At 45.0% G+C, this 250,445-nt stretch overlaps 6 protein-coding genes, 1 long non-coding RNA gene and 3 other non-coding genes across 22 annotated transcripts; 4 read left to right on the plus strand and 6 right to left on the minus strand.

Annotated features, from left to right (window-relative positions):
- Positions 1–49,941: 49,941 nt before the first annotated feature.
- SOD2 (superoxide dismutase 2) lies at positions 49,942–64,521 on the minus strand. 2 transcript variants are annotated; one of them, XM_006263596.4, is made up of 5 exons: positions 64,415–64,521; positions 61,885–62,087; positions 57,589–57,705; positions 52,938–53,117; positions 49,942–51,065 (listed from the first exon to the last, which is right to left on the minus strand). In XM_006263596.4, the coding sequence occupies exons 1-5, from the start codon at positions 64,441–64,443 to the stop codon at positions 50,920–50,922; spliced, it is 675 nt and encodes a 224-aa protein (XP_006263658.2). In that variant the 5' UTR covers positions 64,444–64,521; the 3' UTR covers positions 49,942–50,919. The 2 variants fall into 2 exon arrangements, with proteins under 2 accessions (XP_006263658.2, XP_019335422.1); XM_019479877.2 differs by lacking the exon at positions 64,415–64,521 and adding an exon at positions 62,206–62,291.
- Positions 64,522–79,274: 14,753 nt separating this feature from the next.
- On the minus strand, positions 79,275–121,974 carry WTAP (WT1 associated protein). 3 transcript variants are annotated; one of them, XM_059714573.1, is made up of 8 exons: positions 121,920–121,968; positions 113,347–113,384; positions 113,200–113,255; positions 102,508–102,566; positions 98,999–99,126; positions 87,694–87,872; positions 82,668–82,822; positions 79,275–80,524 (listed from the first exon to the last, which is right to left on the minus strand). In XM_059714573.1, exons 1-8 carry the CDS (start codon positions 121,927–121,929, stop codon positions 79,941–79,943), a joined length of 1,209 nt encoding a protein of 402 aa, XP_059570556.1. In that variant the 5' UTR covers positions 121,930–121,968; the 3' UTR covers positions 79,275–79,940. The 3 variants fall into 3 exon arrangements, with proteins under 3 accessions (XP_059570556.1, XP_014452269.1, XP_059570557.1); XM_014596783.3 differs by lacking the exon at positions 121,920–121,968 and adding an exon at positions 115,367–115,615; XM_059714574.1 differs by lacking the exons at positions 79,275–80,524; positions 82,668–82,822 and adding an exon at positions 83,625–87,481 and having other exon boundaries at positions 121,920–121,974.
- Positions 121,975–137,735: 15,761 nt separating this feature from the next.
- Positions 137,736–158,376, plus strand: ACAT2 (acetyl-CoA acetyltransferase 2). The gene is made up of 9 exons (XM_006263594.4): positions 137,736–137,922; positions 145,292–145,426; positions 149,009–149,190; positions 150,031–150,148; positions 151,748–151,891; positions 153,038–153,160; positions 153,962–154,116; positions 157,415–157,525; positions 158,141–158,376. The coding sequence occupies exons 1-9, from the start codon at positions 137,853–137,855 to the stop codon at positions 158,306–158,308; spliced, it is 1,206 nt and encodes a 401-aa protein (XP_006263656.4). The 5' UTR covers positions 137,736–137,852; the 3' UTR covers positions 158,309–158,376.
- A 6-nt stretch (positions 158,377–158,382) lies between these two features.
- On the minus strand, positions 158,383–174,054 carry TCP1 (t-complex 1). The gene is made up of 12 exons (XM_006263593.4): positions 173,917–174,054; positions 170,873–170,958; positions 168,637–168,765; positions 167,561–167,658; positions 167,097–167,207; positions 165,580–165,761; positions 163,300–163,426; positions 162,402–162,577; positions 161,583–161,706; positions 159,669–159,861; positions 159,107–159,270; positions 158,383–158,844 (listed from the first exon to the last, which is right to left on the minus strand). Exons 1-12 carry the CDS (start codon positions 173,987–173,989, stop codon positions 158,628–158,630), a joined length of 1,680 nt encoding a protein of 559 aa, XP_006263655.1. The 5' UTR covers positions 173,990–174,054; the 3' UTR covers positions 158,383–158,627.
- Positions 161,376–161,511, minus strand: LOC132248048 (small nucleolar RNA SNORA20). The gene has a single exon (XR_009459403.1). It is a non-coding gene; the product is annotated as a small nucleolar RNA SNORA20 (small nucleolar RNA).
- On the minus strand, positions 169,929–170,063 carry LOC132248053 (small nucleolar RNA SNORA29). The gene has a single exon (XR_009459408.1). It is a non-coding gene; the product is annotated as a small nucleolar RNA SNORA29 (small nucleolar RNA).
- LOC132248054 (small nucleolar RNA SNORA29) lies at positions 171,308–171,442 on the minus strand. The gene has a single exon (XR_009459409.1). It is a non-coding gene; the product is annotated as a small nucleolar RNA SNORA29 (small nucleolar RNA).
- A 29-nt stretch (positions 174,055–174,083) lies between the features above and the next one.
- Positions 174,084–189,457, plus strand: MRPL18 (mitochondrial ribosomal protein L18). Of its 2 annotated transcripts, none has more exons than XM_019479815.2 (4): positions 174,084–174,404; positions 174,742–174,925; positions 187,168–187,402; positions 189,252–189,457. In XM_019479815.2, the coding sequence occupies exons 1-4, from the start codon at positions 174,179–174,181 to the stop codon at positions 189,321–189,323; spliced, it is 717 nt and encodes a 238-aa protein (XP_019335360.2). In that variant the 5' UTR covers positions 174,084–174,178; the 3' UTR covers positions 189,324–189,457. The 2 variants fall into 2 exon arrangements, with proteins under 2 accessions (XP_019335360.2, XP_006263654.1); XM_006263592.4 differs by lacking the exon at positions 174,084–174,404 and adding an exon at positions 174,411–174,548.
- LOC132243977 (uncharacterized) lies at positions 174,942–181,016 on the plus strand. The gene is made up of 2 exons (XR_009455556.1): positions 174,942–176,017; positions 176,121–181,016. It is a non-coding gene; the product is annotated as an uncharacterized LOC132243977 (long non-coding RNA).
- Positions 189,458–193,134: 3,677 nt separating the features above from the next.
- Positions 193,135–226,947, plus strand: PNLDC1 (PARN like ribonuclease domain containing exonuclease 1). 9 transcript variants are annotated; one of them, XM_006263591.4, is made up of 19 exons: positions 193,135–193,246; positions 195,581–195,638; positions 195,783–195,856; positions 199,362–199,395; positions 199,530–199,653; positions 200,776–200,864; positions 201,121–201,221; positions 201,959–202,038; positions 205,529–205,666; positions 206,721–206,790; positions 207,142–207,227; positions 208,189–208,244; positions 221,438–221,502; positions 221,902–221,955; positions 222,577–222,619; positions 223,964–224,063; positions 224,642–224,817; positions 224,983–225,081; positions 226,759–226,947. In XM_006263591.4, exons 1-19 carry the CDS (start codon positions 193,171–193,173, stop codon positions 226,829–226,831), a joined length of 1,596 nt encoding a protein of 531 aa, XP_006263653.1. In that variant the 5' UTR covers positions 193,135–193,170; the 3' UTR covers positions 226,832–226,947. The 9 variants fall into 9 exon arrangements, with proteins under 9 accessions (XP_006263653.1, XP_059570592.1, XP_059570607.1 ...); XM_059714609.1 differs by having other exon boundaries at positions 226,228–226,841; XM_059714597.1 differs by lacking the exon at positions 193,135–193,246 and adding an exon at positions 193,778–194,067 and having other exon boundaries at positions 226,228–226,841.
- Positions 226,948–250,445: the final 23,498 nt, after the last annotated feature.

The raw sequence follows: 250,445 nt of genomic DNA on the forward strand, positions 1-250,445 counted from the left end.
TATTAAAGGTCTCGTGGCCTGATCCCAACGAATACAACTATGCCAACCCATATCATTAAGGCAAAGAAAAAGTGGACTCACAGGACATAGGCTTTGTTGATGCTCCTTTGAGACAACATGCAATGCTCACTCCTCAATACTTGCCACTCTGAGGTAATACTGCAACCGTCTCAAACACCTTTAGACCAGTGGGGAGGCAACCCATAGCATGCATGCTACAAGTGGCATGGGCAGCTGCTGTGTTTGGCAAACAGCAGACTGGGGAGGGCACAGGGATCAGAGCAGCAGTCAAGGATGGGGCAGGAATCAGATAGCAGTTGGTGAGGGTGTGGGAGTTGGGAGTCAGTACTGGCTCAAGGGTTTCGAACCTCGAGAGCTGCAGGGGCAGATGCTGCTGAATTCACTGTTGCCATGTCCCAATGGCAACAGGTTTTAGTGGCACCAGGCAACAGCAGTGTGGCACTATCTCATACTGTGGACTTACTTATTGCACACTTGCCAAAGAAGGTTGGCCACCACTGCTTTAGACCATCCCTTAAAAAAAATATTGAAGAAAGCTCTTTTGCCACAATATAGTGTATATCTAGTGTATATCTTCATAGGTGGCCCTTACTGTGGCAATCTATGACTAGACTCTACTACATTAGCAAGCCATATATATCTTCCAGAAACATGTGGGTGGTGCTAGGACTCTGATTTGTGCTGACTGCTTTTTCATTCCCTGTTGGAATGTAAAGGATTGGTTCTCACCTATAGAGGCTTAAAAAGCCTGGGATGTGCTGTCTCCACCCAAGATGGTCTCCACCCAAACAACTCCCTCTCTGTGCTTCCTCACAGCTTGTGAGACAAAGCAAAATATAGAGGACCATCTCCTCACCTGGCAAGAATCAATGAAGTTCCACTGAAGCCAAGAGAGAGAGCGCAATTTGCACCAGCTGAGGATGTGACCCACAATTTCTAGTCCTTGAATTTTTTAAACCTCATTTTGTAGTTTGTCTCATTCCTACCCCCTTTCTTCTGGCTCTTATCTATGCCAATAACTACCCTTACAGCTTGTGACTGCTTCCATAAGTTATCTGGCATTGAGAGTATTTCAAATTCCAGAGTCATAGAATAGAGAAACACCTTGATGATACCAATAGCTGAACCAGTAGACCAAGTGGAGCATCCTAACTATACAAACAGTAGCGTGATGAAACAAGCTGCAATGGAAAACTGTGGGATCTCCAGGAGAGGCTGGATAGTTGACTGCGTGGGACAGTTTATGAATAGTCTGTCCTGCATCCATGCAAGAGGTTGAACTAGATGACACTCAAGGCCTTTCCAATCTTAGGATTCTTTGATGTTTTAGAGATACCTAGAGATTCCCAGTGGCAGGTAATGAGGAGCTGCTCATTGCACCTGGCTCCTGTGGGCATAGCAGAAGCACACTGACGAGTAGGCCCTTCCTTCCTGCTGGTCCAGGAAATGGTCTGGGCAAATTGTTCCACAGGAGACCACTTGATGGCTCAATGCACAGCAGGGTCACAGCGGCTAAGCAAATGGCAGACTTTTTCTAAAGTTGGGACTGTTCCTCTGTCTGAAAAGGCCATCAGGGATCAGAGTTAAAAACAATGGAATGAAAAGACCTCAGGGAGGCACATCTGGACTATGTCAGGAGTCCTGTTGTTCCTCACCTCCTGACCCAGTAGTGCTATTCATGATCACAATACTACATGGTCCCTGTGGTCTAATGACATTGGCATCATGACTAGGATGGCCACATTACATGAAAGCTAGATCCAATCAAAAATACCTCTGGTTTGTGCACTTCATAAAAATCACACTTACTCACAGAGAAAGCCATCTGTCGTGAACCACAGGGTTGTCAGGCCTAGTGAGTAGAATCAAGGGGTGGACCAGGGGTTGTAGGGGTGAGCTGTGGATAGGAACTACAGAGGGCAGACCCGAGTTACAAGCCAGGCAATCAGAAGCCAGAAGTCAAAAGTAAAAGGCCAAGCCAGGGCACTAACCAGGATCAGGACTGAGGAAGCAAGCCAAGGTCAAACAGAAGTTCAAATAGCAGGCCAGAGGGTTTACCAGAATAAGAGGTCAAGAAGCAAGCTGAGGTCCAACAAGAGTCCAGAGTCCAAATGACTGGGTACATGGTCGGAGGTACTAGGACAAGAACCAAGGAAGCCACAGAGGCAGGAGCTACTCAGTGATTGAAGCTAGTATGTTCAGTCTCGCAACTGGGCTTATTTAATCTGGAGAAGAAAAGACTGAGGTGGGATTTGATAGCAGCCTTTAACTACCTGAAGGTTGGTTCAAAAGAGGATGGAGCTAGACTGTTTTCAGTAGTGGCAGATGACAGAACAAGGAGCAACAATCTCAAGTTGTAGCAAGGGAGATTTAGGTTGGATACTAGGAAAAACTCTCTCACTAGGAGGGTGGTGAAGCACTAGAACTGGTTATCTAAAAAAGTGGTGGAATCACCATCCTTGGAGGTTTTTAAGGCCTGGCTTGACAAAGTCCTAGCTGGAATGATATAGTTGGGGATGGTCCTGCTTTGGGCAGGGGACTGGACTAGATGGTCTCCTGAGGTTCCTTCCAACTCTCATTTTCTGTGATTCTATGTTACACAGCAGGGCCCAAGTGCTGTAGGAGTCCCTTAAAAGCAGCTCCAGAACTAATCAGGGGGAGGGGCTGGGGCTCAGCTGGCCCTGCTGAGTGAGTTGTGTGAGGCTGACCTAGCTGCAAAGGTTGCAGCACAGAAGCCTTACACCATCAGAGCCAGAGAGAAGACTCCGGGAAAGCCACAAGACCCATTTTACACAGCTGTTGCCTCATGTTTGTGCATGGAATGGAGCAGAGGAGCTTGAAGCCTTACTGAACAGAAAGGAATTTCCATGGGGAGGGTCTGCCGCATCACATGACTCTCCCAAGGGCACTGTCCTGGCTTTCCTCTGGCATTGTGCACCCCCTGCTCTCCAAAGAAGAGAACTTTGGTGGCAGAGTTAAATTAATAAAAAGAATATATAATTGAACACTGCATGTTGAAGAGGCCATGTGTGGCTTGCAGATAAATATACTGTAAAATGGTTTACTGCAGTTCCCTGAATAAATGACCTGACCGCTGAAAGTGAAAAAATGCTGGCAAGACCCTCACCGTATTGACTTAATAAAGCTTAACATTAACTAACACTAAAAATGGTTTAGTTAAAAAAAAGGGGAAACTTTACAACCTCAGTTATGTGAAAAATATTGATATAGCCCATCTCTTAAGCTTGAAGAAACTGTTAGGGTAGTTTACATAATTAGTTTCACCATTATTAAATGTGATGCCATAAATCCTCTGAGCTAGATTTTTAAAAATCTATTATTTGCCTGCCTATTGCCACTTAGCAAAATGAAGAGCATAACAGGCCATAGTAAAACCATAAATGAGTTACCAGATTAATTTAGAGATGTTTTCAGATGGCTCAGTCAAGGTTTCTAAGATGAAGAGTTGCAGCACGATCCACTGTAGAATCAAATAGTTGCTTGCCAAACAGAATATATGGACTAAATCACCCTGTCCATCAGCTGGAAGTTATCTTTGAGTTTGGCCTTGTGTTTACAGTATTGTTCATTTTGTCTATATTGAACACTTGGGCCACACACTAACTCCTGAAGATACCCAATTACTTCTACCCCTTTCAGAATTCCTTAGCACTAATAACAGGGTGTGCAGTCTGACTTCAACAGTTTGTTACAGATGCATTCTAGGGCTCTCAGGAACCAAACACCAAAACCTCAGTAATTATGCTTATGTGTAAAATAGTTTCCAAAATATATAGGCACTTGGTTACTAGCTTGGCAGTGCTAGTCTCAAACCCAGTCTTATAAATTATGACTATGATGGGCGATCACTTGCGAAGAAGTAAAATTGTCTTCCAAGGATCTTAATAGCAAGTCCGCAGGTGGCTCCATAGTCCAATTCTAGATCTGCATATCTTGTCACAGTGAGGACAGGTGTTTCCAGGAGGGATGGGCACTTTGTTACTGCTTTGGATTTTCTGATATTCTTTTTGTCTGTTCCTCTTCTCCTTTTCTGCCTGTCAACGAGCTATTTCAAAGTATTGAGGTCCATCCCAAAGAGCCTTCCTCCATTTTGGTCGGTCCTGAGCAAGGGTCTTCCAAGTGTTGATGTCGATGTTACACCTCTTCATGTTTGCCTTCATGGTGTCTTTGAAGTGCTTTATTTGCCCTCCACTACTTGGCTGACCTTCTTTCAGCTGTGAGAAAAAAATTCCCTTTGCAAGGCGGGAGTCAGGCATGCAAACAACATGACCTGTCCAGCGAAATTGGTTTTGGATGATCATGGCCTCAGTGCTGGTAGAATTTGCTTTGGCCAAGACACTGATTTTTGTGCATCTATCCTCCCAGCTAATCCAAAGGATCTTGCGAAGGCACTGTTGGTGGTACTTTTCCAAGCTCTTGAAATGTCTTCTGTATGTGGTCCAAGTTTTTGAGCCATTCAGCAGAGCTGAAATGACAATGGCTCGATAAACCAAGAGCTTCATTTAAGCAAGGATGTCATGATTTAAGACGGGGTGGGCAAAATACGGCCTGCAACAGCAGAGCCCACCCGGCCCCGGCCCCCCAAGCTGGAAGCCTCAGCCAGGGCCTCTGGCCTGAGACTGCATGGCTGCCCTGGTGTGGGGAAGGAAAAGCGGCCCCTCCTGCAACCCGTGGCCAACACCCCACGCTGCAGCTGGTCACAGCCCACCTGGGGCTGCCTGTGCCTACTCCGGACAGCCCCACGCAGGCTGTGAGCAGCTGCAGCACAGGGCGTCGGGCACGGGGCAAGTGAGGGGCTGCTTTTCCCCCCCGCACTCAGCACCACTTTGTAACCTGGCCCCACTGCCAGCCAGGGCCACGTCCTGGCTCTGGCCTCACCTGTTGGGGCTGCGCGTGGCAACAGCAGCTGCGGCCACACTGCTTGCCGCACTGGGCAGTGTTTGCCACCACTACCTCTGGGCTGGGTGGCAGCAGCCAACACTGCCTGGTGTGGCAAACGGGGGGACTACAGCCGCTGCCACCACATGCAGCCCCAAAGGGCGAGCCCAGAGCCAGCAGGGCCCAGGCTGGCAGCAGGGAGAGGTTACAAGCTGGTGCTGAGCGCAGAGAAAAGTGGCCCCTCGCTTGGCCCATGCTGTAGCTGCTTGCAGTCCATGTGGGGCTGGCTGTGCCTGCTCCAGACAGCCCTACATGGGCTGCAAGCACTTGCAGCAGGGAGTCCTGGCCACAGGGTGGGCAAGGGGCCATTTTTCCCCATGCTCAGCACCAGCTTCTTCCCTGCTGATGAGCAGGGGGTCAGGGCTGTGCGCTGCCCCCCACCTGTACTGCGGGGCCGGAGGCACTGGGTGTGAGTGGGCGGGGAGCCAGTGGGAGCATGGGGCCCACATCCGTGTCCCGGGGCCAGTGCCGACAGGGCCCAGAGCAGGGTGGCAGAAGTGCAGGGTCCCAGCCAGCAGGGGCTCTATGGAGCTGGGCCAGCTCCCCACTCTCTCTGCTGGTGCAGCCCAGCCCAGCTCCACAGACCCCTGCCAGCTTGTGCCCCACCACTGCTAGCCCTGGGTCATTGGTCCCAAGACATTGGGGCATTGGTCCCAAGATGGTGACCAGGGGGCAGGGCACCTATCAACGGGCGGGGCTACCCATGCGGCCCTCGACAGCCTGCCAAAACTGGGTAAGCAGCCCTCTGCCCAAAATAATTGTCCGCCCCTGATTTAAGAAGACTCTCTTACTTCATAGACATTAGGGCTGGAAGGGACCTCAGAAGATCATCGAGTCTAGCCCCCTGCCCAAAGGGCAGGAAGTCAGCTGGGATCATAGGATCCCAGCAAGATAAGCATCCAGTTTGCTCTTGAAGGTGTTCAATGTAGGCGCTTGAACCACCTCCGGTGGCAGGCTGTTCCAGACCTTGGGGGCTCAGACAGTAAAGAAATTCTTCCTTATGTCCAGCCTGAAACGGTTTTGTAGTAGTTTATGACCATTTGACCTAGTTGTCATTCCTTGGGGCGCTCTGGTGAACAAACATTCCCCCAGATACTGGAGGTCACCCCTGATAAACTTATAGGTGGCCATCAGATCACCCCTGAGCCTGCGCTTTTCCAGGCTAAAGAGCCCCAGGGCTCTCAGCCTGTCATCGTAGGGTCTGCTTCCCTGACCTCTGATCATGCGCGTGGCTCTTCTCTGGACTCTCTCAAGCTTCTCCACATCCTTTTTGAATTGTGGAGCCCAAAACTGGACGCAGTACTCCAGCTGCGGCCTCACTAAAGCCGAGTACAAGGGGAGAATGACGTCCCGGGATTTGCTTGAGAAGCATCTATGGATGCAAGCCAGCGTTTTGGTCACTTTTCTAGCCGCAGCATCGCACTGCAGGCTCATATTCATCTTGTGGTCAATGATGACCCCCAAGTCTCTTTCTTCCTTAGTGCTAGCCAACATAGCACTGCTGAGCCTATAAGGATGCTGCGGGTTTTTCTTCCCAAGGTGAAGAACCTTGCATTTATCAGCGTTGAACACCATCAGATTCTCATCCGCCCACTTGCTGAGCCTGTCCAGGTCAGCCTGGATCACCCGCCTGTCTTCTGGTGTGGATGCTTTGCCCCAAAGTTTGGTGTCATCGGTGAACTTGGCCAGTCTGCTTCTGACTCCAGTGTCCACATCATTAATGAAGATGTTGAACAGTATGGGTCCAAGGAAAGAGCCTTGGGGGACCCCACTGGTCACAGGACACCATGATGAGTGACTTCCATCAATTACTGCCCTCTGGGTCCAACCACGGAGCCAATTTTCCAGCCAGTGGATCATGGAGGACCCAAGGCGACAATTGGCCAGTTTCTCCAAGAGGTGATCATGGGAAACCAAATCGAAGGCTTTTTTGAAGTCAAGATATATGACATCAATCGCTTCTCCCTTGTCCAGGTGATAGGTCACCTGGTCGTAGAAGGAAATGAAATTGGTCAAGCAAGACCTAGCCGCAACAAACCCGTGCTGGCTATCCCTTAAGATGTTGGCGTCGGCCAGTCCATTAAGGATGGCCTCTTTAATAAACTTTTCTAAGATCTTCCCCGGGATAGAAGTCAGGCTGATGGGCCTATAGTTAGCTGGATCCACTTTCCTCCCTTTCTTGAAGATAGGCACCACGTTGGCCTTCTTCCAGTCTTCGGACACTACACCACAGCACCAAGAGTTTTCAAAGATCCGCGCTAGAGGCTGGGCTATGATGCTCGCCAGCTCCTTGAGTACCCTGGGGTGAAGATTGTCAGGGCCGGCTGACTTGAAGGTATCCAGCTTCTCAAGATGTTCCTTCACAAAGTCAGCATTAATGGAGGGCAGGGGATCACCCTCACCCGGACTTCCCTGTCCCGTAGCGGGCATGGGCATCCCATGGGACTGATTCATAGATTCATAGATGTTAGGATCGGAAGGGACCTCAATAGATCATCGAGTCCAACCCCCTGCATAAGCAGGAAAGAGTGCTGGGTCTAGATGACCCCAGCTAGATACTCATCTAACCTCCTCTTGAAGACCCCCAGGGTAGGGGAGAGCACCACCTCCCTTGGGAGCCCGTTCCAGACCTTGGCCACTCGAACTGTGAAGAAGTTCTTCCTAATGTCCAATCTAAATCTGCTCTCTGCTAGCTTGTGGCCATTATTTCTTGTAACCCCCGGGGGCGCCTTGGTGAATAAACACTCCCCAATTCCCTTCTATGCCCCCGTGATGAACTTATAGGCAGCCACAAGGTTGCCTCTCAACCTTCTCTTGCAGAGGCTGAAAAGGTCCAGTTTCTCTAGTCTCTCCTCGTAGGGCTTGGTCTGCAGGCCCTTAACCATATGAGTGGCCCTTCTCTGGACCCTCTCCAGGTTATCCGCATCCTTCTTGAAGTGTGGCGCCCAGAATTGCATGCAGTACTCCAACTGCGGTCTGACCAGCGCCCGATAGAGTGGGAATATCACCTCCTTGGACCTATTTGTCATGCATCTGCTGATGCACGATAAAGTGCCATTGGCTTTTTTGATGGCTTCGTCACACTGTCGACTCATGTTCATCTTGGAGCCCACTAGGACTCCAAGATCCCTTTCCGCTTCCGTGCCACCCAGCAGGTCATTCCCTAGGCTGTAGGTGTGCTGGACATTTTTCCTCCCTAGGTGCAGCACTTTGCATTTCTCCTTGTTGAACTGCATTCTGTTGTTTTCTGCCCACTTGTCCAACCTGTCCAGGTCTGCTTGCAGCTGTTCCCTGCCCTCCGGTGTGTCCACATCTCCCCATAGCTTTGTGCCATCTGCAAACTTGGACAGAGTACATTTCACTCCCTCGTCCAAGTCACTGATGAAGACATTAAAGAGTATTGGTCCAAGGACCGAGCCCTGCGGGACCCCACTGCCCACACCCTTCCAGGTCGAAACCGACCCATCCACCACGACTCTCTGGGTGCGACCCTCCAGCCAATTCGCCACCCACCGGACTGTGTAGTCATCCAAGTCACAGCCTCTTAACTTGTTCACCAGTGTGGGGTGGGATACCGTATCGAAGGCCTTCCTGAAGTCTAAGTATACGACATCCACCTCTCCTCCTGTGTCCAGGCGTTTCGTAACCTGGTTATAAAAAGAGACTAGATTGGTCAGGCACGATCTGCCTGCCACAAACCCGTGCTGGTTTCCCTTCAACATAATTTGTCCTGCCGGGCTCTCACAAATGTGAGCCTTGATAATTTTTTCAAAGACTTCGCCAAGGATGGAGGTGAGACTGGCCTATAGTTGCCCGGTTCCTCCTTCCTCCCCTTTTTGAAAATGGGGACCACATTGGCCCTTTTCCAGTCCTCCGGGACTTGGCCCGTGCACCACGAGCTTTCAAATATTCCCGCCAGTGGCTCTGCAATGACTTCGGCCAGTGCCTTCAGCACCCTCGGATGGAGCTCATCCGGGCCTGCCGACTTAAAGGCATCCAGTTCTTCCAAGTGACTCTGCACCATCTCAGGGTCTACGCATGGAAGTCTGGCGCCTTGCTGCTGCCTCTCTACAACCCGACGCAATGATGAAAGACCGACACAAAGTAACTATTTAATAGGTTGGCTTTTTCCTGGGCGTCAGTTGTCAGTTGCCCCATCTGGTTCAGCAGGGGTCCAACGTTGCCCTGCTTTTCCTCCGGCTCCCCACATATCTGAAAAAGGACTTTTTATTGTCCTTGATGCTCAAAGCTAGTTGGAGTTCAGTTGCAGCCTTAGCTTTCCTGGTATGCTCCTTACAGGACCGAACCAGTGCAGAATAATCCTCCTTGGAAGTGACTCCCATCCTCCATCCTTTGTAGGCCTTTCTTTTTAGCCTCAGGAGGTCTGCTAGGTCCCTGCAGAGCCAGGGGGGCTGCTGTGCCCTCTTGCTGCCTTTCCTCCGAGATGGAATAGATTTAGTTTGTGCATTGAGGATCGCTCCCTTGAGGAGCAACCACTCTTCTTGAACTCTCCTCTCCCTGTGGTCATGGTCCCTTAGGGCCTCACTGACAAGCCTCCTGAGCTTGTCAAAGTCGGCTTTCCTGAAGTCAAGGACTTGCGTGTTGCTGACTGACTTGCCAGCTTTTCAGCGGATGGTGAAGGTGATCAGCTTGTGGTCGCTGTCACCCAGCTTCCCATCGATCACTAGGTTGCCGACTAGGTCATCCCCAGTAGCCAGTACCAGGTCGAGCAGTGTTTTGCCTCTCGTTGGCCCATAGACTTCTTGAGTCAGGTAGAGGTCTTCCACGCACGAGAGGAAGCTTTGCGACCGCTCAGATTTTGCTGAGCGATCCTCCCACGAGATGTCCGGGTAATTGAAGTCACCCATGACAACCATGGTCTTGGAGCATGCTGCCTCAGCCAGTTCCCGGGCAAACTCCTGGTCAAGCTCAGGACTTTGGGTGGGAGCTCTGTAGTAGACTCCCACCATTGTGTCCCCTGTGTCATGTTCCCCACAGATTTTAACCCAGAGGGTCTCCAGTCGTCCACCCTGGTCGCCAATATCGGCTTGCAGGGACGCGTAGCTTTCCTTAACATAGAGAGCTACACCCCCGCCCCTTTTATCTACACAATCCCTCCTGTACAGGGTATAGCCATCTATAGCCGTGGTCCAGTCATGGGTGGAGTCCCACCAGGTCTCCGTTATCCCTATGACATCATAATTATTTGCATTGAGCAGGAGGATGAGCTCTTCCTGCTTATTCCCCAAGCTCCTGGCATTTGTGTACAGGCAGGCAAGTGCCCCCTGGGGGGCTCCTTCCTTGCCCACAGATTTTACCAGGGCTGGGGCAGAGGTGGGCTCCCTTAAGTGCCTTGAACTGTTGGCTTTGCAAGGATTGCTCAGCGGGCCAGCAGTGGCGGTAGTCCCCCCATCCCCCAGCGGGCTTAGTTTAAAGCCCAGTGGAGCAGGTCAGCCAGTCTGGCTGAGAAGAGCCTCCTCCCTAGGGGAGAGAGGTGGAGGCCATCTCTTCCCAGCAGCTCGCTGCCTCTCTCGCCAAAGAGCGGGCTGTGGTCATGAAAGCCAAAGCCTTCCCGACGACACCAGCGCTGCAGTCTTTGGTTGACCACGTGGATCCTCCTCTCCCTCCTCAGCCCATAGCCTGAGACTGGGAGGATCGATGAAAACACCACCTGTGCCCCCAGACCCTTTAGCCCCGCTCCCAAATCCCTGTAGCGCCTCATGACCCGGCTGGGAGTGCTCCAAGCCATGTCATTGGTGCCCACATGAATAAGGAGCATGGGATAGTGGTCTGTGGGTTGGAGGAGCTTTGGGATCCTCTCCGCAATGTCCCTAAGATCCTCTCCGCAATGTTACTAAGATGTCCAAAGGCTATACTTGCACATTTCAAGTGGTATTGTATTTCCACATCAATGTCTGCCTTTGATGAAAGATGGCTTCCACAATAGGCAAAGTAATCCACGTTTGCCAGCAATTCTCCATTGATTTGAAAGGCGGGGGGGTGTTTCTGCATTTGGAGTAGGTTGGTAAAGTACTTGCATTTTCCTGATGTTTAGAGTTAGGCCAACACTCTTGTAGACTTCTAAGAATACATTAAGAATGGTTTGGAGGTCCATTTCAGATTGAGCAATGACAGCATTGTCATCCATATACTAGAGCTCCATAATGGATGTTGTTGTAGTCTTTGTTTTAGACTTGAGTCTGTTGAGGTTGAAGTTTTCCATGCATCCTATACACAATTTCAATTCCAGGTGGGAGTTTTCTGTCAATGAGGTACATTATAGTGGAGATGAAGATGGAAAACAAAGGTGGAGAAATGACACAACCTTGCTTCGCTCCAGTTTTCACCTCAAATGGTGCTGTTTGATTCATAGATTCTAGGGTCAGAAGGGACCTCAGTGGGCCATCTAGTCTGACCCCCCTGCCCCTGGCAGGCAAGAAAAGTGTCACAAAACCTGAGATCACATGATCCCAGCCAGGTGCTTGTCCAGTCTCCTCTTGAAGACCCCCACAGATGGGGCAAGCACCACCTCCCTTGGAAGCCCATTCCAGATCCTGGCAACCCTGACTGTGAAGAACTTTTTTCTAATGTCCAGTCTCAACCTTCTCTACAGTAGCTTATGGCCATTGTTCCTTGTTGTTCCAGGAGGTGCCCTGGTAAACAGATCATTGCCTGCTTCATGTTGCTCTCCCCTTATGAATTTGGACACCGCCACAAGGTCCCCTCTCAGCCTTCTCTTTGAGAGGCTGAAGAGGTTAAGGTCCCTTAGCCTTTCCTTGTAGGGCCTTCCCTGCAGGCCTCCAATCAGACAAGTGGCTCTTCTTTGGACCCTCTCCAGGTTGTCCGTATCCTGCTTGAACTGTGGCATCCAGAACTGGACACAGTACTCTAGCTGCAGCCTAACCAGTGCTGCATAGAGACAGAGAATCACCTCCCTGGACCTGTTTGTGAAGCACCTATGGATGCACGACAAGGTGTGATTGGCTCTGCCAACTATTTCATCACATTGATGACTCATGTTCATCCTGGAGTCAACAGTGAGTCCAAGATCTCTTTCTGCCTCAGTGGTGCTGAGAAGGTCGCCCCCCAGCCTATAGGCAGAGTTGATGTCATTCTGCCAGGCACAGAAAACTTTCCATTCCCTGTTGATGAGACCTTGAATTTCAGTGTCATTTCTGTCAAACCAGTCTTGATGTTTCCTGGTCTTGTATCCTATGGTATTTTCACAAGATGAAGTTACTGACTTGGCAGTGCTAGTCTCAAACCCAGTCTTATAAATTATGACTATACCATGTCCCTGGCATATCCTAGAAGAGGCACCACAACCACATCCCCATTGGAGACCGAGGTCTCAAGGGCAGCCAAGGAGGGATGTCCCCAGAGCAGCTTCACTAGTGCATTTCTGAGTTTAGCACATGCAAGCCAGAATGTGTGTGCACACATGTGTGATTAGGAGCGTCCTTCCTAGGACATGTCAGGGACACTATAGACACACCTGATAGACACAGGTCTGAGTCACTGTATTTTGTGTCACCAGCCTATGTGCTGTTATAGCAATTATTTGTTTGTTTGTATGACAATAATGTGTAGGATGCTTAGTCGTGGACCGAGACCCCGTTATGCTATGCACTGTACAAACATTAAACAAAGACATGGTCCCTGAACCAAAAAGCCTACCTATGATCATGAAAGACAAAACAAATAGATACAGATAGCCAGGGCAGTACAATGAAAGAACACCGGTCAACATGGTAGATAGTGGTACCAATTCAAGATTATTTGAGATTATTCTGAGTGTCAACACACTACTAGCATTACTCCACTCATCAGATGGAGCCTAGCCTGTTCATCTCACTAGTGTACTTCTCCTCACTTCCAGAAGTGCCTGAGGCTCATATGTGAAATAATAATAACTCTGATAATAATTCATTCCAATGTAGGTGTACCAGTACTATGACCAGCTCAAGGACTTCTCCATGACTTTCCACAGGCATGCACAATGCCTAGCATTTTTAGGACTCAGCAGCTTTCATGTCCATTTGCAGAACAGACATGAGACTTTCAAAGATGCTAAAATAAACATCATCATTGTAACAGTAAGTGACGATGCTATAAAGCTCTTCCTTCTACAATCCTGAACAAGCATAGTTCTGTTCTGTATTTCTACAGCACCAAGCTCAATAGAAATTTAGCCCATGTCTAGACTCCTAGGGTGCTTCTACATGTGCATTAATGCACTTTAGTTAATGTGCATTAAATCTAGTACCTCCAGGCACTTTTACATGTGCTCCAGGGGTGGGGGCAGTGGGGACAGCATCTTAATTAGAGAGGCTCCAAGAGCCATTCTAATTAAAGTGCCACCACATCTCCTGTATCAGCATCCCCATACTTAAAAATGGTTGTGGGAGCACTTGAATTAAAGTTTGTTCAACAAGCTTTAGTTGAAGGGCCCCAGTGCCATTTTTAAGCATAGGGATGCTGATACATGAGATGTAGGAGGCTGCTGGAGCACAACAATTCCCTCACTCCAGCAAACACAATTAATCAAAACATTGGTATGGTTTACATTGTAGGTACAGAATAAATTATTTGTTAAGGAAAAATGACACTGGATAGTCTTCATTAGACATTTTTCCCTGCTATCCACAATCTCTCTAGACAATTTAGATGAAGATATTCCCCTCAGGATGCTCTGTCTGTGACAGCACAGTCTGCTGGGCACATTCCAGATTTCTGAAGTGTTCTTATACATGATCCCGAATCCCTCAATCTTGTTCTGTGGCACCATGACACTTCTTTTGGCTTTGCATAATGTTTGAAATACCCAGTGAAAAGTCAGTTCAACTGATCTGTACCCTGAGGACACTAAATCCACATGGAACTCTAGCTAAGTGCCATCACAACTGAATCCGTCCGTTGTCAAACGTTGGCCAAAATAACAAAAATATGCAGTACTAGGAGTCTTACATGATGCTCACAGGACTCAGGAGGTCAAATGTCCCCCTCATAGAGGCTAGGTCCAGATTAGCCCTGCAGCACATGTTTAACTTTAAGCACAGAAAGGGTGCCTATGTTAGCGTAAGCATATGCTGAAGTGCTCAGCTGGGCTATAATGCTGGTCTCTCTTATAACCAATCTGTTAAATACATATTTATCTTTAAGCACATGTTTAATCACATCCCTATTCAGAAAAGCACTTAACCTACGCTTGTGTTTGGTAGAATCTGACCCTCATGCTCACTGAGTCTGTCAAAATATACAGGGCCACGTAGAAGCAAATGAAGCTAGAATTTCACCCATTACACCTGCTTAGTGGAACAGAAAGACATTGCCATTCCCAAATGTGCCTGTAGGACAGAAGAGATGTAAGGGCACTATTCAGGAAAGTGCCCCTATTTTGGAAGAGTGCTTCCACGTGTAGTCAAGACACGTGGGACTGAAGTATGTGCCAAAATGCTTTCCTGATTTGGGGCCTGGAGGCAGTAACAATAGCATAGGATAAAAGAGTTCTTAAACTAATGAGGATGTGAATCACCAGTATTTGAATATAAACATGTGGGACTAAGAATACCAAGGAGCCATTTACCAGTGAGAAGTTAATGGGCAGAAGTTTTGAGGATAACAGCAGTCTGGGAATCTGCAAAAAAAGTTGTTGAGGACAATGTCTGGCCCCATTTAACAAAGCAAAACGAGTTTTGAGAACAAATGGGAAAAAGCCACCTGTTACTCATAAAATTCTCATCAGCTCTGTGGAAAAATATGCTCAGGACAGATCCCTAACTCTTTAATAGCCAGGCACATTTCCCATAGATGGATTCCTACACAATAATCAGTTGAAACAGTAGCATCTACAACTTGCCAAAGGGCATTAGAAAAAGGCCAAGTTTGAAATGTATATAACACATCTTCGGAGTTCTAGCCAAACTGCTTTTTGTACAACAGGTTGATCTATGTAAATATAATGATTTCAATACTCTGTGGTGGAAGACTGACAGTTTTTTGGTCTGATACATTTTGCTTTCAAGGTTCCAAAGGGAAATGTCACTGAAAGCAGTCAGTTTGGTATAAGATTAGTTAATAAGTCACTGGACTCTCTAATAACACTGACTTTGCTTGTTTATAAGCAAAATGAAAGGTTTCTAAAAATGTAAAAAAAAAAAAGTTTAAAATTTTAAATCAGTCGCTGAACATACTTAACAGAAATATTACAGATAAAAAACCAATACTTCACTTCCTGCATCCCTCTAGTGATGTAGGCTCTTCCCTTAAAGAACAGCCTAAAGTGAAGTCTACTCTGAAAGACTCCACTAATGAGGCTGCATGACTTCTCTTTCTGAGGCTATTCTATGATCATAGCTTTAGGATTTGGGTTTTGTTTTTGATCCATAGTTTAAACTTTCCTCTGTTCAACTTTGTCTCATTACTTCCATAAATACCGCTTTGAACTACTCAACAGAGAAAATAATGAGCCCTTGGTATATAAATGGGAGTGGGGGGAAAGGCAAGGGGACAGGAGGTATCAAGTAGGAGTTGGGAAGATATATGACCCCTGTATATGGCACCAGTGAGACAGGATTTGTGCCCAACTCTGGTGTCCACACTTATAAAAGTATGATGAAAAACTAGAAAAGTTTCAGAGACAAGCTACAAGAGATATCAGTTATTTGTTGCTTTTCATATTAGCATAATAAAAGATAGAATCACAGAAGATGTCCATTAAGTAGAGAAGCAAAGTAGAAGAACACAAGACAGCTTGTGAACATCTTTCGATCAATTTTTATTCTACAGAAAATCAATATCATGCAAATAAACAGTGAATCTTGTTCAAGGGCCCTTTTTTAGTGACTTGAGTCTCCTTCTTATCATAACACTATATAATATACATTCCTTAATTTTTCTATGAGAATGTTAAGGAAACATGCAAAATTCCTTCCTAAAATTCAAGGTAGATTAACATTCATTACATTTGCTTTACCTCCTCAGTTTGCCCTCACATGGAAGAAGAAATTACATTATTTTGGTATGATTTGTTTTGGAGATTAGATTAATTGCCTTGAGTTATTACTGAACCCGCTTTATGAAAATGCCTTATCCAAACACAGGATGGATTGCATTTAGAAAGTCTTTTTACTTAATTCATAGACTTTATTCTCGAGGACAAAACCAAACAAGTTCATTTGGTTAATCCCAACTGAAGTCAAAAGTCTGATGGGACTGTGGAAAGGAGAAAACTTGCCCCAGACTCTGAAATTCTGGGATGAAGGAAGGAGGAAGATAAGTGGGGAAGTGAGGAAGAAAGAAGGTATACGAATTATTGATTTTAAGACCAGAAGAGAGCACTGCATTCATCCATCTAGTCTGAGTGCCTGTGTAACACAAGCCATGGAATTTCACACATATGCATACGTGAATAGTCTATTTACAGGTAGAAATAAAGTTATTTTAGGAGAAAGGTATTTGTATTCAAGCTTACACCACAACATTCTGCCAACTCTGTCCAACAGAAAATTGTCATTTGACAATATAATTGTCTAAGTTTTTCTGCACTCTAGATGTGAATAATGGTTCTGCATGTGGTACTGAAAAAAAGGTTAAAGATCCATAAGCGATGAGAGGACATTTGGACTAACATGGGGAACTGTAGGAAAAGGCACACAAGTGAGCAATGTGGTCACCATCACATGCGATTGTCTTTTCCTCCCCAACCCAAATGACCAGGCACCTGTTTAGAGCTGGGGTAAACTGGGGTTGGCCTTCAACCCAGATCCAGAGTGAAGTTTTGATTCTAGAGCAATAATGAGACCCTCTTCACCTCTCTGCCACCAGTTTCCTTTGTACATGCAATTTTACAATGTAATTATATCAACCTACTAATTAAAAAGCCTTTTAAAACATGAGATTATACAAGTCTCATCAATAAAAAAATACATCCTGCTGCTCAGACTGTTTCTAAATGGAACAGTAACCAGCCTTCAGAGAAAAAGCTATGCTTCATCTATGAAGTTTCTACTGCTGGGATATTTATGGCCGGGGCCTGTGAAAGCAGGCAGACAGAACGATTAATCTGCTCTCAGTGATGCCAAACCACCTGGTGGCCCTGGTTACAGGGAATGTTCTTCCAAAATGAAAATAAACTTGTATTTTCAGTGCAGTTGAAAGGTTCAGGTTGTGTTGCCTTGGATGTTACCTCTGCCTCGGCAACAATTGCTTCAGCAGAAGTTCCACAATGAGACAAATACCTCATTCTTTAAAACTAATGGGAGAAGATCAGAGCACACAATATATGCATTCATCTAGGGCTTAGCCCAAAGCCTGCTTCAGTCAACAAAAAGACTCTCATTGACCTCATTGGTTGTGGCTCTGATCCATCAGGTTCACTCCAACTCCAATGGAAGTCAAGGAAAAACTTCCATTGACTTTAGTGGGAGTTGGATCAAGTCACAGTAGACTTCCTGCCTGTCATTGCACACACAGAACTCCTGAATGCATAGCCAGACTTCTTTATATAAAGCTTCCTGGGTCATTCACAAGCTTTGATTGTTGTGAAGGAATAACAGCATCGATCTTTCAGCCATCACAGGATGTTACATACCTAGAGGTTTTCAAATAAAGTCTATTTACTCTTCATTCCTTATGCTGTTTTTGGTTTATGAGAGCATTTGATCTCTAGAGGAAATTCTGTTACTACATTTGCAGAAGTATTTGCTGAGAAGGTCAGGTCAAACCTTCTCTATTTTATTCTAGGGTCTTTTACCATTGCCCTTGCTCTCTGACTCAAAGCTATCCCCAACAGTTAGGATGTGTGCAGTGTTCTTCTCATTATACTCAAGCACTGAATCACTAATAATGCCAACTGCTTTATTTCTCTGTGATATTTTTTCCTCATTTTGTTCAATGCCGCTGTCCCAGATGTTGACACAAGCCTATGTTCCTAGGGAAAAGCACATGCCCAAGTTTCAATGCCTGAACATAAAAATAAAATATGGTGTTTTTTTCCTCTGCACCTAAAGCATGATCCAAATGAGAATCCTTATATTGTCTCCAAGAGGCTTTGGATCAAGTTTCTAATCTATTCTCAGTCATACTAGTCTCCAGTTCCTTCACTGTCTTTCCTCTTTCTTCCTAGATTTGCAATCTTTAGAGTGCCTCTGTTTCCACAATTCCTGTCTGTAGTTATCTATATCCCTCTCCCTCTCTATCAGCTGCCCCAAACCCACACAAGAGTTACTTTGTTTGTCTGCAAAGAGCTTAGGCAGGGATGTTCCAGGCTTGAACCAGAGGTTATGTCAGATGATGTCCTGAAGTCCATTCCTGCCCTACTTGTTTATGATTCTATGCTGGCACTATATTTGTCCCAAGACTTTGCTTTCATCTTTGTTCACGTTCATGTTCTACTTTGGGAGTGGCCAACCTGTGGCATGAATGCTACAAGAGGCACAGGCAGTTGCTGTATGTGGCATACAGCAGATCAGGAAGGGAGCACAGTATCAGATAAGGCAAGAAGCAGAAGGCAGAGTACAAGATCACGCAGACAGTTCAGGACAGGAAGCAGAAAGCAGAGCAGGAGATCAGGCAGGGAGCACAAGGCAGGAAGCAGAAAGCAGAGCAGTAGAGTAGACAGAGGAAGGGGATAGAAGTGGCACTTGGGAAGGATCCAGGACTTCTTTGTAACGTGTCAAAGAATTTGGCATCCACTCAATCCAGCAAAGTAGAAACAGAGTGAATCACTCACTCTAGAATGGGGTGTAAGTTGTAGCCTTGTTGGTCTAAGGACATAGGCAGACAAGGTTCTTTGGGTGAATCTGATATCTTTTATTAGACCAACTAAATAGTTGGGAAAAAAAATTCGAGTCACTCTAAAATGACTTACATAGAACGTGCTTTCTTTCACAATAACAGCTGTGTGAGCTATTGACTTTAGGGAACTGAACATGAGTCTAGCAGTCAGGGGGCATGTCTAAACGAGATGCTTACTGCGCATTAGCCTAGTAACTCTGCGCAGTAGCGTTGTGGTTAAAAACTGTGATAATAACCTGCTTTGCAGTGTTATTAGCCTAATGCACAGTAAGTGTCACAAAAAAACCATGCACCTGCATTAAGCAAGTACTAAACTAAATGTGCAGTAACTAAAGCACATTAATGAACATATAGACGCGCCCAGGAACTTTCATGTTCTCATTCCACAAACTTACTTCTGTAGCTTTGGACAAGAGATAAACTTACCTGAACCCAAAAGTCACGAAGATGTAGCTACCCTATTCCTAATGACACAAGTAAAAATTTCTTGTGAACAACATAATCATTTCAGAATGAATATATTCATTCAGAATGTAAATATGTACATAGATGTTCATACTGTCAACCTGGATTTACCTCGTTTCTCAACTCAGGTTTTAATGAAAAGATTCACTAGGGTTCATGAAATTTTCACCTGAACCTGGAGCAATTCAAGATTCACATTTCAATTGTGCAAAACTGTCAATACTTGGCATGGATTTGATCTAAACCCAGAGAAAAGCCAGTCTCCCTTTGTATTTTTGCATCCATTCAAACCCAGAAACTCAAAATAAGACTCAAGAAATACATATCTGGTAAAACTAATTGGAAGAAAAGAGTTATCTGGAGCCAAGTGAAACACTGAGTTTTGTACAGCTGGAGCCAAAAAGAGTAGTGTTTGGGGCAATTCGGTTCAGTATACTAATAGAGCAGTTTTCTTAAATTAAATTTGGCTTTCTTAAAGCTAATAGTTACTACAGAAATGACCACATATTTCCAGCTTGAAGGAATGACAAAAAGCAATGTATTTGTACTCAGTGGGTGCATCTATGCATGCATTTGCTGCAGTTTACTCAAGTCATTGTCGCAGCCTGTGTGCTGCATAACATCTGTGAGGCCTGAGGTGAGCTCTTCCACAAGGCCTGGGCAGAGGAGGCACAGAGTGTGGAGGATGCCTGGGTAGTAGAAGCACTACCTGCAGCAGTAATTCCCACCCCCAGCAATGACCGAGGGCCCAGGAGAGCCACACACCCACCACCAGGGGCCAGGGCACTAGGTGCAGGAGGCACTGGCCAACCACCTCCTCCATCACTCCCATAGGCAACACATAGGGGGTGCATGTGCCTCCCCTGAGAACACTGGTGTCCTCCCTGAATTTGGCGGCTACAACCCCTGCCACCTGCAGGTAGTCACTCGCTGCCCCCCTGCTGACGTCCCCACTGTGCCACTCCAGCTCTGCACCTATATGGAGCCAAGGCGAGCTGTGGGGCTGGGCCCAAGTGGTGGGGGGGCTGGTTAGTGCCAGACCACCAGGCCGGTGGCCAGGCTAGGGGCTCCTGGTTGCTGGAGGTGGCACAAGACCTCTTCCCAAGCCCAAGCAGGGGCCTGTTGCTGGGCAGTGGGTGGCAGCCGGGGGCAGGAAGGGCTAGGGTTGGGGCTGGGCAGCAGGTGGCACAAAGGTGACCACCAGGGCAAGAACAGTGTCCAGCACCCAGTGTTATCATCCGTGGCCTGCACTGCCCAGGCCAGGATGACGTTCTGCTCCTGCAGGGCCTCCGCTCACTCACACTCCAGGGCCAGGAGCTGAGCCCAAGCCTCGTTATCCACCCAGTCCTGTGACTTCTTATACCAGTCCTGCACTTCCTCGCACTGATCCTGTGCATCCTTGCAGGTGATAACTTCCACTCACCACCTGTCCTGGTGACCCATGTCCTCCACCCATCAGGCCTGAGAGTCTACCAACCGGTCCTCCAATGCCATGATCAAGAGATCCAGGAGGAGGGTCCTGTCTAGGGTCTTCCTCTGGCAGAGCCAGCACATCTGCGGGGCCCTGGCTGTAGGTGGCAGCAACCCTGAAGCCACAGCCCAGCTATCACCTGCAGCCTCTCTCCTGCATGCAACTGCAGGCCCTGTAGAGCCATGAGAAAGAAGCAGTGTGTGTGAGTTTGCAACATTACAGAGATAAGATGCTCTGTACCAGTGGCTGTGCACTACCCAGCCTCAGATTGGGGGTCGGGCATGCACAGGTTCCCAAGGACCACGGCAAGTTGGGTGAGCAGGCCCAGGTGGCTGTCATCAAAGCCCCTCTCCCCCCCGCAACCATCTCTGCTGGCTCTCCTGTGGCTGGTAGGCCAGTGAGTGCTGGCCACAGGCAGCCTGCCTCCCCTACATTATTCACAGAGCAAGACAGGCCAGGCTTCTGGCAGCACCTGCTGTTGTGGCTCCAGACCCCATTCCCCTGCTAGGCCAACTGCTCTGTTGCGCTGCTGCCCAGCCCACAGCATCCAGGCTTGGGAGGCATGTGGTTCCCAGGTGAGTGGGACAAGGAGCTGCTGACACCCTAGCTCTCTCTAGGCCCTGGCTCTGTCTCAACCCAGCTCTGGGCACTGAGCCCTCTGGCCCCAAGTTCTGCCCTGCTCTGGGGGCTGAGCCCTCTGGCCCCTGTCTGCTCCTTGAGCCTGACCCCTGGCAGGGCTCAAGGTGGTCACGTGTCCCTTAGGCACTAATGGGACCGCCAAACCACACTTCAGTCCCTTCCAAAAAACACCAGTCTAAAGTGTAACCAAACATATATGCCTTTCTGGCTATAACACCAACTAACCCACTCTGGGTCTAAACATAAGCAGTGTCTACCTTCTGTACAACCAGGCTTCCTCTTATCCTGAGTCACATTCCTTTGTAAGGCAGCAGAAATCTGTTTGCCTTCCACAAGGTAGCACCAGTGCTAGCTAAGAGCTCTCCTAGTTCCTCCTGCTCTGGAGCTCCTTCTACTGCAGCCACCAGGGCCAGACTACCTACCCTGGCTCTGGCCCTGGCTTATATTTCTCCCAGTCCCTGCCTCTTTCCAGTCAGATGACTCTGTAGGGTTGGCCACATGTGCCCTCTAATTGAGTTCACTAAGTGGTCTCCCTGGCAGCCTACCTGTAGCAGTGCCTTGTCTCCCCAGCAGGGCTCCAGCTCACAGCCTTACTGCAGAGCAACTAGTACTGGAATAGGCTTCCTACTGCTCACACAGGCATTGTCCTATTGTGCTACTGCAGAGCAACTAGCTCTGCAGTAAGCATTCATAGTCCCTGCTTCCCTAGGCCAGCTCTCCTGCAACTTCTCCCTCACAGTCTTCCCTCACTTAGGGCTCTCTGGGCTCTTCCTGTCTTTCCTCCTGCCAGGCTCTCTGTTGCAGGGTTCAAGTCCCCTCCGGCAGACGAGAGATGGGATTTGCATCTCCCATATCTGTGGTGAGTGCCATAACCACTTGGCTACAAGGTAAAAGAGATGTGGTGACTCCTTTCTGGTTTTGTAAACAGTGTCTAAGCCTAGCTCTTCATTTGTATCCCTTTGCTTTTATTAAAAATGCTTGAAAGAAACAAAGTATTGCATTTTGGAACAAAATAAACACTTCACTCATCCAGAAATGAGGGGGTTTTCAGTGTTTTTGTCTCCGTGAGAAAACCCAAACAATTTTCATTTTGGTTTGATCCAACCTCAATTATTTTTCAGTTCTTTCAGCTCAGTGTCCAAACCAAAAAAAGACAGCTCTAACTAGAAAGCATCTACACTTGGGCACATAACTCAGATCCATCTATTCCCACTCTGGCTTTGAAGCATATAATTATGTGGTCATTGTTTAATTAAGTTCACTGTGGGGAAAAGATACATTTTTTCCTTGTTCTGTGACAGACAGAGAATGCTATTTCCAGCAAAAGCATGCCAGTTTGAAAAGCTGGGGACCTGTCAGTTACAGGATTGGTGAAATGTGCAAATGAAATGCCATTTTCTTTGTTTTCAATGGCATTTAAGGGCAAGCTGAGAAACTTCTGCTCATGTCAGGCACTCTGCTTTAAATGATGTACCACAAGGGTGGCTAAGCTGTGTACCCACCTGCCACAAGTGATACAAGCAGCCTCTGTGTGTGACACAGGACAGATCAGGGAAGGAGCAGGGAACAAAGCAGCAGATAGGACAGAAAGCAGAGCAACAGATTGGGCAGGGAGCACAGGGCAGGGAGAAGAAAGCAGAACAGCAGACTGGCCAAGGGAAGGGGATCAGCGGCACTCAGAAAGGTTGCAGGGCTCAGCCTGCCAGAAAGGTTAGTCCACAACTGATCTAGGAGACTATCAGTAATGTACACTACCATAATTAAATTGACTCTGCAGTCAAAGTCAAAGTGTGGAAACCATATGAGATGTGATTACCTAGGGAATCTGGCATCCATATGTTCAACAGCAGCTTCAAGAGTAGCAGGCTGATTTCTCTGCAGATCTCCTCCAAAGACCTAGGACAAGTTACCCCCCTGCCCCCACCCCCACCCCACACACAGAGACACATGTGCGCTGTCTCTCCTCCCCCTCACCCTCCTTCCTTCTTCTTGGAGAAGAATACAGTTTTGGACATAAGGGGCAGAATCTTCCTCCTTTGTCATGAGACCCAGCATAGCATATTCTAGCTTCTACAGAGCCCTGAATAATAGGCCTTCTCATTAAAAAGTAAATCCATTAAAAAGTACAAAAAACCCACAAAACATAATCCCCAGTCCCAATGGCAATTAAGTCCATTGAAAAATATAACACACTCACAAATTCACTTTTAATCAGAAAAGCCAAGAAAACTCTTAATTGCCCCCACTGTGCTTTCTGGATTATTGTCTTCAAATGCCTGGGCCTACCTAGGGACCCAAAACACATGACAAATCCTTTTTAATTGATTCTGCTAGTGAAGGATCCTCTTCAGAGTTGCAGCATATTACACCACCTTCTTCCCTGAATGTGGGAGTTTTGCTCTGTTCCATGAGTACCAAGGGGACTTCAACCTGATGGAACTTTCTCCAAGGGATCTCAGGGAATAAGATCACTGGGCTGAAATGGCTTCCTCCATATGATGCTGTGGAAGCATTGCCAAAGGGAAGGGGCTTGACCAAGGTATTTCTACACACCAGAAATGTCCAAGTAATAGAATGTCCCACTGAGGCAAGGCTAACACAAGCCAAACTTAGAGGAGTTTTTAGGCTGCTCTTATTTTCACTGGTCAGCCCAGGATCAGAGGGTGCAAAGATCACTTGAACAAATGCACTCCCCAGCCATAGCTCAGGATGCAGCCTCCTGGCTGCCTCACAAACATCCACGCTTTGGATTAGTGAGAATATTTTGTTCAGCTGCATATCCTGTGTTGCCTCCTTCCCCACACAAGGCTTTCTCTGTCACGTGCAACATGCACTCATACAGTCTTACAACAGCTGGAGAGAATGTAATTAAAACTCCAGTGTATAGAGACAGAAAGACAATAGCAACCACTTGTGTTAATTCAAATTGCAGCATCAGAGGTAGAATGAAGTGCAGGCCCAACTTGAATTCCCAATAAGACAATAAGGAAAAGAAGCTGTTCATGGAGTGCCTGGTCCAACTCACACTGATGGGAAAGATTTCCACTCATTTCAGTAGGCTTTCAACCCAGAGACAGGATATCCTTGCTTTATCGTACTTGTTTTATTTCCATTTTGCAAATGGACTGTGTTCTGTAACAAAGGCTGCAAAGTACTATGATTGTGCTTTAAAAGAAAAAAAATGTTTATAAATGCTTATTCTCTGATATACAGCAGCTTTACTTTGTCTATTGGAATTGACTCAAGGGTGTTTGGAAATCCCTCAGACCTGGCACCACAAAGCAAAAGGACATCGTTCTCACATTCCTAAACAAGTCCTGGTAACCAGAGCCCAATTATCCTCAACCAAATTGGCCTGGTGTGAAGCTTTTATGGGAGGGATAAATTGGAGATATCATAAAAACCCTGTTTTAGAAAGTTTTAATTCCCCAAGTTTCCTCCCGGGGCCCAGGAGGAGATATTACCACACTTTACTAAACATATTGCCACAAGGTAAGAAAGGGTGGAGATTTGCAAAGCATCAGCTTCTCCTCAGTAGCTGTCTGTGTGCGTGAAGTAGTTTACCCCAAGGGTTGACTTTTATCCAACACAGTGATGCTCAACCTTTTTCTCTGGTGTGCTGGATGGGTACTGCTTAGTCCATCCATGGGCCAGATCCGGTCAGCGGCCCTGATCTGGCACCAGGGGCAGGCACAGCAAGGCCCCATCCAGTACGCAGAAGGGGGCATCCTGCATCCACCCACACCCCACACACAAATCTGGAGGGGCACATGCCCTCCCCAGAGGGTGTGCACAGTGGTGGGGAGCTGCCTCCCCATGCATCCTCTGAATGAGCCACTCATAGATCTGTCCCACTCTACGACCCAGACCCAGGCCCCATGCACTGCCCTGGTTGGGCAACACCCCAGGCCCCTGCCCCACTCCCTCCCTCACTGTGGGGGCCTTGATCTACCCCCTCTCCCCCATGGCCCCTCCACCCCATAAACTTACCTGCAGGGAGCTGCTCTCCACACTGTCTGACTATATTCTCAGCCACTTGCATGTGTGTGGGTGTACACATTCATGTGCTGCCCCCTGCCTCCCACTCTCAGCAGCCCCAAGAAGCCTCTTGCAGGCTGGAACAATGTCAGCCTGCAAGAGGAAACATGCCATTTCCCAATCCTTCCATGACACTGCAAATCCAGGTTAAAGGCTTTCCCAAAGTCATGCAGTCTGGGACTGGAACTTGAGGTTCCTATTCTGGGACTGTCCTGTCTAATTAGGGACAGGTGGTCACCCAAAGTGTGGGGAGCCAAGAGGGGGTGGTGCCAGAACCCTGAGACCCAAACTGGCATGCAGAGGTTGGGGGAAGGTGGTGCCAGGCCCCGCAAGACCAAATCCTGGCACACAGGGAGTAGGAGGGGGCAATGCAGGGCCCAAGACCCATTTCTGCCTGCGGACTGGCCCTGTGCCACTCATTTGGTCCATGGAGCCAAAAGGTTGAGCCAAGTGGTGCTCAACTTCTGGCCTTTGGACCAAATCCAGCCACAGGAGCTCGGGGCTCCCCATAGGTCTGGAAATTTGATGCTGGGGGAGTGGTGGTAGCATTAATTGGCACTGCCCTACTGCCAAATTTCCAGTCACATGAGAAACCTCACAGGGTGGATAATATGTCCCTGTGTGCTAGATTGGGATGGCACACAGATGGATCCAGTGCATGGAACTGGGCTGGTATAGGCTTGGGGCTGGGGCTGGGGCTGGGCTGGGTTGTAGGATCAGGCTATCACACAGGTAGATCAGGTGCACAGATTCAAGCCAACATGCAAGGTCACACCCACAGACCGACCACATGCACTGACTGTACATGGGATCCAGCATGCCGACTGGCCACCTGAGCCATTCATTTAGCCTGTGGGGGCCAAAAGATTAAGCACCACTGCCCTATATTGATAGATTGGGCTATGCAGAACTATAGCAATGGGGCGCAACACATTCATTTTTCTAAGATATTTTCACCTTCCTATTAAGTGGAATTTCCAGGTGTTGCTGAAAAGCAGCAAAGGGACAAAGTAAATGGAGATTCTTTCTTTTCTGACATCCAACTGTTTGTGCCTGCATTTTGCACTTGCAAGAACAAGCTGCAGGTATACCTTGGCTAGGGACAGACATTACACATAAACCGGTTTAAGTGATCAGAAACTGGTTTAAACCTGTAACAGAACAGATGTTCAGGGCACATAAAACAGTTTGAAAATGGCTGAGACTGGTTTGAGATAAACCTGGTTGAATGTAGTATCAAACTTAACTGATTTGGGTCAAACTGGTTTATGCAATGTCTGTCCAAGACCCCTTGCTAGTTTCAGATAAACCAGACTTGCCCAGCATCTTGGCATGCTCTCTGGGCTGGGCTGGGCTGGGCGGGGCTCTCTGCTCTGCAGCAGAGCTCCTCCTGCCCCAGCTCTCTGGGTGCAGCTCTGTCAGAGACTGCAATTACAGCAGGGTCTGCCTGGCTTCCTCCCTACCCCACCTCACTGCCCCACTGCCCTACCCCACCTCACTGCCCGCTGCTCAAGCAAAAACACCCCCCTTCTTCCCTCCCATCTCCCACAGCACGGACCCCAGCCTCACAGACCTTAGGCATGTGATATGCTAGCTATTGCTGAGAGGTGTCTGTGTGTATGTCTCTCCAATTTTACTGGGACAGACAGACACAACAGTGTCTGCTTAGGGCTTTTTGGAGCTAATCAATAGGTCAGATGGTAAGCTGTTTAAGAAGAGTTTGAACCAATGGTGAGAGGCTATTGTTTTGCTTATGAGGTGATAAACACTGTTATCACCCTGCTAGCTTGCTCGCCTGTCAGTTTGGTGCCAACAGTATAAAGAAGCAGGGAGGGAGATTGAAAAGTTCTGTATCATCAACAGATGCATGCACTGCACACACCCCTCCCCCCTTGCCTCAGAGTGCTAGCAGGGGGCTTCGGTCTGGCAACACTCCCGCCCCTTGAGCAGCTAGCAGGAAAAAGCCTGTGATGATTCAGGCAGACCCCCCTAAACAGAGGTCCTGCTGGGGCCTGGCCATGCCCCACTCAGCTCAGCTCAGCACTGTATAAGGGAAGGGAGGACTGCTATAGCACCCCCCAACTTCTAACCTGAACCACTGCAGACATGTGCCTGAATTTCCTCGGTCCAGAGAGAATGTCTGTCCAATTACAAACTGGTTCAACCTAGTCAAGTTAGACTAACCTGCAAGGATTGAATCAATCCAGGCTCAGGCTTTTTGAATGTCTGTTTAGCCCTTCAGAGATATCTCTAGTAACTTATCTGAAGGCTCAGCTGAATTGCAATCACAAACAGGGAGCTTGGTCCTTGTGGAAAACCTGTCTAAAGTGATTTCACTGAAAGGTACAAGGCATTCCACTTGTACACGAGTTCTAAGAAGCCACATACTTTATTTCATATTGCAATCCAAGCCACTAACAATGATACTTCAAGACACATGAGTAGGAGCAGCGTAACTAGGGAAGGATGACTGGGGCATCAACACTGAGTGTCAATTTTGAGGGATGCAACAATGGCAGTTGCTGCCAATGCTGGTCCAGGCACTGCCACTGGCCCAGCCACCAGCTGCTGTCACTGCCCAGAGATTGCTTGCTACATTGTTGTATGGTACTGAATAAAGAGCCTTTTGTAGAATCCCCCAAATTGATGCCTTGGCATTAGGTTTAGAAAAAGCTGCAGTTTCTCCTGAAAATTAAGTCGCTATCACACAGGATCATCATGTTTCCTTCAAGACAAGATTTTCATGAGGCAGAGCAGGGTGGAGGGTTGAGCACTGGGCTAGGGAGTCTTGCCTACTGGTGCTTAGAGAGGACCAAAAATGTTCAGCAAGAACAGCTTCCCATCAGAGAACACAGATTTAACAGAATCTAAAGCACGTGCAGGAGGTCATCAATGCAGTCAATGTTTCTGAGGCCTTCTCTACAGGTTATATCTAATGCACAATTAACTGTGCAACAAATTTAGACTGGCTACATGTGCAAGATAACTATCATGCCATGAAAAGGTCCAACCAGCTTTAAAGTAATTGCTCAAAAATGTGCACTCTCAGCTGCTGGGGAGCACATTACACCCCCTGTGGCTGAGAGATTGCAACCAATGCAGTCTTCTAGCCACAGGGGTGCAGGGGCCCAGGCAACGGCTAGAAGACTGTAACTGCTACAGTCTCCCAGCCATTGCGATCTCCAAGCCATGGGGCACTCCATGCACACCTGCATCTGGTAGACCACAGCAATGCCCCACAGTTGCAGGGTCTGACAGTCCCACAGCTGATGGGGCTCTCAGTCCTGGCTGCATGGGGTCCCTGTGGCTGGGAGCTCAGTCAGCAAAGGGAGATCCCCAGCCCTGGTAGCCTGCTTCTTTCCAATGCAGGAGGAACCCAGGACTGGGCTTCCCTTACACCCACAATAAGGTGTGATGGGATCTAATGCACAATCCCACAATCACGCCTCTTGTCATCCATGTATGGCATGGCAGGAGGTGCGATTGTATGGTCACACATTAGATCCAATCATGCCTTTACCTGCACATGTAGAGGTGGTCTGATAGAAACTGGGTTGGCAGGCTGATGGTCTTCCTGCCAGCTTAGTCACATGCCTCCCCAACTCTTCAGGGAACCAGAACCTCTGTTTCCATAACCTGCCAGCCACCTGAGGTTCCCCAGCTGCCAGCTCTCCAAGAAGTCTCAGCAGTTCTATTGAAAGTACAACTGTACATGCAACCTCTGTGGTCCAGCAGTTATCTGAAGATGACTGATCTTTCTTGGAACACAGCTAGCTTTCTTACTAGTCCTGTTACCTTTATAAACAAGGGCAGTAATGTAAATGAAACAGTGTCCTTGCATTTGAAGTCCCAGCCTCTTATACTGCAACAGTATTCAGAACTCCATTCCAAGCATATGCAGCAGTAGGGTGGAAGTATTGTAGCAATGATGATCCAGCAAAGAGGCAGGTACAGTCAGTTGGAGACTTAGAAAGGAGCTGTAGCAACTCTCAGAACTTCTTCCCCTTTTAATTCTAAGTACCCCTTATTGGATTGTTTATCCAGGTTTCTTTATTGTAGGGCTAAACTCTGTGTTGATTAATCTGAGATCCCCTTTCTAAAATGTTGTCATCTCAAATTCCCCATACAAAGCAAAAGTTAGTGACAGTTGGCTTCATTGACCATAAGAGCTTTGCAGTGCTGTTGTAGGATCTATGATCCAGGGAATATACAAAAAGCAGAACTGACTTGGGAATATCTTTTATTAGATCAGCTTTCCAATTAGTAGAGATGTGAGAGAAGCTTTTGGAAACAAAATGCCTTTTCTCAGGTACTGGGAGAGGCATTTTGTGACTCAAAAACTTGTCTTGTCTCTCTCCCAATTGTATAGTTAGTCAAATAAAAGATATTCCCAAATAAATCCTGCTTCTCACAGCAATTATCCAGATCATTTGTGGAATGGGAGTCAGAGTTTAATACCATCTCCAAATACAACAAGCTACTTTTGTGTAGTGAAAAATACATATTGAAAAAAAATCTCAAAATTCCTGCAATTGCAGCTACCCACAACCAGTGCTTCAATTTTCTATTATGAATAAAACCTTTAAAAAGACACAGGCTTTTGACCCCTCCAAGTATCTAATTACTCTGACAATTCAGAAGCAAATCTGTTAAAGTCACGCTTAAACCTATGGATAACTAACGTACATGAGCGGAGGTGCAGGTCCACAGTTTATAAGGGGCATTTATTCTTTATCTTGATTCATTTCCATTAGCAGGCAACCTTTGCCAACATACCAGCTTTCAGGCCAAAAGTTATTTTTATTACACAAAGCCACTGGCTTGGAGAGAACATTTGCAGACAGAGACCTACAAAACTGAATCAAACAGTATGAAATCCCAAGCTTGGTGAGTTCCTGATTTTTACAGATCTGGCTAGATAAAAGTTAAGTGGAAAAATACCTCCACCTACTGGTGACACCCCCAAATTCTAGAACCACTAAAAAAAAAAAGGCCCACCACATTTATGGACCACATAAATCCCTGAAAGAAGCATTTTCTTTGCTCTTTGAATCAAAATTATAACTCTGACACTCAAGATATAGTGAGTGGAATGTTTTTTGGGTGTGTACAGAAGTTGCTTTTTAGCCATTTAAAGTGCTTTATTGCTGTGACTTAACAGAAGTGCACAGCTTTAGAGCACTCTAAAATGGGTACCGTGCTTTAAATTAACCCTTGTTAAATGAGGTATTACATTTGAAATGCTATATTTTATAGCACTTTAGCAACCTACAGCACTTTAAATAACTTCTTGATGCTGGGGTTTGCCCAGAGCCATTTCTCTGCTGAGCACCCCCTGCCTCCTAGCCTCAAAAGTGCAAGGAGGCTCAGAGCCTCCCCCGCAAATACTGCACTTCTGTCATGTTTAAGAGTATTGTAACTTCATAGTGCTATAAAAAGTGCTCTAAATTACAGCACTACAAAACATGCACAGAGCATTTCTGTGCACACTTTGCAGTTCTTAACCTGAAGCCTGTCTAAAAGAAACCAAAAGAAAGGAAATAAACTTCTGATAAGTCATGTTAATTGTTACTAAAATCAGCCAATGATTTTACTGAGTTTATTATGGATATTGCTTCAGTGCCTTACACCTGTGTAATTGCTTACATCTGTGTTAAGTGACTGCACTGCACATGTAAAACATTTCCAAAGCAGAATAGCAACATCTGTCTTCTTGTTTCACTGGATAAGAATTTCTGAATAAAAACAAAAAGTCACCCTTGGCTATAATTAGTTCTTCTGTGAAGAGAGAGAGCTTTTTATGCATAGATTTACTTGCTCACATTCCCATTTGGAAGAAATATATTATCCTAATGAGAAAACATTCATTCAGATGAAATCTGAGCAAAGTGGCCAGTCATAATTCCCCTAAAAGTCCAAAATGACTGACAAGAAAACCCACAAAACTGCAAGTTCCACAAGCATATTTATAAAGACTCAAACTTCTTGTCTGCTTTTTTTCTTGCTGTGACAGCCATTATTTACAGCTGCTGGTATTTAAGAACCCACTATCTTCTCCAACAAAAAGTATATATATAAGCTTGGGACGGTGATGGTGGAAAGCAAGAGACAGTGAAAAGTAGTTTTCAGCTATTGAAACGCTTGATTCTTCAGTGAACAGATTGAAGGGTTTCTCATGTAAGCCAGAATTTTATCAGCAGTATAAAAGCTCCACCTGCTGGACATTCAGTGCCTGAATAGTTTTTAATTACGGAAATTCACGCGTTCCATCAAATCAAGTAGGGTGGAAATGTACCTTAAAGACTAAGTAATTGAGATGCATAAGCTTTCCATGAACTACAGTTCAATTCAGAGGCTGTGAAAGGACGTGCACAGGAGTGGGCTATCAAACAGAGTGATCTGAATACAAAAGAAAGGGAAGGGAGGGAGGGAGGTGGGAGAAAGAGGGGAGAAGGCAGTGCTGAGAGAGCCAAACAAGTGGTAAACCCATAGGGACAAAGGGACCCCAAAAATTAATCTACAGTCCCTGTTTACACCATCTGTAAACAATCCAGTCTGTATATAAGTTCTTGTTCTGCAATTTCACATTTAAGTTGACTTGCAAAGATTTGCTGTAAGAACAGCTGCTCTCAGGTCAGCAATGGAGCATCCAAGAAGGTTAAAGTGTTCTGCCACCAGCTTCTGTAGACTGGGCACTGGCAAGCACCATAAGCACCCTACTTCACAACCTATGGGATGCATATCTTGATGATCCAGAACAGGGATTCCTGCACTTACAACACAATCCCAAAACTGTAGCTATTCAAAGCTGCAAAACCAGGCTCAGACTCCACTCTGACCTGCTACAAATACCAACCCCAAGACAAAGACAACAGAGACCCTCCAGTGATTACTTACAGCCCCCAGCTGGAACACATCATTGATGACCTCCAACCCCCTCCTGGAAAACAACAGCCATCTAAAGTAGCAGCAGTGGGGAACAAGAGTCTCTCAAGAAACAAGCTACCTAATGCCTATTCTCACCAAGGCACCAGGCCTTGCAATGGATCCAGATGCCAGCTGTGCCCACTCATTGGTACAGACGAGATCATCATTCACCTGCACATCTACCAATGTCATATACACCATCGCCTGCTTACAGTGCCCCTCTGTGGTCTAGATTGGACAGACAGGGTAATCCCCACTATCACAGAGCCACAGGCTGAGCCACTCGAGAGGACTGTCTGGCTCCTGTAAAGGTGGGTAGGGAATGCTCAAGAACAGTGACAGTGAGGAGAGGGCTCCCGCTGTGGTGAGGTGGACAGGAGGTGGGAGCTAGCTGTGCCTTGGGGAAGCTGACCCCAGGGGATTTTCATAGAAATCTTATGAGGGCTAGGCGGTAGTCTGAACATAGGCTGAGGATTTAATCAGTTTTGTTTTGCCATATTCTTCTGTCAAAGCATTTGATCCCTTTTTCTTTCCATGGAATAAAACATTTTGTTTTTCCTGTTTATTTGATGGAAGCACCTGTGGTAAATTGTGATTTCTAGGCAAATCAATAGCCTGGGCATACCCATTCAGCAGAGTGTGGGGTCCAGTAAGCTTATACAAACCAGGGTGCATCTCTAGGAACATCCTGACACCCCAGGATTTTGTCACACCTTTGGGAAAGAATGAGGGGACACAGATCTGCATCAAGTCCAGAAATAAACAGGAGCCTTTCTCAGCACTGTCCCCCTCCCACCTCCCTCCCTTTCCTGTCTTTTGTATTCAAATCACTTTCCATCTGCTAGCCTTCTCCCTGCATGACCTTTCACAGCATCTGATGAAGTGAGATCTTGCTCACTAAACTTATGCATCACTATTCAGTTAGTCTATAAGGTGCATCTCTACCCTGCCTTTTCTGTCTGACTTCAGATTAACATGGCTAACTACCTCTCTCTGGTCACACAAAGGGCTCTTCTACATATGCGTGGCAGGAGGCCTTATTATTGGTGCAGGAGGACACTGAGCCCAGGATTGGGCTCCCCCTGCACAGGCAAAAAGCAAGCTCTCACAGCTGGGAGTCCCCTCAGCTGACAGGGCTCCCAGCTCCAGGGGTGCCCCATGCACCCCCACAGCTGCAATTTCCCAGCTGCAGGTACCCCACCCGCCCCCACCACTTGGGCTCCCAGCCACAGGGATATGTGGAGCCCCCATCAGCTGGGAGCTCCCAGCCTCAGGGGTATATGTGCCCCCCTCCGGCTGAGCAATCTGATCAGGTGATGGGGATCCCAGTGACAGGGGCCCCTGGCCACATGTTCAATTAATGGTGTGATAGGAAGCAGCTACACAGTTATTACACATATTTTGTGGAATAACTTTCTGGCTTATTCCTCTTTTTTTATTAAACATGTGACCAGGCATTGGTGACGTGTACCCCCTGAGATCAGCCGTGCACCTCCTGGAAGCTCCAGCTGCAAAACCAGAAGCGCACTTCTGGTTTTGCTGCTGGTTCGGCAATTGGCGGCTGGGGGACCCCCTGCCCCCTCAGCAATCTGGTGCCCACCCAGACTCAGCAGGCACCAGTCGCCCATATGGCCAGGTGACCACTTAAGAAGCAGAATGGGGGGCAAGAGGCTGCTATAGGTCTATCTCTGACCCTGACTGGACTCAGGGCCACAGTCAAAGCTGCAGCAGTTGCTTGCTCCCCCATTTGCTTCCTATGTGAATAAAAGATAAGGGACCTTTTCCCTCATGCTGATTGGGAAGGGGAAAACCAGATCTCAAGAGGTTCCTTCCAGCCCCTAACATCTATGAATCTATTAATCTTATATTGGAGTTAATATGGTAATATAATAATATTACCATATTAACTCCAATATAAGATTAATAGATTCATAGATGCATTTGCCAGCATCTTTCATTCTAAATGAGAGGAAGTTAAAATTGTTATCATAATTAAAGAACGATCCATTCAAGCTGTCACACTCTTTTTATTTGTTAAAATCTTTGGCACCATCTACATGTTACACTTACGGACTGATTAACCAGTACCTGAAAAATTATAAAAAATTTGTAAATTTGCCATATGTAAAATCTAATTTTCAGGGGAGGGTCATCTTATATTTAGGGGCATCTTATATTTGAGTAAATATTCTAGTTAACAGTATTTGCTACAGGTCAAATAAATTGCAAGACTCTTGTTCTATTTAGAGACAGCATGTTGGGGTTCAATATCAGCCCATATGAATATAGCAGATGTTGAGTTGGTGGAAGGAAGAAAAGAGGGAATTTTTGGGGCTGCAAACGAAAGGTTTGACTGAGCGCAGTAGTTTTTCTGCCTGTAAATATTGTAGTTTGGTCACGTATTACCAGTTGGCCTTATCTGCACATGTATCCTATGCTACTTTACAGATGTGCTTGTTATTATGCTCTTCCAAAGGCTACACTCAAGCATATGAGTTGGAGCCACGTACTACAGTTTCCTTCTCCTTTAAAAATTATGGTCATCCAGTGATAAAACTTAAATTTTAATACATCATGACACTTCACAACTGGACACCAAGCCCCTTTTAAAACATTTTTTGGCCACAAATAGGTTTACATATATTATGCACTACCTGCACAATTAGGCCAAGGCTTACCCATGCATAGCTAACTTGTCTGCTTTCACAGGCTGCTGTCTGATCACATTTTGATCCAGTTACCACTGAAGTCCAAATCCCACTGACCAAGACTCCCACTGACTTCAGTGATACAAGCCACCACTACTTCAAACACCCACAATGGACAAGCCAAACAGCACTTGACCATTTGCAATCTTTGTAGATTTCAGTGATAAAGGCATCACTAAGCCATGTTATTTTGTGCAAACTGAAAAGAGTTCAGCAGTTTAGATGCTAACACCGCCAGTTGTTTTACAGGCCACTTCAGCTAGTGTGCATACAGCTGTCAGTCCAATAGGGTATCTCCACTATAATCAGTGGAGACTGTAATTGGATGAGACCCATAAAGCACTTCATTTGCAGCCCGGAGGCCAAGCCCTGGGCCTATTTTATTCATACTGTCAACCTGCGGGTTGTACAGTACATCACGCCTGTCAAGGCTAATATTGCAGAAAATTTTCCATTCTAATTTCATTTTCATGCTCATCCTGCTTTGTCTTTGAGCTGAACCACTCCATGCCACATGACCTGTACGGCTCTTTATTTACATAGGAGCAACATAGTTTAACCCTGCCTAATCAGACATTTCAGAGATCTACAAAGAGTAAAACCATTCCAACTGTCTTCCCATCAGGGAGGAACATCACACCACGAGACTCAACCCCAAATCCTGTTTTGCAATGTAAAACTGAAGTTAGTTCTATCTCCTACCTATTTTCCCCCCAGGGAAACATACCAGGTTTTGGGTTCACCTGTTTTTTGAAACCTGCATCTGTCTCTACTTGCCCAGCTCTCAGTAGTAATTCCTCATCATCCCTTCCCCACCTCCAAGGGAAGGGAGAATATATAGCTACATAACTACAATAAGGAAAGCTTTCATAAAAAAAAAAAATCTTATGTGCCATTTTTAATTTGCTTATACAGCTGCCAAACTAAAACCACAGGCAGGTCTTCTAATTCTCCTCCCAGAGCAAGCTGTTTAGGACATTATGGAGTAGAATACAGAACGTTATTTATGGATTGCAGTACTTGCAGAGGGGGTGAAGAGAGGGGACACCCGAGTCGCACAGAATTCTTCAGTCCTTTAAAATGGATGCTGTGAAACGTCTTCTGCCTTGTTTCAGTGTTCTTGAGACTCATTTAATCAGTTGCTGGGTGTTAGTCTTCTTATGCCCCTGAATTAGTGTTAGTACCTTGATATGTGGAGTATCCACATTCAGCTGAGCAGGAAGAACTGCCATACCAGCTCCAGCAAGCAATCTAGTTGTCAATGCTGACCACCACTAGATACTCCAGGGGAAAGGGAACAGAAGCCTCATAATGGATAGCTAGAGGATGGCCTGTGAAAGAAATGTCTTCTAACCCATATGTTACAGCTTTGATGAAGCCTCATCTGCCAGACACCCACCAGCACCTGTGATTGGGTCCCACGTACTGGACCCATACACTTTAAACTTTCCAAGCTGAAGAATGCAGTTAAAAGCCCTGGCTTCTTTTAATGCTCAGGGTACACTCTCTCCCTAACACCACTTGCTACAGGCCAGGAACTCATAGTCCAACTACCTGGACACTGAAACTAGAGCCGGCTCCCCAGGTGTTAAAGTACACCCACTCCCAAGCCTTCAGCTGACATGCACTCAGGTGTACAGTCCAGGTTCTCAGGGCTGGTAGCTGTGGTGAAGAGACTGTGAACATTACACCAGATCAAGATTCATACACAAATCTGGAAACACCTGAACACACATCGCTGCCTTGGCTCCCTTACCACAGTTGAGCATTCTTCAGTATTTGTAAGATTGGCACCCCAGGGGAGTCCCAGGCCTGCCTCTCTTGGGCCACAGGTCTCCAGTTTTTAGTCTCCTCTGAATCAGTGTGAGCTCTGCAACTTCCTTCAGCTCCAGAGAAGATTCTGCAGTCTACACATTCCCACTCCCTCAAGCTTCCTACCTCCTCCAAATCCCCATTTTTGCAGCTACACTAAAGTGTAGGTATACCTGTTCCTCTTCTAGGAAAATTCTACTGCCCCTTTCTCCTTGAAGAGAAAGTGGCAGGAGCCAGACCTTTTCAGATTCAGCCATCCATTTTTTTTCAGATGCTTTCTGCTGAATAAGTGCTATTGAGATTAAAAAGTGACCAGAGCTTCTGGTCTAGAGGGAGGCATGACATTATCCCCCAACAGCAAATGGTAACAATTTCATAAAATCAAACAAGATTCATAAATTGACTATTTGGGGTAATCTGTCTGTATGGTTGTTTATGTCCATGTATAAACACATAGGAGATTCATATTTTTTAAGGAACTGTAGAAATATATTATGAATAATGCCCACACTTACATGGGTACCTAATCCTATCAAGTCCTACTGAGATTTTTAGCTTCTTGCAACAGAACTCACAGGTTAGTTACATAGCCTGCAAATGTATTTCTCCTCTTAAGGTGTAAATGATTTAGTGTTTAATTGCTATTGTGAATCCCTCTGAAGTCTATTATCTCATGGAGTAATCATGCTACAAGATGATTAGCTATAAACACATTCCAATCCAAGGGAAATTGTAGTAATCTAATCAGAACCCAATACAATAGACTCAACTACATAACAGCTCAGAGTGCTTAAGGATGTCCCATTATAAGTTGGACAAGTAGTAAAGATTTCAGCGATACAAAGCAGTCTAGTTAAATAAGTAAAATCAGTCTTAAAAACCTGCTCTGCTAGAGCATTGCTAACTACTAATTTTTCTGCACTCGTTTGCTTTTTCTTGGAGATATTATACTACCTATTGAAAGCTTCACTATTGACTTAACTGGTAGAAAAATTGCTCTATAGGTAATTAATACTGTTTTATGCAATTAAAAACTAAGGAAGTTCTGTGCAATATTAGCTTTAAGAGAAAATTGGGGAGGGAGGGGATAGGAAGAAAAAAGCCACAAAAAACCAGAAAACATTTGAGCTACTACTTAAAATGAAATGTAGCGGTCATGTGACCAGAGAACACTTGATCTGTGGAGCAAATACTTCAGTCACAGTGTTGTGCCCCAGCTCAAGTCTGGGATTGTGCCCGGTATGCAAAGGCCAATAAAGATACCAGGGGTGAAAGTACAAAGAAGGTTTATTGCTAGCAATAACAGGTGCAAGTGGAATAATTCACGTAACAAGCACACCAGATCACTATTTCTAAGCATCTTTTATACAGGAGTTTTCAAGCTTTCGCAAGCATGCTTGTTTGATGATTGGTTATAAGTGAGCGACGCAAGAAGTTCTTTACTGAGCATGTCTCTATACCTGTGTTTTAGCCATGTATCTCATTTACATACATGTGTGTTTCATTAGCATACTTTTTCCCCACCTAGGGGTGTGATTTTTAGTATTTTAATGAGCCCTTTAACCCAGTCCTCTGTTTCTTCTTTTGTTTTCAAGCCCCCTTTATCTGAGACTGTCTCCTCCTTATCATTGCAGATGGGCATTTTTCACATAGCATTCTCTTCTTCTTATCATCTCCGAGTAGAGGTTTCTAGGTCCCTCCTTACATTTCCCCCCTTTGGAGCATTTTTAATTATTATTATAATTGCTCCATTCAATTTGGTTTAACACAAATCTAGTATCATCAGCTTTCTTTGTTTGTAAAATCATTTGATTTACCTTAGGCCTGAAGATAGATATAAAAACAGGTAAGCATTGGATATTTGACTGGTCTCATTACAGAGGACATTTTTACCTTGGTTCAATTTAAGGCAATTACCAGTACAATTAACCATTAGGAAACATTCGGAAGCATTAGCTGTTGCCTGAACCCGTAAGGAAAACATGTTTCTGCTTTTATCTTTTACAATAGTCCCCCAATTATATATATTCTGATATGTACTTTCCTTATCTATATCTTTCAGCATAGTATAATTTTGTAAAATTTTCAAAGGGGTTGGTACTGCGATTAAGCATGAGGTAAAAACCAGGTGAGCATTGATCCCTCCCGCTAAGCAGAAGTCTGTTCTATTTAAAATTTCCTGGGCCAGATAAATCCAGACATTTTCCTGAGGGTCAAATTTTTGTTGTAAAAGGTTTTCCCCTCTTATGAGAAGGAGTGGACAGATCAGGACGCCCCACAATAAAACCTTGACCAATTTCATGATAAGGGCTGTAAAACTTGATCAAAAATTGACAAATTATTTAAAGTTCCTTTCTTCTGAATAGGAATTTTAAGTCTCTTATTGGCTCCACCTTCCACTGTTCTCTGCCTCCAGTCTCAGAGTCTGCAGGGGTTCCTTCTTGTTCTGGTCCAGCCACCGGCTTTAGGCGACTGGAATGTATCCAAGTCTTGATTCCCTCGAGCTTTGCTGCCGTCGGGGTCGTCAAGAGTACCCTATATGGGCCCTTCCATCTGGCTCGAAGTGGTTCCTCATTCCAGTCTTTCACAAGGGCGTAACTCCCAGGTAATAGTCGGTTTTCCGGGGCAGGAGATTAATCCTGTGACTGCAGCACGTCCCGTACCTGCTGATGGATGGAAGACAAAACAGAAACCAAGGACCATACATATTCTCTAATCATTCCCTCTCCTAAAACATGTAACTGTTGTTCAGTACCCATGGACAGACTCAGAGGGTAAGGCTTACCATACATTATCTCAAACGGGCTTAATCCCAATTTAGAATGTGGTGCGACCCTTACTCGTAACAGGGCCAAGGGTAGGGCCTCTGGCCATTTGAGTCAAGCTTCTTGGCAAATCTTTGCAAGGTGTCTTTTTAAGGTCTGATTCATATGTTCCACCTTTCCACTGGACTGGGGTTGCCAAGGGGTGTGTAAATGTCAGCTGATTCCCAGGAACTCAGAAACCTTCTGAGTAATTTGTGCAATGAAATGTGGGCCATTGTCTGACCCTATTCCTTTTGGAAGTCCGAAGCGAGGTATGATTTCTCGTAGGAGCGCCTTAACCACCTCTCGGGCTTGGGCAGTCCGACCTGGGAAGCACTCAACCCAATTAGAGAAAGTGTCCACAAAGACAAGGAGATATCTCATCCCTTGTTGCCGGGGCAACTCGGTAAAATCCACCTGCCATTCTTCTCCTGGCCCACTGCCTATTCTCTGATGTCCTGGAGTTTCTTTTTTCCCTCCTTTTGGGTTATTTCTCTGGCAGACCTCACATGTCTCTGATACCTTCTTGGCAGCCTCTTTTAATCCCACTCCAGTTACATAGTGACTGATCCATCTTACCAGGGCCCTGGGTCCGTAGTGGGTGCCATGATGAGCGCTCTTTACTACCGCATGAACCCAGGCAGCTGGGATGATAATGCGGCCATCCTTTGCTACTAGCCACCCATGCTCCCCCTTCTTTGCTTGAAACTCTTTTATTAATTGTTTGTCTTTTTCCCCATACTGTGGTGTCACAAGCTGGTATAGGTCTGGGAGGAGAGGTAACAGATTACTTACTTTGGACAGCAAGTCTGTCTGAGGTCTTTTAGCTGCTCTCTTTGCCATAGCGTCAGCAAATCAATTACCTTTTGTGGAGGGGTTGTTCCCTTTCTGATGTGCCTTACAATGCATTACCATTACCTCCTTCGGTTCCCAGACTGCCTTGAGGAGAGCTTTTATTTGCTTGCTATGCTTAATGCTTGCTCCTTTAGCATCAAGTAGACCCCACTCTTTCCACAGCGCTCCGTGAGCATGTAAAACAAGGAAAACATATTTAGAATCAGTATAAATATTGACAGTATTGTTGGCCGCCAATTGCAAAGCCCGAGTCATAGCAATGAGTTCAGCCTTTTGAGCTGAAACAGATGGGTTTAAAGGTCCTGCTTCTATCACATTCTGTGTAGTCATGATAGCGTATCCGGATTTTCGAATTCCATTCTCCATACTCGAGCTGCCATCCGTGTAGAATTCCAGTTCAGCATTGTCAAGGGGTCGGTCTCTCAGGTTTGGTCTTGAGGAGTAAACAGCTTCCAATGTTTGCAGGCAATCATGTACAAGATCTGGTGTGTCAGCCATAGGTGGCAACAGTGTTGCTGGATTTACAGTGCGAGAAATGGCCAATTTTATTTCAGGTTTATCGAGGAGGATGGCTTGATATCGAGCCATTCGTCCCGGAGTTAACCAGTTCCCTCCTTTCTGCTCCAGGACTGTAAGCACTGCGTGAGGCACATATACAGTCATTTCATGGCCTAGGGTTAACTTTTCAGCTTCTTGTATTAGCAGACAGGTGGCAACAACGGCCCGGAGACAAGCAGGCCATCCGGATGACACAAGGTCTAATTGCTTAGAAAAATATGCCACCGGTCGCTGCCAGCTACCTAATTTTTGTGTTAATACTCCAACGGCCACCCCCCTTTGGTCATGCACAAAAAGGGAAAAAGGCTTACTCATGTCCAGTAGTCCTAAGGCGGGTGCCTCATGTCACAACCCAAAGTTGTGGTTTTTGTTTGTGTGTGTGCTTTGGCACTGCTAAATTATTTTCCCGCCGATTGTAGCTTTCTTTGCACGGTAGAGTTCTCTGCTGCGAAAGAGAACTCTGGTGCAACAGGGGATTTCCCGGCAAATTACAGCTTCTTTGCAGGGTGCATTTCTTTTGCATACTAGTGATACACGCTGCAAAGGAGTTCCTGCCATTTGTATTCGGATTTGTGCCACATTATTGGCCAATTCCAAATGTAGGCACACGTGGCGGCTAGCTATTGGCTTGCTAGCCATACAAAAGGCTTGAGTAGCTTCCGCCCAAGTCGGAGGAGGAGGGAGGAAGAGAGAGACTCTGTGTGAAGATCTCCAAGCGCTGCGGACCCTTGCGGACCCAACGCGCTTCCTCTAAGCAGGCAATAGAGACTTAAGAACTGAACCTACGGAGCTTTTGCTTCTAGCCTCTCTCTGTCGCTGATCGCAATCCCAGACGTATCCCTTTCCTGTAACTTCGAACCCGCAGAGTCTCAACTCCGGGGAGCTTTTCGAGCCCAACCGAACTGGACCCGTGGAGTCTCAACAACTCCGTGGGAGCAATCGAATTTGTCGTGGTCCTCTAGCGAGGATCTAAGCGGGAGCTGTGCCTGGAAACCTGTCCAGCCTACACCAATACCATCTTTGGGTGTAAATAAACAATCTTTTCAATCAACCACTACGCGTTTGTGACTAACTCTAGCTCGCCACCGGCTATCTCCAACCCCACATGCCCGGGCTGCCAGCCACAGCCCGTATGCGCAGAAGACGGGCCGCGGAGTGCCCCTCCCGACCCGCGCGCTGCAGCGGGAGCGGGGCCCGGCCCACACAATTCAATAAGAGCCTGCTTTAACTGGCAGAATGCTTGCTCACACTCTTCAGTCCATTCGAGCACCTTTTCATCACCTTGTGTAGCTCCATACAGAGGTTTTGCAATAACCCCGAAATTTGGAATCCAAATCCTGCAAAAACCTACTGTACCTAAGAAGCCCCATAGTTGCTTCTTTATTTTTGGGGTTGCTAGCCGGCATATTGCTTCTTTTCTTTCAGGCAACAGGGCTCTCTGACCAGGCTGTAGTTCAAATCCCAAATATGTTACCTTCTGGGACATTGGTTGCATCTTACTTTTGGACACCCGGTATCCTTCTTGTCCCAGAAAATTAAGGAGGCAAATTGTTCCCTCCAGGCAGCTTGCTTCAGTGGTGGCTGTTAAAAGCAAGTCATCCACATATTGCAGAAGGGCACAGGACAGTGGCAGTTTTAGCCTACGTAAATCCTTGCTTAACGCAGTGACGAATAGGGTTGGGCTGTTTTTAAATCCTTGGGGTAAGACAGTCTAGCAAAACTGAGTCTTAATGCTAGTATCTGGGTCTTCCCATTCAAATGCAAATATTTCCTGAGATTGCCTCTCTACCGGTATACAGAAGAAAGCATCTTTTAAATCAATAACCGTGAACCAGTTATGAGCTGGGTTCAAGGCAGACAGCAGGGTGTATGGGTTGGGGACAACCGGGTGTATACTCACGACCACTTTATTTACAGCTCTCAGGTCTTGAACAAAACGATATTCGTCACTCTTAGGCTTCTTCACGGGCAAGATGGGTGTGTTAAAAGCTGATGTGCATTCACGGAGAAGGCCATACTCCAGGAACCGTTCAACTAATGGCTTCAGTCCTTTCCTGGCTTCCATCCGCATTGGATATTGTTTCACACATGGAAGCTGGTCCCCTGGCAAAAGTTGATCTTTACAGGGTCAGCATTTTTAGCCTTCCCGGGTAGGTGACCTGCACATACCCATGGAACAACAGCATCGAGCAGGGGTTGAGGAATATCCGGTGTACTTTCCTCTCGGAGAAGGCCAAGAAGGCAAGCCTGCAAATGCCACCCCTTTTCAGGAGGCACCGTTAGGAATATTTGCCCATCCTGAAATGACAACGTAGCTTGCAGTTTACAGAGGACGTCTCTCCCTAAAAGGGGAATGGGGCAGTCTGGCATATACAAGAATTGATGGGTGACTTTGGCCCTCCCAAGATTACAGGCCATTGGCTGTAGGAAGGGCCGTGTTACTGCCTTCCCTGTGACCCCTACCACCGGCACAGTCTTTTTACTTAAAGGTTTCAGTTTTTGAGTTAAGACGGAATGAGTAGCACCTGTATCGACGAGAAATTCTACCAATTCATCTCTGTCCCCTAGTTGCATTTTAACCAGAGGCTCGTCAGGGGACACCGGGATCTGGATTATCTTTCCCTCCCGGGCCTCCGGTCTCCTTCAATCTGAATCCCCTCCAAAAGCAAACAGTCCACTGCTCTCCTCTCTTTTCTTTTCACCTTCACCTACTTTCCGATTGAGGCATTCCCGCTTCCAGTGTCCCTTTTGTTTGCAATAGGCACACTGATCTTTCTCTAATGGACCCCGCCTCTGAAGCTGTCTCCGGGATCCCTCATTTCTGGGTTTTCCCGTGATTGCAGCCGCCACTAGGGCTGCCTGCATTTTCATCTTTCTCTCCTCTTTCTTGTCCTGTTTTTTTTCCTGAACACTTTCTCGGTTAGTAAATACTTTGTAAGCAATGTCTACTAGTTGGGAAATAGGCATACCTGCTGCTCCATCTGTCTTCTGCAATTTCTTCCTAATGTCCGGTGCACTCTGACCTATGAAGATCATATTTACCATGCAAGCGTTTGATGCATCCTCTGGGTCCTCGCGGGTGTATTGTCTGAAAGTAGTGTAGATTCTTTCCAAGAAGGCACTCGGGGTCTCATTCGTCTCCTGTCGAACCTCATACACCTTACTGAGATTCTGAGGTTTTTTCACAGCACCTCTCAATCCTCGGAGGATATATTCTCGATAGGCGTGGATGGAGGTCATATCTTGGTCTGGGTTCCAATCTGGCTCCTGGGTGGGGACATGATTGTCCTTATTTCCATGTAGGCGCCCTGCGGTAATTTCCTTTTCCACGTACTCATGGGCTTTGTTTACTACCATCCTCCTTTCCTCTGGTGTCAACAGGACATCTAAAAGAGACTAAACATCTGCCCAAGTTGGGTTATGGGTTTTGAAAATCGTTTCAAACAGGTTTCGTACCTTTTCAGGATCCTCTCTCAAGCTGGGATATAGAGTTATACAAATCTGAGGTGGTGAAAGGAACGTGCACAAAGGTTTGACGGTAGGTTGGCTCACCATCATCTTCGAGTGGCCCGGGTACCACTTGTTCTCTTAGGGGAAATACCCCATTTCCCTTCCCAAGGCCAGGATCAGATTCCCTGTGATGTTTTCCCTTAACCCCGGAGTCTGCTCCTAACTGTACTCTCCACCCACCTCCCGGGGGTATATCAGGAGAAGTCGGAGATTCTGGAGATTGCCAAGGACCTGACGGCCATGGTCGGTGCTATTCCAGATCCCTGGGTCGGGGAGTGTTCTCAACCTCCGCCTCGGGGGGGGGGGGGGGGGGAAGGAGGAGGAAGAGCAGATGCCAACGAGGAATCAGATGAATGACGAGGAGGAGGGGGAAGAGGAGGAGAATAAGGTGGAGGTGGCAAAGGGAGTGGAACCTCCGGCTCCGGACATTCCAGGACAGGATTTTCAGTTGGTCGAGCCACTGCCACCTTACAGATCCCAACCCCCTCCCCCAATCCACATTTATCCACAACCTTTCTATCCCTACAGAGAGACATAAACGCTTGCACATACATCAATTCGTCCCATTTACCATTCTGCCGGCAGAACAAAATCAATTGTAAGATGGTATTATAATTAACACTTCCCTCCAGAGGCCAATGTTCTTGATCATCTAGCTTATAGTGTGGCCACGCAGTTTCACAGAAGAATTTAGCTTTCTTCTTAGTCATAGGATCCCCAACGAACTCTGCCCAATGTCCCAATACACAAGAGAGGGGGGTACATTCCCTAACCTTACTGCTAATGGTACCCAGCTCAGGGCTGCCTTCCCAGTTCTGACCGTCCGACTTACCTGGGATCCAGGGACCTGTTCTTAGTCCTCGTCCTCACAGGGGAAAAATCACTGATCTTGGACTCGGGCCAGACAGAATACTCACAGAGATAATCCCAGGTAGGCGTACTGACGGCAGGCCTTATGCCCTTTCTACCCTCTCACCCAAGTGCCTGTTACTGGTACTTTCACTCTATGGCGTTGCACCATTAGGCTACTGCCGCCTCAGCGATCCAGCTCCCCCTGAAGCAAAAGTCTTACCAGGAAAAGAGATCCCAGGGCGCGCCTGACATTCGTTCCAGAGGAGCGGTCGTCTGGTCGTCAGTTAGTCCGGGCAAAGCCTTATCTAAGGCAGTCCCATCTGGGTCGCCAAAAACTGTTGTGCCCCAGCTCAAGTCTGGGATCGTGCCCGGTATGCAAAGGCCAATAAAGATACCAGGGGTGAAAGTACAAAGAAGGTTTATTGCTAGCAATAAAAGGTGCAAGCGGAATAATTCACGTAACAAGCACACCAGATCACTATTTCTAAGCATCTTTTATACAGGAGTTTTCAAGCGTTTGCAAGCATGCTTGTTTGATGATTGGTTATAAGTGAGTGACGCAAGAAGTTCTTTACTGAGCATGTCTCTATACCTGTGTTTTAGCCATGTATCTCACTTACATGCATGTGTGTTTCATTAGCATACTTTTTCCCCACCTAGGGGTGTGATTTTTAGTATTTTAATGAGCCCTTTAACCCAGTCCTCTGTTTCTTCTTTTGTTTTCAAGCCCCCTTTATCCGAGACTGTCTCCTCCTTATCATTGCAGATAGGCATTTTTCACATAGCATTCTCTTCTTCTTATCGTCTCCGAGTAGAGGTTTCTAGGTCCCGCCTTACAACAAGATTCCAGCTGTTTTACTAGCCTGGCCTAGAACACTGCTTAAAATATAAAATGTAGATCATCCTCCCCCCCCTCCCTTATTATTGACAAGACTTATGCCTGGGCTTGTAACTGCTTTTTCCCCCCTAAGCTTTTATGGAATACTTCAAATACACAAGTAACTCTAGTACGGTTATATGTGTGTCAACAAAGTGCTCATTAAGAAAGTGATCTGGATTTAACAATATTTAAGCTGCTGAAGCAAGTACAAGCCCAAGGACTGCACAGTTGTGTTTGTAAAACACCTTTTAGAGTGGATTACTTATCTCCAGACTAGATACCACCACAAAGTCAAAACCCACAAGGCTGCTTTCTCTGCTGCTAGGGTAAAAGCTGGTTGGACAATCCAAAGCAAATGTGGTTGGGTTTTTTTCCAGTTGAACTTTTCCTAAGCTTGCAGTGTACCCACTCCCAGAATAATCACATAAAATCCTCAAGTGTTGTATGAGGAACAATGCATTCTGTTCCCAGTACTATATTCTTTTGCTAAGTTATTGTAACTTACTATCAGAATTGTGACCTACAAGAGTCTTGAAAGAAATGTAGTGGTATGAGCAAGTGACTGCACCATCAAACCCTTGCTATACTTAAGATATATCAATGATATCTTCATCATTTGGACTGAAAACCTGCAATCTCTGACTGAGTTCCATCAGAAATTCAACAATCATCACCCCTGCATCAGACTCTCTCTCGAATACTCCAGCACCAATATCTTTTTAGACACAATGATCAGTATCCAGAATGGTAAAATACAAACCATGTTATACAAGAAACCCACAGAACAACATACATATCTGCACAGAACCAGCAATCACCCTAAACACACCAAGAAAGCTGTAATATACAGCCAAGCCCTCCAATACCACTGAATTTGCACTGAAGAGAACACCCGGGATTGCCACCTCACAAATCTCAAAAAGGCTTTCACTCAGCAAGGACACTTCTCCAGAGAGATAGATCGCATGTTTAAAAGAGCCACTGGGATACCATGTGAAGAATTGCTGCAGTTCAGAAGGAAAGCCCCCACGAATTGCACACCACTGGTTATGACATATCATCCCTCCCTCGAAACTATACAAAAAATCCTCAAACAATTGCAACCCATACTAGAAGGAGACCTAATTGTTAAAGAGATCTTCCCAGAACCACCCATCCTAGCCTTCAAACACGCACCAAACCTCACTAACCTCATCAACAGAAGCAAAATTCCTACAGCCCAAAACACTGAATGGATCCAGACCATGCCATAACAAAAAATGCAAAACTTGCCAACATATCTCCACCAACCCCACAATTACTACACACCGCAGCAGAACCATGAGCATTCCTGGATCTTACACCTGCACCTCCAGAAATGTTATACATCTCATCCAATGTACCAAATGCCCTGATGGAAAATTCATAGGAAAGACCAAACAACCGTGCACCAGAATGAATGCACACCAGACATCTATCAGAGACAAGAATACCCAAATACGAGTGGGGGTGCATTTCTCACAAGAAAACTACTCTTTCTCCAATCTCTCAGTTCTATTTCTCAAAGGGAACTTACAAAACGCTTTTCACAAACAAGGCTATGAACTTCACTTCATCAACCTCCTGGATACAAAAACTCATGGACTAAATATAGACATTGGATTTATGACACATTATAACCTGCCTGACATCTGACTCCCCAGGGACCACTCCTCTATTTACCTGCTACATTCATCCCCCTCCCCTCCCCCAGCCGGTCGCTCACCCATTGACTCAATTTATATCTTCACTGACTGCCTGTCTTGCATGCATACCAGGCTCTGGCTACTTTACTATTCATTCCAGCCAGGAAGAGCACACACAGACTGCAGATGCTTCCTCAGTCTGACGAAGGATTTTTCATAATTTCATAGTAGGTAGGGTTGGAAGGGACCTGAGCAGATCATCAAGTCCAACCCTCTGCCATGGCAGGAAAGAGTACTGGGGTCAAACAACCACAGCAAGGTATTCATCTAGCCTCCTCTTAAAGACCTCCAGGGTAGGAGCCAGCACCACTTCTCTTGGAAGTTGGTTCCAGATCCTAGCCGCCCTGACAGTGAAGTAGCGCCTCCTAATATCTAGCCTGAATCTACCCTCTGCCAGCTTGTGACCATTATTTCTTGTCACTCCTGGTAGTACTTGGGGGAAACAGGGACTCCCCCAATGCCTGCTGGTCCCCCCTGACCTGTTTGTAAACGGCCACTAGATCCCCCCTCAGCCTTCTCTTGTGGAGGCTGAACAGGTTCAGGTCCCTCAGCCTCTCCTCGTAGGGCCTGCCCTGCTGACCCCTGATCATGCGGGTGGCCCTCCTCTGGACCCTCTCCATGCTGTCCACACCCCTCCTGAAGTGTGGCGCCCAGAACTGGACGCAGTGCTGCAACTGCAGCCTGACCAGTGTCACATAGAGGGGGAGGATCAAAACCTGAAAGCTTTTAAACCTGAAAGCTTGCTAAGAAAAAATGTTCCAACTATTTAGTTGGTCTATTAAAATATACCAGATTTACCCAAATAACCTTGCCTGCCTATGTCCTTATACCAACATGGCTACAACCTACACTCATGCGCAAGGGATGTATTTATTAAGTAGTAAAAGTACGAGTCACTTGAATTCAGGTTAATTTGGCCTTTGGAAAGAAAAATGTACAGGAATTTTACTGAGAGTGATGTCTTATGTTATCTGCTCTCTTAGTCAACTTCACCTCAGGATAATTTTTTGCAGTGCAAACTTGTTTCCCTCCTCTCCAGCTAATGACCTACTGCTGTAATAGCACCTACTGTAAGTAGCTAACTTGAGAGCTTATTGGGTCCCCACTCCTTACTAAAGAGCAATACCTGGTAGTGGTACTATTGGTTAAGTTACTCTGCAATAACGCGTTTCATGTCTGTACTGCTCAAAACTGGAGCCTGGCCTGGGCCAGAGCCATTCTCCGGCTGCCCGCCAGGCTCCATGTGCCCAGATTGCCGCCGCTGGAGCCCTGGGAGGCCCACAGGACCCTAGATAAAGCTGCTGGGGCCAGCTCAGGTGCTAGCCCCAGCCTCCCCTGGGGCAACTTGTCATGCACCAGACAGCATGTGCAGGTACATTCCCCAGGGACAACTAGAAGGGCCACAAATACATGCCACTGCTAGTTGTCCCCAGGAAATGCACATTCCTGCTCATGGGGACACCTAGATAGCAGAAGCCAAACACACAATTGATATAAGACAGAAAATGGGCTAACTGGTTTTAAAGTGTTTAAGCATATACCTAGGACAGGAGTCAGCAACCTTTAAGCAGTGGCAGACTGAACGGACAAGAGTTTAGTGTAGGACAGGCCACCGCCACATTCTATGGATTCACCTACTGCCAAGTACCACTAGCCTGCTCCTGACCCTATCACCACCAATCCACTTTCCCCACTGCTGAACTGCCGCTACCATCTGAGCTCTGCAGGCTGGTTGCAATCCCTTTACAGGCCATAAGTTGCTGACTCCCCTGACCTGGGATAACGGCGTTCCCTTGACCATGCATCCTTGGAAAACGACAGAAATTTGTGATGCCTGTTGGACTGTGAGCTGCTTAGCAGACCCTTTGTTCTGCAGTAGGAGGGAATAAATAGCTAGATCAATGATAGCCAATATGCACACTACTGCTTCAAGTTTTATTTATAGCAACGTGAAGTACATGTTTCTTCTCAAATAATGAAGTGAAACACGAAGGCAAAATTATTTCCGCAAGCATCAGAAAACACGCAACCAAACTGTAATCAGTGTCATATTTCCTAATGAAAGAACAGCAGTAGGAAAATACTTCTCTCCCCTAACAGGTAAGAACAAACATGTGACTACATTTGAGCCTGGACGGCATAAAGAACTCGGTCATCATAAGTTAATCAAAGATTCCATTGCTACTCATTTTGTGCAATAAGTTTCTTTAATGTTTGCTACTGTTGCTTACTAAAGCAAAAAAAAAAAAAAGTTGCTGGCACTGCAGTTCAAGCTTTCAACTGTTCCAAGAGTTATTCTTCCCTTTGGAAGTCACTAACTGCTCTCGATACATTTCTAAATTATATTTTCCTAAATAGTTTTGCAGGTCCTGTGTTGATGGCTGCTGGCCTGAGTTATTATCAAGTGGAAAGACCTGATAATTTCTGTAAGTACTGAAAATGACTAGGAAGAGACTAATCTTTTTACACAAGTGCTATTGTTGAGTGCCTAAAAGCCAATAGTAGGTATGTAACACTTTTATGGTGTTTGTTGACAACTATTCCTCACACTGCCACTGTGAAGTAAATAAAGTAGGTGACATTTACACTATAGACGGAAAAACTAAGCTAGACAGCTTCAAATGTTTATTTCCTATCACTAAATAAGGGACATTTCAGCAGAACCATGTAGTTTTAAAGAATTCTATTCATTCTGTTACACAAGGGTTTAGATTTATTATTAAGTACCTCTCACAGAACTAAATGAGCAGACATTTGGGTTGAGTGCAAGTACTTTCATTAGATGCATTGAAGTATTTTCTGCAGTGGAGCAATTCATTAGAAAGCCAGTAGACACATTATTACAAAAATGATTTCAGAATAGAACTGGTGCTGTAAAGAGTCTGTGAAGAACTCTGCTTTACTTTCTGCAGGCTGCATATCTCGAAGACACATTCTCCCAGTTGATCACATTCCAGATGGCTTTTAGATAGTCAGGCCGAACATTTTTATACTGCAGATAGTAGGCGTGTTCCCACACATCAATTCCTAACAGAGGAACCAAACCTAAAAGAAGAGAAAATGTGTTTTGGATAAACAACACACATTAAGACTCCAAAGCAAGGCTCTAAAATGCACTAAAACTCCAAAGTAAGGCTCTAAAATGTTTCCAGTTTCACTAAAGCTCCATATTTCAAAGCCTCATCCAAGGGCCATGGTGAACTCTCCAAGACACAGGTGCATATTGCTACATTTTACATAGTTGCTTCCTATACAACTGGAACTGAAGTGGCAAATTTTGAAACACACAGCTATGCATACCCACAGCCCTAAGGGCAGGACTGAGGCCTTAAAAAAAAAAAAAAAAAGATATGGTTCTGAACAGGATTAAAACCTTTCCTGAAAAGCCATCTTAAGAAACACTTGTAGTGCAGAACGTATTAGTAATGCATCATTAATACTTCCAGAAAGAGTTCTAACTGTGGATCAGATCTCAAGTAAATCATTTTGTTTCCTTGCTTTAATGAGATTAAGAACTGAAAAAAGTTCAACAAAACAATACCTAATTGGGAATTTCTAGAAAGGAGACTATTCACTGAAGCAAAGAATTACAGTCTGGGCTAGCTAAAAGTAGCGTTTGCAGATGTTAATCCAGAAATTTATCTGCTGTGCAAACACTACATGACTGATGTCAATCTTACTCCCTCCAGAGCCAGAGAGAAAGTTGCAAAGGGTCCTTTTTTAAGCTTGGAATATAAAAAGGTCAAAAGAAGCCATACAAATGACAGTGTCTAATAAGATGCAGCTTTTTTTTCAACACTATGAAGTCTGCCTTAACTGCTATTCTCACAGCACCTTAAAATGAAACCTATTTTCATGACAACTGGTCAGAAAGCTTTTAAAAAGGGTTCATAACTAGTCTTTTGCTAAGGACTGTCATAGCATATACCTCTTTATTATTAGAAATTCAAAAGGACAGTATTCTCTTTCCAAGTTTGAAAGAGTTAAGTTGCTTCAGATATTAACACATCCCCATCCGCATTCAAGTTTAGTTGCAGTAAACTCTCCAAGTGCTTCTTCCTGGCTCACTATAGAGCCTACACAGAGAAAGGGGAAACAAAATTCACAGGAGGAGGTGCCAAAAAGTATAAATTAAAAGTAGAACGTCAGCTCTTCCTGCTGTATCAGGTGTCCCTCACCTACTGCTTATAAAAGGAAGTTCAGAAGTAAAATTTAAGCCAATGCCCCTGTAAAATAACTCTGTCCTCAGCAAATTTTGTGAATGTGACCCCCCGAAACCGCGATCTTCTGTACGAGCTGAAAGAGAGGGTCTTTGTAAAGCTGAAGATTTATTTTCCATCCACTTCTAAAAGAACAAGGATCTTGCTGCTTCCCTTGCCCATCTAAACTCAGGTTTAGAATCCCACTGTTAATGAGAGAGATTTATGCTGTTCTTTGCATGTGCTGTGATAAAAAGAAAAAACAAACAAACACACTTCTTACTTTTAATGAAGATTATATGTAGGCCAGGTGCTATACTTCTGACTGGCAGGTCTCCCCATGGGTCCAGAAATTTGGCAGTGGATGAGCAGTGGCACTGCTCTCCTGCTGCCAAAGCTCATGGGAAGCCCTGAGCCCAGCATGCTGGATCTCACACCCGATCCCAGCACACAGGGCCAAAGCGGCCCAATCCCAGCATAAAAGGGGTGAGAGGGGCCAACCACCCCACCTCGAACTCCCAGGACCCAATCTCAGTGTGCAGTGGGCAAGGCCAGAGCCTAGTCCAGCCCACAAACAAGCCCCACATGACCAAAAGGTTGAGCGCTACTAAGTAGATAGTAAATAGGGTCGAAACTAAAGAGGGGAAAAAAAAGCTTGGTTTCAAGGCTTCTCTGCAGCTACAACAGTTTGAAATAAATCAGAGATTAAAACCCTGACCTGTTGTTCCTTGTAGAGGATCCTGATTTGCACAGGCAGAAATTTGCAGGCGTCCTTGTTCCTTGTTGAAGCCGAGCCATCCCCACCCTGAGCCTTGAACACCGACTGATACTGCTGTGAGCTTCTCCTTGAAGCTTGCAAAGGAACCAAAGTCCCGCTTGATGGCTTCCAACAATTCGCCTTAAAGGAAAAACAAGTGCTTTATGGTACTTTTCCAGGTAGCTTTATTTTTAAAATGTGAGAAAAGCTTGGAAAGAATCAGAAACAATTAGCTCCCTACCCCCCACACAGTCAGCACTAACAGAAGAAAATAATTTTGTGCATAGGTCATTTATACCGATACTGCTGTTTCAAAAAGCAAGAAGAGAAAGATTGTAAAAGTGAAGGAAGCAGAGACACAGCTATGCAGTATTTCAAATGCTGAAGGGTTTGCATTTGCCTGAAAGTTGGACTGCCCCTTGGCCTGGTACCTAGAGACAGGCCTTTTTGGAGAAGTGCTAGAAAGTATGCAAGAAAAGCTGTCAAGTCAACTAAGCTTCCTTTTTTTTTTTTTTTTTTAAAGCAGCAGTGAAGTACAGCCAGAATATGCTCCAATAAGCATGTGCAACTATTTGTTTGTGACAGAACAACTGGACAAGGGTGCTTGCCAGGCTCAGCAGGGTATAGATAACCCTATTTTGAAGCATGTCAGCTTTACAACAGTCCGCTTGTACAACAGTATCCCCTGTCCCTAACGAAAAACACCTTACCTAATATATCCTGGAACTGCACTAGCCATTGTCATGGCTGCATCACACTATGGGGTCACAATCATCCCACAATCAACCAGTACACCTAAATCCATCTCCTTCTCCACTGCCTCTAACTGATGAGAACCAGTTTATAGCAAAAGATCTTATTATTAATCCATACCTACATGATTTCTCACTTTGCTCTATAACAGAGATTCTCAAACTTTCTTATTGGATAACCCCTTCCTGATTTACCAGCTGCCCACATACCCCTACCAGCATACATTTTATATTTTAGCTCCTCAAATGTCATTAGTATTATAATGACAATTAAATCCGCCATTACACAATTTCTCCCACATACCCCCAGAGGTACACGTACCAGTTTGGGAACCCCTGCTCTATAAAATGTCATCCAATTTATATTACTCCAGTCCAACAGGTCATCCAAATTCTTCCTCTGCTCTGAACTGCTCCCCTTCTGCATTGGCAATATCTCCCACGTTAGCATCACCCCAAATTTTATCAGTACACAACTAATTCTTGTACCAACATGCCTAATGAAAATATTACACAGGGCTGGTCCCAAGACCCCTCGCCCGTCTCCCCCCGCCCCAAAGGAGTACACATCTCCCTCCTGATAATTCCTTTTTCATATAACCAGTCCCTTATTCACCTTCCTGTGAAGTAATGTATCAGGTAAGGTTTTGGATAAGATTGAGGACAAACAAATGGGTCTGTAGTTGGCCAGATGTTTTCCCTTCTCTGTACAGGATACATTTTTTATGCTCCAGCTCTAAAATACCACCCCTGAATTCATAGATTTGTTAAAAATCCTCTCTATGTGCTAGGTCTTCTAGTATTCTGGGATGGAGACTGTCTATCCTTGCCATTCATTCTGATTTTGTCACAATAAGAAGCCAAAGTTTTGCTTCCACCTCAGATGTGCTTCTTTTTAGGTATCCTACCATTCCATTAGGTACATATCATCATCCTTAATGAAAACAGGCAAAGTATTTGTTTACAATTTAAGCCATACCTTAATTGTCCTTAACCTCCACCTCATGCTCAGCATATTAGCCCCACTTTTCTCCTTGTTCTCTATTTATTTACGGCTGAAGAATGTTTTGCTGCATTCAATTTTCAGTGCAAATTCAAGTTACACAATGCTTTTAGCCAATGTCACTTCATTTCTGCATTTTCTAACCTACAACTTCTCCATTCCTTCTATTTTTTCTGCTTACACTTAACATCCTGTTTATGATTGTTCATTGAGCAACTCCGTAGTTCTTCCCTGACATTTTTTTCCTCGTACCTGGGATTTACATTTTTGTCTTATAGTGATCCTAGAACACCACATTCAATGCCTTGAGCTCCTCAGTCCAGTTCCTAACTAGTTGCCTTAGTTTGCCCCTCTGAAATTCAAAACCTTCTAGTAGGGATTCTCAACTGGGGAGACGCAGCACTCCGGGGTGTCTTGACATCCTTTCAAGAGTGCTATTCAATGCTAGTACTGTTAGGTGAGCAGACATGATTCACAAGATAAACCCACAGATTTCAAAGAGAAACCCAAATTCTTATAAACATTCTGACTTGGTGTGGTCTCTCCAAAAGAATATATCTTATTTTTCCACAGTCAAAAAATTTACAGAAAACCTAAGTGCCAGCATTTTCTGAAGGATGCCTCAAGTCTAACAAGGGAAGCCTCCAGTCAAAAAGGGTTGCAAACCACTGCCTTACAGACTTTTGTCTATCTTTTTTTAAAAGATTAGCTGCAATCAGTTCAACGACCACTCAGCCCAAGATCATTTTTAAGACCAGCTCTTCTATATGATATTCATTGCTTACTGAAACAAATAGTCTAAAATGGCATCTTCTGTTGCTGATTCAGCAAATATTTGACAGAGAAATTGCCTACTATCCTGTTCAAGAATATCAAGGTCCTACCATTATTACATGCATTTTCTCTCTGATCCAGTATCTCTGGCAAAGTTTACAATAATCACACAATTTCCATTACTGCTTATTTTATGTTATTTTTATGAACTTATAGAAAGGTTAAATCTGAGCCTGGGGACCTACAGCAAACCCCCACAACTATAGCTATGGGGCCTTTTTTACCATCTCTTCCGGATGGAGTTCCACCCACATTCCCATCTGTATTATTCAATTGTATGACCACTGACAGGGAAGGGCAGATTAAATCTGTTTCTCAAAACTCAGTAGCAGTATCCTACAAAAAGCCTCAATTTTCTAATTTTGTAGTTTGAAAATAGAGGAAGTCTAACCTACAGATGCATCTACACCAACTTTCAAAGCATCTCAACACCTGCAGAGCAACAACAAAAAATCTTTAGCAGTTCCAAATCTTTCTGGAAACTTGGATTAGCAGTGAAATAACAGTGACATTAAGATCATTAAACTTGAGAATTGTCAGAGATGAAAGCTAGTCACACCTCTGAGCTGCACCCTCAGACTGACTCCAGATCTTATTCAGTGTGCACTTTACAATTTCTTTCATAACCATGAGGGTTAGAGACTTGAAAGTGTCATGACCCAAAGGTCTGATTTTGTGTGTGCTTCGGCACTCGAATTATCCCCGTGGGTTTACAGCTTCATTGCACGGAGGAGTTCTGCTGCACAGAGAACCTGCGTGCAAAGGAGAGTGTTCCCGCCACTTTGCAGCTGTCTTTGCAGGGTGCATTTTCTTTGCAACACAGAAATGCACAGTGCAAAGGAGTTCCCGCTCTTCGCATGCAAATTCGTGCCCCAAAATTGGCTAGTGCTAAATTATTCCCACGTGGCGGCTAGCGATTGGCCTGCTAGCCGTATAAGAGGCTTGAGCAGTTTCTGCCCAAGCCGAAGAGGACTCCACATCCATCTCGTGGGGACTCTGGGTGTGCGCGGCAGGGTAATAGAAACCCTGTGTGTTACTCAGAGGAGTTTGGCGGCCTGATCCACCGCCCACCTCTTCCCGTCTTCGAGCGGTAACTTTCTATAAGACGTATCGACGAGTTTTCTATTCTGATGCGCGCTTGTGTCCTGGACATCCGGAGTTCTGTCTGCGTGGGGCCTAGCAAACTCCACGTGATTGTTTGTGTTTTGTCTGCGTGGAGCCTAGCAAACTCCACGTGATTGTTCGTGTTTTCTTTTGTAACCACAACTCAAGCAAGTCTCCAGCCTGCACCGCGACCATCTCGGTGTAAGTAAACAATCTTAAAATCAACCATTAAGTCTCTGTGCCTAATTCTAGCTCGGCGCCCGCCCTCTCCGACCCGGCCTGCCCGGGCTGCCGGCCACAGCCCGCGTGCAGAGCGACGAAAGGGCCCGGGTTCCTGCCCGGCCTACACAGAAAGGTTATGTTCTGGCAGCCACCAACAAAAGTAGTAAGTGGCCTATTACATGGCCCATTTCAGCCTCAATTGTTCATTCTGCAGTTGACTGTACCTTTCTTCAGGGATTGCTATGTACCAAACACTAATATACATCTCAGAGATCTCTTACACAAGTAGTTTCAGGTAAATCATTTATTTCTACATGAACCAACCAACATAGCAGCTTTTGCCACTGTAAAAATTCAAATTTATACAATCAAATACTTACACATGTAATCAATTTTAAAGAAAAAAAACCCACTAGTCATATGCTCCAAGTCTCCACTTTCTAGAGTACTTGCAAAAATGTGCATCTGTTTACATAATAAGTAGTATTAAGCTCTCAAATCAGGAGCAAGGTCCCATTAAGTTAGGTGGCGAAGAAACGTAGAAGACCATATGCCTATTCTGAAGGATCTTAATATTCCTTTCCCTTTAAGGTGAACAAAAACTAAGAGTAAGAGATATCTTTGCAGGCCAGTTCACTGCAATTCTATTTGTTAATACCAATATTCTATCAATAAGCCATCAAATGTTCATACTAACCTTGAGGCTCTCCTCCCCCACTGGGAGAAAGATTTGTCCAGAAGATGGTGTGATTGATATGACCCCCACCATTGAACCTTAGCGCAGGCTGAAGAGATACTTGAGTTGTAACATCACCTGAAGGCACAAAAAAGCAAATAAAATCAAATGGAATAAAGTGTTGCCACAGGAATCATTAAACTGGATCTCATCTTGCATTAAGGGTGCTTATCTACAGGTTAGTGCCAGAACAAGTTATTATAATTTGCTAATTTGTGATATTCATGTTCATCAGCCACTATCACACACACTGCACATCATAAAACTGTCTCAGCATAGATCCCACATCATAACACATTATACCTCAATGCTGGCAACACTTTGCAACTGTCAACTCTTCCTTATAATGAAAACCTAAGTTAATGTGCAAGGTGTACTACTGTTTGGCAGGATAAGTAGAAGAAATTAAAATACCTTAAACACACAAAGAGCACGTAACTCGCAACAATGTTTGAGGATTACCACTTATGAGCATCAAATACTAGTATCACCACAGCGCGGTCATAAGTGGCTCTCTCCTGTCAGCTGTAAAAATATTCAACACTAAGTTCACAACACTACAAAGTTAATGTTCATTGGGAAAAGAAAACACTGTGCTTCAGTGTCTTCCATTCTTGAACAAACGTTACATGAGTTATAATTAAACTAGTTGATAGGAGTACAACGTAACACAGACCAAGAGAAACACTGCTTTAACAACATTACCTGCAGAAACAGTTTCATTCTAGTTCAGACTCAACTGGGTCTAGAGAGTTTATTTCTTTAAGCTACATGATAACTTAGACTCAGCTCCTTCCTAAATACGTTTTTAAAACTGAACTCTTATGGAGGGTCAAAACTTATGCTATCAGAGGTATTGATTTTATGGGTACCCTAAATCAGCACAGGCAAACCTTTACTAACACTGTTGTCTGTTAAAACTTCAGTAGCAGAATATTTAAAGTTTACAGAACATCACCTACATAGACTAAGTCTCCAACTCCCAGCAAAGCCACCAGAAGCTGCTTATATATCTATCTAAAGCCAGTATTTGGTCTGTACTGTTAAGATAGAACAGGGCCAACTTTAAATGCTGCAGATAGCAGCCACCAGCAGTTACAACTCTCCTGCATGTGTTTAATCAGTAACCATTAGTAACAACAGTAGCATACCTGGGGGTTTTTTGTATTTTGCTTTCCCTTCCTTAATCCTGCTGCTTTAATTCTCATCTGTAATGCACTTTTCCTGGAAGAGCTACTGAATGGAAAAAGCACTGCTCAGGCCTGACAGGAGAAACTCATTCCATACCCACCCCCTTTTAGGTTTTTTTTTAAAGAAAACTTCAAGTGTCATTCCTACTCTTAAGTTGTTAAATCAGAATATAGTCAAATATCTGAAGATTACTGGCCCATGGCCAACAGTTCTGAGCAAGGAACACACTGTGGGAAGCATCTCATTTTGTTCTCCTGTCAATCTTGATTTTAACTTTAATTTCCTATTAAAAGTCCTAACCTACTGGCATTCAAACTGTCAAATAACACTGTGCATTATATAGGGATGTGTTAACTTCTATTACTATAGCAGGTTAATCTGTAGAGTGAAAGCATCTTAAATTATGCCAAAATTCTTCAAATAGAAAAAGAAACTCATCAGTCAAAAGGCAAATCAACTTCTGGTTTTCATCTTGCTGAAGATAAATTTCATTCATTTTTAGCAGTCTAGTTAACTGAGATTTAGAACACAAACTATATTTCTAATGTTTTAGTGTACTCATATAACTAATAATGGTATTAGCACTTCATCTTGCTGCTACAAACTCTGTGGAATTCAAAAATCAAGTAAGAATAAAAACAATTGCAAAAAGTTGTTCTAGCTGTAAAAACAACTTTTCATCAGAAAATCTCAAGGCAATTTCTCAATGACAATCTGTAGCACAACTCAGAATAAGATCCTGCTGTCCTGACTGACAGTCACATGCATTAGCTTCAAGGTCATCCCATTGCCCTTAAGGGAAGCTAGGAAGCCAAACTTACACACTCATTCCTGGAGCTTCCTTTTTACTACAAAGTATGTTTTTTTCCAGAAAGACTACAGCTATCAATCCAGAAATACTAGCTAGTTAAACAGCTAACTTCCTGATGTAAATGTGAAATTGCCTCAGTCATTTAAAAATTCTTGTTATACCAGTTTCCTACTAGTCCCAGGTAGATGTGGGGTAAATGCATTAAATCAATTATGTTTACTTTGAATTTACATACTATAAAAGAGCAGAACTCATCCATTTAACACCATATAACCAAATAGCAATACTGGAACCAACCATAAAAGCAATCCCTTGAAACACTATACCAAGCTAACCGGGGAAAAAATTATAATTAACAATAGCAACTGTCCTTTAAGCACCGTACACTCCTTTGGCAAGGATCTTCACATGCATCTTCCATAGTCTCACAGTTGTTAGGGTCAGAAGGGACCTAATTAGATCATCAAGTCTGACCCCCTGCCCTGGGCAGGAATAAATACTGGGCTCATATGACCCCAGCTAGGTAATTGTCAAGCCTCCTCTTAAAGAACCCTGAGGTAGGAGCCAGCACTTCACTTGGAAATTGGTTCCAGATCCTAACCACCCTGACTGTGAAGTAGTGCCTTCTAATGTCCAGCCTGAACCTACTCTGAGTCAACTTACGGCCGTTATTCCTTGTTACTCTAGGAGATGCTCAGGGGAACAGGGTCTCTTCCATTCCTTGCTGGTCCCCCCCTGGTAAGTTTATAAACAGCCACCAGGTCCCCTCTCAGCCTTCTCTTGAGAAGGCTAAACAGGTTCAGGTCCCATAGCCTCTCCTCATAGGGTCTGCCCTGCTGCCCTAGGATCATGCGGGTGGCCCTCCTCTGGACCCTCTCGATGCTGGCCACATCCCTCCTGAAATGCAGCACCCAGAACTGGACACGGTACTCCAACTGTGGCCTGACCAGTGTCGCATAGAGGGGGAAGATCACCTCCTTGGCCCTGCTCATGATGCATCTGTGGATGCATGACAAGGTGCGGTTAGCCTTACTGACTGCGTCCTCATATTGGCGGCCCAGGTTCATTTTGGAACCGATAATGACTTCAAGATCTCTTTCTGCCACTGTGCTCTCAAGAAGGGAGTTCCCCAGCCTGTAGGTATGCTGCTGGTTCTTACTGCCCAAGTGCAGTACCCTGCACTTGTCAGTATTGAATCCCATTCCTATTCACATTCGCCCACCCCTGTAACCTGTCCAGGTCCAGCTGTATCCTGTCCTTCCCTTCTAGCGTGCCCACCTCACCTCAAATCTTGGTGTTATCAGCGAATTTGAACAGGGTGCTTTTCACCCCCTCATTCAAATCACTAATAAAGAAATTGAACAGTGTGGGCCCAAGAACCGAGCCTTAGGGGACTCCACTGCCCACATCCCTCCAGGTCGAATATGACCCGTCTACCACCACCCTCTGGGTGTGGCCCCTCAGCCAATTTGCGATCCATCTAACTGTGAAGGTATCAATGCCTCAGTCGCCTAGCTTTTTAATGAGAATGGGGTGGGAGACAGTGTCAAAGGCCTTGCTGAAGTCCAGAAAGACTACATCCACCGCGACACCTGTATCCAAGGATTTTGTGACCTGGTCGTAGAAGGTGATCAGGTTGGTCTGACAGGACTTGCCCCTAATGAACCCATGCTGGTTGCCTTTGAGCATCATCCCCCCTGCTGGTCCTTCACAGATGTGCTCCTGGACAATCTTCTCAAAGAGCTTCCCCAGGATCGAAGTAAAACTAACAGACCTATAGTTGCCTGAGTCCTCCCTTTTTTGAAAATGAGGACCACATTGGCCTTCTTCCGGTCTTCTGGCACCTGGCCAGAGTACCACGAGTGCTCGTAAAGCCATGCCAGGGGGCCCGCAATGACCTCTGCCAATTCCCTCAGCACTCTGGGGTGGAAAGTGTCTGGACCTGTTGATCTGAACATGTCCAGCCCCTCCAGAAGTTCCTTAACTCGATCCCCCTTGACCCTAGGCCTGGCAGAGTCTCTGCTGAGTCTGTCCTGAATCCCGGTGGGAGAGATGTCCCTGGCCCCTGCACAAAAAAATGGAGGCAAAGAATTTGTTAAAAAGGTCTGCCTTTTCCTCTGGTGCAACCCCAGATTGCCAAGCATATGCTGCAGGGGCCCCACGTTACCCAGTGCCTTCTTCCCCATGTATTTTGGTGAAACGTCTGCCTGTAACATGAGCAGCTTCCTTTGTTTGTTAGTTGTGACTGCACACACCTTTCACCAGTGCCTCTTTGTATTTCTCCTCTGCAACATTCAAATTATTCACATAGGTAGCATGATGTTTGCTGTGGTGCAGCTGCATGATTTCTGCACTAATATGGGGTACCAGGGCACCATAGTCATAAGGTAAGTCTGGAAGACTGTGCTTTTGCCTGGAGGCCAAGCATGCCAACGGCACGATGAACTTTGTGCTGCTCCTGAAAAAGATAAAGATAAAAAGAAAAGAAATACAGGAAATATCATCTGGTTAATTAAATATATATACATATACTGAATAAAATACTTTGCAAATGTTCTCATATGCCATTTACTCACACTGAGCTGTCTTATTCGAGATGTAGCCTTGTTAATTTGGCTCATACTGAGGCAAACTGCAAGTAAGATCCATGCTTGCAAAAAAACTGTGCACCAAAACATGAAGACACACAGGTCACATGAAGGACACAGGGACATACAGCATAAGGAGCTAAATCTTTCAATAAAAATAAATAAAAACAAACTATTTGCTTATTTTATAATTTATATTAGTTTCACTTCAGCAGGAACACATGTGCTTAAGTATTTTTAAGCCTGATAATTTAAAGGTAAGCTAATATCTAGTGGCATTGAGAAATGAGTCTAGACACACTTCACAACATAAGACAAAAGTGGAACCCACTATTCAACTTGCTAATCTACCATATATTTGACTACAGAAGCAAATAGATAGGTTAAAAAAAACAAACAGGCTCTACATCTTGATGTCAGAAAGTATAGGAATAAAATAAAAATTGCCAAAATTCAAGAGTTTAAGCCACACAGAGAGAAGCAGAAAAGGAAGTGAAACAGCTATATAGTGAGCGAGCAGGGAGCTGTAGAACATGAAAGCAAGTCAGGATTGCTAAAGGGGGAAAAAAATTGAGAAAAGTTGCCACATCTGATGCAAAATTCATTTTCATCATAAACTCGGGTTGGAGGACCAGATGATCTCAATCTCAGAACACTGAAGGAGCTGTCACATGAAGTAACGTATCCATTAACAAAGATTTTTTTAAATTAATCTACTTAATTAGAGATAATGCCATAATACTGGGGAACAGGCAATGCAACACCTGCATTTAAGAAAAGGAAAAGGGATCCCGGCACTACAGGTCTGTTAGTCTTGACTGAAACAGCATGCAAGGTTTGAAAACAGATTCTGAAGGACACAGAAATTTAAGACCTGAAGGTAAAAAAAAACAAACCTAAACCCCACCCCCCAAAAACAAACAGAATGCAATGCGAGTTAACCAAAACTAGATGGCACAAGTTACCCAATATCTTTCGCTGATAAGAGAAAGCAGCTTTTTCAGACAGGAGAAATGTGGGCACTAACACAGCTTTCAACACCATACCAAATAGGAAAGCAGCTAAACGAGAGAGTAGTACAGTAAAATCCCTGTTATTTGGGATTTTACTAACTAGCATACTGTATTAACAGGAGTTTCCAGTGGGGAGGCGGGGGGAAAGCTCGCACGTGGTGGCCACTGCTGCCACCCACTACCCTGCACTGCCACAGCAGCTGCTCCCCACTCTGCCCCTGCTCTGCGTGATCTGAAAAGCCCTGTTGGGTTTTCAGATAACCAAAATTTTTACATAACTGGCAATCCCCTCACCCCAGGGGATGCCAGATAACAGCAATTTTACTGTAGTAGTTCAGGAGTGGATGATGAGGAGAAAAACAATGAGCTGTGCTAAAAAAGAAAGGGAAAAAGTGGCTTCTGCAAGTCCCTTAGGGACAAGTCCTGGAATGCATTCACTTGATGTTTTCATCACGCCGTGGTTAAGGTTACCCTGCCAGGCCCCAGAGGCCTGTGAGACCAGAAGGATTTGCCTTACGGACTCTGCACAAGGAACATGTTCAGCCCCAACTCCCTGCCGGCGTGCAGAGGCACAGCAAAGAGCTGAGGTGCCCGGTATCGAAGAGCAGGGAGTCAGAAGGACTCTAAAACTGAAGGGCCCCCAGTGCAAGGTCATGCCCTTACAGACTATACAGCCAATTCATCCTGGAGGCTCACCTTCAGACAACCGCAGGAGACAGATGATCATAAAGAAACAGGGCTGGAAGGGCCCTCCAGAGGTCATGCAGTCGGCTGGGTCACCCTCATCCAAACCACCCCACTGCAAACCACAATCTAACCCCAGCGTTTCTCAACCTGTGGCCTGCGACCCGGCAGACTAGATGAAAGGGTTGCGAACAAGCTGGGAAAACGGATCCACAAACTTGAAGGCGTGGGCCACCTTGGGGCCTTTCCCTTGCCACCTAGCAGAGCTGCAGCTTGCGAGGGGCTGCTTGGGACCCCACCCAATGCAGGGGGGGGAGTCGGGAAATGGGGTTGCAAATGGGTCCTGGCACGAAAGAGGGTGGGAGCCACGGCTCTGCGCTACCCTCAGCCCTGCCACAGGGCTGGGAGAGGCGGGGCACCGCGCACATGCCACTGTGCACCTCGGGAACCGCGCACAAGGAGCCAGCACAGGGGGCAGAAAGGGGCCGGCGGGCGCTCACCTGCCCGACGTAGCCAGGCGACACAGCATCGCGGCGGGACGCGGCTCCGCCGCAGCCAGGCCCGGACACACTGCGGCTGCGCGGGGCGGGGCGGGGCGGGCCTGAGGGCGGGCACGGGAGTGGCCCCGGGTGATCCCGCGCGGGAGGCGGGCAGGTGTCCGCGCGCGGCATGAGCCCGGAGGCTCCGCAGGGGCCCTGGCACGGGTGCGGGTGCTGTGGAGCCGCCCAGAGCCCAGGCCCCGCGAATAAGACCAGGCCCCACTCCTGGCCCCTGCGGTCAGGCAGGCCTGGCCATTCCTGGGCTTAGTTTCTCCCGTCTTGAGGTCAGCGGGATGTTGCGCCTGGCAACATAGCACCGCTGTGGCTGCCCTGCCGCGTGCAGGCTAAGGAGTGTGGCCTCCAAGCCTAGCACCGCTACAGGCCGTTCAGGGCATGGGGCAGGCCCAGCGTGTCCTCGCACGCGACGGCCGGGGGTGGGAGAGATGTACTCTGTGGCTCACGAGCGTGGCTTGGACAAGGGCTTTTGTACTGGATTGCAAATTGCAACATAGGTAATCAGAGAGCCTGATGCCGGAGCTGCCATCTCCTACTTCAGGAGTCGCAGAGGGCTTTTCGTGAAGTCTCAGCTTCTGGACTGGGATGATAACGCAACATGTCAGCTTTCGTGTCAAACGGAATGTTTTAGCTTTTCTGGTTACAGAGGAAGACTGAAAAACACAAGCTGCTCCAGTACCAGCGGGCAAATAAAAAGAAACCTACAAGGATTTATTTTTATTATTTATTCACAACTTCTAATTCAATCATTTGGGGGACAGGGGTGGATGTATGGTTTTCAGCCCCCAGTACAGGCTGGGGGCTGACTGGCTGGGGAGCAGCTCTGCAGAAAAGGACTTGGGGGTTACAGTGGACAGTAAGCTGAATATGAGCCAGCAGTGTGCCCTTGATGCCAAGGTCAACAGCAAACTGGGTTGCGTTGGTAGGTGTGTTGCCAGTAGGTCGAGGGAAGTGATTATTCCCCTCTATTCAGCACTGGTGAGACCACATCTGGAGTACTGTGTTTGGTTTTGGGCCCCCCTACAGAAAGGATGTGGACAAATTGGGGCGAGTCCAGCCAGGGGCAACAAAATGGCTTGGGGGCTGGGGAATATGACTTCTGAGGAGAGGCTGGGCTTATTTAGTCTAGAGAAGAGAAGGCTGAGAGGAAATTTAACAGCAGCCTTCAACTACCTGAAGGGGGTTCGAAAGAGGATGGAGACTGTTCTCAGTGGTGGCAGGTGGCAGAACAAGGAGCAACCGTCTCAAGTTGCAGCAAGGGAGGTTTAGGAAGAAGAGGTTTAGGTTTAGGTCAGTTATTAGGAAGAACTTTCTCACTAGAAGGGTGGTAAAACACTGCAACAGGTTATCCAGAGGGGTGGTGCAGTCTCCATCCTTGGAGGTTTTTAAGACCCAGCTAGACAAAGCCTTGGCTGAGATGATCTAGTTAGGGATGGTCCTGTTCTGAGCAGAGGATTGGAGTAGATGACTTCCTGAGGTCCCTTCCAACCCTAACTTTCTGTGATTCAGTGATTTTGTTCTGGTTTTTTTTAATGTTTCAGGTTGGCCATACTGATCGCAGGGAGACAATTTTCAGTAAAAACACTTGAATGTGATAATGTAATGTGTGTAACAACAGGTGGAATCAGGGAGCAGTCTGCAGAGCTGTGATGTCTGTTCCTTTGGACTGCAGCTCCCAGAAACCCTTAGGGCTGGGGGCAAGGGAAAAAGAGGAAGAGGAAGCTTGAGGCTGGAGTAAAGGGAAGAGGGACCTAGACAACCTTGCACAGGGGGATGTAGAGTAGGAGCTCTCACTAGCTTGGTCAGCCAGGACTTCGAACTGAAGGAGCTGGACTCAGACTTGTGGGCTGCTGTTTGAGCACTCTAGGGACTAAAGGTGTGGTGGAGAAATTAAGGTGCTGAGTGTATGTTACCCCGGTGTTGATGGTTCTTTACCTTTTACCTGTTCCCTCCCTTTAGCCTGTTGGCTTGTGACCCTAACCCTTATGTTTCTCTTTATAAAGGTGGGAACTCCCCCCTTGCTTCTTGTGCCAGTTTTTGGGGCTGTAGGTTTGGCATAGTTTCTACTTTCTATACCCCTGCTGGCCTGATACTTAATGGCCTTAGATTTTATTTTCAGCTTTCAGCAGTCTTGTATCTCAACACTTCTTTCTTTTCTCATGCACACAATGTGCATTATTGCTAGCTGTGACCAGTGTGCAGAGACGTAGTTATTCAGGTTAGTCTGTCTCAGACCAGTCCTGGAGTTTGTTATTCCAAAATAGCTTTTTAAGAATGGAATAATCATTCCTGAATGACTTATTTCAGAATATCAATGTTCTTCTTATTTATATCCTATCTCCTTCTAAAGTCCTTAGGCTCCCAACTTCTAATGAACTGCACAGGCCTACTTCCATCCAGTGCTTAGTGAAGACAATGGGCTGTCATTTTGTATGAGCAGGCACTGGATATGTGTTGATTCAGTGCATTGACTGGAATATAAATTAGTGGTTCTTACATGATTATTTGGGCACTTAAGGTCTGATGGCTGCAGTGTCCAACCCTATACAATCTGGTTTAAGAGGCTAATACAAGTAAATGAATGCAAGAGGAAATTACATTTATTAATCCTAGTCATAAATATCTAGTTGAATACATATTGCAGTCATATACACATATTTGAATATGTGAATGATAAAAAAGATAATAGATTTCATAGATTTCATAGACATTAGGGCTGGAAGGGACCTCGGAAGATCATAGAGTCCAGCCCCCCGCCCAAAGGGCAGGACGTCAGCTGGGGTCATAGGATCCCAGCAAGATAAGCATCCAGTTTGCTCTTGAAGGTGTTCAATGAAGGCGCTTGAACAACCTCCGGTGGCAGGCTGTTCCAGACCTCGGGGGCTCAGACAGTAAAGAAATTCTTCCTTATGTCCAGCCTGAAACGATCTTGTAGTAGTTTGTGACCATTCGTCCTCGTCATCCCTTGGGGCGCTCTGGTGAACAAACGTTCCCCTAGATACTGGTGGTCACCCCTGATAAACTTGTAGGTGGCCATCAGATCACCCCTGAGCCTGCGCTTTTCCAGGCTAAAGAGCCCCAGGGCTCTCAGCCTGTCATCGTAGGGTCTGCTTCCCTGACCTCTGATCATGCGCGTGGCTCTTCTCTGGACTCTCTCAAGCTTCTCCACATCCTTTTTGAATTGTGGAGCCCAAAACTGGACACAGTACTCCAGCTGCGGCCTCACTAAGGCCGAGTACAAGGGGAGAATGGCATCCCGGGATTTGCTTGAGAAGCATCTATGGATGCAAGCCAGCATTTTGGTCGCTTTACTAGCCGCAGCATCGCATTGCAGGCTCATGTTCATCTTGTGGTCAATGATGACCCCCAAGTCTCTTTCTTCCATAGTGCTAACCAACATAGCACTGCCGAGCCTATAAGGATGCTGCGGGTTTTTTTTCCCAAGGTGGAGAACCTTGCATTTATCGGCGTTGAACACCATCAGATACTCATCCGCCCACTTGCTGAGCCTGTCCAGGTCAGCCTGGATCATCCGCCTGTCTTCTGGTGTGGATGCTTTGCCCCAAAGTTTGGTGTCATCTGCGAACTTGGCCAGTCCGCTTCTGACTCCAGTGTCCACATCATTAATGAAGATGTTGAACAGTATGGGTCCAAGGACAGAGCCCTGGGGGACCCCACTGGTCACAGGACACCACGATGAGTGACTCCCATCAATTACTACCCTCTGGGTCTGACCCCGGAGCCAATTTTCCAGCCAGTGGATCGTGGGGGACCCAAGGCGACAATTGGCCAGTTTCTCCAAGAGACGATCATGGGACACCAGATCAAAGGCTTTTTTGAAGTCAAGATATATGACATCAATCTCATCTCCCTTGTCCAGGTGATAGGTCACCTGGTCGTAGAAGGAAATAAGATTGGTCAAGCAAGACCTACCCGGAACAAACCCATGCTGGCTATCCCTTAAGATGTTGGCGTTGGCCAGTCCATTAAGGATGGCCTCCTTAATAAACTTTTCTAAGATCTTCCCCGGGATAGAAGTCAGGCTGATGGGCCTATAGTTAGCCGGATCCACTTTCCTCCCTTTCTTGAAGATAGGCACCACGTTGGCCTTCTTCCAGTCTTCGGGCACTACACCACAGCGCCAAGAGTTTTCAAAGATCCGCGCTAGAGGCTGGGCTATGATGCTTGCCAGCTCCTTGAGTACCCTGGGGTGAAGATTGTCAGGGCCGGCTGACTTGAAGGTATCCAGCTTCTCAAGATGTTCCTTCACAAAGTCAGCATTAATGGAGGGCAGGGGATCACCCTCACCCGGACTTCCCGGCCCTGTAGCGGGCACGGGCGTCCCATGGGGCTGATGAAAGACCGACGCAAAGTACCTATTTAATAGGTTGGCTTTTTCCTGGGCGTCAGTTGTCAGTTGCCCCTTCTGGTTCAGCAGGGGTCCAACATTGCCCCTGCTTTTCCTCCGGCTCCCCACATATCTGAAAAAGGACTTTTTATTGTCCTTGATACTCAAAGCTAGCTGGAGTTCAGTTCCAGCCTTGGCTTTCCTGGTCTGCTCCCTACAGGACCGGACCAGTGCAGAATAATCCTCCTTGGAGGTGACTCCCATCCTCCATCCTTTGTAGGCCTTTCTTTTTAGCCTCAGGAGGTCTGCTAGGTCCCTGGAGAGCCAGGGGGGCTGCTGTGCCCTCTTGCTGCCTTTCCTCCGAGATGGAATAGACTTAGTTTGTGCATTGAGGATCGCTCCCTTGAGGAGCAACCACTCTTCTTGAACTCCCCTCTCCCTGTGGTCACAGTCCCTTAGGGCCTCACTGACAAGCCTCCTGAGCTTGTCAAAGTCGGCTTTCCTGAAGTCAAGGACTTGCGTGTTGCTGACTGACTTGCCAGCTTTTCGGCGGATGGTGAAGGTGATCAGCTCGTGGTCGCTGTCACCCAGCTTCCCATCGATCACTAGGTCGCCGACTAGGTCCTCCCCAGTAGCCAGCACCAGGTCGAGCAGCGCTTTGCCTCTCGTTGGCCCATAGACTTCTTGAGTCAGGTAGAAGTAATATAATTAAATCTTTTCTTTAAAAGAAATCATTTGAAATATTTACTTTAAAAATGTTTTAATAAGATTCTAGTTCACTCGAGCTTTAGCCAATCTCTAGGTAGTAATCATATTGGCTGTACTGTAATTTTGTTACTGTTATAACTTTGTCTACCCAACACGAGTCAGCGACTGGCCAATTTTGCTGGGAGATTGCAGGGCCAGCTGCCATTTTTGCAGGCTGATTGCGGTGAGCCCTCCATGCCTCTAATTCAAGGGTGGGCAATTATTTCAGGCACAGGGCTGCTTACTGAGTTTTGGCAAGCCATCAAGGGCTGCATGATAGGTTGGAACCACGGAGTAGAAACCAAGAGAGAAATGACTACACAGCTGATGTGGAACAAGAATGTCTGAGGTGCAGAAACAATTTCTACCCTGTTACCCAAAATATAAGAATACCTAAACACACTTTCCTTGTAGTTTTGCAAATGGCCAAAGGTATTCAAAACTGTGCATAATTGTAGAAGAAACTAAAAAAGATGTGAGAGAGCTATAGCCTCTGCCACTTAATTGGGTATGAATGGCAATGGCAAGAGGAGAGCATTAATCTTATCATGAGCAAATTGCACCTAATTCTGATGGTCACCAAAAGGGTGTGTTTTATACTTTGATAACATTATGCCAATCAAGTATTTTAGTGTATTTTTTAAAATTAGCAATGCTGTACAGATACAAACTATGGAGCATGTAAGGTCCTGTTTTGACGGGCAAAAATACATGTTTTTCTCTTTTAACTCAGTTGAGTTTGCTTAATGTGACTTGAAAAACCTATCAGGGTACAGGCTGAGACTGTTAGTTGGCAGTTTTATAGCCAACTTCAGATGTTAGCCAGTGTTTTGATGAGATTTGTAAATAATATTAAGCTAACAGAGTTCAGCTAACACAGTTGAAAACCCACATCCTTTTTGTCTATTAAAACAAGACCAGGAAGGTTAGATTTAAGTAATGGATATAAAAACCAGCAGCTAAAATATTTCTCTGTCATATCACGCTGACCTACCTGATCTTGTTTAACCATACAATCTGAGCCAGGTTGGGCCTGCTTACTATTTAGATAGAAGACTATTAAATGGGAGTCAGTTCTATGCTCTTCTTTCAGCACCAGATGGAGCTCTTTTCCAAGCATTTTTACCATTGGTTGATTCAGTTATCCAGTTATGCTTCAACAGCGTATGTGCAACAGAAATCAAAAGCAAAGGAGAAAGAAAGAATTAAGAAATCTTTGATTTGATCCTCTGTCTTGAGTCACACATTCAGGTCAGAGTTAAATCCTGAAACTTCCACTTGTCTAACATTGCTAAGCTCTAGCCTTTCTTCTCAGTTATGCTAAAATTTCCCTTGGATGCTGACAAATGCAAGAGTCTCCATTTTGATCTTGACTACTACAATCTTGTTCAGGTTCTTTCTCTTCCAAATTCTGTTGCAAAGGCCATTCCATGACTCATCACTCTGAACTGATTTTCTCTTTTCTTTGTACCCCTCCACTTGTTGCCTTTCCTCTACCACATCAAGACATACTGCTTGCATGGGCAGATCTAGGATTTTGAAAAGGGGAGTACAGATGGTGTGGTGCATCATCACATATAACACAACACAGATTTTTGTCTAGTTAAAAAGAAACTAGAAGCTTCACTAATAAGTGAGGGCCTAGACCTATATTATTTCATTTAAGATTGAAACAAGAAATGTTATTGGAATGTGTATTCATTTGCTATATCATATATATGTAACAACAAACTAGGCAAAAATAATCCAAAATTGTTGTTACATTAGTCCTAGAGTCAGTATAGAAATGTATGCCTCTCTTTCAGATTCATAAAACAAAATCAAGCCTTCTTGAGCATCTGGACAGTGCTTCCAAAGCTTCATTGAAAGTGATGTTCATACCTGAGCAAATGTTTCCACACCTAAGTTAATGTTTTTAGCTTGAGTTAAAAAACAGTTTGCAGGGCTGTAAAATGGGAGCTACATTACTAGAAGCAGTTAACAGATAGCAGCCTTGCAGAAATAAGGATAGCTGCAACAGTGGAACCATTAAAGACTATTTAATAGGAAACTGGGTTGAACTTCTTAACACCTGTGGAATTATGAGTTTAGAAAAGTAAATTATTATGAGCCATTAAGTGATTCCCTCACTGCTGCCTAAATAGAAATGCCACTGCTAGGCAGTTGGCTTTTACCTTTAGCTAAAGCAGGAATCAAGGAGGGGGGGAGGGGGGCAAGTTAAGCCCCCTGGATCCACCCATGACTGCTTGTCTTCTATTTTAATACTCTTTCCTGTCTGTTCCAGACCTATCACTCTGATGGGGTATTGTAACGTTGCTTCTTCACCTTCATTTTGCAAATACTGCCATGCCAATCTTGCCTGATCACCCTGCTACTCCTTATGAGTGGGAGGATTTCCCAGGGAATATCCACGTTGCCACATCACTTGCTTTCTTTCAAATCCCTCCCTAAAATGCTTGTGAACCCAGCATTCATTCCTGCCTGTGGCAGGGAGTCAGGCCAGATGATCTGCTCAGGTCCCTCCTGACCCTAGCTACTATGAAACTATGAAAACTTCCTTCTTCAGTGATGCCTACAAACAACTCAAGCATAGTTAGACAAGTGACTTGCTGTGATCATTGTCATTAACACCAATCAGCAGGGATCCTTGTTTTCTCTGATAAAAAAATAGCCCAAATTTTCAGCTTAAGAAAGGTAACCCAAAATCCACATTTTTCCATGATCAAAATGAAACACCACTAATTCATTTTGATCACAGAAAAATGTGGATCTTGGGGTTACCCTTTTTAATCCAAAAATTGGGGATGTTTTTTAATCAGAGAAAACCAGGATACCTGCTGATCAGTGACACAACCATTTCTTTATGCCTGGAGTGTCAAAATCATCCGGCCTTGCAGGCCAGAGTGGGCCACACTGGATCCAGGGTGACATGGCATGCAGCGCACACCCCATGCCAGCCTCCTATGCCATGCCTGCCACCAGCCCAGCCTTGCATGCCGTGTGCAATATGGCCCAGCTCTGGAGCTTGCACTGCATGCAGTACATAAACTGGACCTGGTGTCTTGGACACAACACAAAGGGTCTGGGTGTGGGCTGGATATGCAGCACCCATGCAATCTGGCCTTGTGGTGGTCTGGATTGGGCCCAGGCCATCCATGGGAGTCAAAGTCAGTGCACAGGACTGGTCTGGTGGGGTGCCAGACAGAGTGCGTGCCTAATGCTGGCCCCCTCTGCTACATGCAGCACCTGTGGCAATGACTCCAGCCCCTATGCCATACTGACTCCACACCCTTTACCCCTTCTAGCCAGGGCAACACCTACACATGTACTGCTACGCAAGAAAAAACTCTACAGCAGGGTAGTTCAGTACTTGAATTTTATAAGACTGCCTTGCTGCAGAGTTTATTAGTTTCATGCATCCTAAAAGGCGTGCATGTGTAGATGCTGTGATGTTTACTGCACAGTTAATTAGTCAACTGTGTAGTAAACATCCTGTGTAGATGCACCCATTTTCATTGATATACCAAACGCTCACTTTTCTTTCCTACAGCTAAGAGACTATTTTAGTGTGCAGTTTTCCTCTGCTGTTTGCCCCTAATTGAAGCCAAGTTCCTTTGCACATCAATTTCTTCCACAATGCTTTCTATCAATAGACAACAATAAGCAAGAAAGAATAGGAGTTTTATCACCCTTCAGGTGCTGCAACTTTGATTAGGCAAGATGCCTTAGTGTTTTTCTTTCTGTGGCTCTAGTAATCCCATCTGTACCTAGCTCTTGAAAATCTATGATATTTTGCTATTCTGTTCACTAAAGCCCTAATTCAGACTCTTGAATTTTTGAGTGTCATGATGCCTGAGTGGTAGGAGTTTAGGAGCTGGCTTAGATGACCTCTTGAAGTTTCTTCAAGCCCTATTTTTTCTATGATTCTAGGATGCTAGTACAAATTAAGTAGTCACCTTAGACCAGGATCCAAAAAAGACTTAGTATGAAGTGAGATTCAAGTGCAAATGTGGCACTTAGAGTCAAACTTGTGATTCCAAGCTGAGTTTAGGTGCCACATTTCCAAAGGGCTCAGCTCTCACAGAAAAATAAAAATTGAGGCTGACATGGAAGGCAAAGTAGAGTGTTACCCAAAAGAACTAATAGCAGACCAAAAGAAACCTCATAAAGTTCAATAAGGACAAGCACAAAATCCAGCAATTAGGACAGAACAATCCCAGGCACCAGTAAAGGCTGGGGACTGACTGGCTGGGCAGCAGCTCTGCAGAAAAGGACCTGGAAGTTACAGTGGACAATAAGCTGAATACGAGCCAAGTGGGCCCGTGTTGTGAAGAAGGCTAATGGGATACTGGGTTTCATTAGCAGGAGTGTTGCCAGCAGATCGAGGGAAATGATTATTCCCTTCTATTCAGTACTGGTGAGGTCACATCTGGAGTGATGTGTCCAGTTTTGGCCTCCCACTACAGAAAAGATGTTGGAGACAGTCCAGCAGAGGATAATGAAAATGGTTACGGGATGGGGGGCATAACTCAAGAGGAGAGGCTGAGGGAACTGGGCTTTAGTCTAGAGAAGACTGAGGGGATTTAATAACAGCCTTCAACTACCTGAAGTATGGTTACAAAGAGGATGGAGTTAAACTGTTCTCAGTGGTGGCAGATGACAGAACAAGCAGCAATGGTGTCAAGTTACTGGAAGGAAAGTGTAGGTTAGATATTAGGAAAAACTCTCTTATGAGGGTAACGATAATGAAGCACTGGGACAGGCTACCAATTGAGGCTGTGGACTCTCTATCCTTAGAAGTTTTTAAGACCCATGTAGACAAAGCCTTGGCTGGGATGATATATAGGGGATGGCCCTGCTTTGAGCTGGTGATTGGACTAGAGCAGTGGTTCTTAACATGCAGAATGTTACCAATAGCACGAGTTTTGCTTGTCCGCAGCTTGAGGTACAGTTCCCCCCAAACCCCTGCACCTATCTCCTTGAAACTTGGCAGGCTTTGTGGCCTCAGCAAGAGCTACCATCCCTGCAGTTTTCACTCTACTGTGGCTTCACACACACACACACAACATGAGTTTTGCTTTTAGGACTTTGAGGTGCAGTTTCCCAGAAACCCCTGCATCCATCAAAGTTATAGATATTTCATTGGTTCCCCATTATACTCTATGTCCAAATCTCCGAATCAGCTCTGAATCTTCCAAAGCGATTCGGCTGAACCAAATTGGAAAAATGATTTGATCTCCAAATCGAATCTGGCATCCAGATCAGCCAAATCTGAATCGATTAGTTCCCTACTTGCACAGGCCTAATTCCTTATGATGATGTGGATGGAATAAAACAGTCCCAGTCTGTAACAAAGGTTGATATGAGGTTCCATCTGTTAGAATTAAAGATTTTAAAGTCAAGAAAAAACTCAGTAACCTTCATCCAAGAGTCTTTGAAGAAACTAGTTTTCTGAACATAGCTGCTCAACAGCTCTTGGAAAACTAGATGAATTTAAAACATCTGAAGAACTGCTAGCAATTCCACAGGGCATTTAAAAGGCCATATAGGATAATCTGCTAGTTAAGACGTTAGCCCCATCACAAATCAAGTAAAGTGAGGGACCAGTTAATTTGAAGACTGAAACAGCAGATTTTGGAGACTAAAAAAAGCTATTTCATGTCAGTATATATAGTTTCGTGGAAGACAGTTCTTGTGAAACAAACATTTTTTTTCCTTGTTAAACAAAATTATAAGGCTACTTGTTCAAGGCAACTGTGTTGATACAGCATTCTTTGCTTTGGAAACAAACAAAAAAAAAATCATCGACTCTAATACCATATGAGATTTCGATTAAAAGCCGTATCAAATAGAATTAATTGGTATATACTATATTGCTTAAAGGCTGGCTCAGACAGATCTCAAAATGTAAAAATTAACTGTGAGACATCAACAAGGCCATTGACAGGAAAGTTCCCCAGGGATCAGTTGTTGCCAATTGCAAGATGTCTGTGAACAAAGAATGTAGGTTGAATGTCCAGGATGGGGGAAGAGTGGGGGCAGTGTTGTTAAGCAGTGACTTCAACATTTGAAGTCATTGTCAAACACACACACACACACACACACACACACACACACACACACACACACACAAAACCTTTGGACGTATAAAAAGAGGAGTGTCAAGTAGATGCAAAAAAGTAACCTTGTTCGGTATGAAGTACTGAAAAAACCACAACCACAAAGCATTCTGCTGTTCATACATTAAGGAGAATGCAGAAACTCTGGAGAGAGTTCAAAGGAGGACTATGGAAATGTTCCAGGGCCTGAAACATGTTTTATAAAGGTGAGAGACTTAAGCTCAGCTTCTTCAGAGCTCACTGAAAAGGTTAAACAATAACATGATCTTTATTAATAGATCTTTTCTCTACTTGTAAGTATATAACAACAGAGTTTAAAAACTGGCTGATAAGGGACTGTCATGATCTAGTGGGTGAAATTAAAGTTAAGACAAATTTAGCCTTTAAACAGATGTAGTTTCTTAGCAAGCAGGGCTACTTTGGAATATTGGAATACTTTGCTAAGGGACATGGCATATTCACCATAACTTAAGTCTTTAAAATGGGTGTCACCACTTAGTCTTTAAAGTGAGTGTAGGGAGCTTTCTAAAAGCTTTTTCTCATCCATCTTCTGGGATTTTTTTTTTTTTTTTTTTTTAAACACACCACCTGTGCAATTTTATTACCACCTGTCAAAATGGCAACTATGGTTCCATCTGCTCTTATGAATCTGTCGATCTGCTTCATACATGATCAGATACTGTAAATTATAGTACATTTAAAGGTTTTCTATTTGGAAAGCAAGCCAGACATCCTTGTCTTTTTAGTTGAAAGGCAAACTGCAAAAAAGGAAAGGGGAGGGGGGAATGGGATAGAGGGAAAGGAATTAATTTATACATTCCCTCCTCAAAGTTTATGTTCATCTCTTACATCAAGGACTCCATGTTTCTTTGATTAGGGAACATGCCTTACCAACTTTATAGACTCAAGGTACCATTACCATTATTTGGTCAGATCTAATGCAAAACAAGAGCTTCAAGCAGTAATTTTTTTCATCCAGTCTTTAAGAGCTTGTTGTTGAATTGGATCACGGTGTTTCCAGACTGGCAACTTTTATTCAATTCATGACCCCACTCTCACTCCAGCCCCCGTTTCCATTTACTATAAGCTAGCCCCTTTAGAAAGACATTTACTGTTGATTTTGCTGTTCTTCGTTACAACCCGTCCATGCTTTCTTGGACATAGTGATGAGAGTAGCCACAGGGGGGCAGTTGCAACCCAGTAATTCAGGAGGAACAGGAAGGATTGTACTCTGGCTGGCAAGTCCCTTACAGTCAGTGAGGTAACGAAACACGTGGAGCGCTAACTGGACACTGGCCCTCTCTTTTTAAAAAAGAACTGGCTTCTGCTAGGAAGTTTGCATGAAGCACACAAAGAGACTGAACAGCAAAGCAACATGTATGGAACAATTTACAATTGTCCATAGTTTGGCTATATAGGGCGATAAGAAAAAGGACTAATTTATCCATCAGTTAAAAGAGCATGTACCATACATTTAGGTTATAGGGGCTTCATCTCAAGCAGCGTTCAGCAATCCAAGGAAGCAGAAAAAAGAACAAACACTCCTTTCACTATGCAGGATGAAACCTAGACTGCTATGAGCTCAGTGGAAGTTTCATCACTGACTTCACTGAGGATAAAATTTCCCTTGAATATTAGAAAAGCAATGATTATGCAGTATTTGCATTTAAAAAGGAACACACTAAACCTCAGTGATCAACAAAATGTGATTTTTACACAAACACACACACACACACACACCATTGCCACTTTGTATTACAATGAATTAAATGAGTTATGACTTTGTGTGCACGCAAGCATATTGTAACTTTGTATTAAAATGAATTAAATTAGGAGTTATACCAGTTGATACATCCATAAATACTTAGAAGCTGGTAAAAATGTGCAGAAATCTAGAGCCCGTTTCACATTTCTGCATTTAGTGTTATTTATGTTGTGATTCATCAAATGTTTTGCAGAAGAAGTTGCAGTAAATGAAACTATTACTTCATGCTTTTGTCTCATTAACCGATATGTTTTGCAAGGCTATTTTAGTTGCTTCTAATTACTAACTGACTTTTTCCATTTCATCTGCTTGAACACAAGCATATGCAGGAGGTGGAGGAAGATGGAAAGAGGGAAATGTTTCTTTTTACATTGATACTAGTATAAGTTAACTGCTCAAGTAACTTGTAAAAATTATTTAATACTATTTAATCAAGCTTAATTTAGGAACCTCTTAAAAAGACTAGTCTCTGAATGTTTTCAAACTACTATTCTATCAGTTTTAAAAATGAATGTTTAAACAATATATAAATCAAGAAAATGTCATATTAATCTTTTAAGATTTAAAATGCAAACATACTAACATTTTTAACTGCCATTTAAATTTGAGCAAAACCATCTTTTAAGTCAAGATCTGACTATAAAAGGGGCAGTCAATTTAAAAATTGCTTCTTTGAAAATTATTTTTAAATCTACTGAACAGAAGTGTACTCTGATGAAAGAAAACTTTTTTCATCTTACTTTGTACACTATGTACCCGCCCCCCAGTAGTTTCTCTAGTATATGCTTATTTTACAGCAACAAGGGAAGAAGTGGATTAAAAAACACACAAAATTCAAGAGTTCACTGCATGTATAGTTTACCCAACTACTTTTGCCCTTACTTAAAATTTACTGTACTTCAAATTAACATTTAACAGCAATCCAAAAAATGAATTACTTTTCCCTAATAGCAGTGTTCAATAGTTATTTCCAGTCCCTATCTCTTGGGTGTTGTTTTATAGATGATTATTGTAGCACACAATGACGCACATTATTATAGTACCAAACATTTTTATAAACTAGTTTAAGATGATTTGTTGAAGGTATATTAAAAAAAAAAAGTTGCTTTCCAGATAGCAACTATGTGGCAAAAATGTTTTGGTTCCCCCAACTCTAACCCCTAAATTAGAAGTTTTCTTCCCTAACGACAAATCTGAAGCACAGTACTTCTATATCATCTTTATCTAGTGTAAATGTACTTCAAGGCAATCGTTACTGTCTCATTTTCATACTATCATTAAAAATGATAAAGTGGACAGAGCACGTCATTAGAAATTAAAGTGCTAGAGAACTTGATTGTTACTAATCAATAAAAAAGTGCAACTGAAAATATACCTGTCCATATAAAATTATTTTAAAAAAAGAAATCAGTCTACCTTTAACTTGTAGGCAAAAGCAGCGTAACTGATCAAGTCAAAGAGGCTGTGGATTACTTGCTTCTTTATGTTTTGTAAGTTTAATATTGTGTATTTGCACACAGACCATTTATAGCTTTGTAATAGTCTGGTTCATGTATATCAACTTTTTATCCACAATCATAGAATTTTCCCCACTTGCTTATATAAAAAAAAGGCAGCAGCAACCTGTAAGATAAGCCCAGGGAGGCTAACCTGAAATTAAACTACAAGCACTTACAAATTAATACAAAATAGCACATAAAAACCTTTACTCCTTGGTATGACTTGTACTACTCTGTTGGCAGTAGAGGAAAACCAAACAGAAAAATTGAGTAAAAATTCACAGCATACTAGTAGGTCTTATGAAACTAATGGAGGCAAGTAAAGAAGTTAGGTTATTAAAAGTTTTATTTAGGTTTGGTCAGTACAGGTAAGATAATATTGGAGTCACAGAGCAATATGCATAAACAGGATACAACAGTTTTTTTTTTTAAAAAACTGAGTAACTATGCACACAAACTTCTTAAACATTCGGTCACCTAAGGAGAAAATGCACAAATGCATGGTGGAAAAAACTGTAATTAACACTGAAACTACTACAGGACTCCTTCAATAAGTCCGTCTTTTAGTGATAAAACTACTGTACTGGGCAAACTTGGCAGTCATAAACTCACAGCTATTATGAAAAATTTTGAATGTGGTGTAAATAAGTATAACAGTATGAGTTAGAATGCCCTTACACAGCACAGGTTCTAGATATACACAGATTTGTACAGACATCATTTATGTTATACTTTGCGGAAATAATTTCCATTTTCAACTTCACATTAACTCATATAAAAATAACTTGAGCCTACACAAACGTCCTTTTAGCAACATTCAACGTAATTAACTGTTAAAATTTCCAAAGTGGCGGCAGAGGTATTGAAGCAAAAAGAAACCCACAAAAAGGCAAAACTGTGACAAGTATGCACTAATTTAAATGGTTTCTGGACAGTATCCTCTCCCAAATCAAGTGACACTGTATAAAAAAAATGTTGCGGGGGGAAAAAAATGTTACAAAACTGAGCCCTGCACATTTACACTGGAGTCCAAACCATTCTGAACATGACGAGAACCCACAGTTCTATTACCTTTCATGCTCACTGTTTTTTCCTCTTGAGGATCATGATTGGAGTCTGTGTCATTTGAGTGGTGAGTGAGAGAGTTTTCACTGCCAGTGGGAGAGTCTACACTTTCATACCCCGTACTGAGTTGGTTTATGTAGCTACCACCTCCTCTGCCAGTTCTATCTTCAGAGTGGTTGGACAGCTTATTACCATTCCCTGGAGAAGCTGGGAAGTCTTCTTCTGTGCCACTACCCTCCCTATAAAATCCAGGCCCAGACGTCCTCTGATGGGAGGAGCTGCCATTGCTTGGTCCGTTAGCCAGACGACTGCAGTCTTTACCCACAGCCTCTCCCTGGTCTGTAGGTTCAGATGATGGAGTCCTGCTGGAACCTGGGGCTGAGGCCTGGGACTGCTGCTGCTGGTACTGAGCCAACTGCTGGCGAGTCTCCTTCAGCTGCTGCTGGAGAATTAGAATGGTGCTCTGCATACCCTCTACCTCCTCATCAAGCTGGATGATGAAGTCATTCAATTCTATATAGAAAAAAAACACATTTGTAGCACACACTTTATAGCTCATATCTTGAACCTCACAGATAAAACACAAAACTATCATCTACTTTGAGTTACGATTACTAAACATTCACGGGCTGACCATGCCACAAGGCCTATGTTTTCAGCTGTCACATCCCCATGTTGACACACTTTTAGGAGATCTCTAGGAGGAAAGTCTGAACTGCCATCAACATACTCTTTACACTGCTGTAAAGCAGGTGTATGAAAGAATTCATTTCTTAGACAAAAGGAAGGCTGCAGATCTGTTAAGAAAGCCTTATTTAAAAATAAGAGTAAATGTATCTGGAAGAGAAATTAGTTTCCAAGTACAATCGTTTAGCAGTTATAGCAAAAATTTAAAATAAAAACAGTACACGTTTATGCAATATAAAAAGGCACGTGATGTTCAAAATTAATTACTTTAATGCCAGATGTCTTGATTATTTTTCTCTAAGATATGCAAGAGAAAGTAATTTAAGGTTGGCATATTAGATAATCTTGACAGAATAGTTAACCTAAGTTTACAGCATTTTCACTAACAGTAATGTATAAAGAGAAAACTGATTTCCTCAGTCCGCACTGAGGCTACTATGTTGGCAAATGGGGAGAAAATTACTTGTAAACTAGGCAAAAAAAACCCTCATCTGGCATCAATACAAGGAACAGAACACAATGCAGTTTTCTGTCACTTTACAGATTAAAGCTTCTGTATTGGTTTTAAAAGTTGGAGTTTTTTAATTCTGAAAAAAATATTCTAAAATGACAACGCAGATCATGTGCAGCTACAGAAAAGAAAATCAAGAGAGAAAATGATCAACTATGCAGAGAATCAAACTAGAAGCTACTAAGGTCTCAGGACTTTCATAACCTTGCTAAGAACATTTAGTTCACTATGGAAAATGCGTTCTGAGCATTAACAATTATTTCCAAGTCATTCTGAAGCTCAAAGCTCCATACTATGTTCAAGCATAGAGATCAGCAGATGTAATTCTTAAAAAAGGAAATTTGCCTGCCGTGTCTTAATTAGCATTTGATAAATTTAGATGAAGTAAATGAAGGAATTTAAACACGGCTTTTTTTTAGGAAATAAAAAAGGTAGTCCTTTCCAGTAACACTGAAAATTAATGCCAGAAGTTGCAAAAATATTATCCCCTAGTACGCTGGCTTAGAGTAGTTGGGGAAGTTACTTCAAAAGAAATTCAAATTTTAGCAGCTGGGACCAGGAAGGAAAAAAAACAGGGAACTGCTGTTCTAGATGCCATGTACCACTCAATAAACTTACTTTTTTGTACATAACAATCCTACATAGAACAAGATTAAAAAAAAAACCCTGCATCTCCAAAAACCACAAAAGGTTTTAATTCAATAAAATCTGTATAGTTCTGTCAGGACTTCACCTACTAAACCTGGACAATTGGGTTTCAGCTACGGTGTCAAAGTTTAAATCCTTTTTTTTTTTTTTTTTTTTTTTTAAAGGAAGTATGCATCCTATGAAAGCCTCTTATAACATCACTATCAGGTAAGGGAATTTTGTAACGCACTGAACTGGGAATTGTAAGTCTGGGATTCTTTTACTTTCCTTTTAACCACAGAATAAACTAATCAGTTTACAAATAGCTTCAGTTGCAGATTCTCTGCAGGGAAGTGTTTTATTTTAAAAGTAACAGCCTATTTTTCAGTGAAATCCTGACAGCAAGCACAACTTTCCTGATGATTTCTACTGATTTTGTTTGTTTTAGTAATCTTGAAGCGAATCAAATTTGACCTCAACACATCCCACGAACTTAAATTCAATTTGAACAGTTTTAGGCCTAATTCAACAGCAGTATTTGCAGCCTCAACAAAGAATACCATATAATAGCTCCTCACCCTCCAAGGGAAACTATGTTTCAATCTTAGTGCCCACTTTCACAAAGTTACAACTCTCTCCTTGGCAGTCAGTCTTAATATTCTTTGGAGTTTTTTTTTATTTTTTGTTTTTATATATATAGCTTAATTCTGCAAAGAAAAATAGTCTCATACTCAATAAAATGGAATGATTCACAATAGCCATATGACCAGCAGAATAAATGAAGCCAGTGCAGATGCAAGGCAGTTTCCATTTTCTTAAAAAATCCCTTACCATCCTGACTGCTTTTAAGTTCCTCACTATATTTCTTCTGTAAAGCCAACTCTGCCTCAAGCTGTGCAATGCGTCCTTGTGACAGCTGCCTTCCAAGCTCTTGATTCTCCTGGATAAGCATTCGACACTTCGCCATTAACTTTTTGCCTGTTTGGCTGCAAAGGAAAGAGCCATCTATCACAAAATGAAGACAAACCTTCTATAATTTTCCTCAAATTACAATTATAAAAAGGATAGGAGATGTGACTTCTGCATGTCACAAAGGAACATTACGCTTTAAGGTAATTGTCATAGCAGAAAGTCTCCCTATAGTTACCACATGCTGTTCCACTGTCTGTTGATCTTCTGTCGCTGTTCCGTAAGAGTGCAAGGCAAATTTGATTACTGTGAACACAAATGGCCAGTGTTCCTTTTTTTGTTACTTATAGCCAGACTACCAACAGGGTCACAGAATGTATGAGACTATTCTTGAAAAAAATCAAGTATCTGATTAAAGATCTACCTGGTTATCTAACAGTTTGAGTACTGCATAAAAATATACTGATTAAGTTACAAACATTAAAGATATTCCCTTACTTTAGATATTCCACAAGTCATTCAAGTTTTTTTTAGGATCAGAGCTATAATTAATACTGGATTTCATTCTTCTGAATATTGTTTAGGTTCTATTATTTTAAATATGTAAAGTGAAAAATAGAAATCTCTTAGTTCATTTATCTGCACTGGGAACAAGTTTGTCTATTTCCATAAATGATACAATCATCTTCCCATTTATATGTCTTTCACAGTGAAAGAGGGAAAACAAAAGGAAATGTATTTGAAGAATATATAAAATGGCAGGACAAGAGTGACTTTTTAGGACTGACCAGGTTTCTAGTCAACAGTGGCCTTCAGCATCTAATAATCAAGATAGCGAATGAGATCAATGCTTCATACAAAAAAAAACAGACAATATGCTCTTTCTGTCAAATCAGGAACACCTGCACATCTTTAATCTTCATGTTAAGAATGGCAGTGTAAATAAAGCATTATAGGAACCAGTATGCAAATTAATATATAGGCAATAAAAGTTGATTTTATTACAAAATAAAATTTGATAGCTAAAGCCCTTAACACACTTGTGATCTGCCAAAGCTAGAGCAGCAAATCACAAATATTTTGCCTTTGAGGTTCAGCAATACAGTGAAGCTGACCTCTTTTTTCCTCCCCCTCTCCCACCACAGGAAGTGAAAGCCCTGGAAAAAACAGACTTAAACAGATTTATTGCAAATTCAACTACAGGACTTGTATTAGCTGACAAGCCCAAGGAGGTCAGCTTGGAGCTGTATAAAGTAACAAGGACAGAATGAAATTTTGAAGATTAAAAGGTAAAGCAAGTTTCACTAGTATGCTTCACAGCCACAGTTCTTTCCTGCAACAGTGGTGCCCAACCAAGTCAATCTCAAATAAGCACCTTGCAATGAATTAAGGTTTCAGCACTCAAGCCTTCAACACTTTAAATTTTTAAAAGCTCTGCCCATTTTAAAAGTCTTCAAACTGACTCTCCATCTTTCAGATGGGCTGCTCCAGAAGATATCTGGCTGTGTAAAGTAGTCCTGGAAGCCTGCAACTCTGCTAAGTGCAGCCACCTGTTCTTTTTCTTGATGTGAAGTCCAATGTCAGGTCCTTGATGCTTAAAATTGTGCTGACCTAGTACAATCCAATCCAAATAACAGTTTAAGATAAGTTCCTCTGTGTAAACCAGGACCTCTTTGGAGTTAACCAATGACAGGTGTTAGAAAAAGTTTTAGGCAGACATGAAATGATTTAGCCTCTTGCAAGTTCCTGTTACTGATATGTTTTTATTCTGTATTCATAACCACTTTGGATTAGAGTTCATAATTTTTCTTAACACAGCCATTCCCAACTGTATTAATGCATACCATCATTAACCTCAACTTTAACCACTTCAAATGCCTGTTAAATTTCTTTATTATATTTACTCCATTTATTACCTGTATAGGAATTTGCACAGTTACCTATAATGCAGTTTATTTTTCCCCCTCTAATTTTTTCAGATGTTTTGCATTTCTTAATGTGACCAAGTACCCTCACATTGCATGTTAAATTATATCATAAGAAGTCAATACATGCAGGGATATCAAAATAAGCAAATATTGAAATAATTCCTGTCATAGAACTAGATTTTTCAATTGTATGTTTAAAACAACCTGAATACATCATTACAAAGCCTGTAAAAATGTAATCCGTTAGACTTGGAAAAGACATATTTATAGTAGCGAGCTTTCTGTAAGTGAAGTTTCTGCTGATGGTCTTTTTTTTTTTTTTTTTTTTTAAATGCTTACTTCGTGCATCAAAAATCTCAATAGTGATTAAAAGGCTTAGTGAAGCCATTGCTTTGATTATATCCACCTTGCTCCTCTCCCTTTAAACATCACACAAACATACAAATCTATAGTAGTGAAATCCTACAAGACTCATTGAGTTTGGGCTTCCAAGGGATTTGAAACAGACATGTTGTAAGGACATTTAAGAATTTTGGAAGAGCCCATGCTCCCATTCAAACACCAGGTCAGGTGCTATGAAAAGAGGCATTAGGTTACAAGGAAAAGAGCCATAAGGGGAAAAGTGTGGGTGGGATAAATAAAAAGTCCAACAATCCCTTTACAGCTTGAGAAATTTGGCTCTCTCTTTACTGTTGAGAAGAAAGTTATGAGCCCAATTATAAATATTTAAAATAGAATTAATAATTCCTTGCATGCCATTAATAATACAGTTACCCATGATTACACTCAAGCTAATTTTGTATTGGGAAAATAATTTATATTGGGAAATGTTGTGGATATTTAAATATTAGCAAAACTACTTTCTTTGATGCTTCTGTTTGAAAGGAAGGCAAAGTAGTAATAAATCTGTCAGTTTAGTGTCACACCTGAGTCAAATCCCAAAGACATCTGTTTAGCAACTTCTACCAAAACATATCACCACATTTAGGAACTCCAAATAAACCAAACAATCTGCACAGGATGCCAGATGAATCCACCATTGCTACCTTTTTGACAGCATATTAAAGTAAATTTATGTGCGCATATATATATATATATATATATATATATATATATATATATATATATATTTTTTTTTTTTTTTTTTTTTTTTTTACACAAATGGCTTGTAACACATTAACACAATTTACTTATGCAAGTCTTACCTCTATTTGATGCTATACTGTTAAAACATTAAATACTGCCATAACAAAAAAAATGTAATATATGTATAAAATTAAAGAGATGAACCTCTGGCAAATATTTATTTTTTCCTGTGGTAAATCCACTGCTTAAGTAAAAAGCCTACACACAAGCACACTACTCTATCTTCTGCATTAATTACCTAAAGCACACTCAATGGTTCAACATACTGAAGGGAGCTGAAGAATGAATGTTTAATTAAACTGAATTAACCTTGATAAAATTGCATTTCAAATGATGAAACAAATTGTTTCCCTATTGTATAAGGCATCGCTTTTAGTACAAGTTGGACCTGCTGTCATTTGTAAAATCTGACAACATTTAACTTTCCAGTGTTCAGTGGAGTCATGAAATAAATGCCCAATTGATTTGGTCATTGAAACCTCAATATTCTAGGTGGAAATCAAGTCTAAAAATATACAATGACTATACCAGTCCATATAATTTCATAATTCTCCCCCATAATTACACACCTTGAACATGCATTCTGGGCTGTCCCATATTACTGGGCTGGCAAATAACTTGGGATACCGTACCAAGAGGCATCAAGAGAGTAGCAAAGCTCTTCAACTGATTCCACCCACAGGAGGATGCATGCATTTAAATATGTTTCTTTTCAGAGAGGAAGGCAACTCAGTTCTCTCCCATTCTAATTCATCCCACAGTTTCACAGTACCATAGTTTGACCATTAGTGTTCCTTGAACTATATTTTACAACTATTTTAAGGCACATTTATATAGAAAGTGTAATACAACCCCCACTCCCAAAAAAACCCCAACCCATGTATACAAAAAGAAAAATATCCCACCAACACTGAAGAAGACAGTTACCATTGTGAGTGCCTTGTATACTGAGCATTTGAGACCATTCTTAGGAGAACAAAAATTTTCATTTCTGCATGGAACCATGCAGTGAAATACTCCTCACAACTAGTTTCCTTATACATTCTAGTTGTGATCAAATATATATTTATTGCTTCAAACAATTTAAAACCTGCAATGGATACGACCTACATTTTTGTACAGTCCTAATTTTTAGAAGTCCACAGTGTTACCAATCATCCAAAGAACAATTCATTATTTAAAATCATGTTGGCTTAGGCTCAGTTAAGCGCTACAGAGCCCAAGTGTTAAACAATCAAATACGTACACTACCACTGATGTCATGCAATACCACTCTCTCATGGCTATTCAAAGCTGGTTAGCAAACTCTTATGCAAAATTCACCTCATTGAGTTTTGACCCAGCAGTTCAGTGAACAAGCAGGAAGTCCAGTCTTATTGGCAAAACTGATTTAGTGTCTCTAAGTCACTAGGCTCAAGGTTAAGAGCGAAGCATATTCCACTTCTACATTTTACAGGAATTTAACATGTTCAATTCATTATTTATAATCTCTAGGTTCTCTCTCCACACTGTCTGTAGACACAGTATGCCACAGACTTTAGACTTCTGTTTCTCCCTCTATTTTCTTCAATTAGAACCATTTTGCAAGTGTCTACATGGTCTAGAAAGATATTTGTTTCAGAGTTGGCCACTTCTTCAGAATAGTCCGACGCCATCAGGCCTCTGAAGCAAAGGGGAGAAAAAAGCTGAAACACAAGGTTCATCTGGTAAGTTTTACATTAAGCATTACAAGCTGGACAGTATAAGAATGTGGCTTTTTGGCTCAAAACGTCTGAGTCTTGGTGTGGAAACGAGTACTTGGCTGTCCCACCATAGCATTCTCGCAGTGGGACTGTCAGGGAAGTCTTGACTGGGGAGTATTTGTTTTTGTTTACCTATCAGGCGTAAATTTCCAGGCACTCAGTTCATTTTGGGCTTGTTCCAGTTTGTCTTTAGTCTGTTCCAGTTCACCTTTCATTTTTAGGAAAAATAAGTTAATGGCTGGGTCCACCATTGTTGATCTCAGTTGGGCAACGCTAGGCTGCTGGACTTGCTTGAGGTACTGAATCTGATTCTGCATAAAACAAGAGAAAAAGTGTTATTCAAGTATCAGTACAGTACACAAAGTTCTACAGTGATTCCAGTATGGGCAGTGTTAATCACATCTCTCCTACCAAGGATGTGGCTAGAAACTTGTTTTCCTTCAGTATTTTCCCAGCACTGAATTCAGATAGCAGGAAAATGAACCCAAAGAAAAGAAGTGATTGTTTACTTTCAAGATTAAGATTTTCTAAATCTAACTCCCCATAGCACCTCAAGTTTGCAGAGGACAAATTTAGGCTACTGCTTTTCCATTCTTTTCAAAGGAGGCCTACAGATAACAGAATTTGACTAGTTTCTATAACTAATAAAGGCCAAATCAGAGTGAAAACAGAAACACTGACATAAACAGTGTTTTTACTGCCAAAATGACTCTCTGAAACGCTTGTGTTGAAGATTGCTGACAGGCATCTGTAATGCTAATAGGCACTATCTGTAATATTCCATCCAGGCTTGACTTCAGGAAGTGTTTCAGGAAAAAAAAAAATGTTTATATGAATTTAAAGCAGATTTTGTGTTGCAGTATTCACAACTAAAGCTGCCTATTTGTAACAATCAATGGAACTAGAGCAGGGGTAGGCAACCCCCAGCACAGGTGCTAGAACATGTCACGCAGACATTTTTCTTGGTATGCACACCTCAGAGGCAGACAGGGTGGAAGGGGCAGAGACTGTGCTGCTACAAGGGTCATGCACCTCACAACTGCTCCGCTATCCGCCTCCAATACACCAACATCTTACAAGTTGAGGTTGCATGCGTTTTGAGCACTCTGCCCAAAAATATTGCTGACCCCTGCACCAAGGGAATAATAGTAAAATTTACCTGTTTGCCTTTGACATGTCTGCCACTATTTGACACAAATGTTTAATCAATTTTTTCAACTTTGTCTTAATATATAAGAAGGACCACCAAACAAATAGCATTTAAAATTCCAAATCCAACTCATTGCATTATATTACAGATACAACTGTTTATTAGTTCGTTACAAAAACAGGAGGTACTAGATTAGACAGGAACTCCACACTTCAGAGAGAGAAGTGTAATTTTTAGCCATTACAGTCATTTAACACAAACCCTGCGGAAAGATGCAAGGATCAGCTACTATATACCTCCATGGTTTTTCACTAACATCCAAAAGGTGCTATACATATAGCAGACTCAACTAGCAAAACTGAGGAGCAAGATTCATGCAAGTGAAAAAAAAACAAACCAAAAACATTTATATTTTACTTTGTGCATTTGACAGTGCTGCATGTTGCAGGCAGCTTGATCATTACCCTGCATCTTGTTTAGGCCAGTCTTTCACTCAACTAAAAAGGGAGGGGGGGGGACAAGCAACTCTAACAGGGGAAGCAACGAGAGGAAACTTAAACGTTTTGTACTTGAAAATACTTAAACTCTTAGAGATTGACTAAATTTTAAAATCTGATGATCTTAAAATGGTACCATTTCTCTTGGGCTTCAACTGAAATAACAAATTTTCTTTAATTGCTCATCAGGCATGTACAAGTTACATTTTTTGCACAATGAAGCTCCCCAAAAGTGCTCTACAATTGTAACATTACAAATGTCCACAGCAACAGAACACTTCTAAAATGGTCAATCACACAAAAACTTAACCCTTATCTGATGAGCTATCAGATGAAAGCGCTCTAGGGCAAAGCACCGTAGCAAACTTGTGTACAGGTTCACAGCTAGCATTACTTTTGGGAAAATTCTGCCCTCATCCCATGATCAGGCAGGCAGAGCTGGTCTCTTCTACCTGTCTCAGCACTGGGCTGAGTGAACCCTGCCCTCGGGCAGTGAGTGACAGCCTTTCATCCCAGTCCCTCCGCCTCCCTCTAGCCAGCTAAGAGCCACAGCCTGGCCTGGGGGAGGTAAAGAAGGATGGTGTCTCTCTCAGCAGTATTCCCCAGATCTCCTTCCCTTCACCAGGGAGCTCTCAGCCAGCGAGAGGGAGGAGGTAGGGTTGGGATGAGAGGCTGTGGGGGTGTGCGCAGTGCCAACAATGGCCCCAGGCTTGGCTGGGCAATTATTTAGGTAAGCTGACAAGGGCCATGCACAAAATCTTTCAGAAGATATCATTCTAACAAATTACAGATTAAAAAGCAAATTGTATACTAAAAAAAAAAAAAAAAAAAAAAAATCAGACATCTACTTCAACATTTGATTTAAAAAATATATTTTTTGTCCTGATTTATGGTTTTCTTAGTAGTGTATACTGGTGATTGCATAATAGCTCAAAATAAAGACTTACTCTTGTATATTATGTCCGTGGAGGGGAGGTGGGGGGTATTCACATATGTGGGGGGGTAGGGGGTTCCCACGTGCTAGGTCCAAGGAGCCAGTTGGGGTGGGGAGGAGGAGAAGAGAGACAGGCGCTTGCGGGAGAGCTTGCCCAGGCAATACGTTCTGCCGCACCCAAGCTGCGGCTGCCCACAGCGCTCCACGTGAGAGCAAGCCCTGCCCACTCCTGCCCAGGGCAGCCTGTGCCTTGCTCCAACCTCATATCCACAGACAGAACTTCCCCAGCCAGCACATACAGCTTCCCAGTGGCTGACTAGGTACTACTTGGCTCCTCCCACCTCCAGCAGCTCCTCCTCCTCCTGCACCCCTGCTGCTTCCACCGACTCAATCACCTGCAGGTGGCTGCTCATCATGCTATGCAGGCAGAAGGCAGCCAGGAGCTAGCCCCATGCACTGGGGCAGGAGGGGCATTTATACACATGCAAGCACTGCAGCACCAAGCACTTTTTAAAGCGCCCGGCGCTGCAGCACATGCACTTGTATAAAACAGCAAAATGCACATCAGTCCTGAGAAATGGCAGCAGCGCACTTCTGAAGCAACACAAAGGTGTTTTAATTCAAAAGCACACTGCCACCATTTTCTGTGCGCTGCTGCTCATTTCACCATTTATACAAACATATGCCATGCAGTGCCAGGCACATTAGTTCACATGCTCCGCAGACTCAATTAAATTGAATATGCTCTGATGTGCTGGACTTCCAGTGAAGCAGACAAAGGTAGGTGTATAAAATGCCAAAGCTGCCCAGCTCCAGCTTCTACCTGTCACCTCCACTTCCCCACACTATCTGCTGCCCAGAGTGACACAGCAGAGCAGGAAAAGCTGAGCAATACCTAAGGCAGCTGCTGCAGCAACAGCAGGCAGCCACACCAGGAAGCTGTGTATGCTGGCTGGGGCCAGTGTGATGCCGTCAGCAGGTACAGGATGTGTGCAGGCAGGGCAGCCATAGACTGGACACAATCAAGTGGCAGGCTGGATCCAGCCTAAGAGCTGTATTTTGCCCACCCCTGGGCTAGCCCCTTTAGTTGCTCACAGCAGTCTCCAGAACCAGCAGAGCACGCCAAGTGGCATGCAGCCAGAGATGTAGGTTTTCTGGAAAATTTGGAATTTGAAAATTTTCCAATGCCCTAAATAGAGCGTGATCTGATTTAGCATGTTTATTTGATTTATATTTGGAAAACAAAACTAAAAAAGTACTCCCATGTTAATTTTATGTCCCAATAGCCACAAGTATTTGAACTGAAATATATGATTAGGAAAAATATTAAATATAGGACACTTAATGTGGTTTAAATGTTATATTCAAACAAATTCAAAGCTTTACATGAAAAGAAATTATTTTTATTGGAATACTTGTAAAAATATAAAGACAATACACAATAGGATGCACTTCCCTTACATTGTTTAAAATTTGACAAAAACCACGAAGGCACTGAAAACTGTTGGCACACTAACTTGAACACATCCAAAGAACTGTACATGATATGCTGTGGTTGTCCATTCATCTACTTCAATAGAGCTTAACTCTCTTCCACAGGTGATAGCAGCACCTCCAGTTTCACTGTCACTATCTGTAGAATCACTTGCACTACTTGTTAGTGGCATTTCAGAATCAGATTGAGGCAAATCTGATTCAGAACTACTTTAACCACATTCTCTTTCGTCAGAGGATGGGCAAGGGCAACTTATCACACTGCATCTTCTTCGCTAATTGTGCTTCTGAGTCTCCAGAAGCAAGAGATTTTGAGAAATAGAAACAAGCTTAGCAGTGCGTTCATTTGTTAGCCTATTCCTCTTTTTCGTCTGGATTGAGCTGAAAGCCTTCCAGTTCCATTTACAAGAAGCTGCTGTTGGTGGAATGCTTAGGATTCTTAGAGCAATCCTGGACAAGTCGGGTGTTACAGTATCCTTTCCACCATATGAATGGAGACATTCTCTCCTGGCTGCCAAGTTTGCCTAATATTGTATCGGCATCCATTTATTGTTATTAAAGAATTTTATGGAACAATGAATTTTTAGAAATGGAAAATTTTCCATGGAAAAATAAAGCACTGGAAAATTTTCTGCCCCATGTCTTTGCATGCAGCAGCACCCCCTGCCTCCTAGTCAGGGCAGGGAGGCTCCAAGGGCCCCCCCCCTTAACTCCCCACCATATGCTAAACAGTCATTATGTTCTAGCCCACTGTAACTTTTAGCACTTTATGTAAAATTTAAGTTACAATGCAATCACAAGAGCCTTCCTGCACTTCTCTACACGGATACAGGTAGTCTTTCAACTAATTTCACATGGGCAGCAAAATTTACCACAAAGATGGTTTGTTTGTTTTTTCCTTCAAACGAAGTTTGGCACTTAAAATGAGAAGATCACAACACCCCCTTCCCTCCAAAAAAACAACCACCCCACAATACACATTAACAGAGCATAATGATTGAAAAGCCAAGCAGCTAAGAGTTAGGAAATCCTAAAAGTAAGGTTGCCTTTATAAACTTAAAGTAACTCCATAGTAAACATGCACTGAGAAGCTTTAATTTTCATCTATGAGATCCTTGACTCATCCAAGGCACAGTGGTACTCGGGTAATAAGAAACTATTCAGTATTTTATCTTGAATCGTTCTGCAGACAGCCCCAGGACTCATTTGCCACACACTTCCTTTAAAATAGCATCTCTCAACCCATGAGTCGGAAGAACATATGAAAGTATTGTGAACAAACGTTAAAAATGTATTCTTTTAAAAAAGAAAAACATGAGAACTTGTGGCTTTTCCCTTGCAGGCTGGCAGAGTTCCAGCCTGCACTGGGGCTGCTTGCCCCCCCCCCCCCCCCCCCCCCCCCCCCCCCCCCCCCCACTGAAGGGCTGGGGGCAGTGGTTCAGGAGTGAAGGGCACTAGGTTGGGAGTGGCCACTGATATTTACAAATGGGTCCTGGTATAAAAAAAGGTTGAAAACCACTGCTTTAAAACAAGAATTCTTAGTTTCCTGCCAGAGCTCTGAACAACTGATTTTATAAATTTTAATAGTCATTTATAATTTCAAGAAAAATTAGTTCACGTATGACATCACACTAAAATCCAGAAGGATTATTTGTTATTAGCAGCGCTAAGTCCTTCAGATCCATCTCTTAACATTTCTATTGCTTGAGCTGATAGAGAAGCCAAAACAGTCAAGTTGGCTGTCATCCTCAACTTGGGTCAACACTAGAAGAAAAAAAAGAATCAGACACCCACTTTGCCAGTGAGTTTCACAAATTTTGTGACAGAACAGGAAAAATTAGACTGCAATCTGTTTCCCATTCCAAGTGTAGGAAGGACAGTGTTCCAATTGACAATTTTACCCATTCTCCTCCCTCTCACAGGCAACTTTCTTCCGCCAATTTCCTTCAAATATATCTTTCCCCAGGTCCATATTCTTCTCCACACCTGGATCTTTGCCCCAGTCACATACTGTTCATCTATTCAGTCTCAGCCATTGCCATTCAGGTTTCTCATCCTAATCTCCTCCTCCAGACTGTCCCCCCAACTCCCTGTTCCAGGACTCTCCTGACTTGTTCATCCTTTTTCCTGGCTCTTTTTTGCCTAACCAATCTAAGTCCTCCCACTTATCTCCTGTCTCGATCTACTTTCTAGTTTGTTTTTTATTTGAATCTAGAATGTAAAGCTTCATCATCCATGCTCCATGGACCCAGAAATAGAAGAGAACAAATCAGATACATTTTTTATTTTCTGTTTTCAGTTCCAGTGCCAGAACCCAGATGTGTCATTGCAGCTACAGAGAAATTCCTGGTCAATACCAGGTTGGAGAATGTTTAACAGCTTAACAACAGTGAACAACAGCTCAAGCTGTTACGCAAATCTGAGCATGTGCTATTTCTGAAGGCTTATAACTTGGTTAAGAGTTGGGTGAATTTTCACAAGAAAGGTAAAAGGCATGCCCTGATAAAAGGGTTGTCTCTGGTAATTTTCAAGTTCCCAATCCAAAACCCAGGAGATTGCAGCATTTTGAAGAAGAGGCTATCAAAAATTAACACAAACAAAAACCATTTCTAAGCCACTCAACTTTCTTTGAAATGGATTGACTCTTTTTGACTGAAAATTTCCAGCAAATTCAGCTAAGTAGACTCTACACCAAAAGTTTCAGACAAAGGATTAAAAATTGGCAAAAAAACTGGATTACAGACTTATTTCAACAGAACCAGGCTGAAACGCATTAAAAGGGGCAGTGAAATTAAGTTTACATAGCTACACTCTGAGCTGCAACTACTGAGCAATTACAAAGCACTTAAGTTTCAAGGACAGTAAGTCAGGCATCTTTCGTGAGCAGTTTTATCAAAACACAGAAGTATCATGGAAAATACAAATGAAACAATAACACCTATCACATACCACATGACTTAGGGCAATATTAACAATTGCCATACAATTAAGTGAAATAGGCTATTAATATACTGAAGAATACAGATCGGTTTTCTATTATTTATACAGGATGTTACAAAATATTTACCTTAGCGTGCACATACCTGTGACATTTTAATATTCAATCGTGATGAATAAATACTATTGAACCATAAATCTACCAAATATAATAAAGATTAGGAATGTCAAACTCACATGGCTTGGCAGAGCAAATGAGTAACGCAGGGCCAGTCCATGGGCTGGATCCAGAACATAGTTTTGAGCTGGCCCACAGGGATGGAAATTTGGCAACAGTGTTCGTCATCATGGCTCCTGGAGTCCAGATAGCCACCATTCCTCCTATCACCAAGTCTCCAGCCCCATGAGCAGCCCCACACAGAGGATAATATAAAACTGCACTTTAGATAGTGCCTACTGGGCTCCTGATATGGCTGGAAATTTGGCAGCTAAATGATAAACAGACACATCAACTGCCACAGCTTCCAGAGTCCTGGTAGCCCCCAATTCTCCTGTTACCATATTTCCACCTACATGGGCCAGGTGCCCCTGGTGTATACCAATTATTAAAATGATACTAGTAAAATAATTAATTATAGATTTAAGCAGAAATTGGTATTTTCTGAGTCTAGATGATATAAAGGAGTGATAAATCTAGTTGAAGTCATCTGAGAGGGTGTTGTACCATCTAAAGTTGTACCAAACATAGTACATTGACCATACAGCCTGATTTCTATAAAATACAAACGTAAGAGCTGTTATTTTGGGGGCTGCTTCCCCCTAATCAAAGTGACACAATTAACAAATTTGTAACTGCATGCAACAGTTGAAACTTCTTGTTCAGTTACAGCACTGAATATACAACTCATTTTAATTTTGTTTTGCTACTCTATCCATATTGCTTTTAATGTACTTACAGAAATACTTCCCTTCCAGTGCTACAAAACAGTCATCTCCCTCCTACATTTGAAGACTAGCAAACTTTTTGAAACAATGTATTACAAACTGAAATGAACAAAGCATCTGAAATAAAGGGGAAAAACCATCTTTCTTCATTGCTGTGCTTCTACTAAATAGTATATTTGATAGAGGAAAAAGTAGTATCCCCACCTACAATCAACTACTTGTTATGAAATTTAGGAAATATTGCTATGATGTCCCAAACATCTCAAAATTTTAAGGAGCAAATCAAGCCACATTTTTTGCATTTTTCTCTGTACGAAAAAGTTAAAAAAAACACGCCAAAAAACCAACAGCAGCACCTGTAAAAGGAATCTATGTAACACAGTAAGATGTATGGTATTTATCACAGCTACAAACACAGGTACTAACAATGGAATTCCAACTGATCAAATTCTATGCAATGCCCACAATTTATTACCTTGCATATACAGTTCCTGTCTTGCCAGGTGAACAGTATGCCACATATACTCACCTGAAGAATTCAAAAATTAAACCGAATTATAAATTGACTGGTCAGAGAACTAGCTTAGTCTGAGATGTTTTTCAAACAAACACTCCTCTAAGGCTTTCATAAATACTTCTCTGAACTGAAAATTTCTTATAAGAATAATTAACAATGTTTGTTATTTTTTATAATCTAGTGATATTATTCATTTAGCAACCGAAGCATGAAAGAAAGAAGGTGAGCAAGGACATGCTTAAAAGTTCAATATGGGTGAAGGAATCCCATATTTGTCCAAGACATCTTGAAGTCCACCATTTGAAAAATGTTTGAAAATTCCTGAACAGCATAGAATAATCCTGTTTTTACTGCTTTTCCTGACCAGCGAACTTAGCAGCAGAATTTTCACACTCTGTTAGACAAATATTATGGTACAGGTAAGGTTGTAATACAAAGAACTGCAAGACTAAAGAATTTTGTGAAAAAAGAATAAGCGAGATCTTTGCAAACATTTCTCTCGCATTTTAGCCAGAGAAATAATTAAAACTGACAAGACCATAATTTGTTTCTAACTCCTGACCCCACTGGGGTCAGGGTATCAGAGAAAGGAGGGGGACAGAAGAATGAAGAAGCAAGGAAATAAATAAATAAATGGATAGGGAGTATGATGGTGGCTACAAAGATAGTCTGTGGAAAGAGGTAAGGCTTTTGTTTCTCATGAAAGCAGACCCTATGAGGGGATAAACTGTTGAACTCCTAGGTCAATAACATCTTTCTACAGCTTTCATGAAGTGCTGGGTGAAGAAAAACAGCTGACTGGATAAGAAAGGTCAATACAAATACAGAATGAGTATAAAAAGGGAAAATAGATCCAAGACAATGTAAGAAAGAAAGTGCTCTCAAAAGACCAAATTAAAAATGAGAAAAAGGAAAGAAACATAGACAAACAAAGGAAGGAATAAGGTAGAAGTAGAAAAGAAGTAGAGATGCGTTGATAAAAGATTTTCTTGGCTGATAGAGGATTATTTAACCAGCCATATTGGCCAATACTGATCCGATGACTGATTTACAGGAAGGAAGCCAGGCAAGGTGGAGAGCAGCACCCTGCAGGTATGTCTGTGGAGGAGAAGGGGCATGGGGGAGAGAACGGGTGTAGGGAAGGCAGATCAAGGCCCCCACAGTGAGGAAGGGAGGGAGGGAGGGAGGGAGGCAGGTGGCACTGCACGGCCAGAGAGGTGAATGGGACCCAGGGCTGAAACAGGGAACAGAATGAAGCTATGGGCAGCTCGTCCAGAAGATCGGCGTCCTGGCACTTAAAAAATGGTGGCAGGGGCATCTGAACTAAATCTTGCCAAATGAGCTTTAGTTCAAGCACCCTTGCCACTACTTTAAAGTGCCGGGACACTTAACTGGAGTGAAGCCAAGCAGGACAAGGGTAGATGCAGGCTGCCCAATGTGGGCTCAGGGCTCTCTGCCCCGCTGCCTTTGCCCCAGAGGCTCTGTATCAGCTGTTCATCCCCTGCCCAACTAGCAGCAGGAGGCACAACTTGCTGCCCCACTGCTTCCAGGCAGACAAGGGACACATGGCCAACACAGATCCCCTGGGGCAAAGGCAGCAAAGTGGAGAGCCCCAAGCCCACCCACATCCACCCTGCACATAAATCTCGGGGAGATGGGGAGGAACATGCCCTCCCCACATGCCTCCCCCAGGGGGAGGATGCAGCAGCGGGGAGCTACCCCCCACCCCCAAGCCCCTGGACGAGCCTCTCGCAGCTCCATCCTGCTCCCTGCCCCTGGTCCTATTCACCACCCTGGCTGGGCAGCACCCCCAGACCCTACTGCACTCCCTCCCTCACTGTGGGGGCCTCTATCTGCCCTCCCCCATGCCCCTTCCCTTCCACAGACTTACCTGCAGGGCGCTGCTCTCTACACTGCCCAGCTGCATCCCTGGCCATATGCATGTGTGCATCTGTGCAAAGGCATGCAATGTCCAGGGCTCCCGGCCAGATGGTGTATTATATTTAATCAGTGACGTTATCAGCTACCCCAGCCAAAAAAAGCCAACAGCCGATAATGTTAATTTTTCTTTTACTGGTACCAATCTAATATGGCACTGATATAATCAGTGCACGTCTAGAAAAAGATGCATTTAATACCGAGGAACTTTGAGAAAGACAGAAAACCTGACTTCCAAATGTTGCAGGAAAACTCAAATAACTTGCATGAAAGCTATAAAATTTCTATCCATTTGAACAAGTGGAAAGAATTATAAAAACCTAGCAAATTAACTCCGAACACAGAGATTCACCTAAAAGTTCTGGCAATAGGGTATTTTACGCCTAATGCTCCAGGAATCAGTTTGCTCTCATATCCAGAACTGATAGTAAAGTTCACTGCACCTAAAACATAAATTTGTCCAAAAAGTAATCACTTGATAAACTATATATGAAAATGAAAGACCCTCAAGCAACAAGTCAGCTAATAAATTTGTCAGGAGAAGAACACCTTCATTAAATTAATGAAATAATTTAATGCGTCTAAGCCAGTGGTTTTCTACTCCTTCGACTCAAGACACTTCTTGGAAAATGCCAGCTCTTAAAAGTTTTTATTTTTAATAACTGAACAATTCTTCTCTTGCAAAGAAACCTCAGAAAGGCCATAAAAAGCCAGAATGTTTTCAGTACAGACCCCCAACTGAAATCTCTGCATTCATCTTTTAGATCATGTGTGGTGTTCACATGCCTAACAGTGCTAATACTGAACAGCACCCTTAAAAGGATTTTATGGCATCCCAGGGTGCTGCAGCACCATAGTTAAGAACCATTGGTCCAAGTTAAAATATACTCTTCCAATATTGTTAAAATTACATTCTTTAGATCGCGTTTTTCGTGTGAACCGTAACTGCATGCAACACGCCTTTGGCTGAGCATATATGTACCTGGAACATTTTGAAAAAAGTATATCACCTTTAAAATACTTACAGTACACTCTTGCATTTCCTGTTCTTTAGTTGCCAGCCTCATCACCAGAATATTTTCCCTTCGGGCTGATTCTTGCTGTTGCTGTTTCAACTTCTCTTCAGACTCTCTCAATCCAGTCACATCGTTAGCTAATGTGAGTGTTAAAAGAAAGTAAGCCAAGATTTGTAGTTCCCTTTCAAAAGCACTTTCAAAACAGCAAGGGTTTTACAAAGCATCGACTGCCTACCTTACCTACTTCAAAACCGAGGAAAAAAAAAAAAAAAAGAGGAAACATTTAAGGTCACAGCATCAGGATCTTTTTGATATTAGAGCCACTATAGCAAGTTTTAAATATGTGTCATCAGTTCCCCAGGTAAGATCATTTCAGCTAAACTTTTGTTGAAATGTTGAGCACTCATTATCTACAGTCTCATCTGTTAAAGCATCATTGTAAACAAACTATTTTTCTTCTCCATAATTCATATGCTGCCAATAGCACGGATGTTAATATAGTATGACCGGGGGGGAAATTGGCAACTGAGGAATAAGCATTAGTACTATTCAATTTCTAAACAGCACTGCTGTAGACAGTACTCAAACTGGAGCATCAAAACACCATGGCCATAACCCAAGACATAAGGCAACTTGAGAAATGGGAGTTCAACTGCATTTAGAAGCTTCATTCCAATGTACAGGCCCACAATACCTTAGACCATGTAGACAAAACGAGGGGCATGTGTGCACTACACTTTAAAGTGGGTTAAATGTTTTTCCAATGCTTCAATGGTATTGGTGTTTGCATGTGTTGGGAGGCATATTGCACAGTAATTCCAGCTGCCAAAGCAAACTCCTTGGCGTTTTAGTTTGATGCACCCCTAGCCGCGGAGCAAAGCGCTGGGCTCCGTGCAGCCAGGGGCTCTGCAGGAAGCTTGTGCAGGCAGCCTGGCAGCAGCCTAGGAAGGCAGGCTTCGCCCAAGAAAAATGGCAAGCCTGATCTTTTTTTCCCCCCCCACCCCTCTGGAACCAGCCTGCTTGCCTGAGCTGCACAGGGGCCCAATGCTTCACTCCACAGCTACAGTGCCCCATGGGACCATCTGAGCTGGGTGCCTATAGGTAAGTGCTGCCACTGCTGGAGGGAAGCACCAGCCCCCTGCCTGCAGCCCAGGGACTGCTCCGCCTGCTGGCAGCTCGCCCTCCCCTCCCTGCTGCCAGAGAGGCAGGTAAGTTCAGGTGTGTGCACAACACATGGGTTTAAAAGGCCCTAAATTGAAGCGGTGTTTTTAAAAACCAACCACTTCAATTTAGAGCCCCCATTTCATCTATACACGCCCTTATGCAATTGCTCTGATGTGTCAGATATGCATCTTGCTTCTAGGGAGCAATAACGGAACTTTTGCAAATGATTTCACTAACAACAGATACAGACATCAGATAGAGCAAATAGAGGAGCATATATTTTTAGTATTTATCCTCTAAAATGGGCAGGAATTGAAACTTAGTTAAATACGGTTATTATAACTATGTGAATATTGGTTTCTGTTAATACAAATTAAAGAAAAACTTAAAAAACAACCTGTTCTGGGACAAGGATTTCTAAAAAAAATAGTGCACTGTATATGCATTATCTGCAGCAGTTTTCGTTACTGATCACTAGTGCGCATGTGAAATGACAGAAGCATTTTACAGTGAAAATTTCTGTGGGGTTAGGATGGTCTTATTTACAAAGCAAAACTGGAGTGAGTGAACTGTTTTACCTTTGGTCAAAACACCAATAAGCATCAAGTCATTCAGATTTTTTGTTTTTTAAAGGAGAAAAGGCCATTCTGAAGAGTCAATGACAGCAGCAAAAACATTTGAGATTACTAAGTGGAGAGGAGCAGTAAAACACAGCTTCCCAAATTAAGGAGTCGTGGCAAACTCAGTTACTACAGATGGTATCTAACTGCAAAGGGGGGGTGCAAACCAACCAAAAATTGGGTTGCAACACAACAGAAACTAAGAACTACTGGACACAAAGAAGAGGCTCTTCTTCTACCTGTGAAGCCAATTAATGAAACAACCATATCTGGTAGCTCAGCACTTTCTAAAATGTGTTCAACTTTCCCCATTAAGAGTAGCGCTGAAGTTTCCTCTCAACTTCTCTTTAAAAAAAGGATAAATGAAGCTACGAATAGATACACATTTGAAGCTCTTTAGTGCTATACAGCAGATAGGAAGATTCTTTGCATGCCTTTCAAGCTCCAGTGACTGTAGAGGATGGCCAAGTGAACAGCAGAGAGTGATCAGCACGTGTGACCCTGCTCTACACCCTTGCTGAGGGGCACAGCATGTGGGAAGGTAGGGGGAAGAGAGCACTGTGGGATACCAGAGAACCAAGCAACCCCTTCCTCCATCACATTTTATAGAGGATATAGATGTTTTAGGAAGCCTTTCAAAAGAAAACGCTCCAAAGATGTTCCTTATTTATTGAGAATCATTTTTTAAATGCTTCTTTGGCTATGAACGTTATGCTTACTGTGTGGAATGCTTCAAATGTAACATCTGTCCAGATTAGAGAACTCTAACTACAGGCCTCCATAGCTGAATAAATTAATAGAGTATGTTTAAATTAAATACACAATTAGAATAAAATTATTTAGTAATATATTTTGAACTTCTTGGCTGCGTCCAGGTGAGCGCGGATGTGCAGTATATAGTAGAGGTGCACCAATACATCGGTCTGTATCATAATTAGCACCAATAAAAGGAAAACGGACATTATCAGCAATTGGCTTTTTTTGGCTGACATGGCCAATAACGTCACTGATGAATGCTGCACGCATATGCGCAGCTGCAACATGCACGCTGCCAGCGTGGCAGCTTGAAGAACAGCATCCAGCTAGTAAGTCTGTTGGGGGGGGGGGGGAGGAAAGGAAGGTGCAGAGATCAAGGCCCCCATGGTGAGGGAGGGAGTGGGGCCAAGGCAGGCACTGCCCAGCTGAGGTGAGCTGTGGGACAGCTGCAGCTCCGGGGGGTGGGGAGCATCTCCGCAGAGAGGGGGCGGTTCCCGGCACTACGCACACCCCCAGGGGAGGCATGGGTGCATGTGCCCCCCAGATCTGTGCATGGGGCAAGGGTGGGCTGCTGCTGCAGGCTGAAGCCAGGGACAGTGCTATGCTCTTCCTGGCAGGGGGTTTGGGCTGGGGCTGCCCAAGTCTGGGTTCCTTTTAAGATTCTGGAAGTTTGGACAAGTTATTAATTTTCAACCTGCCAAGACAAACAAAAATAAAAACTAATGGAATATCTTCAGTATGAAGAAGGGTAGCTGAAGGTACTTGGAAGAGCTAAGATCTACATTAAGGAGGATGCAGATTTTCCATGTTTTATACTTCACAAATATTGTGACCAGTGACCAGCCAGACAACCTATGTTGACTGATTATCCCCCACTACTACTGTTTTTACAAGGCACAGAAGTTACTTGAGGCTCTGTATTTAAGTTAACATTTATGTAGCATTTTATCACTTAAAAATGAAACAGGACTAACTTACAGTTAAGATCCGTATACTTGCTCTCCAGAGCTTGTACGTATGCTTCATATTGCTTCCACCTATTATAGGAGAGGAAAAGAAAAGACAAAAAATTTCTGAAACAGTTTGCTAAATCAAAAGTGGGTAAGTACACTCAGACTACACATGTGTACCATAACTAAAAAAAGAAGTCAGGAGGAAAATATGCAACTACACCTTGTTTATAGGTTAAAAATAAGGAAGTTACTTTTAGCCAGAAAAAAGGTTTAAAATTCTCAGCTCAAAAGAAAAACTTTCAGCTTTTAGAAAGACACTAAACAAAAATTACAAAGAATCCAAGAGGAACTGTTTGTGTTACTATGGACAAGTGCACAAACCCTTCATCATTTAATTATAAATGCAGGGAATATTTGATTTAAATATACGGTCCTTCAAAACAATCAAAACATTAAGTTCAGTAACACTAAGAGGATATGAAAAGTACAAAGACAAACAGCAGATGGTATGTCAAGATATTATTAATTACAAAGGAATTAGCATGCAATGAGGTTAAGAAACCACCAAGCTATTGAAACAGCTCAAAATTAATAATGTCTAAAGTTAATGAGCCAAATTTGACTAGTTTAGGCCAAAATAGTCATTGTGACTATTAATGTTAGCCATCTTTACCATAGCCAGGGACAACCCATGCAAATAATCCATGAATTCAGGGAGACTCATCAGAAGTCTAATCTAGTGTGCAAGCCACCAACCGAACACCAAAGTTTACAATAATAAAACTCTGGTCAGGTCAGAATCTTGGCCAAATTCTTAAGATGGGTGCCAGAAACTAGACTTCTGGATCCATAAAGGCACTCTGCTGCCAACTGAGATCCTGCCCTATGAAGAACTATTAAAATCTTGTCTTATTTAGCTTGGCAAAACAAGCGTTGAGAGAGAATGATCCCGCTATAAAAAGCTCAAAGGAGTAAACACCAGGGATAGAAAGAACTATTTAAATTGACATTGTTATAAGAACAAAAGAGTATAAAAGCTGGCCACTAATAAGTTTAGGCAGGAAATTGGAAGCTTTTAACTTTTAGAGGAACAAGGTTCTGGAATAACCTTCCAGGAATACTGGAAATAAACAACTTCATTATAAAATCTGATAAATTTATGAAAGTTTTTATATCAGGGATAGGCAACCGCTGGCATGGGTGCCAGAGTGTGGAACCCAAAGACATTTTGCTTGGCACACATGCCTTTGGCAGGGAAGGGGCTGGGGCTACATGGTCACAACAAGGATTAGGCCCTTCGTGGCTCCCTCACCATCTGCCCCAGGCATGCCAACATGTTACAAGTTGAAGTTACAGATGTTTTTGGCACTCTACCCAAAAATGTTGCAGACCCCTGTATTATAGGATGCTACTGCCTGCAACAGCATGGAACTAGACACAATAAACAAGGAGCCCACTGTCAAACCTATGTAATTAACTGAATGGGTGCCTTAAAGAGGTCTTATACAAAATAGCAAAGTCCAACATAAGAGAGTAGTTGACAATTATGAAAATCAGCAGTTTCAAACTTCTTCACACAAATCAACAAAATCTTTGCAGCTTCTCCTTGCTTATAAATATGCAAAGTGCTTTCCCTTTTGCCATGAAGTCTGAAAAAATAATGCACTCTGAGGTAAAATTATAAAAATTCAGTTGAAAGAGAGGGAGTGATCCGTCTCCAAATAAAAATTTTAGTACGTCTGAGATCACTTCACTTATCTCCTACAAAAAGCCCCCAAGAAACCTAGGTATTGGTAAGCCATGCTCTTACACTGAAAGAGTTCTTTGTTGAAGACCTGCTTCAATAGAAATCCCAAGTTTGACTCAAGCCAGGTAGGTATCAGTTAAGATTTGAATTACTTTATATACCAATTCTATGAAAACAACACATCATATCCATTCTTGATCTTGTCTTCTACATCTAAATCAGGAAGTTTTCTTTAGGTCTCAAATCCAATGCCTGCCCCTCCCCCCAAATCTTAAACATGCACAGTTAAAGGACTGTGAATACTGAACATACCCTAAACCTCAGGTATTAAAAAAGGCTCCAAAATATTTCAGCCAGTTCCTTGCAAGAGATTACCTTAAAGTCTAAATTTACATATAAACAGTTTTCATTTCATCCCTTTATTTAAACACTGTTCCATTGCACTATACACACCTTCAGACAAAAAACAAGATAGATAAGAGAGTATCTACAGAATAGACAAATCACCTTAATATTCAAGTTTTATGGCACACAAGGAAGCACCTTTATCTACTATTCAGAACTGTAGGGACTTTATATCAGCTCCATTCGAGATTCAGGAGATCTGAGCACAGGATGCTTACTGAAATTGACACTGAATGCTATTTAAAACAAAAACTTATCGTTCCCCAAATTTGCATTACGTAAACACAAAACTAGACCACAGTGGTTCTCTCAATCCCAAATTAAGTTCAATGAATTCTAGAAAAAACTCTCCAGTAGACATGTCGTCCTGGCCAAGACTATCAATTTTTCCTATCGTCTTGGAAATAATCTACCAGAACGTCTTGAAGTTTGGAAAACAAACCACCAGATTGTGACTGCAAAGAGAAAAAAACCCTTATACGCACACAGATGACAAAACCACCTTCACGTGTTACTGGGCAAGCTGGATAAGGGAGCATTTTTACTGAGGAGAGAAAGAAACTAGTCAGAGTGTTCTAGAGCCTTTGGGATGCCTGGAGTTAAAACATTCCTAAATCAGGAAGAACCCTACTATACAGCCAATCTTCAGTACCTCTGAAGGTTGAAACTCAAAAGCTAAGGAACACAATATCCAAGAATAAAAACCCTTCACTGAGAACATGTCATTTTTCAACTTTTGCATGGAAACAATAATCCTTCCCTGCAACAGCCTCTATTCTCTTCTCCAGGTAGAACCTGTCTGCAGCAGAAGCTGCAGTAAGATGTTATTTTCCCCCAAGACAAAAGTCATTGAGACAGAACAGCACCATTACAAGGTGACAAAAGCCCTTCCAAGAAAATTCCCCACTATAAAGTCTAGGATGGCGACCACATGCAGCCTGCCATGATAATCTAGGAGGCATGTCACAACTCATTATTCAAGTAATTCATTAAAATGAGAAAGGACTCGAAAAGCAAAGCGAGTCCTGTGCCCTTACTCTACAGTACCTGGCTAACCTGCACAAGCACCTGCGTGTGCTATCCATTTCCCACTTCCAAACAAAGAAAGCTTACATCTCATCAGAGCAGATCCCATGAGGGGCAACTCTCCATTGAAAGTGTTCCCTAAAGGTGACCTTCAACAAAGTTCGAGTTGTGCACTGCTAGGCTACCGAGATTAGCACCCACAAGAAAAACAGCTTGAAGTGCAGATTTACTCAAAATGTTATAAATGTAAAGAGCCAGATTTCCTAATTTACTCAGATGTATCTGCTTGTTTTGTGCAACATAAATGCTACTTTTTTACCACTATGAATACAGCAAAAAGCTAGGAAAAAAAGGAGATTCGTTTAATTTCTTGTTCTGCATAAAGTGCTGTATTTAACTTGAATATAAGATGACCTGGTATAGAAGACAACTGCCCAGTAATTAAGATTCTATATATGGAAAATTTATAAGTTTGTTATAATTCTCCAGGTATAGAATCTAATTGGAGGTTTGCCTTGATTTGCCACATCCCCCTGTCCCTCTCAGCAGGGAAAATACATCTGGGAGTCAGATAACACTTTACCCTTTGCTGCCTCCTGCAATCCCTGCCCCGCCTATCATCCCTCTTGATGTCTGCCAGACATTCAAGGCAGGTGAAGAAACAGGAATCATTGGAAATGGGGAAGTAAGGCCCAGCTCAGCTATGGGAGTGAAGAAGTAAAAATGTATTCAAAGTAGTAGCTAACCATGACTTGAAAGAGTTAGTACTGAGAGGGATTGCATACAACAGGCACTACCAATTCAGATGAACTGCACTAACCTATCCTTGTGGTAGGTTCTATGCTTATCACCACGTGGGTCTTGTGTTTTGTAGTCATGCTCAGTGTTGGCTGTATGTAATCAATGTCATAGCTGGCTTCTATTTCTGAGCACATGCTGCTTTTGGAAACAGTTTAATAATAGATAATGTATTTAATGATGTTTCCTTGTATGCAAACAAGACAAGACAAGGGGCTCCCCTCCATGCTGATTGGGAGAAAAATCTCATTTTATAGTCTAGTAGTGTCTATTAGGAGGCTTGCATAGTATTCCTTATTTGATCTGGCTTTTCTTATGCTTTTTTTATTTAAAACTGAAGTGCCTTCTAGTATCAGTATCTTCCTCTCTGCATAGAAACAGTCTTTAAATCAAGACTGGATAGCTTTTTAGAGGTTTACTCATACAAATTAGGATAAATTATAGTTGTAACCGAGTGAAATTCTATGGTTGTGCTGTACAGGAGAAAAGACTAGATAATCTAATGATTTCTAAACTTAAAATGATTAATCCATAATTAGATATTTCTTAGACTAATGCCATTCTTGTAATTCTTTGAATCCTTTCCCCATTTTTCAATATCCTAAAATAATCTGTACATTTGACTTTTCCTCTGGCTTGCCCCAGTCAAAAAGTATCTTATTTAATTCTACACCCTTACTTGTCCATATATACATTAAGGAGTGAAAAGCCAAAGAAACACAAGCATTAACAAAATAATCCTCTGAGAAGATGGGCACTGTTCCAAAACTGTTTTACTTACAAAAAAGAATTCACATCTACAAGTACGAAGAAGTGCATATTTGCTAGTAGAGCCTAATACTATAATTGACATTTTTAAAAGTATAGATCAGCATGGACATCTATCTTTATCCACTACTAGGAGACGGACCTTCAGAGTTAAGTGCTCTCAGGCCAGAGCAACAAGATGACTGGAGTCAAGGAAATCCAGTTGCTTTTGCTTCTGCCAAAGCAGTTTCATCATAACTCTCTAAGCAACCTTCCCCAAAAGATGATTTGGGACAGTGTAATTATTGAGCATGTCAAGACAGCATCCTGAGCAACCATTTCCTAACCATTTTTAGAAAGCCGACATCTTGGCCTTTTCAAGAGAAATGAGTTAACAGTCAACTCCAACGAGTATTCCTAGCTATGTCCCCCAGCCAAGTGATAGGCTTACCCTGCAAATTGCATCCTGACTATCCTCCAAAAATCTCAGCAAACAAGATCAGTCAAAGTCTGCAAGACTGTGCTTATTATGCTTATGTTTGTTAACACAGACATAAGCAGCCTGATCAAAATCAAGGCAGATTTTTCTGCAGAGATTTCCTTAAACAGTAATCTCTGGCTAAGAGTATAACCTTATGGAAGCAAGCAGGAGGAGATAATTAACAGATGAGTTCTCTCCCAAGTTGACTACCAGACAAGATGCCAAGAGCAATGAAGCAAAAAACTAAAAATATATTTATAAAAATGACTCTCATACATCTACAAAGCAAATGAACAAAAATGCAAACAGAAAATCAAAAGGGCAAACACATGTTAAACTATAATAATACAGTAACTGCAACTAGATTAACAAAGCACCGAAACCACTGGTGAAAGCGTAGCAGCAGCTTTAATAGTAACTATGAATACAAGGGTACTATTCAAGAAAGGCATGAATTTTAACACAGCATCCCTCCACCTGTTAAACTGTAACAGCAACAGCTCTAAATTAGTTATGAATACAGGAGCAATAATCAAAACATACACCAAAAACGCGTTTTAAGCATAGTTTCTGCTCCTTCAAACACAGCTCTCATAAAAAGGAAGATAACCGACCATGGTAAAATGGTATTTCCCTGAAACCAAAAATGCCATTTTAGGAGTGTTCCTACATGCACAGGCTACTGTAATAAACCTCTGATTGTTCCTGGATGAAAAAAGATTTAGTTAACCAGATTGTTCATCTCAGAACTTTGAAGATATTATGGGAAAGAAAGTTTTAATCTCTTGCACAGCCAGAATTTTAAAATTTATGCTTCAGCTACTCAGATTTAGAAACAGACTTCCACTGTTACAAATCTACCTGGCTTCCCTCTCACTGCAGAAGTTACAAGTGATTAGCATACCATATAAGCAGCATAAAGCCAAAGGAAAGAAAGTTTTGGACATTCATCAATAATCGAGTAGAAGAACAAAAACAGGTATTTCAATATAGTGCAATCACATACACCTTAAACATGAAGAATGAGAATACTGTGTGAAGATATAAAAGGGAATGTAGACAACTGCACTGCATGGCCCGCCTGACTAGACATTAATTACTAGGTGATTATGTTTGGGTTTGTAAACTTTCACCTCACTGCCCAAAACAAATATGGAAACTTTGATAATCCTAACAGCTTTTCAAAATAAAAATTACTAGTCCACAAAATTTGCTCCAGACATATTACCATAGCAGGTGCACACAAACTTTATTCACCAATAAAAATCTACTTAGCCCAGGCTAGTGAAAGAGCAGATATAGCTGGGGGTGGGTTTGCTATTAATCACTTCAAAAGTGGATAAAAACATTTTAATTGAATATATTAGAACAAATTGTTCTTGAGCAATTTGTTTAAGTTTAGATGCTTTGCCCAGCATTTCTTCCAACATCATTCCTTCTCTCCTTCGGTCATGGCTTTCCCCATATCTGTATCAATAAAGGGACAGCAGCAAAGGGAAATGTAATAGAACACCAACCTTTAAAAAGCTGAAGCCTGCAATTTGAAGCTTCTAACACTACATTAGGAGCAAGGAGGGAGAGAGAGAGAGCGAGCGAGAGAGAGGGGAAAAAGAAAGAGTACCTGCAGTGCCACTTCCTAAAATCAGAACCTATTGCAAAACCATAAGATCTTACTGAGATGCCCATATGCCTTTATAGTTTTGTCTTCTCTGCTGATAGCTTCCCTCCCTGTTTTTATTTTTCTCCAATACATTTGTAGGGTCAAAAGGAGCGACAGTGATTAAGATGAACTGGGTATGCAACTGCTAGTACATCTGCAGTCTCATGCAGGATGCAAATGCTTATCAGGCTTATGCTACAAAACCTGTAAAGAGGAGACGAGCAAAGCCAACGTGAAGATGCGATTTCCACAGTAAGTGCTAGAACCTTCAACTGGTATTAGACACTCTGCATAGCAACAGAATAGACCTGTGTCTATAAAAACTAATGGATGGAGCACAGAATTAACCTAAGTCTAAACAGCACCAGACAACACCATTTTAACAAGGCACATCTGTTAGAAGTGCACCTGCATTAACAAAGCCCTATGCACACACCCAGTAAGCTCCAAATCAAAAAAAAAAAAAACAGGCTGTGTGGAACTTCTGGTAAATGATTTAGCTTTCAAAGATGTCACTAGATTTTAGTGTGTGAAGTCTATCTAGTTAATGGACATATTTATTTTATTCTCCATTAGAAATAAAAATATTATCCATAAACCATCTGAGATGCTCTGCATACATACAAAAAATGAACATTCTCAAAAGGCACCAGAGAGGAATTAAGACATATTATAAGTATTCTAAGAAAAGTAACTTCAGGTAAATCACTGGCATTCCTAAATATTAAATATTAAACTTGAATATTACCATTTAGTAAATATCCTGATACCCGAGGAAAAGAAGAAGCAGACAAACAATCAAAGGAAGAAACCCCGCAAAAGATGAGAAGAGACCTATGCCAAAAGTGGAAGATAATATTCTTTTCCCAGCCACTACATGAGGGCATTTTAAAATTGTTTCAAAACTATTAGCCAGAATCTAAGGTTTTTTAAACAGAAGTTGCACTATATTTTATTATTGTTAATTCAGTTAAATCAGCGCAAACTTGTGTGGACAGTGAAATTAATTCACAACAAAATGTTCCCACTGATCAAGAAGTGGTTAATTTTATGAAAAAATTATAAAAACATGAAATGTAAAGAATTTGATTTCTTTTAAAAGCAGTTGCCTCAACCAAATCATAATGCAGCAGTAAAACTGAAATATACACTCCATTAATAATCTTATATTCCAGATAGACAACCTGACCTTAAAACCAAACTTTATCTGGTGTTTACACATCTATATTGATAGCCAGTTAGAAATACAGAAAGACATTTCTGATCTACGTACACATAACTTTGATGAAGGTCTGGTAAGAATCTACTTCTTAAGATTGTATGTATAATCTATTCTCATTTTCTGACCTACCATGCTATAAATCAAACAGCCTATTTATTACCAAGCAGTATAGCAATGATAGGGATTTTATTAAATCTTAAATTAACAGCCAAATATAGAATTTACTGTGGACCCAATAAACACACATGTGAAAAGGAAGCATTGGCAATGCTACTAAACCCAATGTCATCTAGGCCTGGCTAAAATAGTTTGAGGGGCAAGGATTTGTTGACAGACATAAATGAGTTCATACCCATCAAAAGCTTTACATGCGTGTGTAAAAGTAGAAGGCTATTTTGCTAAATTAATCATAATTGGCTTTTTATAGCATAAATAAATTAGGTACTGACTTGTCTATACTAGGAAATGAATGATCCATTAGCTGACAGTGGTTGTCAGGAAAAATTTTAATACTATCTTCCCACATTTAAGTGGTTTAATGGCTAGCATATATGCTATAAAATGTTCATCTACAAAGCCAAAAGGAGCCTTACATGCCAGGACTGCGCCTGGCACTGCCCCCTCCCTGCCCCACAACAGCAGGATTGGACCCCAAGTCCTGATACTCCACCTGCATACTAGGACTGGGCTCTCGGGTCCAGCACCACCCCTGTATGACCCTGTACACTGAGATTTGGCATCCAGCATGCAGGGCTTCCAGCTCCCCACAGGCCTAAAACTTTGGCAGCAGGGAGTACGGCCACTGCTCCCCTGCCACAACATTCTAGACCTGTGGGGAGCCCCATAGGCCAGATCTGGCCTCTAGGCCAGGAGTTGAGCACCCCTTATCTATACCCTTACAGAAAGAGATGCATTTAATCAGATTCTATCACTTATGACATTGGCTTTAATCTTGTGTATTCTAACAGCTAAACAATACAATTTAAAAGGAGCATCAACTGCTGCTCACAATGACCACCAAGAATATTTTTCTAAGTGCACACCAAAAGGAAAAAAAAAAAAAAATTATTCAGGCATAGACCAGACAGCCTCAAATGTGTATGTAATTTGTTGTATCAGTTGAATTTACAGACCCTTGCAACCTGCCACTTTATCACAATACAGGAAATGTTACAGCTAAATTCAGTTTTCTAAGTTTCTAACCATTTTCCTTACTAAAGCAATATTTGAAAAAGCAAACCAATCAGGATGGATATTCGAGCACTGATCCCACCCCCAACCCAGATGACAGTAATCCATAGGACTCGGGAAACAAACTACTGATTTTCCCCCTGACATCCAGGTGATGTTAGAACCAATTTCTGTCTTTGGGATTAAGCACTGCCAGACCACTGAAAGATCCCTCCTAAATAGCCGCCCACAGCAAAGCCAGCAACATCACCTCCCTATGAGGATCTGCAGATGACCCAATGCACTGAAATACAGTACTTCTGTATTTTAATCCTGTCTTTCATATTCTAATCCTCCTATGCACTTATTATTTTGGCCTTAGTTTACACATTTAAATCAAATATATTTACCCAACTCATAGAAATACGGTGATCATGCTAAAACAATTACCATGTACAATATACTAAAAGCCAACCACTACTTCATCTATTCAGCATCTCAGTGCTATCCTGTTCCACTATGCTCGAACCCCTGAAAAACCATTTATAAATTCCTTGGAGTTTCAGATCAGCAGACTTCCTATGCCTGAAGAAGAGAGACTATGCCCAAAAGCTTGCTTAGAACTTGTGTCCAACTACTCAGTTGGTCTAATAAAAGATATCACATCTACTCAAAGAACCTTTTCTGCCATTTATAAGAGACTCCTCCCCACTGATTTTTGTGATTCTGTCTTAAAGCTAAGGCTGACACCACATTGCGAACAGTAGATATGTTAATGTGCTTTTTTCAAAAACTCATGCAGGGTGGAATAAGATCGCAATCAGATGTCTATCAAGTGGAATAGGAGTTGGTCCTAAGCATCAGAAGTTACCAATGTGCCCCATGAGGACTTTAGTTTAGAACTACTCACATACAGCAGTAAATAATAAAAATATTAACTCTACGTACAATTAGTATTACCAAATATTGTACGTGACCAGTGTATGGAAATGTTGAAAAACAGAGCCATCAAACCTAATCTCTACAATAAACCATAGCTACAGAGAGTCAACATTACACTTGTTATCACCAACCTCTCCTAACAAGAGATACAATAATCTATTCTTTGGAACAATTCATTTTGGAAACAAATAATTCCTCTTTAAATTTCCAGCGAATTCATCTAGGGTGTCATTTTTCTCAGTAAACTCTTTGATGATATTTCTCTTGTAATTAAAAAAAAAAAAGAAAGAAAAAGAGGCAAGCTACCAGTTTCTTAACTTAAATGATTATTTCAAAACCTACAACAGAAGTGTTCTGTATGGCACAGAGCTATAATGAAGGTCAGGGAGGTTTTCAAGACAAGGACATCACAAATGACAGAAAAGCAAGAGATTCTATGTTTCCTTTGAGAATTTGGGGTTAAATTTTGACTTAGAAAAAGTTACTGCTTTTACAGCATAAGACTGTTTAATACTTTACCTTAGGATCAGTTCATCTCTAGGCAAAACCTTAAAATCTGCTTCACTAAGGCGAACCTATAGAACAAAAACAGAAATCACAATTTAACTACTTTCCCCTGCTGCCAAAATAAAAGAAAGATCAAAGTAAATACTGTGTCAAACTTACTTTCTTTGGGAGTGGTTCTTCATTAGTCATTGTGAACTCTGAGAAAGGGGGGAAAAAAAAGTTACTTATTTTGATTTGGTTCAGTTACTGTTTAAGGACTGTTCTGTCACCTATAGCCTGACATTGCATTATGTTCCTGTCAGTGAGGACAGATGACTGAAATACACAGACATACACGCGACTGAAGTACATACACGCGTGCACACACGACTAAAGTACGTACACACACACTTATCTACACTGCAGCATTGACATTCCACCACACCCAACCTGCAGACACACCTGAAACCCAAAGGCTTGCCATAAAGCCACTCTGGGCTCACCCCCAGCAACTGCTCTTAAGTGTGTGCTTCAGAGGAGCCTCATCAGCAAGCTCCTGGATTTAGAGAGGTGCCTGCAGGAGTGAGCAGGCCTGTTTTGAGCAAAGGATTGAACTAAACGACCTCCTGACCGCAGAACTCTTAAGAAAGGGAAGTATTTCCCCCCCATGGTTCCATTTGTGGACAAAAACCATGACCTGAAATTTTGTTTCAATCTGTGAAAGCTTTGAAAGAATTAGAGCCACATAGTCCTGACTTTACCAGCTGCTGGTAAACCTCTACCTGCTGTCAGCCAAAAGAATCTCAAATTAATCCACATTACAGGAGGGAACAAAGTGACCCCTATATTTTGGTGGCCTACTAGTCTCCACCATAAAACTTGTTGCAGGTACGTTTTAGTAACGTGTCCAATATTCAGATCTGACCTTAGAAATCGAGCAGGGAAGTAGCCCCAGGGTTAGAGAAAGGTCTCTTGTTTTTTTTTTTTCCATCGGTTAAGATATAAACTATTAAACCTTTCCCATCAGCTAACTTTGTTCAAGAAAATACTGGCAACATACCCAAGTAAAACCAAATACGGACATCCTAAAGAGCAATGAAAATATTGCTGCAGTGGCACACTGGGAATACTGGGTGCTAGTGCATTAGGAAAGAGCCAATGCAAAAAGAAAGAGATTCTCCAGCTTGTAGACCCAGCACATCACATGACAGCTGAGAAAACTGCCTACTGACATCCTGTAGCTCAAGTGGCAGAAGCCTGCTGCAGCACTGAAGCTTTAGAATGGAAACCCAGGTGATGATCCTCCATGAATAAAACCCTTTATTTTTTAAGACTAGACATTTCCCCTCAAAATATTAGATGTTCAGGCTGCAAAGCCAAACATTCTGATTTAAGAGGTGACAAGTATACCTGACCTAGGCAACCATAATAGTGTGCCCCTGGGGCACGTGCTTTACAATACGCTACTAAAACATGTCATTTTTTCCTATAGGTACAAGGTCACAGTGCACAGGATGAAACATAGGGGGCAGAATTCAAGTTGCATGAAAAACTATAAAACTTGACATTCCTTCACTTCCTGTTGCTTGGTTTTGAAACCCAAGATGTACTTAACACAGCCTGTAGGGTGGTGTTTTGGTTGTGGTTTTTTTTTTGTGGGGGGGGGGAGAAGCGCTGTTTGGGGGGGTTTTGAGCATTAAATGTTTATAAATGTCACTCCTGCACCAACCCTGTACCACAGGCAGCAGCACTGGCCCCATCTGGAGAAGCATTAACAAGTTCCTCAAATCTGGCAGGGCTGAGAGAGCTGCTTCGAGTTAAAACGCCAACCCTGGATGTTTTGCGCGTGCTCTTTTGGCAGTATATGGCTGCATTCAGCAAGCTGACTGAGAACCCGGCTGGAGTGGACACCGTCGGGGTCTTCCTCTCCCCTGGGAGCGAAGAGTCGGCAGGGGCAAAACCCCGCTGCCACAACAGTCTCTCCGGAGACCAGACTCGGTGCTTCCTTGAAGGGAGAGGGCGAAAGGCCCAACGCATCAGCTCGTCCTCCTTCCCTTTTGCTCCCCGCCACCCCACCCCCTGCTCCTGGCGGGGCTCTCCCCCTCCCGCCAACCGCCCCCGCACGTGGGGGGAGGAGGGGCTGCAGGCCGCGCACAAAATGGCTGTGGAGGCCTCGGCTCAGCCCAGGCAGGTCACTCACCTCCCCCCGCGGCGCGGAGGCCCGGCGCTCCCCGCGCACCGCCTGCCCGGGCCCGGCCCGTCACATCGAGGGCGGAGCGCCCCCCGCGCCCGCGCTGTCCGCCTGGACGGGCGCCCGCCGCTGCCCCTGCTCTTTCTCTTGCCCCCAACGCCGCCGCTGCCGCCGCCGCCGCCACCGCTCCGAGCCGAGCCAGGCCAAGCCGGGCCGCCCGCACCGCCCGCTCTTTATTTGCGGATTCTCTGCGCTACAAAATGGCGCCCAAGGAGGAAATGAGCGCCCGGCCGCCCCGCCCCACCCCGCCCCTCCCCACAGCGCCGGGACTACTTCCCTCCCGCCGCCGCTCTGGGCGCTGCCCCGCTTGTGGGGCCGCGCCCAGCATGCTGGGGCGGCGCGGAGGGATACGGGCGACGGCGCGAACCACCTGCCGGAGTGAGGACGCTAGTGGAAGGGCACAGGGATGGGACTGAGCACTCTACTCGCCCGCGCTAGGGCTGGAGCTAGGGCGCCCCGCAGGAGAGGGGCACGGGAGTAGGGGTAGGGGTGGTGGTACCTTCCTTAGCCCGATAAAGGGTATTCGTACCCAAAAGCTTGCAAAGAAGAGTTTTTTCCAACTATTTGAGTTAGTCTAATAAAAGACATCAGATTTATGCAAAGAACCTCATCTGCCATGGGCAAGGCAATGGCTCCAGTGTCTAGCTCAGCGCGAGCTTGGACCTGGCCTTTCCCCTGGGTGCCACCATCCATCTCAATGTTTTGGCCCTACAAGCTATTTGAGTGGTGTGGAGCCAACCCCCCCACCGCTGGGCAACTCTAACCTGCTGGGGTTCCCACAGAATGGGAAATTTGGCAGTCAGCTGCCAGGGCCCCCTACTGCCAGTTTTTCAGTAAGGGGGAGGGGAAAGAGCACTGCAGGCTGGGGGACGTGGCTGTGGAGGCTGGATCTGGACCCCAAACCACAGGTTGAGTGCTCTTTCTGTATGCCAGTGGGTCCCAATCTGTGCTACATGTACTACCAGTGGCATGTAGACAACCTGTCAGTGGTAGAGATTTGTTATAATTATATGACAAAACTTTGCAGGTGGTACTTAAGGTCTTTTCCAGCCCCTTACAAGGTTGAACTGAAAAATTTGCTGGTAGTACTTTAGGTTGTATCATTTTAAATTGGTGATGCATAATCTGTCAACATTTAGGAACTGCTGCTATGTGCATTTTTCTCCAGGGTGGGTATGCAACAGTCACTCTGGCCTACCCCTGTGCAATATGCCAGGAAGCAAGTTGTGCAAGGAGATACTGCAATCCCAAATTGGAAGGTACTGAAACATTTCTGTGGGGTCCAAGTGTTGGAAAGCCATTTAAGTGAAGCCTACATCAGTCTGTAAAGGCAGTTTCCTCTGCACAGCTGCTTTATCAGACAGATGTTGTGTGGTTCTGTGTTTCTTACCCATGTCCTGCACACCCCTGGCCCATTTTTGCTGTGCTGGGTGTGTCACTACCTTCTTCCTCCCAGCTACTTTGATCTGAGGAGCAGTTCAGTCTGAATCACAGTGATTAAACACATGAGAGCAGTGAGTTGCGTGGGACAGCGTCAAGGGAGTTGAGTGCACAGACCAGGGAATCGCACCCAATGCTAATAAGGCAATTCTCGGAAAGAGCCAGTCACCAGCCATGACTGAGTTTCCCTGCTCCCTACTGACTCAGCCAAGAGATCCTCATGTCAGAGAAGTGGGCAGGAATACAGAAAATCTGAAAGTGAACAGTATAACTGTATCTGCAATCTTCTTCCCCACCCCTCCCACATGTGCATGCACACAGGTGTGGGAGTCTGGAACTTGCCTTAAAACAATAAGAACAGATCCTAAGGGCCCCAAGACCTCACCACCAGGTAGAGCAAAGAAATCACAAAACATGCTTGCCATGTAGCTACTCTTATTAATATTGCCTGATAGCCAAATCCCCATTAACTGGTGTACAATTTGAAGGAACTTGTTTTGGCTTCCCTTGTACTTATTCAAGCAAAATAAACACCCAGGCTGACTCTGGGAGCTAACCCCCCCCCCCGTAGTTGCTTAATCAGAGCTGCCTAGTTGACAAGTAAGTGTGTCCCTCCCGATACAAGGGACAAGAGGTTCTGCTGGCCTAAATGCATCTGCTGCTTGTGCAGCTAGGTTGCATGACTGAGGACTCTCCAGTAGTGATGCAGAAAGAACTTACCCGCTTTCTGTTGTTAACTCTGTGGTATTTCACTCCTAGTAATACCACAAAGCTAAAGCAGCATAAACATTTGTCGCTAGAGGGCATATGACATATAGGAGATGGTTCTGCTAGTAAGAAGTGGTTATTTCCTTATTCAGTTTTCAGAGCATTACTCCTCTTTAAATTACTTGACAGTGTCACACTAAAGTATTTCAGGGAAATGCAGGACCCATCTTCAAAAATATTTAAATCAAAGTGTTTTGTCACAAATTTAAAGTCACACTTCATTCTCTAGGACTTCAGAAACTGAAGAGATGCTACATTTCGCTTGTTCTCCTTTTCCCTCCCCCCCCCCGACCATTCCACCACACTTGCCTTGCAATGTTCTTTAAAGATGTCCAATTCTGTATTCATTAGTAATATGCGAGGGGTATAATATAGTCTGAAGGCTGCCAAATTGTAGGCACAGCCCTTGATAGGAACACCAAGGTAGTAAATAGAATACTTCTGGATTTGTTCATGCAACAGTGAGATGGACAGAGGATAATTCTACAAGTGCAAAAAGAAAAGATTTGCCAGCTTGTTTATTTAACCCTACAGAATAAGTTCAAGTGAGCTAATTAGTTGGGCAGAATGAGAGTGAACCAGGTAAATACAAGAGTGTAGTATTAATTCAGCAAAGCTCTTAATATTCCTCCTGCCTTCATATTTTCTGTCCCTTCAAATTACAGGAGATTTAAAAAAAAATAAATAAATAAAATTTTAAAAAAAAGTGTAAAAAAGCATCAAGGTCTATCATTTATTCTAGTGTTTCTTTCAAAAATGACAAAATCTTCAAGGTCTAGACTATTAGTAACAGGTACATTGTTCTGCTGAGTAAGGCCCAATTTCAGTTACAGCTTCTTGGTCCTATGTTAGTACAAATAAAATGCAATGCAACATTCATTCTACATTTTTTTTTTTTTTTTTAAAGTTTGCTGTTGCCCCCTCCTCCCCCCACTCATGTGCAAACAAAAGTATGCAATGGAGAATAGGTATAGATTTCTCTCACCACCTGTATGAATATTCTGTGCCACATTTGCATAACAGCTGACATGCAAGGATGGAAAAAAAAAAAAAAAAAAAAAAAAAAGTATTCAGAGTGAAAGAGGAACACCAGTAAAATAGTCCCACAAGTTAAATGCAAAAAGATACTTAAATATTTTAAGATGCCATTAAACATTTTACTTCCAGGAAGCACAATAGTGTTGCAACATTAGTAGTTTTATACTTCTACAGTATAGTGTTTCCTCCCCCCCACAGTTGTTCAAGATGTATTAGTGAGATCAGATGATCTATTTAAAAACAAAAACCCAACAAAACTCTCTCTGTGCACCTGCTTTTCATGGCAAAGTTGGGAAATGTACTGAATAAATCACATTGTGGCCCTAAAGAATCAGGAAGTATGCAGCACCCACTATTCCAAGGTGGGTCCCAGAAAATTACTAGCCAAACACAAACTTACTTAGCTTCCAAGGTCAGTCCAGTTCTGTGGACTATGGTTATTGACAGTCTGAGTACTGCTTTTAATCTCCTCAGCCTGTTATAGGTTCTATGAATGCTGGACCTGCACATTAATCCAATTATCCTACTGCTAAGGAGCTTGAGCATGAACACTTCTTTCTTGCTTAGCTTTGTTTTGCTTTTAATGTTTCAACATGGAGATCAATTATAAAAACAAAACATGTTAAAATACTTTCTAGGCATAAAAATCATTCTTTTATTGACATTTTAAAATGCATCTTAAAGGTTCTGTTACTATTATTCTCCTGTTCTCACCTAATCTCCTCTTCTTTCTGGTTCCTCAGTTCAGCTGGTACTACCCCTTTTTTGTGCCTGGTGTTCAGTTTCATACAGCACCTACTGGCTGCCAGATCTGACAAAGCTAGAAATGTCATTATAAATAAAAGTACTTGAAGGGGATGGTTGGATTCACTGAGCAGCCAAGAGGGGAGCTATTGGGCTCTGAGCACACCTTTGCTACGGTTGAATCATATGGCTGGAAACTAGTGTTTTAGGAAGTGTGGCTATGTACCTTGGACGAATTTACAAATAAGAATAGCTGGGCCCAGTTAAGATTGATATGGCGCCATCAACCATCATGAATTTTGACCACACGAGTCTGGCCCACAACAACAGGTTTTGTTTTAGAATCAAGAAATTAAGTACAAGTTTTAAATTCTATTTTGGATCCTGAATTTGGGGTCCTTGAATTGTATGTTGTTCATGTGTCTAGGCTCTCTCCACTACAGCAGTAGTAAATGGACTAGTTTTAATGCAGTAACATGACCCCAGAGAGTAGGATTTTAAGAAATGAGACTCAGGAAGACACTGCAAGACAGGAAGGTAATTGTCTTAGCTTAAGTAGACCATGAACAGCTGAGAAAGCAAGAAGGGAAAAAAAAAAAAAAAAAAGCAGCCCATCAGCCGGGGAAGCTTCCAACAGAAAGGGGTGTAGGGATAAGCCTAGAATGCCTACCTGGAGCCTTCAGACAATGAAGCTGTGGAAGAAAACAGGAGGAGACAGGCTAGAGGGTTTATTTTTTTGTTTTACTTTTTTTGTTTAAAAAAAAAAAAAAAAAAAACCATCACTAAAAGAGGGGGGAGTTTGACAGTCTCCCATAGGGGAGGTGGAGACACAATACCCTTGTCATTACAATTACTGGCCAGCAAGGAATTACACAGCGAAAGCTATCACAAAGAGAACACAGAATTAATAAGAGCCCAGATTCGAGTTCACTATTTTAAGGCTCTCTCATGCCAAAGAGAAGTTGGCTGAAGGAATATCTTAGGCTAGGTACAAACATTAAGTTTATCACAGGTTACACATGCAGGAAGTGCTCTACAGCTGTAGCCAAACAGATGGCCACAGCACAGAGTGCCCAGTTGTGTCCCCCCCACCCCCAGCACAGCTGCCACATGACCTGCATGGGCCATGTCAGCACGCCCCCCCCCCCCCCCCCCGATGACTTGGGCCTCAAGGGAGGCAGCCCAGGACAGTATGGTTTGATTACAGCCATGATGGGAACCAATGCCCTGGGGGAAACTGGGGAGCCCCTGGGAGAAAGAAGGGCAGGGGGAATTGCAGCCTATAAGCCATTACTGTGGTCATAGCCCCCTTTCATGGAGGTTTTGGCCAAGGCCAGAAAGGGGCTGGGGTGGGAGGGAGGAGTCATCCCACCCTGACTGTTCACAGTGCAGGGCACCAGGCCTCTAAGTGCTCAAAAGGCTTCTATCCTTCAGCACTCAGAGCAGTAACTCCCACCCCACCATCCTGAAAGGCAGTTGAGGCACCTAGTTCCCTTGGCCACTTATCAGCCCACGTCCCATTGTAGTGAGACACAGCAGGATCTCTGGTGGCCCAGGCATGAATGACTGGTGCCTCCTGAGACCAGGGGGAGGGTACCATAGAGGCAAGAGGGGACCACCTGCAGTCAGTCAGTGGCAGCTAGCAAGGACTGCCCACAACTACCACTGGCCACATCAGCAGCAAGTGGGGGACAGGTGTGGATGGTAACCACCCACAGAAGCCAGCAGCAGCCACAAATCAGGGGGGGGGGGAAAAACATGTGCACCCCTACATGTTGCCTATAGGCCTAGGTGAATGCCCAGGCTCTGGTAATCTCTCAGTTTTCACCTCCGGGTTTAGAGTCTCTCCCTTTTCCTCACCTGCCATTTTTTTGGTACAACTTTTCCCCCCCCCCCTCAAAGAGTTGGGAGGCTGCCTCAAATCCCAAGGAATCACTGGTCTGGCTCTTTGTTCTCATAACAGCTTTGTAAGTTAGCACCTTAGGGCTCTGACTACACTCTAGCTAGGCCCATACCTTGCGCATGTTAACAGTTCATCATCCTGGGAGAAGATCCCTCAACCCCAGGCCAGTATCTCATCTAGTTTCTGGTCTCACCTCCTAGGATTTGGGTCTGCCCCTTCCCAGGTCCAGCTTCCTTTCTAAAGGGTGTAGCACTCACCCCTCAAGGCTCTTCTCTCATCCTTCCTGGGCTCCCTCTTCAAGGGTTCTAGCTTTGCCCTTAGGGCCCTGATAATGCCCCTTTAGGGCCCCAGCTATGTTCTTCAGGGCCTTGGTCTGTGCCCTCATCTTTAGACTGCAGCCTTCCTCACCCATGTTCTGAGCCCAGCCCTCAAGAGGGCTTGTAAATTTCATATACCCCTTTGGCACCTCCACCCCTCCTGCCAGTCCCAATCCCAGTCCTTGGATTATAACAATAGGAAAAAGTCAGGCCTCAGGCCATAAATCAAATCAAGCTCTCTAGCTACATAAGAAAATCCCCCCCCTCTCATAGTCAACTCTCAGTTCCTTACCAGCATGCATGCTACTACAGTGCCTTAGCCATTGTAATACAGATCTCCTTCCCTGGTTGTCTGCAAGATAACCCCCTAGGTCCAAACCCTGAGTTTATATGTAGTTGAGGCTCTGCTCTCCTGGTCTTGTGACCACCCAGCCACCACAGGTGCTTCTCTTTAGGCTAACTGGCTGGTCTTCAGAGGTGCTTTCAGCTGTTGGGATAGAAGCTAATGCTCTACTCTCTGGCGTTACTGTGCTGCAGCTAGTTTTGCACTGGGCAGACCACTGTACTAAGCAGTCTCTGCCCAATTGAACTATTTCAATGCCACTACCTCCACAGTAGGCACTGTCTCAGCCTAAGGTGCTCAGGTAGCTTGTTCTGCTACTCTTAGCAAGAAGCCTGGTCCCCCTGGGGTTCTTTTCACTGCTAGCTCCTTCTCAGTAATAACAGGGAGTCCCTGGCATTCAATGAGAACATAAATCTGCCTTATTGACATCCCCCTCTCCCCCCTATCTTTTAAGGCCAAGCTGATCTCCTGGAAGAAGTGAGTCTCATTGCAGCTATCCAGAGCAGTTGTGTGGAACCACCTCTCTCTCCTCCCAAGCACGGAAGGGAAGGCACTGAAAGCGTTTATTGAGCTCCCAAGGCAAAGTGTAAAAAACAGTTACAACTGCAGGTATATGCTGCCCTGCTCCAGTTGCCATTGCCACAGGCTGAGTTGGCAGAGAGCACCCCAAGGTCAGGGTGCAGTTGTGGTACAGCAGGAATGAAAACAGTTCACCCTAGCAAAAAAAGCTCCTAGTCTTTCCTAACTCCCTCTCTCTCTCCTTCCAGCTGCCTCCTGGAATATTCTCAGTAGAGGAGCAGCGTTGTAAAGCCAGGGGCAGCCCATGGCAGGGCTCTTCTTATGCAGCTGGGGTCTGGGGAAATTCTCTCTGGGTCAGGTCACAGGCTGAGCAGTAAGTCAATAGCAGCAGCAATAGCAAAGTCTTCCAGAGGGGGTGTCAGCTCTATCCAATGTTGAATGGCAACCCAGAGTTCCCCAGTGTGCCATCACAGCAGATGACCCCTCTCCAGCTGTTGAGATACTCCCAGGGGACCATGTTGCAGGAGCACAGTGTATTGCCTGGAGTTCCCCCAGGAGAACCAGAAAAGCTAATCCCTCAGGGCCTGGCTGACTCTCACCAGGGGAATATTGGGAGTGTAGACCCAGTTCATCAGGGATGCGGGGCTGAAATGTCTCCCCAGATAGGGAAGCATGGCAGTGACGTACCGATACGGGGGGGAGGGTCCCCAGGTGCAGGGCTGTGGGGGGTGCCGACAGGCCACGAAACTGGAAGGGGTGGCAGTGGCGCAGGAAGCACTTCCAGTTTCTGATTTCACACCCCTGCCTCCGATTGGCCGCTGTAGGGGGTGCCTCCCCTGAGATTGGCCACCACCGCTGCTGCTCCCCTGCCGCAGGCATGGCCTTAGGTTCCTACAGTGGTGGGCACGCTGAGCTACCGTGCACACTCGCCGCCAGGATCACAGCTGGCCCAACACAGGCATTGGGCTTGGAGGAGGGCAGATTGAGACCCCCAAAGTGCAGGAGAGAGTCACGTAGGGGAAGGGCGAATCATTCACCACTACCCCTGGCCTGCTCCCTCCTTACTGTGGGGATTGTTCCACGACCCAGCCCAGCCCCCATTCACTGTGACTGGGGCCCCGGCCTAGCCCATTCGTGGTTCAATCAGAGCCCAGAGGCTCCTCCAGAGGTGCGGCACTGGGCAGCCAAGGGGTGGGGGAGGGCACATGGCCCCCTGATCTTTGCATGGGTGAGGGTAGGCCACAGCTGCGAGCTGGGCTCAGCCTCTGCTCCATGTCTCCGTGCCTTGCTGCCACCGCTTCAAATGTGGTGGGTGCCGCTCCATCCCCTCCAGCCCGGCAGGCAGCTGAGGCTGGCCCTGCTTCGGGACCTGGCTCTGGGCACCCCCCGCAGCCAGTGCGCAGCCAGGGCTGGTGCATCCGGGTCAGGTGCCGGGGTTGGGAGACAGCCGAAGCTAGCACGGCTAGTGCTGGTGCAATGGCCTGGGCCAGTGTGGTCAGGATGCTGCCAGGGCTGGGGCCGGTGCGGCCAGTGCCAGGAGGCAGCCATGGTTAGTGTGGCATCTGGGGCTGGCGTGGCCAGGGCTGGGAGGAAGCTGGGACCAGGGCTGGGGCTGGGAGCTGGCCGGGGCGGTGCAGTGCTGGGCAATGCTGCTTCCCTTCTTGGCCCTTTCCCCTCCCCCTTCAGACTTTTCCATGGGGGGGCGTGTGCGCGCGCATGCACTTGTGCAGACTCACCCCCTTCAAATTTTGTTTTCTTCCTCTGCCTATGCCCCTGCATCTGGCTGCTTGCTGCCACTGCCTTCACATCTGGCTGTACGCCACTCCCGCCTGCCGCTGCCACTACCACCACTGCTGGCTTCTTCGGGGCAGGGGGCCCCAAGACTATTTCTTGCAGGGGGCCCCAAAAATGGTGGGCTGGTCCTGATGCCAGCCATGGAGTCTGGGGGGAACTCTTCTGTTGTCCGTGGCTCCACTCTTGGCCTAAGTCCTGTTGTAGGGGATCAGTGCAGCGTTGGTGGAGATAGGCAGTCCCAGGGGTCAGGTCGGCTGCAATACAGGAGCCTCAAGTGTACTCAGGGGCCATCTGGACTCCTCAAAGGGAGAGACTGGGTCCTGGGGCCAGGGAGCCCATGTTGAAGAGCTAAAAGTCCACTGTGGTGAAGCCACCCATCACAAAGCCCCCACCCCCCAAGCAACAGCTGCTTCCTGACTTGCAACTCTCTCAGACAGACAGTGGGTCTGGGATCACACACCTGTCCAGCTGCAACATTGGAAAAGTCCTTGGTCTTCACTTCTGAACCTTGAAAGCAGGATGCTAGGTCAAAAGCCACCATACCCCATGCTTCCACTCCAAGGTTTTGTGTTTGAGTTCAGCCCCTGTGGTATTCCCCCTGACATCTCCCGCCCACCCCGTCCTAACTGCCCCTTCCAGCCAGGTTCTCCTGCCCACTGCCCCCTCCGAAGGTTTGCTGGTTTGTATGAATTGGGAAAAGGGAATGAGTTCTGCCATGGGCAACATTCAGCAGGTTTTCTTTATTAAACACATGAAAAATTTGGTGGCAAGTTTCTTCCTGGTGCCACATTCCCCCGTACCCTGGTGTGTGCCTAATGTGGGGAGGGAAAATTGGGGAGGAGGAGGGGAAATGAAACAGTGTCCAGGTACCATTGTGGCCAACACTGCCCAGGATGCAGGGCTGAGGAGCCTAGGGCAAGAGACCCATGCCATGGTGCCAGGGCACAGGCACTGGCCCTACTTATGTGGGAAGGGCTCCTGGTCCACAAGGGTGAGGAAGTAGTCAGCCAAAGCTTTGCAGATCTGGACAGCCTGCTACTGTGCAGAGCCGGGGCCCACAACATCAGCAGGGGGCTTGCCATCTCCTCCATCCCTGTGCTGCGTGTACCTACACTGCCAGATCCACTCCACACGCTGTGCCTCCTCAGCTCAGGCCTCACAGAAAACCTCCCCCTGGTCTTGCAGATGTTGTGAAGGACACTAGTGGCAATGATGAGTTGCATCAGGTTTCCCTAGTCCACCTCAAGGCACATGCTGAAAGTCCACTGGCATACCTTGAGGTGGCTGAAGGTGCTCTCCATCATCATGCAGCACCTGCTCAGGCAATAGTTGAAGCGCTTCTTCCAGCAGTCCAGTTGCCCCCCATAGAGCTTTGTCAGTCAGGGCTGGAGGGGGTAGGCAGGGTCCCTGATGAGAAGCAGTGGGACAATTATGTTAACGATGATGAGTCCAGGGGCCCCAGGAGTGTAGTGCCTGCTTTGTATCAGTCCAAGGTGCGGGGAGTGGCAAAGGACCTGGAAATTGTGGGTGCTGCCTGCCCAGCTGGTGAAGATGTGAGTGAAATGGCCTCAGTGGTCAATGACACCTTGCCGGACAATGGAGAAGTAGCCCTTGTGGTTGGTGAACGTCTGGGTGGCCTGACCCAAGCACAAGATGGAGATGTGGTTGCTGCCCATGGTCTCCAAGCAGTTGGGAAAGCCCATGCAGTGGAAGCCAGTGACCACCTCTAGTGGAATGATGAGGCAGATGAAACAGTTGGCCAAGTTGTCCTGGATGACCTGGCACACCTCCCAGATGTCCTCTCCAGCTGTGGTCCTGACCATACTGAACTGGCTGACAGGAAGCAGTAACTGATGGGGGTAGCCAGCTTCATGAAGGCAATGGCCACCAGCTTCTCGAAAGTGAGGGGTGGCTGCATACCAATGTCCTAGCGCGTGATGTGTGGGGACCAGCTGGGCGATGACATTCATGAAAGTAGGCCAGTGCATGAGGAAGGTCTGGAGCCACTGTTCCTTGCCTTAGGCAGGGCTGTCCCTGGGGGGTGGCAAATCAGGGCAACCGCCCCAGGCCCCACGCTTTGGGGGGCCCTGTTGAGCCAGGCGGAGCAGTGCGGCGACTCCGCTCTGCCTCCGGCTTCATGTCTGGCCACTCAGCACCCCCCCAGTCCTTCTCCCCACGGTTGAATCTGCCACCGGCTTCCTCATGTCTGGGTGCAGGGCCCCGCACAGGCTGATTTGCTCCGGGCCCTGCACCCTGCTTGGATCGTCTCTGGCCCTAGGTGCCCAGAATGATCCACTCCCACCAGTCACTGCTGGTGGCGCAGGCCCAGAACCAGTGCTCGATTGTCTGGAGGTGGTGCCAGAGCACCCCAGCATCTATGGCATTCTGGAGTGCCTCATCTTCATTGGTTGCATGAAAGTCAGTGGCCCTGGCCACGATGCTTGTGGTGCAGGGTGCGGTGGGTGAGCATGAGCGGCATGGCCAACTGGTGGCTGGTGAGTATGAGGGCATGTGCCATGACAAGCTGCTGCAACATCAGGTTGAGGTGGGTGTGCATGATGTCTTGCAGCCTCATAGAATCATAGAATCATACAAGTAGGGTCGGAAGGGACCTTGTAGATCTTCAAGTCCAACCCCCTGCCTGGGAAGGAGAGAAACTGGGCTCAAGTGACCCCAGCCATGTAGGCATCAAGCCGCTTCTTAAAGACCCCCAGAGTAGGAGCCAGCACCACTTCCCTTGGAAGTTGGTTCCAGATCCTAGCCGCCCTAACTGTGAAGTAGTTCTTACGGATGTCTAATCTGAACCTACTTTCCAACAACTTGTGGCCGTTATTTCTTGTTATCCCGGGGGGAGCTGGGGGAAACAAGGTCTCCCCCAAACGCTTCTGGTCCCCCCTAGTGAGTTTATAGATGGTCACAAGGTCCCCCCTCAGCCTTCTCTGGTGAAGGCTGAACAGGTTCTGGTCCCGTAGCCTCTCAGTGTAGGGTCTGTCCTGCTGTCCCCGGATCATGCAGGTGGCCCTCCTCTGGACCCTCTCAATGTTGTCCACATCCCTCTTGAAGTGGGGCACCCAGAACTGGACACAGTATTCCAGCTGTGGCCTGACCAGTGCCACGTAGAGGGGGAGGATCACCTCCTTGGCCCTACTTGAGATGCACCTGTGGATGCATGATAGGGTCCGGTTAGCCCTGCCGACCGTGACCTCGCATTGTTGGCCCACGTTCATCTTGGAGTCAATGATGACTCCAAGATCCCTTTCTGCCTCCGTGCTCTCAAGAAGGGAGTTTCCCATCTTATAAGCGTGTTGCCAGTTACTACTGCCCAAGTGCGGCACCCTGCACTTGTCCGTATTGAAACGCATCCTGTTTTTGTCAGCCCACCCTTGCAACCTATTCAGGTCTTTCTGCAGTCTTTCCCTCCCTACTAGCGTGCCCACCTCACCCCAGATTTTGGTATCATCAGCGCATTTGAACAGGTTGCTTTTCACCCCATCGTCCAAATCACTGATAAAGAAATTGAACAGCGCGGGCCCAAGGACCGAGCCCTGGGGGACTCCACTGCCCACTTCCCCCCAGGTCGAATATGACCCGTCCACCACCACCCTCTGAGTACGACCCTTCAGCCAATTAGCAATCCATCTGACCGTGTAGGCATCGATGCCACAGTCACCTAGTTTTTTAACAAGGATGGGGTGAGAGACAGTGTCAAAGGCCTTGTTGAAGTCCAGAAAGACTACATCCATGGCGACACCTGCATCCACTGCTTTTGTGACCTGATCGTAAAAGGCAATCAGGTTGGTCTGACATGACCTGCCCCTAATAAAACCGTGCTGGTTGCCCCTCAGCATCACCCCTGATGCCGGCCCATCACAGATGTGCTCCTTGATGATCTTCTCAAAGAGTTTCCCCAGGATTGAGGTAAGACTGAGAGTTGAGGTAAGACTCCCATGAGAGTTGAATAGATCAACCAGTACAACCCACCCTAACTCCTGGGTTTCCCTGCTTGGGTGCAGGTGGCAGGATACCATGGCAAGTTGCAGGCAGGTTGGGATACAGAGACATATGCAAGTCACAATGGTGGGGTGGGGAGGGGGGCATGGGAGAGGGTCCACAGTAATGTGGCAGGAGTTTGGGTCATGGTGGCCCATGACCAGCAGCCAATCAGGGTGGCTGGCCCATTTGGCTCTGCTCAGGAGTCTTCGGCAGCCCAGGGAATCCACAGGGCATGCTGGGAGGAATGTGAGAGTGCCCTCTACCTGCTGGTCTGGGACAGTGCAGGCAGGCTCTGAGGCTCCCCACTATCAAATACTGAATATCAGTTTGAGCACTTCAAGTAAAGTGTGATAGAGCACTTCTGCCTTCAGGCTTTTGGAAACTCTGTACTTAGCCTTACAAAGCTATCTTAGCTTTGAAATGCCAGAAAATAGTGATTTTGTGGAAAACCCCAAGTATTCACATTTTAAATGAGAAAATTTAACTTGTGCAAACTGAATTTTGAATTTATATTTTGTTCACAAAATTGCAAAACCTGGAAAGTGGTCCAGTTTTTAAGTCTAATCCTAGTTCAAATTAACAGTTTTTTCTCTGAAATTTGACCATTCTTGAAAAAGTAATAATTGAAATCTTCACACTTTGAAGGTTTTGCTTAACATTTACATCAGTTTTAATATGTTGTTAGGGATTCAATAAATAACCTTCGTGCCTCAGCGAAAATGTATTTATCTTGCAATTTTTACTGGTAGCAACTGGGCTCACCATTCTAAATTTACATCCTCATCATTACCAACTGGGTTTTTAAAGTCTGAGACTGCCAAGTAATGGGAAAATGTACCAGCTTTGGACAATGTTTTCTTTTCATTTTATTATTCATTAACTATGTTGAAAACCAATGCACTGCTTCCGAGTATGTTTTTTTTATGCTACACCCTTACTGTTTAATTTCATTCTGACCTGTAACCTACCTGTTTCATAATTGTTTGTCTTATGCAACTGTTATCTAGTACATTCCTATAAATGTTCTTTTTGTGTTTTTGGAGGCTGCATCCTCGACATTCTCTGATCAGAATGTATAAAAGTTGGGTAGGAAAACAGCTGTACCATTCACCCGTTTTTCTCTTATTTCAGTCCCATCACTACTGTTGCCTACATCTATCAGAGCTGAACTTACTTATCTCTCTCTTTCAAATTCTAAATTGTCAAATAATTCTTCTGCTTCAGGTACAGAAAAATGCTGAAGCTCACTTCAGCTAGCAGTCGGGAGAGTGAAATATTTGTTTTAATTAGTGTTAGGATGACATTGTAGCTATGATCATCTACAAAAAACACGAGAAGCAAGGACTTTGTGGGTGATCTCTTTTATTGAACCAACTATATAGATGGTAGGGATATAGATGCACCTTTGCACTAATCCTCTGAGGATGTACTTGGTACCCAAACTTTTCTCTATCTTTCTCTCCCAAATATATAGCTGGTCCAAATAAAGAAATCATCCACAAAAATCCATGCCTGCTTTAACCTCTTTATATGAGTTGCCAATAGACTACTTTAGTGATGGGGAGAAATCCTACTGTACTTAGCTTGGGTTTCCTGTTTATTTCAATAGCTTTACTGATATTTAGAACTTGAAATAGAAAAGGACCCTCCTGGTCAACAGTCTGTTGATTTACTGCCCTTTCTGGACTTTGCACTTCCCCCTTTGCACTTAACATTGAATGGTATGATAAGTTCATCGTAGATGGTTGAGTGTGCATTTGCAGTGAAGGTCTCAAATATTAATAACCAATAAATAATTACATTAATAATAATACATCAGTGATGAGTTATGTGAATATGATATGTGTTATCTTTGAATATCCATATTCCCTCTTGAACTTAAAAATACTGAAGACTACTTGGTGAAGACTACTTGGTGCTGTAGGCATAGAAGTCCTTGGGAATTGCATAGTATTTTATTAAGGTTATTCATCCTATACTGGGCACATTTACACAAGACATTTACTGTGGAGTTGCCTAATTAGCTCCACAGTAAAATCTCAGCATCTATATGCACAGCCCTATTAGGCCGCAGTAAACTAGTAAATGCCACTGTAGGTTAGCATTTGTTAACACAAGTGCTGTCCTACAGTGGGGTTACTTAGTGCACTGCAATGCATGTGTAGACACTGACAGGGCTGGCTGAAGGGGTGGCTGAAGCACAAAGGTGCTTCAGTGCAGGGGCTAGCCCCATACTGGAGCACTCTTGTGCTCCAGCCAGCCCCTCTGTAGCATATTGATTCAGGTTAGAGCGGCCCCAGTCTGGCAGGCTGACCCCTGGACCTCCTGCCAGCCGGGGCTGCTCTGCCTTGGCTCAATGTGCTTCAGTCCTGGGCATACATGTAAATGTGGTGCCCTGGAGCAATGAATTCTGGTGCAAACTTTGCTGGAATTCATTACATTTCACCAGCCCCAAGGGATGGCCCTGCTCAGTACGGTACAGGACAGCCTGGGGGAAGGAGAACTGTTACCCTACATCAATGTAGACCATGTGAAGGAACACCTTGAGAGGCTGGACACCTTCAAGTCAGCTGGCCCTGTCAGGTTACACCCCAGGGTACTTTAGGAGCTGGTAGGCATTGTAGCTCAGCCACTGGCACGGATCTTTGAGAACTCATGGCTCTCAGGTGAAGTGCCCATAGATTGGAAGAAGGCCAATGTGGTGCCTATCTTCAAGAAAGGGAGGAAAGTAGATTCAGGGAACTACAGGCCTATCAGTCTGACCTCTATCTGAGGGAAGATCTTGGAAAAAATTATCAAAGAGACCATTCTTGACAAGCTGGCTGATGGCAACATCCTAAGGAATAGCCAGCATGGGTTTGTTGCGGGTAGGTCTTGCTTGACCAATCTCATCTCTTTCCATGACCAGATGACATATCACCTGGACAAGGGAGAAGAGATTGATGTCATATATCTTGATTTTAAACACACCTTTGATCTAGTTCCTCATGGAAAAATTGGCCAACTGTGGCCTCACAATGGACAGCCTGAAGGTTGGGGAATTGACTCTGAGGTCAGACCCAGAGAGTGGTAGTTGACAGATGTCAATCATCGTGGTGAGCCTTGACCAGCAGGGTCCCCCAAGGTTCCATCCTCGGCCTATACTCTTTAACATGTTTATTAATGATGTAGACATTGGTGTCAGAAGCAGACTAGCCAAGTTCGCCAATGACACCAAACTTTGGGGTAGAGTGTCCACACCTGAGGATAGGATGGTGATCCAGGCTGACCTAGACAGGCTCAGAAGATTGGCGGACGAGAACCTGATGGCATTCAACACTGAAAAATGCAAGGTTCTCCACCTTGGGGAAAAAAAACCCCACAGCACGCTTATAGGCTTGACAATGCTATGCTTGCTAGCACCACAGCCGAAAGGGACTTGGGGGTCATGATTGACCACGAGATGAATATGAGCCACCAATGTAATGTCACAGCTGGTAAAGCAAGCAAAACTCTGGTTTGCATCCATAGATGCTTCTCAAGCAAATCCCAGGATGTCATCTTCCCGCTGTACTCGGCCTTGGTGAGGCCACAGCTGGAGTTCTGCATGTAATTCTGGGCTCCACAATTCAGAAAGGATGTGGAGAAACTTGAGAGAGTCCAGAGGAGAGCCACACACATGATCAGCGGGCAGCAGAACAGGTCTTATGATGAGAGGCTGAGAGCCATGGGACTCTTCAGCCTGGAAAAGCGCAGGCTTAGGGGGGACCTGGTGGCTGCCTATAAGTATATAAGGGGTGTACATCAGGACCTGGGACAATGCCTGTTCACCAGAACTCCCCAAGGGATGACAAGCTCCAATGGACACAAACTCCTCCAAGACCGTTTCAGGCTGGACATAAGGAAAAACTTCTTTACTGTCCGAACCCCAAAGATCTGGAACAGAGTGCCTCCAGAGGTGGTGCAAGCACCTACTCTGGACTCCTTTAAGAGCCATTTGGACATTGATCTTGCTGGGATCCTTTGACCCCAGCTGACTTCCTGCACCTGGGGCAGGGGGCTGGACTTCCATGATCTTCTGAAGTCCCTTCCAGCCCTAATGTCTATGAAATCTATGAAATGGCATTAATATTCAATTGCATAATCCCACTTTTGCATAAAATCATATAATCCTAATTTTTGATTGTCTGACGGTAAATATAGTAATTGCTTATTTATTAGGTATTTAAAGGGTCTACATTTTCTTCCAAATTTAAAATGAGATGAGTATTTAAGTACCAACAGCACTGGCAGAGATTGTCTGAAGGTGCCATTGCAAAGGAAACAAATAAAAAAAGAACCATGGACCTTGCTTGCTCCCTAATTTCTGCATCATTAGAAGGGTGCTGTTACACCCTCATCTCTGTGTGAGTGCATATGCAAATGATGCAAATGCAAATGATTCTATTGCTCAAGGGATTTTCTAGTGCTTTACCTGGCTTCCTCACTGATATGCTGCACTGAAAGAGACTGAAAACAATTCTTCCCCTTTCAAGCTTTCTTATAATGAGCAGTTTCTTGAGTTTTATATGACTGAAGGAACACTATAAGTGGCTGAAAAGCAAACCTTGTTTTGAGTGTCATAGTTCTACTGACTCATCCCGTCTCCTGATCACAGATGAAATCTGACTCCTTGGGAATCCATACTAATCATCTTTCATGTAGCATGAGTGTTTTATTTTCGACACTAGCTCCCTGGTCTATTTTGTCTTATTAATTAGGTTGGTGATTGTTAGTTTAATGGTGCATGGCTGTATTGCAGCTATAGCCGAGTGCTTCTGTACAAAGAATCCAAACACTGTACAGGCTAGAGATGCAGATTAAACAATACTGATCTTTAGCAAAGGACAAAAGATTTATATGATCTGAAGAGAAACCAGAATACTGTGCAAGTCACACAATGGACAGTATATGACCCCAAGTACTCTTTTGTTCCATACACACTCTTACATCATATCTGCTTGTTAACATGCCAGAGTGAGCCTTCACCTGTCCTTTTGGCTTAGTCAGACTTTTCTGCTCTTGTATTTGCACCAAAAACACAGTACCTCAATACATAGATGAAAATATAATCTACCGTTTTCTGGGTTGATTAAATTAAAATTGAATCTCACAGTTTTCTATCTCCCTGGTCTTGAGCTGGCAAATTTCACTTATCATGAAGGCTGACACCAGCTTGAGCCAGCATGCTAATGGTCCTGAGCACCACCTATCCAAGCCCTTCAGCTGCAGTTCTCAAGTTCACTGGTTGTCTCTAGTCTAGCACAGCAAGAGTAAACTACATGTGGTGGTTTTCAGTCTGTCCATCTATCTTTCTTTGCCTGGCCCTGATGGTTTCTTTCTTTGTGCCATTGCCACTTCTCCTTTCTCAGATCTCCTCCTCTTCTTTCAATTTTGAACATTCAATGTCATTCCAAACTGCTACAAGGCTTCCCACTTCCATCACTCTCTCTATTCTCCTCCTTCAGAGGCATCCAAAGGATAGATTCATTTTGCTGCCTGTTTGTCTAGGATGAGAAAGAAATCTATTCCCACATTAAGCATAATATTTTTCCATACATGGGCAACTGGTGCCTCCTGATACTGGGGGGACACCAGCGGCCAATCGCCGAAGGCGGGGGGGGGGGGGAGGTCCCCCAGTGGCCAATTGCTGGCACTTCTGTCAGTGGTAAACCCAGAACTCCATCACATGGGGGAAGAGGAGCTGCTGGAGGCTGGGAAAGCTGAGCAGGTCCCCTAGTGAGTGCAGCAATGGAACCAGTGGCCCTGCCTGAAAGTTGTGCATGCTGGCCAGGACTGGAGCCCTCCTGCGCATGATGGTGGGAGGAAGCAATTAGGCTGGGCAGGGTACAATTAATTGGCGGGTGCCCATGGGCTGGATGAAATTGCCTGGTGGGCTGAATCTGGCCTGTAGGCTGTATTTTGCCCACCTCTGCTGTAGACTGTCAGTCCATAGCCTTGAACACAGGGGCACAGTCTAGTTAGCATGGCTGCTCTTCCTAGCCTGCCACCTTATGACAGGTTACCCAGACTGATCCAGGATGTCTTGAAGCCTCCATCAGGGCCTAATCCTCCACTTAGGGTCTACTCCTATCACCAGAATGGCTGGCCAGGTTGAGATGGCCCTCCATTTCCCCAATATAAACTCTTGCACAGAAACAGGAAGTGTCTGGGCAACAAGACTTAATCTGATCCCTGACTGCTTTGTTGTCCTCTTTAGCTTGCATGTTGACTCTGGTCTCTGCTTAATCTCCTGGCTTCTTGACATAACTTGGTCTCTGTCTCCAGTCTCTATTTAATTTCCTGGCTTCTGGACCCAACTTTCTCTCCAACTTTGTTATCAACTTGATCTCCTGGCTTCTCAAAGAATCATAGAAACTTAGGGTTGGAAGGGACCTCAGGAGGTCATCAAGTGCAACCTCCTGCTTAAAGCAGGACCATCCCCAACTAAATCATCCTAGCCAGGGCTTTGCTGAGCTGGGCCTTAAAAGCCTCCAAGGATGGAAATTCTACCACCTCTCTAGGCAACCCATTCTAGTGCGTCATCATTCTCGTAGTGAGAAAGTTTTTCCAAATATGCAACTTAAACCTCTCTTGCTTCAACTTGAGACCATTGCTCCTTGTTCTGTCATCTGCCACCACTAAGAACAGTCTAGCTCCATCCTCTTTGGAACCACTCTTCAGATAGTTAAAGACTGTTATCAAATCTCTCTTCAGTCTTCTTTTCTGAAGACTAAATAAGCTTAGTTCCCACAGGCTCTCCTCAAAAGTCATGTCCCCCAGCCCCCTAACAATTTTCGTTGCTCTCTGCTAGACTTTCTCCAACTTGTCCACATCCTTTCTATAGTGCAGGGCCCCAAATTGGACACAGTACTCCAGATTTGGCCTCACGAGAGCCAAGTAGAGGGGAATAATTACTTCCCTTGATCTGCTGGCAATGCTCCTACTAATGTAGTCCAGTATGCTCTTAGCCTTCTTGGCAACAAGGGCACACTGTTGACTCATATCCATCTTATTGTCCACTGTAACCCCCAGGTCCTTTTCTGAAGAGCTGCTGCTTAGCTAGTTGATCCCAAACCTGTAGTGGTGCATGTGATTCTTCCATCCTAATTGCAGGACTGCACTTGTCCTTGTTGAACCTCATGAGGTTTCTTTTGGCCCAATCCTCCAATTTGTGTAGGCCACTCTGAATCCTAGCCCTACCCTCCAGCATATCTACTACACCTCACAGCTTGGTGTCATCTGCAAACTTGCTTAGGGTGTAAACCAGGGGTGGCCAGCTTGCAGCTCTGGAGCCACACGTGGCTTTTCAGAAGTTAATATGTGTCTCCTTGAATCTTTGCACAAGCACATGGTGACCAGCTTCCATTTACTGTGTGCTTGTGCAAAGATTCAAGGAGACGCGTGTTAACTTCTGAAGAGCTGTGTGTGGCTCGAGAGCTGCAAGTTGGCCACCCCTGAACCATCCCATCTTCCAGACTGTTAATGAAGATATTGAACAAAACCAGCCCTAGGACCAACCTCAGCCTGCTTTCTAACCCTGCTCTCTTTCTGATCTCCCAGTTTCTTGACTTTGCTTGTTCATGGCCCTGCACTAGTATTGACTTCCTGGCTTTCTGACTCAATTTATCTTAAATCTTAAAGCAGTGATTTTCAACTGGGGCCTTGCAACACCCTGGTGTGTTATGAGCTTCTGTCAAGGGTGCCATGGGAGGTGGGGGGTTGCATGCCATATTAGCAGTGGGAGGTGTGCCAATGTGATTCAGAGGATCAACCCAGATTATAGAAAATGAGGGTTGGAAGGGACCTCAGGAGGTCATCTAGACCAACCTCCTGATCAGAGCAGGACCATCCCCAACTAGATCATCCCAGCCAAGGCTTTGTCTAACTAGGTCTTTAAAACCTCCAAGGAAGGAGATTCCTCTGCATTTCCCATAGAAACCCATGGTGTTAAAACCATCCTGCCCTGCAGCAGCCTTTCCAAGCCCTTTGCAAGGGTGGAATTGCTCTATTTTCCTGCAGTCAGAAAAAACAAGCGAAAACAAAGAGCCAGCACTTTCCCAGGGATGCCTCCAGGCTCTCCAAGAGGACCTGGAACCTAGAAAGGTGGAAAACCCCTGCCTTAGGGGCTGAGAAGAGGACAAAAAAAAAGAATTATTTCAGTGTCACCGTATCTTAGTTGATCCCCCCATGCTTGGGATGCGGAGTAACTCATGAAGGCAGGGGAGGTGGTGCAGACCTGAGCCTGCAGGTGGCACTGCTCTGTGCTATGTCAAGGTTGAGAGCAGTCTTATGTAGAGTTTAGGTCAGGGCTGTTGGTTGTAGTTGTATTGGTCTAAGGACACAGGCAGGCAGTGTTTTTTGGGTAGATGCGTATCTTTTACAGGCAGCCCTTGCAGTTCGTGAGGGATATGTTCTTCAGATCCCCGTGAATGGCGAAATCCGCAAATATGGCACTGTGTTCTTGAATGTCAGGAATGCAGTGCCTCCGGTGGCTGGGGTGTGGGGGGCACAGTTGCACTGGCAACAGCAGGAGCCCGGCGGCAGGAGCCCAGCAGTGGCAAGTGCGGAGTTTCCAAGGAGCTCCTGTAAGTGTATTTAAAATACGGGTTCAGCATTTGTGAATATTTGAAATCGTGAATGCCAAGCCCACGTATAGTGAGGGTTTCCTGTAGTAGATCAACTAAATAGTTGGGGGAAAAAATCTTTGCAAGCTTTTAGGCACAAACACCCTTCTTCGGGCATTGGGAGTTTAGGTCAGTGAATCCCAAACTGTGGGTTCCAACCCCAAATGGAGCTGCAACATCTGCATATAGGGTCACGGGGGTAGGGGCTGGTAGTGAGGGGCCATGCTGAGGAAATGGGACCAGAAATGGGGCCACGCTAAGGAGAAGTTTGGGAAGCACCGGCTCAGGTGATCACGAAGGATGTGTGCCTCTGGAGGCTGGGAGGGCACAGCTGTGGCAGAGGCAAGTGGGGAGCTCCTGCAGGCGGCCACAGCGGTGGCGCTTTTGTCAGGGGGTGCACCGCCAATCTCAGGGGGTGTACGTGCACACATGCACCCCCTTTGTGTTGCCAATGCAGCTGATGGTTGTATGGGGCGGCTTGGGTAGGGCTGACCCTGCCTCAGGCAGGGGGCTGGACCCGGTGATATCCGCAGGTCCCTTCGGCCCCATGACTCCGTAGCACTACCCCACCCCCAGCACCGAGCCCTGCTCGCAGCGCCCAAGAGCCTGCGGCTGGTGGAGGGGAGGGGAGAACACCTGACGGCCACCTCGCAGCTATTGGCTCAGGCGCCACCTGGAGCTCGCCAGCTATTGGCTAAGGCGCCACCTGATTCCCGCCCCGCCCACAGGCGGGCATCAGCAACCCCAGTTCGCCACCCCCCTTCCCCGCTCCGCCCCCTCGGCTCGCCAGAGCTGACATCGCCCGCTCCGGCTGGCCCGCGCCTGTCACGTGGCCCGGCCGCCCCTCCCCGGCACAAAGGAGCCGGGCCAGCTCAAGGGAGTTCTGAGCTGCTGCAGCGGGGTCGGGGCCAGCATCAGCATCAGCACTGGCATGAGCATGAGCATGAGCGGCGAGGGCGGGGACGCGGTGGTGGTGGTCTCCGCGGCCAGGACCCCCGTGGGTGAGCGCGGCGGGGTACGGACCTGCAGCCGGGGTTTGGCAAGGGGTGCGGGGGCAGGACGCCTAGGGGAGCCGGGCTGGAAGGGACCTCAGACGGGCGGCCCCTGCCCGGGGCTGGCTCACCCTAGCCACACACGGGGGGGGTGCAGTCCCTTCTTTCTCCAGGGAAAGAGAAGCGGGCGACCCTCACCTGCTGGAGGTCCTGAACACCCCTTGCCTCTCTGCATGGGGCTGAAGTTGGGTCCCTTAGGTTCCCCCTCCTTCCCCTGCCCCCCTCCCGTAGGTCCCCTAGGTTCTCCCTCCCACCCTTATTGCCAGTTCCTGGCACTTTTTTCCCAGCTCATCCTTTAATTTTGCCCCCTAATTCCAGCCTTACCTCAGCTCCTTGATCCCTGTACACGTTTGTTAGTAAATACACATTCTGGATGACGTTTTTAGCCCGTTAGCCTGTCTAATTCCATACTGACACAGGCTTTAATTGTGTAAAGATGAGCTTTGACAAAGGAACTGGGAATAAGGAGGGGGGAATAAATGCCTGACTTCAGCCTCCTCCTTTTTGCTGTGCTGGGTTCCTCCTCTCCCATCCCCCTGATCCCAGCAGCAGTGCAGCCTGGCTCCGAATGCAGGGCATGCCAGCCAAGCCCAGGGTGAGGGCTGGCTTCAAAGGAGTTGAGGCACCGGCCAGTGATGGCACCCAGTGCTAATACCACTGTGTTGGGAAAGAACAGTGGGCACAGGCCGTGACTTGGTGTCCCTGCTGAATTGGCCAAGAGATCCTTAGCTCGGAGGAAGAGACAGGAGTACAGAAATCTGAACGTGACCTGTATGAAATCACGCATGTGCACAGACTTGCATGCGTACAGACGTGCACGCTGGTGCGTGTACAGACGTGCATATGCACATGTGGGCACATGCATGCACACGCACAGGGCTGGGAGTCTGGAACTTGCCTCAACCCTTAAGGACAGATTGTGAGGGCCAAGAGACCTCCTCACCCAGTAGAGTGCATCTGTATATTCTGGACTGTGTAGCTGCTGTTGGTAGTATTGCCTGATGGATGACATCCCAATAAACTGGTGTATAGTTTGGAAGACTTTATTTGCTTTCTGTTGTACTTCTCTGCATTAAATAAAAGCTCCCAGACTCATTCTGGGTGTATTGCTCCATTTCGGGCTCCCTGCAAGAAGCATATATAGCTTTATAGTGATTCTGGGCACATGCCTATATGACACACAAAGCTTTAAAACGGACAACAAAGGAGGCAACCCCCTCCCCCCCCCAGCAATCGAAAGGTGTTGCTTTAGTCCGTTCCCATTGGTGTCAAACGTGCCTATTCCTCCAGATTTCTCCAACCAAGTGGAGTCTTTGCCATGGTCTGCGCATCCAGCACTTGGCTGCCAGTCATTGCTACACTGGCATTTGTGTTCACGAGTTAATATGATCTTGCTTGAGTTTGTGTGGAAGCTAGAACTGAAAACGGGCTGAGGAGATATGAAAGAGGGGAGATGGATTACCAGGCATGGCCAAAAGGTAGCAGCATTGCAGAAGGAAACCTGGCTTGATAAATGGCACATCAAGACCATTAAAAAGGAAGGAGGGATATTAGCAGGTTCCAGTAGATGATAATGAGCCATGACATCAATTTGACACTCTGTACTACCTGAATAGAAATGCCACTGCTATTCCCAGGCATTTGGTTTTAAAAGTTTGGGTGGAGCAGGAATCAAAGGGGGAAGTAACTGTGCCATTGATTGCCTGTGCCACCCCTGCCCCCCATCTGCCCCTGAGTGCAGCCCTACCTAGGGAGCAGATGCAAATAAGATGGGCTGATGCAGAATTTCCAGGGGATGGGAACCATGCAGGTACCCTACCAGCAGGTGAAATGACATAGATAAGAGCATGGACAGAAGGAGTTTTGAACTTCCCTATAGCTATTTTCCTGAAAGAATGAGTTCACTCAGCCAGATCTGTGCAGGTGTGGACAGCTTGTCCTGTATTCTTAGTGAAGTCTACTCTATTTTCTCACAAATACATATCCTAGAATAATATATGTACCTTGGTTTGTTGAGAGGTAGAATAAATGGGGAGGGGCAGCAGGGAAATCATTCCATGCAGTAAGCGACTAAAGAAGCAGCAAAGTAGCCCAGTGTGCTCTATTGCTCTGTTCTGCTCCCTGTGAATCCCATGTAGGTTTTGCTTTTGCAGTTGGCCAGTAAGGCAGAAACAGCTCTTCGCATACTTTTCTGTGTAGAATGCACACAGTAATGTTCAGCAGCTAGGTTGTTTGTTTGTTTTTTTGGGGGGGAGGTGTATGGTGTATGTAAGAAAATATTGCATATTCTTGGTGTTTTTAATTGTGCTTTTTGCAGATTAGTCTTAAAACTGTTCAGGCATTCAAAGGCAAGGTTCTTTGGATAGATGTGATATCTTTTATTAGACTGAGTTGTTGGAACCAAGTTCTTTACAAGCTTTCAGGCACAAGTACTCTTCTTCAGGCATACTTGCGTCTAAAAGCTTGCCAAGAACTTTGTTCCAACGACTCAGTTGGTCTAATAAAAGATATCGCATCTACCCAAAGAACCTTGCTTGCCTATGTCCTTAGACCAACATGGCTACAACCAAAAACCTTGCAGGCATTCAAAGCCATTTGTTTCAGATGTTGGTGAACTAGGGGATGTAGCGGGGGCGGGCAGTTATTTTGGGCGGAGGGCCACTCACCAAGTTTTGGGGAGCTGTAGAGGGCCGCATAGGTAGCCTCGTCCCTTGATAGTTGCCCTGTCCCTGGTCGCCATATTGGGACCAGAAGTCCCACCTCCTAGCCCCTGACCTTTGCCATTGGAAGTCCCTCCCCTTGCCCTGGAAGTTGTGTGATCTGGAAACTGGGGGGGGAAAAAAAGTGTGTGTGTGTGTGTGTGTGTGTGTGTGTATACACGTGTGCGTGCGCGCGCACACACACACACACACACACACACACACACACACACACACATATATGTATGCACACACCCCACCTACTATAACCTATTTTAATTTTATTTAACAATATTTTTCCACTGTTTTTTGTGTTTACAAAAAAGTGTATCTAGAGGTGGCTGCATAATAACTTAAAATACAGTCCTACTGTGTGTGCATGCGTGCGTGTGTGTGTGCGTGCATGCGCAGGGTGGGGTGTGGGTATGGTGGCTGGGTGTGCTGAGAGAGAGAGCCGGGGTGCCAGTTCCATAGCATGCAGCTCTAACATGCTGCATGTGAGCCTCACACAATGCAGCCGGGCAGACCCCATGCCCAGGCTCCGTGTTTCTACAACCCCACCCTGGGTCTTTGTCAGTCCCAGGGCTGTTGTACAGGCTCCGTGTTTCTGCCTGCCACCATCTTTCCCTGCATTCATAGTTTCATAGTTGGTAGGGTTAGAAGGGACCTGAGCAGATCATCAAGTCCGACCCCCTGCCATGGGCAGGAAAGGATGCTGGGGTCAAACGACCCCAGCAAGGTGTTCATCCAGCCTCCTCTTAAAGACCCCCAGGGTAGGAGCCAGCACCACTTCCCTTGGAAGTTGGTTCCAGATCCTAGCTGCCCTGACTGTGAAGTAGCGCCTCCTGATGTCTAGCCTGAACCTGCTCTCCATCAACTTATGGCCGTTATTCCTCGTTACTCCCAGTAGTGCTCAGGGGAACAGGGACTCTCCCAAAGCCTGCTGGTCCCCCTTGGCCAGTTTGTAGACGGCCACCAAATCCCCTCTCAGCCTTCTCTTGTGGATGCTGAACAGGTTCAGGTCTCGTAGACTCCACTCATAGGGCTTGCCTTGCTGCTCCCTGACCATTCAAGTGGCCCTCCTCTGGACCCTCTCCATGCTGTCCACATCCCTCCTGAAGTGCGGCACCCAGAACTGGAGGCAGTACTCCAACTGTGGCCTGACCAGTGTTGCATAGAGGGGGAGGATCACTTCCTTGGACCTGCTCATGATGCATCTGTGGATGCATCATGAGGTGTGGTTAGCCTTCCTGACTGCTTCCCCACGCTGTCGGCCCATGTTCATTTTGGAATCAATAATGACTCCAAGATCCTTTTCTGCCTCTGCACTGATGAGAAGGGAGTTCCCCAGCCTGTAGGTATGCTGCTGGTTCTTCCTCCCCAGGTGCAGCGCCTTGCACTTGTCAGTGTTGAATCCCATCCTGTTCTCTTCCGTCCACCTCTGTAACCTGTCTAGATCTAGTTGCAGCCTGTCTCTCTCTCCTCCAGCATGCCCACTTCTCCCCACATCTTAGTGTCATCCACAGATTTGATCAAGGTGCTTTTCACCCCATCGTCCAAGTAGCTGATGATGTTGAACAGTGCGGGCCTGAGGACCGAGCCCTGGGGGACCCTACTGCCCACATCTCTCCAGATCGAAAAAGACCCATCCACATTCTTCCTTTCTGCAGGCTTGCCCGCTGCTCCCTGCAGCCCCCCATTCCTGCAGTGCTCCCTGAGGCCCCTGCTGGGGCCCACCACTTGCTACAGCCCCGCTGTGACTCCACTGTCTGCTGCAACCCTGCTACTCACCATGGCTCCACCATCTGCCGGGGGCCCCCATGGCTATGCTGCCTACCGGGGCCCACTGTGCTGCTGCTGCCACTGCCACCTGCTGGGGCTCTGCTGCCTGTTGGGTCCTGCTCTGGCCCGGCTGTGGCTCTGCCACCCATCGGGGCTTGCCACCTTCTGTGGCTCTGCTGCCTGCTGTGGCCCGCTACAACCCCACGGCATGCTGGGGCCCACTGGGGCTCCACCGCCTACCGGGACCCACCACCCACTCCTGCTGCTCGCTGGGGCCTGGCTACGCCTCTGCCACCTGCCAGGGCCGGTTGCCGCTCCGCCACCCATCGCAATCCCACCAACTGCTGGGGCCCACAACGGCCCTGCCGCTGTGGCTCTGCTGCCTCCCGGGGCCCACTACAGCCCTGCCACCCGCTGGGGCCTGGCTGCAGCTCTACCACCTGTCGAGGCCCACTGTCCTGCCTTCTGGGGCCTGCTGTGGCCCTACTGCCTGCTGGGGACCACCGTGACTCTGCTGCCCGCAGTGGCTCCTCTGCCTGCTGCGCACCTCATGGGTCCTGCTGCTCCCTGCAGCTGCCACTTCCCGTGCTACTCCCTATGGGTCCCCTGTCACTTCACTCAGATGGAGGGACAGGGAACAGCCGCAGGGGCACGGGGCCAGAAGCCGCAGATGCTTCTGGTTGGGGGCTGAGGGCGGGAAGGGGGTGGGGGGCTGGGTGGAGCTGGGCTAGCCTTGTTGCTCAGCCACAGGCTCCCGCTGGGTCCTGCAGCCGCTAGCCGCATGTCGTCTGTGACAGGTGGCCACGGGCAGATATAAATTCATTTTCTAAAATTTTTAAAGGCCCTGCAGGCCAGGAGAAAGGGCTGGTAGGCTGGATGCGGCCTGTGGGTTGTATTTTGCCCATCCCTGGGATATAGTGTAGGGTTGTCTAAAATGCTGTTAAACCTGCACTTGGTATACGAAACACTGTTGGTTTTCCCTGATTCTTGTTCTTTCTTTGATCTATTTGGAGATTGGTTTGAGGGAACGTTTTCATCCCTTTTGTAGGTACTAATGAGACACGATGCTCCATTACAGAGGATTTGTTACTTCTAGCATGGCTAATGAATTAAAAGGTCTGTGTTGAGTAGAATAAAAGTCCCAGAAAGCAAAATCAGCATATAGCATCTATTTCTCTCCCCTTTCTCCTAGATGGATTATATTCTGGTTGAGGGAAGAGAGAACAATGTATATAATCATTTAAAAAAAATTGTGGGAGAACTGCTTTTCTTTTTGAAAGAATAAGAAAAACGTTCTTAAATTGAACATTACGAAAAGCTAATTGTTAGTATAGTTAATTGTAAGCAGTAGAATAGACTACCTCAGGAAGCTGTGAACTCTCTGTTATTGGAGGTTTTAAAGAGGAAGTTGGAGAAACCTCCACTGGGGAATGGTTTAGGTATAATTGATCCTTTCTTTGGGCCAAGGGATCCCCTTACAGCCCTGTTTTCTCTGATATTAATACTTTTAAAAATGGACTGCAATCCATAAATAGAAATAGCTGACATTAGGGATTCTCCAAACAGAATATAGGATGGCAGACTGGAGTAGTCTGCCATATTATATTTAATTGATATTTGAGTTACAAAATTTCAACCTTAGCATCTGTGAGTACAATGGTATTTATATCCTCTCTTTGCCCCCTCTTTTCACTAAATCAAGTCATATTCTTGGAATATAGTCACCTTGTGCCTCCTATTCTGTAGGGAAAATGGATTCCTTTTTTTTTTCTCCACCAAAAGATAGTATTAAATTGAAATGTTACATAAAACATACTAACTCTTTCCCAGTAATTTTAAGTCTCTTCCTCAAATATTTATCCAGCGGAGACATGATTTTTTTTTTTTGTGCTTTGGTACATTGAAGTGCTACAATGCCTGAAGTGAAGCTTGAGCAAAACTGAACACGGGCTGGAAGCATCCCTTTTTAGATGAGCAATATTGCATTGAATGGTACCTCCAGGCATCATCTTTTGCAAGTTCATTAGGTTGTTGAGCTACAGGCAGTCCTGAAGACATTTTGAGTTACAACAAATGGCACTTACGATGTTTATAAATCGACACCTTGTTTTCACTTTCTGACGTCAGTTTCGACTTTATGATGCTTGATCTGATGCCATGGCACGCCAGCAAACAAGTTCTCTGTGTCGCTCATCTTGGAGAACATCCATCCAAACTTCCTTGGACACATTCTTTAAGAAAGCAGACAAGACTCCAAAAAACCTGCAGCGAAGACTCTAGCCAAGAGCCATTCATTCAAGAAGTCCAGCAAAGTCTCCTCAAAGAAGTTCTTCCAAATCAATATGATTGCTATTTACAATATAAATACACGAATGTAGCTATATTACTAATCTATAATTGATTTGAGTACAAAATTCTGGGTTATTTTCGGTGAAAATAGGGTATCGGGCCTTGGTTCAGGAACCAAAACCCCATTTATAACATTGTTCCTATGGGAAAATCAGTTCCAAGTTATGACACTTCAACTTAAGATGTAATTTTCGGGAACCAGTTGTGTCAGAAGTCTGAGGACTGCCCGTACTGTGATCAGTACAAACTAGCTGTTTGTTTTCAGTGTTCATTTTCTTCTTCCACTGACTCTGACATGAGCAAAAAAATAAGTTGAAAGAAATCGCCATATAACAACACTCTATATAATATTTTGAAATAAATCAAGTGAAAACATAGACATTGCTTTCTCAGAATTCTCAGGCTTGGGAAAGTGAATATGGAGTAAAAAGTTTCAAATATAATCCATTTGCTTCTAAAAATCTAACATGTCATTTGCATTTATTTAGGTTCCTTCAATGGTGCCTTATCCGCTATGCAGGCCCATGAATTGGGCTCCATTGTCATTAAAGAAGTATTGAAAAGGGCAAATATCAACCCAGAAGAAGTCTCTGAGGTTATATTTGGACAAGTCTTGACAGCAGGTATGTTGAAGAATTGATTTGATTGATTGATTATTTTTGTTTTGTTTTTTGCATATAAAAAAGTCCAAATCTCCAATCGCAAGAAGATTAGAAACATATTTTTGTTTTTAAAATAAGAATTACCTGGTAGAATATTTCCATCTGTACTGTATTATAAAACCTCTGTTGTTTCCATTGAAATATATTAAATCTTTTAAATGATAATGAAAATAAAAATTTTAATCGCCATTAAAGTACTAAAGAGAGCAGATCCTGATTTATCCCAACCAACATTCTGGAAACAGTATATCCATTTTACCTTTAATCCCAGGAGCTAGTGAAGTTTGTTTATAATACTAATCATGGTTTATGATATGTCAGTATGGGCATCTTCTTCCTCTCTTGTCCCTTATGCTTTTTTGTTAATCATTCCTGCCTATATTGACTTTGACTGGAAGTCTCTTGAGGCAAAGCCCTGTATCAGTGGTGCCCAAACTTTTTGTCCAGTGGCAGAATGGCAGTGCCCCATCTGTTTGTAGGCCAATATGTGGGATAGATTCATAGATGTTAGGGTCGGAAGGGACCTCAATAGATCATCGAGTCCGACCCCCTGCATAAGCAGGAAAGAGTGCTGGGTCTAGATGACCCCAGCTAGATGCTTATCTAACCTCCTCTTGAAGACCCCCAGGGTAGGGGAGAGCACCACCTTCCTTGGGAGCCCATTCCAGACGTTGGCCACTCGAACTGTGAAGAAGTTCTTCCTAACGTCCAATCTAAATCTGCTCTCTGCTAGCTTGTGGCCATTATTTCTTGTAACCCCCGGGGGCACCTTGGTGAATAAAACCTCACCAATTCCCTTCTGTGCCCCCGTGATGAACTTATAGGCAGCCACAAGGTCTCCTCTCAACCTTCTCTTGCGGAGGCTGAAAAGGTCCAGGTTCTCTAGTCTCTCCTCGTAGGGCTTGGTCTGCAAACCCTTAACCATACGAATGGCCCTTCTCTGGACCCTCTCCAGGTTATCTGCATCCCTCTTGAAGTGCAGCGCCCAAAATTGCATGCAGTACTCCAACTGCGGTCTGACCAGCGCCCGAGAGGGGAAGTATCACCTCTTTGGATCTATATCATGCATCAGCAGATGCACGACGAAAAGTGCCATTAGCTTTTCTGATGGCTTCGTCACACTGCCGACTCATGTTCATCTTGGAGTCCACTAGGACTCCAAGATCCCTTTCCACTTCCGTCCCACCCAGCAGGTCATTTCCTAGGCTGTAGGTGTGCTAGACATTTTTCCTCCTTAGGTGCAGCACTTTGCATTTCTCCTTGTTGAACTGCATTCTGATAGGGGTAGCGGGGGCCTGATCTACATGAGGGGGCAGGCTGATCCCACCCTAATCCAGCTGTGTGAGATGGGGGTCTAGAGGTGGCCCCAATCCAGTTACACAGGGTTTGGGAGTTTGGCAGTGGGAGAGGCATGGCAGTGTTTATTTTATACTCTGTCTACTTGCATGGTGTGTTTATTTTTTTTGTATTTCTTATACAAAAGAGTTGACACTGCTTTGCCCTGGAGACATGGACTTGCAAAAAGCTTTATTCCAAATACAATGCTCCCATTCTTTCTATCAAAGGTTACAGAAAAGAATGAAAGCTTTTCTGACTCTTGCTATTTATTTGTGCCTTATCCATATTGTTGGGTATATAGTAAATATAGCTGTTCATGATTTGTGTAAAATGCTCAAGCTTAAATTTAGTAGTAATTTAAAATAAAGAATTAAAAAGAAATTCAGACTATGAAAGCTGTCATTAAGCTGAATAGGCGAATCCTACATTTCTGTATTTAAATGCTTGCTTTCCACTGGTCTCTGAGTTCAGATAAATTATTGGTAGCAAACTGTGGAGGTCTCTGGTTTTGCATCTCTCATACCTTACTATGACACAGAAGTACAGGCACATGGCAGAATATGGTTAAAATCTTTAATCTAGTTTACGTAACAAATTGCAACCAGGTCCCCTGACTTCTATGTCTGTAGTATAGTTATAGCCCTTTTTTAAAAAAAAAACTGGTAGCAAAACCCTTCAAACTAGAGTTGCTTCTCTGCCTGCTCTGCTTTTTTTCGAATCGCAGCACCGTCTTTGCCATGAGCTCTCAAACTTATTGTAATGGCTGTATTGCAGCCAGAATAAAATGGTGGGGGTAGGCTACTCTTTCGTGAACTAACCTGAGAAATCATGTTGTTCTAGACTAATTAATTTCAGTTGAAAGGGGGCTTTTCTAGCCCTTTAAGTCATGTGAGCAAAAACCCTTATTGTTTAGGAATACTCTCTTATAGTTCTGTCTCTTTCCTAAGAGTGGGTGTCTAACAAAGCTCCTGTTAATTACCCTTGACGGGTAAGAACAAGGGTGGGCAAAATATGGCCCATGGACCAGATCTGGCCCACCAATTGATTGTATCTGGCCTGTGCTTGCCTCTGCGGTGCTCCTCATGGGGCAGAGCCCTGCCTGCTCCTGCACAAGGCAGCCTGTGCTATGCTTCTGTCCGCACCTGCTGATGGCTCAGGCCCTGGCCAGCACACGCAGCTTCCCAGTGGGGCTGCTCCTGCTGCCCAGGTACTACTCGGCTCTCCCTGCCTCCAGCATCTTCTCGTTGTCATCCTCCTCCTCCTCCTCCTGTTGCGCCACTATAGGCAGGGGGAAGCTGCAGCCGAGCGGCTCTTGCTCCAGCATGATGGGCTCTGGTGTTGTCCACACTCCGCCCGCCTGATGCGATGAGCAGCCAAACGTAGTACATCGGGGCAGGAGGAGGTTGGGGTGGGAGTTGAGTAGTACCTGGGTAGCTGCAGCAGCAGTGAGAGCAGACCCACTGGGAAACTGTGTGTGCTGGCCAGGGCAGTGCCGTTGGAGGGCATGGGTGGGAGCACAGAGTGGGCTACCGTGGATGGGATTGCGAGGGGCTTGGCCCCATGCAGAAGTCTGTGAGGGCAACTGTGGGCCAGATGCAGGGGGGCATGGCCGGGGCCAGCTGTCCTGGCAATAAAAGTGTGGCAATAAAAGGATTGCCTCCTCCCCACACCCTGGCTGGCTCCCGGGACGTATTGCAGGGGCAGCGCCCCCCTGACACACGTGCACATCCCCATCCCTTCCACACAAACACCCACCCACACATCTGCTCCCCCCACCTCCCTTGCACACAATATACAAATAAGTGTTTATTTTGAGTAAGACTTTATTTTAAGCTATTATGCAACCACCTCTCAAAAAAACCCAACCAACCAAACCTGCAAATTGTGGCAGAAATATTTTTTGAAATAAAAAAAACCCCAAATCACAGGCTTAAAAAAAAACAACCTAAAATCAAACATCTACTGTAACATATTTTAATTTTATCTATAACTTGTTAAAATTATATTTTCTGAAAGATTTTGTGTGCAGCCCTTAACAGCTCACCAAAACTCGTTAAGTGGCCCAGCAACTGAAATTATTGCCCACTCCTGGGTAAGAATGAGCTCTAAATTTGGAAGGAATCTGGCTGTTACCTCCTAAGTAATAGGATGCATGCATTGGCCATTTTTGGACTGGAATGCTGTCGTGTCAATAATATTTTGTAGGTGCTGGTCAAAATCCTGTTCGGCAGGCTAGTGTTGGTGCAGGAATCCCATATGCAGTGCCTGCTTGGAGCTGTCAGATGATCTGCGGATCAGGCCTGAAAGCTGTATGCTTGGGGGCTCAGTCCTTAATGACAGAAGATTCCAGCATTGTGGTGGCAGGAGGCATGGAAAGCATGAGCAAGGTGAGGTGGTGGCTTTCTGACAATATGGAATCACTCACAACTTGAAGGTTCAGTATCTGATGTTAAAATGGAATTTTTTAAAATGCTGTTTAAGGATTTATTTACCTTTTTCAGTAGCCTCCTATTATCCGTTTGAGCAATTTGTTTCTCAGTAGGACCGTTTCCAAAATTAATGTACTAGAACACGTACATGTTGTTAGTATAACACATTGTATGCGTGTTTCTGTTATATATACCATTATAGGAGATTATTTGAATTACCTTCTGACTTAACAATTATGGAACTGTTTAGTGTACAATCTAAAAAGTAGATCTTTTAAATAGGAGTCTGTGTGTAATAGGAAAATGCTGCCCCCTCAATTTCTGCAGAAGTTGGAAAAGAATGAGAGGTAGGTACCCATGTTAGTCTGAAGTTAGGTTGATGGCAGGGCAGTGTGGCACCTTGTAGACGTGCAGAGAATGGATACCATGGTAGCCAAGAGACTGATTTATATTTTTAGTTGGACTGCATGTTAGCAATACCATCCACTAAAGAATACTTCAGTCCTAACATTGGGAAATAGGCTTGCTCAGTGTAGCATTGGCACTCATTCTTTCACATGAATCTCGGAGGAGTAGGCTTTGGCTGGTGTGCCAAGTTTCTTGTACTATCTCTCTCTCACACTGTTCATAGCCTACCTGGAGTCTGGGAGGACAGATATTGGATTGGGTTCTGTCTGGCCTGCAGCTCAAGTTAGAGTTGCTATTAATAATGTAGTTTGAGGCAGAAGCAATTCTTACCCAAGTCAAAACAGAGTTTAGAAATCTAAATGGTGCTTTCTCAAATTCCCTTGTCTACAGGCTCCTCACTTAATTCATATGCGAGCTGGAGTGAAAATGGGGGAGACCTCCTTGCAGGACAGTATAATCTGTGATGGTCTTAGAGATGTATTTTATCAATATCACATGGGTATAACAGGTAAGCAGCAATACTTCTGAAGTTTTAACTAAAAAAGGTTCAGGAGAACAGTGTGACAACTCAGGACAGTTCAAATTGTGATTCTGGTACATTTCAAATGAGCATATATTAAAGCAGTAAAGAAGAAAATGAATTCTGATACTCTGTAACACAGGGATGGGCAACTATTTGGGCCTGAGGACCACTTAGGGAGTTTTGGTGAGCTGTCGTGGGCCAGGTCAGGGCACCCTTACCATTCCCCGCAACAGCTCACCAAAACTCCCTAAGTGGCTCTTTTCTATGCTTGGCCAGGTGGTTGAGATGCACCCTGGGTGAGCAGGGCTGGGACTGGGCTCTTGGGGCTGGGATGGAGCCATGATCTGGTGCCTGCATGCCCCTGGGGTCATTGGTTCTGTGGGCAGAGGTGTGCTGGGAATGGATCATGCCTCTTCCCCAGGCCCTGGTCCTGTGCTGTCCCCACCCTGTGATCTTGGGGTCTCCCTGGCAGATAGCTGGGACCCATGCAGGCAGGGTGCACAGCCAGGTAAACAGGGTAGGGCCATAGCCAGGCAAGGAGTGGTGTCCAGGAGCGGGAAGGGCAGGTGGGGCTAGGTCTGGGATCATGGGCTGGGGTCCGGGGCATAGCTGCAATCTGGACCTTGCATGCCTCTGCCTGCAGAACCGGCATCCGTCATGGGCATGCAGGTAGCAGATCATTGCTCTGCCCTAGGTCCCAGCCCCATATTGTCACTCCCTGCAATCTCGGTCCTGCCTGCCCATTCTGCTCTGAGACACTGCTCCCCGCCTGCCCATGGCTTCATCCCATCTACCTGGTTGCGCGCCTTACTCATGTGGGTCCTACCCCCAGCAGTGGATGTAGGGCAGATGGGCCAGGGTGCCTGGTCTGTGGGGCTGGGTCCCACGACAGCCGGAGCAAGACACCACTGCCAGAAAATGAATCCAGCCACCGCGCCACCCCAGCCCTACTGTGCACCATGGGGATGGCAGAACCAGCCCCATATGCCATGATCTGGGCTACACCCTGCACCTGGGCTGGGCAGGACTGGGACCCATCATGGCTGGATAAAATCCCTTGGTAGGCTGGATCCAGTCCATGGGCCCTATTTTGCCCACTCCTGCCCTAACGGATTGTACTTGCAACAAGTTACTATAAATTATACAAATCCCTATCCTCAAACATCTAGATGTAAAGGCATCAAGCCAAAGAGTAGTAGGCTTAAAACTATCCTTGACCACGCACTGAAGAACATATATAAATGGGCAGAAACCATCCTGCGGAGGAAGGGGGTATTGACTATCAAATGGAACTTCTGAAAAGCTGTCCATAGGCATTTAAAGTTGGAAACACTTGTTTTTACTTGCTTGTAACCTAAAAAAGGTCAACTCTGAAACTGAACCCAGAAGTGAATGTAGCAGAGAATTCTGAGCAAATAAAAACGCTTATTTAGAATGAAAGTCACCAAGCAAGTTTAACTGTTGCCATTAAAGATGAAGACTAACCTGTTAGAATTTTAATTGAAGACCTGTTACATTTAATGATTGCAGATAAGGATCACGCTTTTATTTTCTTTCTTAACACATCCACTTTGTTTGTTTCAGCTGAAAATGTGGCCAAGCAGTGGAAAATCAGCAGAGCAGAGCAAGACCAACTTGCTGTGCAGTCACAGACCAGGGCAGAAGGCGCGCAGAAAGCTGGATATTTTGACAAAGAGATTGTTTCTGTTCTTGTTCCTTCTCGAAAAGGTGCGTGTGTACAGTAATAACTAATTGATTGAATGTAAGTTGACAGTGCAAGGCGTACTGTTCAGTACAATCAATGGAAGAGGTCTTTGTAAGAACCTGTTTTGTAGGAAGATGAGTTCCACTTAAACTTTTGATAGGTATATTTGTTCCTGGATCTTCTCTCTTTCTCATTTCATCAATGTATAGTCAGAACGTGCAAATTCAGGAAATCTAATTATTTTTTCTAAGTGGTTCTATATAAACAGCCCCCTCTTACCCCCTGACTTCTGTGGCATTTGCCCTTAGGGGTGCAGTTGAGATGGGACCTGTTGCAAGTTTAGCGCAATAAAGATTTTTTGCAACTTGTTCATGCTTGCCATGATCTTCTGTGCCTAAACCTCCCTGACAAATGAAACACACAATGAAAATAACCTGAGTCGCTCTGTTATGCTCAGTTGCACACGGCCTTTCCAAAAAGACCAACAAGTTACTTTTTTTTTTTTAATAAACCTGATTGAAAAAGATAGGTCTCTTGGAAGGCAGGCATTTGTTAGTTGCTTGATCCAAGGACGTTCTGGAGTGACCAAAGACTTCGGTGTTGGGTGTGGTTATAAATCCCTAAAATGGATTTTGTCAGGAGAAATTACAAGGGAGATGCATTTGATTTCTTTGCATTTTTTAGGTGTAAAATAGTTTTGGTTTGCCTCATTTTGGGGTTACGCTATGCATTGTGTAGTCAGTAAGGAGAGATATAAAACCAACGATGAAATGCAGAGGATTTCTGTGCTGGTTTTTTTTTTGGACAGTATTAGCTAGCTCAGATAAGAGCAATATTGGTTGGCAAAAGTGATATGCTTCCCGGTATAACAGAAGGGTTGTTGGAGAAGCCAAAGTGTGCAGTAGTTATGCATGCTGCCACCACACCTGAAAGGGAACAATGTGGCTGCAACCCAAACTTGACCTTATCATGATGATAGATTGTTATTTTATAGCCATGGTAGCTTTGTAGAAAAATCAGTTGATTAATATCCCCCTGGTAAGCTGTTGCTTACCCAGTTATCCTGTACAACACAGACTACAGTCAGCTATTTTTCTCAGGAGTTTAAAATGTCTTTAGGTGTACAGTTTTAGAGGGTTGGTCTTAAATGAATGTCTGATACTTTGCAGGTCCTGTAGAAGTTAAAACAGATGAGCATCCTCGTCATGGAAGTAACTTGGAAACAATGGCTAAGTTAAAACCTTGCTTTCTGACCGATGGAACTGGGACAGTAACTGCAGCTAATGCCTCAGGTTTGTCAGTGACCGAAACAAAATGCAGTAGCACAGCATCTGTAGCATATAGTCACAAATGCATGGAGTATGCATAGGAACTTGAATATGAGTGGTGGTATGTTGTTTAGGAGGAACTTCCTTTTTTACATCAACCCTGAATCAATTTAACTCTTTTTTTCAAATCTCAGTGGCTTGTCTTGACACAAAGACAGAGCTGTTTGTTAATGGTGTATTTCAGGTGTGCAAGTTCACTAACCTCTCCATTTCATAATCTGACTGCATTTCTGGTCGTCCTTCCTTCTGTTTTAAGTGGGAAAAGTAGAAATATTATCTTCACTCTTTTAATAAGGCCCAGATATGGTGATTAGTTAATTCTGAATGTTCCATAATGTTATGATGTCACTGGTTAAGAAAAATCAAATTTCCATTACTCTAGGACTCATTTTCCTGCAGTAGTCTCTATTCCTTCCATATTGTTCCTTCTGTTGCCCTCCCAACTTGTGTTCCCCGCAGGCTCTACCACCATCATTCAGATCATTCCTAAATATTTACTTTCACAAATAGTTCAGGGGCTGGTGGTTTATGTGCGTAAGGTTAAGCTGCTAACACATTGAGCCAGATTCTCAACTGCCTTAAATGAGTGTAGCTTTGTCAAAATTAGTGGAGCCATGTGCCAGTATGCTATCTAAAGATCAGTAGTCTGCATACATTACCATTTGCCAAGCCTGTAATTTAGACAGACTCTTTAGGACAGGGATCTGTCTGTTTCCAGTGAAATGACTAGACTATAATTTAAAGCAGCTGTTTATCACTTTGCAGGTATAAATGATGGAGCTGCAGCTGTAATTCTCATGAAGAAATCAGAAGCTGCTAGAAGAAGCCTTCTTCCTTTGGCACAAATTGTATCTTGGGCACAAGTAGGTTTAGATCCTTCCATAATGGGAGTCGGACCTATTGCAGCAATAAAAAAAGCTGTAAGTAGTATCAGTAAGTTGTTGTTGTTGTTTTTAAGACTTGTTGTCTTGACTGTCCATGCTCATTAACATTTTTGGGTTTTGTTTTGTTTTTTTACCTTGCAGAAATTTATATTAAAGAAAGAAAAATTTTATGTTGAAAGAATTCTGTACCCAGGCTAGTAGCAAATAAGAGAGCATATGAGGCTTTGATTGCCTACTGCTTGCCCTCCTCTTTTCCCAAAGCAAGTATTTTGTATGAGTGTCTAGAGTCCAGTCCAAGTAGACACTAGTCTAGTTTACAGAGTGGCTGTCCCAGGTGTCATTTTGGCTTAAGAGTAAACTTTAAAAAAATTTTTTTTAAGGTAATCAACAATGACACTTCTAATTTCTAAGCAGATGTATACCTTATTTTACCACATCGTATGAGGGCATAAAGCTTTCTAATTTTCTAAGAGGTAGAAGTCACTGTTCTAATTGAAAGGTGCATGGAATGGTCTCCTCTGATTTCTGTTCTTTAAAAAAATTAAAATGCACAACTGTGGTAAGGCTGTGACTCTCCTGCTTTTTCTCCCCTAGTTTCCTATTATTCTTAGAGGCAAAAGCCTTTAAAAGAGCACAGAAAATGCTGTCTTCATATATAAACAGAATTTTCCTGAAAGATTAGCAAACTCTGCTCCTAGTCCTACATTCTGAAAATTGCATATCCTGTATCTTTTCAGCATCTGTTAAGGGTTTTAATTTTTCTTCCCACTTCATAGAGAAGATATTGGCTGAAGACTTTGGCAGCAATAATGTACAGCGTAGAAAGCTATAGACTAGGCCAGAGGTGGCCAACCCATAGCATGCCTACCACAATTTGGGCAGAAGAGGATCAGAATGATGCTTGGGGACAGTGCAAGGCTTAACTTGTGGCATACCTGCCAAAAAGGTTGGCCCCCACTGGGCTAGACCATGTATATTAATAATAATGCAGTAATATTGTTGTTTCTCTAAGGGGAGTGGGGCTGCATATTGTTGCAAACTGTGTCAACACCAATAAAAAAAAAAAAAGACCTTACTGGCAATCAGTCTTTTTTTGGCTGACTTGGCCAATTTTTGCTGTTGTGTGCAGCTGCAGCATGCACATGGCCAATCTGGTTGTGTCAGGCTGGTAAGTCTGGGGGATGGGAAGTGGGGGTGCAGATTGAGGCCCCTGCAGTGAGTGAGGGAGGGAGTGGGGTAGGGGCAGGCTGGGTGCAAGCCAGAGCCACGAGCAGAACATCCAGGGGCGTGGAGGGGGGGTGGCTCCTGCCACTACGTGCACCCCCAGGGGAGCCATGGGGGGCATGTGCCCCCCAGATCTGTGCACAGGGCAAGGGCAACCTGCTACTGTGGGCAGGGGCTGGCACTGGGCTCTTCCCAGTGGGGGGTTGAGCTGGGGCTGCTCTTGGTGCGAGTGACAGTAGTGTTGGGAGGAGATCTATGGGGGGGCTATGGTAAATTCTGGGGTGGCCACAGCCCACCCTGTAGCCCCCCACCCCAGCACTGCTGCCTGCCCTGAATGCAGCCTGGCCTAGCCCCCCTGCTGGGAAGGGCCTGGAGCCACCCCAGCTTGCAGTGGGCATCCCACCCTTGCCCCATGCACAGATCTGGGGGGCACATGCCCCCCATGGCTCCCCTGGGGGTGCACACAGTGGTAGGAGCCCCCCACCTCCCAGACAAGCTGCACAACTGTGCCCCATACCCTCCCTCACTGCAGAGGCCTCGATCTGCCCCTCCACCACTCCCCTTCCTTTCCCCGGCCCTGTCCACCCTAATAGACTTACCAGCCTGATGCTGCTCTCCAAGCTGCCAGCTGCATATCAGCAATCAGATCAGTATCGGCAGATATGGCTCGTTAATAATCAGCCACTTGTATCAGTCCAAAAGATCTTTATTGCACCCCTAGTTTTTACATAAATACTCTTCCTGATCTATGTCTGGACAACACATAGCAAAATACCTTATTTATTCTCGGGGGTTGTGAAAATAGTTCTGAAACACCATTGATATACGAGCCTCCCTGGTTACCAAGATTCAACAGTGAAACAAAGGAAGTGGGCTGGGAGAACTTGTGTAAATTAGGCCTGCCTGTTCCTGCTTTAACAAGACTCTTGAAGTGGTGGGTGGAAAACAAAGCTATTTGTTCCCATTTCCCCAGAGAGAAATAGCTGCAGCATGTAGCTGTCCTGCTGCTACTTGTTCCCAGGGAACACCTCTACATGTATGCTCTGGCACATGGCAGATTGTTCTGGGTGGGGTAGAGGAGGCTGTAGCCTTACCTGGGTTTCTGGGGGCCTTGTGGGGCTGCTGTGGTGGTGATCTAGGTGTGTGGAGCCTGACCGGCAGCCGAAGTACAGATCTGGCCCGCCAAGCTCTGGTTTTGGGCAGTGTACACTACAGCCACGTGCACCACCTTTTTTTAAATGCATTTTTTGAGATATTGGGAATTCCCTTTCATGTCTATGTGTTTTGTGCCTCAAAAGCCTTTGAGGTGGTGCAGAGCACGTGTGCGCACTCATCTGGACATGCCGTAAGTGTAAAATACTTGTTGGCAGTAAAAGATGCCTTTAAAAAAAAAACAAACAAGCCCCCAACCCCCTGCATTTTATATAGGTTTAAAGCTGGAATTTTTAAAAGTCTATTAATTATTAGGCATTTTCATATTGCTTTATTATTGTTAAGCTGAACTGTTGCAGTTCTAATATCAGTGGGATCTGGTATGAAAAAATAAAAGGTAACAGCTCCAGGTCTTCAGTGCAGCAGATGAGGATTGAGTAATGCAGTGAGTTGGTTAGATGCATTGGTTTAATAATGAATTGACCATCTCCAGAAACCTGAGGCATGTCTGTACCAGGCATGGTGCAGAAAGCCACTTTGAGAATGCTTTTTGCCCTTCATCTCTGCTCATCCATATACTTAAAAAGTGTCATAGCCACTTCTTTGTGTATGCGTGAGGTATTGCTCAAATTGTGGTAATGTTACCTTTTTGGTACTCAATGTGCATGTGTGTGCACGCGCAAGTGGATGAGTTCCATTTTCACAGCAGTGCTTCCTTGCAGTCTGACACAGCTTAGCCATACCCAGTTAGATGTTGAATAAATTATAGTAATTGTCACATCACCTCACATCAAGACCACTCATGAAACTTTGTAGATACTGAAGCAATTTTGGAAAAGACTGAATGAGGGTTATGACTAACAAGTTTTAAGGCCCTAATATATGTCAAAGACCCAGCAAGTGATCAATAAAATACAGTATGTTCTCCTTATTTTAATTGCTGTATGTTCTATTCTAGGTTAATAAAGCTGGTTGGACGCTAGAGCAAGTTGACTTGTTTGAAATCAATGAAGCTTTTGCATCAGTAGCTGCAGCAATAGCAAAAGAACTGAAACTAAATCCAGAAAAGGTAACTGCTGCACTCACCCTCAAAACCTTAACAATTCTTTAGAGTACCTGTGGTGGGAGATTAATGTGACTGGAAATTACTGTAGTTTCTAGGTTTGCACACCCAACTCTTTCAGTAGCATTTCTGTGCATCTTAAAAGTTTGTAACCTCTCCAGAGAAATACCCATTTAGGCCATGGGTAGGCCTTATGCTTGCAGCAGGAAATATGCCTCTTAGTGCTGAAATACCATGCTAGGAGTCATTCAAGCAGTTTATACTATTAGTTACTTCCAATAAATTTGCTGGAAAAGTTCAGTTTCTGACCATGATAGAGGTTCCTAGTATTTCCAGTATCTCACAACCCTCTGTACTCTGCCTCATTCCCACTCTACAGCTACATGTAAACTAACTACTAAGAACATGGTCCAAAACAGCTTAAGAGAAGCTGTTCTTAAGGGCTTATTGTTACTGTTCCTTTGGGAGACAGTAATACAAGTTGTAGTCTGCAAGTGTGGTAACAGCTGTAACCCAGAACTTTCCTGTAATTTCCTTCCCAGTCCCTGGAAAGTGAAGGAGACTAAGGTGAACAGTCATATAAATTCATATGATTGACAATCTCTTTATATTTCTTTTCAGGTGAATATTGAAGGGGGGGCTATTGCCCTTGGACACCCTCTGGGTGCCTCTGGTTGTCGCATTCTTGTTACTCTTCTGTATGCATTAGAACGAACAGGTGGAAAACGTGGTGTTGCTGCCCTTTGTATAGGAGGTGGGATGGGAATAGCTATGTGTATTGAAAGATGAAAATGAACGAAGCTTGTTTATAGTGTGTTTCAGTGGTTTCAGTTCTCCAATAAACTTTATCAAGCTCACTTGACTCAAATTTTACTTACAGTATTTTTAATAGTTATACAACACTGCCTTACACTTACACTGCTCAGCTTTGCTCTCCTAACAGGAAAAGATATTCTAAACACTAAATTCAAGAGAAGTTGAAAGTTTGTAAGTCAAAGCTGAATAGAGACAACCCTTTCTTACTGTGCACGTGTTTTTTATTAACACACACTACCAACTACAGACAGGAAAATCTACATTCCATAACTCCACACAAATGAAATGCCTCTTATTCTTCAAGTGCTCCAGAACGAACTGCATCTTCATAGCACCCTCCTTTATCATCTTTACTTTCAGGATGCAGCTTAATAAGATCATCAATTCGAAGTATAGTAATTGCTGCTTCTGTTGCAAACTTTAAGCTCTTGGTTTTGACCAAGGTAGGCTCAAAAACCCCAGCTTGTTTGTTATCACGAGGTTTTCCATTTATTAAGTCGAGACCAATCCTGCAATTGAGAAATGTATTAAGTACAAGCAGCACTATTCAGCCCCATGTCCTTTCCCAAAACAAGCCTGTAGTTCAGTTGCAATATTTGTGTGTATGAGTTGGCAGGATGGCATGCAGGGAAGCTTTGGAAATTTACAAATACATCAGAAAATAGTCAATAGTTAAAGGTAAAGTGGCATCAGTACACTACTAAAATAACTCTTTTTTTACTAAAATCAACCTCAACCCCTTTTCTTGTTTTCCTTCACATGGATACTTACCATTTCAGATTTTTGCGTTCTGGATTAACTTGAGCTTCATTGTGAAATGCCCTCAACTTTGCAACAAGATCTGTGGCATCTTGAGCAGCATTTACTGCTAAAGTATTTGGAATAACTAACAGTGATCTTGCAAATTCTGCAATAGCAAGCTGCTCACGGGATCCCTAAAAGAGAAGGAAGAATAGGTAACTGTAGTTGTTTTGATGCACAAAGATTTTTCAAGCCAAATGGTGCATTATAAGCAGGCAGTTGCAGCCATAACTTCAGAAGAAAACCAGTTTAAAGTGACTTATTTTCTAGGAAGACAGAAGAGATGCTAGCCCAGAAAAGTTTTTGATCAAAATGAGGTGGAACAAAAGAGGGAAGAGGAAGGGGAGTACTCAAATTGGAAGACGTTGCCTTGAAAGCTGAATTTTATATTTGCGTATTATAATTATTCCCAATCCGTAAGTGCAACAAATCTTACAGAAGCTGAAAGTGAAGATTTGTGCACTAGTAAATCCACTGGCAATCAGTTCTTATCTTCTGTAATGGAACGCAATGTTTTATAAAGCATGCTTACCATGCTAGTTGCATAATTTTCAAGATATATTGAAAGTGCTGCCTCTACAGCACCACCACCTGGAACCACAGATTTGGACTCCAATACTCTCTTCACCACACAAAGAGCATCATGTATGGACCGCTCCATTTCGTCACACATGAAGTCATTGGCTCCCCGTAAAATAATTGACGCAGAAGTACGAGCCTTAGTACTGTTGAGAGAGAAAAAAGTTGCCTACTTCAGAAAAAATCCTTTCAGAGAGATCACTAATGTTCTACTATACAATCACTATAGTTAATTTTTTTAACAAAGATCTAGCCTTAAATGTTAAACTGTCCACAGACCTCGCAAGAACTGATACAATTTAACAAATCAATGTCCATGCTAATTCCCCTGGACAGTTTAGGAGCTTGTATTTAGGCTCTAATGCATTTTTTTACTTGCTCACTTAATTAGGAAATTTTACCTACAGTATGAAGGAAAAGACATTTTCCACCAGTGCATACAAAACAAAAAACAGTTACCAACAGAAACAAAGCAACAGAGTTTAGAACTGCATTTGTTTCAATCTACTGCTTTCTTTATTCTAGGGCTGCCCAATTTCTGAATGACTGCATGTCCACCTTGCCTGCCACAATGCAGAAGCCCCCAAATCATTGTGGGAGCCCACCCCTCAGCACAGCATGGGCTCCTGATGCAATGCAATATGTGACCCTTCCCTGTTGCATCACAGGGACCCTCCCCCCACCACACCATTCCATGCCATTAGCCCCCTCCACTGCTTTACCCCATGGGTGCCCAATGTGCCATGGGGGCTACCTGCATAGTCCTGCTGTGCCACACAGGCCCCTACGCTTGTGGGCACATTGTGGACAGTCCTTTGGTCTCTTTGAACCTTTCAGCTAGGGACAGACAAGAGAACTGGAGGGGGGAAGGGAAGAGACTCTGGCAGCAGCTGAGTAAAGAGTGGTGGGCCACTGTTTAATCCCTCAGGGGCCTCCTGTGCCCCATGGACAATCAGTTGGGCAGCCCTGCTTTATTCAACAGCCAAAATAAACTAGTGGAACTGCTGGTATTATAGCAATGGGTAGCTGTGAAATTGCAAAAGTGAGTAAATATCCTACTTTCTGAAAACTCTTTAGTCCTATGAAACTAAAAACAGGTGTCATATCAAAACATATAGGGATCTACTATATTTACTTGATTTCCACAATGAGTTATTTTTCCAGCCAAAAGGGGGATGGTGAGGAAGCCATGTCTTATACTCAAGTACTGGCCTGGGGGAGGTGACCACAGTGGCCCTGGGGTCAAAGCTAGAGCTAAGCTGCTGCCTGCCCTGGGTGAAGTGGCTTTTACAGGGGGGAGACCGTGTAGTGGGGAGGGAGTTTGCACAGAGGAGCCCATGGGGACAAGAGTAAGTGGGACACCACATAGGAAACTTGCCTCCATCCTACTGCTTACTTTTGGCACCCATGCACCCTCAGCTCAAACCCAGCCAGGCTTGGAGCTGCTGTTGTGCTTCTACCTGCCCAGGCTGGACCACAGCCACTGCTGCTCTGGAGTCAGATGCTGCTCTGGAGCCAGACAGAAGGTAAGAAGGCTGAGGCATGGGGAAACAGGTGGCAGACACAGGCTTGTTTACAAATAATGTGTTTTAAACCAAGTCAATTCTTTAACAATCTTGACTAGCCACTAGTTAATAATTAGAATTAGAATGTCTGAGAAAGATGTCTAGCCCCAGCAAAAAAGGTGAAACACTGGTGGTTTTCACCACTGATTTTACAGTGGGCTTAGTATACTTTATCCCACGCGTATAACTGCTCATACTACTAAGATCGTATGGCAGCAAATAAATGGGAAATTTAGTTTTAGTGGTGCAGCAAAACTAATGTGGCATATCTACTTTTTTTTTTTTAAGAAACATGCTCTTACTTCTTGACTAATATCAGCTCATCATCACAGATTCTTTCTTGAACTACCTCTTCTGCCTGTCCCAGCATTGATGCCTCAAAGCTTTCTTCACCTTCCAAGTTAGCCAAGTTTGAACACACAGTTGCTTTTAAAACAAAAAGCAGATGGTGAAATTAGCATATGTAATTCTAGCACCTATCATTATCCTGTCAGTCTTCTAGAATAAATATCTATGAAAAAGCAAATATCAGTATGCTAAATAGTATTTCCTAATAAAATGGTAGACTAAGCATTTCTAATCCATCCGGAGGTATCAAGAAATACCAATTTCCTTGAAGACTACATCATTGCTTCTTAAAATCAATTTGTTTATATTGTTTCTGGGCTTACACTAATACAATTAAAAAGAAGGGATGTGGAAGTAAGTTTTTATATCTTGACTAATGTCAAAGTTCCTGCAAAATTCTAGGCAGACTTTACTTAAAAGTTCCACAAAAATTGGGATTGAAGATTTTTATCCTATAAGTTAAATAGTTTCTTCTCTATAGTTGCATGATTTTATTAAAGAAGGTCGGGAATTAAGAAAATATTAAACATGGACTTAAAAGCAGAGTTTACTCAAGCCACGTTAACAAAAACCGAGTCTGGTTCTTCTAAAAGTGAGGAAACCTTCCCACTACCAGCCATCATGTTTCTTCATTCCACATCTTCAGCAGTCATTACCCCATAGAACTTCTTTTCCATTTAGAAGAGATGCTCCCTATCTGGAATCTGCAGAACCCAAACACTTATTTTCAAAAAAACCCCTAAACTACGACCAAGATCCTGATACATACATACCTCCAGAAGCTTTGGCAATGCGTTTTAGATCCTTTTTCAGAACTCTGCGTACTGCCATAGCACCAGCATCAACAAAATATTTCAGACACATATCATCAATGCCACCGGTAGTTAGAACAACATTGGCACCTGCAGCTAGAATCTTCTGAATCCTCTCTTTAGTGATATCTGACTCTCTGCAAAAGGTAACACAAACAAGTGTTTATAACCTAAAATTATAAAAATGGCCTTCAAAATCTTAAACTGTAACCATGCCTTTTTTTATCCCACATTTGGAACAGTTAAAACTGATGCACAGCACAGATCTTCAGATATCACATTAATGTAGAGCCACTTGAAATTACCTGTTAATATTTAGCTTCCTAATTCAATACTGTAACAGTGAACTAGATTTAGATTATTCAAACATACTCCAATGATTCCACACGGCCCCCCAAAGACATATATACTGTTTAGAAAAGGAAAGATGAAGCAAAAACCAAAACGAAAAGATTTTTCCAGTCTTTCCCAATGCAGCATAAGGTCACCATGGCTGAACACTCCTAGGAGCATTCAAAGGTTGTTACCAGTTCAGCAGCAGCTGTCACAAAGTTAATACTTTAGCTTTGGAGCTGCTAAGAAGGTGAGTGAAGCTGAGCCTGCTTGTGGTGTCCAAGAACCCCAAGCATGAAAATTTGCTTCTTTGCTTAAAACATGCACCTCAATTTTGGATGGCTAATTTTTGGGTAAAAGGTGCATGTGGTATGAAATACAGTACTTTCCACTGTTATATTAAGAAGCCATAGCTACTTATGGCAATTAATTTGTTGCCTATCAGATAAGCTCAGGACATCAAACCATCCAGAAACCCACCAGAATTAAAAATACTAAAATGATACATGGAAAAAAACTGGCACACCTCTGTCTGATCTGGTCTAGTTTCTCAGGATCTGTAATAACGACTTGAACACCAAGCTTCATTTTTGTTTTCTGCAGACTGAAGTCCAGGCAAGCAATCTTTGCATTAACCATTCTCTTAGTCATACCTATGTGAAAAAATGGGGTTTCACTAAATTTAATTATTTAATTAAAACTGTTCAATGAATATAGCACCAGTTATATTATCTTATTTATAAATTTAATCAGTTACCTCTAAAGCTATTTCTGTTCCTTAAGTTTTAATGTGCTGGAAGGGCATTACTATATTTTCTTATACACAACATGCAACTTTCCCCTCAAAAATCAACCCCCCAAATTTGATGTACATGTCTTAATCAGGGTAGCTGTTGTCTTTGCTGGAGAAGAAGGAAGTGTGGAGATATTGTGCATGCCATACAGCTGTCAGGATGGCAGAGTCCTGTGTTAACTTTCTCACAGCCATAGGTATTTTGCTGAGCACTGTACTTGCTGCTTCAGGCACAAACTGAGCTGTTGCAGTATCCTGATGAGGTTTGTGATGTGGAAACAGCACTGTGGTTTTTTACTGTAAGTAGTTCTTTACTTAAGACCCTGTAAACACTGCCCTTTTGAGGGTCTGGGGCCTAACCTGGTGACAGATTAGATCCTAGGGAACACAGAGTATCCAAGAAGTGTGATATCCCTGGAGAGTGTCTGCTACACAAGGAAGTTCCTGTTGCCTCACACACAACTCCTCCTGGGATGTCATACTTTCTAGACACTTTTATGTTCTTAGGAAAACTTACTCTATGCCACAGTCAAACATGAATCTGGAAAAAAATTCTCTATGTTCTGCCTTTTAAAAACAAGGTTTGTGTTTTATTTGGGGATATATTGTGTACAAGAAAATAGGGTACGTTAAACTAAGTGAAATAAAGTAACAACATAAAGCAGGGGTGGGCAAAATGTGGCCTGCAGGCTGGGTGTGGCCTGCCAGGCCATTCTATCCAGCCCACAGGGCCCCTAAAAAATTTAGAAAATTAATATTTATCTGCCCCCGGCTGCTTTTCATGCAGCCCTCGATGGCTTGCCAAAACTCAGTAAGCGACCCTCTGCCCGAAATAACTGCCTGCCCCTGACATAAAGAGTAGTAAAATATCTTTCTATACCCAAGCATAATCTTAGTTGCTTTCTTAGGAAGCACCTTTACATGCTTCTCAATCAATATTAAGTGACATTATTGCTAAAAATAATTAAATGGAACCACTGAATTCCAGCATAATTGAAGTGTTGCTCTATAGAGATCTACTGCTAAATTCTCAGTAAAAGAAAAATGTTGATAGACTTAGCTTTTACATCCAAGTAACATAATTCCAGGGATCTTTAATTTTTTTTTTTTTTTTTTTTAAACAAACACATTTGAGACCTTCCACTGCAGACAGCAATCCCTGGGTGTTACCCAAGGCATTCCACTCTGCCTTTCTAGCCTATTTGCTACTCCCTCACTGAAGCTTCTGAACAACTGAAAAGAGGCATCAGGAAACATCATGGTAACTATCATATTGAAGTCTGTCCAAACTCCTTCTGAGCAAGAGACATGTAAAGAGAAAAAAATGAATATTTAAAACTTAGAGGTCTTGGGTATAAACAAGGAGTTATTTCTCAGACATGACTTCAGGACTCAATATTCATATCAATTGCAATTTTCTTTGACAAACTTCACAGATGATTGTGAGTTTCAGGGCAAAGTCTGAACTTGAGGTACCTACTTTTTTTCTAGAGATAGATATTTAACCATTTCTAACTACCTAACTTCAACTACTAGACTCATGTTATAAAATTTTAGAAAAGCCTCCTCTCCTGGAGGACCAGGAGTAAGATTTAGGCACAGGAAAAATTGTATGTGGAGTTAAGTCCCTAGAATTTAAGAAAAATCCAACTATGTCAAAAATCAAATGCTGCTGCCCTTCAGTGTATGATAAAATAAGTCTTTCTGCTCAAGATCAACAATTTAACAAAATACCCAGATATTCTTGTGGAACTCTTATCCTACTTTATTGGTGGGGGGGAAAAGAACCTCAGCATGGTGTATGTTAACAATTTTTTCCATTTACATTTAAATGGAATTTAATTTCATTTAATTTTAACGCTGACTTGTTTTAGGATTAATTTTATGTTGAAATGACTAACACTTCATTTCCCAGCTTACTGCATCAACAGAAACATCACCACACAGCAATATTCGTAAGCACACATTAATTTAGTGAGGGCAATAACTAATCTATTAAAAAAAATATCTTACCCTGAGAACCCACCACACAATTCAGTGCATAACCATTCACAAGAATACTCTCTTTCTGGCTGCGGCCATGTGCCTTCAGAACATTAATGGAGTTGATTGGATATCGGGCCTGACCCTTTTGGTCTGTGTATTTAACTGCACTTGCAGCATCCACCGCCATGTTAGCAAAGAAGTCACCATCTCTAAAATAATACTGTTAAGGCCAAAATTAATTATAAAAGACAACCAACACTGTACAAATTAACTTGGAACTCAGCATAGCATTTGTGTGTGTAGCACTGATGTGAGGCAAGTAGTCTTCCACCACAGTAAAGTGGTGATTATGGCAAAGGGACAGCTTTAAGTGACCTACAATTAATACCACGCTTTCTTCCTTTACCTCCATGAAAGAGCAAGGCTTAATGCAATCAGAATTTGTTACGTGAAATATGGAGATTTATAATCTTGTGTACGTTCACCTATTTTTTCTTCTTTGAAACATTTCCCTCAAATACAAAATGTAAATATATTGGCTAACATAAAGACAGGAGTATGAGAGAAGGAATGTACTTCAGAGCAGCAACAAACCTGGGTAAGACACAAGAAGGTTAAACAAAAGAAAGACATGTTTGTTAAATGAAAAGCACAGAGCGTGTTTTAATCTTTAAACTAAGAAAGGAGACAAACCAACCACGGCTTTATTTTTTAAATAAATACTTATTTTTAAAGTACTAAATTAGTAACAAACAAATGAAAAAACAAAAAATGAAACAAAAACAAACCCAAAACAAAGGTTACACCACACACTATCCTTATTTTCTACAGCTGAGAAAGGAGAATGAAAAATATAGGATTTAGATTAGAATAGCTCCTTCAAATCTCTTATGGCAGCTGTGAAGTCACTTTCTGCCACAAGAAATAACTAAAATCTCATCTTAAGTAGGCTAATAATTGCAACATTTTGTTAAAATGTTACACTGTGAAAACTAGGGGTTTCCCCAAATCTTTTTAGACCACATTTACCATCAGATAGTTTTGTACAATCAGGCATACCCAGTTATTACTGTTCATGTGCCCATGAATAAGGGGAAAATGAGATTTACTGTACTTCTGTTCTATGGTAATTACACTCCTGCCCACTCTTAACCCACAATATGAGCTAAACTGCAGGAGCATGGCCAAAGGAAAGTTATCTCAGTTTATTTTTACTGTGGGGTAGAAGTGGGCAAATGAATAATTACTGTAAAACAGTAAAGCCCCACCCCCTGAACTGCAAGCACAAATTGTCCATGTTTCTGCAATAAGTAAAAGCTAAACCAAGACAATTAAGCCCTCTTCCATTCAGGCATAGGTTGCCCAAGTTAGCCTTCAGCAGAGTATGGAAGGGCACGGGGATACTTACACACAGCAGCTGAGAAGTAGTAAAGGGCATACAGGGCAATTACAGGAGAATGATAGATTACAAGATATTTGAGCTTTCCCCCACTTCTTTGTTTGAAATGAAGTGAATGTTACTTTCCTGCTACCACAAAGGATACATTCCTATGATTTTGGAGGACATTGATGTTTTAGCTGAATTAATAAGACAATCTCTGCCCAGTTCATCTGTATTAATAATAAGATTTTCATTGATGTAGCGAACAGCTTCCCTGTTGAATAAAAAACAAAGAAAAATTTGTTCCCTCTGGAAACAGTTCCATATCTATGACAACCCCTTTCCCCAGCTCCTCCTTCCATAAACATTTAGTTCATTTTATTGATGAAATTCTGGTTTTCTCCACATGAAACAGCAAGCATTTCCTGCTGTCAGGACATACTTAATACTGTGGTAGAACAAAATAGAACAAAATTGACAAAACATCCCCAAGCCTTAACAAATAAGCACCATAAGAAAAGAATCTGCACTGTTGACAAATATACATGTAAATGAGATAATGCATTCACTATATATTATGCTTTCCTAGAACTGGAATACATTGTTATTCCATTGAGTCAGACTTACTTGCAAGCAAGTCGATATCCACCAATAATGGAAGTAGGATGAATTTTCTGTTTGACTAATTCATCTGCGTTCTTCAGAAGTTCTGCGGCAATAATTACCTGTTTGTGAAAACAAAACAAACATCAGGCAAATCAAATCCTCTGTGCCAAAAGCATAAACTTTTCCAGGTGGAAAAATGAGTGACATTTACATAGCAGTTCTTGTTTCCACGAAGGGATAAATAATGGCTAGAAATAGATGCCCATCATTTAAAATCAGGGGTGCTTAACCTCTGGTCACTGGGCCATATCTGGCCTGTGGCACCTTGTCATCTGGACCACAGGGCCCCTCAAGGGTTTAGAAATTTGGCAGTGGGGGAAATGATGGCACCCCCCCGCCCCCCATCAAATCTCCAGACACATGGGGAACCTTATCCAATCCCAACATGTAGGGCTGAACTGTGGCTGTGCTAGGCCCCAGGGCCCGATCCTAGTGTGGGGGGCCATTACCACTAGTTTGCAGGGGAGCAGGTAAATAAGTTCAGCAGACAGCTAAGCAGGGATAAACAGAGGAAGACAACCCATGTAACTTGTATTTATATCATTTTATCTCCAATTTTTTCAGAGACAATTCTCTACTACATTGGGGGAAGTTCACATGGTTTACAGGTTAATCTCCGCTATTTTTTTTTTGTTTTGTTATGCTAGTGCAATGGTAACTACAGGATCTGGAATGATACCTTTCTACCAAAGAACATTTCATCCACAAGATATTTTCAAGCTTCATGCAGGAAAAGAAATAGCAATTTGCAAGTTGCAGGTAATGAATAAAGAACGATTTTTCCTGAGAATGCAAGCTTAACACGTGCTTAACAACATCAATGCTAATATTGTGCTCCTGTCTGCTGTTATTCTTGTTCTGCATATTGCTGATGGTTTGTATTGTGGAAAAACACAGATCTTAGCTCCATTCCATACTGTCAAATAGCATAGACAACCCTCACTGCAACAGGATTTATAAGTATGCAAAACACAGGTATTCTAAAAGTCAGCATTGTCTGATTAAATGGCTATCTGCAGATGAGGCTTTCTACATACCACAGAGGTGGTCCCATCCCCAACTTCTTTATCTTGCAGTTCTGCCAGCTCACACAGGACTTTTGCAGCAGGATGCTCCACCTCCAACAACTTCAGAATAGTTGCACCATCATTAGTTATGGTTACATCCTAGTTTTCAGAAAACAAGAAAACCAGAAAAACCATTACACATTTTTAAATTTTATGAAACTAAAATATGGCTCTCTTAATGAAAGTAACAGATACAGAACGATCCCACGTGTAATTTTTTTATTTATTTTTTTTTACCTTTTACCCTTACATTTTACCTTGTCTTTATTTCACATGCACATGTGCAGTCCCAACAAATCATAAGCTTGTAGGACTAAGTTACTAACATAAGGCACTACCACACAAGAACACACATGTACTTTTATATGCTGAAATCATTTGTGTGAATAAGAACTATGAAAAGCTTAAGTGAACCTTTAATCCCTCTGCATAGGTTAATAAAAGCCAATCATTTATGAGTATCAATTTAAGATGATGATTTTTAAGTGACATGCTACATGTAAAAGTCAAAGGAAGGTAGTTTTATAACACAACTACACAACAAGAAAACTGAAATTATTTGCTCAATTAATCTAGATATTTGAAAGAGATTCACACTGCTAATTGGAATCATCACTTGCTGTTTTATTTTATTCACAACCCAAACTAAAAAGGATACAGTGGTTTATAGACACAAACTGAATGCCCAGAATCTAGTTTAAATAAATGTTACATAAATTCCGCTGACAAAGCTATACTGTCTCAGCTGGTAGGCAAAGCTAAGCCAGAAGGCCTCTTTGTCGACACAGCTCTCCTAGCAAAACTCTGTTTCTCTTGGCAAATACACTCTTAAGGAAGCCGGTGGCATAACCCTGGCAGCAGAGAAACTCCTTCTACTGGTGCAGGTTGCTTAGAGGATTCTGCCACAGTAGCTATAGCAACGACAGCCCCAGAATGTAAACTAGGACTGCCCAAATGGCAACTGTGATGGGTTAATTAGCAACCCCTGGGCTCCACTCCCCCATCACTCCCTTGGCTGCTGATGCCAGGGTCTCTGAACTTCCCACTGTCTGGCCCTGGGGGGCAGGGTGACCCACATGCCCCTGCAATGCAACCCAGGGGGGAGAGCTTACACAACACCCCCCTTTCCTGCACAGCTGGGGCAGGAGGAACTACAGCATATAGCCCAAGGGAGGTATAGCCCCTGGGTATACAATTAATAAACCCACACTCTTAGCAATACTAAACAAATAATGTAATTTATTTGTTATTCAAAGTTTTTTTGCAAAATGTTCTGCCATTTCATATAGGAAAAAGATATTTGCAATCTTTTCCTTCAGACTCTGGCACTTTTTTCTTTATCCCATAAGCATAGCCACTTAATCTGTAAATCGAGGAAGTGGTAGTCAAATGGGAAGCACACAAAACCTGACCTTTCCTTCGGAATCTGAGGTAGGCAGAGCCCACGTTTTGATTTGTTAAAGGATGCGTCTGATTCACATCATTGATTAAAAGTTAGCTGTCACTTCTAATCAAAGCTATTATTTAAAAAGTAGCAAACTGCCTGTCATGGATGACAGGGGGAAGGAAGGGGAGGACATGGGCGGGGATGGAGTGCTGCCACCCAGTACCCCAGTGCCACTGCTCCACCTCCAGCCCTGTGGGCCCCCCCCCCCACTCCTCTCTGTCCGTGAGGAGGGGGAGGGGCGTGGCCACCCTTTGGATGTGGTGGTGAGACGGGAGCGGGGGTGAGGCCGGAGGGGGGGGGGGGGGGGCGAGGCCAGCGCTGCGCCACCAGCACCCCACACCGCCACTGCCTTCAAGAAGCAGGGCCAGGGGGTGGGGGGCAGAAGCTAGGCCAGCACTGCTGGCCTCGCCCCTCTGGCTCCGGCCCCTCAGTCCCTGCTATCATGGTGTCAGGGCTGCACTCTGCCCTGCCCTGTGTGTTTGTCTGTGCAGAGCACTGATTGGCTGCCATTACAACCAATCAAAGTGCAAATAAACAGTTATGGACAGACAGACTAAGACTTTTATTATATTAGAGTAAAAAATGAATGCTCTTCCATAGTCATACTGAAGAGGTCAAGTTGCTAAATGCATAAAGACCATGAACAACATTTTACACAGGAACAGACTGAACAGGTCCCTACTAGATAGCATGAATTTGAGAGAAAGCAAGCAGAGACCTTTTCATTACAGTTTAAGACAGAGACGTATGTCTACTTACGCCAATATCATCCACTAACATTTTATCCAAACCAACTGGCCCAAGGGAACTCTTCACAATGTTAGCAATGGTAGCTGCAGCTGTAACTGTAAAAAACAGAACAGCAAGTAATTAGGTAACTCTTCACAAATAGCCAATTCTAAAGCCCACATTCCTGTAAGTATAGTCCCCGTTTTAAAAGTCTGGAATATAAATAATTTTTGTCTACTTTTGGCACATGTGCTTTTTCAGGGCCTATTTGACTGGGGAAATGAAAATGACTGGGGTGACAATATAAGGATCCACGACAAATCCATTTGCACAATTTGAATGGACACCACGAAGACACCTCGTTTGGCTTCAGGACTAAGCGTTGTTTTTGCCTAATACAGTTAATCAACCCACAACTGTAAATGTACTAAATGCATGTAATTTACTTATTATTCAAAGTCTTATTGTATAATGTTCTGCTCTCTCATATAGGAAAGAGATATTAACTATCTTTTCCTTCAGACTCTGGCACTTTTTTTTCTATCCCATAAGCATAGCCACTTAATCTGTAAATCGAGGAAGTGGCAGTCAAATGGGAAGTGTTCAAATCTGATCTTTCCTTTAGAATTCTAAAAGTACTAAACCCCTTCCTATTTTTTTGTAATCAGTGCATACAAAGAGCTGTTCTTGCTACTGGTATTTACCTGACGGTACCAAATTTCTTATTAATGTGAATTCACTTTATTTAATAGTGAATGTGGCAGACAGGTTACCTTCAGGGAGAGATCCAGCTCAGGGGCGGGCAATTATTTTGGGTGGAGGGCCGCTTACCCAGTTTTGGCAAGCTGTCCAGGGCCACATGGGTAGCTCCACCCCTTGGCAGGTGCCCCGCCCCTTTATAGGTGCCCTGCCCCCTGATCACCATCTTGGGACCAATGTCCCAATATCTTGGGACCAATGTTTCAGGGTCATGCAGGGGTCTGTGGAGCCAGGCTGGCCTGCACGAGCAGGGAGAGAAGGGAGCCCTGCTCTGGGCCCTGCTGGTGCTGGCCCCAGGACACCAATGTGGGCCCTGTGTTCCCACTGGCTCCCATGCCCACTCACTCTCAGTGCCCCCTGAGCCCTACGGTACAAGCAGGGGGCAGCATGCAACCCCGACCCCGCGCTTGTCGGCAGGAAATGAGCTGGTGCTGAGCACAGGGAAAAGCAGCCCCTCCCCCACCCTGTGGCCCACGCTCCCTGCTGCAGCTGCTCACAGCCTGCTGGGCAGCCCAGAGGCAGTGGAGGTAGCCTCAATGCAACCTACTGTGGTGTGAGCTCTGGGCGGGCAGCAGCAGCAAACACTGCCCAGCATGGCAAGCAGGGGAGCTGCAGCTGCTGCCACCGTGGCAAAGCCCCAACGGACAAGCCCAGAGCCAGCATGGGGCCTGGGCTGGCAGCGGGGGCGGGTTACAAGCTGGTACTGAGCATGGGGAAAAGCAGCCCCTCCCCTGCCCCGTGTCTGCTCAGGACAGCCCTGCGCAAGCTGCAAGTGGCTGCAGCAGGGAGCACAGGCCATGGGGCAGGGCCACTCTCCCCCCCCCCCACTCAGCACCAGCTCATGCCCCCCACCCACCTTTTCTTACCCAAGCTTCCTGTGCTGGAGGAGCCACCTGGTCCCAGGCCAGAAGCCCCCGCTGAGGCCGGGCAGGCCCTGCTGTTGCAGGAGCCTGCCAGGGCTTCCTCTGGGTCCTACTGTTCCTGGCTCCTGTCATTTTTGACAGGAACCAAGGACAGATAAATATTAATTTTCTAAATTTTTAGGGGCCCTGCGGGCTGGGTAGATGGCCTAGCGGGCCGGATCTGGCACATGGGCCGTATTTTGCCCACCCCGATCTAGGGGCGCTACAAGAACACTAGTGGAAACTGAGTCATCAAGAAATAAATCTTGAATGACTTTTCTCCATCTCCTGTTTCTAATCTCAGTTTTTACTTCAAGAAGAAATCCCATTTCAGTGCATTTGTGCACAGCTCTGGTAACAACTTGTTTCAAATATGGAATTCAAGGAAAAGTTTTCCCCCATTCAACATGGGGGCGGGGAAAAAAGCCCTTGTCTTGGGTTCAAGTAGGAGGCAAGGGTGAGGGGTAGGTGGCTGCTCCGACTTCAACCCAGGTGTGGGGTCAGAATGCTTCCCCCAGCAGCCCCTGCGCCCCAGCCATTTATCTTCTGCTGCGGCTCCAGGCTCAATCTGGCCTGGAGCACGTGGGGGCTCCAGCCTCCACCCAGCCAGGCAGTGGCCATTGTGGCAGGGGTTCAAGACAGGGCTAGAGCTGCTCCCTGGGTAGCCAGAAAGGCTGGCAGAGGGATGGGTGGGACCAGGGGGTGCAGGTACACGTGGGAGGGGGAACAAATAAGGGGGAGGGGGAACATGGAGGCACCGGGGGTAGATGTTAGGCCTTTTGAGCCCCCTGTGACCTGGTCGCAGTGGGAGAGGGTGGTGAATTCAACACGCCCCCTGATAATTCAATTCTATTTATGGAAGAGAAATAACTGCCCATCCCGAACAGCTCCATGCACGGGCCTGGCCAAAGCCTGCCCCACTAGCATCACTAGCTGTACGGTAATTATTGTATTTACTTCAAGTTCAACCCCTGCAAAATTAACAATAGTAAAAGCGCTCAAAACCTACAATTGTTTTTGAGGCAGCTCATACACGCAGCATATGCAAACCCCAATTCACACTCAGGGAGCCTCAATTGCCTTTCGGGCCGGCCGTGGGTGCTTCCTTATCACTCCTTGCCTCAAAATGAAGAAACGCTTCCACTTGGATGACCCAGGTCTTGCTCAGGAGCGACTCCCAATGAGCAATATCGAGTAAATGAGACAACCACCTCCTCCTTGCATGTTGACTTGTATATTGCCCAGTGTACAATATTTTTTTCAGCAAATACAGGAATTCTGAGTTTCTAATAAGATAATTTCATATTTAAGACCTGACAAACGCTGCCCCCACCCCGGAAGCGAGGGGACCCCGGAGCCGCGCGGCCCCTCCCCCCCGGCAGGCGGCGGTTGGCTCCGCCCCGCAGCCGTTACCGTTCTGGCTGCGGACTGCATCGCCGGAGCTGCGCTCGCCTAGCACGGCCAGGGGCCCCTCCAGCGCCGCCATGGTCCCGCCCGCACCACGCCGGCAGCCGCGAGATGAAGCGTAGGGCACGCCGGGAACTGTGAAGGAGAAGAGGAGAGGAAGCAGCCAATGGCTGTCTGGAAGGGCAGTAACGTCAAACGGCTGTTGCCCCAATCCGGGAGCTCCTCATAACGCCCGGCGAGCGCTGCCTGGGCTGCAGGCGCTGATTGGATGCTGAAGCCGGCGGGGAGACGCGAGTGCGGGCGTCACGGGGATTCGAAGGACATGGGCGGGGCTCAGGGCGAGTGCAGCGCTGGGCTTCCAGGACGTTCTAGAAGGCGGCAGCCGATTGGCCCCGCCCCCTGGCTCGAGAGCGAGGCTTCCCGGAAGGCAACCCGGCTACTGGGGCGGAAGTTCACGTCCTTTCTGTTTCCGGGGCAGCGGATCATTCCCCTTAGTAAGAGTCTAGGCTCAGCCCAGGAGGCAGCTTGGTGCGGGCGGCCGCATTTTGCCGCTGTCGCCGCTATGGCGCTGCGGAGCCGTGTCCGGTCGCTGTTGTTGAGTGTCGCTGCCGCCGCCAGGCTCCGTGGGGCCAGCGAAGGTGCCGGGGATGGGGCTTCCGCGTAGGGGGTTCCGTTGGGCAGGGAACTAGTCTTACGATCGCTTGAGTTCTGTTTAGACTTTACCCACGACGCGCAGAGTCGCTGACATCTTACAGGCGAGGCCATTGGCTGAAGTAGTTCTAATATTTCTAACTTATTTTTCCTTGTCTCTTCTTTTTGCTTCCCCGCAAGGTCTTCGTTTCACATCTGCTAAAGCCAGCTTCGAAGTTGCCGGTGCGGAGGCGGACACAAGTGAAAACGAGGTTGTCGCCCCGGATTTCGCCAACCGGAACCCTCGGAACCTGGAGCAGTTGGCGCTCGCCAGGAAGGAGCGCGGCTGGGAAACCACTTGGCCCAGCAGAGAGTTTTGGCGTAGGTGAGTTGTGGACTTGTTTGGCAATAAGTGAGTTTAAGAACCGGAGCATTTTTTTAAATCTGAGATCTCCAGTGGTACTCAGGAAGTGCTCGTAGTAAAACTGTTGGACCAGAGGCCCCCTCAAACTTAGGCTTTGTGTATGCAGGTAATTAGGGTCAACATAGCCTAGGCTGGTGATTCCTAACTTGGGTGCCTTGAGAGCCTTTGAAGGGTGCTGCGGGGTGCCAAGCCATGTTAGCACTGCTAGGTGTGTGGACGTGATTTGCAAGACTGAAACAGATTTCAGATAAGCCCTAAGGTTAAAAAAACATTCTGCCCCATTGTGGTCTTTCTGAGTTCTTTGCAACAGAAAAACTATTCTGTCTTGTTTTTGTAATTTAAAAAGCCTAGAGAGCTCAGAACTGGCATTTTCCAAGGGATGCCTTGAGCCTAATGAGCGGGTTGAGAATCGCTGTCCTAAGCTCCGTGGCTAGCCACAGTCCACCCAGCCCCAAACATTCTGCTGAACTTCAGGATATGAGGAAAGGCCTGCCTTGCAGTGTACCTCTCCCTGCAGTATGTTTGGAGATTGCCCAGATGCTGTAGGCCACAAGCACAGGAGTCCCTCCAGTGGCTGTTTTCAAGCTGCTTCTTCCTAACTTTCAGCCTTTCTGTCCTCAAATCTTGTCTATAATTGGAGACAAGATGTGCAGGAGAAACAAGTACCATATTTTCTTGCACATAGCATGCCTCAAAATAAAATATGTACCTTGTTGAAAAGTAGAAGGAAGGAAAAATAGCTTTCCTTGAAATAGTAAGTTACTGAGTAGCACAGGGGCAGGCAATTATTTTGGGCAGAGGGACGCTTACTGAGTTTCAGCAAGCCATCAAGGGCTGCATGACAGGCAGTCCAGGGCAGGTTAATATTAAATTTTCTAAATTTTTTAGGGGCTCCATGGGCCGGATAGAATGGCCTGGCGGGCCGCATTTTGCCCACCCCTGGAGTAGCAGCTTCTGCAGCACGAGCCTCGGCTAGGGAGAAAGTGTCCACAGCCAGCAGCTATGGAGCCCCGCTGTGCTGTCCGATATGCAGTGTTATTTCACTTTCCTCAGGTAGAGGCATTATTTCCCTGTTTATGACAGACTCTAATTCCCAGCAGCTGAATCTTGGAAAAGGGGTGTATGTTACATGCAAGAAAAATATGGTAATTTGCAGACTGATATCTACAAGGGGATCTGCTTGAAGGACAGGAAACATACTTTGGATGGCTTTGGTGTAGGCTGCAAGGTAAGATACAGATGAGGAAGGGTGGCACATGTGGCTCAAGTTGGTTGAGACTGACCCTAAGTGACCTCTCATCATGGATTCTGTGACTTTTCCTGTTTCAGATATGCAGAGGCATAGTCTTGTTAAAGATACTATGGGGTACTTTCCATCTGCTTTAGGGTTACTAACAGACAACTTGCATAGCAAGAGATGTGAATTTTCTCTTGTCTGTGATTGCCTTGTAACAATGCCCAGCTTGAGACACCTGGTTCGTGTCTGAAGATATAGAACATCTGTGCTCTGGAGCGGATTTCTCTTTAGGGTGCTTAGTGATGAATTACCCAATCTGGTAACACCCTAATCTCACTGTCTCTCACCCCATCCTCATCAATAAATTAAGCGACTGCGGCATTGATGCCTGCACAGCATGCTTAAACTCCAGGAGAAAGCACAAAAGAAAACTTCAGTATCCACAGACATATAAGCTCCTTCTCCTGTTGGCCTGGGGTAGATTCAGATCAGCAACCTAGACCAGAAAGGTTCATGCCTGTGTTCCTTGTCCTCACAGCCAGTCTGCTATGAATGAATTAATGACATTTTTTTTAATGTAGGGCTCAGCCCTGCAAGGCACTGAACACCACCAGCTTCCATTATGTTCAAAAGAAGTTAAACAATGTTCAGCACTTTTAAGAATCAGACTTTTTTCTACTACATATGAACATGGCCATACTAGACTGAAAACTGAAAAGAACATGGACAAGTTAGCCCATTTTGGTTTATATGTTTGCATTCATTTTTTGTGTCATAATCTGCATGTACAGACAAACAGAAACTTTATTTATATAAAAAATGCAATTATAATTGCATTTTAATTTACCCTAGCTCAAAGTATGCACTTCTCCCGTGAATTTATCTCCACTGTAAGAAAATACTAAGATTTCAGTTAGATATGTAACCCTGCTAACGTTATGCATTCTCTGTTATGGTCACTGGCTGTGTCTACACAAGATGCTGACTGTGCAGTCATTACTACACAGTCATTTAGTGCTTGTATAAACAAGCACTAAATAACTGTGTACTAACTGGAGTTACTGCTCAGTAGCATTGCCAAATGGCTTTTAGGTGACTGCGCAGAATCTTGTCACTACTGCACAGTAGCATCGTGTAATGCTTCCTGCCATGTGATGCTACTGCACAGTCAGCATCTCATGTACACACAGCCACTATGTATTTTTTTAGTATCTATAATTGAAGGTTTGAGCCTACTCACACCCAGGTTTACTGTTAGTAGGCCTGCTTTTACTGCTTGATGGTAAAATGTGCAAATGTAAAGGGCAGGTGGGTCAGATATTTGTGTCCACGGGCCCTCCTTTCCAAAACAGCGAAGTGTGTAGGTATGCAAAAGTTTAAAATGGAAAGTTAGAGAGGGCTCTGAGAGGTCAGCACTCACTTTGAGCTGGAAGAGATGTGCAGTGGGTGACCTTCTTTTCCAACACAGAAAAAGCGTATGTGTGAGGAGCAGAAGAGATTGTAGACAGGAATATAGCAGGGCAGTCTGGCCCTTTAAGTGGGATGGGCAGCTCTGAAGTAGGAGCCCAGCTGCAGGCGATCAGCTGCTAGTTCAAAGCTCAGGAGAAGAGAGAGCAAGCAGCCTGAGCTGGGGAAGAAGTAGTTTGTGGTCAGGAGGCAGACTGGAAGCCAAAGGAGCTTGCTTCTAGGAAGAGCCAGAGCTAAAAGGGTCCTCACCTGCTGCCTGGAGAAAGACTGAAAACTTTGCTCTGTCATTTGCTGCTTGACCACTGAGAATACACTGAGACGTTCCAAAGGTCACCTTGCTAACCGATGGTGCCTCAGCTTTACCTGTGTCTTGCCAGCATTTAGCAGAAGGGATTGTGCCAGCTAGCGTATCAAACCCTGGTCTGGTCATATGCTGAGAAATAAAAGCCTCCTCCCCTCCTTAGATGGGGACTTCCTTTTTGGTCAAAGGCTCTGAAATTACACTTGTCACTGACAAGTATGTCATAAGAGATAACAGAGGATTTATTATAAAGACAAAAGCAGTCATAAGAAATCAAGGACCATTTGTTGAGATACAGACAAATGGAAATATCAGAACAATGATTTTCTCTTATCCTAAACTCTAAGAATATAACTTCCACTTATTAGCTCAACAGATTAGAAAGCAGCCATTGCCTCTGACCTTCTTGTCAGGGTTTTCTGCAAATTCTCTTGTCAGCCTATCACACTCACCCCACTAGCTGAAGGACCAAAGCACCTTATGCCTGGAAAATTTTAGACAAACACTTGCTCCTGTGGCAAGGTTTAAGTACGGTTTCTTATCTGGCCATTTATGTATTATCCATTGAATTCTTGGAGTTCATACTATGCATTTGAATTCCTGCTCCACAAGGGTATATCTGTTTACCAGATCCAGAGATGGCTTTCAGACATAAAGACTGTGAATCTAATATCCTAAGAATCCTGAATCTTACTTAATTTTCCAACTTAATGTCCTTCCCTGAATAGCCAGGTGTTATTTGCCACAGTCCTCTCCTTTTAGAATGCAAATTTGTCTAGAAGGGCCTATTCATGTGTCTCAGACCACTTTGAATGGCCATTAAACATAACCATGTTGGATACTAATTCTCAGTAATTACTTCTCTCAGTCATTTAGGCTTTGGCCCTCTCCCAGATGCAAAACCCACTGTTTAAGGAGTAACATTATCATGTTATGCAATCCTGGCCTTACTATATGCGCCATGGCATAAAGTGATGCCTGCCACTTTAAGAGGAGCTGGCAAGCTGCAGAGCAGCTGGCAGGTGGGCTCAGGCCGAATTAGGTGGTCACCTGACAGCTACGAGGCTGCCTGGTTGGATGAGGACTGGGCAGCCAGAGTATAAGTCCAGAACCAGGGAGTAGGCTGCTAGATGCAGCTGGGGAACCAAAGGATTAACATCACCTGGCATGAGGACTGCCGCTCCGGTAATGCCTGGCAGTTAGAGTAGGAATTATGGGGAAGGAGGAGGATCCTTCTGGTCCTGGGTAAGACCTGAAACTGTGCCCTGCTGGGGTTGCATGGTGTGGTGGAGCTGCCTGTAGCGGGCAACCCTCAGGAAATGCCACACCTGAGTCTCCCCAGTGAAAGATGAGGATGGGGCACTGGAAAGCCTCAGCCCCTGCTGCCTTGTGGGTCACCCTGTAAAGGGGAAAGGCTAGGGGGGCACACCCCAACAGAAAAGCACAGGACCCAGGTCCACTGAGGGGGGGGCCTGAGGCGGGGTCCAGGCCCATGGAGTAGGGCCTGAGATAGCAGCCAAGGCCCACTGATTGGAGCCTGAGGCCCAAGGGGCATGAGGCCCAGGAGCCGGTTGAGGGGCAGTGAGTGAGCCAAGTGAGGGGCAGAGAATGGCCCATGAGGGGCAGAATAGTGGCCTAGAGAAGGAGCCAGGAGGCCAAGGCCCACAGAATGGGACTGGAGGTCAAGTCTGAACCATAGGCCAAGTGCAGCCCAGCAAAGAGGCTGGGGGAGCAATAAGGCAAATTGGATGCCATCTGAGAGGCACAAGACACAGTATTAGGGGAGGTTCAAAGCCATGTGTTTAGCAGGACTGTTCGAAACTTCAGTCACTGATTTGATTTGGCAGAAATTTGGCCTGATTTGGTGGCTGAATCTCCAAATCTGAATCAAATCAGGAGACCCTTTAATCTCTCTGAATCGAATCGGAACCCTCTGAATTGTTTCAGAGAGATTCAGAAAGATTCAGTGATTCAGACATAGACACAGCTTTAAATGTTTTTTCTACATACCTCTAGGTAGCAGGCAATTTGTGAATGCTGCGATGCTGGGACATGGAGTGTCCCACAGAAGCACGGGGGGCTCCCCAGCACACTGGGCAGCAGATCTGGAAGTGGACCAGAAGCACTTCTGGTCCATTTCTGGGTCCACCGGGGAGCACGCAAGGAGGCCCCTCCATATCCCCCGGCTCAGCGACTGATGCCTTCTGGTTCTAGGGGGGGCACCCGGGGTCCCCCTGCAGCTGATCACTGAGCCAGGGGAGGCACAGGGGGGGCTCCCCTGCATGTTTCCCAGTGGGACCCAGAAGTGGACCAGAAGTATTTCAAGTCCACTTCCAGGTACACTGCCGAGCATGTGGAGGAGCCCCTACCTGCATTCCTGTGGGACACTCCATCTGCCCCAGCATCACAGCATTCACAAGCCACGCTAGTACCTTGAGGTACATAGAAAAAACATTTAAAGCTGTGTCTATGTCTGAATCGCTGATTCTCCGAATCAGCATCGAATCTTCAGATTCAGTTTTGGCCAAATCGAATCAGGGACAGTGATCTGAATCAACGAATCAAATCACTGTCCCTGATCCAAATCCAAATCAAATAAGGCCCACTTTGCACACCCCTAATGTTTAGGCCTTTGGCATCAGGGCCACAAAATGAGCAGCCTCCCACGTGTAAATATCAATGTTTGGTGACATTGAAGGAATGGCAGACTAATATGATCCTCCAGGCCCAAAAGAGAGAAGCAAGGGGGGTAAGAGTGCTCAGAAACCCCCTTGGCTCAGCAAGGGCATTCAGGAATCCCTGAGGATTGAAAGGAGGGCATACAACCAGTGGAAGGGAGGAGCTATTACCAAGGAGGAGTACTGCTCGGCCCGTGAGTGTAGGAGGGCTATTAGGAAGGCCAAGGTAGAGATGGAACTCAGGCTAGCGTCCAGTATTAAGGACAACAAAAAATACTTTTTCAAGTACATTGGGAGAAAGAAGAGGGCACCGGGCAATGTAGACCCCCTGCAAGATGCAAACGGCAATCTTGTGGCTACACCAGACAAGAAAGCTGATATTTTTAACAGTTACTTTGCCTCTTTTCTTGAACAAGGACCAGAACTTCCCACCTACCAGAGGTAGGGATAATCTTGGGGATAGCTCTGTCAGGCCTTCAGTCAGTGAAGATGTAGTTAGGGAACTTCTGGAAGGGCTAGACATTTTTAAATCTGCAGGTCCAGATGCCCTCCACCCAAGGGTGTTGAGGGAGCTGGCAGGGGTCATCGCGGAGCCCTTGTCCCGGCTATATGAGCATTCATGGTCATCTGGCCAGGTGCTAGGGGATTGAAAACTGGCTAATGTGGTCCCAATTTTCAAGAAAGGGAGGAAGGAAGACCCACGTAACTATATGCCTGTAAGCCTCACCTCGGTGCTCAGGAAGATCTTGGAGAGAATCATCAAGGAACACATCTGTGGGGGGCCTGCAGGGGAGATCATGCTCAGGGGCAATCAGCATGGGTTCATCAAAGGCAGGTCCTGCCTGACCAACCTGATTGCCTTTTATGACCAAGTAACTAAATCCTTGGATGGTGTCACCATGGACATAATCTTTCTAGACTTTAAGAAGGCCTTTGATACTGTCTCTCACCCCATCCTCATCAATAAATTAAGCAACTGCGGCATTGATGCCTGAACAGTTGGATGGGTGAAAAATTGGCTGATGGGGCACACCCAGAGAGTAGCGGTGGACGGATTGTACTCAACCTGGTGAGATGTGAGCAGTGGGGTACCCCAGGGTTCGGTCCTCGAGCCCGCACTGTTTAACATCTTCATCAGTGACTTGGACGAGGGGGTGGAAAGCTTGCTGTCCAAGTTTGCTGATGACACTAAGATGTGGGGTGAGGTAGACACACTTGAAGGGAGAGAGAGGCTGCGACTAGATTTAGACAGACTACAAAAGTGGGCAGATGAGAATAGGATGGGGTTCAACGTAGACAAATGGAGGGTGCTGCACCTTGGGAGAAGGAATCCACATCATACATACAGGCTGGGGAGTTCCCATCTTGAAAGCACAGAGGCAGAAAGGGATCTTGGAGTCATTATTGACTTCAAGATGAACATGAGCCACCAATGCCAGACCGCAGCCAGCAAGGCCAGCCATACCTTGTCATGCATCCAAAGGCGCATCTCAAGCCGGTCCAGAGAGGGGATACTCCCTCTCTATGCGACTTTGGTCAGGCCGCAGTTGGAGTACTGCGTCCAGTACTGGGCGCCGCACTTCAAAAGGGATGTGGCCAGCCTGGAGAGGGTTCAGAGGAGGACCACCCGCTTGGTGAGAGGGCAGCAGGACAGGCCCTACGAGGAGAGACTGAGGGACCTGAACCTGTTCAGCCTCAGCAAGAGGAGGCTGAGGAGGGACCTGGTGGCTGCCTACAAACTCCTCAGGGGAGATCAACAGCAAATAGGTAGAGCCCTTTTCTCCCCAGCACCACCTGGGGTGACAAGGAACAATGGTAATAAGCTGATGGATAGGTTTAGGTTAGAGATCAGAAGGCAGTATTTTACAGTTAGGGTGGCCAAAATCTGGAACCAACTTCCCAGGGAAGTGGTCCTCCCCCCTACCTTGGGCAAATTCAAGAGGAGGTTGGACGATCACCTATCTGGGGTCTTGTGAACCCAGCATTCATTCCTGCCTGTGGCAGGGGGTCAGGCTAGATGATCTGTTCAGGTCCCTCCTGACCCTAGCTACTATGAAACTCCTGGTAAGATGGACTATACTGCTTTACTAGACCAATTAATACAAATAAAAAAAAAAGCTTGAATTATTTGAACATAAGCATAATAGAAAGCTATGAATGAGGTTTACCTTTTAAAAGAAGCTTTTTAGTTTTGGAATAACTACAAATTTTGTACTAACTCAAAATACTATGCATGCTATAAAGTTCCGTCTGTGCAGGTCTGAGTACGTGGGCAAAGAAGGTTGACACTTTATTTTTTAGGCTGATTCATAAAAGACGATGTAAAGGAGAACTTGAAGATTCTTGCATAAGAAAAATATTTCAGCATCTTTAAAAATATTTCATAGATTCATAGATGTAGGGTCGGAAGGGACCTAAGTAGATCTTCAAGTCCAACCCCCTGCCCTGGGCAGGAATGAATACTGGGCTCATATGACCCCAGTTCGGTAATTATTAAGCTTCCTCTTAAAGACCTTCAAGGTAGGAACCGGCACCACTTCCCTTGGAAGTTGGTTCCAGATCATAGCCACCCTGACTGTGAAGTAGTACCTTCTAATGTCCAGCCTGAACCTACTCTCAAACAGCGTATGGCCACTATTCTTTGTTACTCTGGGAAGTGCTTGGGGGAACAGAATCTCTCCCATTCCCCTCTGGTTCCCCCTGGTAAGTTTATAGATGGCCACCAGGTCCCCTCTCAGCCTTCTCTTGTGAAGGGTGAACAGATTCAAGTCCTGTAGCCTCTCATAGGGCTTGCCCTGCTGTCCCCGGATCATGTGAGTGGACCCTCTTGATGCTGGTCACATCCCTCCCACAGTGCAGCACCCAGAACTAAACACAGTACTCCAACTGTGGCCTGACCAGTGTCGCATAGAGGGAGGGATCACCTCCTCGGCCCTGTTTGTGATGCATCTGTGGATGCATGACAAGGTGCAGTTGGCCTTACTGACGGTGTCCTCACATTGGCAGCCCATGTTTATTTTGGAATCAATAATGACTCCAAGATCTCTTTCTGCCACTGTGCTGACAAGAAGGGAGTTCCCCAGCATATAGAATCATAGAAGTAGGGTCAGAAGGGACCTTGTAGATCTTCAGGTCCGACCCCCCCTGCCTGGGCCGGAAGATAGGTATGCTGCTGGTTCTTTCTCCCTAGATGCAGTACCCTGCACTTGACAGTATTGAATCCCATCCTATTCTCATTCGCCCACCCATGTAACTTATCCAGGTCCAGCTGTATCCTGTCCCTCCCTTCTAGCATGCCCACCTCACCCCAAATTTTGGTGTCGTCAGCGAATTTGAACAGGGTGCTTTTCACCCCCTCGTTCAAATCACTAATAAAGAAATTGAACAGTGTGGGCCCAAGGACCGAGCCCTGGGGTTCTCCACTGCCCACATCCCTCTAGGTTGAATATGACCCATCCACCACCACCCTCTGGGTGTGGCCCCTCAGCCAATTTGCGACCCATCTGACTGTGTAGGCATCAGTGCCACAGTTGCCTAGCTTTTTGATGAGAATGGGGTGGGAGACAGTGTCAAAGGCCTTTCTGAAGTCCAGAAAGACTACATCCACCGTGACACCTGCGTCCAATTATTTTGTGACCTAGTCGTAGAAAGCTATCAGGTTGGTCTGACAGGACTTGCCCCTAATGAACCCATGCTGGTTGCCCTTGAACCTTCACAGATGTGGTCCTGGATAATCTTCTCAAAGAGCTTCCCCAGGATCGAAGTAAGACTAACAGGCCTATAGTTGCCTGGGTCCTCCCTCCTCCCTTTTTTGAAAATGGGGACCATGTTGGCCTTCTTCCAGTCTTCTGGCACCTGGCCAGAGGACCACGAGTGCTTGTAAAGCCGTGCGAGGGGCCCCTCAATAAACCCTGCCAATTCCCTCAGGACCCTGGGGGAATCTGCTGACTTGAACACGCCCAGTCCTTCCAGAAGTTCCCTAACTCGGTCCTCCCTGACCCTCGGCCTGGTGGAGTCTCTCCTGAGTCCGTCTTGAATCTTGGTGGGGGAGTCGCGGTCCCTGCACAAAAAAATGGAGGCAAAGAATTTGTTAAAAAGGTCTGCCTTTTCCTCTGGTGCAACCACCAGATTGCCAAGCGTATCCTGCAGGGGCTCCACGTTACCTGGTGCCTTCTTCATACTCTTTATGTATTTAAAAAAGGACTTTGTTGTCCTTGATCCTTGATGCTAGCCCTAGTTCCATGTCTGCCTTAGCTTTCCTAACAGCCCCCCTACAGTCCCGAGCAGTGAAGGTATCTCCTCTTTGGTGATAGCCCCTCCCTTCCACTGGGCGTACGCCTCCTTTTTGGCTTTCAGGTGTTCCTGAATGCCTTTGGTGAGGCAGGAGGGCTTTTGAGCACTCTTGCCCCCTTTGATTCTCACTGGGACTGTCACCCCTTGCGCTCGGAGGATCGTTTCCTTAAGGAACAACCACTCGTCTTGGATATCCAGTTTCCCTACCCTCCAGGACCCCAGTGCTTTTATCAATCTCCTCAACTCATTGAAGTTGGCCCTCTTGAAGTCAAGGGCTACTGCCTTGCTGCAAGCCCTTGACACCCTGCGCTGGATGGTGAATTCCAGTTGGTGATGATCACAGATTGCAAAGCAGGGGGTTCTAATTGAACCTCTAAAGACTCCTCGTTGTCTTTGCTGAACAGCCAATAAAAAAAACCCTGCAAATATATATGGAATGCAAATTTAAATACATTTTGTGGAGGTGGCCACTTTTTTTAACCACTTGGCCCTTGGCCTCATGCTGTCACTGCCCCAAGATTCTGGGGTCTCTCTGGAGACTGGCCAGGACCCAAACGGGCAGGGTACACAGCCAAGTGGATGGGATGGGGCTGTGGGTGGGTGGGGAGCATGGCAGGCAGGTCTGGGCCTGGGATCAGGATCTCAGGGCTGTGACAACATGGGGCATGGGGCAGAGCTGTGATCTGCTCCCCACGTGTTCCTGCCTGCAAAACCAGCACCTGTTGCAGAGATGCGAGGGCAGCCGATTGTGGCTCTGCCTCAGGCCCCAATCCTGTGCTGTTGCCATACTGCGATCCTGATCCCAGCTCTGACCCCACTCATCCACCTCACTTCTAGCCTGCCTGAGGCCTCATCCCATCTGCCCGACTGAGCATACCCTGCCCATGCAGGTTCCCGGCTGGTCTCCATGGAGACCCTACCCACCTGCTTTATCTGGTGCCCCCAGTGGTGGGTGTGGGGCAGGTAGATAGGCTGGGGTGCCTGGGCAGCAGGGCTGGGTCTGGAGGCAATGGTAGAGACTGGTAGAAGCAGCTAGGAGCTGCCATTGTGGGGGCTACCAGGCAACAAGTCCAGCTGCAGTGCCACCCCATTCCCGCTGTACACGTGGCCTGGGCTATCCCCTGTGCTTTGGCTGGGTGGGGCCAAGGGATCTGTTGTGGGCTGGACAAAATCCCTTGGTGGGCCAGATCTGGCCCATGGGCTGTATCTTGCCCACCCTTGTTTTAAAGAGAAATAGTAACACACAGGTAACTTGCGGATTGCTTAAATGCAGCCCAGCAGCTTGGAGAGCAGCATCTGGCTGGTAAGTCTGTGGAGGGGAAAGAGGGGTGGCAGATCAAGGCCCCCATGGTGAGAGAGGGAGTGGGGCAGTTGCTGCCTGGGAAGGATGCAGGGCAGAGCCACAGGCAGCTTGTCTAGGGGGCTAGGGAAAGGGGCTCCCTGCTACCGTGCGTGTCCGTGGGGGAGACATGGGGGGCATGTTCCCCCCCCCCAATTTGTGCATGGGGCAGGAGTGGGCTCAGGGCCAGGGGCTGCGCTGACCTCTTTCCAGCAGGGGGGGGCTGGGGTGGGGCTGCAGTTGGGGTGGGCAGTGGCGGTGCTGGGGAGGCAGCTCTGTGGAGGGGTACAGTGAAATTTGGGGTAGCTGTAGCCCATACTATAGCCCTTCTCCCAGCTCTGCTGCCGCTTGCCCTAAGCGCAGCCCTGGCCCAATCCCCCTCACCAGGAAGAAGTCAGCGTAGCCTCTGGCCCTGAGTTCGCAGCAGCAGCCTGCCCTTGCCTTGTACTTCACATCATGCCCCTGCCTCACTCCCTCCCTCACCGTGTGGGCCTTGATCTGCTCCTTCTCTCCCCTGTGCCCCTTTTCCCCCACAGACTTACCAGCTGGATGCTGCTCTCTAAGCTGCTGGGTTGCATATTGGCTGTTGGATCAATGTGACCAATATGGCTGGTTAATAATTGGCCATCAGTATTGTCCAAAAAAATCTTTATCGGCGCACCCCTAGTTTGTCATACAACTTATTTCCTTTAGCTTGGTTTTAGAAATTAAGTGAGAGACAGGGTCTTCTAACTATATTGCAATGTATAAGTTTTGGTGATTTTTGGAAAGATATTGTTTTGGTCTTAAAAGACATCATCACTTATTTGGTTGTACATTATTGTGTAATTTAAAATAAAAATAAGTGACTAGTTTTCTTTTTCCACAATACTTCTTTCTTTTACCCAGATTACGGTTTGAACGGACACAGCAGTATGTGGAAGCCTTTGTTGAAGATCCCAGGGGGAATATTGTTGTCTCGGCCTCTACCCAGGAGTGGGCTATAAAAAGACATTTATACAGCCCTAAGGGTGTGGTAGCATGTAAGAATATTGGACGTGTGCTGGCACAACGCTGTCTGGAAGCAGGAATCAACTTTGTGGAATTCAAAGCTGTTGTCCCTTGGGAACGCCACTATGACTCGGCAAGTGCCAATCTCCTTACACTTGGTGTTATGGGACTTTTACTGCATTTCTTCCATGGCTGTGATGGCTAATTTTTTAATACAAATGTAATAATAAAATACAGAGCAGATAAGGCATATCAAGCAAATGATTAAAATTTATGAAATGTGCATTTAGCCAAAGAAATAACAGTCTTGTTATTTCTTGAGAGAATTTTAGAGAATTTCAAGATTAATTTTTCTAAGTGGAGAAGGAGGCGCTTGAGGCCTTGAGCATGCTATAAAAAGTCCACAAGCACCTGTGCCACAAACTGTTTTTCTGCATATCCAGTAGATTAAAAGATGTGTTAAATTGATAGTTTTACACACGCGCACTGCATAATATAAAAGATAATGTAGGTACAAAAAATGATAATTGACAAATAAATTATAATTATAGTTGATATTAAATTATGACATTTCACCTGCATGGATATATTATCATTAAATCTTTTCTTTTTGAAGTTGCCATTTTCCTGAGGCAGCAGGCAATATGATACCTGTCCTATCAATGCGTGGTGCCACTGGGCCAGCTGTGGTCAGCAGCTTCTGGCAGTGGATCCCCCTACTACTACTGCCTGGCTACCTCCCTCCCAGGCTTTCACAGAGGCCCAAGGAGAGTTCAGCCAAGGGCTGGGAAACCTACCTGCCTGCAGCAGGACTGGGTGGGAAACGGGGACAGGCATGCACAAACATTGCAGCGGCCACTCTGGACAGGATTGGATTTCTCCCAGTGCTCTGCAGGCCCTGTGCCCAGTGGCTCCTCAGGCTACGCTTGGAGCATTGCTGCTCCAGGGGGTATGCAGCGTCTCTGGCCGTCCATATATGCGGCATCTGCCAACTGACTTCTCCCAGCAGCTCTTTTCGGCCCTGCAGAGCTGCTGCTGCTCCCTGCACAGAAGACCAGCCCCCCCCTGTCCCCCAGCTCTACCGACATGGTCCTGGGTGCAGTGGGTGGGGCTCAGTGTCAGGGAGCCCTGGGTACCCACTCACCTAAGCAGCAGCTGTATGGAGCCTCACCCATCTGCAGCACTGCTCACAAAATGAAGGCTGTGGGGCTGGGCAGACTGGGGTGGGCCTGCCCCCTCTCCTTCCTTAGGACTCATCCAAACCTTAGGGGGCTGAGGTGGCTCCTCCCTGCGTTGGGTTGAGCACGCCCCCTGAAACCTGCTCGGGGCCATGGACACCTGTGGAAACCATTGCTCTAATTAATATGCAGATGTCGGTTTTTATTCCATATGAGCTGTATCTGGTCTAAAATTGGTCTTGTCTAGCATCAGACCACTAAATGTCCTCTAGGCTAAAGGTTGCTCAAGGTTGCCTAGTTTTTAAAAATTTCAAGATAGAATGGAAAAAAAGGTTGTCACCTTTGTATTATCCTCTGGCCTGCTCATTTCCTTTGCCTCTTCTATACCCTAATTTGTTCAAACAAATGCAAGGAAGTGCTAGACCATATTGTCATTAAGCAGCTGAGGGCCTACTATAGCCTGCATGGAGTATCTGAGTTCTGATGCCTTGTAGCTTAGGATGCCTATCTGATACTGTCTGCTGACACATGGAGTCAGATTCTATTGAGCGTATTGGATGCCTGAGTACACTTCTGTTCTGCTCTTTTTCCAAAGCTACAAAAAATCCATACCGTAATTTTTTAATGTTGTCGCAAAACAGCAGTGGGAGGAGGACTTGCCTGACTTCTGTATTCAAATTTTGTTAGGGACTTGAGCAGGGCGTAATAAAATTGCACTTCAATGCCTAATAGGTGGAATAGAATCTGGCTCAGTATGTTTAGATTGCTCTTAAAGCTTTGCATTTCTTTTTTTATTAAAACCAGTTCCAGAGTTTTGAAAAAGCCATGACAGATGGTGGTGTTGTCCTGCGGGAGCCACGAAGAATCTATCAATAACATGGAGACTGCTGGAGAAAGTTCTTGTGAAGGAAAATCAAGAGTCATGTAGAAAAGGGCACCGGAGAAATTAAGATCCAGAGCTGCAACACATTGGAGTACAGTATCTTAAAATAAAGTTTTATTTAATAAAACTAAGTGCTGCTGTCTCTTCTTTCCTTTTACTAAAAATTCTAGAAGCGGATTAGGGTGTTTTTTAAGACCAGAGGAGGAAATTATGATAATCTTCTAGCCCGGTGGTGCTCAACCTTCTGGCCCCATGGGCCAGGTGATTTGCATGGAGCTAGTGTATAGGCTGGATTGGGCCTTGGGGCCTGGCACTGTTTTCCCACCCCACCCCCTACCCCATGTGCTGGGATTGGGTCCCAGGAGCCCTCTACCACTCCCACCCCTTGTGGGCTCAGCACAGCCCCCTCTCAACCCTTGCCTACTGGATTGGGTCTCAGGGCCTGGCACCGCCCCCTCCTGACCCCCCCCCAACCAGGATTGGGCCCTGGGACTTTGTACTCTATCCAGTGTGTAGGGCCCCATGGTTCTTCATGGGTCCAGATATTTGGCAGCAAGGGAGCAGATATGCGGGCCAGATCTGTCTCATGGCCTGTTAGGTTAGCTTGTCACATTTATGCCTAAAATTGTACGTGCCTGAGTGGTGAATTATAGTATTATTTAAACTTTTGTTTAAATAATACTATAATTCAATACTATAATTCTTATAAGAATTATAGTATTAGCCTTGTTATTTGAACTTATTTGAACTTTACATTTTCTGAGAAAGTTCCTTTATAATTGAACAAGCATCCTATTAACTTACTGAGATAATGAGGCTACACTCCCTTACATTATTTATGCATCTTTCTTTTGAACCCTTTCACTATTGAGCCTTTTCTTTTTTTAAGTGTGGGTCCTAGGTCCAGGTCTAAATACTATTCCAGTAATGGTTTTACCAGTGCTATATACATCTCTCTACTGCTTGTATGTTGAAGAATCCCATTAGCTCTACTGTTCATAGCACTGTACTGGGAGTTCATGATGATAAGTTAGCTCATCACAACATAATTATCTGGAAGGTTTGGTCCTTCATGTTGCTTATGTGGCCTGCATTTTTTCCTAGATGTGACCAACACTTCCTCAAATGAACCTATATTGCCCAGTGAGCCAGATTTCTTTGTGTAATGGATCTGTTACTATTTACCAGTCTGCTTGCTAGTCTTATTAGCAGTGATTTTATTTTCTATAGTATTGGTAGATATGACATCATAATGGACAAAGAACTGGCCACTGAAAGTGGGGAGGAAAGCCATCAAGAAATGCCTCCTTTGGCTGTAGTCAGCTTCCAAATCAATGTAATATGTGCTGCACTGATACGGTGAGAGGAGTGGCCCACCCGCAACGTGTGTTGCAAGTGGCATGCCGCAGAGTGAGGAGGGGACAGGCAGCACAGTGGCAGATAGGGCAGGAAGTAGAGCAGCAGATTGTGTGGTGAGTACAGGGCAGGAAGCAGAAAACAGCTTATTGGACAGCAAAAGACAACAATGGCACTTGGGGAGCTATTAAATAGCAAGCCTATCAAGTTGTTCCCTCCTCCCCCACACTTGTAATTTTTTGTCTGCATATTGTGCAATATCTAGATGACTACCTTACAGAAGGAATCCTGTCAACAGTTTCCTTTTAAAACCCATGATTGTCTTGCATAGAAACTAGGCCATGCTATTTAAAAACACATGCAGGTTAGTCTTAATTCTATTATTTTCCTGCAATTCTTTACTCATTACTTTCTATAATAACCTTACCCCAATGTTGCCTATGGATGAGTGATAGGCTAATTGCCCTACCATCACCTACTTGTGCTTTTAGAGCCTTTTTAAATATTGGTAAAAAGAATGCAACTTTTGTCTGGTTATAGACAAGTAGGACTGCAAGGGACCTTCAGAGGCCATCTAGTCCAACCCCTGCCTGAGGCAGGATCCTATTCAAACCTTTCTATACAATTCATAATCTAACCTCCACATAAGACTGTCAGCCCTGACACAACACAGACCTAGCACCCTAACCTGCCACAAGTAAAACCTGAACCACAGCAGGTCCTTTGGAGTTTACTGACCACATCTAATACCTCCAGACTTCTTCAAAACGTCAGTTTACTGTGTGAGGGCCAAATGCAGAAGATCCTATAGGAGCTACTGCTTGAAGGAAAGGGGCATCAGTAGCTACTGAGCATGGGAGTTAGCCTCTGAATCAGAACTTCCTGGACCTTAAATGTTGGAGGTTGCAAGTGAGAGAGGAAGGGGGGTGGGGGACCCTGGGCAGACTCGGTTCACTCTACCTTCCAGCATCCTCTCTCTGCCACTGTGACACAGGTCTATTTGTTGTGTCATTGGGCATGGTCCAAAGCCCACCAAGTTAAATTATAAGCATCCTTTAAGAGGGGGGCCACTGAAGACATAAGTGAATTTTTGGGAAAACTAAAAGGAAAACGGAAAGGAGTGAGGGTCATATATTTGAGTGCATGGGGGGTGGGGGGATGGACATGGAGCAGAGCACACTGGACAGTGTTCAGTGGTCCTCAAATGAGTCTAAGGAGCCAGTGGATGCTGTCCAGTAAAACTACCTGGACACAGGATTGGATGAGGGAATGGCTCTGCAATACCCAGTGGTCCTCTCTCTCTCCTGGTGAGAGAGATCACTAGCTTAGCTATGGCCGGGAGGAGGTTGATCAGGAGGTCCTGGGAGTTGGTGGGGCTGCAAATGGGAATGCATAAATTAAAAGGTGCAGGGAGTCGTGCAGTCAGACCCTCAGCAAGAGGCTCTGGTGGACTCCAGCTACGCATGTGCCAGGGTCCCCCTCTGCTTGCCAAGGGGACAGGTGTTGGGGGTGTCTCTGAACTGCACCAGATGCACACCCATGGTGATGGCTCTAGGCAGGAGGCACCAGCTGAGGTTGCAGGTGGCTTGCTGGATCAAGGCGGAGTGCGTGCTTTTCCATCTCATCCTTGCTGAGCATGTCCCCCCACTTGGTGTCCAGGCCAGGAGGGATGGTGGAGGGTGCGGAGCACGAGTGCGTCGAGCAGGTGGCAATGGACGGCCCGGAAGTGGACCCTGCATGACACAGGAGACTGGGCCAGGTAGGCCTGTGGTCTGACCCAGCAAATGGCAGTGCTTGTTTTTATGTTCCAACCACTAGTGCAGTCATTCTCGACAAGGGGCCACCGCCTGTGCTCCCTGCCTGATCTGCTGCTCTGCTTTTTGCTCCCTGCCCAATTTGCTGCTCTGCTTTCTGTGCCCCCCCACCCCCTTGTCCGATCTGCTGCTCTGCTGTCTGCTCCCTGCCTGCCCTGCTGCTCGGTTCTCTGCACTGTGCTCCTTGCCTGCTCTGCTTTCTGCTCCTCACCCACTCTGCATCCTGGTTCCCTACCCCATGCTCCCCGCCTGCTCTGCTGCTGCTTCTTTCTGCTCCCTGCCCACTTCTGCCACACTGCTTTCTGCTCCCCCACCCCCGGACTCCCTGCCCGATCTGCTGCTCCGCTTTCTGCTCCCTGCCCTGCCTTTCCTGCAGGCGCCGCCGTTTGGTTTTACAACAGGGTTGCTGTAGGATTTCCCTGGAGTCAAACCCCCAGGGGCACGGAGAACCGGCAAGTCCCGCAGGGAGCCTGGCCCCCAGGCAGGTGGAACATACTCGCACCTCTCCCTCCCCCACCGGCCGTGGGAGCAGCCTCCCCGCAGCAGGAGGCGCCCGCGCGCCGCCCCCGCTTCGCGGCCTGTCTCTTTAAAAAAATACAACAAAAAATCCCGGGCGCGGGGTGAGGGCGGTGACGTCATCGTGGGCGCGAGGCCCGGGCGCGGCAGGGACATGGAGGTGGGGGCGGGGCACTTCGAGCGGAGCCTGCCCCGGCTGCAGCGCCTCGTGCAGGGCGCCGCCTTCCTGGGTGAGGGCGGGGCCGCGCGGCTGCTCCCCACTTTCTCGCTGTTGTGTGCCTGACCTGTTGCTCGGCTTTCTGCTCCACCTGGTGCTCCCTGTCCGGCTTTCTGCTCCCTACCCTGTACTCCCTGCTCGATGTGCCGCTTTGCTTTCTGCTTCTTGCTTTGTGTTTCTTGCCCTATCTGCTGCCTGTTCTTCTGCTTTGCTTTTTGCTTCCTTCCCTGTGTTCCTCTGCTGCTCTGCTTTGTGCTTTCTCCCATGCGTTCCTTGTTCACACGGCTGCTTTGCTTTCTGCCCTGAGCTCCCTTGCCTTCTTGGCTTTTTGCTCCAGGTCTATGCTCCCTGCCCAATCCACTGCTCTGCTTTCTGCTCCCAGCCATTTTCTGCTTCTTGCCCAGTCGGCCGCTGTGCTGCCTGCCCCCTTCCCAGTTTGTTGTACTGACTGCACAAAGGTTGTCTGTGCCATAGCCTCTTCTGCCATAGACACGACAGGAGAGCAGACCCTCAAGAGGAGCACTGGTGCTGAGGAAGATGGAGAAAAGCACTGAAAAACTGTTCTCCCCTGCTCTTTGTATAACTTATTTTTCAGCTGCCTGGTTTTCAGGGGCAGGAGAGGTATCGTGGTGCAATTAATGCCTCCCAAAAGCTGCCTTAGTGCTGCCTGTTCAAAATCCTCCCTTGCCCCTTCTATCCCCTCCAGCAATTTCTGCTGCTTCATCCTGCCTCTTTCCTCGTTTGTTCGAATGTTGCATGAGCCTCGACAAGGACTGGTCAAGGAAGTGGCTTTTGAGGCGGGTCTGCGCTCAAATGCTTTACTAGTATTGCTATGTACGTGGTGGTGTTGGCCTTTTTCCCTCCAAAAGGATAAAAAAAATTACACTCGATTCATACACAGGGTTGTGACCTATAATTAGGCCCCCTGCCATCATGACAATGCAGTATTTTTGTGCATATGATCAAATTACCAAATCCAGCTTTTTTTTAATGTGGCATTTCTAGCGCATTTCATACTGAGTCCTTCCCTGTGAGATTTGAGTCTCCTGTGGGGCTCTGTTAGGGCAATGGCAGTTTGAGGTCTTATCTGCAGCTAATTACCTTTTTTTTTTTTTGGGGGGGGGGGGGGAATTGTTTGAAAATTGAACTTGAAAATGTGGGCAACTTATAATTGGGTACGTATACAGTAGGTAAGCGGTATGGCTGCAGCTGGTTGCCGTTGCTGTGGTAGAAGCCCTAATGTGGCAGTACTGACAACAGTATGAAGTCCCTTGCATCGTACTTCATTTTGGTTCCCCAAATGGACCAGGTTAAAAATGGGTACCGACATGATTGAACCTGTGCTGGGGGGAGGTTTCTCTACATCACACCACAGTTGAAGTAGCAAGATTTTCTGGTATAAATAAACCCTACGAGTATCTCAGCTTAAAAGCTCAAGGCTTTTTCCATTCATTCATTTTAGGGTGTCATCTAATCAAGTTTCTTAGCTGATGAAAACGTTGCAGTAGAAAAAGAATGTGATGCGCCCCCCTCCATATTCTTCCTCAGAATTTTCCATTCCAACCTGATCTGTAAATGAAGAACAGGTTATTTTCCCAGTGATGATTTTCTTAAATCGAAGTTAAGATCTAGCTAAAATATCTATAAGGCTTTTTAAAAATCAGTACTACCAGATTGTTGCAACTAATATTTTAAATAGAAATGTTGAATTAAGATTAAACTTAAAAATGTCGAAAGCAGGGGGCTGCACAGGTAAGGCATCCAAATAGATTGTACTCTGTGTTGATGTCTGGGGTAAGGGAAGAGGTAGGAGACTTTTCTGTATCCATGTCAAAACAGCTTCAGCTTTAACCATGAACGTGAGAATTCATTAACTGTCCCTTTTTTGCCTCCTGTTCTGCCTCTGCCACAATATTGCCACAATCTGTCAGTGATTTTCTCTAGTAATTAAAAGCACCAGAAATCACCTAACAAAACACAACAACTTCACAGGTATTTTAAATGATGGTTGTCGGGCTTTCCAGGGTGAAGTAAGTGGTACTAGTTTAGATTGGGAAAACATTGTCAAGTGAACGTTTTGAAGTAGTTTCTTTTCCAAAAGAGTCCTACTTTAGCCTCTCCATGGTGTGGCTGAATAATGCACGGACTGAAAAGGAGAAGACAATTTAATTTCCATGATACCACAGATGACTCTTTCCTTTGATTTTACTGTTAGGTCAGGATTTGTCAGGTGCATTCAGACTGGGAGGGTACATCTTTCAGGGTGCCTTACCCTTTTGAAGCAGTTGCAAAAGACTGGCAAAACACTGATATAATGCTCTGGCATCTCTTTGTTTTGTCTCAACAGGCCTTGATATGGAGTACACAGGTTTACATTCAGCCTTTCCAGAAGGCAAACAGCTTAGGTAAAGTTGCCAGATTCAAAAAACCCATGTAAGAGAAAGTGATTTTAAACAGTAGCAGGACTTGCCATAGTTTTGCTCTGAAAAAACTAAAATGGTGCATTACAGGAGTATCTTTTCCTCCCCCTCCCTATGACTGCTAAATAGTCTCTTCGATTCCCCTGCTGAGCGGTATTTGAAGGCCAGACGGAGTGTTCAGCAGTTCACAGTGTGCCAGCTCGGTGAGCCCTTCCATTTGTTCTTGTAAAAAAAAAAAATCTATTTCTTCTTCTGCATTCCTATGACAAACATTTAAGTTTACTGATGTGAAGCATCTGGTCTGGGCAAAGGTATAGAGGCTCTTCTGGGAGGGGGAAGGATACAGTTTTGCTCTTTCAAGTTTCTTTTTTCAGGTCCCACTTATTGACCCCCATGGTAAATCTGTTTTTTTTTTTTTTTACTAATGGTCATGTTATTACACAGTTTAAGTAATTTGAATTCAGAGTGGTTATTAATGAATTTTAACTCTATTTGGTATTGCTCCTAAAAGAGCAGTGTTGAGATACCTGTCTTTTTTAATGGAAAAATAGTAGAAGTCAGGCTAGGTCCTGTTCTAGGCTGCTATTGATTTGTTTTGCGACTTTGTTTTGCGTCCAAGAAATGGAAATTTACCCCATTTTATACATGAGCATATTGGGGCATGGGAAGGCTATCTCACATGGTTCTTGTGAGGATTAATATTTATAAGCACTTGGATTCTCAGATGTAATGTCCTATGCAATATTAATTCTCCTGAGCCCTGACAGTGAAATATGTTGCTTTACCAAGCCCTGTTTTGTTCTCTGTTTTTTTGGATTGTTGTTGAAGGTAAAGGTACTGGCATGAAACATCTATTATTGTTAGGCTAACATAGGTTAACCCTAGATATCTAGGTGGTTATGTTTTCTGCATCTGCTGCTTTGTGCTGCAGTGTGTTTGAATCAGTACAGGGATGGGAGGGAAGTATCTGAGCTATTACTGCAGCAGTCTCCATTGTCTGAAGAGAGAGTGAGCATTGTTTTGAAAGGTATTTCTTTCATGTATGCCCTTAAATTAATCTACAGTACAAAAGCATCGGGTGACCCAATTAAAGCCTTGTTTCATTTTGTAGTTTAGGGATGTCCATAACTTTGAGGCACGTGAAAGATAACCTTGCAGGGATGAAATGCACTTTGTGCCTTGTTTCTTTTATAAAACAAAAGCAGGAAAAATATAGAGAAAGGATGAACAGTGAAACAACCTTTTTATGTTAGAAATCCAGGACCTGTTTGTATTATCTGCTCTACGGTGATTCAGAAACTATTGAATTTCTGACACTACAAAGGACAGAAAACTGAGGGAAGAAAAAGGAAAGGGTATTTAGTCAGACTATAATGTTTTGGTTTTCTGTTAACGCCTCTCTAATGTTTGAGATGAATGCATATTTTAACTCATGAGTACCTTTACAATAAATTCAACAATTTTACTTAGGCTATATAAGCCTTCCTCTAGACACCTTCATCAAGGTGGGGTGGGCCCTTCCTTTCCAAGGTTTTGGTAAAGGGAAAAGCTTTCAGAGAGAAATAATTAAAAGACAAAAAGCCCACCCCAAATGTTGCTTGTAGATCATTTTTAAAGACTCCCAAGCCCTGGGTCTGGCTTTTGGAGGCTGTTTTAGGGGCCTTGTACCTCACGCCTGAGTGAGGGTGGTTCCTTGCCCTCCATCAATGCTGACCTCGTGAAGGAACACCTTGCGAGACTGGACACCTTCAAGTCAGCCGGCCTGGACAATTTACACCCCAGAGTACTCAAGGAGCTGGCCTACATCATAGCTCAGCCCCTGGCACAGATCTTCGAGAGCTCCTGGCACTCTGGTGAAGTGCCCAATGATTGGAAGAAAGCCAATGTGGTGCCTATCTTCAAGAAAGGGAGGAAAGTAGATCCGGGGAACTACAGGCCCATCAGCCTGACCTCTATCCTGGGGAAGGTCTTGGAAAAGATTATCAAAGAGGCCATTCTTAATGGACTGGCTGATGGCAACACCCTGAGAGATAGCCAGCATGAGTTTGTTGCAGGTAGGTTGTGCTTGACCAATCTCATTTCCTTTTATGACCAGGTGACCTATCACCTGGACAAGGGGGAAGAGATTGATGTCGTATATCTTGACTTTAAAAAAGCCTTTGATCTGGTCTCTCAAGATCACCTCTTGGCAAAACTGGCCAACTGCGGCCTCGGGTCCACCATGATCCGCTGGCTGGGAAATTGGCTCCGTGGTCAGACCCAGAGGTTGGTGGTTGACAAAGTCAATTGTTATGGTCCCCTGTGACCAGTGGGGTCCCGCAAGGCTCTGTCCTTGGACCTATATTGTTCAACCTCTTCATTAATGATGTGAACATTGGAGTCAGAAGCAGACTGGCCAAGTTCACTGATGATACCAAACTTTGGCGTAAAGCATCCACACCTGAGGACAGGGGGGTAATCCAGGCTGACCTTGACAGGCTCAGGAAACGGGCGGACGAGAACCTGACGGTGTTTAACACCGAAAAATGCAAGGTTCTCCATCCTCGGAGAAAAAACCTGCAGCATGTTTATAGGCTCAGCAGTGCTACACTGACTAGCACTATGGACGAGAGGGACTTGGGGGTCAGGATGGACCACAAGATGAACGTGAGCCTTCAATGTGATGCTGCGGCTAGTAAAGCGAGCAAAACCCTGGCTTGCATCCATAGGTGCTTTTCAAGCAAATCCCAGGATGTCATTCTCCTGTTGTACTCGGCCTTGGTGATGCTGCAGCTGGAGTACTGCATCCAGTTTTGGGCTCCGCAATTCAAAAAGGATGTGGAGAAGCTTAAGAGAGTCCAGAGAAGAGCCACGCACATGATCAGAGGTCAGGAAACCGGACCTTATGATGAGAGGCTGAGAGCCATGGGACTCTTCAGCCTGGAAAAGCACAGGCTCAAGGGTGATCTGATGGCCGCCTATAAGTTTATAAGGGGTGCTCACCAGGATATGGGGGAACGTTTGTTCACCAGAGCGCCCCAAGGGATGACAAGGTCGAACGGTTATAAACTCCTGCAAGACCATTTCAGGCTGGACATAAGGAAGAACTTCTTTACTGTTCGAGCCCCCAAGGTCTGGAATAGACTGCCATCGGAGGTGGTTCAAGCATCTACTTTGAATGCCTTCAAGGGACATTTGGATGTTTGTCTTGCTGGGATCCTGTGACCCCAGCTGACTTCCTGCCCCTGGGGCAGGGGGCTTGACTCGATGATCTTCCAAGGTCCCTTCCAGCCCTATGAAATGTCTATAATGCTTGAGCTCTGTCAGTGGATATCTCTGCTGTTAATAAGATCTCTCCCAATGTTGTGTTGCTTGTAGTGCAACTGGGCCCGTAGACCTATGACACAATTTATGACTTTTATTAGCAGCTTTCCTCATCCCTGCTATTTCATAGCAACTGTATCCTAGCCCAGATGAATTGTTCCTCTCGCTGCATGCTGAAATCCTATTCCTGTTGAACTATCTGGGAAGCCTGTGCCTATGCTACCCCCATTAGGGTATCTTAGTGGTGATCTAGAAGTCACTGTCTTGATTAGAGTGCAGCAGCCTTAGTAAATTAATAAAATGGCATATTAAAGGGAACTTGCCCCATCCTGTTGTTTTGCAGTAAGCAGGAGCTGGGTCCAAATGCTCAACTCGGTATTATGGCTTTGTGTTTGTATCTTTCAGGTTTGTCGATATTTTCTAGTGAGAAATCAAACAAGTAAGTAAAGAGGGCTCTTCAAGTCCATGGCTTATGTTAAATGGAGATAATGCAGTTGGGATCTGTGCTGGAGGCTATAGTATGGCAGTCTTTCACCACAGTCCTGTTTTAGATGTCTTTTCTTTTTCTTGTAGGTATGTGGCACATTCATATAACTTTTTCCTCTTCCCCACAATGTTTGGAACCCTGGATTCGGAATTCTCCTTCCAGGCATCTAGCATTCAGTTCCTGACTCATTATGGGTTTGACTATAACAAGGTATGTTCTCTCTATTGTAAATGACTGGAGCAGAGGTGTGACTTGCATAGCTAGGGGAAAACATCAAAAAAAGAAAAGAAAATGCTCAAACCCTGCATTTCTTTTGTAAGTGGGTTTTTGCCTTGAGCACTTGGACTGGGTTCTTGCTAAGGGTATTGGAATTTAAACTGTTCTGTAGCCATGACACAGCCATCACATTTTTGGCAGTTCTGCCTTAAGAGAAAAATGGCTGCTCTTCTCGGCCTATTAAGCCTTTCTTCCTTCCTGCTATGTAGGCTGTTACCCATGCTGCAGACCATGTAGGATCTACATGATGGGAGAATAACCTTGGGTCATGTGTGTTTGAGATGGGTTTTTGTGCATCTTCAGTGCTGTTTCAGTAATTAACTGCTGTGGTCCTGCCTATGGGATTCTACAGAGGATGTAAGAACCAACATGGGAATTGTGAGACTAGAAACTCAGTTGAGAAAATGGTTATTGAATTTATCTTTGTGCTGACCCCTTCCCCCAAAAACAAACTTTACCTCTTCACCAAGACAAGCTCATTTTACCTGTCTGTGATGTGCAGTTGTCTTTTAGTTGAACATTAGTTAGTGCCAGTATGTAGCAGCACTTTCCAACAGTTGAAGGTACACGAGGGTTATAGCTAAGTAAAACTGGTGGTGGGATGAGGTTTTAATTAAATTGGATACAATTTCAAAGCGGGGATTTCCTCAGAAGACCTAGATTAGAACCCTGACTTTGGGGAAAAAAAGCTTTTGGTTCTTCTATATTTACAATTTTCCAAGACCCCAACTTTGTCTCTCATCCACAATCTCTCATCATTCTATATTTTTTCCCTCTTTACCTTTGAGTCTTTTGGAATCTCTCAGAAATACAGCTTTTTTATTATGCAAGTTATTTGAAGTTATTTGAAGGCTTTGAATACTGCGTTTTTCCAAGAAAATAAGAGGGAAACATGTTGAGAAGGCAATAGGGAAGAATAGTATTAGAAATGTTGTGAATCTCCCAAAACAGACGCCAGTTTTGAGCGTTCCTATCATGCTACTGTTTTACTTGTTTATCAATCACGGGATTTTTTAGTGTTAATAATCAGCTATTTTGTGTTTTTTCTGTCTTCAGTTTCTTAAAGATGGTATCCCATATGTGAATGAGGTACAGGAGAAGAAACTTCAGCAAGAACTTTTTGCTGGAAATTGGAAAGTCCACAGGTAAAAGTGAAATCTTTGCTTAATGCTTCATAAATAGACACAGTACTTAATTGTAATGATCTGGGAGAACATCTGATTTCCAGCTTTGTGTTTCCTTGGGGTCTATATACAGAGTCTGGTGAACTGTCAAGATGTTTCTGTGAGCGTCTCTATACAGTGACCGCAGTAGAAATGAACAGGCCTCCTTTCTCTAAAGCAGAGCATAGTTTAACATTGCTTTTATGTCTGTGTTCCTTTCTTCCTGATCTTCTTTTAGCACTTTAGACAAGGATAGACTGAAAGTGGTGATTGATGAAGTGACGCGCTGGGTCTCCTCAGCAGAAGAGGGGGAGTCCATGGTTGTTTCTGACCTAACAGGTATGAAATCAGATTGTTGATTTCTCAGTGCCTTGAGCAGGTGTGCTGAGTATACAGGTTTTGCTCTTTGTTCAATCCATGTTGCTGTCAATCGTGTTAACACTTTTACTTGTCCATTTAAATAAATTTCTCAGTTCACCATCAGTACTACAGCTTCTGTCATATTTTTACCTCATTATGTTGCTATTCCCTTTTTTTTTTTCTCTTCCCTGAATCAGCTCTGTTGTGGGAGTTTTTTGGGGAAGACTTTTGTGGTGTCTGTGGCTCCATGTAAAATTGAGGTGGATCTCTGGAACAGTGTGACAGTCTGACTGTTTTCCTTGTCCTAAACCAGGGCTGTCCAACTTCCAAGTGGTTGGGGTCCACAGGGTGAGCCATGGCTGTCTTCAGGCTATGCCCCACACGGGTGCCCAATCATCTTTCTCCTTTGTCCCCACAAATTTTCTTTTGTATAATATTACTTCTGTGTCCCATTTCCCCCATCACTGTCAGCATGGAAATGTACTAATTTATGTATGTATTCACTGAGGAGAAAACTCCTTAACAGAGAGCGAGTTCATTTGAAATAGAAATGAATATTGTCATTACCCTTCTGGGGTCTGGTGTATTCCCTCTATTTTAAAATGTTTTCCTTGGTTTCCAATTCCAAGTTTGACCCATCCACTGAACATGTTTTAATTTCTACCAAGCAGAACATCTCTTCACTTCTGAGTCTCTCTCGTTGCTTTTGATTGCAGGCTTTCAGATATTTGAGGTGCAGCTGATTCTGAGACGAGCGCTTCCTGATATTTGGACAAAGCCTTCTGGAGATAATGAGGTGAGTTGAATATCAAGACCTCTGGGAGTGGCACTTCTGTCACTATATCCTTCCAGCTGGCACTTGAAATTCTTGGTGGTACTTTAGTGGAAAAGTTTTCTGTAGGAGAAGGGTTGACCAAGGATCTGCGTGAAGGGGATGATTCAGGTTTTCTTTCTTGAGGATACCTCGGGGTTAAGATTCATAGATTGGAAGAGATCTTGCAAGATCATGAGGTCCCAACCCTCTGCGCTAGGCATGAAGGACAACTGGGGTCATATGACCCCAGCAAAATGACTATCCAGTCTTCTCTTGAAGATCTTCATGGTACATGATTGCACACCTCTGGATGGAGCTTATGCTATGGTCTGCACACTCTAACTATGAAGAAGTTTGCTCTGTGTTGTTTCCACAAACCCAGAGTGCTTCCGACTAAAATGATTTTTGTTGAATTTTCAGGCTCCTCAGTCCTCTTGTGTATTTCCAAAAATTGTACTGTATAACCATCACTAGTTGCTTTTTTTCACTATTAAATTGTTCTTAGTGGTAACCTGGAAGGCTTTGGCCTGGTGTATACCACATGGTTCTGCTGGCAAAATTGTGAATGGGTCTACAGTCAGAGCTTGCCTGTGGTGGTAAAGTCCCCTTTCTGCCAGTGGAGTAACAGTTTTTGACTGAAAACAGGCTTCTGTTGGCTGCTTCAGTCTTCCAGCAGCCAATTCCTCCTCAAGATGCACTTTGCCTCTGCTGCCATAGTTGTTGTAGAGAAACTGCCAGAAGTCTTTGGGTGTGATAGCGCTCTTCTGGCTTCCGTATGATGATTGCTGTCTGCCAGCAGCAGTTCCAGCCACTGAGATGGCTTACTGTAGCCAAAACCTTAGACCTGTTCTGTTTCTGGCGTGTAGCAGACTACACAGCCTTTCAAATTTAGGTCGCTGTCTTGGATTTAGCATGCTCCTTTTCTATTTTGAATGAAAGCAGGAGCTGCTGGGTTCCATGAGCAGTCTCAATTCAAATACCAGTAGGCTGCTTAGAAATCTTACAGAAATCAGTCACAATTAGCACCTTTGTTAGTTTTAAGTCAGAGGTCGCAAGATAGGCAAATATACTCAGATCCCTTTTCTCATCTAGAGGTGGGTCCTCAGGATTGGTATGGATTCACTTTGCCAAGGAAATGGACCGCTGCTGTTGCCCATATAATAAAGGACCTGTTTTCTGTTTTACGGACTTTGCTTTTTGGTGGTCAGCCTTATTAGCACTAAGTCACTTACGTTAGCACTAAGCAGCCTTATTAGCAGCCTTATTAATACTAAGTCACTCATACTCTGGAAGAGGAAGACTCTATTATAGTCATCATCACTCTAGTCAAGAAAGCTGGAATATGACACCTGTCAGAGCCCACATCTGATTTATTAACTAGGTGTTAGCTACTCTTCAGAGAAGGAAAAGGAGGCTGTGGTGGTGTATCATTGTGTGCTTGCCACTTTAAAGGTCTGAGTAGGCTGTGAAGCAGCCTGCAGGTGACTGCAAGGGCCAAACAGGTGGTCACATGACAGCCAGGAGGCTGCCTGATTGGAGCAGGGCTGCGCAGCTTCAGTATAAGAGCAGCCCCTGAGGAGCAGAGTCGGCAGTTGTTGCAGGGATGTTGCTAGAGTAACATCATCGAGCCAGAGCTCTTCTGCTCCCAGGAATATTTGGAGGTCAAGGGTGTTAAGCCTCAAGGAAATAGCTATGGGTCTAGGAACAGTGAAGCCAGCCTAGGAGGGGCCTTCAGTTGTGGGTCTACTGAGGGGCTAGGCAAGTCCTAATGAGAACTAGCAGTGACTGAGGCCAGGGAGATGAGCCCAGCTGAGTGAAGGGCTGCCTCATGTAAGATCTCTGGGCCTCTAGGCAAGCCCAGTAAGAGATGGCTGTTTATGGTGGGGCCCAGCGAGGACCCTTGCTGAGTAAGGTCAGCTGCTCCTGCACCGATGCCAAGGAATCCCGGCAGGTCAGTGGAAGGGGGCCAGGGTGGAAAGGCCAAAGGACAGTGAAGCCCACTGTGAGGGTCAGGCCAGGGCTGTAGAGAGCTATCTGGCATCCCGACTGGCCTGGAGGCGGGGCCAGAGCCGGAAACAGGCTGAAGGTCCCTTCAATGGTGGGGTCATCGCTGCCAAAGAGAGGATAGGCCCAGCTAATTGTGCTGAAATGACAGAGGCTGAAGCCCAGCCTCCTGAGGGGAGGAATCCTATAAGGGGGTCAGAGAGAGAGGGCCCAGTGGATGAGTGCAGTTTATAGGATGGGGGCTGCGGTAGGGTGCCCAGGAGCGAGCAGCTTGGTAGGGGGAAAGACCAGGGCAGGTGGGCCTGCGATTGGTCCTGGGGAATGACCTGAAACTACACCCTGCTAGGGAGGATGGTAGTGGTGGGGCTGCTTGTGGCGGGGCAGTCCTCAGGAGATGCCACACCAGTGCACCTCTAGTGAAAGGTGAGTATGGGGCACCGGAAAGCCTCTGTTCCCCCCTGTCTTGCGGGTGATGCCGTGGAGGGAAGGCTAAGGAAGCACACCCTGAAAGAAAAGCAACAGGCTTGGACAACCACAGGGAGGCCAGGAGGGCCCAAGGCTCAAAGCCTGAATGAGTGAGACTTAGGGGGAGGCTGGAATAAGAGTGAGGCCTAGTGAAGGCCAGACTAAGGGTGAGGTCTAGGTATGTTGATGTACACCTGAGGCCTGAGTGGTCTATAGGCCAAGAGTGGGGTCCAGGCATGTCAGCAGACATCTGAGGCCCAAGGGGCATAAAGCCCAGAAGCCCCAGTGAGGAAGTGGAGTAGTGACCCCAGTGAGGGGTAAAGAGTATGGGGCTAGGAGCCTAATGAGAGGCAGGAGCTCAGAGTGTGTGTGGGAGTTGAGTTCCCAGTGAGGGGGCATACAGCCAAGGTAAGTCTTTGGATGCCTGAGACTAGGTTTGGGCCAGAGGCCAAGTGTGGCCCAACAATGGAGCCAGGGAAGTTGAGAGTGATTTGGATGCCATCTGCAAGGCATGAGACATGGTAAATGACAGGTCAGAGCCGTGTATTGTGCCCTTGGCATCAGGGCATTAAATAGGCAGCCTCCCACATTTTCCCATCTGGTTATGATTTCTTTAAGGTGTGGTAGGCGAATTTGGGCCGACTACCGTAGACAGGTTGGTGGGCCCATGCTGTGACTGGCCCTGGGACGGCCCCCTGTCAGAGGCAGTCTTCACCTTCTATATTGACAGGCTTCTTCCACAGCTTCAGCTATGTTGGGATTGGCTCTGTGTTGCTACATGTCATGCATTCCTAGCATCAGATGAAGTAGGTTGTTGCCTATGAAAGCTCTTACCACTCCAAACCGGTTGGTCTCCTTATGGTACCCTACCATCTGCTTGATATCAGATTAATGCAGCTAACCACTTTTGTTGCTAGCAGAGCACTTCCCCACTAGACAATACGTTTAGGTTTTTACATTATGTAGGTTTCCTCACTATAGTTTTGGAATCTGTTTCTTTCAGGTGATAGTAGAAAAGATGAATCCCCGGCATCGTTGGCATCTGGAGAACACTTCTTGTGACTTCTGCCGTAAGGAGCTCATTCTCCTATCTGCCCGGGGTTTCACTAGCCTCTTCCAGACACTTGTTAAAGCCAAGAAGGTATAACTCATCATCCCCATTCCCATCTATGGGTTTGTTTACCATGGTAGCAGTGTTGTGATAGAGTAGGCAAGATATTTTGTAAGAGATGAATAAACTGATTTAGAGCAGTGAATGACCATACAGACTGACTTGGTTAACATCTTCTCAGCTGTCAGTCAAACAAATGTTAGTGTTTAGATAAAGTTTTTAGATAACTTAGATAATAGTGATGGTTAGATAATGCCTATTTCACATGATATCTGACTACATACTGAATTTTTTGCTGAGATTTACTCAGAATTACTCCTTAATTAACTGATACAAAACTTAGCTTTTACTACATTGCACTCCTACTGGCCCCCCAAGTTGAGCAGATTGATAGGAGAGGAACCAGGGCCTGTTCTGACTCATTTTTATTAAGATCTAAGAGTTTGGAAATGTTAACTCTCATTTTAGGGCATAAGCTAACAAGCAAAAGAGTTAAGCAGGTACTTTCCTTTTGCACAGGTTATCGTGGTTTGTCTGGCGGTCCACTTAGAGGATGTTGCAAGTCATCTGCTCTTGGTCTCTGTCAGACAGGGTTTAGGACTATGTGGACCACGGGCCTGATATAGGATAGCAGTTCGCATCTTTCTAACAGAACTGTTGACTAAGTTCCCATGTAAGACACTTTGTCACTGTTGATATGTAGGCCAGAAAGGCCCTTCTTGGGCTCACAGATGCTAGAATACAGTTGTAACTGAGAACCAAAACAAATCTTTGAGCCAGTGAAACAGAGATTTTTAAAGGCCTGGTTGTCTTCAAGTTTCTCAGATCACCTTCTAACAAAATGCTACTGCTAATGTCCTCCTTACCCTAACATTTAGAGGTCTTAACTCACTGATGGCATTGACCTTACTGTGACCTTACTGTGACACCATGCTAAGTGGTCCAACTTTTGAATGGGCTTGCATTGATTTTATTCTTTGGAATAAAAACCTTGTTATGTGACTGTTGGGCAGGTCTGAAGTTAGTGTCGTTTGCCATATCTTTATGCTGATACGCTGTTGGGTTTTATACTTCTCTCCCCTAGCCACTGGTGGGACATAACATGCTGATGGACCTTCTACATCTTCATGATAAGTTCTACAGGCCCCTTCCAGGTAATGTCTTATGTAATAGCAATGACAAGATTGCCCAGCCCTCTCCAAAAACACTTTTTCCGCAGTTGGAGAGAGATCCAGCACAAGATTCAGTGATTTATGATTCACTCTGCATAAGAATGACTGGGGAGAAGCTGGTTAGCTGACTCTGATCTTCCACTTTTAGGGCAGGGACTGCTTTTCCTGTAGGGCTCCTTGTTTTTTGGTGACATAATGAAACCAGGGAGCAGAAAGATACTTAAAACTGTTTTATAAAACACTGTTTTCATAAAACACCAGGTTTTTTTTTTCTCTTTTCTACAGCATCTTTTCCTCTATATGTTTGTTCCTTTCTTGTTTTCTTTCCTTCAGAAAGCTATGAAGAGTTCAAGACTAATATTCACAGCCTGTTTCCTGTCATAATAGACACAAAGAATGTCACAAAAACCATCTGGAAGGTAAGATGAGCCTGTTTTGGGAAATAGCACTCCTTTTGTACCTGGGTAGGAAGGAGATCTTGACATACTTCAATTTTAAATGTTGAACTAAAGCATCTTCCTACCATCAGGGAAGCATTCTAGAAATTATCCTGTCCCTTCAGTATCACATTTAAAATCCTTTTCCCCCTTGGTCTGTGGTATCTCTTCTGCTGAAAGGGCAGACCATCGGGCTCTTTTTCTCATCAGCAGCTACTAACTAGGGTGTGCTTGGAGATTGGTGGTGTTTGTCATGTTTCTGTAAGAGTGGGCTTGTATGTCTATCCTGAGATTCTCAAGAGCCTTATAAGAGTATTGGCTCCACTTGCTCATAAGGAAACATACGTTTTTACAAATACTAGATGGCCAATTTATGTGAAGTAGTGGAGTGTCAGTGCTTGGAGTTAGGGTTTCATTCATCGTGACTGTTGCTCTTTAGGTCAGTAGGAGTTGAGTCTTGGAGAAGAATCTCTAAGGCCATTGAATAGAGCATGTCATTTGATGACCGTCCTGGAATAGACTGTATTTGTATTCCATGGCCGGAATGTGGTTCTGCAATTTACTGGGGTTGGACAAATGGTAGTATCAATGAATACTTTGTTTTCAAAAGTTCTCTTTGTTGTAACATTTTGAACCAGGCCTTGTATATGGAACTAGAACTCTGGCACCTAGTGCCTAATGTTTCTGCTGCTAGATTTCATGGCACCATAGCTGAGTTTGCATTATAAAGTATTCTGCCTGGACGTTGCTTTTTCCTAAGACATTATGTGGTGTCCAACAACCTGCTTTGTCGTATTGGTAGTTTGCCCATTGAGAAGGGCTGGTGGAGCTGTGATGTGGGCAAGAAACCTGCGCAGTGTTTAGTATATTGTCTGCCATTCTCTTTTTTTTCTACTCCTTCCTTTTAAACCCATAACACATGTCTTGTCCTGTTTTCTTACAGGAGCTTAAATTCCCTCGAGCATGTAACCTCTTGGAGACTTATGAAATCCTGTGCAGGTGAGCAGTATGTTATGGAAGTTTGAATACAACCAGCTGATTTCATTATTACTTTGGGAAGGGCATTTCAAAGTCAGTGAGACCACATTTTTATACTTTTTTGATCCTGTCTGTTCACTCTGCTGCTGAGCTTGTTTTAACCTTGATTTAACAACAGAGGAAGAAGTTTTGCCTGTAGTTCTGTTTCTTTACAACTAAGACAGTATTAGGAGGGGCAGACTGGTCTATGTTTTGATGAAGGGTCTTCTGTCAAATTGGATCTTACAACCAAGGAGTGAATGCAGGCCTCGCAGCCTAGGTTCTGAAAGTTGCATCGGCCTGTAAAGCTTTCAGCCTGTATTTTGCTGGTTTCGAATAAGGCTTAGGGTTATTAGTTTCTGTAACTTAATGCTATCAATTGCTCAAAACCTTCTGTTAAATGAGTTGTTGATCTCTTTCTGGCTTCAAGTGGACAAGTCTCCATATCACAACTGGCAATCTTGTTAGTGGAACAAGTAGGATGGAATGACTGATTAGGTCAGGAGATTAGAATACCTTTCTGTCTCCTCCAGAAATGTGCCTTGTTGTATGGTGGACCGCTGCTATTTGTGCTGTTTCTATGAATGAGTAAATAGCCAAGAAGGTTTGCTCTGTGAGTGAATAGAGAACACTGATCTAATCAGTTAGGCACCTTTAATTGGCAATAATTTCATATAACTTTGGCTTTTTCAGAGTTCTGCTTTTTCATACTCTTTTCAAACTATAAATTCTTGGAGTTGTTTGGAAAACTTCCTCCTGTTTGTGGGTGATTTTAAAAATAGTAATTTTTATCTTCCTGATTCCCTCTTTCAAAGCCTTGTACTGAAACAGTCTTCCCTCCAAAGCCAGCTGGTTAGTACCTGTCCTAGGTACTACTAGGTTTGTTTGATTGACCTTTACTTTATATTCTTGTGTGCAAACAATAGAGATGTAAAATTTCTGGACATTTTGAAACCATGGGGAAAAATATGCTCTTTCCTGTTTTTTTCCAAAAAAAATAAGAAATTTTTGGAAAAATTGAAATGTGCCATATTAAATTTTCTTATCTATCTACATGTATTTTACTATTTTAAGAACATAGAATATATTATATATATAACTTAATTAGCAGATAACATTGTAATGCTTGGTATATTTATGAAATTTAAAAGTATAAATGCCTTATTATTATTTGAATAAAACTAAGGCATTTAAAATAATTATTTGTAATTATTGTCATAGATGGAGCTATAAGCTGCTGCATCCTAAGGTACTTAAGCATATCTTAGCTTTTGTCAGCTAATGAGAACTTGGGGGGGGGGGGGAGGAGTTGAAAATAGAAACCATCAATGTTGTAGTAAACAGAAGGAAGTTAATATTATCTGGACTTAGAAAGTCTCCACCATATAGACAGCACTCTCCACAAATAGAAGAAACTCATATTTTTAGAAAAAAAGCTCAGAAGAAAATCTTCTAAAGCTGGAGACAAATTTGCTACATGAAACCAATATGTCATTTAAAACAATCAAATATATCCTTGAAAATATTAGCATCACAAGTTTCTTTGTTTAATCAGAGTCAGACACAGTTTCTGAAATATCAGTATTTTCTGATTCTGAATCTGAACCTTCATTTTTATCTTCATGGACTTCAGAATACTGAAGTTTTGCATGGATTGAAACAAGCTTCTCATTCTTTCACAGGCTAGTTTATTTCTTAATTTGATGTGTATATTTCCAAACGTAGACCAGTTTCTTTCACATGCTACAGAAGATGGAGGAATCTGAAGCAGGTGAGAAGCAAGTGGAGTAAAAAGCTGTAATAAAGGCCTTGCCATCATGTTGCAGGAGGAACATGCTTGGCAGAGTCTCAGATTGCACTCCTGGACCAAGTACCTGACCATGTTTTATATTCTGCAACATATGAAAGTACCTTGCAAACATCAAGTCCTAAATGTGTTGCTTGTTTTGTAATCCAGTCAAATGCAGTAGCAATCCTATCATCACTGACATTTTTACCTTTGAATCTTGGATCCAAAAGATTTGCAGCAGCATGAATAGGCTGGCAACAAAATTCTTCATGCCTGTTAGTGAAGTCTTTCACTTTTCCTTCTTCCATACTTGCAAGTGGAGATATACCTGCTGTCACAGCGGGGTCCTCGCGGAGGGCCGTGATCTCCTCGAGGCCCTCTTACCACGCTACTTTGGCCCGAAGGCACCCTCCATTCTCGCCCGCCACGTCTTGCTGGAATATGTAATAGGGAGGCTGCCTTGTGTTTCCTCGGGCACGTAAGCTCCTGGACCCCTCGTGGGTCGCCCCGTACGATGGGTGCTACTCAAGCACCCCAGCCTTATGGGCTGTGCGTGGCTCCTACCAGCCTCTAATACCACGCCCCAAGCCTCGCAGATGTAATAGACGTTGTTATGTCTGCATGTCCGCTTCCCGGGCCTCCTCTATAGTGTAGCCCACTCTGGGCTCTCTCTCTCTCTCTTGTGCCCAGCCTCCCGCTGGGCCTCCCCTGATGGTACGGTCCCGCTCAGGGACTCCCTAGTGGGCCCCAGCCCTTCCCTGGCCAACCGCACGAATACCCTCTCTGACCCCGGCTCACTGCGCTGCTACTCCCTGTCTTCTCGGGGCAAGCGCAGCGCCCTGCCTCGGTCTGAGGGGTGTTGCCGCACTAGCCTGCGGCCGGGCTCGCTATACCCGTCTCGGGCTCCTCAGTATGGCCCCGCTTTAGGGCTCCTCAGTATCTCCCCGCTCTAGGGCTCCTCAGTATGGCCCCTCCTTAGGGCTGCTCCGTATTGCCCCTCTCTAGGGCTTCTCAATAATACAATGTGGCGCTCCCCCTCTTTGGGGCTCACCGTGCCCCCACGGGGCTTCTCAAGAATACAATGTGGTACTCCCCCTCTTTGGGGCTTGCCGTGCCCCCACGGGGCTTCTCAATAATACAACGTGGCGCTCCCCCTCTTTGGGGCTCACCATGCCCACCCTGGGCTTCTCAATGAAATTGCCCCTTGCTCTGGGGCTGGGGTCTATGTCCCCCCGTACACGATCCGGGGTCTACGTCCCCCGTCTGCAACCTACCGGTTGCGCCCGCGACCCACCGGCCGTGCTCCTCGCCGCCAGTTGCTCACGCACTGGCGTGCGAGCTGCGCCTTCCCTGGCGCTATGAAAATAATGCGCCCTCTTGGCACTAGGGCACCCCACACTCTCTGGGGTCCCTATAATTGAGGCCTCCTCCAACCCCTACAGCCTCACCCAAGCCTCTGGGCTGTAACACAAACCTAAAGCCCCCTGGCTAAACTCTAGTGCCCATCCTCTCAGGGCTATCATGAGCTGTACTTGCAAGTCATGCTCCTTTCCACATCCTCACTCCCAGAGCTCCTGCCTCCCAGGCTGCTGGCAGAGAACTGCTAGCCTGGCTTCAGCCCTGGGCTTTACAAAGGCCAGGCCCTGCCCCCTTCTGGCCAGCTGCTTCTGATTAGTCGCCCCGGCAACTTGCAGCTGTGCTCATTAGGCACTGCCAGGGCTCTCTCCCTGGCAGTTTCTCCTCTCCAGGAGCAGAGCACCGAGGTGCCCTGCGACACACCTCCCCCCTTAAGATCTTGACTCACCGAGGCAGATCTTCATTCATTCAAATCTCGTTGGACTCGGCGGCTCTTCTCGGCCTCTCTTCCCGCACCCAGCGTAATCTACATAAGTGGCGGAGGTTTTAAGGCGCCCCCTGCTCGCCTTTTCCCCAGGGTGCACAGTGTGGGATTTTCCGGGAGTTACCCTGCCAAAGGTAGTCCCCCCACACTAGCTTCTCCCTGGTAGGGTGCTACTCAGGCCTCTCTCTCATTCTCTATTACCGCCTTTACCCTGTGGAGCCAAAGCCCCTTCTCTCTTACTGGGAGAGCTGTTTCCTGCTACATGGGGTGTCTCGCCCCTCTTCCTCTGTCTGTGTCCCAGGTCTTCTCTTTCCGTGTTCTATTCCATACCTCCCTCCTTTCCTTGGCTTCCTGCCAATCCTGGAGCTTTCCCCAAAGCTCCCACTGCACCTTAAGTGCCTGCCGGGCATCTTCCACCCTCCAAAACTCTATTTTCCCCTGGCCAGTCGATGTCCCACCGGGCCCTGTATATATTTTTACCCAAGCTACCCCTCTGACTCTAGTCTCTACTATCTCCCTTAGGGTCCTCCACCCGACTTGCCGTGGGAGATTATTAATATAAACATACGGTCGTCTTTCTCTCCTTTGTCTTGTCTCCCACTGAGTTGCTTTAGTCATAGCTGGACCTTCTACCTTTTTAGTTGGACCTGCCGTCTGGGTTTGACACGGTCCCTTTTGCTTCACAGAGCTGGGTAGCTCCGCTCTAGGGTAGAGCTGGGGATGCACTTCTCCTCCCCCCTTAGCTTCCTTGGGGTTTCGGTTTCTCTGGTCCTCTTCAGGCCTCTGGACTCTTCTCTCACCAGGAGATTCTATCGCCTTCTCCCCTATAGCAGCCGTCTCTTATCTGCTATACACCTGAATCTGAGCTGTCTCCGGCCCCTGGTCTAGTTTCTTCTGTTGCTTTTGTTTTAGGGATGCCAATCTTGCAGCATCACCCCCACTAGCAACTTTTCCCGGCTTTTCCCGGAGGTCACTCATTTCAGTAGTGTATTGGACCACCCACTGACTCCATCTCTGATTGAGACCCTCCATAACTGCAGTGGTGATCTCTTCTTTCAACTTCATGGGGTTCACCCCTAAGAGTACCTCGCCCTTTGCATTCTTTTCTTGCTGCTCAAGTTCCTTTCCTTCTCTAAGGATCTGTAAACTTTCCGTTCTAGGCAGCTCCTGACTCTTCTCCTCTTTCCGGAGCATGGGCTGCACTGCTTTTAGCATTTTCTCTGCATCTACTAACACCTCTTTCAGGCCTTTAAGCTCCTGGAGGTGCTCCTCATATCCTGCCTTGACCCTGGAGGCATGTCCCTCCAACTGACTGCTTATTATGGCTAGTCTTCCGCAAGGTATCTGAGCGGTCTGTACAGGCTGTTGTACCACCCTCTCTTGCAATGCCAGTTCCCTGGCTGTGCTTTCTTTTAACAGAGTCTTTAGGGACTGGATCTCTTCCCCCTTTTGGTCGTGGTCCTTTTCTGCTTCTTGCAATCGAGCTCGCAATTCTACACCCTCCTTGGTGCAGGCTCCCACTTCCATTAGCAGGGACTGTCTCTGTTCCTGGAACGTTTTAATCTGTTCCTCTAAGGCCTGTACCTGCCGTCTCGAGGTTTGCATCTGCTGCCGTAGCTGCTCCCTCTCAGTGTCGGTTGCTGCCTCTTTAGCCAACCTCTCTGCTAGCAGGGCTTTAAGGTGCTGTACCTGGTCTTCCAGGCAGCCGTTTTCCGCCTCTGCAGTCTGCAGCTGAGACTGCAGCTTCATGTGCTCTACCGTTTTGTCCTCCAGGTGGGTTTTAAGGGCCCGTATCTGTTCTTCACAGAGGTTCTTTTCCCCTGCCCCTTTTTCCAACTGGGCCCGCAACTCTTCAGTCTCTCTCAGCTTGGCCTCTAATTCTTTCTCTCCCCTCTGACACTGGGCCTGCAGCTTTATATGCTCCTCTGTTTTGGCTTTCATCTCAGCCTCAAGGGACTGCTTCTGTGCTTCTAAAGCCTCCTCCCTGGCCATATATTCTTTCACTCTCTCCATTTCTCTTATTATCACCTTCCTGGTTTCTTCTACCTGGGTGTGATTCTCTGTCAGCTTCTTTCTAAGCTCTTCAGCCATGCGTTCTGCCTGGTCGCATCTCTCTCGCCAGAGCCCCTGGCTTTCCTCCAGGCTTTCTGTCTGTTCCACCTGACTGTGGACTTCTTTCTGGAGGGTTGCTATAAGGCTCTTAGATATTTTGAGCTTTTGCATTGCCTCCTTTTGTTCTCCTGTTTGGTCCCTCTCAGGCTCTGGGGACCTCCTCCTCCATTCAGCCAACTCCTCCTGCATTTCTCGTAGCTGCTCCTCTCGCTGTCTGCTCTTTTTGGCCTGCTCTGCCACAAGCCGTTCTAATGCTCGAGTCTTTTCTGCTCCTGATGCCATCAGGCGCCTTATCTCTTTGGAACCGCCTTCTTTCTTCCTGGGTTGTACCCGCAACTCTAAAGCGGCCACTTTCGCCTCGGCTTGCTCCTTCTTCGACCTCGTCACTTCTAGCTCCAACTCTAGATGGGCAGCTTTTTCCTCTGCCTCATCCACCCGCAACTGCCAGGTGAAGGCTTCTTGCCACCTGTCTTCTAGAGCTACTATTCCTGCCATAGCTAAGCCTTTTTCTTTTTTTCTTCTAGACCTAACCCAATGTCTTCCTTGTTATACCTTTCGACAAGCAGTCCCTCCTTTGATCGGGGCTTGCCTCTCAAGCCCCTCAATCTCGCTGCCTTGTCTATCTGTAAAATAGCCCTAAGGTTCGGTTTCCCTTGTGAGGGACACGGGTTCTTTCCCCATGCACGGCCATTCCCGGCCAATGCACCAGTTGTCGCGGAGGGCCGTGATCTCCTCGAGGCCCTCTCACCGCACTACTTCGGCCCGAGGGCACCCTCCATTCTCGCCCGCCACGTCTTGCTGGAATATGTAATAGGGAGGCTGCCTTGTGTTTCCTCAGGCACGTAAGCTCCTGGACCCCTCGTGGGTCACCCCGTACGATAGGTGCTACTCAAGCACCCCAGCCTTATGGGCTGTGCGTGGCTCCTACCAGCCCCTAATACCACGCCCCAAGCCTCACAGATGTAATAGACGTTGTTATGTCTGCACGCCCGCTTCCCGGGCCTCCTCTATAGTGTAGCCCACTCTGGGCTCTCTCTCTCTCTTGTGCCCAGCCTCCCGCTGGGCCTCCCTTGATGGTACGGTCCCGCTCAGGGACTCCCTAGCGGGCCCCGGCCCTTCCATGGCCAACCGCACGGATACCCTCTCTGACCCCGGCTCACCGCGCTGCTACTCCCTGACTTCTTGGGGCAAGCGCAGCGCCCTGCCTCGGTCTGAGGGGTGTTGCCGCACTAGCCTGCGGCCGGGCTCGCTATACCCGTCTCGGGCTCCTCAGTATGGCCCCGCTCTAGGGCTCCTCAGTATCGCCCCTCCTTAGGGCTGCTCCGTATCACCCCTCTCTAGGGCTTCTCAATAATACAATGTGGCACTCCCCCTCTTTGGGGCTCACTGTGCCCCCACAGGGCTTCTCAATAATACAACGTGGTGCTCCCCCTCTTTGGGGCTCGCCGTGCCCACCCTGGGCTTCTCAATGAAATTGCCCCTCGCTCTGGGGCTGGGGTCTATGTCCCCCCGCACGCGATCCGGGGTCTACGTCCCCCGTCTGCAACCTACCGGTTGCGCCCGCGACCCACTGGCCGTGCTCCTCGCCGCCAGTTGCTCACGCACTGGCGTGCGAGCTGCGCCTTCCCTGGCGCTATGAAAATAATGCGCCCTCTTGGCGCTAGGGCACTCCACACACTCTGGGGTCCCTATAATTGAGGCCTCCTCCAACCCCTACAGCCTCACCCAAGCCTCCGGGCTGTAACACAAACCTAAAGCCCCCTGGCTAAACCCTAGTGCCCATCCTCTCAGGGCTATCATGAGCTGTACTTGCAAGTCATGCTCCTTTCCACATCCTCACTCCCAGAGCTCCTGCCTCCCAGGCTGCTGGCAGAGAACTGCTAGCCTGGCTTCAGCCCTGGGCTTTACAAAGGCCAGGCCCTGCCCCCTTCTGGCCAGCTGCTTCTGATTAGTCGCCCCGGCAACTTGCAGCTGTGCTCATTAGGCACTGCCAGGGCTCTCTCCCTGGCAGTTTCTCCTCTCCAGGAGCAGAGCACCGAGGTGCCCTGCGACACCTGCATTGTCAAACACAGTTGATTTTTATCTGAGCCATTAGATAAGTCATGTCTGACAAAAGTGCACTGTCTGATTCAGATATAGTGATTGCCGAAGAAATTGGCTTTATAATCTTCAGGGAGTTTTGCAGCTGGACCCAGAAGACATCCTTATCAAGTACAGTATTCCTTATGCTTTGGACTACTGTAAGATCTTTCATTATTACTGTTTCTTGAAGAGCTTCTTTGTTCTTTAGTAAACTTTCAAATGAGATCACCACTTCACCCTATCTAGTTTTACTACAAAGTTTGAGTTGTCACCATTTTATTCTTCCCATACTTTTCTTCCTGCTTCTTCCTAAAGATTGCAGCTAAAATATGAGTAGATTTTACATATTTTCTAACTTTTTTTGCTCTATTGTAGATCTTTTGCAGTGTGTCCAACTTCATGAAATCATTAAGAAGCAAGTTTAGGCCATCAGAAGCGCATTCTATTGCAGTAACGTGGATATTTCTCTTTTATGATCTCCCATGCTGCTTTCATATTACTTGCGTTGTCAGTCAGCAAAGCAAATACTTTACCATTTCCAATCTTCTGTAGGACTTGACATATTTTACTACTGATATTTTACAGTGGTGAAAGAACAGGTTAGGGACTATTTAGAAAAGCTGAAAGTATACAAGTCCATGGGGCCAGATGGGATGCACCCAAGGGTGCTGAGGGAGTTGGCTGATGAGACTGCAGAGCCATTGGCCATCATCTTTGAAAACTCATGGTGACCAGGAGAGGTCCCAGATAATTGGAAAAGGGCAAACATAGTTCCCATATTTAAGAAAGGAAAAAGGAAGATCCAGGGAACTACAGATCAGTCAGCCTCACCTCAGTCCCCGGAAAAATCATAGAGCAGATCCTCAAGGAATCTATTTCTAAGCACTTAGAGGAGAAGAAGGCGATCAAGAACAGTCAGCATGGATTCAGTGAAGGCAAGCTATGCCTAACCAACCTGATTGCCTTCTATGAAGATGAGATGACTGGCTCCATATGCGCGGGAGACCAGTGGATGTGGTATACCTTGATTTTAGAAAGGCTTTTGATACTGTCTTTCACTGCATTCCCACAGGTACACTAAGGAAGTATGGGCTAGATGAATGGACTGTAAGGTGGATAGAAAACTGACTGGAGCATCAGGCTCAGAGAGTAGTAATCAATGGCTCAATGTATAGCTTGCAGCCGGCATCAAGTGAAGTGCCCCAGGGGTTGGTCCTGGGGCTGGTTTTGTTCGATGTCTTCATCAGTGACCTGGAAGATGGCATAGAGTGCACCCTCAGCAAGTTTGCAGATGACACCAAGCTGGGAGGAGTAGTAGATACACTGGAGGGTATGGCTAGGATTCAGACTGACCTAGACAAATTGGAGGATTGGAACAAAAGAAATCTCATGAGGTTCAACAAGGACAAGTGCAAATTCCTGCACTTAGGACGGAACAATCCCATGCACCAGTATACACTGGGGGCTGACTGGTTGGGCAGCAGCACTGCAGAAAAGGACCTGGGGGTTACAGTGGACAGTAAGCTGAATATGAGCCAGCAGCATGCCCTTGTTGCCAAGAAGGCTAACTGCATACTGGGCTGTATTGGTAGGTGTGTTGCCAGCAGGTCAAGGGAAGTGATTATGCCCCTCCATTCAACACTGGTGACACCACATCTGGAGTACTGTGTCCAGTTTTGGGTCCCCCACTACAGAAAGGATGTGGATGAATTGGAGAGAGTCCAGCAGAGGGCAGCAAAAATGGTTCGGGGGCTGGGGCACATGACTTCTGAGGAGAGCCTGAGGGAACTGGGTTTACTTAGTTTAGAGAAGAGAAGACTGACAGAGGATTTAATAGCAGCCTTCAACTCCCTGAAGGGTGGTTTGAAAGAGGATGAAGCTAGACTGTTCTCAGTGGTGGCAGATGACAGAACAAGGAGCTGAGGTCTCAAGTTGCAGCGAGGGAAGTTTAGGTTAGATATAAGGAAAAAACTTTCTTGCTAGGAGGGTAGTAAAGCATTGGAACAGGTTACCAGAGAGGCGGTGGAATCTCCATCCTTGGTGGTTTTTAAGACCTGGCTAGACAAAGCTTTGGCTGGGATGATCTAGTGGTGGATGGTCCTATCTGGAGCAGAGGATTGAACTAGATGACCTCCTGAGATCCCTGCCAACCCTAATTTTCTATGATTCTATGATATACCCTGCAGTATGTCTGTTCTTTCCTGTTTCAATGCTTTTATAAAAAACTGATTGAGGTGTTGTTATCACAAAGTTTGATTCCTTCTCCCCGTACATTTTTCCACCCATCAGTAAGTACTGCAAGACATAATGCTTCGTTGATTTTTTTCATGCACAGATTGCATTATGCATTCATATTCTGACTCCAGAAAAAGCTTGCTCAAAGAATGTCTGCTGGACAAATGGTATGATGCTCTTAATTTAAATGCTGCCTGCCAATGTGCACTTTCAGCAATTTATAATGGTGTCCCAGAAGCATATATTGCTCTTGCAAGAGCTTGGTCAATTTTTTCTTGCTCTTCGGGTGTCATCTTGTCCACAATGAAATAATTGGAAGTCTTTTAGAAACAGTTGGTTGAGATATCTGTTTACTTGACGATGTTGAGTAGACAACACTTTGCTGATGTTACAGAAGAAGCAGGAGGACTTCTGGTTCAAAAATGTTTGCAAGTGCTGCTTCCACTGTTGTCATGATCTATTTCACTCACACTCATGAAGGATTTTTTTTATGTCTACAGGACACTACATACGTGTAAGAATGTGTTTGGTCATCCAGATAGCATTTGGAAATGCATATTTAATTTGATAGTATTTGCAAAACACAGATTTTTTTTCAGAATGACTTGCAGTTGCAGTGTGGAAATGCTTCCATTTGGTAGAAGATGGTTGCACCATGTTGCTGAGGGGAAAAAAAAAAGAAATATGTCATTTAATAGCGAGGTTACATATATAAAAACTAAACTACAGCATGTGAAAAATGTAGTAATTGATGGAGGGGGAGCTCTCAGTAAGATAACTGTGAACCATCCCTTCCCTCAGACCTCACCTCACTGCTAAGGTAAGGGTAGAGGGTGATTTGCTTAGAAAGCATCAGATTGGTAGGAACTCCATTATGAATCACATACATTATGAAACTATACTAACTGAAAATATAGTTTAATATACCAAACTCAAAGAAATTGAAACTCTTACCTTTCAATAAACAAGAAGTCTACTTTCAGCTCCTGTGCTTTGCCAGATGCAGTTTGTTAGATACTTCTGTGGATCACAGGGTCCAGGAGGAGGCAGGTTCCAATCCACCACCAACATTTTTAGGTTTCTTTTTCCTCTGAGGCTTTGCTACAAACAACAGGACTTTAACAGTTTCTTCACACAAGCAAGAGTGGCAATAAGCTGCTTGTTTCCCTGTAGCAGGGAGCTGCCAGTGTCTACTCCCAGTCCTTGGAGGGAGAGGTGACCAGGTTGAAGGGCCTAGTCAGGACTCAGGAGGAGGACATATTACTCTGTTTCCCCCAAACTCTAAATCAAAGATCACCAAAGGAAAGAAGGCTGTAGGTAGTGCAGAAATACACAAGCAAAGAAGGCGGCCCTGGATCCTTCCATCTGCCTCCTGTGCAGCTGGCAGTGCCCTTTGCTGAAAGAAATGCATCTTGGATTTGAGAGTTGTATCAGGTCTACTGTATCAAGGAATTGTAATCATCTAATAGTATAGATTCTTACATAAACATCTTCATATTATATAGTTATTAGAAATCATTTTGAGGGAGTAAAAGGCAGCTTTAATAAATAATATTTGAAAACCTTGTTTTAAAAAGCATTTAATTCATCACTCTAAAAAAAAATATTTCATAAGAGGTTTTTTTCAGTCTTTCCCCAAATTTCCAATTTTTCCATTGGAAAAAAAAAAAAAGGAAAAAAATCCTTGGAAAAAAATGGGAAAAAAACATTTTTTTCTGAATTTTTCTGGGTTTTTTCCCTGGCCTTCACATCTCTACAAACAAAACAGCCCTACAAACCAGCTAACATGTATATGATCTCCATTTGCTTTCAGAGTCGCTGATCTAAGGTAAATTCTTGCAGGCAGTGACTGGGCTGGGATAGCACCTGCCATTTTATAGTCCAGAATAGATTAGGACAATCCTACTTCCCATCCTCATGCTCTTTCACAGGTGAAATAAGAATCCAGTATGCTGCCTTTTCTTGTTCACCCTGTCTAGATCAGTCTATACCAGCTGCCAGTTACAGAAATGAGTAGAGAAATGGAGTAAGTAAAGGAACCTTTGAATTGACTTGCCTTATATTCTGCTAGAAGTCTAATCTGGTTGAGCAGCATGCGTTTCCCTGCTGAGTGGAAGGGAAGAATACCACCCTTCACAATCTGAAACTGCTGGAGCTTCATTAAGGGTTTTTATTCCCTTCTCATTTTATTGCAGCCTATGGTTATGGCCAGGACTATATAAATTGGCAGGGTGGGGAAGCAAGTAGAATGCCAGCCATGTACTTACGATGAATCTAGAAGAGGCAGTTGTAAGCACTAGTCTGCTTTGGATGCAAAAAGCATCCAATATTTGTGAGCTTTTTGTATGCTTCATTTTCATGTCGTAAACATGCTTGGCCCCTTCTGTTTGTAACTGGGGGTAGAAACAGACATCACCTGATGTTGCCTATTTGCCTCCATCACAATTTTTATGGTGCCACAAACAGACATCCCTACCCTTTGCTGTGCTATATCAGTGGCCCCGACAAAAAGTATTGCAGCAGATGGCTATTTGCTCTGTGGCAAGAGAGTATGGGCAGTCCAGAACTGCCCACACTCTCCTGCCACCCCAGATGGTTGCTCTGGGGGTTTGAGGGGCCTAATTCTGTGCACCCTACGAATTCTGGCAGGACTGGGCCTCTCAAGACCCAGGAGCGCCTGCCCCACTTACAGATGAGCCCCAGGGAATCTTAGGATGCCTCTCTGTAAGCAGGGAAGGTTGGAATTCCCGCTTACAGAGACCTGCCCTGAGATCTCTAAGAAAATTTGGCTCTTCTGGACTTTTTCCATCTGTCCCTTTCCTTTCCTGCTTCCCACAGTTTAGTCCATGGCTGAAAACTCAGGCATTGGGAATAAGCGTTCAACCTGGTGTGAAGGGAAATGAACCACATAACCCCCTTTGTTGTTAGTCAGTGCTAAACTTCTGTAAAATCCAGTTCTGTGACTTCAAATAGTAATGGGTAGAGAAAGCTCTGTTCAGAAATCTCTTTGGTGATTGTATTAAAGTAACAAAGAAGGGGGCAAGCAAATGTGGACCAAAAACTTTTTCCACCAGAAGTGTTGGAGACTAACAAAAATGTTACGCTTCTTTCCAACAGTGACCTGAATCCCACAAACCCGACATGCCCAGTGATTTCTCATGCAAGTGACTGTTCAAAATATGGTAGGTTTTGTGTGGACAAAGCAGGTAGTTCAGACGTCTTTTTTCCATAGGAATCCAAATATAAATGATATATGGATATGTAAGTGGCATGGTAGATATAGGCTGGTTTTCCCTGCCTGTTGGTGCAATCAAGACCTTTTCTTGAAGTAATTTTAAGGTTTAAGTACAATGCCATCTTTTCTTAGTTACTGGCCTAACTGCTGCCTCTTTAGTGTCATTTTTTAAGCTCCTGAGGAGAATCAGAAGATAATAAAGAGTGAGGAAAAGACAGGAAATGCACAGAGAGGAGCATGCATCTGATACTTGAGTGTTGAGAAAAAGAAGATTCTGATTCAGAATAGTTTGCATAGAGTTTTAGAGATGTTCTGATTCATTCTCTGTGTTGTTGGACTCTTATAGCTGAAGAGAAATATCCTCATGAGGCAGCCTATGATGCATTTCTTTGTGGATCAGGTAAAATAAAATGTTCTCTAAGGGTGTTTTTACATATGTTTTGAGCATGTGGGGGAAAGGAAGGAGGTGGGGGCGCTTGAATTAGAGCAGCTCTGAGAGAGACTAATTAAAACATCCGCGGTGTCTTATGTGTTCAATGTCCTGTGCTTCAGCATGATGGTGGGAGTGTTTTAACTAAAGCTTGTTTATTGAGTTCTAGTTAAAGCGCCCCTGCTGCTATTTTGAAGCACAGAGACGCTGAACATGCAAGACGTGGAGGCTGCAGGAGCACGCTAATTAGCACACTCCAGCAGACTCAGTTAATCAAATCTGTTCCAACATATTGTAATTGCAGCATCCCTGCACATCTACAGGCACCCTAAAAATGTAATTGAACAGAAGTTTTTTCCCAGCTAAATTCCATATTTGCATCACATTTATTCATTACTAGGTAGCATTTCTTATTTATTGGTAAATTAGTAAAATATCCTTTTGGCTTTGTGTTAAATGTGTATACTTACACATGTTTCCTTGCGTCTGTAAGTTTTTGCTCATTCCATTTCTTTTGAGTCAGAAGGTTATTTTAGTTCTGTTTCTCCAGCTTTTTTGTAATGTCATCGCTTTTCTTGTCTGTCCATCTAGTTCTTCTGAAAGTAGCTCACTTGCTTCTATGCAGAATGCCTTGGTGAGTAATGTTCATTAACTTCTCTTTGGGAATTGTGTTATGTTCATGGCTCTTCTGGAAAATAGTTCTAGTTTGCTCATCTCATGGTGATGAGTAAACAGCATTATCTCTTGTGAATAATTTAAAAAAAAAAGAAAATCCCATTGCTGCAAGTAACTAGCTTCTTTTTTTCAAGCAGTACATAACACATTTCAATTTTGGAAAGAATTCCAACTTGCATCTTTAAAAACCAATCCAGGGCATGACCTGGCACAAAGGGGCTGGTCATAGAATTCTTTCTTTAGTTGCTCTTTCTTTCAAATCTAACTTATTCTAATAAGGATGACATTCTTTCCCTGCCATCTGATGGGTAGTTTCTTACCTGTGTGAAACATTTGGCAGCTTTAGTAAAGTTCCTCATGTGCATCTGTTCAGCCATTCTCCACTGTTTGTTTACTCTTGGGGTTTTTTTGAGAATATGGAGCACTGAAACCAAGCTACTTTCTTAGCAGTAGATGTGCTTTCTCTCTCTCTGTTATCGCTGAGGCACCCTGGTAAGATAGCTTCAGGGGCGTGTGAACTGCCATGCACTTGCTGTATCTGTTGTGTACACTGAGGACTTCATACTTCGGGATTGTTCACCGGTACCATGTTTATACTAGACCAGGGGTTCTCAAAGTTTTTATGCCGCAGCCTGGCAAACCGCAGCCTGGAAGTGGCTGCTGCGCGGCAAACCGTGGCCCAGCAATCACAACCGACCGTGGCTGGAATTTCCGGCTAGTAGATAGGTAAGGATACCCCCACCCCCCCACGTGGCGGGGTGGGCCAAACCCTGCACTGCCACGGGCCCTGCAGAAGGAGCCGTGGCCTCTCCACCCAGCTCTGGAGGGCCGCGGTCTGCGGCCACTTCTGGTCCAGCAGCTGACCATGCTGCAGACTGACAGCTGACCCGTCATGGCCCGACACTGGGCCACGGCCTGGGGATTGAGACCCCCTGATCTAGACCATTGGGGTGTCGAAGAGCCAACCTATGGAGTTGTTTCACCTGCCCCACATTGCTCCTGGGGGCAGGGCCTGCCAGCAGATTCCGAGCTATGGCACCAGGGCTGTGAACAACAGCAGTGTTAATCCATGTCTGGATCTGAAATGGGGTCAGAGTGCGTTGCCAGGTCTGGATCTGATGTGGGGGCCAGAGTGAGTTTGATACCCCTGGTCTAGATGAATTATCCTTGCTATCCCCTGCCCTTTAAAAAGGCTACTGTAGCCATGAATTCTCCAAAGTCACATTGTTATATATTTGATGTAGTACAGATTATCATGTGTTGTTTTTTGTTGTCATGTGTTTGTTTGTTTTTTCTGGTACAGTGACACAAAAAAGAATGGTCCCTCTTTCTCTCAATATCTAAATGTATTAGCTAAGTACCTGAACCAGGTGAATCTCATCCGAGCTGCTGTCTCAAAAATCGTGAGTACAAATTGCTGCATGTTCGTTTTACACTCTCTCTGAATCACAAAGTTAGTACATCAGCTGCTCCCATTGGTGAGTGGAAGAAATTGTCGAGCTGATGTCTGACTGTGCAAAGGCTTCTCAGTGACAGTATAGTTGACCTTTTTCTAAAATCCAAATATGTAGGTCATCTGTTTTGTCATGTTACAAATTAAGTATATTCTTTCTCTTCAACCAAAATGCCCCTTTCCTCACTGCAGCAGTTATAATGGAGTGGAACTCTAGGAGAAACGGTTGTCTGGGTATTCCTGCTTCCACTCCTGTGATTAGTAGCAAGGGATGCCATGGGAGAGATTGATTGATGTTACCTTGTTTCTTTATTTTCTTGTGGACTCTTGATAACTTGCATTTTGGGTTTTGTGACCCAAGGAGAAAAAATAATGCCCTGTTGTTGTAGAGCAGGCACTACTTATTTTGAATGTCACTCTTTGCTTCTTTTTCCTTTTCCCTTTTTGTGTTTAATTATGGAAATATTAAAAACAATAGTCAGATGTGGATTAAATCTTTGGCTTGGTTTTTACCTCATTATTTTCCAGAATTTCTCTGGTGCAGATGTCCCCAGCCGCCATCTCCCTCTTCTGATTGCCAGTGTTCGGGGGTGGCCTGGGGTGAATGAAGAGCAGATCTATCAGGAGTTGAAAGGTCTGTGTAGGTTTGATGTCAGACAGCTGACCAAGAACCAATTCCTGCTGCTCTCCAATAATTTTAAGAAGTAAGCAATAAAAAATTTCTGAACTCTCACCCAATAACCCTCCCCCCATATCCTTTTGTTCTGCTGATGATGATGTTATATATAAAAGGGACTTTTGTCCCAGCTTCAAAAGACAGTAAGAGCTGCATGGGAGATGTACCTCATGATGTGATTCATTTATTACAGCGTCAGGGTTGTTTTGGAAGATTATAAAGATTACCCCAATTTACGGATTTCTTTCTATCACTACTGGAGGCACTCACCACAAGTGAACTGCTTGCTACAGTAAGTAGCAATGATCTATTGTAAATAATAAGGGATCTGGGTTCTCTGTTTTCCATGAAAAAACAGAAAAAAACCATAGATTTTCCCCTTTAACTGAGAAAAATGCAGATTTCTCATTTTAATGGAGAAACACATGGATTTTCTACTTTTGCAAAGAGCTTTCTGCAGGTGGCAGAGTTCCAGCCTGCAAGGGGCTGGGGGGAGTGGGAGGAGGGTGGTCAGTCAGGGAACACCATGTGCATGTACATGCACATGGCAGCCTGGAGAGCGGCTTTGGCAGGTGAGTCTGGCTGGAGGGGGTGGGGGGAGGAATTGAGGGTCCCATAGGCAGGGAGGGAGGAAGGAAGTTGGGCAGGGCTGGGACTGGGGCTGCTGCCTAGCTGGTGGGTGTGTGGGGCTTGGGGCCTGGGGCCACAATGCATGGCTGCAGGTCCTGGGCAGGGAGTGGGACGGGACCACAGGTGGCTCATCTGGGGGGTGGGGGATGGCTGGCTCTCTGCTTCTGTGTGTGCTTCTGAGGGGGGTGGGGGAGTCATGTGCCCCCAGATCTGTGTGCAGGGTGGGGAAGGTGTGGGCTTGGGCTCCCCACCCTATTCCCCCCAACCCAGGGCCTCTACAGCCCATTGAACAGGGCCCGGTGCAGCAGGGCTGGGCAGGGAAGTTCTGTGCCACTGCAAGCTCCATGTCACCCTGGCAAGGAACCCCCTTGCCCGTTGGGCAGCAGCAGGGGTGGTGGCTTGGAGTTGTGCCCCTTATTACTGCTGGGTGGGCAGGGGCGCCTTGCCAGGGTAGCGTGGGGCTCGCAGCTGGGGCTCAGGCACCGCTGCGGGCAGTGAAGGGCTGCAGTCCTTGGTTCCTGGCCCCATAGTCGTGGCAGTTGGGGAGGTGGAGGGCTGTGAGTGGGGGGCAAGGGGGACCAGCAGGGTCAGGAGGGCTGTGGGTGGAGAGTGATAGTTCTGGACCCATGTCCTGGTTTTTCATGATAAAAAACCAAACACCAAAATGTATAGGTATTTAGAATTTATTTTAGTATATTGATTGAGGCAGTGGTAGGCTTGCAAATTGCTTTAAATTTGTGAATAGATCAATAAAACATTGTGTTAACCTGATACTTATATACATAGTGGTGTTTCATTTTAATTGCAGATTTTGGGGGTTTTATCAGAGAATTTGTGACTTTTTTATGAGAAAACCAGAATCTCTGATGATAATCCATTCTGATCTCCCTTCTGCTGTATATCTGCAACTGACTAATGTGCTACCAATTAAGTAATGTCTGACACTAACAAATAGTGAACCCCAATGAAAATATTTTTAGGCGAGGCATCTGTAGTGACTTAAAAAGATTGTGTAAATTATTCTGACTTTGATCACCAATTAAATGTTCTTTTGTGGACCTCCCAAAACGATCATGCTGTCTTCATTGATGGATGCTAATCTGTACAAAGCTCAATATTGGAATGACCTATGGGGGAAAAAGTGGAGAATTAAAGTGTGTGTGACAGAGGGAGAGACAGGGAAGAGCTAAAACATTCAAGAGTTTGTAAAAGCAGTGACTGAGTGCAGGAAAATGTTAATATTAGACCTGACATATTTCAGGGAGGAGTCTCACTTTCAGAAGCACCTCTGTAATTGTAAACAGCTTAAATGATGTTTCAATATTCTTTCCTTTTGTAGGATTTGTGGCATTGTGGCCTCCTGGTCTCTTTTGGCTTTTGTGCTTGGAGGATCTCTGTGCCACCCAGTTTAAGTTTCATAAACATCAGGAACGCTGATCTTAGCCATGTGCTCATATACCAGGATGTCCCTTTCTTTTTCTATAGTCTGTTAACAACATGATGGTCAGTAAAACCATTTTTACCTTTGCTACTTTGTGCCTGTCTTGGTTTTTTATGTCCCAAATATGAAGGAAAATTTGTTTGGTATTAAATAGACTAAAACATGTACAATCCTTTCTTGAAGAAGTGGAATGGTGTGACCCCACTGTTTCATGGGGGCCCTTAATGTTGTTGATTCTTCAGGACCAACTAATAGCCGAGTTCTGTTCCCACAGCTGTACTGTCACATAAAGTGCTATTTCATGCACACTTACATTGTGGTTAAGGGAAGTGATGCAATAGAAGCAGCCATTTAAACTTTAGTGATCTTTCAGCTGTAACTGAGGGAGGATATTACAGTTCCCCAAATGTCTGGCTCCTGAAAGGTTTTCAACTACAATAAAGTACACAGGTCTGCAGAATTGCTAATCATGTTTGAACACTTTGTCAGGACAGAAGTGGCAATTCACGTTCGTCTAAAATCAGGCAGAAGAAAGGGCATGGTGGTAGCTTAGGGTGCCTATACATGAGCTGGGAGGCTGTTCTGTCACTAATTACAGCGTGGGTAATTGGGTATTCTTGTCTTTAATAGATTTCTGGTGCGCGTTCATTCTGGTGCACAGTTAATGAACGTGCACCGGAAATCTATTAAAGGCAAGAATACCCAGTTATCTGTGGGGACACATTTCTCACAAGAAAACCACTATCTCTCCAATCTCGCAGTTCTAATCCTCAAAGGAAATTTACAGAACATCTTTCACAGACAAGCCTACGAACTTCACTTCGTCAACCTCCTGGATACAAAAAATCATGGACTAAATATAGACATTGGATTTATGCCACATTATAACCTGCCTGACATCTAACTTCCTAGCTACCTCTCCACTACTTACCTGCTACATTCATCCCCCTTCTCCCCTCAACCCCGAGCCTGTCTCTCACCCCTTAACTCCTCAATTTACATTTTCACTGACTGCCTTTCTTGTCTGCATTGCATTCCAGCCTCTGGCTTCTTTACTGTTCATTCCATCCAGGAAGAGCGCACACCAACTGCAGAGACTGCTAGGTGCTAAGAGTAGAGCACAGACATTTAACTCGGTGTAGTTCTTCTGTCAGGAGTAATGGGTGGGATGTTTCGTCAATAATCTACTTCAATACCAATAGAGAGAAACTTTAAATATTTGATACAAAAACATCCTGCAGATATAAAACACAAAAATATTAAAACTAAAAATATCAACTTGAAACCAATGTAAAAAAGATATGTTAGCTAGAGAATATGTTTGGAGAAGTTAAGATGTTCATGATGGATCCTGATGAATTCCTGCTGAATTTTAAGGCATATGAAGTAACAATTTTATTTTTCTCTATGTACCGAAATTGTTTTGACTCTGCTAGAAAGACACCAAAAGATTTAGTCTGAAGTTGTAATAGAGTTAAGTGAAAAATAGGACCTGATAGTTAATCGTGCAGAGACTAAGAATGCTGACAGAAGTGATGTTTTGTTGTGTGATCAGCCCCCTGAAAGTGCTCTACAGTGTGCCCTGGCAGAAGTGCAGAGCACTTTTTAAATGAACTCCATTACATGAAGGTTCAAATGAAGGTACTCCAGAGTGGAGCACCTTCAGTAACTTCTGTCAGTGCCTGCCCAGGAGCAGGGTTGGGCTCATGCAGCCTGGCCCTGCCCCTGGTACTGCATGGGGTGCTCCAATTCACCCCTCATTCCCCAGCACAGGCTGGGCAAGCCTTTGACAGAGCTCCCTCCTCTCCATCCCCCCCAACCCTTCTCATCCTGAAGATAGCACCAGAGCTGGGGCAGGGAAAGGTGTTAGGGGAGAGAGGCTGCAGACATGTAGCCAGCTCCAAAGTGGAGCTCGATTTTTTTTTTTTTATTTTTTTTTCCCCCCCCCCACCCCCTTGGACCCAACAGAGAACATCCAATACCAGGGGTGTCACTGTAACTCATGGTGCTTCCTGTGAAGTGCCATGAATTATAGTGGGGAGCTGCATGTCTGTCAGTGCCCTAAATATAGGGTCAGAATTATAGGGTCTGTCTTGATGTAAATGGGACTGTGTTTTTCTTATGCCATTGACGGATGATTGCCATAGACAACGACTCTCTTTATGATCACTTTCCATATGCTTAGAGTCACTGTGGGGCCAGCAAGGGACAAAAGATGCCAACCAAAGGTGTAGAAGAAAAACAAATATGTGTATAGAAATCAGTTGATTGACTGAAACTTTTCCCAGATTCCTGCTGTATAAAATCATTTGCAATTCATGAACATAATCTGTTCTAACCCTCTACACAAAAAATTATATAAAATAAACTATGCTGGCTTCAAACTGTTCCCAATTCCCCTGGAAGATAATGGGAGTTTTAGCAGTGATTTAAAATGGGAACAGGATTGGGGCCTAAGTTATGTAACCAGAGCATTTTAACTTCAAGACATGGTTTGCAATCATGTCCAGCTGACTAGGGAGAATAGTGGAAAGAATAGGGTACTCAGCTGAGATTTAGGAAACCTGGGTTTGATTCATAGATTCATAGAGGTAAGGTCGGAAGGGACCTTGTAGATCATCAAGTCCGCCCCCCTGCCCTGGGCAGGAGAGAGAACTGGGCTCAAATGACCCCAGCCAGGTAGACGCCAAGCCTCCTGTTAAAGACCCCCAGCGTAGGAGCCATCACCACTTCCCTTGGAAGTTGGTTCCAGATCCTAGCCGCCCTGACTGTGAAGTAGTGCCTTCAGATGTCTAGTCTAAACCTACTCTCTAACAATTTGTGGCCGTTATTCCTTGTTACCCCGGGGGGTGCTAGGGTGAACAAGGTCTCTCCCAAACCCTCCTGGTCCCCCCCTAGTGAATTTATAGATGGCCACCAGGTCCCCCCTCAGCCTTCTCTTGCGAAGGCTGAACAGGTTCAGGTCCCGTAACCTCTCCTCATAGGGTCTGCCCTGCTGTCCCCAGATCATGCAAGTGGCCCTCCTCTGGACCCTCTCAATGCTGTCCACATCCCTCCTGAAGTGCAGTGCCCAGAACTGAACACAAGACTCCAGCTGCGGCCTAACCAGTGTCACATAGAGTGGGAGGATCACCTCCTTGGACCTGCTCGTGATGCATCTGGATGCACGGCTAGGTACGGTTAGCCCTACTGACTGTGACCTCGCATTGTCAGCCCATGTTCATCTTGGAGTCAATGATGACTCCAAGATCTCTTTCTGCCACCATGCTCTCGAGAAGGGAGTTTCCCAGCTTATAAGCGTGCTGCTGGTTCCTACTGCCCAAGTGCAGCACCCTGCACTTGTCAGTATTAAAACCCATCCTATTTTTGTTAGCCCACCCCTGTAATCTGTCCAGGTCCTGCTGTAATCTGTTTGATATTAGCCACAACAGTTTCTGTGTTTTGACAACTCATTCGCTTTACCCTGTATCTCAATTTGGCATCTCTAATGTGAAAAGAATAATTTGTTCTTACCTCCTAGGGTGTTCCCAGGGTAAAAGACTTTGTGAATGTGAAGCGTTCAAACAATGATGAAAGTTCTTATAAGTACACAGGTAAATTTATGGCCAGCATTCATTATTCTTATGTAATGTCCATTCGGTCACGTGATGTCCTATTAAATTTCCCAGTACATCAAGCACAGCAGCCACCCAAGAACCGATACATTTTGTCTTAGGAGACAAGCCAAAGATTTAATGATTCTGGAGAGTAAACTACTTTCTAATCCTTTTGAGTCTTGTTGGTAGGCCTGTTAGGGAAGTCTACTGGTCTACAGATGGGGTGGGGGCTTTGTGATGCAGAACAAGGCCAAAGACTTGATACACAAATTCACAAATAATATAAAACTCATCACATATTTTCTTACTGAAACCAGCTGTGTGTGGGGAGTTAGAATGGGGGAAACAAAACTAAAATAGTTGTTAATATGATGAAATTAGGAATTGAGACAACTTTCTGCCTTTTTTAAACTTACATTTAATATTTGAAATTGGGTTAGAACAGCCACAGTGAATAAGTTTGGTCTTCATGGGGCAATGGGGAGAGAGCTCATGTGGAGTAACAGATGAGGCTGGAGAACTCTTAGGGCATGGCTGGCTGTACAAGCAGCTTATCACTGAGAAAGCTAGACTGCAAACTTGCAGTGTGTAGCCTACTTTGTAATAAATGTCCGCATGCACACTTTTATGCATCGTAAATGAGAGACCGCATATCTCACTCTCATTGAAAACAAAGCCAGCTTTCATTTACTACAGGGTAAGATCATGCATGCGAGCTATTATTACAGACTAACAATACATTGTACACCCTGTCTTACCTCAAGGTGATTTGTTTGTATAGCCAGACATTTGGGCAGATCCACTCCCTGCTTCCACTCCCATTTGGAATGGCCAAATGTGTTTTGTGAATAAAACCTAAATGCATATTTTTGTGTTTTGATTTAAAGGTCCAATTATTTTCTTAGTTGCTTAAAAAAGTTAAAAAAAGATATTGCCCATGATGTATCTATTGTTTGGCAAAAGGAAAGTTATTTCCATATCCCTGATACAATGAAGGCCTTTAAAATTTGCTTGATTTTTGAGCACAATGGTAGTCTTACAGATAAAGAATAGGGTGAGATGCATGCTGTGCAGCGGGTGGTTTTGGGAAAGCACAACCAGACTTTAAAAAGCTATTTTTCTAGTTGTTTTTCACTTGAAGTGAGGCTGGTCTTTAGGTGAAAGATGACACTGCTTCCACCTCCTGGGAACCTAGGCCAGGCTACTTTTACTTATTACCCAAGATCTACAAACCTGGCAACCCAGGATGTCCCACTGTCTTTGGCACTGGCACCATCATGGAGGGAGTTTCTGGCTATCTTGACTCTATGCTGTTCTTATGCCACTGGAGCAGCTATTTGAAATGCACTACAGAGTTCTTAAAGAAATTGGGGTCCATTGACCAGTTTCCAGCAAACATTGCTGCCTCATTACCAACTACCACAGCTACCTTTTTGCCACCAGCTTTGTCAGGATGGACCACTGCAGGTGGGCCCTTACTCTGCAGGCTGCAGGTGGTCACTTACTCTGAGCTACCATAGGCACTGTGTGCAGGGGGGCTGGGACAGGTGTGTGGGGGGAGGTGGTTTTGTGGGGGGTGTGTATGTGTGAGGGGCACATGTGCCCCAGCAGCTGTGGATAGCAGGGGACCCTATGGGTTGTTCTGGTGCAGTGTGTCCACTAACCTGAGATGCTGGCCTAGTGCTAGGGTTCAGCTGGGGCTTGGTGGGGGGCTTGAGGCAGAAGGAAGGCTAGATGGGCAGGCAGCAGGCAGGACTGCCCATGCAGGAAGCCCAGCCCAGCAGCAGGGCGCTGCCACAGTGCCACCTGGCTGGCCTCACCCTCAGCAGTGGTGGTGGTGGCTGGGGAAGTGGGGGGGGCACTGCAGCTTGGCTGGGGAAGGGCAGGCTGCTCAGTTGCACTGCCTTCTCACTGAGCACTACAGCCTTGCCCTTGGCCCAGCCCTCAGTGCCCTCCTTCCAGCCTGTCATTCTGCCTGGCAGTGCCTGCTGCTGCCACCCAAGGGCATTTTATCCTGCTGCCCTGGCTGGCGAGCTCCAATTGGCTCCAGGTACGGCTGGGAGGGGCAGGACTTGCTGTTCAGCCCCTGGGATTAATTGCCACTGAAGTCCCCCAATAGCTCCTGCCCAGCACAAGCAGCAGGGCAGGCCGTACATATGTGTAGCCCCCCCTAACAACAGTGCCCTGGGCAGCCACCCACGCTGCCCACCCCTAAAGATGGCTCTTGTGTACAGGGGTACAAAAGAAAGTAGAATTTGGTCTATATTAGAAATTAACATCATTTTATACTCAAGAGTCTTACTGTTTCTAATGTTTTACATTAATTTGTGACTAATTCTAAGCACATTTATTTTAAATACAGCATAATAAAAGCTTTAGATATGCAGTTGGGTCAAGTTAAATACAGCATAATACAAGCTGTAGATTCACACCTTCCCCCTTAACAACCCTTTGGACTAGTGTGGGTTGGCATGCCATCTACACACCCAGCTTTTGTAACCAGGAACTCAACAAGGAAGTAATTGAGGTTATGATGTCCGTCCAACTGGCACCCCTCCCCCCCACAAGCCTGGGTGACTGCTGGGTCCGCCTTTAGCATGGGTCTAGAGCAAGGCTTGAACTCCTGCCTCTGGAGTTATAATGAGATGCCAACAAGCCCCCTTAGATACCCAGTGCAATCACTTATTTATGCATCTCATGCCTGAAGAAAAAAAAGCTGAAACAGTAGCATACTAAGAGTTTCACTCAGTTATTTATGTAAATTGCCAAGCAAAACTGATTCTGCATCATCACAATTTTTCTGCCTCAGCAAACTAGCCGGAATCATGTTCTGTTATGTGTTTTCACCAAAAGGCAGGAAATGTTGCAATATATGGGTGCAGCTGAAAGACAACTCCTTGCCCATTTAGCACACTGTCTTATTCCACCTGCTAGAGGCTCCTGCTGCCCCTAGGTAGGCTGCTTCTCTGCTGTGTAGTTTCTGGTCCCAGTTCCCTTATTCTTTCATATGGTTCTGGTACAAGTCAGAAACTCCTTGAGGCTGCTCTAATGTTCACTAGCTGTCAACCTTCCCCAGAAGACTATGCACTGTCTGACTATGGTCAGAGTGTAGCATCATCTGGCTGCACCTCCGCCCTCTCTGAACATTACTCTGGGAAGGAAGACGTAGGATGGGGATTTTACTTGTTCTCTGACCTCTGAAAGCCCTTATACCAGGAAAGTTCTCAGCAGGAAGGTACAGGTCAAGTTCTTACTTCACCACAAGAGAGTCCATGAGAGTGAAGTAAAGATCAGAGTAACCTCCAGAGGTCTGTTTCTAAACTTTGTTGCCCCAAGCAGTCACCTCAGCAGGGATGTGAGTTGTGGTTCCCTAATGCTGCAGTGGTGATCTTGCTGACTGAAGTTAACTAAAGTCTTAAAAGGACCTGATACCCAACATGAAATCATTTTATGACAGCTCAATCTGTAGATGTTAGCTTAGAGGGGAAGGAGGGGTGAGTCTGTTGGATGGAATATATGCCATCCTCCCCAAGCCAAGGTAAGGACGGTGGGAAAAATACTTTATAAAGTAGAGCAGAAATCACTTAACGCAGGATGTAGAAGTCCCTTTCCACTGAAGAAACGTCCTTTCCCCGTAAGGTCCAGGGTCTTTACCATTAAAAGCACCTTGGGGCAGCCAGGTCAGGAATGTCACCTGCAGCCACTGGAGTAGGAAATCCCTCCTCCTTCACCCTTGCCAACAGATAGTTCAATTTTTATTTTAAGGTGCACCCTCCTGCTACATCTCATACCTCCTGCTGAGGCAGGACATCTTGCTGACTTCATAACGCCAGTGGAAAAAAGGAGATTCACAGAGTGGGAAATAGCACTGTCTGGAAGTGGGAGGTAATTTTCTTATGCTGCTGAAACTTCAGCAACTCCATGCTAAGGAGTCTGGTCTCTAATCTCTCGCCTGCTGTTGTGTCTCAGATGAAAGTGGTCCCTTCTTAGTTAGCTAGGTGCAAAGGGCTATTATGCTGCTTACTGCAACTCGTCTACTTCACTTTGCAGACTATATAGCATTTGGTCAAAATGAGGCCTGTAGATATAGTTACATTAATATTTTCTCATGTACTGGTGGTTTAGGAAGATAAATGGAAAAGGAACACGAGGGACAAATATATTCTTAACAAATTTAATCAACAACTAGTTAATAGCTCTTAGGACATTAGGAGAGTTGAGTTTCCAGATTTTTATACAGATGAATACATGGTTTTCTTTGTGGCCATAGGAGACAGGACAAAGGAGCAAAGGCTTTAAGTTGCAGCAGAGGAAATCTAGGCTGGAGATTAGGAAGAACTTTCTGACTATGTTGGAGGAGGCTACCTAGAGAAGTTGTGGAATCTCCATCCCTGGAAATTTTCAAGAGCAGGTTAAACAGATACTTGCCTGGGATAGTTTAGTCAGGGTGATCCTGATCTGAGCACAGGACTGGATTAGATGACTTGACAAAGGTCCCTTCCAGCCCTATTTTCCTATGATTCCATGAATAATTATTTCCATTGCTGGGGATTTCTGTTGGTTCCACTGCTAACTAATTATTTGCTCTTAACAGCCCTAGTCTTGGTTCTGTTCCTCTTTTCAAGCTAATGTTTCTGTCCCATCTTTTAAGGCTCTCTGGAGCACCACATGGATTGGCTCCTTGAACCATTGCTGCTTCTGCCCCTCCATGAAAGAGTAAATGAAGAGGTTGGCACTGCTGTTAATTATGCTGAACAAAATGGAAATATACTGTATGGTAACTGGAATCACCTTATGATTCCAATACAGAGCAAAATGCAGGAGCTTTACTGGCAGGGCCAAAATATGGAATATACTAACTGTGACCACTATAGTTCTGTAGAGCCTTGCTGGAGGCTGTGGATTTGCTCTTTTCTGCATTCTGATGAGCAGTCAAACTGGAAAGGACCATGAGGGGAGTAAAAATGAGGAAATGTAAGTTGCATAAGACTATGACCACAGTATGAGGTATACTGTGATCTTGACCTGGCAAATTGTCTGAATCTTTCTGGCAAAACAAAAATTCTGCTCCAGTCACCAGGCAGGATAGCACCCACAAGAGGGTGCACACATTGACTGAGAGATGTTTATGCATTGATACCAAATTGGGTAAAGGATACTGAAACACCGCTCAACACTGATGGCTGTCAAAACAAAGAAACTTGTGTTAAGTCCAAAATACATAATATTTATCATCACAAAGTACAAAAATAAGGGAAGAGGATAGAAGAGGAAGACCATTAGGAAAGCAACAAAAGCTGAAGAGAAAAAGTCAGCAATGGCCAGGTTCAGGACATACACAGTGAATTTGTTCCTTTTCATCCTGAAGCAGACACGCAAAAAAACTATTCCATTCCTGACTAGTCCCAAGAGATTGACAGGAAAAGTAAACAGACCAAAAATATATTCAAATAATCCATGCTCTGATGACTACTGTTGACTTGTGTTTCATTAATCTCTACTTTGGCTGTAATGACAGACGTCGAAGTGGGCAGCTCAGCCATAGTGACACTTCTAGAGGGAGATGTATGATTTCCTGTCAACAAGGGTAAAATAGTCCCTATTTTAAATCTGCTTGAATTATTAAAGGGAGGTTGCAGTGTTTTTCTTTAAAAAATTTTCTGCTTACGTAAATAATTACTTATGTATTATAAATCAATAAATAGAAAATAGAAAAAAAGAATAAACGAAAACTAGACACCAGTTTAAGGATTTATTTTAAACTGAATTACAGGTATTATCAGAGCAATTCAGGTTCTTATATTGGTTACATTTTTGGGTTCTGCATTTTCACTTGAATTTAAAGAGAAAATAAGTAGCAAACTTTCTTTTAAGCTTTTTTTAAAAGTGCTTTGCAGATTAAAAATAGGTCTGAACAATTCAGAACTGTAGTCTGCTTTTTATTTTCCGAAGAATTTAGAAAATATATACTCTTTTACAGTACTGTGCTCTATGAAATGGAATCACTCGATTAAAATTGTCAGTTTTTTGAGTGAGCCAGTCAGTGATGCCATATATTTATAAGCAGAACCCATTTGTTTTTAAAGCATTTAGTTATGCATGACAGGGTGTTTTCTTGTTAGTTAATCAGCTGTATCAAATGAACAAATTCTGTGTGGAAATAACTTCATAATATATTTTCTTTACTTCTGGTACTTCAAGAAATGAAACATAAGCCAATTTATGTCCAGTTCAGACTAGACCTGGTTCTCAATGAAGTCAGTGGAAGTTTTGCAGCTCCTTTCACTGAGGACAGGATTAAGACTTTAGTTAGATTGTCCTCAATTTTAATCCTTTTATGTTACTCTTATAAACATATGCAGACATTTAAAAAGCCATACATTTCTGAGTGACTGTATGAGTCAGCAGTCAAGGGAGGCCACCATTTATAATATGATTTATTAGCAATTGCCATTTACCTCCATTTATGGGCTGTTCAGTTACATCCTGTGCTTTGTTGGTGGGATGCCCATGTTTCTGTCACAAAAGCCACTTCAACATTTGGGATTCTTGCTGACAGTCTTGGTACAGAAGTGAAGAGGATTCAGTTACCCTGCTTTCCTGTGTTGAGATATACGGGGTAGCAAGATGGGGAAGTTAGCACTGGTACATGTGTGGAAGTGGAACTGAGAGTCATGCTATGTCTCTTGGGATCAACATATCTTAAAAAACATAAAGCTTAGCACAGCCAGCTGACTTAATATGCCTCTGAGCATGTATTCAGAGACACCCAAAGATAAAATCTTTCCTTGTAGAGGGTCTTTTGCTAGACCCAGCCATGTCTTAAAGAGAATTAAGATGAAGAAAGGTCAAATAGACTAAAATGGGCTCTCTGAATTAAGAAATAGAACTAATCTTTGTTTTTTAACTTGATACAAAATTAAAATTAAGTGGCAGCACGCCATATGTACATTTGACACATCATGGGGGAGGAGTAAGTGGCTCCTATAAGATGGTAACTGAGACCATATGATGTTTAGAAAGAGTCACTCCTAGGTGCAGTGGCTGACACAGATTCACTACATGTTGGAAAAAGTGCAAATGAAGCCAGGTCCTGGAAAAGCCAGGACTAACAGAGCAGTCCACCTTATAGAGACTACATAGATGATGATCAATTTTAAGAGGTTCTCTAAAAGACCTTTTCTGTGAAATATTTGCTCTCTGCAATAGTATAGTCCCAGGATCAATAATGCAGGTCCAAACCAATGAAGGATAGGAAGCTGCAGCATCTCACATTTAAGTGCCTGCCTTCCAGAGTGGAATCTAGAACCATGTGTTAGATCAAAGGTGCTCAACCTCCAGCCTGCAGGCCAGATCCAGCCCATGGCACCATGTCATCCAGTCTGTGAGGCTCTCCATGGGTACAGAAATTTGGCAGGAGGAGGAGTACCACTCCCTTTCTGCCAAATTTCCAGCTCTGTAGGGAGCCCCAGGCCCTGTGTGCTGAAGCCAGCCCCCAATTCCAGCATGCAGGGCTGGGCAGGGGCAGCACCAGGCCTAAGACCCCAATCCTGGAGTGCAGGGGCAGGAAGAGACCCTCAAGACCTAATCCCAGCACATAGGGGGCAGTGCTGGGCTCCCAGAACCCAACCCCAGTGTGTAAGGGCAGGAGGATTCAGTGCTGGGTCCCCAGGGCCCAATCCAGGTGGCAGGTGGGCCCCACGCCACTCATCTGGCTTATGGGGTGAAAAGGTTGAGCACCACTGTGTTAGGTAAATACATAGGTCCCCTGAACATTGGCTATCTGAAAATGGGGTCCCAAGCATCCAGCATGCTGATTAGGGAGACACACAGTTAGCCAACAAGGAAATGATGAGGATCTTAAATCCTGACTCCCAGATGTTTCCTGAAGGGCTGCAGGGAAGTGCCTCTGTCCATTTGAGAGCTATAGCCTAGAAACCTCTCTCACTTACAACCTTTATTTCAAAGAACTGAGCCGTGTGTACTTTTAAAATGGAGCCATACATACTAGTGTCCTTCCTGCTTTTATATACCAGTCAGTGGTTGTGGCATTCATTCAGAAAGTATGAGACCTGGGTTCAGTTCCTTCCTCTGTCAGACTGGGTTTAAACTGAGATTCCCTATCCTCCTCCTGCCATGTCACGTGAGCACCCTAACCAGTACCGTACTAAGCCAGACCAATGGTCCACCTGACCCAGGGGTGCTCAACTTCTGCCCCATGGGCCAGATCTAGTTCAATGGGGGAGCAGTTGCAGCATTAATTGCAGCTTTCTTACTGCCACATTTCTGGACCCACGGGGAGCCCCACAAGCCAGATAATATGCGCTGGATCAGGTTGGCATGCAGGCAGATCCGGCACTCAGGATTGAGCCATCATGCTGTATCTTACTCATGCACATGATCCAACATATCGACTTGCCCTGCAGCATTCCTCTGGCCTGTGAGGCCAGGAGGTTGAGCACCACTGATCTAACCCAGTACCCCATCTCTGGCACTGGCAAGTAACTGGTGCTTTAAATGGAAAGTATTCTGTCGTGCTCCTGATCTAGTGGAGAGGTCAGGAGTTATAAGTGGAGTAAAGCAAAAGACTTGCAATTCATGTTCCCAGCAGGCAAAACAGTAAAATTGATACAATGCTCATTAGCAAGTGAATCTGAAAACAGACATTTAGGGCTATATATTAAAGATATTTAGCTGCCTGTGGATGCAGATGGATGCCTAGTGGGCTTAGAACAAGACTTCATTCCTATCCTTCCCCTGTGCTCACCAGATTTTTATGGTCTACTAAATTATGGTATTCATAGCACACTTGTCAGTGTCGTATTCTGAGCAGAAAGAAATGTTCAGTCCCACAGGTTCTTTATTCTCTGGGTGATGTGTCTGCTCCATGCAAACGAATAGTTATTGGAGACAATGCATTTGGTTAGCAGGCCTCAATTAACTCTACTGTGGGTGGTAGTATGCTGCATCCCTACTAGAACATTATGGGGGAGGGGGTTCCCATCCAAGATGTACAGGACAGCATTATGTTACCTGTATGTATGCAGTAGTGGTTTTATCCCTTTGGAAATCTAGCTATTTATTATTAGTATATTGACTTCTTAGTTGATTGTATGTTATTTAACTCATGACACTAAAGAAAGGTCTGTATGTTCTGTTAATACTATCAATATTTATAACCAAATATTATATTAGTTTGTTAAGTGATCAGAGATTCTTGATAGGATATACTCTTAATCAGTGAACTGTATCCAATAAAGAAATTCCTAGCAGCTTCTTTTTAGTGAAAATACAGACTGTATCAAGCTTGTCGGTGCTATCCATTTGTGAAAACTAGAAAAGAAAATAATGTTTATTGTTTTATATAACACAAAACAAAGGTAGCTATTTGGTTACTATTATACTCTTTTCTTGCTCTGTTTTAAGTTAGTGAGTTGCACATGTGATGTTCTAAATGCCTGGAGTTTTATTTTAGGATTTCAGTTTGCATTTTAGATGAATACAGTAAATATAAAGATGGGTAAAAGCACAGGGAAAGATTTCATAGATTTCATAGACATTAGGGCTGGAAGGGACCTCAGGAGATCATCAAGTCCAGCCCCCTGCCCCAGGGGCAGGAAGTCAGCTGGTCAAAGGATCCCAGCAAGTTAAATATCCAAATGTCTCTTAAAGGAGTCCAGAGTAGGTGCTTGCACCACCTCTGATGGCAGTCTGTTTCAGGCCTCGGGGGCTCTGACAGTAAAGAAGTTCTTCCTTATGTTCAGCCTGAAATGGGCTTGGAGGAGTTTGTGACCATTTGACCTAGTCATCCCTTGGGGCAGTCTGGTGAACAGCTGTTCCTCCAGATCCTGATGTACACCCATTTATATACTTAAAGGCTGCCACCAGGTCCCCCCTGAGCCTGCGCTTTTCCAGGTTGAAGAGTCCCATGGCTCTAGGCCTGTCATCATAAGGCCTGTTCTCCTGCCCTCTGATCATGCGCGTGGCTCTCCTCTGCACCCTCTCAAGCTTCTCCACATACTTTTAAATTGTGGAGCCCAGAACTGGACACAGTACTCCAGCTGCGGCCTCACCAAGGCTGAGTACAGTGGGAGGTTGACATCCTGGGATTTGCTTGAGAAGCATCTATGGATGCAAACCAGAGTTTTGCTCGCTTTACCAGCTGCAACATCACATTGGTGGCTCATATTCATCTTGTGGTCAATCATGACCCCCAAGTCCCTTTCATCCGTGGTACTAGCAATCATAGCACTGCCGAGCCTATAAGCATGCTATGGGTTTTTCTTCCCAAGGTGGAGTACCTTGCATTTTTCGGTGTTGAATGCCATCAGGTTTTTGTCCGCCCATTTGTGAGCTAAATGGGCAAGGAGTTGTCTTTCAGCTTTTTATTTCCTCCCCGCTCTTTGTCTGTTTGCTTTTGAATCGCCTGTGTTTGCAAACTCCCAGCCTCTACCCAAGGAGTATTTTTTAACAATTGGTAGCTATGTTCTCGACCGTTTTCCCCTGTCATTCCGCTAATAGGAGGGACATATGGGTACGCAGATGGGAAGGAGCAGTATTGATTAACAAATTCTTTATCTGAGATGTAAAAGGCATGTTCTCTGGACTATTCTCTACCTGCCCCCCATACATTTAATTTTGCATTGCTTTTTTTCGCAAAGTTCTTAGTCTCTTTTTTATGGTCCGCCAAGACTGTGGCCTTGGGTTATTATGATCTCTCCTCTCTGGCTATATGTCTATTCAACATTTTATATACTAATTTAATAGCGGAGCATGGGTGCTCGCTGGGGCGTGTGCAGTACACATTGTAGCATTATATAAAGTGTCTTTTGTTAGATTTTTTAACGCCTTCAATTCAGCTACGGTGACACTTACATGTGCACTACTTTCATCGAGTACTCTTAATATTTATGTTTTTAGTTTTTCTTTCAGCCCTTGTCAAAATTTCTCTGCCAAGGTACTCAATTTTGCTGTTGTGTACCCCCTGATCTCTTGGGATCTACTGACTCTTGCAGGTCCCTGGGTGATATGATCATAATGTACTGGTTGTGCAAATGCACGTTGGCACTCCCCACCATCCAAACTCTCAGCATGTTCGACTTCATTACTTTATATATTCTTATTTCACTCTTTCGGATCTATCTACTGACTTGTGATCTTCCTAGCATTCCGTAAAGGTATCTCTGTCATCGCCAGAGCTGCCTTTGGCTTAGACAGCTGGGAGACCAGCTCCGGTGGGGAGGAGGAACAGTTAGGGGAGGCAGAATCAAGTTTAGAACATAATTCATGCAATATTGCTTTATTTAAATTCAGACACGTCTGCCAACGGACAGCCTGATTGAGCTGTTCCTGCAGATGGGCATTTTGTATGCTCAGACGTTCAAGCACCATAAGAAGCAGTCAAGGGACGGTGCGTCTAGCACAACTCCCCCCCCTCAGACTTAAGCTCCTTCTCAACCCACTGTTGCACTCGGCGGGAGTTACAGGGCACTCCTCCTTACTCCAGTAAACAGATGGACTCAATTTACAGAGTGCCTTTGCTACCCCATACTACAACCAGGTATCGGGCCAACCTGACATCCTTCTTTCCGATCCCTCTCCCTTCCGCAGCCTCTTAAATAGGTCTATGCCAAACATCAGGGGAATCCCACTAGTGACACCAATTGTCTTAGAATGAACTACTGGGTTTAGAAGATTTTCCGCGCTTGAACAAAGGACGTACTCACAGTTGTTTTCACTCTTGCAAAGCTTTATTTAAGGATACTCACAGAGGCAGGTGATAGAGCAGAGAGGACGGTCACCTCACATCAGCCTTAGGCGGCAGCCGCCACCCCACATGGTTCTCCTGGCCCCGGAGTGTCCCGACGTTGGGGATGTGATAGCCTGCGCTGGGGCTGCACGCAAGTCGGATCTCTTGCCAGAGCTGAGGAACCCATTGTAACTTAAGAATGTACAGCTTATATAGTTTGGAGTAAATAACGTTATCTCGAGCTAGGGATTTGGTTATCTCAAGTTAGGAATTTGGGAATGAGTCGTGATTTAACACACTTGGTGTTTACCACATTCCACTGTATTACAACATTTTACTATCTAGGTTCATAGTTCGGTCACGCTCACAGAGCAAGAGGCTACGTGCCGCTTCACCGGCCTACTATAGAATCAGTGTGCAAAACTCTTGCTATTAGCAAGGCTCTTACTATTACAGCTTCTCATTACTCCACATTTTAACAGCCCTCTTCTACTTCTCATAGTGACTGTTTTCATTTCCGTAATGGAGTTAAACAAAAGTCATTGTTTTATTTGACATTTAGTTTATACTGTCTCTGCTTCTTTCCCAGAACTGAGGGAAGACATTTTGTGCTTGAAAGTTTTTCTAACATCTTGCCCAACTTACAGCTGGTCCAATAAAAAATATCATAAAAAAAACCCCCTTGCTTCTCACATTTTAAAAGGGAAATTTAAGGAAATGGTGTCAGAAAGCTTTCCTAGAAGCAAAACGTCTGGTCAATTCTGATAGTGTACTTGTCCATTTTAATCCATTGTTGCTTATTAAGTCAGCATGTGATGCATCCTACCTGACATATTGGGGCTGTTATATCACATACTGTGGCTGATGGTACCCATTGGCTCATAGAGTCTGCATTGTGATCACTTACAGCAGAAGAACAGAATTATGCAAAGATAAAGAAGCTTGAAGCCTGGTGTGGGGGTGAAGAAAATTAATCAATAAATACATGGGAGAATGTTTACATTAGGCACTGATCACCAACCATTAATCTTAGTTCTCTATCCTAAGGAAGGAGCATCTGGACCAAGTGTGGCATGTATGCAATGGTGGATTGTTCCAGCCGCCTGCGGAGGGTTTGGGATTGAGAGTATGGTTGAGGGTAGAAAGGTAAGAAAGGTTTATTGACTTAACAAAAACACGACTACATGTAGTATACTAAGACAGATAATGACAGACAATAATAATTCATGTCGGCAACTTATTGGCAGTCCCCTCTGATTCCTGATCAATGACAAGTTTCTCTTTCCACAAAGCTCAGTGAAGTCAGGTGTCCCTGATCAGTGCTGTCCGAGAGGTACCGGGAAGAACCCTGGTATTCAGTCTTTGGGCTCCTTCAGATTCACGGGCCTACTGATCCAGGTCAACAACTAATTAGTAGTTCCTTTCACAGAGATGTATCTTCCTTCTAAATGATTTCCGGATGTGCCAGCCAATTTATATGTGCCCGCCTGGCCTTGAACATCTTGTCCCGAGCAGCTTTGATCTGGGTGTACACAGGTATCCACCTCAGCATCGCAGGTGGTCCTTCAAGGAGGTGTTTACTTGTGACGCAGTCCTCTCCTATCTCGCCTGCTATGACTTTGAATCTTACTACAGTGGGGGGGATCTCAGTACTGCTGCGACTCCCTCGTGGGCCACCTGCTTCTCCGGCGGTCTTCTGTGAGGCTCCACCTCCCCTCTACCTTGCCCTATACCCAGCCTGGCGGGCCACTGTTGGTCCTGCTGCCACTCTCCCACACAATGGATGCCTAAGGTTTTCCTGGCTTTCAGGCCCCTGGTGTTCTTTGCTGACGTCTCCTAATCCTGAGGCTCACCTCTCCCCCGGTTCGCCTCTCGTCCCTCTATACTCAACCCCTCCAGACATGGGGGAAACACAAAATACTTTACAAAAAAAACCCTCCTCCACCAGAACCACGTGTTCCTACCTCCTCCCGAGGTATCCCTCAGTACTCACATCCAACCCCTAGGGCCCACTCCTATCCTCCCAGCACCCCTTTCTCGTTCAGGGGCTATCTAAGCTTCCTCCCATGGTCATGAGACCTCAGGGTTATCCCTGGTCTCTCTCGCCTTTGCCCCTTTGGCTCCTAGTAATGTTGCCCTCTCTCTGGGCCTTCTCGGTAATGCTGCCCTCTCTCGGCCTTCTCAATGGTGTTGCCCTCTCTCTGGGCCTTCTCAATAGCGTTGCCCTCTCTCTGGGCCTTCTCGGTAATGCCGCTGTCCCTGAGGCGTACCTTTGGGTCCCCCAAATCCCTCCACCATCCCACCTGGTTGGAGGCTGGAGGGAAGATCAGTACCTCCCCCTTCTCCGCGGTGGCTGCTGGGCTCGGGGTCTCTCCAGCCTTGTTCTTCCTGACCCTCCCTTCTCTGCACTGGAGCTCCTGCCCTGAGTGTGGGTTTACCTTTGCCACCGTCAGCAGCTCCGCCTTTGCCGCGTGAGGCATCAGATCCTTCTCTATTGGGAACCGCCATTTCCTGTTCCGCTCGCTCCACTCCGAGCCTCCTGTATGCCCCTCTGGCTGGGGTTTCTCCTGGCATCTGTTCCCCTGCCTCTTTGTGGGCCATCCTCTTTATCCCCGCTGACTGGTAATTGCTGCTGATGTCACCGGTCAGCTGCAGCTATATGAAAGCCCAGCTGATGGTTCGCACAGGTTCCTTCCGGTGCTCCTGCTTCGCTGCGGGTCTCACTGCAGGTGAGTACTCTTTCTTAATTTTGCTTTTTTTTTTTTCTGTTCTTCCCCTGACTTCTGCTCCCGGGATTCCCCCCTTAGCCTTTTTGGTCCCCTCGTTTGTCTCTCCCTGAGACATTATAACTTCTGAGCTATGCTAATAACTTATAGCCATTCGGATTCTTTTTACGTCAACTGTCCTTAGACTGACCAATAGCAGTACAAGCCTTGTATTCTTCTGATAAGTTTAATTTTAACTATGCCACAGGGCCTAACATCACTTCTATAAGGCTTTGCTAAATTTACTAGGCTTTATACTACATACAAGGCCTCACTACATCTTAGACTTTAATTAGGCTTTTAGCAACAGCATATAGCTTAATGTCTGAACAAATGACAGAAAAACACTTGGTCTAATCTTCATAGAGCCTTCAGCAAGTGCCTTTATCACACAGACATAATTTTCAGCTGTCACAGTGGATTCTCTGTTGAAGTTATGACATTGAATAGAAAAGAATAGGGAAATGCTGATGGACTCTCTTGTTTACCTATGGAAGAGCCTTCTGCGGTAGAAACAGACTCTACTGAAGTTGTTAATTTATTTCAGCTGGAGTGTTCCCCAGTGACCTGTAGTATGATTGGGTAAGAAATCAAGAAACACTGGCACAGGTGCCTGACGCCACCCTGAAAGGCTGGACAGTCCAAATGTGGTACCTTTTTATGTACACAAAGATGAATTTACTATACATCCTGGATATGTCACATAGGGGAGTCATGCTGTTATACTTAACCAACTGCTCATAAAACAATTAGAAGAGTCACATGTAGGACATGGAGAAGTTGTAAAAATGAAGGCATTAACCAGAAGCTTTGAATGGTGGCCAGGTACTGACCAACAAAAAGACTACCTTGTTAAGGAATGTATGGGGTATCAACAGGTACAGTAGATGCTAAACCAGCACCATTACACTGTTCATTGACTGTCCATTCCTTGGCAATGGCTCCATATTGATTTTGCAGGACCATTTTTAGGGATGATGTGCCTAGTAGTTGTAGATGCCTACTCCAAATGACCAGTTTTCCATATGAAACCCATTACAGCAACACAGACAGTAGAAAAATTGTAAAGTCTGTTTTCAAAGGCAGGATTTCCAGAACAAGTTGTATCTGCCAATGTACCCCAGCGCAGTCGCATTCATGAAGAAAAATGGCATCTGGCATATTACCTGTGCACCATTACACCCCACCATAAGTGGGTTGTTTGAACAATTTGAACAGTCTTTCAAAAGTGCCTTGCTGTCCATGAAAGAAGAGACAGGGCCAGTATAGCAGAAGAAGGCCTGCTTCTTGCTAGCATATTGGACTACAGCACATGCTACAATGAATGAGATGTTGGAAGTGCTGTTTATGGCCCAGAATCTGAGGTCATGACTGGACTTACTGAAACCGGACTTACAGCAACACGTTAGAAATCTCCAACTATGTCAAGCCATGACAAAGGGAATAGGTGCTCCTCGGCAGCCACATGTAGGCCAAAATGTAATGGCCCATGATTACTGAGGGCTTAATAAATGGTTGCCTGCAGTTGTGAATGCATAAATTGTTCCTTTATCCTATGCAGTGAAAGTGATGCCTAACATTGTTCGGTGCTGCCACATTGCACCATTACGAGATGCATGAGTGACTGCTGAATAAAGTATAGAGGCAACAGTTAGAGCCTCACCTGTTGTTGAGCCACCAGCTTTGCAACCTACATTGACAACCAGTAATGCTACACCAGAAAGTTGCTACGCTGACCAGCCAGGACCTAATAATGCCGAGCAACCTACGTCTGGTGAGGAGACATCTAAATCCAACACAGATGAAGTAAGGCCACCTCCTCAGGACTGTTTTCAAGGGAGTGGTAGCCACAACCCAGGAGGGCTTGAAAGGGCACCCTGAGGCAGACATGCTCTTTAAAGCTCCCCAGGTGCTGGGACTCAGGCTGAGGGGGTCTTTCTCCTCCCCTGCATGTAGAAGCAACAGCAAAGGAGTGAGGAACTCCCTGCACCCCAGCTGCCAGTTCCATGGGACCCCAGCTCCCAGGTGCATGCCCACATTTTAAAGGGTCAGGATGCTGGGAACTTGACACTGGGGAGGATGTTAGGCTCATGGCACCCTGTGCCTTTAAAAAGTGAGTGTGAAGCTGGGAGCCCCAACTTCATGCCTGGGTGCCTGTGGAAGTGCCCAGGGAAGCCACAGATGGGAAGCGGCTAGCTCCCCACTCCCCAGCTACACATGTAGCTTCCAACTACTCTGTTCTGCAGCTCATGTATGGGCTGCAGGGCAAAGCAGGAATCCTACCTATGCTGGGGGAGCACTGTGGGCTCCCAGTGTGGGGCTGCCTGGGCACTGGCAGTTGGCAATTCCTCAGTTGGGATTTGAGGAATTTTATGCCCCAACCTCAAGCCTGCATAACCTGCCATGGCTGTCTGGCATGGCACCTTGTACAATTTTGGGTCTAAGGCATAACATTCTTCAAACCCCATGACACAATTGCCTTAACATCTTCCAGCAGCCTCAGGCCATTTTTTTTGTCTCACTTGGCTTGCACTTCCTTAATCCTTAGAGCACAAAGAATAATGGATTGGAAAATATTCACTCCTGTGCTGATAAAACAGAAATTAACTGATGTGTGAAACTATAAAAAGTTATCAAATACTATTTAGCTATTCAACTGATTCTGCTTTAATATCCCTTGTCAGTCCTGGGTGCCTAGAGAGGCATAGCCGTATTTAGATGTCTCAGTAAGTGGCCTAAGTGTTGGAGGATTTGAAATAAGCTCTAATTGACTTCAGTCAGAAAATAAGTTGTTCAGCTTCAACAGGATGTTGGATCATGAGTTCAGGACCCAGGCATGGTCATAAGCATGCTGTGACTAGAAAGATAAACTTTTATTTCATTAGATGAATGGATTTACAGCAACTTCCTCTGCTTTGCTGTTTTATGTGCCTTGAAAAGGCAATTACAGTCACTCTGTGATAAATGGGTTAGGTAGTTGAACTGCTGGCTCTCAGCCCAAAGAGACTTATATTTCCCTCTGATTCTTTAAGCGAGTGAGTTTTTCTTTTTACTGAGACAGAGAGATTTTATTTTACAATCAAATCATTGTAGTTAAGCATTACACCAATACAGCAGCACTCAGAGTCTGGGTTGAGCTTAGACAGCATTTGCCTGGTGTCAAGAGTCCCACGTTCCAAACTGGGCAATGACCCTTTGGTCTCTGTAGCAACCCCCAGCACTTTGGTGATGGCACTAGCACAGGAAATTGAGTGGCTGTTCTCAGAAGAAGATCCAGGGGGTGCGGTGAAACTGTTGCACCCCCTTTCAGGCCCATGCTATAGGAGCAGCAGACAGGGACTTTTTAAGTCCCTGAAGCACATAAGAATCTCTCCAATTGGCACCCCCTCTCTTCCCCTCTGTGCTGTTATGCCTCTTAAGCCTGCCACTGCCATTGTCCCCTGCTGACCTGGGTGGGAGGACAGAGGCTCCAGAGCCATTCCTGCTCCACTCCAGCTAGGCCATGTGAAGAGCTGGGCTTAGTAGAGGACAGCAGCAGTAGCAGGCAGGTTTCTCCTTCCAACTTCATCCCCTCAGATGTTTCCTGATGGCCTGGAAGCAGATGCAAAGAGCTGAGCCTGGCTCCTGACACAGCTGGTTGCTGCAGTGCCACCTGGGGCTGGGCAGGACCAGGACCTGGCTGGGGCTGGGTAGTGGTGGGCCAGAGGCGTAAGCAGAGAGGGTGAGAGAGAAATGGGATGGGAAAGAAGGTGCTGCTGATCATGGTGGGAAAGGGAGTGGGTGCTGAGAGCAGGGGGCGGGAGAGATTCTTACCTGATTCCTACCTGATTCAGGGACTTAAAAAAAAAAAGTCCCTGGCTGCTGCTCCAGCAGCATAGTTTGCTCACCTGGTGGGAAGGAAGGAAAGGATGAAAGTGGAGGAGTGCAGCCACCCTTGCAGTGCCAGTTTCTGCTCCTGTACCCTTATTTTAAAAATCCTGGATCTGGTGTGCTAGTGAAAGCAGGTGAGCATTTGTATATGAAGAGTCAGTTTGTGGAGTTACCTGTTCAGGGATGCCTGCATTGCAGGTGGAAGGTTTGTTTACAACTCGCAAAAGTAGAGACATGCTTGCCTTCACCTGGCTATCTTGGGCACTGATAGCAGTGTGCAAGTTTGTAGAGACCCTGGTTACATACTCAGATGGCCAGCTCTTCCTGTGGTCTGTGCCATGGCAACATCACGGCTATAAGTATTCAAACTGACTAGATTAAAGCTAGACAAACTATGTCTGCCTGCCCTGCACTTAAATGCTTCTTGATCACACAATCAAGACCTGCTGGCAGTTAGAGGTACAGCTGGAGGACTTGTAGGTAAAGGCTGGAGCTGGTTCCCAGGCCTGGGTACAGGGAAGACTTGAGCTGAGTAGAAGGGAAGGAATAAATAGTGGAGACAGTTCAACAAGGACTGCTGAAGTTCCTGAAACGGGAAGAAGTGTTTGAGAGTTTGTAGATTCTTTAATTACTTCTGATTAGACACAAAGAAGACCTAAGTTTGGAAATAATTTTACTACCCTGGACACTTTATAAAAGTTTGGTATATATTTTTTTCCTTTGTATATTTCTACTATATCTGGATATACCAATGGCTCTCCAGAGATTTTCTCTGTTGCTTCTCTTTACGTTGCTCTTTACTGAGCTGAAATACTATTTTGCACATATCAACAACCGCATCCCAAGAGGCATTCAACTATCTATTGAGTTCCGTGGGAGACTCATCAGTGCCCAGTGCCCCTCAGAGTTTGGCCCTAAGAGAAAGGTACTTTAGTGAAACGTAGATCTCATAGAACATAGAAACATAGAAAGGACATAGATCTCTTCACTTCCTGTAGCAATAATGCAGTTTGATGATACCTCCTGTTTTCTGGGATAAAAGCACGTGCAAGCTGCATAAGAGATCAGAACATTTGCTTTCTCTACCCAGTGGGTACATCTCAATGTTCATTAATGTACTTTTGTTAATGCATATTAAATTTAGTACCTCCATTGTGAGGTACTAGAAAAAGGTGCATTAGCATATTTTAATGTGCATTAGCAAAACCAGACTTTTTGTGATGCTTTAATGCACATTAAAATAAGCTAGTGTGTAGCACACATATAGATGTGCCCACTGCATCTCTGTTCCCTTTTCAGTAGTGTAGGGATTTGGTGACCAGGGCATAAGCCCCATTTGCCATCCCTAGTTAAAACTATTGCAAGAGTGGCTGTTGCCATCTGCCCAACCACTGCTGCCCCATTCACCACTTCCCAGGGTGCTGAACTTCTTAGTTATGTCTTTCTATCTCTTCGAGTTGAAGTAGGATGAGAAAAATTCAAGAAGATGAAGCAACCGGAGAGGTGGCAGGGAAAGAGTATGAAAGTAGGAAGACAAATTATTGAGGAGAATAAATAACAAGTCTCCCAAAGGTCCTATAGATAGCATTTGGGGATTTAATTCTA

The sequence above is a fragment of the Alligator mississippiensis genome, chromosome 1 (assembly GCF_030867095.1).
Source record: "Alligator mississippiensis isolate rAllMis1 chromosome 1, rAllMis1, whole genome shotgun sequence".
NCBI lineage: Eukaryota > Metazoa > Chordata > Crocodylia > Alligatoridae > Alligator > Alligator mississippiensis.

Excerpts from the sequence above, each read along its gene's own strand:
- SOD2 (XM_006263596.4), bottom strand. The coding sequence starts at position 64,443 with ATGCTGTGTCGCCTGGCTACGTCGGGCAG. Across the intron at positions 62,088-64,414 it reads CGCCTGGCTACGTCGGGCAG|GAGCAGCACAAAGTTCATCG; the intron begins GTGAGCGCCCGC and ends TATCTTTTTCAG. Across the intron at positions 57,706-61,884 it reads CAAAGAGGCACTGGTGAAAG|GTGATGTTACAACTCAAGTA; the intron begins GTGTGTGCAGTC and ends TTGTGCCTTCAG.
- WTAP (XM_059714573.1), bottom strand. Across the intron at positions 99,127-102,507 it reads CAAGTATACGGATCTTAACT|CTAACGATGTGACTGGATTG; the intron begins GTAAGTTAGTCC and ends CACTCACATTAG. Across the intron at positions 80,525-82,667 it reads ACTTAAAAGCAGTCAGGATG|AATTGAATGACTTCATCATC; the intron begins GTAAGGGATTTT and ends TTTTCTATATAG.
- ACAT2 (XM_006263594.4), top strand. The coding sequence starts at position 137,853 with ATGAGCATGAGCATGAGCGGCGAGGGCGGGGACGCGGTGGTGGTGGTC. Across the intron at positions 149,191-150,030 it reads GCATGGAAAGCATGAGCAAG|GCTCCTCACTTAATTCATAT; the intron begins GTGAGGTGGTGG and ends CCTTGTCTACAG. Across the intron at positions 150,149-151,747 it reads ATATCACATGGGTATAACAG|CTGAAAATGTGGCCAAGCAG; the intron begins GTAAGCAGCAAT and ends TGTTTGTTTCAG.
- TCP1 (XM_006263593.4), bottom strand. The coding sequence starts at position 173,989 with ATGGCGGCGCTGGAGGGGCCCCTGGCCGTGCTAGGCGAGCGCAGCTCC. Across the intron at positions 165,762-167,096 it reads TCCTCCAAAATCATAGGAAT|AGATGGTGACTTCTTTGCTA; the intron begins GTATCCTTTGTG and ends GTATTATTTTAG. Across the intron at positions 163,427-165,579 it reads TTGTGTGGTGGGTTCTCAGG|GTATGACTAAGAGAATGGTT; the intron begins GTAAGATATTTT and ends TTTTTCACATAG.
- MRPL18 (XM_019479815.2), top strand. The coding sequence starts at position 174,179 with ATGCTGAAGCCGGCGGGGAGACGCGAGTGCGGGCGTCACGGGGATTCG. Across the intron at positions 174,405-174,741 it reads GCAGCGGATCATTCCCCTTA|GTCTTCGTTTCACATCTGCT; the intron begins GTAAGAGTCTAG and ends CTTCCCCGCAAG. Across the intron at positions 187,403-189,251 it reads GGGAACGCCACTATGACTCG|TTCCAGAGTTTTGAAAAAGC; the intron begins GCAAGTGCCAAT and ends TATTAAAACCAG.
- PNLDC1 (XM_059714597.1), top strand. The coding sequence starts at position 193,872 with ATGCCTCCCAAAAGCTGCCTTAGTGCTGCCTGTTCAAAATCCTCCCTT. Across the intron at positions 199,654-200,775 it reads ATGGGTTTGACTATAACAAG|TTTCTTAAAGATGGTATCCC; the intron begins GTATGTTCTCTC and ends TTCTGTCTTCAG. Across the intron at positions 202,039-205,528 it reads AGCCTTCTGGAGATAATGAG|GTGATAGTAGAAAAGATGAA; the intron begins GTGAGTTGAATA and ends TGTTTCTTTCAG.